Genomic DNA, 260,815 nt, shown 5'->3' with positions numbered 1-260,815 from the left:
GCTTCGACTGCCGAACGGTGGCCCCCAACGGGTGGTGTTTGTTTTCGTTTGCGATGGATCTATCGGGGCATACTTATGAGGCCATCTTATCGGGCGAAAGACTCTCAGTTCCGCGAGACACGGGTGCCGGGCGAAAGTTGTGATAAACTATGCCCAAATTAACCAATCGCAACCGGGAGTGTTTACCAAGGGTCACGGCCCCTCCTTCGCGGTAGCGGGGTTAAATTAATTTGCCTAATGGAGTAGTAATCAAGAGGGCAATAGGATAAGCACAGAGCCCAGGGCCAACAGTGCCAACAGGCATTTCCACGATCGATCCGATCGGCTTTGCCCGGTTGTGGATATGATGGGGCTACCGTTTTGCAGCGAAGAACATTTGCTTGGCGCGCGCGACTGGCTCTCCTTAACAAACCCCAGGGGAAATCGATTGTGATGTATCTATTGCGAAGCGGTCAGTGGGAGTGTGTTGGACGGAGAAGGAAATGAATTTTCCACACAAAATTGTAACCGTAGCAGTTTCGCTCTGGGAACTGGGTCAACTGGGAAACGGAAGAACACTGGCGGGAAGAAGAAAGTAGTGCTTAATGATTTGGTCAGGACCGCTTCGCACACATTGTTTCGTCCCTAGACGTTGCCTCTCCACCTGACTGATGATGATGATGATGATGGTTACTTGTTAATCTTACGTATTTATAGCAGCACTACGCATTCATTCAACTTACCTATTTGTAAATGCGGCCCAAAGACAGGAGCGGGCGGTCTACAAACTGTTTTTTGGCCACTGGTCAAAAGGGCGCTGTCAAAAAAGCCACGAACACCCTCTATAAGCTGTATCTGTTACATGACTCTCTATTTGTTGGAGGATGCTACGTCTTATGTGGCGCCATTGCACCGAGTGCAACATTTGGTCGTTTGGAAGGATAGGGTAGAGAGAGAGGGAGCACTGGACAGTCGTTTATTGGAAATGGAAAATTGAATCCTATGCAAATACAATCGTTCATATATTTGGAGTATATATCACGAAAGTTTAATAACGTTTAAATACTATTATAAGCGCAAATCACCAATCTTCTGGCGTGTCAATATCAAGCTCAACGCGTGTTGAACGCGGGAAAGAAAGGATACTCGTATATTTTGTACGTAGGTGTGCATGTATCTGGGTGTATGTATGTATGATGAGTGTTGGATGGCTGTGTTTGGACGTTTGTATGTGCGCGACCGAGGCAAGGAAGAGCATTTAGTCAGATTATAAAGCACAATCATCTACCACACTGCAACGGTTGTACAGCAAGTTGGATTGGAACAAAATGATTCTAGTGGCAAGTCCTTAATTTCTTAAATTTGGTTCAATCATGTGGCAATTAATTATTTCGTCGTGTTTGGCGAGTGTGTCGTGGCTAGAAGAAAGGCCACCTACCTTCACTGGTCCGTTCGCGATTATTTCTTTTATCCATGAGCCTGACGTAGTCTGTTTCAAGGAAGGTTAAATAGAAGGAATTTGAAGTGTAATTCTTCGTTTTTGTTATTTTAAGACGTTTGAGGAAAGTTTAGCACAAAAAAGATCATTTTGTATTCGCCGTAGAAAAGCTTTAGCACTCAATCGACAACAATCCGATCGTTGGAGTTCGTTTCAAGCAGATATTACTCTTGTCAGAAGTTTTTTTTGTTTCAAGCTGCAAAATTTACACAAAACAAACAGCCAAACCCGTGGAAGGATGTTAATACTAGCAGGCACTAGCCAAATAGGACGGAGTAGTTAGGTTGAAGGGCAGCGTGCAATCTGAAGGAAACAATCTTGTGCTAGTTGGAACAAGGACGGAACCGTTTTAAGCTCGTACCAGACGCGCATCCGCGTGTGCGCTACCCGTTTATTGGAAGGTGAAAGTAAACCCTTTTTCCGATTTGGGATTATTTGTGGATTGTGTAGACCGTGAAAATGGTAAAGAGAGTACATGAGCAAAACAACAACAAAAAAAGCTTGATTGCGTTGCGAATTATTTTTCAAGGAAAGAAAACGAATCCGTTCCGCTCTGGAAGTGTTCCGTTTGCTGGTAAGTAAAATATATTTTAGCTTGTAAATTGGTCCAATCGATGTAAGTTTGGTGGCAACACAACGAATCATTCTTCACGTTTTGTTTCAAATTTTAGCTGCATTCCGGAAACAGTGATCGACAAGAATCAGATGGACGGTTGCGAATCGACCGAAAGTTTTACGACCACGAGCATAAGGCAATGTTGGGATTGAGTAGAAAGTTTACCCGTTCCATTAGTTGATTACGGTTAAGCTTTGCTGATCCTTGTTCGCTGATAGGAAGAAAAACTTAGCTTCGGAAGGCGAACTACCTTTCTACCACGGATTCGGCACAGTTTAGGCACAGTTTTAAATCTCTTCCGGGCAGCAAAACTGTTCGACCTTGTTGTGTGCTCTGGCCTGGGAAAAAGGCATGGAACAAAAAGTGCAGGTCATACATTTCTAAAACGAGTTGCTGTTTTATCGTATCTTCTTAACTACCGAGCGACCACCCAAAACGTCGCAACCGGTGAACAAACACGGCTCAGTAAATAAACAGCAATTGCATTCGAGGTAGAGATGAGAATAACAACTCTTTTTAGTGAGTCAACTCAGAGTGAATGAGTCGTTGTTAGGAGTCAGTTCGTTTAACCTTAGGAAATTTTCAAGTTTTTAGATTCTATTCTTTTTTGTATTTAAAGCATTATTTGAGTGAAAAGAAACCTATTACAATCAATTGGCATTAAAATAAATCAATTTAATTTTTTTGCAAAATTTTTCAAAAAAAACCAAGGCTAACCCCTTAGGAAATTTTCAGATTTTTTTAATTTTTTTATTTTTTCTTATTTTTTATTCTTTTTTGTATTTAAAGCATTATTTGAGTGAAAAGAAACCTATTACAATCAATTGGCATTAAAATAAATCAATTTAATTTTTTTGCAAAATTTTTCAAAAAAAACCAAAGCTAACCCCTTAGGAAATTTTCAGATTTTTTTAATTTTTTTATTTTTTTCTTATTTTTTATTCTTTTTTGTATTTAAAGCATTATTTGAGTGAAAAGAAACCTATTACAATCAATTGGCATTAAAATAAATCAATTTAATTTTTTTGCAAAATTTTTCAAAAAAAACCAAAGCTAACCCCTTAGGAAATTTTCAGATTTTTTTAATTTTTTTATTTTTTTCTTATTTTTTATTCTTTTTTGTATTTAAAGCATTATTTGAGTGAAAAGAAACCTATTACAATCAATTGGCATTAAAATAAATCAATTTAATTTTTTTGCAAAATTTTTCAAAAAAAAACAAAGCTAACCCCTTAGGAAATTTTCAGATTTTTTTATTTTTTTTATTTTTTTCTTATTTTTTATTCTTTTTTGTATTTAAAGCATTATTTGAGTGAAAAGAAACCTATTACAATCAATTGGCATTAAAATAAATCAATTTAATTTTTTTGCAAAATTTTTCAAAAAAAACCAAGGCTAACCCCTTAGGAAATTTTCAGATTTTTTTATTTTTTTATTTTTTCTTATTTTTTATTCTTTTTTGTATTTAAAGCATTATTTGAGTGAAAAGAAACCTATTACAATCAATTGGCATTAAAATAAATCAATTTAATTTTTTTGCAAAATTTTTCAAAAAAAACCAAAGCTAACCCCTTAGGAAATTTTCAGATTTTTTTAATTTTTTTATTTTTTTCTTATTTTTTATTCTTTTTTGTATTTAAAGCATTATTTAAGTGAAAAGAAACCTATTACAATCAATTGGCATTAAAATAAATCAATTTAATTTTTTTGCAAAATTTTTCAAAAAAAACCAAGGCTAACCCCTTAGGAAATTTTCAGATTTTTTTATTTTTTTTATTTTTTTCTTATTTTTTATTCTTTTTTGTATTTAAAGCATTATTTGAGTGAAAAGAAACCTATTACAATCAATTGGCATTAAAATAAATCAATTTAATTTTTTTGCAAAATTTTTCAAAAAAAACCAAGGCTAACCCCTTAGGAAATTTTCAGATTTTTTTAATTTTTTTATTTTTTTCTTATTTTTTATTCTTTTTTGTATTGAAAGCATTATTTGAGTGAAAAGAAACCTATTACAATCAATTGGCATTAAAATAAATCAATTTAATTTTTTTTGCAAATTTTTTCAAAAAAAAACTAAGGCTAACCCCTTAGGACATTTTCAGATTTTTTTATTTTTTTATTTTTTTCTTATTTTTTATTCTTTTTTGTATTTAAAGCATTATTTGAGTGAAAAGAAACCTATTACAATCAATTGGCATTAAAATAAATCAATTTAATTTTTTTGCAAAATTTTTCAAAAAAAACCAAGGCTAACCCCTTAGGAAATTTTCAGATTTTTTTATTTTTTTTATTTTTTTCTTAGTTTTTATTCTTTTTTGTATTTAAAGCATTATTTGAGTGAAAAGAAACCTATTACAATCAATTGGCATTGAAATAAATCAATTTAATTTTTTTTTGCAAAATTTTTCAAAAAAAACCAAGGCTAACCCCTTAAGAAATTTTCAGATTTTTTTAATTTTTTTATTTTTTTCTTATTTTTTATTCTTTTTTGTATTTAAAGCATTATTTGAGTGAAAAGAAACCTATTACAATCAATTGGCATTAAAATAAATCAATTTAATTTTTTTTGCAAAATTTTTCAAAAAAAACCAAGGCTAACCCCTTAGGAAATTTTCAGATTTTTTTATTTTTTTTTCTTATTTTTTATTCTTTCTTTTAACGAGCTCGTTCAATACAACGTTTCAACTCACTATTTCACTCTTACTCACTTTGCACATCTCTAATTCGAGAATTAGCCAATTTGTGTGTTCGCTTGTTTGTGCAAAGCCGTTACTGGGAAATGCAACATTCTGGTAACGTAGGCCGGGACTTTCAAACACCCTAAATGGAGAAGCTTCCACCGGTAGTTCCAGCCTGACCTCACCTGGAAATGGAATGGAAAGCGTGCAGCGCAGCATGGAAGGATTTGCGGACACTTTTGCTTAATCATTGCTGCCGTGTCCCATCGTAGGGGCGAGTTGTTTTGATGTCCAGAAGCCCTTGAAATAACCTTGTGCCTTGAAAGATGCAATGGTTGCTGCTGCGATACATTTACGTGTCGTAAAAACGATGGCCACACAGTCGTACCACGGCGAAGGGGACATCCGCAGCCGTCAACACATTCATTCCCGGTTTCAAGTGTCATCCACCTTCGACGATCCGCCGCTGGTCGTTGGCCGCTCGAGTGCTGCCGTAATGCTGGCTAGATTTCTACACGGCATCATTAATTCTCCCAATCGGATAATTGCAATCGTAAGCTACATAAAGTACGTTTGGGGTTTTTGTGCAATTCTGCCTTTTTACAGGTACGTAGCCACATGCTTTTCCATAGTGTGGTATGTGCTTTTTTGTCCGCTCCGCTCCGTTCTAATGTTTGGAAAACTACTTGAAAAGCTCCCATCCACGGGCAAGCGGACCACAATCATTTCGAGGACCTTTGTTTGCTTTTGGTACTTTGGGAAAATGTTTTCCTCCCTTTATTTTATGTTTTTTTTCGCCTCGTTCGCTGTGCAGGTGCTGGTGTGAGCAAATGAGCAAAAGCGGTCGCTAATCAAACACGCTGACTCTATTTGTGTTTCTTCAAACGAAAACGAAACGGTCGAGCAGAGAACCTGGTCGGGGTTTTTTTGTTTTTGGTGTTTTGCTTCTCGCCATCCATACTTCAAGATAAATCATGTCGTTTTAAACTGTTTTGAATAAATTTACCTTACTGGTGCGGTGCGAGTCCTTGCATACTGCACTTTGGAGAGTTTGGAATTAGATTTTTAGTTTCCAAATGGGCCAAACGTAACCATACACGAAAAGCTGGTTAGCGAAAAGAGTGTCCTGTGTCCTCTGGTGTGTAAAGAAAAGGCGGATGAGCGGATACACGCGAATAGGGTTGACAAAACTGTTGCAGAGAGAGAAAGAAAGAGAGAGAGCTGTAAGAACGTATACTCCTATACCCAACGAGCAACGTGGCGGAAAACGTGGGTAAAACGATTAAATTTTTAATTGCTTCATACATCATCTTGATGAATGATTTTGGTGTTTTGGTTTTGCGCTTTACTGTGTCCGTGTTGTTTTGTAGCGTGAAGCGTTTGCCCACTCGCGGAATTTTCTTCACAGAACAGGCGACGGACCAATAACAACGTTATTATCAAGATTGTACCAGCGAAATGCAGCAAATCATATGAAATTTGTGTTTATTTGGTCTGTTTCGGATAAGAAGGGCCCAAATGTTGGACTGGAGTGGAGTGGAGTGAAAATCTCAGGATCTCAGATTGACCGTTTTCAAATGGTGCTGGTGAATTTATAGTTATGCAGCTTTTACTGTGTATTCTTTGTTGGCTTTTGGTTCAATCAACTCCACGACGATGGATGATCTGCATGTTGTTATACCAATGTCCAAACAAATGTCCACTGTACTCAAATTAAACAGTTTAAAACCCCTGCCAGCTCCTACTCGTCTTTTTCTGTCTCTCTCGTCACATTCTGAGCATTTGGGTCACATTATTATTTGCAACATTAAACCAACCATCCCTTTAATGACGACAGTATGGTAAAAAGTGCTTTAATTGCATCTCATTTAATTTGGTTTAATTTGCCATCTTCCCTGCTTTTTTATGACAAACATTTCCATTTTCCTTCTCTGTAAATGAGCATGGCAAATATACACATACGAATTTATGCTTGTAAAATGGCCAATTGTCTATGTCTTTGGAGTTCCTGAGCACTGTGAAATGAATAGCGAATTGTTCGAGAGCTGTTGCCACCGTACAGCCACCCTTGTGTGATTGATTTTGCATCAGAAACGACAGATTCGCTCATCAATTTCCGCTCTAAATCAATATTCTAATCTTGTAATGGATGTCAGGACGACGTAGTACCATATTCATTTAATTAATTAGTACACCTCTCGATGATGTTCGTAGCTTTGGTGACGATAAGCATGATTTTGGCTAGAGGAATATGACTGTATGCAAACTTTTGTGCTGATGAAGGCCATGTGATTACAATCACCTAACTACTATTGATTTCGAACCTTGCTAGGAATGTTTGCTATCGTGGAATTGGTTTGAAATAATTTGTCCAGTCTGCAAAAACTGGAATAAAAAAAAAAACGTTATGCCTTCTAATTGCTGTGCATGTGAGTAGCAGGGTGATGAAAAAAGGGGGACAAACATTCCACCATTATCTTTCGATAATAAAATGTGAGTCACATCATGATGCACTCTTGCATCAGTGCAATGAAAATGCCAAATGTACTAAATTATTCCATCATCATTATACCACTCGAAACTCGTCCGGTAATTGGCAAGCAAAGCAGCATTACCGTCACCATTGTGTGTGGTATGTGTGCCTGCTGTTGGTGGCGCGGTGGAATAACTGTTCATTAATATTACCAATAATTTATTTCCCGTACAACATAATTATTTTAATTCCATTTGCCCAACAGGTCTCCAGGGTTGGTTAATGCCATCTTTGACGCGTGGAAGTTGAAAACCGAAGTTTGTTATATGTTTTTGTGTGAACATTAAGCATATTCTCCGATTAGAGAACATTTGCAAGACTAAATTTGTTCATTACAGTAAAACAATATCTTTGGCCAATGAATTTGATGCATTCGGTATGGGGCCACAACATGATCCGTGGCATTCGAAATGGACATTACTGTTTCATTGCGCCATGAATAACGAATTCGTATCACCGTGCGGTTTGGGCCGATCATCGAAAGACGTGCATCAACGAGCAGATCGGAAATGCAACCCAACGCAAACCCTAATTGCAGTGGTCACCGGGGCGTGTGTGTGTGTGTGTGTTGGTATCACTTTGGTGCGATTGGTGTTGCCCGTAATCCGATGATGAGCCCTGGGATTGGCATTGGAAAATGAACATCAAATTAGCTTGTTACGAATTTAATTCGGTTGTTACCTTTTTCTGCCGTTCCTTCCCACAGCTAACCGCCCTCGGAACCGCCGACACAAGTGGGTGGCAAATTTTCAATTTCTGCCAGCATAATTTATGCATACGGGAGAACTCTGATTACCCTGGTGTTGGTTCCGTTTTTTTTTCTTTTTTGTTTGCATCAATTCATATTATTCGTTGTTTTATTGGTATGTACACTCGTCTGTTCCGCCCCCAAAAAACAGTGCCCGAAACGGTCATTAGGGGACAATTTTTGGTGGATCTACATTTACGTCGAATTTTGGTAATTTTCTACGTCGCGGGAATGCGTTGTGCGTGTACTATATTCCGCTGCTGGAGTAGGTCAGGTTTTTGGTTGAGGCCAAGCGATGGAATGTGCTCATAGAATAATTGTAATAATTTGCATTAATCGTTCGAAAGTACATGTGCACATTGACCCACAGAGCACGGTGGTGGATATCCAGCATAATGAGTACGGGCTTGTGTAATAATCTCCTGATCAAAGCGAAACTAACTACATTCCACATTATGCGCGGTAATCCAGCGCGGTCCGGGGGCTGGAACAACAGGCTAATTCCATCGACAAAGGATGGGAGTTTGGTTTGGCGGGAGCAGAACTTATCGATTCTCGGGTTCGGGTTTTGGCTCGTTTGTTCGAGCTCGAATAATCTGATTCTATTCTGTATGGGAGTAAAGTGTACTGAAAAGTAGGATATTCAGTAATATATTTCCATGAGTGTTGTGGTATAGCATTTTGACTTTGTTTTAAGTATTATTTATCCGCAGAAATATTGGGAGATATAACAGGAGAGTGATCGTCAAGTCGATGAAGTGGTAACGAATGCTCTGCAAATGTCCGAAAACATCCAAAAAGAGTTCAACGGACCATCAAGAAAGCTCGTCGCCGGATGCTGGTGACTGCTATGATACAAACAACGGAAGCTGCTAACAGTGCTAAGCAGCTCCGAGTTGCATAAAGATATTCAGGTAATCATAACTGCGATTCCGACATAGCCTTAATTTCAAAATTTTTAGATTTTTTTATTTTTGTATTATTTTTTATTCTTTTTTCAATTTAAAACATTATTTGAGTGAAAAGAAACTTATTGCAACCAATTGGCATTAAAATAAATCAATTTAAATTTTTTTGCAAAATTTCTCAAAAAAATGGCAAGGGTAAGCCTTATGAAATTTTCGAGTTGAAAATATTTTTTTTATTTTTTTGTTATTTTTTATTCTTTTTTCAATTAAAAACATTATTTGAGTGAAAAGAAACTTATTGCAACCAATTGGCATTAAAATAAATCAATTTAAATTTTTTTGCAAAATTTCTCAAAAAAATGGCAAGGGGTACCCCTTATGAAATTTTCGAGTTGAAATTTTTAAAATTTTTTTTTTCTGATTTTTTATTCTTTTTTGAATTTAAAGCATTATTTGAGCGAAAAGAAACATATTGCAACAAATTCGCATAAAAATATATCACATTTATAAATTTTGCTGAATATCTCAAAAATGAGGAAAATTTTACATTTTCTCAAACAGGGTATGGAACTTGGTTCCTCGAATAACTTCTGGCACAGACATCTGAGGGCATGGCCGTCCAAGAAGAAAATGTAGCCATGGGTGCCATCTATCGACCACAGGTTAAAGATTGGCGATCCGTTGGATACCGACCGAGTTATAGGCAAAACTTGGTGCAAAAATGAGGAAAATTTTACATTTTCTCAAACAGGGTATGGAACTTGGTTCCTCGAATAACTTCTGGCACAGACATCTGAGGGCATGGCCGTCCAAGAAGAAAATGTAGCCATGGGTGCCATCTATCGACCACAGGTTAAAGATTGGCGATCCGTTGGATACCGACCGAGTTATAGGCAAAACTTGGTGCAAAAATGAGCCTTATGAAATTTTCAAATTTTTATAATTGTTTAATTTTTTCTATTTTTTTATTCTTTTTTTAATTTAAAACATTATTTAAGTGAAAAGAAACTTATTGCAACCAATTGGCATTAAAATAAATTAATTTAAATTTTATTGCAAAATTTCTCAAAAACATGACAAGGGGTACCCCTTATGAAATTTTCGAGTTGAAATTTTTTTTAAATTTTTTTTCTGATTTTTTATTCTTTTTTTAATTTAAAACATTATTTGAGCGAAAAGAAACTTATTGCAACCATTTGGCATTAAAATAAATCAATTTAAATTTTTTTGCAAAATTTCTCAAAAAAATGGCAAGGGGTACCCCTTATGAAATTTTCGAGTTGAAATTTTTTAAAAAAATTTTTTCTGATTTTTTATTCTTTTTTGAATTTAAAGCATTATTTGAGCGAAAAGAAACATATTGCAACAAATTCGCATAAAAATATATCACATTTATAAATTTTGCTGAATATCTCAAAAATGAGGAAAATTTTACATTTTCTCAAACAGGGTATGGAACTTGGTTTCTCGAATAACTTCTGGCACAGACATCTCAGGGCATGGCTGTCCAAGAAGAAAATGTGGCCATGGGTGCCATCTATCGATCACAGGTTAAAGATTGGCGATCCGTTGGATACCGACCGAGTTATAGGCAAAACTTGGTGCAAAAATGAGCCTTATGAAATATTCAAATTTTTATAATTGTTTAATTTTTTCTATTTTTTTATTCTTTTTTCAATTTAAAACATTATTTAAGTGAAAAGAAACTTATTGCAACCATTTGGCATTAAAATAAATCAATTTAAATTTTTTTGCAAAATTTCTCAAAAAAATGGCAAGGGGTACCCCTTATGAAATTTTCGAGTTGAAATTTTTTTTAAAATTTTTTTCTGATTTTTTATTCTTTTATCAATTTAAAACATTATTTGAGCGAAAAGAAACTTATTGCAACCATTTGGCATTAAAATAAATCAATTTAAATTTTTTTGCAAAATTTCTCAAAAAAATGGCAAGGGGTACCCCTTATGAAATTTTCGAGTTGAAATTTTTTAAAAAATTTTTTTCTGATTTTTTATTCTTTTTTGAATTTAAAGCATTATTTGAGCGAAAAGAAACATATTGCAACAAATTCGCATAAAAATATATCACATTTATAAATTTTGCTGAATATCTCAAAAATGAGGAAAATTTTACAATTTCTCAAACAGGGTATGGAACTTGGTTTCTCGAATAACTTCTGGCACAGACATCTCAGGGCATGGCTGTCCAAGAAGAAAATGTAGCCATGGGTGCCATCTATCGACCACAGGTTAAAGATTGGCGATCCGTTGGATACCGACCGAGTTATAGGCAAAACTTGGTGCAAAAATGAGGAAAATTTTACATTTTCTCAAACAGGGTATGGAACTTGGTTCCTCGAATAACTTCTGGCACAGACATCTGAGGGCATGGCCGTCCAAGAAGAAAATGTAGCCATGGGTGCCATCTATCGACCACAGGTTAAAGATTGGCGATCCGTTGGATACCGACCGAGTTATAGGCAAAACTTGGTGCAAAAATGAGCCTTATGAAATATTCAAATTTTTATAATTGTTTAATTTTTTCTATTTTTTTATTCTTTTTTCAATTTAAAACATTATTTAAGTGAAAAGAAACTTATTGCAACCATTTGGCATTAAAATAAATCAATTTAAATTTTTTTGCAAAATTTCTCAAAAAAATGGCAAGGGGTACCCCTTATGAAATTTTCGAGTTGAAATTTTTTTTAAAATTTTTTTCTGATTTTTTATTCTTTTATCAATTTAAAACATTATTTGAGCGAAAAGAAACTTATTGCAACCATTTGGCATTAAAATAAATCAATTTAAATTTTTTTGCAAAATTTCTCAAAAAAATGGCAAGGGGTACCCCTTATGAAATTTTCGAGTTGAAATTTTTTAAAAAATTTTTTTCTGATTTTTTATTCTTTTTTGAATTTAAAGCATTATTTGAGCGAAAAGAAACATATTGCAACAAATTCGCATAAAAATATATCACATTTATAAATTTTGCTGAATATCTCAAAAATGAGGAAAATTTTACAATTTCTCAAACAGGGTATGGAACTTGGTTTCTCGAATAACTTCTGGCACAGACATCTCAGGGCATGGCTGTCCAAGAAGAAAATGTAGCCATGGGTGCCATCTATCGACCACAGGTTAAAGATTGGCGATCCGTTGGATACCGACCGAGTTATAGGCAAAACTTGGTGCAAAAATGAGGAAAATTTTACATTTTCTCAAACAGGGTATGGAACTTGGTTCCTCGAATAACTTCTGGCACAGACATCTGAGGGCATGGCCGTCCAAGAAGAAAATGTAGCCATGGGTGCCATCTATCGACCACAGGTTAAAGATTGGCGATCCGTTGGATACCGACCGAGTTATAGGCAAAACTTGGTGCAAAAATGAGCCTTATGAAATATTCAAATTTTTATAATTGTTTAATTTTTTCTATTTTTTTATTCTTTTTTCAATTTAAAACATTATTTAAGTGAAAAGAAACTTATTGCAACCATTTGGCATTAAAATAAATCAATTTAAATTTTTTTGCAAAATTTCTCAAAAAAATGGCAAGGGGTACCCCTTATGAAATTTTCGAGTTGAAATTTTTTTTAAAATTTTTTTCTGATTTTTTATTCTTTTATCAATTTAAAACATTATTTGAGCGAAAAGAAACTTATTGCAACCATTTGGCATTAAAATAAATCAATTTAAATTTTTTTGCAAAATTTCTCAAAAAAATGGCAAGGGGTACCCCTTATGAAATTTTCGAGTTGAAATTTTTTAAAAAATTTTTTTCTGATTTTTTATTCTTTTTTGAATTTAAAGCATTATTTGAGCGAAAAGAAACATATTGCAACAAATTCGCATAAAAATATATCACATTTATAAATTTTGCTGAATATCTCAAAAATGAGGAAAATTTTACATTTTCTCAAACAGGGTATGGAACTTGGTTTCTCGAATAACTTCTGGCACAGACATCTCAGGGCATGGCTGTCCAAGAAGAAAATGTGGCCATGGGTGCCATCTATCGATCACAGGTTAAAGATTGGCGATCCGTTGGATACCGACCGAGTTATAGGCAAAACTTGGTGCAAAAATGAGCCTTATGAAATATTCAAATTTTTATAATTGTTTAATTTTTTCTATTTTTTTATTCTTTTTTCAATTTAAAACATTATTTAAGTGAAAAGAAACTTATTGCAACCATTTGGCATTAAAATAAATCAATTTAAATTTTTTTGCAAAATTTCTCAAAAAAATGGCAAGGGGTACCCCTTATGAAATTTTCGAGTTGAAATTTTTTTTAAAATTTTTTTCTGATTTTTTATTCTTTTATCAATTTAAAACATTATTTGAGCGAAAAGAAACTTATTGCAACCATTTGGCATTAAAATAAATCAATTTAAATTTTTTTGCAAAATTTCTCAAAAAAATGGCAAGGGGTACCCCTTATGAAATTTTCGAGTTGAAATTTTTTAAAAAATTTTTTTCTGATTTTTTATTCTTTTTTGAATTTAAAGCATTATTTGAGCGAAAAGAAACATATTGCAACAAATTCGCATAAAAATATATCACATTTATAAATTTTGCTGAATATCTCAAAAATGAGGAAAATTTTACAATTTCTCAAACAGGGTATGGAACTTGGTTTCTCGAATAACTTCTGGCACAGACATCTCAGGGCATGGCTGTCCAAGAAGAAAATGTAGCCATGGGTGCCATCTATCGACCACAGGTTAAAGATTGGCGATCCGTTGGATACCGACCGAGTTATAGGCAAAACTTGGTGCAAAAATGAGGAAAATTTTACATTTTCTCAAACAGGGTATGGAACTTGGTTCCTCGAATAACTTCTGGCACAGACATCTGAGGGCATGGCCGTCCAAGAAGAAAATGTAGCCATGGGTGCCATCTATCGACCACAGGTTAAAGATTGGCGATCCGTTGGATACCGACCGAGTTATAGGCAAAACTTGGTGCAAAAATGAGCCTTATGAAATATTCAAATTTTTATAATTGTTTAATTTTTTCTATTTTTTTATTCTTTTTTCAATTTAAAACATTATTTAAGTGAAAAGAAACTTATTGCAACCATTTGGCATTAAAATAAATCAATTTAAATTTTTTTGCAAAATTTCTCAAAAAAATGGCAAGGGGTACCCCTTATGAAATTTTCGAGTTGAAATTTTTTTTAAAATTTTTTTCTGATTTTTTATTCTTTTATCAATTTAAAACATTATTTGAGCGAAAAGAAACTTATTGCAACCATTTGGCATTAAAATAAATCAATTTAAATTTTTTTGCAAAATTTCTCAAAAAAATGGCAAGGGGTACCCCTTATGAAATTTTCGAGTTGAAATTTTTTAAAAAATTTTTTTCTGATTTTTTATTCTTTTTTGAATTTAAAGCATTATTTGAGCGAAAAGAAACATATTGCAACAAATTCGCATAAAAATATATCACATTTATAAATTTTGCTGAATATCTCAAAAATGGGGAAAATTTTACAATTTCTCAAACAGGGTATGGAACTTGGTTTCTCGAATAACTTCTGGCACAGACATCTCAGGGCATGGCTGTCCAAGAAGAAAATGTAGCCATGGGTGCCATCTATCGACCACAGGTTAAAGATTGGCGATCCGTTGGATACCGACCGAGTTATAGGCAAAACTTGGTGCAAAAATGAGGAAAATTTTACATTTTCTCAAACAGGGTATGGAACTTGGTTCCTCGAATAACTTCTGGCACAGACATCTGAGGGCATGGCCGTCCAAGAAGAAAATGTAGCCATGGGTGCCATCTATCGACCACAGGTTAAAGATTGGCGATCCGTTGGATACCGACCGAGTTATAGGCAAAACTTGGTGCAAAAATGAGCCTTATGAAATTTTCAAATTTTTATAATTGTTTAATTTTCTCTATTTTTTTATTCTTTTTTTAATTTAATACATTATTTAAGTGAAAAGAAACTTATTGCAACCATTTGGCATTAAAATAAATCAATTTAAATTTTTTTGCAAAATTTCTCAAAAAAATGGCAAGGGGTACCCCTTATGAAATTTTCGAGTTGAAATTTTTTTAAAATTTTTTTTCTGATTTTTTATTCTTTTATCAATTTAAAACATTATTTGAGCGAAAAGAAACTTATTGCAACCATTTGGCATTAAAATAAATCAATTTAAATTTGTTTGCAAAATTTCTCAAAAAAATGGCAAGGGGTACCCCTTATGAAATTTTCGAGTTGAAATTTTTTAAAAAAAAATTTCTGATTTTTTATTCTTTTTTGAATTTAAAGCATTATTTGAGCGAAAAGAAACATATTGCAACAAATTCGCATAAAAATATATCACATTTATAAATTTTGCTGAATATCTCAAAAATCAGGAAAATTTTACATTTTCTCAAACAGGGTATGGAACTTGGTTTCTCGAATAACTTCTGGCACAGACATCTGAGGGCATGGCTGTCCAAGAAGAAAATGTAGCCATGGGTGCCATCTATCGACCACAGGTTAAAGATTGGCGATCCGTTGGATACTGACCGAGTTATAGGCAAAACTTGGTGCAAAAATGAGGAAAATTTTACATTTTCTCAAACAGGGTATGGAACTTGGTTCCTCGAATAACTTCTGGCACAGACATCTGAGGGCATGGCCGTCCAAGAAGAAAATGTAGCCATGGGTGCCATCTATCGATCACAGGTTAAAGATTGGCGATCCGTTGGATACCGACCGAGTTATAGGCAAAACTTGGTGCAAAAATGAGGAAAATTTTACATTTTCTCAAACAGGGTATGGAACTTGGTTCCTCGAATAACTTCTGGCACAGACATCTGAGGGCATGGCCGTCCAAGAAGAAGATGTGGCCATGGGTGCCATCTATCGATCACAGGTTAAAGATTGGCGATCCGTTGGATACCGACCGAGTTATAGGCAAAACTTGGTGCAAAAATGAGGAAAATTTTACATTTTCTCAAACAGGGTATGGAACTTGGTTCCTCGAATAACTTCTGGCACAGACATCTGAGGGCATGGCCGTCCAAGAAGAAAATGTAGCCATGGGTGCCATCTATCGACCACAGGTTAAAGATTGGCGATCCGTTGGATACCGACCGAGTTATAGGCGAAACTTGGTGCAAAAATGAGCCTTATGAAATTTTCAAATTTTTATAATTGTTTTATTTTTTTCTATTTTTTTATTCTTTTTTCAATTTAAAACATTATTTAAGTGAAAAGAAACTTATTGCAACCATTTGGCATTAAAATAAATCAATTTAATTTTTTTTGCAAAATTTCTCAAAAAAATGGCAAGGGGTACCCCTTATGAAATTTTCGAGTTGAAATTTTTTTAAAATTTTGTTTCTGATTTTTTATTCTTTTTCTAATTTAAAACACTATTTAAGTGAAAAGAAACTTATTGCAACCATTTGGCATTAAAATAAATCAATTTAAATTTTTTTGCAAAATTTCTCAAAAAAATGGCAAGGGGTACCCCTTATGAAATTTTCGAGTTGAAATTTTTTAAAATTTTTTTTTCTGATTTTTTATTCTTTTTTCAATTTAAAACATTATTTGAGCGAAAAGAAACTTATTGCAACCATTTGGCATTAAAATAAATCAATTTAAATTTTTTTGCAAAATTTCTCAAAAAAATGGCAAGGGGTACCCCTTATGAAATTTTCGAGTTGAAATTTTTTTAAAAATTTTTTTCTGATTTTTTATTCTTTTTTTAATTTAAAACATTATTTAAGTGAAAAGAAACTTATTGCAACCATTTGGCATTAAAATAAATCAATTTAATTTTTTTGCAAAATTTCTCAAAAAAATGGCAAGGGGTACCCCTTATGAAATTTTCCAGTTGAAATTTTTTTAAAATTTTTTTTCTGATTTTTTATTCTTTTATCAATTTAAAACATTATTTGAGCGAAATGAAACTTATTGCAACCATTTGGCATTAAAATAAATCAATTTAAATTTTTTTGGAAAATTTCTCAAAAAAATGGCAAGGGGTACCCCTTATGAAATTTTCGAGTTGAAATTTTTTTAAAATTTTTTTTTTGATTTTTTATTCTTTTATCAATTTAAAACATTATTTGAGCGAAAAGAAACATATTGCAACAAATTCACATAAAAATATATCACATTTATAAATTTTGCTGAATATCTCAAAAATGAGGAAAATTTTACATTTTCTCAAACAGGGTATGGAACTTGGTTTCTCGAATAACTTCTGGCACAGACATCTGAGGGCATGGCTGTCCAAGAAAAAAATGTAGCCATGGGTGCCATCTATCGACCACAGGTTAAAGATTGGCGATCCGTTGGATACTGACCGAGTTATAGGCAAAACTTGGTGCAAAAATGAGGAAAATTTTACATTTTCTCAAACAGGGTATGGAACTTGTTTCCTCGAATAACTTCTGGCACAGACATCTGAGGGCATAGCCGTCCAAGAAGAAAATGTAGCCATGGGTGCCATCTATCGACCACAGGTTAAAGATTGGCGATCCGTTGGATACCGACCGAGTTATAGGCAAAACTTGGTGCAAAAATGAGCCTTATGAAATTTTTAAATTTTTATAATTGTTTTATTTTTTTCTATTTTTTTATTCTTTTTTCAATTTAAAACATTATTTAAGTGAAAAGAAACTTATTGCAACCATTTGGCATTAAAATAAATCAATTTAAATTTTTTTGCAAAATTTCTCAAAAAAATGGCAAGGGGTACCCCTTATGAAATTTTCGAGTTGAAATTTTTTTAAAATTTTTTTTCTGATTTTTTATTCTTTTTTTAATTTAAAACATTATTTAAGTGAAAAGAAACTTATTGCAACCATTTGGCATTAAAATAAATCAATTTAAATTTTTTTGCAAAATTTCTCAAAAAAATGGCAAGGGGTACCCCTTATGAAATTTTCGAGTTGAAATTTTTTTTAAATTTTTTTTCTGATTTTTTATTCTTTTATCAATTTAAAACATTATTTGAGCGAAAAGAAACTTATTGCAACCATTTGGCATTAAAATAAATCAATTTAAATTTTTTTGCAAAATTTCTCAAAAAAATGGCAAGGGGTACCCCTTATGAAATTTTCGAGTTGAAATTTTTTTAAAATTTTTTTTCTGATTTTTTATTCTTTTATCAATTTAAAACATTATTTGAGCGAAAAGAAACATATTGCAACAAATTCGCATAAAAATATATCACATTTATAAATTTTGCTGAATATCTCAAAAATGAGGAAAATTTTACATTTTCTCAAACAGGGTATGGAACTTGGTTTCTCGAATAACTTCTGGCACAGACATCTGAGGGCATGGCTGTCCAAGAAGAAAATGTAGCCATGGGTGCCATCTATCGACCACAGGTTAAAGATTGGCGATCCGTTGGATACTGACCGAGTTATAGGCAAAACTTGGTGCAAAAATGAGGAAAATTTTACATTTTCTCAAACAGGGTATGGAACATGGTTCCTCGAATAACTTCTGGCACAGACATCTGAGGGCATGGCCGTCCAAGAAGAAAATGTAGCCATGGGTGCCATCTATCGATCACAGGTTAAAGATTGGCGATCCGTTGGATACCGACCGAGTTATAGGCAAAACTTGGTGCAAAAATGAGGAAAATTTTACATTTTCTCAAACAGGGTATGGAACTTGGTTCCTCGAATAACTTCTGGCACAGACATCTGAGGGCATGGCCGTCCAAGAAGAAGATGTGGCCATGGGTGCCATCTATCGATCACAGGTTAAAGATTGGCGATCCGTTGGATACCGACCGAGTTATAGGCAAAACTTGGTGCAAAAATGAGGAAAATTTTACATTTTCTCAAACAGGGTATGGAACTTGGTTCCTCGAATAACTTCTGGCACAGACATCTGAGGGCATGGCCGTCCAAAAAGAAAATGTAGCCATGGGTGCCATCTATCGACCACAGGTTAAAGATTGGCGATCCGTTGGATACCGACCGAGTTATAGGCAAAACTTGGTGCAAAAATGAGCCTTATGAAATTTTCAAATTTTTATAATTGTTTTATTTTTTTCTATTTTTTTATTCTTTTTTCAATTTAAAACATTATTTAAGTGAAAAGAAACTTATTGCAACCATTTGGCATTAAAATAAATCAATTTAATTTTTTTTGCAAAATTTCTCAAAAAAATGGCAAGGGGTACCCCTTATGAAATTTTCGAGTTGAAATTTTTTAAAAATTTTTTTCTGATTTTTTATTCTTTTATCAATTTAAAACATTATTTGAGCGAAAAGAAACTTATTGCAACCATTTGGCATTAAAATAAATCAATTTAAATTTTTTTGCAAAATTTCTCAAAAAAATGGCAAGGGGTACCCCTTACGAAATTTTCGAGTTGAAATTTTTTTAAAATTTTTTTTTTGATTTTTTATTCTTTTATCAATTTAAAACATTATTTGAGCGAAAAGAAACATATTGCAACAAATTCGCATAAAAATATATCACATTTATAAATTTTGCTGAATATCTCAAAAATGAGGAAAATTTTACATTTTCTCAAACAGGGTATGGAACTTGGTTTCTCGAATAACTTCTGGCACAGACATCTGAGGGCATGGCTGTCCAAGAAGAAAATGTAGCCATGGGTGCCATCTATCGACCACAGGTTAAAGATTGGCGATCCGTTGGATACTGACCGAGTTATAGGCAAAACTTGGTGCAAAAATGAGGAAAATTTTACATTTTCTCAAACAGGGTATGGAACTTGGTTCCTCGAATAACTTCTGGCACAGACATCTGAGGGCATGGCCGTCCAAGAAGAAAATGTGGCCATGGGTGCCATCTATCGATCACAGGTTAAAGATTGGCGATCCGTTGGATACCGACCGAGTTATAGGCAAAACTTGGTGCAAAAATGAGGAAAATTTTACATTTTCTCAAACAGGGTATGGAACTTGGTTCCTCGAATAACTTCTGGCACAGACATCTGAGGGCATGGCCGTCCAAGAAGAAAATGTAGCCATGGGTGCCATCTATCGACCACAGGTTAAAGATTGGCGATCCGTTGGATACCGACCGAGTTATAGGCAAAACTTGGTGCAAAAATGAGCCTTATGAAATTTTCAAATTTTTATAATTGTTTTATTTTTTTCTATTTTTTTATTCTTTTTTCAATTTAAAACATTATTTAAGTGAAAAGAAACTTATTGCAACCATTTGGCATTAAAATAAATCAATTTAATTTTTTTTGCAAAATTTCTCAAAAAAATGGCAAGGGGTACCCCTTATGAAATTTTCGAGTTGAAATTTTTTTTAAATTTTTTTTCTGATTTTTTATTCTTTTATCAATTTAAAACATTATTTGAGCGAAAAGAAACTTATTGCAACCATTTGGCATTAAAATAAATCAATTTAAATTTTTTTGCAAAATTTCTCAAAAAAATGGCAAGGGGTACCCCTTATGAAATTTTCGAGTTGAAATTTTTTTAAAATTTTTTTTTTGATTTTTTATTCTTTTATCAATTTAAAACATTATTTGAGCGAAAAGAAACATATTGCAACAAATTCGCATAAAAATATATCACATTTATAAATTTTGCTGAATATCTCAAAAATGAGGAAAATTTTACATTTTCTCAAACAGGGTATGGAACTTGGTTTCTCGAATAACTTCTGGCACAGACATCTGAGGGCATGGCTGTCCAAGAAGAAAATGTAGCCATGGGTGCCATCTATCGACCACAGGTTAAAGATTGGCGATCCGTTGGATACTGACCGAGTTATAGGCAAAACTTGGTGCAAAAATGAGGAAAATTTTACATTTTCTCAAACAGGGTATGGAACTTGGTTCCTCGAATAACTTCTGGCACAGACATCTGAGGGCATGGCCGTCCAAGAAGAAAATGTAGCCATGGGTGCCATCTATCGACCACAGGTTTAAGATTGGCGATCCGTTGGATACCGACCGAGTTAAAGGCAAAACTTGGTGCAAAAATGAGGAAAATTTTACATTTTCTCAAACAGGGTATGGAACTTGGTTCCTCGAATAACTTCTGGCACAGACATCTGAGGGCATGGCCGTCCAAGAAGAAAATGTAGCCATGGGTGCCATCTATCGACCACAGGTTAAAGATTGGCGATCCGTTGGATACCGACCGAGTTATAGGCAAAACTTGGTGCAAAAATGAGCCTTATGAAATTTTCAAATTTTTATAATTGTTTTATTTTTTTCTATTTTTTTATTCTTTTTTCAATTTAAAACATTATTTAAGTGAAAAGAAACTTATTGCAACCATTTGGCATTAAAATAAATCAATTTAAATTTTTTTGCAAAATTTCTCAAAAAAATGGCAAGGGGTACCCCTTATGAAATTTTCGAGTTGAAATTTTTTTTAAATTTTTTTTCTGATTTTTTATTCTTTTATCAATTTAAAACATTATTTGAGCGAAAAGAAACTTATTGCAACCATTTGGCATTAAAATAAATCAATTTAAATTTTTTTGCAAAATTTCTCAAAAAAATGGCAAGGGGTACCCCTTATGAAATTTTCGAGTTGAAATTTTTTTAAAATTTTTTTTCTGATTTTTTATTCTTTTATCAATTTAAAACATTATTTGAGCGAAAAGAAACATATTGCAACAAATTCGCATAAAAATATATCACATTTATAAATTTTGCTGAATATCTCAAAAATGAGGAAAATTTTACATTTTCTCAAACAGGGTATGGAACTTGGTTTCTCGAATAACTTCTGGCACAGACATCTGAGGGCATGGCTGTCCAAGAAGAAAATGTAGCCATGGGTGCCATCTATCGACCACAGGTTAAAGATTGGCGATCCGTTGGATACTGACCGAGTTATAGGCAAAACTTGGTGCAAAAATGAGGAAAATTTTACATTTTCTCAAACAGGGTATGGAACTTGGTTCCTCGAATAACTTCTGGCACAGACATCTGAGGGCATGGCCGTCCAAGAAGAAAATGTGGCCATGGGTGCCATCTATCGATCACAGGTTAAAGATTGGCGATCCGTTGGATACCGACCGAGTTATAGGCAAAACTTGGTGCAAAAATGAGGAAAATTTTACATTTTCTCAAACAGGGTATGGAACTTGGTTCCTCGAATAACTTCTGGCACAGACATCTGAGGGCATGGCCGTCCAAGAAGAAGATGTGGCCATGGGTGCCATCTATCGATCACAGGTTAAAGATTGGCGATCCGTTGGATACCGACCGAGTTATAGGCAAAACTTGGTGCAAAAATGAGGAAAATTTTACATTTTCTCAAACAGGGTATGGAACTTGGTTCCTCGAATAACTTCTGGCACAGACATCTGAGGGCATGGCCGTCCAAGAAGAAAATGTAGCCATGGGTGCCATCTATCGACCACAGGTTAAAGATTGGCGATCCGTTGGATACCGACCGAGTTATAGGCAAAACTTGGTGCAAAAATGAGCCTTATGAAATTTTCAAATTTTTATAATTGTTTTATTTTTTTTCTATTTTTTTATTCTTTTTTCAATTTAAAACATTATTTAAGTGAAAAGAAACTTATTGCAACCATTTGGCATTAAAATAAATCAATTTAATTTTTTTTGCAAAATTTCTCAAAAAAATGGCAAGGGGTACCCCTTATGAAATTTTCGAGTTGAAATTTTTTTAAAATTTTTTTTCTGATTTTTTATTCTTTTTTTAATTTAAAACATTATTTAAGTGAAAAGAAACTTATTGCAACCATTTGGCATTAAAATAAATCAATTTAAATTTTTTTGCAAAATTTCTCAAAAAAATGGCAAGGGGTACCCCTTATGAAATTTTCGAGTTGAAATTTTTTAAAAATTTTTTTTCTGATTTTTTATTCTTTTATCAATTTAAAACATTATTTGAGCGAAAAGAAACTTATTGCAACCATTTGGCATTAAAATAAATCAATTTAAATTTTTTTGCAAAATTTCTCAAAAAAATGGCAAGGGGTACCCCTTATGAAATTTTCGAGTTGAAATTTTTTTAAAATTTTTTTTTTGATTTTTTATTCTTTTATCAATTTAAAACATTATTTGAGCGAAAAGAAACATATTGCAACAAATTCGCATAAAAATATATCACATTTATAAATTTTGCTGAATATCTCAAAAATGAGGAAAATTTTACATTTTCTCAAACAGGGTATGGAACTTGGTTTCTCGAATAACTTCTGGCACAGACATCTGAGGGCATGGCTGTCCAAGAAGAAAATGTAGCCATGGGTGCCATCTATCGACCACAGGTTAAAGATTGGCGATCCGTTGGATACTGACCGAGTTATAGGCAAAACTTGGTGCAAAAATGAGGAAAATTTTACATTTTCTCAAACAGGGTATGGAACTTGGTTTCTCGAATAACTTCTGGCACAGACATCTGAGGGCATGGCCGTCCAAGAAGAAAATGTGGCCATGGGTGCCATCTATCGATCACAGGTTAAAGATTGGCGATCCGTTGGATACCGACCGAGTTATAGGCAAAACTTGGTGCAAAAATGAGGAAAATTTTACATTTTCTCAAACAGGGTATGGAACTTGGTTCCTCGAATAACTTCTGGCACAGACATCTGAGGGCATGGCCGTCCAAGAAGAAGATGTGGCCATGGGTGCCATCTATCGATCACAGGTTAAAGATTGGCGATCCGTTGGATACCGACCGAGTTATAGGCAAAACTTGGTGCAAAAATGAGGAAAATTTTACATTTTCTCAAACAGGGTATGGAACTTGGTTCCTCGAATAACTTCTGGCACAGACATCTGAGGGCATGGCCGTCCAAGAAGAAAATGTAGCCATGGGTGCCATCTATCGACCACAGGTTAAAGATTGGCGATCCGTTGGATACCGACCGAGTTATGGGCAAAACTTGGTGCAAAAATGAGCCTTATGAAATTTCAAATTTTTATAATTGTTTTATTTTTTTCTATTTTTTTATTCTTTTTTCAATTTAAAACATTATTTAAGTGAAAAGAAACTTATTGCAACCATTTGGCATTAAAATAAATCAATTTAATTTTTTTTGCAAAATTTCTCAAAAAAATGGCAAGGGGTACCCCTTATGAAATTTTCGAGTTGAAATTTTTTTAAAATTTTTTTTCTGATTTTTTATTCTTTTTTTAATTTAAAACATTATTTAAGTGAAAAGAAACTTATTGCAACCATTTGGCATTAAAATAAATCAATTTAAATTTTTTTGCAAAATTTCTCAAAAAAATGGCAAGGGGTACCCCTTATGAAATTTTCGAGTTGAAATTTTTTTAAAATTTTTTTTCTGATTTTTTATTCTTTTATCAATTTAAAACATTATTTGAGCGAAAAGAAACTTATTGCAACCATTTGGCATTAAAATAAATCAATTTAAATTTTTTTGCAAAATTTCTCAAAAAAATGGCAAGGGGTACCCCTTATGAAATTTTCGAGTTGAAATTTTTTTAAAAATTTTTTTCTGATTTTTTATTCTTTTTTTAATTTAAAACATTATTTAAGTGAAAAGAAACTTATTGCAACCATTTGGCATTAAAATAAATCAATTTAAATTTTTTTGCAAAATTTCTCAAAAAAATGGCAAGGGGTACCCCTTATGAAATTTTCGAGTTGAAATTTTTTTAAAATTTTTTTTCTGATTTTTTATTCTTTTATCAATTTAAAACATTATTTGAGCGAAAAGAAACATATTGCAACAAATTCGCATAAAAATATATCACATTTATAAATTTTGCTGAATATCTCAAAAATGAGGAAAATTTTACATTTTCTCAAACAGGGTATGGAACTTGGTTCCTCGAATAACTTCTGGCACAGACATCTGAGGGCATGGCCGTCCAAGAAGAAAATGTAGCCATAGGTGCCATCTATCGACCACAGGTTAAAGATTGGCGATCCGTTGGATACCGACCGAGTTATAGGCAAAACTTGGTGCAAAAATGAGCCTTATGAAATTTTCAAATTTTTATAATTGTTTTATTTTTTTCTATTTTTTTATTCTTTTTTTCAATTTAAAACATTATTTAAGTGAAAAGAAACTTATTGCAACCATTTGGCATTAAAATAAATCAATTTAATTTTTTTTGCAAAATTTCTCAAAAAAATGGCAAGGGGTACCCCTTATGAAATTTTCGAGTTGAAATTTTTTTAAAATTTTGTTTCTGATTTTTTATTCTTTTTTTAATTTAAAACATTATTTAAGTGAAAAGAAACTTATTGCAACCATTTGGCATTAAAATAAATCAATTTAAATTTTTTTGCAAAATTTCTCAAAAACATGGCAAGGGGTACCCCTTATGAAATTTTCGAGTTGAAATTTTTTTAAAATTTTTTTTCTGATTTTTTATTCTTTTATCAATTTAAAACATTATTTGAGCGAAAAGAAACTTATTGCAACCATTTGGCATTAAAATAAATCAATTTAAATTTGTTTGCAAAATTTCTCAAAAAAATGGCAAGGGGTACCCCTTATGAAATTTTCGAGTTGAAATTTTTTTAAAATTTTTTTTCTGATTTTTTATTCTTTTATCAATTTAAAACATTATTTGAGCGAAAAGAAACTTATTGCAACCATTTGGCATTAAAATAAATCAATTTAAATTTTTTTGCAAAATTTCTCAAAAAAATGGCAAGGGGTACCCCTTATGAAATTTTCGAGTTGAAATTTTTTTAAAATTTTTTTTCTGATTTTTTATTCTTTTATCAATTTAAAACATTATTTGAGCGAAAAGAAACTTATTGCAACCATTTGGCATTAAAATAAATCAATTTAAATTTTTTTGCAAAATTTCTCAAAAAAATGGCAAGGGGTACCCCTTATGAAATTTTCGAGTTGAAATTTTTTTAAAATTTTTTTTCTGATTTTTTATTCTTTTTTTAATTTAAAACATTATTTAAGTGAAAAGAAACTTATTGCAACCATTTGGCATTAAACTAAATCAATTTAAATTTTTTTGCAAAATTTCTCAAAAAAATGGCAAGGGGTACCCCTTATGAAATTTTCGAGTTGAAATTTTTTTAAATTTTTTTTTCTGATTTTTTATTCTTTTTTGAATTTAAAGCATTATTTGAGCGAAAAGAAACATATTGCAACAAATTCGCATAAAAATATATCACATTTATAAATTTTGCTGAATATTTCAAAAATGAGGAAAATTTTACATTTTCTCAAACAGGGTATGGAACTTGGTTTCTCGAATAACTTCTGGCACAGACATCTCAGGGCATGCCTGTCCAAGAAGAAAATGTAGCCATGGGTGCCATCTATCGATCACAGGTTAAAGATTGGCGATCCGTTGGATACCGACCGAGTGATAGGCAAAACTTGGTGCAAAAATGAGGAAAATTTTACATTTTCTCAAACAGGGTATGGAACTTGTTTCCTCGAATAACTTCTGGCACAGAGATCTGAGGGCATGGCCGTCCAAGAAGAAAATGTAGCCATGGGTGCCATCTATCGACCACAGGTTAAAGATTGGCGATCCGTTGGATACTGACCGAGTTATAGGCAAAACTTGGTGCAAAAATGAGGAAAATTTTACATTTTCTCAAACAGGGTATGGAACTTGGTTCCTCGAATAACTTCTGGCACAGACATCTGAGGGCATGGCCGTCCAAGAAGAAGATGTGGCCATGGGTGCCATCTATCGATCACAGGTTAAAGATTGGCGATCCGTTGGATACCGACCGAGTTATAGGCAAAACTTGGTGCAAAAATGAGGAAAATTTTACATTTTCTCAAACAGGGTATGGAACTTGGTTCCTCGAATAACTTCTGGCACAGACATCTGAGGGCATGGCCGTCCAAGAAGAAAATGTAGCCATGGGTGCCATCTATCGACCACAGGTTAAAGATTGGCGATCCGTTGGATACCGACCGAGTTATAGGCAAAACTTGGTGCAAAAATGAGCCTTATGAAATTTTCAAATTTTTATAATTGTTTTATTTTTTTTCTATTTTTTTATTCTTTTTTCAATTTAAAACATTATTTAAGTGAAAAGAAACTTATTGCAACCATTTGGCATTAAAATAAATCGATTTAAATATTTGCAAAATTTCTCAAAAAAATGGCAAGGGGTACCCCTTATGAAATTTTCGAGTTGAAATTTTTTTAAAAAATTTTTTATGATTGTTTATTCTTTTTTCAATTTAAAACATTATTTGAGCGAAAAGAAACATATTGCAACAAATTCGCATAAAAATATATCACATTTATAAATTTTGCTGAATATCTCAAAAATGAGGAAAATTTTACATTTTCTCAAACAGGGTATGGAACTTGGTTCCTCGAATAACTTCTGGCACAGACATCTGAGGGCATGGCCGTCCAAGAAGAAAATGTAGCCATGGGTGCCATCTATCGACCACAGGTTAAAGATTGGCGATCCGTTGGATACCGACCGAGTTATAGGCAAAACTTGGTGCAAAAATGAGCCTTATGAAATTTTCAAATTTTTATAATTGTTTTATTTTTTTCTATTTTTTTATTCTTTTTTCAATTTAAAACATTATTTAAGTGAAAAGAAACTTATTGCAACCATTTGGCATTAAAATAAATCGATTTAAATTTTTTTGCAAAATTTCTCAAAAAAATGGCAAGGGGTACCCCTTATGAAATTTTCGAGTTGAAATTTTTTTAAAAATTTTTTATGATTGTTTATTCTTTTTTCAATTTAAAACATTATTTGAGCGAAAAGAAACATATTGCAACAAATTCGCATAAAAATATATCACATTTATAAATTTTGCTGAATATCTCAAAAATGAGGAAAATTTTACATTTTCTCAAATAGGGTATGGAACTTGGTTCCTCGAATAACTTCTGGCACAGACATCTGAGGGCATGGCCGTCCAAGAAGAAAATGTAGCCATGGGTGCCATCTATCGACCACAGGTTAAAGATTGGCGATCCGTTGAATACTGACCGAGTTAAAGGCAAAACTTGGTGCAAAAATGAGGAAAATTTTACATTTTCTCAAACAGGGTATGGAACTTGGTTTCTCGAATAACTTCTGGCACAGACATCTGAGGGCATAGCCGTCCAAGAAGAAAATGTAGCCATGGGTGCCATCTATCGACCACAGGTTAAAGATTGGCGATCCGTTGGATACCGACCGAGTTATAGGCAAAACTTGGTGCAAAAATGAGCCTTATGAAATTTTTAAATTTTTATAATTGTTTTATTTTTTTCTAGTTTTTTATTCTTTTTTCAATTTAAAACATTATTTAAGTGAAAAGAAACTTATTGCAACCATTTGGCATTAAAATAAATCAATTTAATTTTTTTTGCAAAATTTCTCAAAAAAATGGCAAGGGGTACCCCTTATGAAATTTTCGAGTTGAAATTTTTTTTAAATTTTTTTTTCTGATTTTTTATTCTTTTATCAATTTAAAACATTATTTGAGCGAAAAGAAACTTATTGCAACCATTTGGCATTAAAATAAATCAATTTAAATTTTTTTGCAAAATTTCTCAAAAAAATGGCAGGGGGTACCCCTTATGAAATTTTCGAGTTGAAATTTTTTTAAAATTTTTTTTCTGATTTTTTATTCTTTTTTGAATTTAAAGCATTCTTTGAGCGAAAAGAAACACAATGCAACAAATTCGCATAAAAATATATCACATTTATAAATTTTGCTGAATATCTCAAAAATGAGGAAAATTTTACATTTTCTCAAACAGGGTATGGAACTTGGTTCCTCGAATAACTTCTGGCACAGACATCTGAGGGCATGGCCGTCCAAGAAGAAAATGTAGCCATGGGTGCCATCTATCGACCACAGGTTAAAGATTGGCGATCCGTTGGATACTGACCGAGTTATAGGCAAAACTTGGTGCAAAAATGAGGAAAATTTTACATTTTCTCAAACAGGGTATGGAACTTGGTTCCTCGAATAACTTCTGGCACAGACATCTGAGGGCATGGCCGTCCAAGAAGAAAATGTAGCCATGGGTGCCATCTATCGACCACAGGTTAAAGATTGGCGATCCGTTGGATACCGACCGAGTTATAGGCAAAACTTGGTGCAAAAATGAGGAAAATTTTACATTTTCTCAAACAGGGTATGGAACTTGGTTCCTCGAATAACTTCTGGCACAGACATCTGAGGGCATGGCCGTCCAAGAAGAAAATGTAGCCATGGGTGCCATCTATCGACCACAGGTTAAAGATTGGCGATCCGTTGGATACCGACCGAGTTATAGGCAAAACTTGGTGCAAAAATGAGCCTTATGAAATTTTTAAATTTTTATAATTGTTTTATTTTTTTCTAGTTTTTTATTCTTTTTTCAATTTAAAACATTATTTAAGTGAAAAGAAACTTATTGCAACCATTTGGCATTAAAATAAATCAATTTAATTTTTTTTGCAAAATTTCTCAAAAAAATGGCAAGGGGTACCCCTTATGAAATTTTCGAGTTGAAATTTTTTTTAAATTTTTTTTTCTGATTTTTTATTCTTTTATCAATTTAAAACATTATTTGAGCGAAAAGAAACTTATTGCAACCATTTGGCATTAAAATAAATCAATTTAAATTTTTTTGCAAAATTTCTCAAAAAAATGGCAGGGGGTACCCCTTATGAAATTTTCGAGTTGAAATTTTTTTAAAATTTTTTTTCTGATTTTTTATTCTTTTTTGAATTTAAAGCATTCTTTGAGCGAAAAGAAACACAATGCAACAAATTCGCATAAAAATATATCACATTTATAAATTTTGCTGAATATCTCAAAAATGAGGAAAATTTTACATTTTCTCAAACAGGGTATGGAACTTGGTTCCTCGAATAACTTCTGGCACAGACATCTGAGGGCATGGCCGTCCAAGAAGAAAATGTAGCCATGGGTGCCATCTATCGACCACAGGTTAAAGATTGGCGATCCGTTGGATACTGACCGAGTTATAGGCAAAACTTGGTGCAAAAATGAGGAAAATTTTACATTTTCTCAAACAGGGTATGGAACTTGGTTCCTCGAATAACTTCTGGCACAGACATCTGAGGGCATGGCCGTCCAAGAAGAAAATGTAGCCATGGGTGCCATCTATCGACCACAGGTTAAAGATTGGCGATCCGTTGGATACTGACCGAGTTATAGGCAAAACTTGGTGCAAAAATGAGCCTTATGAAATTTTCAAATTTTTATAATTGTTTTATTTTTTTCTATTTTTTTATTCTTTTTTCAATTTAAAACATTATTTAAGTGAAAAGAAACTTATTGCAACCATTTGGCATTAAAATAAATCAATTTAAATTTTTTTGCAAAATTTCTCAAAAAAATGGCAAGGGGTACCCCTTATGAAATTTTCGAGTTGTAATTTTTTAAAAAAATTTTTTCTGATTTTTTATTCTTTTTTCAATTTAAAACATTATTTGAGCGAAAAGAAACTTTTTGCAACCATTTGGCATTAAAATAAATCAATTTAAATTTGTTTGCAAAATTTCTCAAAAAAAATGGACCCCTTATGAAATTTTCGAGCTGAAATTTTTTTTAATTTTTTTTCTGATTTTTTATTCTTTTTTCAATTTAAAACATTATTTGAGTGAAAAGAAACTTATTGCAACCAATTCGCATCAAAATAAATCAATTTAAATTTTTTTGCAATATTTCTCAAAAAAATGGCAAGGGGTACCCCTTATGAAATTTTCGAGTTGAAATTTTTTTAAACAATTTTTTCTGATTTTTTATTCTTTTATCAATTTAAAACATTATTTGAGTGAAAAGAAACTTATTGCAACCATTTGGCATTAAAATAAATCAATTTAAATTTTTTTGCAAAATTATTTTAAAAAAAGTTAAGGCTATAGGTAGGTAGTCTTTTCACAAATTGGCACTTTGTTAGTTGGTTCTACAATAGTGCACAACACTTTTCTAAAGCTATTAGTTTTAACTTCAATTGCAGAACAACGCAATCACATTGACTTCTCACAGGTTTTAATCAAGCGAAACTCAAAATCGAAGTAATTATCACTGAGCGTTTGTTAACTTTATGAAGGGTTTTTTTCGTCTCTTTTGATTATCCTTCTTTAATGACTCGCTCTTTTTGCAAACTAATTAAAATCTCTGGTTTTTAACGAATCACTTACCTGCATTACCCTCACAACAGTTCATTTCTTTCGGTTCTATGGTTCTATCCGACAGTACTCGTGTCATCGTGCTATGATTCAAGAACGAGAAAATCACAAAAGCAACCACAAAGAGAATGTTGGTTTCGTTACAATAAGGAACAAAAAAAAAGCGTAAAACTTCAGAACGCAGCTTCGTAGAAAAGAAATCATCAATTTATTTGAGTCTATGCAACATCATTACGTACAGTAAAATCGTATATATGTATTGCAGAGGGATGATGCGTTTGGGGTCGGGTATGAAGTGTAGATGTGTAAAGTGTGAAGAAGAATTGTGCTTCCATTCTTGAGTACTGCAACGAATCTACTAACGATTCGTTTGATCGCTTTCTTTTTGCGTGTGCCTCGTCGAACGGGAACGGGAATCGCACACACACAGGGTGGTGAAACGAAATGCTATGATGAATGTAGCTGCAGGATGTTTTTGAATAGGAAGAAGGTACACTGTACAGAAAGAAAGGAATGGTTTGTCGGTTGGAAAATGATAAGATTACCACTTCTTAGGATATAACCTACCACTCTCACTCTCACTCGCTTTCACATGAAACATAAACGTTACTTACTGCTGCATGGGTTTTGGGGGATGGTAAAACGGGGGAAGGGGGATTTCAGCTAATGATAACAAGTCTTATACTATGCTCGTGCTTACAGGAGTCACTGAACTTCCCAAAAACCGCACTTTCGTTTGCTTTCATTTTTGCTAATTTGTGGAGCATCCTTCTTTGCTTCGAACACCGGACACAGTCAGCCATCTTACTATCTATGTACAAATGGGTAACGGCCTCCCTCGGTTACCTGCGGGAGATGAACGTTTGCGTATGTTTGTGTGTGTGGAAAGGGTGGTTGGAGGGAGGGAGGAAACAACAGGTATACACAACGGGGGATGGTTGTCTGTTGTCTTTGGCATAGTAGTAGGCTGCGGTGGTAGTGAGCTTTTGCTGTGTGTGCGGCGGGTTGCTATGCAGAATGTAACATGATGAAGGATGTATGGGCCGCGCCATGCTTGTGTGACGGCTAATGGATTATTTACATTTACAATCGAGTTTCCGGAACGAGATCGGGGATCAGCGCATTCTCAGCCTGGATTCTGACATTCCGGTGCATTGTTGTGTGTGTTTGACGTCCATGTTGACGACCGTTCCGGTTGGGGGTTTTTGGGTAATGCAAATGGATCCGTGGCACATATCGATCGGTCGATTTAGATTCGAACTGCATTCGCTAATGGCATATTGATGCTCTACTGTTCGTCGTGTTGTGCACAAAACTGTAACCATTGGTGGTTTGTTCGCCTAGGAATCCAAGAATTCCGAAGACGTTGACATAACTTGCCACTGGTGCATTTGTCAGACATTCTCCGTTAGGTGGCGCTCTTAAAACTAGATTTTTTCTAACTATAAATATTCACATGATGATATCCACATGCAGTTTGGACAGTTTACTCTTAGCGCAGCATCTCCCCCACCGTGTCCCGCTCTGCCTGCTCTCCGGTGTTTCTGTGCTTTCTCGGTAATGTTTTTTACGCCGTAAATCACCTGCCATGACCACCACCACCGCCGAACGGGCTGCTGATCGATTTTACCAACCAACACAGCGCGGACGAAGCTAATGATAATATTAAATTTTTACTCCCGCCCACATAGGCCAGCCAGCGGTTCAGTGGCCCGTGGCCACGATGGCTAAAGCTACGATTATTTATTAAAACGCTATTAGCGCTGCTATTGCCGTGCTGCATTGCGGCTGGCTGCTCCCCGTTGATGACATGCACTACGACGCTGGCGGAGTCTGCAAATGGGACAAGGAAACGGAGAACGAGAAACAGGAACGGAAAATTATTAATGTGCCAACGGTAACAAATTCGTTCGAACAAATGAAGCGTTTGCTAATAACTCATAATATCGCGCCGAAGAATAGACCCATTTCGTGGTTTTTTTCGTAGTGGTTTTGGCCATTTTCACCTCAAGCTGAATCAATTTTTAAGTTTTCCAAATTCCAAGAGCTTGAAAGGTAATTTCGGTGTGTAAATTGGTTGACAAATCGCTCGATCGGTCGATTGAAATTGAAATTTAATAAACATTCTTCCGACGAACATTCCTCAGATGGGGTTTTTGCGAATGGCAAGGGGTGATGAGCGCGGTGTGGATAAAATTCATTACTCATTATTGGCCCCGTAGGCAACACCGTACAGCTAGGTAATATGCTATCGTCCTCGTTTATCGTCCAGTTCGTTCATTCACATCACCACGACAGTACGATTTATGCCACATTAACATACTAATTGTTATCGGACTTAACATGCGATGTGCTGCGACTAGATTAAATTGGGAAACATTGGATAAATTGGTGACCGGAGTCGGGTATTCGTTCATTCGCTATTTTTTTCTTCTTCTCCCGGTTGACTTTCGAATACAGTTCTGATAGTGGGTAATTTAATCACACACACAAAAAAGCGATACGCAAATGCACTCACTCAGTGCAACACTTGCTTCGGGTGCTGGCAGAGAAAGATACGTCGTGAAGGACGCAGCAAAAAAAGCAGAAAAAGAAAGAAAATGATTCCATTTGAGGTAGGGACGGTTCGAAAGCAAAAGAGCATCGTGAAAGTGTTTTATTCATGAGTTTCAAATTCAAATGCACTAGCATGCGAAGGCGAATTAGATAGACTTGCAGAGGGAACATGTGTGTGTGTGTGTGTGTGTGTTGCCCTTGTCACTCGGCTATCTATCTTTCAGTTGGTTTTTCTTTCGACAGCATATTTACATTTGCATCCCGTTCATCGGCAATTTAGGAACGGACGAGTATATTTGTGCTCGAACAATAAACGTGCAAAAAAACGAATGAAAACTAAACGTAAGGAAAATGGGAATGGTTTGTAAAGAAAACACGTGAAAAAAAGCTGTACCATTTGATGATTTCCATAGTAGCGTGGTCAGTGTAAGTTGTCCCGAAAGGGAGAAGGAATAAATGGCACATCGGACAAATCACCGTTCCATTCGTTCCCTTCGCACACCAAAGGGCCAAAGATGCAAAACCGATTAAAAAAAAAGAAACGCTGGAATCCCTCACGGGCACGGAACACACTGATTGCGAAATGATCCACCGAGGTTGAGTTTGTGGGGCTTTACGATGATGCCAGCTGACACGCGTCCGGATTTTTTTTTACTGTGCGTTGAAAATAGTAAAAAACAACAACGAATCCCACCGAACTGAAGGTAGAAATAAAACGGGGGAAAAACAACGAAACGATAAAAAAAGGGAACGCTACCCACTGCGCCCTTAAAAGTCCATTACTATTCTCGCACCCAATTGGCCAGTGGGATTATAAAGGTGCATATCTGGCCGATCCTGGGTCGTCATAGAAATGTTTGGGATGTTGCTCGCACAAAAATATGTTTTCTTGTATCTTGGAACCAAATTAAAAAAAAGTTATACTTCTTAAAATAAAGTAGATACGCTCGGGGTTCGTTTCCTTTTTTTTCTCGCGTTGTTGGTTTTCGGAAAAGAGGGTTTTGCGTTTTTGCATAATGGAGCAAATGTCCATCTTTTCGGGCCGGGGAACGCCTCCGGAAGGATTTTATGCATGGAGAAAATAGGTCTATATCCTTCCCATTACAGGTGTTTCCATAGTGAAATCGTTGCTAATATGAACTTGGGTTTCATGATGTTGGCGGGGCGAGCTTTTGCGCCCCCCCCCCAATACACATCACTACCGTACGGGTAAGAATTCTTTCACACCACGTTCCACTCGTAATTAGTCGCAATTAGATAGGCTAATGAGACAATCGGGTGTACTTGAGAGTGTTTAAAACACAGTTCAGCTAAAGTGGCGCCACTGACGGCGAGAGAGCGAACGGTTTCTAAGCAACAGTCAGTGAAAGCTCGCCTTAAGTACTAAAACACTGGGCGCCTCCATTTTCATGATTCGTACCGAACCGTATTCATACGAATCGACTCATTTCGCTTATCAATTTCATTTTCATTTCATTTTCATTTACATTCTAATTAGCTGATTCGGTTGCGGGCCGATTATGCCTGAGCCTTCCTGTTGGGAGAGACGCGGTAGTACTTCATTACATGCATGCCGTGGCGAAAGTCATGCAGCCTCCTCTGCCCCTATTCGAGACACATCGACATAAGCCTCACGTTCTTGATGCTACTACACCATCATGACCATCGTGTATTTGAACTATCCCGCTTTCACCCACCCAGAAGGATGGTGTATAAAAACGCAGAATTGGCCACCTTTTATCTGTGTGTGCCCTTTTTTTGCCGCACTCTTAATTATTCCACGTCGGAACGGTCATTGGCGAGATCCGTGATGGTGCGTGCCGAAGGTACTGAAAGCTTCCACTCCAGAGCACTCGCTAAGATAGAGAAGAAATGCTGGACTGTTACCATGTTACTACACCCCTTTTTTCCACGGAGCCCGGCAGCATCCGTTCCGCAATTGTCACTGCGGTTGTCGTGGCCGTCGTCGAGTTCACTTCATTTCATGATCACCTTTCGCTTGGGAGTATTCCTACGGCGCTCCTTTCCACGCGATTTTCGTCGAAGGGAACCGGGCCGAAGGGAACCTTCCCCGAAGGAAGCGAAACCAGAAGAAGATGCAAAGGGAATTAATATTCATCGTTTATACTCAAGTTTTAAATTAAACATTCTACAGAACGTGACACTCGGCACTTTGTGCGCGCCGTGTGTCCACCATGCGTACGTGGGAACGTGCGTCCGGTGGCGCTCTCGCCTCTCCTCAGTTAGCTTAGCTGAGCATGTGTATGTGCGCTCGTGCAAGTGTGTACGTGTGCCACCGGGAAAGAGTGATATGAATAATGAAAGCTGATAGTACTGCGCCGTTCCGGGTCAACTGAGCTGCCGGGCCTGTTCCAGGTGGTTCGCCAAAGCTCTAAAAAGTGGGATAAAAACCCCATATATAGCGATATAGTAAGGGAAGAAAATAAAAGCCGCTTTTTTGTGATCTTATTTTTTCTCATCTCGACGGACAGGATGCTTCCAGCGGTTTCCCATGATCCCATGATGGTTGCGGACGGTGCAGGTGTCGTCCGAGGGCAAGACGAGGGAATCTGCTAGGGCAAACATTGAAAATGGTGGCACCACCAACTGAAGTGCAGCGCGTACATGTGGCAGTATTTTGCCAGGCGATGAAGAAAGGAAAAAAAAACCCCGTAACACACTTGAAGGTTGGTGCCCGGTGTGGCAAAACCGCCTCAGGGACACAGCAAACAGCTGCGAACCTGTTCCTACAAACTCCATGGCAGGATGGGGCGTTTCTTTGCACAAACGGTTTTAAGACGGGTACGACGAAGGTACTCAGCGTGCGGACGGTTCCCGCAGGCTTTTATCTTTCGACTCGACTTCTTTGCATCGCGCATTGGATGCATGGATTTGCTCTGGAGGCTTTGGGCTTTGAAAATCTGTGTGTCTCATTTGAATAACCACCGGGTGCAGCCCGGACTCTTCGGATCCCAAGGACTTCCTGCTCTGCCCTACCCATGCGGACGGTCCCCGGGACACGTTGGGTCGCTTTTGTGCAGGGAACGTACTGCCTTCCATTATGTCGAAAGTTTAGCTCTATTTAGCGAAGAACGGTCGGCAGGAAAAGCCCTTGGTCCAGATTGCACAACAGATTGGGACCTTGGCCGGTGCGTCACCATGAGGGGGCCAGAGTACGCCAAATATTCCACCTCACGTTTCGCTAATATTTCAGGCGTTAGAATGGAACAGTAATGATGGCAGAACATTGGACAATCTTTTGTTGCACGATCTACCGGAAGTGTGCCTTTTCATGGATTAGAGGTGGACGGCAAAATGGGGGAATGACGTAACGGTCATTTTCCCTTTCGGTGGCAGCATGGAATTAGTGTTGTTGCTTCCAAAAACCGCCTTGCATTGATGTTAATGTGTGTTCGTTCCCCGAAGGCTTTTTGAACGTTGTGTGTCCAGTGTGTGTGTGAAGAAGCTTCGATAAAACATCAAGGTCACAAATCCAATCCGGGTGCTTTTTGCTTGAAAAAAAAAACATTTTTTTTCAAGCCTTAAAATATATCCGAAAATGTGTTAAATTAAAGCGCAAGCAAACATAATGAGCAGTGAACGAAACACGACGTTCCATCATTTAAATGATTAACTTTTAGACCATTGTCATCATGGGAACACTTGTCCCGTTCCATGTTGCTCGTCGCCTGCATAGTACCGGCCAATTATGATGGATCGATAGCGTAACAAATGGTAAACATCCATCAAAACTGGCATAATCGATGAAATTGTTTGGATTGGTATTTTCGCCCATCTGCCGGACGCGTTGTCCTTCTCGGAACTGGCTGTGTACTTCGGACTTTGAAGAATTGAATTCATTTCGATAATACTTCCCATTAACGGTGCCAATCAAGCCAGAGCCAGCCAGGATTCCTGGCGAAAGCAAATAAAACATCGCCTTTATTTCCGGTGGATGAAGTTTTGCATGAATTTTCGAACATTAACATAAACTTCTTCAGCGCTGGAGAAAAGCACTTTTCTGAGGGCTCTTTTTCGCTCTTAGTTGGGTGGCACAATATAATCCGCCCTTCTTAAAAGCTTCGTGTGATGTTGGCATGGATGGTAAGGTTGAAGTGTAAAATTTTAAAACGACCATTTTGGCAACACAGCACCAACACCGGCGTGTGTTTTGTGCAGCAATGGTGAAAGCTTTCGGAAACTAGTTGGAAGCTACCTGCAGGTAACTCATAACTTAATTATTGCTCAAATGCAAAACCCACGAACCCCCGAAACTGCTCTGCGAAAAGCTAGTCAGATTCGATGACTGACACCCTTCTGGCGCCCTTTCTGGCGCACTGGCTCGGTACTGGCGGGAAAATATGGAAAACAAACTAGAAACGACTTGATTATAACGATACGATGCGTTGCGTTGCCCGTGTGGGGCGCATGGTAATTGAATTTATCGAAAACTTTTGAACGGAAAAAATACTTTCCCCGAGCTTCGAACTTCGCTTGTAGTTGTATTTTTTTTCTTCTCTTTTCTTCGCTTCGTTTTCCTCACTTTTGGTGATGGGCGTGAGTGTCCTTTTTTTTGCCCGCTGGAAGATTGGAACGTTGAAAATTGAATTTAATGGAATAAAACTTTCTATTTTCGCACACTCCAAAACGACAATTTTGCTAACAGACGATGCTGATGAGACATCCTATTTTTGTAGCTGGAAGGAGTTGGCGAAAGGGGGAGGGGGGATATAAATTTCACTTCTTCCCATCCCATCACTGTTGGCTGTTTCGTGTTTGTAAGCTTTGGCGCTTAGTCTCACAGCGCGCAAAGCCAATCCAAAGTTGATTGGTGCGCTGTATCCTACTGTCATCAGGTGCAAGCGACCAGCGCCTGCACCGGGAAAACGCACCAGGGCACGAATTCTGCCGGTCGAAAGGCGTTGCAACCATTAAACGACGCCACTTTCCTAAGCGGAAACACAAATGGAAAGTTTGGAGTGTGTGCGAGAGAGTTATAATCGCTGTGGTGTAGTTTTATAAACGGCTGCGGTAGTTCAAGAAATGCGCTGCACTAAGATTGTTTTGCCAGGACGGGTGGGGGGTACACACACACACACACGCTCGGTAACGCGCAGGTGGTAAAATTAATTTGAATAATTTCCTGAGCAAATATATTTCACCCCTTTCCCGCATCGGTGTGATACGGCCCCATCCCAGCTTACTCCGCGATCCCCCAGCTATTTGCTCATTAAAAAGGACAAGACTATACACATCGGGGCGATGAGAAGGCAACATTTATCCGCTTTTCTTCCGTGTGCTCTCTGTGTGTGTGTGTGAGTGTGGCTTTGTTATCAACCTGAAAACACTAACATTCGAGAAGCTGTCGACAGTTTTTGGTGGTTGGTGTTTGCGTACCGGCTTTACAAACCGTTACCGAACCACCATCCCCGAGAGGCGTACGTCACGTACGAAATGGGGGTGGGAATGAAAGGGGAAGTTTTATCTTTCACACTATCTGGTGGAAGGGGGAACTTTCATTCAAGTGTGTATGTGCGCGGCGGTGGTTAAGAATCTTAAAATAATTTCCCACCCAGTGCAGGTGGGGGAGTGAAGTGTTGCGAAGTGTTGTAATAATTATTCATCACAAGCTAACCGCCAATGTTTGGCCCGTTCGTTCGTGGGATGACGGAAGCTTATCTTCTTTGCACGCTACGGAAGCAATGTTTCGCGAACGCACAATTTGGACAGAGCGCGAAAAACTGTGTGTCTTCATCCCAAAACCGGCGTTTGGACCGTTTTTCCTCCCAAAAGCGCGCGCGCGCGTGTGTGGGTGTGTTTATGTTGATGGAATGCTTTTTTCCCGGTCCTCTCTCGCTCTCGCTCTCCTTCTCTCGGTTTTATGGAAGGAAAGTGCTAAAACACGTACCACGATAAGGGTTTTTTTTCCCTCCAAAGAGGGCCAACTTACGCGACAAGAACTCGACGAACCGTTGGCTCATTTTTGATAAGACGCTTCGATTCGATCTTTTGCACACAGCAACAGTAATAGCAGCTAATGAATGAATAATAAAAAGAAAATTTATGCCACAGTGCGCGGCATACGCGAGGTTTTTGGGCAATGTTGCCACCATTCGCGAGGGTGTTGTTGTTGCGTTTTATTGTGTTATTTTTTTCTTTTTTGCAAAAGGGGGCCTTGTGCATATTTTAAACGCTCTTGTGGTAATGGCACTAACTCGGGCAATGGTGGTGGCTCTAAGTGAAGTTAGAGATTGGCAAAAATCGGTTAAATTTATGTAGCGTAAAATGGATGTCCCTCTTTCCCTCCATTTGGATTGTTCCATTTGCATTGGGAAACCATATCACGCTGGCAATCATCGGGAAAAGCATAAATTATGGGGCCTATCGGTGTGGTTTATTTATTTTTTCCCCCTTTTTGCCCAGTTGCATGTGTGTGTATGTTTGATGCAACTTTTAGTGGCCATTAGCGAGGGTTCTGTTGCGTTAGAACCTAACTGTGTTTGTTCAAAAAACAGCGATGGGGGAAATTAATTCGTTTCTAATCGTATGTCTCAATGCCGTACCGTATCGATTTGGTCGTGTAAACGAAATCCGAAACTGCAAACCCCGGTCGGCACTTAAAACAAAGCTGCAAAACTGGTGGCGATGTAAATATTTTACTTCAATGCTAATGTTGCATTCCCCGTGGGGAATTGAAATCCACTTTACGGTGGTCCACTTGCGCGGTGGTTTATTTGTTGCAAAATGAAATTACAACACGCCCGCTACCGGTTGAGTGGCAATTTGTAGCGTACGGTTAATTTTAAATCACATTCACAATCATTTTACATTGTGCTTCTGCGTGTGTGGATATGTGGGGGTGTGGGGGAGTGTTTCGATCGGTATCGGACATGGTGGAACATATCCTGGCGTTCCGGGCACACTGCACCCTCGTACCGGGACGGCGCGTACGATTGATGGTTTTTAGCGTCCTTCCGGTAGCAGAACCGACGAACGTTCGTACGCCCAAGTTTCGGTGGGCGAGTTTCGAACGGACCCAACCCGGAAGTGGTACCTCGTATCGTACTAATCGTGCTGAAAATGAGTTCCTTTCGAAGCTATTGTGCAATTTATGGTCTCGGTACGCAAGCCCCTCCAAACGTATATACGTAGTTTGCCTCGTACTCGTACTCGTACTCGGCCCTGAAGGCAGTTTACCGGGATTCATTTCCTCGGTGGTCCGAGATTCAACCTCCGTGGAAACCGGGAGTGACGAGCTTTTCCTTTCGATTGCAGCCCGTTGATAAGCGGGAAATTAATTGCTTTCCACTTTTTGGGCAAACATTTTTCAATTCGGCCCAAGGTTCGGTTCGGAGGGGATCTGATGCAATGCTTCAGTTTGGTAGTGTTCCAGGAATTTTCCGTAAAGGGAGTTTGTTTTGCGATTTTCCCCCCACGCCAAGGGGAAAGATGGAAAAGAAAAACGAGTCCACCAGAAAGCCGATACTTTGCGAACTATGTCCTTAAAACAAAACAAAAACGCAAGAGCATTACATCAATCGATCAGCTTTTGCTATGGGGCCTGCGTCGTCGAGGAAGCCCGATAAAACGATCAAAGTCGCTATCTTTTTGGAAGTCGCAGCGAGCGAGCAAGGGGCAGAGGTGGGATTTGTGGGAAATGCGTATAAAATAAGCAATAACTGTTGGGTGGTCCAACAATTTGGACGCATTTCGTCAATTAACAGATCGTCGATGAAGTGTCGCAAATGCCATTTTGTTTCGTCCTGTTTAGCGTCCTTTCTGTTTAATTTCAACTTTCACCTACCATCGTGACGTGTGCCACGTGTAAGCGGGCGCGAGATCCTTGCCGCCTACTTACTCTCCTCCCAAAAGCTGAAGGACACTTTTGGGGCAGTACGCGCGTGAATGGCGTCGTTCGCGCGCACCAGAGACCAGACCTCTGCTTAACGTTTCGTGACCAAGTGCTATTATTGATGTGAGAAGGTGAGGCGGTAAAGCAAGAAAAAGAAAAACATGCCACACGCTGGAATGGGCCGTAGGCTGGTGAGAAAACGCAGAAGTAGCGAACGAATTTAGGTTCGCTTTCGTTTCGGTCTATAAACTTTTATTACAATTCCAGTCCTAGTTAAAATCCGTGAGGCGGTTCTGGCAGAGGGGAAGAACGGTTTTTTTTATGTCCCGGACGCTCGGTTCTGGTGCCCGTACATAGCGCAATGGTAGCAGCAAGGTAAGGGAATGATAACACACAAATTAGATTAAACATATTTTACCATTCAATCGATGTGTTGGCCTTTTATTGTTGTGCGCTGGTTCGTTTATGTGTTCCTACTTTTTGCGCAACTAGTTACGCTTTGTTAGACGCCCCCCTCCCAACATGCCCTTTAATAGGTTGGTTGTTATTGTTTTGTTTTTTTACTTCATGAAACAATTGTACTTGTTTTATGCTTTTCCGCTTCGTTTATGTAGCACCCTTCGGGCATGCCAGGCCATGCCTTTCCGCTTTTCATCGTGTGCTTTGAAATGGCTGACAGTTTAAAGCGCCTTCTGATTTGTTGCCGTTTTTGTTGAAGGATAAAACCGTTGCACGGGTGTAAGTTTTGTTTTTTTTGTCTTCCACCATGCTAACTTCCCAAAAACCGTACGATCCGAGTACGTGTGTTGGGATTAAAATTTTACATTCACACAACTTCCCGACAAGTCAGTTAAGTGAGCAGCAGTCGGGACGTTGCGTCTCCGTCCTTGGGAAGTTGCCTCTTTTCCTAGGAAAACCCCTATTTGAGTTTTCAAGGAAACCAAACAGTCACGAACACACACACACACACACGAGGCCGGATGTCGGGTAGCATGATGCGGTTAGGTCGACCTTCGAGTCGTTCGATTTAGCAGATGAGCAATTTTTAGAAAGTGATTAAAAGGAGCAACTACGTGATTAAACTTTTCACCCGAGGGTTTGGCGTTACCGTTGCTGGGTGCTCGCAACACATGTGGGTTGTTTTGGGAGCGAGTTTATCTTTTCATCGGTGGGGCAACACCTTCAAAGGTGGCCGGAGGGGGGAGGAAAGGCTCGGAACTATCAACCAGGAATGTGCTTTTTCCGGTTTGTCGAGGAGCTGTTGTGAGTGAGCTTAGTGGCACTCGTGGCCAAATTGGGTGAGGACTGCATCGAGGTAGAAACACAAAACTTTCTCAATCGCAAAGTCAGTCAGTCCGTTGTTGTTACTTTGCCGACAGAGATTGGCCGGAAATCACGGAAACATCCTTTTTAACGGATGCCGAGAACGGCTTCCCACGGCTTGACCGCAGTCCTCCGGTGAACAGAGACAGAGGGTGTGGATTGGGCCAACAAACAAAACGGTCGGGGCAGTTTCGTATTTTCGTCGAACATGCTAATTAACTTTACACATTGCCCTTCAATTATTCTACCGACCGCATGTTTCTGAAGAGTTTGGTTTGATATCGGGTTAGCTAGTTAGTTAGCCGGTCACTGTGGTGTGATTCTTCGAGTCGAGTTGTTTGTTTGTCTCCAATCCGGGGAAACGGAATTACAAAAGTAAAACCAGCAAATTCTTCGCTGGTATACAATGCAGTTAAATAATTAAATATCTGTTCTACGAAACAGTTTACATTTTAGCTTGAGCTTAAGTGCACTTTCTCGTGAAATGAGAAGCAACATACTAAGGGTGGATGAGAGTTGATAATATTTCTGTCGAATTTTAGCACCATTACAAAGGTGTCGTATTCAAGTGAAAATGTTGAAATCATTTCTGAGTTATTTTCAAGTTGCTTTTGGAATGTGTCGAAGAAATTGTAAGTGAAATCAATTCTGTAAAAACATCTTCCCAGCATGACAGATGCATAAGTAGAGAATGCTTTATACATAATAAAAACAGGAGAGAAGGATTCCGCTTGAAAAGAAATCTAGAAATGGCTAAATCCCACTTTTCCATTTGACCTGGAAAACCTTGTAACATAAACTGATGTTGATTTAATGTACCGCAGGTGAAGTGTACAACGCTCAGTAAAACATACGAAAATCTAGACAAGAACAAACAAAGCAAGGGAAGTTCTTCATAATGCGGGTTAACTTTCGATAAAGGGCGATTTTCACAAGAGGGCTTTAATGGTGATGACATTTAAATGAGCATTCGATGATAATGGGCAACCGGTTTATAGTCGCGAACCGGTTAATCCCTTACCGAAACGTAAATTACTCGTTTTGGTTTCGAGCAATTAATTGGATGCTCGACCACTCGAACCACACAAAAAAAGGGAGAAGAAAAACGGATAAAAGTGAAAAATTCATCGATTGGTCCGATCGAAATGGGGGCCCAAAGAAAAAAAAACATGAATGGAAATTTATGCTCATTTATCATTCATCAATTTCGCCGATGACTCACCGGAGCTACTCGGCGAACAGGTGTAGTTGCCGGAATCCGACGGCATGGCGCGTGCAATCACTAATTTACTGGTCTTGGTTTGTCGCTCCGTCAGGACGCTGATGCCACCGCGCTGCGAGTAATTAACGACCCGGCCGCCCTTGTACCAGTAGATGAAGGATGGTGGCGCCGGTGACTGCAGTGCAACACATGTTAGATTGATATCGCTTCCGCTTTTGATAAATAGCTCCGAGTTGCCGAGGATTTTTGCCTTCGAAACTGCAACGAGAGGAATGGAGAAAGTATGAGAAATAGAAATACGAATGAAATGGATGATGAATTCCGGTGCAAATAGCGCACCAAAGGCAGCATGAGTTCGGTTTGGATGGATGGTGCAAATGAATAGAATGGCTAACACACGACCTCCCCACACCTCCCCCCACGGGGGCCTCCGGAAGTGAAGAGATAAAAATGGCACTACCGAATGGACCTTCTGTTATCCGGTACCAGGTTTCCGGTTCCGTGGCTAGCTGAAGTTCGGTTGAACATACCAGATTTCGGGTTGATCATTTTTCATATTCAGACAGAATCCTAATTCGGATGTACGGGGGGCGCTGTGGAAAGCGAATATGGAAACTGAAGGGATTTTCTTTCTTTCTTTTTTTGCTGCTATTGGTTTACCCCAACAGTGTTCAGATTGTTGCTTTTATAGTCTTCCACACCGATCGGTGGAACGAAGGCTTATCGTTCGTTCCGTTTGCGAGAAATGGCACCCGTTCAGAGTTCTTCCACCTCGAGCAAATGTTCGAAGAGACGAATCATTGCCACATTTTGTGCAGCGTCACAGTGTGTGTGTGTGCGAGTGGGTGTGTTTGTTTTCCTACCAATTCAATTTCAATTTCTATCACTCGTTTCGTTTCGGTTTATCTAGGAGAAAAGTTTAATTCCATCCGCACAATGATTCGTTGAGAAATGGCAAAGCTGCGGCGGCGGAGGAAAATCATCATTCCGCAGATCTTTGTTTTCTTTGTGGTCAGTGTATCTCAGTTTCACTGCATTCAGTCCAGCCCAGTCCGAGTCCCGGTGCCAGGCGGCTGTCATCGAACGGATGGTGCAGTTGCAACGTACGAATTAGGAAAGCTGACTGATTGTGAGCCTTTAAGCCGGTCGACCGTTGTTCTGTTTGACCTTTCTCTTTGACGTTCTTCATCGCTCGTCGTTGTTCATTCGTCGTTCAATTCGCTTGCTTTCGTTGCTTCGCCACACGGTACCAATATCGTCCCCGTGTCGTGTCGTGTGTCAGCCAGAATCGGGAGTTTCGTATTTGATTTCCTTCAGGTGCTGATTCAGCGCGTTCCAGCGCGGTGCGTGCGCGCGATTGCTGCTTAGGGCGAAAGATGATTTAACGGATTTATGATTGGTAGATGACGAGCGTTTTGTGGCTCGTAAATAGCAATCAGTGTTTCGAGACATTGAACCCGTGGTCGTACCATTAATGGACGAAAAGTTGCCGTACTTGCCGTCGAACCGAAGCTTATGGTTGGCCAACAGTCGGGGCAACCGCGTTGGGATTAAGCAAAACGTCGAACGTGAGCTGCAAGACCATTTTCTAGCACTTGTTTGCGCAAAGTTTGGTCTTTGGGGAGGTTTTCTTTTGCAAAGTTTTGTGTTTTAACCAGAGGGACTGATAGGGAGTTGAATAATGCATGTAATAAAAGCAAACCGAAACACTATGGTTTAGTGATGTAATATAATGCAACAAATATCGATTAGATTTATATTACACCGTTTTCTTTCGCCTTTTTCTAGCTTCATTACATCCAACCGAATTGGATAATTTTATGAAAAGACACAAATTATGACCAACCAACTTGAAAGTAGTTCATTGTGCCTTTCGGAAGCCAGTTACATTCACTATTGTTCTTCGTCTTTTGCTTTGCGTCTCGAGAATAGTCATGATTGGCATTCCCAACAAATACTCAGCACTCAGGCAGGAAAGAACTCTCTCTCTCCGTCCGCTATTCACTTTACAATGATTATTGTCGTTTTCCGATCCAACCAGACCAAGCCGTTTTCTCCTTTCTTTGGCAAAGCAGTAGAGTTTTTTTGCTGTAATGCTACATTCCAGCTCACTTGTTAAGGTTGCTTTTTGTTGGTTTGTGTTTGTTCTGCTTCTTTTTTTGTTTGTTGTTTGATATGGAAATTTCATCTCGAACGGGATGACAATAGCCTTTGGGGAGAGGGTGTGTGTGTGCACGTGAAAAACTTTGCCCACACAATCGGTCGATTTTCATGCAGTTTCCTTCGATCGGTCTCCCGAGCGTTCGTAGCCCCGATACGGATACGGTCCCGATCGGAGCACTTCACTCGATAAATGTAAACATGAAAACTTGTCCGTTTGGAACGGAAGCGTGTTGAACTTTGACCACCGACCGATGGCCATCCAACACACGCACACATCCACACATACACCCACAGTAAAGCGGATGTGTAGGAGAGCATGACGACACAGGAAAGGTTTCGATTTTCCTGTGGCACATCGAATTACTCGTGCATCCAAAGAAGGATTTGCACTATATGAGTGCAAGAAGAATGAAAAGGTAAATACAGCTCTGGAGGGCGCAAAAAAAAAAGAAAACAACAACAACAAACTCGCAGACATGCACGAATCAAACTGAGCAATGACCAGACAAACAGATAAACTCATTCCAAACCGACCCGGGCACTTGGGTGGGTTGGTTTGAAAAGATTGGCACACAAAGTGCACAAGATGCATCTCGCCATCCGTGCAGGACATCACAAAGCGTGCAAACACACGCTGAAGAGGAAATTGAACGCTTCGGTTTGAGCTTGCGGACACACAATACAAGTGAGCAATCGGACGTGCCCGGTCGAAAAGCTCCCTCAAGATCAAATATCGAAAGTCACCGGAAGCGTACGCTTCCTTGCCGTAATTTCGAATTCGTTCGGGCTGTGATCAAAGCACTGTTCGATCGCCAAGAAAGACACCAAACACCGTACGCTAAATGATGAATGAGTCTTGCTAAAGCCTGCCAAAGAATGGTCACTAATTGTTAGTTGGAAAGAAGTGAGGAGGTTATTTATTTTGTCAAAATGGCAACATTCTATCACACAGTTGAATGATACTTTTTCGCCCAGAAGCATAGACGGATCGATATTATTCAGGACAAGCTAAGTGACGCAATTCCAAAGATATTTTGAATCAAAGCGGCAACGTTCATTTAAAGTTAAGCTCTTTAAAGTCTTTTTTCTTTATTAACTATATTTAAGGTGATCTTCGTAACGACAAGATATTTTTAGGCGAAAAATGTGTAAGTGATTGTAGACGATTGCTCTACGGAGGAATTACGGAAGGCTCACCTTGAAATAGAACAGCACGTTAATGGTACAGCACCACATGATCATTAGAGTTGTGGTAGATCATTAACATTGAATGTGGTGTCTTTTGTGTGGAACCTACAAGAAAGCTTCCATATGTCGGTGGCAAAGCTTGGGTGAGGTGTGTCTCGAAATATTGATATTTTTAAAACATGATAACTTGACGTAACGGTGAGAAAAGAAATGACTCTCGAATGGGGCGAGTATTTTTGATTCTGGCCCTGGCAAGAAAATCGACCACACAATGTACGTTCAAAATGATGTGTCATTCATTTCTGGTGAATGCCCTCCCGGGGGCACTAATAGGCACCCTTGCCGCGAACGAAACCACTTTTAATGAAACTATTTTGGAGTTTCTTCTATAACGATTGGCTTCCCGTTCGGTTAGAAAATGGAAAATTGAGGTTCCATTTTTGTGTGGACTAATGTTTGTGCGTCGATATGTCACGAGCAGAGAGAGAGAGAGCCCGGATTGACCGCAACCTAGGGTGGGGGTTTGCCAGCATAGAGCAATGGTTACCGAACTAAACGAATGACGAGAGACCGGTACGATGCATTCGAATGACGAATTCCTGTTGCTAGTTTGTTGAAGGATTGCGGTTTTTCTGCAGCAGGCAAAGGGCACACTGATTGTCAGTCGGACCACTGCTAACCGCACACGTACGGACGGCAAACGACTGCGCACGTAAAAAATGACTTTGGAGATGGAAAATCGTGTACCTGTCGAACGGCGAACGGCCAGGCCCGGCGGTATGGTTTTTGGGGCGGAGAATGTTTGGTCAATTTTGGATTGGCTTTTTCCAGTGCCACTGCCAGCCATGGTGGTTTGACCGTTTCGGGTTTTCGGGCCTGAGTTTTGGTTCATTGGCCACTATCATGCTGTTGATGGCATGGCGATGGTCAACGTGACCGCAGGCAGATCATTCGTTTGTCGAACCGAACGAAGCTATGCTTCGGAATGGGTAATTTTGGTTCGATTTTTACACACACACACACACACACACACACACACACACCGATTTTTAAAGGTGATCGGATGTGGTCATAGGTTGGGTGACTGCGGTGCAATGTTTTGCCGCATGATCACAACCAACAGTTGAAGAGAGTTTTTTCTACAGTTCTCCTCACTCACACTCACTCACAGACCCTTGCACTAAGTTATGATTTCGGTCCCGGTGGAATGTTTTTGGTTGGCTAATTCTTCCCTATTCGCAGTGCTGCTACTATTCCGTTTTCTCCGAATGAATGTATTGAAGCAAACGCATTTGATGCGAATTTAACGCGGGCAAAACTTTAGCCAAGAACCTTTTTTTGTTGGCAAAGAGTTGTACCTTTGTGTGTTTGCGGTCGGCCGTTGGTTCGTTGGTTGGGCTAAAACTTTTTGATGGCTTCAGCCATTCGGAAAACTGACAACTTCAATCCACCTTCCAGCCTTCACGGTCACGGGTTTTTGAGGCCGGCCGCAAGGACCTGCAACCGCGAAATTTCATAGCCCCAAATACCTTGGTACGTGAGCCGCTCCCAGTGAGCCGCTCCCAGTGAGCCGCGGTGAAGAGTTTTTGGCGAAATAAATAATAAAATGGTTTACGGCCGCGGTTCCATAGAGACAACCGTTGCAGACAACATCAAGCCGGAGCTTTAGCGGGCGTGCTGAAGACAGTGAGACAGAGATCTTCGCCTCTTCAGGCCGGGTTTACGGTACGTTCCGTTTATGGAGTGAAGTTTAAGCTGCTTCTGATTTATTAATATTTGTGCTGATCGTAATCTCTTGAGAAGCGATTCGGTGTCTTCTATCTGTGGTACGGAGCCCACACAGTAGGAGGTTGGGTTCTCGGTGTGCACGGTGCTGCAAAGGAATGAACATACAGCATGGAAGGGTGTGACACCCCCGGTGGTACACCTTGATTGCTTAGCTTGTTATAAATAATTACGACTTTTGCGAAACCCCTTCTAAGGAACCGAACTCACTGCCACGGGACGGTTCCCCGTTGGTGCGGGATGATATTGGACATTTGACTTGAGCTACCATGCGTCTCCATTTTTGGGGGTGTTTCGTTGTATGGCTGGTGATAAAATTAATAAATATTCCACGAAAGTGCTTCAATTGTGGTACTTGATCATGTAATCGTTCTCAAGCTAGCGTTGGTTGCAATGTGATGCTTGCTGGATCAAACTTTGCTTATCTTTGATGTGAAGCGATTTATAAAAAAGTGTTTACGTTCAAACAATTATCATGACTGTGATAAAAAATACCAAAAGACTGGCATTTGCTGCTCGGTTAATGGTTTCGAAAACAAAAATAAAGAATGCCAACGAAATTTAAAGCAAAACGAAACACTCGCCACCCTGAAGGTGGTACAGAAAAAGTTCAGCAAAAAAAAACAAACAAACAAATGGCTGAAAATGGAATCACCACCAAAGTATCACTACTGGCGCACGAAAGGAACAGAATACCGAGATTGGCAATCAGTGCTTGAGCATCGTGTAAACGCTCTGTCGGGTAATGGAATTCTGATCTTTTTCCGTTCCCTTTTCTGCCTTCGTTCCGGGTTCTGGGGTTGCAGGTGTCTGGCAAGTGCTAGTTGATAGATAAGTTGCTGTTGAACTTCGACACAAGTGCCCTCGTTTTGGGGCACTGTGGATCGAATGGGGTGAGCCCCAACGGGTCAACATAAAGGGGTAGTTGTACTAATTACTTTTGCTTGTTACCCGACCTGTAATCCTTGCCCCTCTGGTGGGAGTTCTCGCCCCATCAAGCGCTCCATCATGAGGCAAAGAACAAACATGGTCCACCACGACATTGCGTGTATGCCTGGCGGTCGTATGACCGAGATAACAAGTATGTTATGTATGTGCGTGTCCTTTCGACGACCACGCATGTTTCCCGGCCCATTTCGGCTGCACTAGCTGATGGCATCGGTGTGCGGTTTGTAAAAGATAAAAGAAAGTGAAAGGTACAGTCCTAAGGGCGCACTACCGAAAGGTGCCGAAAGAGCACAGTAAACGGTGCTTGTTTAGGGTACTTCTGACACATGCAGCATTCTCTGTCCTCAAATACTGGTGTCCGGTTCCCGATCAGGACTGGTATGAAATACAGCAAAGCTCAAGCTGTGAAAGTGATACCGTGTCAACGACGGTCCATGTCGACTGTAACCGTCCCCGAAAAGGGTACACAAGCTCGAAATCCGTCGCCGACCCCATGTACCCAATGGGAAGTAGGGTATCAGTCTTGAGGATTACTTTCATTACTTGTTTATATTTATGACGGTTACGTGTTCGGAAAGTTGAAGAAACATGAGCGGCCGAGTTGGTCCGTGGCTCGATGTGTGCAAATCCGGGCTAAATGATGCGTCCATCGGTTTCTCCGCCTTTAGTACTACTGTCGGATCGGATTTAGAGATGTGTTTGTTTCCGGCGGTGGGAAAAAACGGGTAAGTAGCACAACCAATGGTAAAGAGATTATGTCCAGTTTGCTCCTTCTAAATGTCATACAATACGAATGCTGCGCGCGCTGCATTATTCGAACGTAGCAATTCGACAGGAATTCGCTGCGCTGTGCATTGTTGATGCAAGGCATTTCGGGGCAGGAGTGGGCAGGAATGGCAGGGTGAATCAGTGGCACGAATGCCAAGCTGTACAATGCTGGCAATTTGAGCCGGTAAATGGAATGGAAAGCATTACTACACGTGAAACTAGCTGTATGCAGTTTACCGACTTTCAACCAGAAACGTGGCATTGTGTCCCTTGCCTTCATGCATTCCGCCTGTCCTCGATCCGTCCGTTTGTATCCGTACTAAACGCTTCGTGTTGTACGCTGATGTAAAGTTAATGTAGGGTGGAGAATTAAATTTCAACCGCAGCTTGAACACAAAACTTTACTACATCAAAACCTCTACTGGTGCTGGTGATGGTGTCGAGGGGTTGGTAGTATGGCAACGGTCAGACCCTGCTCGAAGTAGTGGCAGTGTTCGTTCACACCCACCCATCCCTTTCCGGTTATAATGCTACACTCCAGCACATGGTAACTTTATTACTGTCAGAATTTATTACGCAAAGTACGTTGGCCATTTTTCTTCCTCGTACGGTTATTTGCAGTGACAGCTCTCCCGTTGACTCCCTCTCTCTTTCTCTCTCTGTCTCTCAGCAACATACCGACTTGGGAAGCTCATACTGATGCAATTTGTACAATGTTCTGTTTTCGATTGAGCTGAAAAATGTTTTTTTTCATCATCGACCTTAACGAGCAAAACTTTAAAAGTGAGTTTTCTTTGATTTTTTATAAGCACTGTTGATTATTGAACGATAAATGTTAATAGTTAAAAATCCAATATGTTTATGAAAGTGATGACAATTATTGATACAATAATTAACTTCTGCTCAACAATATTTTAACATTGAACAATATAATCCTCACCTTTGCTGGAATGCTGGAATGGAAACCCAATGGAAGTTGTAAGATGTAGAGATGAGAATAACAACTCTTTTTAGTGAGTCAACTCAGCGTGTATGAGTCGTTATTAGGAGTCAGCTCGTTTGACGACTCATTTCAGAGTCATTAAAAAAACCCGGCACAAACATATAAGTTAAGGTTCGGTCATCTTACTCACTCATGAGTGTAAGCATGTAGCCGTGGTGAGTCGAGTTGCAAAAAGAGTAAATGCGTGAGTTGAAATGAAATTTTCAAATTTGAAATTTTGAGCAATTTTGCAAAAAAAATTAAATTGATTTTTTTAATGCCAATTGGTTGCAATAAGCTTCTTTTCACTTAAATAGTGCTTTCAATAACATAAGGAATAAAAAATAAGAAAAAAATTAAAAAAATCTAAAAATTTGAAAATTTCATAAGGCTCATTTTTGCACCAAGTTTTGCCTATAACTCGGTCGGTATCCAACGGATCGCCAATCTTTAACCTGTGGTCGATAGATGGCACCCATGGCTACATTTTCTTCTTGGACGGCCATGCCCTCAGATGTCTGTGCCAGAAGTTATTCGAGGATGCAAGTTCCATACCCTGTTTGAGAAAATGTAAAATTTTCCTCATTTTTGCACCAAGATTTGCCTATAACTCGGTCAGTATCCAACGGATCGCCAATCTTTAACCTGTGGTCGATAGATGGCACCCATGGCCACATTTTCTTCTTGGACGGCCATGCCCTCAGATGTCTGTGCCAGAAGTTATTCGAGGAACCAAGTTCCATACCCTGTTTGAGAAAATGTAAAATTTTCCTCATTTTTGAGTAATTTAGCAACATTTATAAATGTGATATATTTTTATGCGAATTTGTTGCAATATGTTTCTTTTCGCTCAAATAATGCTTTAAATTCAAAAAAGAATAAAAATCAGAAAAAAAATTTTAAAAAAATTTCCACTCGAAAATTTCATAAGGCTTACCCCTTGCCATTTTTTTTGAGAAATTTTGCAAAAAAATTTAAATTGATTTATTTTAATGGCAATTGGTTGCAATAAGTTTCTTTTCACTCAAATAATGTTTTAAATTAAAAAACGAACAAAAAATCTGAAAAAAAATTTAAAAAAAATTTCCACTCGAAAATTTCATAAGGCTTACCCCTTGCCATTTTTTTTTGAGAAATTTTGCAAAAAATTTAAATTGATTTATTTTAATGCCAATTGGTTGCAATAAGTTTCGTTTCACTCAAATAATGTTTTAAATTGAAAAAAAGAATAAAAAAACAGAAAAAACTAAAACAATTATAAAAATTTGAAAATTTCATAAGGCTCATTTTTGCATCAAGTTTTGCCTATAACTCGGTCGGTATCCAACGGATCTCCAATCTTTAACCTGTGGTCGATAGATGGCACCCATGGCCACATTTTCTTCTTGGACGGCCATGCCCTCAGATATTTGTGCCAGAAGCTATTCGAGGAACCAAGTTCCATACCCTGTTTGAGAAAATGTAAAATTTTCCTCATTTTTGAGTAATTTAGTAAAATTTATAAATGTGATATATTTTTATGCGAATTTGTTACAATATGTATCTTTTCGCTCAAATAATGCTTTAAGTTAAAACAAGAATAAAAAATCAGAAAGAAAATTTAAAAAAAAATTCCACTCGAAAATTTCATAAGGCTTACCCATTGCCATTTTTTTGAGAAATTTTGCAAAAAAAGTAAATTGATTTATTTTAATGCCAATTGGTTGCAATAAGTTTCTTACCAAATAATGCTAGCATTTCAAATAATGCTTTAAATAAGAAAAAGAAAAAAAATAATAAAAAAAACCAAAATTTTTGAAAATGTCCTAAGGCGAACGACACACGTTCAATACAACGTTTCAACTCACTATCTCACTCTTACTCACTCTGCACATCTCTAGTATGATGGCGCTTCATCAAACCATCGACAGCTGTGTCGACGGCTTAAAAAGTGATGCGAAATAAAAACACCAGTCAGAAGCTAAAGCCCTATGCGCTTCAACGGCTTAATGTTGCTTATCGGGGAACAAAATGCATTTCGGATGGATAATTAACTGCATGCAACTGGCGATGATTGCGGACAAATTATTAAATCAATATCTCGTTATACCGCCCCAACGAAAGAACACGCCACCGATTGGAATGAAAACTGCGGGAAAAAGGGCCGATGCTGGCGTGCGATGATGACAATGCGACTGCAGCTAATAGCACCCCGGAACACCCAACCCAAACAGGCCCGAAAGCACCGCAGGAACAGCTTGTTATGGTTTCGTGACGCTGATTCAAGCCCGTACCGATTGGCGCCTCCATCCGACTCAACTCTCTTCCAGTGTCTTGAGAACCGCTTGTTTAGGCTCGTTGAAAGTCGCACAGAATGCAGCCGGAATGTTTCATTTGCGCGTTTTGGCGTGTCATTCGGTCGGGGACCGACGGGCGTGGAAATTGTTTCCGTTATAAATTAGTGCCTTTCATCGCCTTGAGAGCTTGCGAACCGGGAGTGTCTCACTCGTGTGCTGGCAACAAGTCATCTAACGCCAAGACGAGTCCACATTTTGCTACAATCTTTCGTTCTTTTTTATCCTTCATTAAACAATCGCACAATTGTGTACCAAGTGGAAGAATTTTTGATTGAGTAAAGTGAAAGAGTGGTAGTGGTGGTGGAAAACGGGGTGGAAAGAGGAAAAATTGAATGTGAATCTTTTCGCAAATAGGAAAGGATTCGTTCCTTTCGCTGAAGTTCGTTACGTTCGAACACAGGGACGGATCAAACCCAACCATTCGCCTTCAATTCCTCTATTATCGGATTTGCCTGTCAATGCACCATCATCATTTTATGGGCACCGTTCGTACCACTCAACCATCTCGACCGTGCGGAGCGGTACCGGTTCTGATTCGGCTTTTTAAAACGATCCTTGATGTTTCCGTTCCGGTGGAGTGCGTCTGATTGAATTCAAATTGGATCCTCGTCGGACAAGCGACGTCAGAATGCGTAACGTTGTCGTTTCGCATCCATTTTCCCTTGAAGGCTAGTAGCGCATCATGGATCAGGAAGCCTTTCACCGGAAGATGTTTAGGAGCTGTTTTATTTATATCAGAACGAAAAACCTTTTCCGGCATTAGTCACCCCGATAAGCTTCATTTTCCCGATGTGCTTTCGGCTGTGCGCTAAGGAAAAGGTCACATTAGGGGACATCGGGTATATACATCACATTACGCTTGATCCAATTCGATTCGGGGCCCTGATCTGATCCCCGCCCCCCGGGCTGGCCGTGATTGTTCGAGATCAATGTAATGGCCGGTTCGTGCCAAGGTCAACCAATTAAACCCATCCCATTCGTTGGTGAAACGGATGAACATTGTCAACAGTTTGGCCGAAGAAAGCCATCCGCTTGTGCTTGTCGCTAGCGAAAGCTTACAGAACGTGTCCCTTTTCTTTATACATTTAAACGGTACCTTATTCATGGGTTGTTGTTATTGATCGCATGCCTCACAAACGCCGATTGTATGCAAAAGAAAGGTCCAATCCCAGACACTCATCCCCACCCAAGGTGACGCCCGCATTAAAGAGCAGGTCATTTCAACACCTGGACCATGGCAAAACCGTCTGGACGATGGCAAAAACCGAAAAAAACATGACTGTTGCTACCCATACAGACCGTAAAGAAATTGGTATTCATGCCGATTCGCCAATGTTCGACAAGACCTGCGTTCCTGTGTCGGTCAACTATATCCGGTGTCGAAGGGCGATTGGTCGAAACATCAACATTCATCCGTCGTTCGACAGGATCCGTGTGCCATTACTACACTTCATGTACTTATGCAAACGATTTGCACGTTCAACGATTCCGTTCCAAAAGCATCCATGCTGTCGGAACGCTCGTGCAGAGCAGAGAATGTAAATAGCAGCCCGGAACCGGAGCAACACTTCATGGCTAATTATTCGTATGCAGAACTTGCAAATTGTACACCATTCTTAACTACCAAGGTTGGTTGGATGGATTTGAAGGCAGGATCTATTACGTGCCATTACGATAGTTGCCGATGTAAAACATACAATGGCTCGTTTTGTGTATTATTGATTCAACAATCGCGTCAAGTGCCGAAGTCTCTGTACAGCAAACGTCAAAGCACGGTGTACCGTAGAACGAATTCCGATTGAATGTTAAAGAGCAAAACTGTTAGGTTGTTTTCCTAACACTGAGCATTTGCATTACCTTACGGACAAGCCAGCAAACACTAGCCAGCATACATAGATAACTATATTTCACTTCAGCTTAATTGTGTTATCATTCTTGAAAGGCGTTTATTAAATCGGTGCTCAATGTTAATTTCAAATGAACAATCGGTGTTTGATATGTTTTGTTTTTGGTTTGAAAACGAAGAATAAATAGAATAATCTCGGTTCTCGGGACAGGAGTTCGAACGAGGCCAGGCGAAAACAGATGTACGCGTTGGTCCTTGCGATCTTGTGACGAAACAAACCAAGAACAGCTTAAAGTCGTTAGTGCATGGGGTGTCGTTCGTTTGCAATGTACCAAATGTCAACCCGGCAAGTGGGTAATTGTTTGAGCAAAGTTCTCGCAAAAGTTATCTTAATTAAATTATCCCATTATCAACTCAGCTCCCGGCAGAGGACTGGGCGGGCTGAGTTGATACCTAAGCCTCGTCGCAGTATATCAGCGCTGGAAGCCGGATAGACTATCGAAGTCTCGAGAGTCGGAGAGGCCTTTATCTAGCGCAATGCATACTGTCCTGTGCTGGGGATGTCCGTCCAGTGCAGGGTTTGCTGAGCAGCTGGATACCACAATAAAGGGTACTACAATCCAACCGAGCTAAAGCGGGCAAGCATTGGGGGTTTGTTTAAATTATCATTCGGCATTGAGTCGAACACACTGTCACGCACATGCACACGAAGCACTTGCTTTCAAAAGGCTTACCAATGGACAATGGCATGCGGATCCGGTACAATGCGGACCACCTGGGTCGAAATCTGGCGATTCTCAGGACCGCCCGTCGGGTGGCTGCGAAAAACAGTGATAGCCATGTAGTGTCGTGCCTGCAATAATGGACGCCAGTGGACGACCGGTGGTAAGTTGATGAAGTGAAAGCTGACACATAATTAAACCGATGTCCGCTTTCCTGCCTTCTCTTGTGTGTGTGTGTGTGTGGGGCTGTGTTTGTGTGTGTGGTTACACCTCGAGCAGAGTCCCCCCTTTACGAGTAGGATGGACAAAACACAGTTACACACACACATATGGACATGTTGGTGGACGCGGATTCAGATGAGAATCCGGCCTCGAATGGATGCCCAGTGGACGGCATTCTTTAACCATTTAAGTAAAAGGCAACCCCATTGGTGGTGAGTGTGTGTGTGTGTGTGGTAGGAGAAAATGAGACAACATGGGCACGGTGAAATAATGTACTTACCCACTACGTTGAGTCGGAAGGCTTGGGAAATTTTTGGCTCCGTCGATACTTGACACTCGTAGGTGCCGGAATCCCGTGGCTGGGGTGAGGTGATGCGCAACGTCCACTCGTCGCTGCCCTCGGTGTGCAGCGACTGGAAGCGCTGATCGTTCGTGTAGGTGAGGATGCCCACGGTGAGGATATGTAAGTCACGTTTTCGTATCCAGGACACCTGCGGAGCGATGGCAACGGTGCGTTAGACAGTAGCGCCGGAGGTATGTAAGAGGAACAACGGGGGGGGCCCAACACTTACCGCTCGGTCGCCCAGATTTCGGACTCTGCAGTGCAGTAATGCGGATTGGCCCACGGTGGCGGTGACCTCCCGCTTTGTGCTATTGTCGAAGTAAGGCTGCGCAAAGGGTTGCTCCCAGTAGGATTGAACTTCACCACTGATGATGTTAAGCACTGGAAAGACACGAAACACGAGAGTGGTCAGGAATGGACATGTTGTGGGCTTACGTAGCACAACGCACTGGCCAAGAGGATATGACATTTGGAGCGAGATAATTAGCTAATATCCATTAGAGATCTGTTGGCAGCCGTAACAGAATATTGTCTCGACGACGAAGCGTGATTTTTTTTTGGTTATTTAAATACCAACATGTTTAATGTATTTTCTAGCAAGAAGTTATGTAGCCCTAATGTAATCAGTGCCGTTTTATTTCCATTTCATTATGACTGTTCCGTGAACGACCAGGCGTCTCCATCGGGCGAGAATTAGTATGTGCTTGCTGTGTCCCGAGCATTGCAATACGCTTTTAATATGATGATAAATCGAAAGAAAAAGCTTGGTTATCTTTTGATTCCTTAAGCACACATATCCATCTTCAATTCATCATCAATCACCACACTACGGACTTGGCTGCAGATGTTTGAGATCGCATTAACTTCCAAAGCTACTGCTTCACATCTTGCGGATCCGACAATCGGTTCTTTTCGCTCGCTATTGTAAACGGAATTTCCACCCAAAAAACGAAACGAAGAAAAAAAACGCACACCCATACATTTTCCTTTTGGGATGGTTTCCATTCACATTCACATATGGATCAGATTGCATCTTGAAGCACGTGATTGCACTCCACAAAATGGCAAGGCAGTCTTTCAATCACACTCCATCCGTGCAGCACGGGGGAATGGCACAATGGCAGAGAAATTGCACCAACTGCTTCTTCTTCTAATGCACCAACATGCTGCACAATGCTGCAGGCCAGTGTGTGCGTTTATGTGCTCCCGTCTGCTATGTGCACGTCAAAGTCAAATGATTGCATTGGCGCACATACACACATTGAACGACAGATGTATGTGTCGATGAAATTCACCTCCCTAAACCACGAACACAGTGCCAATCGGCATCCATGATTGATGAAATGACGAAGAAAATGCATAGATCGTTATGCTGCGGGAAATCAGTCGAGTCAATAATCGCCGTCCTGTCAGCCTGCATTACGGTAGCAGGAAAAGAGCGGTGTGAGAGGAACTCACGCTGTGGGGTGAGTTTTCCGGCCATGGGACAATGCGGCCGAAATGGTTACAGGTTGTGGGTTAGAATTGATGATCCGTTTGATTGCATCCGCTTCCGGAAGGTTTCCGCCCGCGCCTGGGTGGGGCGGGTGCTCAATTGACGTTGTGGCATTGTATTTGATGAAATTACACAGCGTTGTGTCACCAGCGAGTGCAAACCCAACCTGGCCGGGGTGCGGTCCTTTGCTACGGAATTTAATGCTATTGGCGGTTGTGTCCAATTGTGGTGAACCGAAAACGAAGCAAACGAGGAAAGTACGACATATCGCTGCAGTGATCAGGCCCCGTTCGGTTAACGACGTGTTATGTGAAAGGGCAAATCATAAAGCATAAAACCAACCATCATCGTGCTTTTCCTGTTGAACTCCAACGCCCCCGTTCATTGACCTTACGAGCAGAGGACAATGGGAAGGGTGGATGATCCCGAAATATTGGAACACACACAACTTGGAATTCATCACCGTTCTTACAGGATTTCTCACGCCATTCCTGTGTAGTACGTGCCGATGTGCCTCCACTTCCGTCCCGGTTCCCGACCATTGGTTTAATGGCTCAATAATAAAGCATTAAAAAGGTGATTTATTATGTTTTCGTTTTCGCTTTCGAGCAGGAGAGGGGACGATTTGATTGTTGCCAACTGAGTGGCGCCGGAAAGGTATTATTTTCCCGTTAGTTCTACCCCATTTTGAATCGTACCACCTTCATACTGATCGATTTTGAGCAAATCCCTTTTTCGCAGAGTCGCACCCTAGCGATCGATCGAAGGACATAGCGCGAGCTGAAACGGGTCGGCCTGCGTGTTCCTGTCTGTCAGGCACAATCAATACTGGGGCGGCCAAGCACTTCAAGGTTAATTGCCCGTTGGCGAGTGTGCGATTCGGGTTGAGTGATTGTCCGCCGCTGCTTACATCGCCCACTGGCACTGACGATGAGCGCCTTTTTCTTCACCCAATGGAGTGGAAAATAAATCAAAACCATAAAACCGATCTTCACGTCAACGTTGGGATGTGCCGTACGGAAGGTTGTCTATTAGATGGCGTGGGCCAATGAAGACAATCGTGTCTCGGACCGGGTCGAAAAGTTGTTGAGCCAGACGATTCGATAACGAAGCGTTACAACCAGTTCTGAACCCCTTACCTGCGAGTTACACCGTCCGATCCCATCCCATCGCTTCATCGTAGGCGAGTTTGTTCAGGTGGAAAATCGAGGGAAAAAGTTTTTTAAAAACTTGAAACGCTGAAAAATGATGATGTACGACCAACAAGGCTAAAAGGCTTTCGTAACTGTTATGCCTGATTGCATGTATATGCCGTTTGCGCGGTAGAAAGTTCTGTCCCCATGTCAGTCCCGACCAGTCAGTCGGAAGGGCTGATTTATTGGGACTGTCATTCGTCGTCATTGTCATTGTCAATGTGGGATGAAATTGGGTGGAAAGATGGAAATAAAACTAACTAACCCGAACAACATTGCAATTGGGTTTCGCGCGTGGTGCGATACAGTTTTTTTGTGGGTTCTTTCCCGGGAAGTTGCAAACTTCCCGTGCCTTTAATTTGTATGGATTCAACCGTTACACATTCTTGTGGAAAATGGGTGTGCCTTCCAGAACGTCAAATTGCTGAAATAAGGCGTTAAGCAAAGAAGGTTTCCTTCCAAGTGCGACTTAGCTATGTACACGTTCATCACATGCCGTCAGGAGCCGCACCCGAGGTTACGAAGGCAGAATGTATCGAAGAAAGGATATTTTGTTGGCTAAATGTTTGAAGGCGAAATGCCTTTGAAGGTGTAGAACCATTCCATCGGGAAGTTGGAAACACTTTTAGCAAACCAGCGTACACTTTTGTTGTGCTGTTCAGGTTAAGTAACGTTTATTTAAGGTTTCTCAATTCTAATGAAGAAATGCTCGATAGCGTTTGTTGTACCGGCAGCAATGTGATGAACGATAAAAGGCGGATGGTTCCTTACCAATTTCATACGATGTTTTACGATGCAATACAAGTTGAAATGAAAATTTCATCACTTCGCAGCACCATCAACGAATATTATCAACGAAAATGGCACATTTCTTCCATACAGATGTTCTACATTAAGGCGAGGCACAGCTTGGCAAAAGCGAATCAAATCCATTGGCAACGTTAAAGTATCGGTGAACAGACATTTTAAATGATGCGAATCTTTGGGCCGCCGATGCTCGCGCAGTATTTACGATCTTAAGACAAACTTTTCCACACAAGCATCATTAGAAAACAAAGTCTCTCTCTCTCTGTGGGTGTGGGTGTATTTGTGTTTGAAAGGAAATTGAATTAATTCACAACCTTTTCTATTTGTGCCATCGTCAATTACTATGACTAATGAGGCTCGGATTTGAACCGGTACGTCTGATGATTTCGCAACAGCACAAACCTTGTGATTGTGTGCTGCAGTACAAATTGCTATGAAAGCCTGTGTCTGTGCCATGTGGTACGTAAAGGGATCGTACATCCTTGCCTTAAGGAGGGTATCTCTAATTACTCGAGTCCTTTCGCTGGGGCCAACGGTAGCTTGGAACTTATCTCATTACATACTACAACGGTTGCCGTTGGATTGGGGACGTTTGCATTCTTGCCTACCGTACCACTTGAACCTTGGGGCATGTTCTGATGTCTGAGTGGGAGTCATTTCGCTTCAACCCCAAAAACGAACGCGTATAAGATGGAGGCGAAGGGATCTAAGGATGATTTAGCGGCATGTTGTGACAGTAATTCTTCATTAATTTAATAAACTCCACTCACCACAGCGTTTTGAGGCGAAATGGCAAAGCTCTTCATCACATGTGGCACGGTCGGTGAATGAACATTCTCATCGTGCAGCACATATCCGGGACGGGGGGGTTTCGGATTCTGAGACCGACTGCTAAGCCTTTCGAACCATTTCGAGCCATGGCAGGTGTAATGAAATTTAGTCTGCCAAACTGTTACGAGACTGTTGTTCCGTTCTGCAACATGGCCTGGCTGCATACATGGAAGGCATTCCACCGGTATACCCGGTTGAGTGTCTTGTTAGAGACGCTGTGGAATTGCTGATTTTTCACACCCTCTCCCCCGCCGGCCTTTTCATCGTCGCTCCCCACTCCCCACGCAGTATGGGCATTACGGGCGCAGTCTTTCTTTTGTGAAAGAATACATTTCCGTTGAAGTGGTTATAAAAAAGGCCACAAAAAGTGAGCCTCTTGAGTGCTTCTTTGTCGTCATAACGATGATCGCTTTGGATGATACGATGATACGATGGGGCAGGCAAGCATTGATGGTGTAGTCTAGCATTTGCGGAAGCTCCAGCTGGTGAGTGCTGCAAGTCAATCTCCTTTGCCGGAGTGTAACACATGCTCTTCACCAGGCCGAGCGATGGTTCGACTCGTCGTAACTCATATTGCGATGGGAGTTGTACATCATTATTTCCTTATGAATGATGATGATCATGATGATGATGATGGTGGTGGTGATGCTGATGCTGATGCTGGAAACAAAACGGCAAAAGTGGTACGACGAATTTTCCACACCCCGTCGCAGGACAGCCACACAGCCATCGATGAAGTACGATATGTGCCAAAAACGCAATATCATCGTCAGTTTCTTAAGGAGACGAACGCTGTTGGGATATGGCTTATGGCGTTACATGGTCGTAGACCGAACAAACGTGATTCTACCCAGAAACCGAGCCGAGATCCGTCACGGTGTCCGTGATTGAGAGGCTTGCTAAAGGATGATGTTTCGGTGATAAGCCATCATATTTTCACACCCACACCAATGTTTACGTACCGTGCCTGGCAGCACTTGGAAGGCTTGAAGAACGCATGTACGAGAGCACAGAATGTGCTGCTTGGCTTCGGTTGTGAAATGGTTTTTGCCTTTTTTTTTATTCATCCTCTTTTTGTTGCACTGTCCCCAAAATGTGAATGGCATTCTCATGTCGGAAGGGACGAATGGGAATGCATGCAGGACGTTCGACAGGCCCGGTCGCATGTGATCCGAATAATCGTTCCGAGCACGTTGATGGATGGGTTCCAGTGATGAGACATCGTTCGGTTCGGCAGGGTGTAATTTGCGATTTGGGAGGGAAAAGTTAATTGCTTGATTGTCGTTAGGATTTAAAGGAACGCACTCGTACATGTGTGGGTCAAAAAGGGGGAAAAAATCCTTCAAACCAAAAAACGAAACAAAACGATTCGAAATGGTGACAAGCATGAACATGTGACGGGTAAACAATTACACGGAAACAGTCTGCGTGGCCACTGATTGATGGTAAGATGATTGATTAGATGTTTGTTTTTTCTTTGGCGAGACATCTTTACGGAAGGCACATAAGCCAGGGAATCAGTTTTTAGGGAAATTTAAATCAATTTTGTTTTTCCTGCCTCTTTTTTTGGAGCAAATGTGCAACAAAATTCTAGATTAGACGTATTTTAAATGTCGAATTGTCTGACACGGTTTACCGGAAGGACACCATAAGAATGGCAGGAGCTTGATGCTTCCATTCAAAAGCGCACATAATACTAATCCTGGTAGTGAAAGTTGAGATCTTCCTGTCATTAAGCGGGAAGCGTACGGTTAGATAGGATCGGAAAGAATCCGCGGAATTGTTGTTTGTGGAATGCCTGTGAATAGCGTAGGAAGGTTTTTGGAGGATTTTATAACCTTTTGCTAGAAGAAGGTTAGATCCCTCAACACGAAAAGCTCCTTTGTGCCCTGTCAGACGGACAGAGGAGTAGGTAGATCGTAAATTTCGTACCACCACAGTTTGGAACAAAGGGTTACACCTTCGAAGAATCACGACCCAGATCATGTTCGTGCTTTCCGTGATTCTCGGGGTTAAGCGCTCCGATGGAAAACCCCGGAAAAGTGGGGGATTGTGAACGAGCGAACAAGGTTCGTACACTCGTTAAAGGTGTGAAGGATATTTACGTGGGGCGGTAAATGTTGAAGTTTTGCTCTAAGTAACGGCGGTGGTAGAAGGTGCTCGCTTCGATGCTGTAAATAGATACCGTGACGATAGGTGCTCAACCTGGTTGCGTTCCTACTGTGTGCGATGCATGCGTAAGGTAAGCTTTCTGAATGGGGATTTGTTGTATCGTTTTGCCACTAATCGAATTTGTGTGCGCCTATGCTCCCGTAGTAAAGTTTGGCGGATAAAGGAAAGCTTTAGCTGGCGACCAGAAACAGGATTAACCTTAGCAGTGGATACGTCTTCCGTGTTCCTCTTGGCTATTGCTATTAAATATTGATCTTTGGGGCTTACCATTAGTAAGCTTTATGTGGGGTTTTTTGTTTTATTTAAGGAAGTAAATGTTCGTTTAGGTAAAAAAAAATCCCAATCGCTTTTGTCAAATGATCGTTCAAAGTGAATGTTTAGCTTTCCGCACTAAAGATCGAATATTTCAACACTAAGACCTTGCGAACTGTCCCAAGAGTGGTTGTTTGTTCCACAATGCCTTTTATCGATTAATAATGTTGCTCGAAATTAAAACCGGAACAACGTTTATGGCAGATTACACTGGGACCGTTACGGATCGGAATCCGGTGAGCAAATATAATTCATCGTCCAATAAATCCCTTCGGTGTCGTTCGGTACAGCAGCAAAGCATCCCGCTGGGAAAAGGGAACACTAGGCGAGCAGTGTGAGAAATGATGTGTTTTTTGTGTGTGTGGGCTTCGTTTGCCTTCGTTTCATTCATCACTTGTAGCAAGTTGAATATTTTTTCTCCGTTTGTTTCGTTCCCAATTCCCAATGATGGCATGTTTCAATAAATCTGTCACTATGAGAGGAACAAAAAAATTGAGAAGCTTTCATGGGATTTACTACGAAGTGCACACGGACAGGGTGCACAAACTTATAAAGAGAACCCAGAAAAAAAGAAACCAACACACAGAAGAACGGAAACAAACAAAACCCAGCGACAAAACGATCTTCGTTTCTTTTGGACCGATGAAGCAATGAATGATGAAGATGGGAAAATCAATAACTTATTACCACGGACAATGAATGTAGGTGTTCCATTGCCGAAGGAAATAATCGATAGGAACGGTTCCGTGTGCCAATTTATATTGGCATACTTTCATCGCGAACGGTATCAGTTTTGTAATAGAAAATCTGTACATCGCGGTTGTAGCGGAAAGAAAAGCGAAAAGCGTGGAAAATCTGCTTCTTCTACTCTCTGTACTGCTGTTCGCGAACCACACAAAATATCGTTTCTGCATACGAATGCAATATTTTTCTGATCACTCAACAAAGGAGCAGCCACATTTATTTGCACTACTTGTTTGAATCAACAAACAGCAGCCTTGTGGCCTTTTCTCGCCCTCTCCAGCTTACCCTCTCTCTCGGGAATAGCGTGCCGGTGGCCCCTGTACCGTTTAACCCGAGGTTTGTTTTTCCCATCCAGCATACGGGGCCAGAACCATTGCTTATTTGATGAGATACGGACCGTTTGGGTTGATTTTATTCTTCACTTTTTTATGCTGGCTGGTTCTTCTTTTATTTTCGCCAGTCAGCAGCGGTAGGAAAACAAATAACCGAAAGGATTGTTTCTCCGTCGTACAGTGTGACGGTGTGATTGGAAAATGTAAAATGAAACACGGAGGTCCCCACAGAAGGACAGCATGGGGGTGGGGGATGGCAGGAGACAAAACACGCAAGGGGTCACATCTGCGCTAGTGGACACAACCGGTTGTGTCCGCATTTGGCCGTTGTTATGCTACCGTTGTGAACCAAAGCATAATTATTCTCCAGAGTGTCGTAAAAATCCAGCTGCTGTCGGTAGGAGCCGTTTGCTCGTAAAAGTGGATTTCGGATGGATTTGGTTTTCTTCATTTGGGAAACCCCACCCATGGAAACCCCTTCATCCATCGTCGTCAGTCGGCGCCTTGTCGAATGTGGAGCCTCAAGAGGATAATAATAAGATGGTGGACAAGTTGTCGTAGGACGATTTTTCTGCCGAGGAATCGCAAACGGGCGCACAAATGGTTACGGATGGATTTTGGTCTGTTTGCTGAATTGAATTTTAAACTTCTTTTTGTTGGTGCTGGACGAAAAATGCTGGCCAAATACGTGGATCATAAATGATTGATGAAATTGCTGTGAAACGATGGTCCGCAGCGTTGGTGGTGCTTTTGTTTTACAGACAGTGCCGAGGCCAATTGTGCTTGTTCGAAGTCAGCAGGGAAATTACAATAATGCGGGATAATTTTACCGCCGAGCACGATGAAAGTCTTGTCTTGTAGGCAGCTCTTGTCAAGAGCAGCTCTAGCCGTTGTAAATGTCGCACTCGGTGTCGCTGCGATTGATGGGGTAGGATGAGTTACATCCTTAACATTCTGAATTTATTATTTATTCGTGAACTTTCAATCAGCCCAGTTCGGGGAAAATCAAATCTATTCTTCTGTGAAACATAAACGCTTTCAAAAATAGAATCAAATTGAAAAATTAAATTAACTTCAGCCAATCCGTTTAGCGATTTCAATTCGTGCTCAGAAGTATTAAATAATCGTTTTTCGAGGAAATAATATCTCAAAGCAATATATTTTGATATCGTTTTTTTGTTTGTTAAGAATATTTACGAAAATCGGCAGCAAACAAGTACAATGCTGTGTGTCGATGGTCAAGTGATAAAATCAAATACATAGGATCTCTAAGCACGGGAAGCGAAATATGGTAGTGTTTTATGATTGTGCCAAAAACAAAATTTGAGTGGTCAAGGGATTTTATCACTCGCCAGCAGAAGGATGTATGTAAAGTAGAGCCGCTAGTCCTGTGGGTTTGGTCGGTAAGAAGGTTGAAATAAAATGACAATTTTACTACTCAACCATACGCAATGCTAGGCACCTTTCCGTAGCCAAAGCCGCCCGTTGATCGCTTGCAAGAACGTTGCTCCGCGGTGAGGTTGAAGTTTACGAGGACGAGCAAAATTAATTTAACCGGCCACTGACACCAGGGGCAGCCCTGAATCGAAATCAATTTCACTTCACCCTACCACAGCAGCAGCAGCAGCAGTAGTGTAGTGGTCGATGGTGTTTGATGATGGTCGGGCAAACTTCTCACAGAGGTTCAGCCGTTTTGCATTTTACGGCTGGTAGAACGCGCACCCGTTCCAATTAGAGCGTGTCCCAGGAAAGGCAAAAAATTTAATATAGTTTAAAAAAAGGGATGTTACCCCTCCGTGGTGCACCCAGCAGGCCAACCGATGGCGATAAAACGTTGACTATTGAGCGTAAAAACGAATGAGCGAACAAATTACAAACTTTACAAGAGTGTTGCAGTGAGCATGAAAGAAGGAAAAAAATCGTATGTATTGCGGGAAAGCAAAACACGAGTCATTGAGTCTGAAGGACAGGAATGAAAGAAAGTATGGAGACTTTCCGACGGCGAGGGAAAGAAGGTTTTTGGTAAATTTTCAGCTTTTGGAAAACGGTTTTTTTCTGTTATAAATACAAAGAAAATGTGGATAATCGAGCTAGTGAAATGTTTTCCTTTTTTTTTTTGGTCCATTTTACCTGTGTCGCACAAAAGAATGAAACTCTTGCTTGGTACAGGACGCTGGTCGTCTTGTGACTGTTATGAACCATTTGCAAAAAAAAAAGAAACACGGTGACCCTCCTGACAATTCCGACAGGATTTAGTGTGGCGTTAGCCTTTAGCTTAAAGTTCACACCTGCGATGACAGTGAACTACACGAAAATGCTGGCTAGAGGAAATTGCGGACGACACAAAAAAAGGACACCACGATTAAAAGGCGGGTTGTGGAAAGCAAAACGATGGAAAATGAAAAACTTGTACACCCACCCAAGGAAAGTGGTCCCTTCGGGGGGGAATGTTGCGGGAAGAGCATTTCACATTCAAGTTTGTGTTGTTTGTTTTGTTACTGGCTTTTTAATCATACAGAGCAACAGTATGAACGAGCTGTTGCGAGAAGCGAAGCGAATGAACAATTTTTCTTTTTAACTCTCGCTACGAATCATTTACGAAAAGAAAAGGTGTAAAATGGTCTAAAAGGACGCGGTTGATTTGAAGATATCATTCCACCTTCCAATTTTGGACTGTTGGAAAGCAGCAAAGGAATGTCGTTTCGCAATGCGGTTATTCTAAATTGTTTACAGCAAGAGAGAGATTTTGCCAGGAAAAGTCCTTTGTTGTCGAGAACAAGCTGGTAAATGTGTTTTTGATGCTACAGAAATTGTTTGATTGATCGTCATTCTTGTCGTGATAGCTTTTCGTAACTCGAGTAATTTTGCCATACAACAAAATGACGGTTGAGGATGAAAAAACGAATCCAACCAGCAACAGATAGTTTTCATTAACTTTCGTAAAATCTATTAGTGAGTATCTCAGATAATAAAGTACCCTTGAAATACCTGTTTCCCTGCCGAAAGGGGTTGTTTGGGTTAGGTGAGCGTTTCTAATTCTAATTTTGAAGATTTCCTGGAATTAGATTCCATGTAACTAGGCGAAAACGTATAACACCAGTCGAAGTAATGCCCGAAGAAATTTGTTTAATTAAATACTCTTCAAACACTGAGTAGTGTTTAGCTTTTGCTAACCCCAAAAAGTCCTTAGGCTTGGTTTGGTTTCGTTTAGCAGGTCCAGTAGTTGTAAACTGTACGTGACAGGTGATAGTTTTAAAAATACTGCCAAATGGTAGCTTCTGCTGAGAGCATTAACATACCGTCATCATGCTGGATGTCGTCAGCAAAACAAGGTTAGCTTCTCAAACGCATTGGTATCAGTTGTGAGCGAGTGTTACAAAGTTCAGATAATTTTAAAGAGCTTTAAAAAAACATAATATTATCGTTAACACTGCCAAACCCATATCATTAGATTCCTTTGTAACGCAAATAGATCTCAGTGTGAAGCATTTGATGCTGAAAGGATTCGTTTTGCTCCATTCTGCTTGGCGAGTCGCGTAACTCTGATGCTATGTACGTTGAAACATTTTTACATCTTACGTTGTAAAATCAGTACGATAATACTTCAAACTCACTTATCTCTTTATTAGTTTATCGTGATCCCTGACCCGTTATGGTGTGTTTTTCCTTTTTCGCTGTAGTTGTGGTAACAAGCTGCGCAAGTTCAAAGCAGCGAATCTTTCCGTGCATTCATCTTACACGCTATTTATCTTGCTGTTTGTGTTGACGTTGATCGTATCGGGGGAACAACTTTCCCAACTGCAGTCAGATGCGGAACGTTTCGTTCCAAGGCTCCAAGCAAACGTGGCACTATCTCGACTTCATTTTCGTGCGCTTTCGATATCTCGGTGCCACCAAGTTGTGTCCTCTTATAGTGCTGCACTTTCTTTTCCCCGCGTGACGGGGAAGAATGTTACGCTTTTTCTCACTGTGATATGCAAAAATGAAAAGCGTCCAAACTTTCCCTTACCGCCAATCATTCATTGGCAGGAATAGGTTCGCTGTAGGGTTGGTGCAAACGGCAACAGACGGTGCGGGTGGAATGTCGGATGGAAAATGTCTATCAGTCATTGAAATAAGGAGTTTCAAAAATACTGCATCGATACGAAACATCGTTCGGTTGTGTGCCATATACACGGACTCGCACAGACAACACACAACAGTGAGTGGGGCGCTTCTGCTGGTAAGAAACGAACCGAGCGCACAATTCAATTATGCAAGGAAAAGCCAATATCGCTGCATCGGGAAGACGATGGGTGAAGCGTTTGTCGTGCCGTGGACTTGACGATGTTTCTGGCATTTTTCCAGCCATGCGCCGGTATGCGGTGGTGGCTGGCCCGTTTAGCTCCGTGAAGACGAGCAGTGAAATCAGTCTAATATATTATGTATTCATAAAATTTATCAGTTTACGAAGCAAGTGAGGGAATTGAAATTGCAATTTATTAGTTTATTTAAAAGTTGACGTACTTTATCATCGACTCCTGGTTCGGCTAGTGGTCGATACCGAAGACCGATAGGATTCGAGCGCAAAGAGTTAACTTTGTAACGCTGCCGAACAACGTACGAGCGTATAGCAGGCGCAAACGAATGTACTAGAAGTTTCCCAGTCGGAGGATCATCAAGGGACTGGTAGCAGAAAATTGGTTATTCATAGAGTGCTTCTTCTTGAAAGTGAGGCTTGCATCCACAGAAGCACAACACTGCGATAGGGGGCGAGTAACAAAAAAAAAGCTGGCCCACTTAAGCCACCGTCCCATGTACCGTGGCCGACTGAAAGGCCTAGCCACTGCGGAAAAACGGCCTGATTGAGTCGTTGTCGGTGTCGACTCCGGCTTTTTTCGTCCGTCAGTGCCCGGGTCTGGTCTGGTCCCGGCCTTGGAATGCCGTTGATGAATAGACGTTATTTGCCGGGCCAATATTGACCTACCGGATTCCATTCTGCACGAACGAACCGCGCACGAACGGTGGTGCGAAAGAGAGCGAAAGTGGCAAACTTCGAAAAGTGATAGGCTTAAATTGTTGGTCGTGGTGGTGGTTTTCTAAAGTAGATTTGAATTTTTATGCTTCGACAGTAAATATTGGATAAAATGGAATCACTTTCTTGCAGGACGGGGGGCTCACCACCACCGACTATCATCAGTGATTAGCATTTGTTTGCCGAGTGGTAAAGTTTTGAGCGGCAGCCGGCCAGAACCGCTTTCAAAATGGCTCTTTTTGTGCTGTGACAGAGCGTTAGAATGACCGGGGTTAGATTGAAGTTTGGTGACTGTTTGGTAGAAGACCATCGTCCAAAAAAAAGGTTACACATATTATTGATTAATGGAGAGACCATTGATCAGAACCCCCCTCTTAAATTCTTTCGCTACAAAGTGAATGAAATATTTGACAGGAATTGATCCGAAAGCAAATGGGTTGTTAATGGTTTGTATGATAAATGTACAAACCTACCATAACAGGCAAAATGTTGTGTTTAGCTCGTGCTGATGATTACGCTAATCACCGGGTGAAACCGTCATGTGCAATATCGCTTTGATTATTAGATTGTACTCACGAACTTGCCACTTCATACATATATTAGATTAGATTGTGTTTGCCTTCGCTTCAAAGTTTGTGTTTGAAGTTAAACTTGACAGCGGGCCGTTGCTTTGCAGCGAGCGTATTGAGTACCCACCCACGCGACTTGTGCAATAATGATAGTGAAATAGCATTTCATCGACCGAGGTCATGTAATTGCTGTGATCAAAGCTATCAGTGCGGGCAGATGGAAACGCTCGCCAGACTCAAAGCATACGGGGCTAGAACGTTCGCATGCGCAATGCAAATTTCCGTGTTTGCAAATATGTACACAAAATTTATCGACGATGTCAATAAACAGCTTCTGCAAGTACTTGTTTGCATTTTCCCTCCGGGAATCCGCCTCCTCTTCCGACCACCCCCGATCCCCCGATTCCCCGAGAATCTGATCGAAGGAAAAGTGGTTCGCTTTTCGGTTGGTTTTCCGATTCCCGGCAAAGTTTTACCTCACGCTGTTGGCTGAACGGGCGGACGGACATCGATCGTTGGGTTCGCGTTGATGACGTTGGTCTTTTTCGGTGGAGCGCCGATGATGCAGACTGTTTGGTTTTGCCTCTCCCAAAAACGTCACCTTCACCGGGAACTGCACACGATGGGAATTTAAATTTTCACCCTCCAACCCAAAATTCATTTTCAAGCAATGGTTTTGCGAAAGGTTGCCGGTATAACAGCACCGTCCAAAAGCCGAGCCGAGTTGGGAAACTTTCCGCTCTAATCCATCATGGATTTCGATTATTCTGCTTGTGTTTTCCGTGAACGCGGTCCGAAACGCGCGCCTCGATCCAGAACGTTGCCCATCGTCAGCAAAGTTTCTTCGGCGACCACATCTATTCTTGAACCTGACATGATTCCTGATGATGTTGATGGTCGTGCGGTCGTTTTTGGTCGTAAAAAACGGTTGTGCTGAAGTGCTCGTCAGCATGCAATAGGGCGGTTTTGGGAGGAGGTAAAAGTTCCCTCAGAACCGCCAACAGAGGGGGGAAGATAGGGTTATTGTGTTGCAGCATGTTTAACGAACTTTGTATAGATCGGCCGCATCAAAGGGCGGGACGATACTTTCAACCGAATAGCTTCCTTCAAGTAATGGAGACGCCTGGTGCTTCAAGTGATGGAGACGCCCGGTCGTGATTCCCATGTGCTAAAGAAGCGGCCGACTGACAGGTAGTTGAATAATGTAGCAAGCTGTCGAAATGTGTGCACAGGCCGGTATCGAGTGTATCGATTGAAAATACACAAATCTTAAACGGACCAATTTATGATGTTTGTCATGGAGACGGATGGCACGTAATCCCATGTAAGCATGAACTTGTTTGAGCTTTCCATTGAAGATCGCTTACGAATGAAGGTATGGTGCGTGCGTGTGTTTGTATTTGTTCGTACACTCGTGGGACATCATACTTAAGGTCTCTGTGCTTAGTGGGCAAGCGGCATCGGTAAGCATCGATAAACCTCTTACGTGTACCAGACCCCTCACTAGCAGGAGGACCTGTATTCTTTGACAACAAACGAGCTACAACGAGCCCGTTTTGCGTTTGCAGGACCATGGTTTGTCTGCTTACTTAACAACCTTTGATCGGTGAGTGGCAGATTGGTTCGGTCTCAGAGCCAAGGCCAGCAGAAAGTGGAAGTGATTACGGGAAGATTATCCTCTAGGAATAACAAAGGAATTCGTTCAATATTTACGCAATGGTTTTAAAAGCGAATCCCCCCGGGAGCACATTGGCAAGGAGCGTATCATAGCACAAGATAGGAGATTATGTAGCTGGTGTCTTGTTGAAAGCTTAGCTACTTAGTTAAATTCTCGAAATCATACAACATTAAGGCAAACCGGTCCGAGCTGGTAGTGTGGCTGATAGTGCTATATTCACCACGACAATATGTCCGGCTGTCTTTTAAACTGGAAGACAATCTTCGGTTCAATTTCATGTGAATGGATCCGCACTTTCAATCTCACATGCAACGCCACAGATAGCTGTGGCCGATCGTTCAACGTGTGTTTCGGTCGTCTTTCAAAACATTTGTCATACATCTCATCGGGCCGGGTCCGGGTCCGGGACATGTATGTAAAGCAATGATTGCGTTCCCATGGCAGACACATCGTCTCCGTCCAAACATGTCAATCGTGGTGGGTTGTCGCTTTTGTCACTTTGCTTGCCCGGGTGGAAGAGTTTGGCCTCCACTGCTCTGCCATTCCCATTCTGCCATTTGGATGAAAGCGAAGTGACGTACACTCGCCAAGAATAGTACATTTTTAATGCTCGATAGCGTTCCCTGCTGCTCTCAGCCTTTCATTGCTTCGCAAGACTCTTTGTCATTGTTATCCATGCGAGAAGGGCTGAAAACCAAAATAAAGATACCCCCGGTACACATGCCCAATTGCCCTTCCGGCTCGATGGCGCTTGGCGAACCATGTATGCCAAGTGAATGTCTGCCATCACTTAGGCTCACACACGCGACTTAATACATACACACACACACACATATATATGCATTACGCTTGACAAGGAAACGGGCACTTTTCACGGCACTCACTCAACGGCACCCAGCCCAAGCGGGCCGGGCTCCTCGCAATGTTTTATGCAAAACATTATGTAACGATAACGCTGTTCTTGTGTTTTTCACTTTTCCGAGTCTTTTCCACGGAAGCCTTACGACGCATGAAGCATTCGGCGTGCCGGGGCAACAGTCTACCAAGCGCATTGACATCAAGGAAAGACGTTCCTGCACGCATCATCTTCGGCTTCATGGTTCGAACGGTTTCAGTGCGCATTTTCACGTGAAAAATTCAATCCAAAGCGTTCGGGTTCTAGTTACGTGCTCTTGCTTTCCCCACCCCGGTTTTCCCGCTCGCAATCCTGAGCATCCTGAAACGGCAACGGCAACCAGACCAACGGCCCATCTGCAAATATTTTTATCCCATTACTAAAACGATGCAGAGCGGGTGCGTGGAACGGCACGAGCCGCTCAGTGAAGCTTCACAAATGGGGTTTCTTTTGTACTGTTCCGTTCCGTTCAACTCCGGAGCCTGTGGTGCCTTTTCGGTTTCCGTGTCTTATCGTTTGCTCGGCGCAGGAAAGCTTTCGATGCAAATCAAGCGTTTTTTTTGGTGTGTGTGCTCGTTTGCCAGTTTCTCCAGATGCCTAGCATGGGTGGGATGGGCTCCGTCATCTGTGGTAAGGGTAAACGGTTGCGAGGTATGTGTTTTGTCGGCTCCTCATTTCGTGGCCGTGTCTTCAGATCGTTAAAGAGATAAGAAAATTAACGAATTAATTCCATAATTAGACTCCAATGGTAGAGGATTTAGGCTTCAACGGCACAAGCGGACTGGAAGAAATGTGCCTGTAGGTAATTGGATAGGAGTAACGACCATTCGACAGCGAAGCCCGATGCTTATGCTCGTGGAAGCATAAACGATTTTCCTTCCGAGTGACTAACCGCTGGTTCTAGCGAGAACTGACAATTGTTGATGGAGGTGCTGTTGATGCGGAATGTTTTCAAAGTGTTTAAAGCATGAGTTGGTAACATTGTAATTGGTTTTGTTTATGCACTTTTAAATGACGCACTCTCCATGAAGCCTCTCGTGTTTGGACAATCCAACACAAATATTCAATTCGCTTTATGTGTAAAGAGCGTCAGAAAAATAATGTTTTTTTTCTATCGTCAACACTCACGATCGGGAAAAATCCTCATTTTCAAAATTATTTTCCGAACATTATTGCAATTTAAAGAGTAACCAAAAAATATTCAACGCTTGTATCTGATCTATTACTCGAAACGAGCATTCGATTGAATTATAATAATCCTTCAATAACTTTACCGGATAAATCAATCGAAAATTTAGCTGTTATAAATAGCGACTTTTAATGGGTACTTAACTCTAGTATTGAAATTTATGTTGACAAAACAACTGTTGCGTTGTATTTATCCCATTGAACCCCATCCATCCACTCTTGAAGTTGTCCACTGGTAGCGATAAACACCCATTGCAATCAACTCGTGGCAGTTTATGACGTGGTACGTTCTCCTATCTATAACAATCCTCACTATCTCATTCCTATTCCTCCCCATCATCCCCATCAACGGCCGATCTCGATTATGATGAATGAAGAGACACGAATAAATTCGCCGATTTCGCCTGATACGTGCGGTCAGGCGATACGCCGTCCTTTCGTTGTACAGGTGAAGAATGGGATGGGATTAAATCACTGTACAGGGGAGTGAAATCCGCCGATAAGATTACACCGAACAGTGAAGATGGACCGCTGACCGCAACCTATAAATACTGCGGTTCGATAACGTCGCGAATGCGGCAAAACATTGTCGGTGTGCTTTCAACGGTGATTCGTGATGAAATTCGCGCTGTGCTTCGTGTGTCTTTTGGGTGTGCTGGGTGCGTTTGGCCTGGAGCTGCCGAATGGCACCCAGCGGCTGTTCCGTGCACAGACCGCATGGGAACGGTTACATCGGGAGCCTCCTATCCGTGGCGGTTCACCGTCGGGAAAGGCCGGCCCGGTGACGACGAAGTACATCATGCAGCGTTTGGATCACTTTGACCCCCAAAATGTCAACACCTGGTCGATGGTGAGTGGCCACAGCCACTTCGGTGGGGTGGGATCGGTGTTCCGGCAAAATTAAATCGAAAATGTGTGTGTGTGCTCATTATTTAAGCGTTACATGGAGAACGGTGAACACTATGAAGCTGGTGGACCACTTTTCATCTACGTCGGAGGTGAATGGGAAATCTCCGAGGGAAGCATTTCCCGCGGTCACGTGTACGATATGGCAAACCAGCTGAAGGGCTACCTGTTTTACACCGAGCATCGATTCTACGGTAAAAGCCATCCAACAGTGTAAGCATCCAGAACCGTTCTCCATCGAACGGTCACTTATCATCGTCCAGCGCTAATCTTCCATTCGCCCTGTATGTTGAAATTTCAGCGACTTGCGAACTGATAAACTGAAGTATTTGAACATCGATCAGGCACTGGCGGATTTAGCCCACTTTGTCGTGCAGATGCGGAAGGACATTCCGGGGGCGGAGAATGCAGGTGTCATCATGATTGGTGGTTCGTACTCTGCGACCATGGTGTCTTGGTTCCGGCAGAAGTATCCTCACCTCGTTAATGGAGCGTGGGCCTCAAGTGCGCCAGTATTTGCGAAGGTGGAATTTACTGGTAATATGAAGTACGTCTCTGTAGATATACGTATTTTTAATTTGTTTGCGTTATTCGCTTCAGAATACAAGGAAATTGTGACGGAAAGTATTCGGTCAGTCGGCGGTCGGAACTGTGCAGACCGTATCGAGCGTGCCATCAAGCAGACGGAAGAATTGTTGGGAAACGGCGAGCATGCACTTGTCGCTCAGGAGTTTAAACTGTGCAGCGATGTCGATCTGTCCAAGTCGCTCGATAAGATGAACTTCTTCAGCACGCTGTCGGACGAGTTCGCAGGAGTGGTACAGTATCACTCGACAGGAGATATTGAGCGTTTGTGTCAGGACATTGAAGATTCTACCATCGCGGACGATATGCAGGCGCTGGCCAAGTTCGTAACCAAAGGATTATCGTCGACCAATTGCAATAGCTACGGTTACAAAGCGATGGTCGATTTTTACAAAAATACTGCCTGGGATCATAGTGCTGCTCAGAGTTCAAGTAAGTATAAAGCAAAAAGCACTTTGACTAGCGTAATGCAACTGAAACGAGTTTCATCGTTTGCTTAAAATAGTGCGCCAGTGGTTGTATCAAACCTGTGCCGAGTATGGCTGGTACCAGATTTCCGGATCGTCCAACCAGATCTTTGGCTCCAGCTTTCCGGTTGAATTATTCGTAAAGCTGTGCGGCGATCTGTACAGCGGAATGTAAGTTATGTTTTTGTGGAAGCGACACGCCAAGCGAAGACGTCCATTAATTCTAACGATCCTTTCAATGTGTAGTTTCGATGAATCGAGAATGCAGAACAATGCCGACAGAACTAACGTCATCTATGGCGGTTGGAATCCGGAAGTGACAAACGTTTTCTTCACCCACGGCCAACTGGATCCCTGGCGTGCAATGGGAATCCAGCAGGATCTCAACGATCAGTCACCGGCCGTAGTAATTCCGGGTGAGTGATTTACTCAGAATTTTCCAACGCTAAAGCATTAATGTTTTGTTTTATCGCATTTCCCACCTTAGGAGCTGCACACTGTGCCGATTTGAGCTCCATTACTGCTCAAGATTCAGCTGAAATGCGAGCAGCTAAGGAGAAGATTTTGGAGCTTGTTAAAAAGTGGCTGGCATAAGGTTTTGTGTGTTTGTTTCAGCGTACGATTAAAACGGGGGCGTCATGTAGAACCATATGACGGAGAAAAACACGTTATCGTTTCGAGGAATTTTGATATCACAGTTTTGTGCCGATGCCGAAGATGAGTAAATTGTCTCGGGAATGCGTAATCTCAAGTGATGGAAATTAAATTTTCACGAATCCAGTTCAGCTTGCCGGTGCTTCCCGGAACGAAAGGGCATGTGTTCCTATCGATATAGCGTAACCATGGAATATACAAATTAAATTACATCCATTAATATCCTCTCTGGCAGCTTAGTATTCGTCAGCACGTTATTTTCTCTTGAAGTGTTGCGGGTTTTGGGGTAAACGTACGCTTGCAAGCTTCCTGCCACGGTCAAAGCAATTCATTAGAGCGGGCTCACGATTTGCGCTATGTTTGGCCGGACTTAAGCGTGAGCTCCTTTTCCACTTAACAATCGATGAAGGAAAAATTATTCAAATCCCGCTTCTAGTGGATCCGAATGGAATGATAATTGAGATTTCGGTGTATTCACTTACCCGTAGCAATCACGACGAAGTAATAGAAAAATAATCCTAATAATCCTATTCGTGTTTCCATGTTGATTTTTCTATTGCGGGAATCGCCAAGCCTCGAGCAGCAGTTCTTGGGGGCTTCGTTCCGATGGTTGTTACTGGGACACCTACCACTACGACGGGATGGAAATTGAATAGCCCGCCGGTAATAGCCGACGGCTGATGGAAAAGTATTTCGTTGCAGGAGCTTATTGCCTCTTGGACAAACGACTGGCCACAAGTTAAACAATGGCACCTTACTCGAACACCAACACTGCACATTAATAATGGCTGCCTCTTCGTAAGATATTCTCTTCTTGCTTGGGGAAAAACCTGTGGTAGCCAACACTTTCGCGTTTGCACTTCACCCGCGACTTCAGGTTTGGGTCGATGTGTTTTACACGCCACAAAAGCCTCGTGATCGCACGCTGGTGATGGTGGATTAATTTATGATATCCACTTCAAAGTGGTTGCGTATCGGGCAGACCGACAGAAACACTCCCGCTTAACCGGGGTACCGTTTCGCTTCACCGACAGTCAGCACATTTTAAATTATTCATCAATCACTTCACTGCACTAGCTCATACAGAGGGAGATTTCACACTTTTTAGCGCACGCACAGTTTTTCGGAGGTCGGTTTGAAAGCAATTTTTGCGTTCCACGATTGAAATCAAAGCATCAGGCGAACACAAAAAACGGTGCTGCTGTCGGGGTTAAGCCACCAACGACTAAATGATTCAGCAGTGTTTGGATTTAGAGCGCGATCGTCACACAGCGTACAGCGTACAGCCAAGTAGGCAGGCCACGCTCTGTTGTCCTGCTGGATCGCACGATGGCAATGATGATGAAGGATTCGGATTGTTTTTTTTTGTTATCCTGACCACATCACCGTCCAGTAGTCTAGCGTTGGTTGTGATTTGTGGGAGAAGCTTTTCACCAGCACGATCGAGATGCTGCCACAAGAAGACTGAGACCATGTCCCGGGCAGAATATGCCATCGTCAGCAGCCTTCATTTGCATACGCGCCCGCATTATTAAATCATTAGTATGTATCGCGTCAAGCGGATCCGAAACCCCGCAACGCGAATCCTGCTGCAGTCGGGTTGATGTTATGGTTCCATATTTTTTTAAATATGTTTTTTCTGTGTATGTTTCACTACGGCTGCACTGCACAGAGAACTGAGAGCGCCTGTCAGTTCATCATCGTTGAGTTGCAGTGCAATTCCTGGGTTTTTTTGTTCTTTGCAGCTCGCCGACTCGTCGACTAAATAACTGTCATCCCGTAAGCCGTAACCTAATCCGATAACGGTCGTTGCCGTGCCTGAGTAGCGTCGGAGAGTCGGAGAAGGATATAAACTAAATATAAAAATTAATTTAATCGTTCCCGTGTTGACACTGGTTCCGCACGTCAAGGTGTCAGCTGGTTGGGGAATCAAAGCATCCCCGAAGAAGAGTCGCGCAAAAAAAAATATGAAAACGCTACAATTTCACTGTTTTCCCCCAACCGCGCCAAAGCGTAAAATAAACGCGTGTCAAATTGTCAGATCCTTTTGTCAGCACCCTTTTCACCTTTCCCGATAAATTATTTCCTTTTGCGGAGTCAGCCAACGCCAACCGACCAGCTGAATCGACCAGACAGGGCAGGTGTGGGTGCGGTTGAAGCACCGGCAAGACACGTCTGGAAAGGTTTATTCAACTTAATTACACCGGTTCCGAGGATCGTTGCCGAAATGGAAACATTTTTCTTTTTCGCACGATTGCATACTGTGTTTCACCGTTGGTTTTTGTAATCATTAAACACTGTGCACAGCTGTGCACGACCGCAGCACGGTTTGATGTTACACCACGCGTTGAATATTATTTGTTTGAAATTTAATTCATGATACACACTGCATGCGTTCCACGTGTATCCACACACGCGCTTGGCACCTTTTAATGCTGACCGATGCACCATTTGCATAATTGCACACGATTGCACATGCACGAACGGACGTGCGAACAATTGTTCGATGGGCTTGGTACGAGCGCGCTCGGATACAACATTCCTTTTTCGATTGGTTTGACTCGCGTGAGAATCTCTACCAAACTGACATTTCTGAAAAGCGTTCGCCGATGGCAAACGCGCGCCTTCCGGCCATTTGTTCGGCAATTCTACTGGTGCAACTGTGAGTTCCCGCTTTCGGACAGGACATGCGCACCACACGATTCATCACCCTAGTGTGCTAAGACGATTTTCCCCGTGAGCCGAAAGCACTTGGGGAAAAACTGGTTCGTAAGACGGCCGTGCTGAACCGGTTGCTTTGAACCGGTTCAAAAGTAGGCCTTTGCCAGCAGCACTGTTAGCCACAGCTTGTGTTCGTTTGTGTTTGTTTGATTTCGCCCACAACTACCAAGTATCGGCCAGCTGATGGTAGACGGCGTGACCACCACGGCACCAACACCATCACGCTGCCGCAAAAAAACCCATCGAGAGCCGCATGGAAATTAGCGGAGAAATAAAATAAACGTGCGGTTCATTAATTTTTGAATGTTGTGTTATAATTTAATGCTTAACAGGTAGTCGCTTTCCGGAGGAACGGAACATGTATTTTACCCAGCTGGCGATGGCTTCCTTCCGGGGAATAAGGGGAACAGAGTGGCTGCGAAGTAGGCAAAATTTATATCTGTTGATTTGATTCACCCTTAATCGGTACGCTCCGAAGAATAAAGTGTGAAACACGAAAAAAGAAAAAAACAATTTACATTTTAAAGAAAGCAAAGAACAAACAGGATGACGATTAGGAAGAAGGAAAAAAGGATCCATCAAGAGGGATTTGAACGGCGCAGTGCTGTGGTGTGATGCAGTGTTGACGAATGAAGCGATTTGGCTGACATTGACCACTTGAAGAGATTTACTTTGATTGCCTGAACTATGTCTGTTAGCCCGGCAGGAAGGAGATGGGCAGTCAACATGACCACAGTAATGAACAAACGGTTCAACTGACAGCTGCCCTCCCAAAAGCCGGACGCGTTCAAGGCTGAGCATTTCCTTCCTTTCGAATGTTGATCCCTGTCGTCCCTGGGATACAAGGGACGTGTCGCGTCGCGGACAGTGAGCTCAAATTTCTCTTCTCCGTTGGATGAGTTCAAGCGTCACTGAACCAAACCAAACTAAAAAAAAACAATCCCAGTGCTTTTAAACCATTCCATTCTACCATATGCGGGCACGTCCGGTGAATGTTGGAATTGCTCGCGGTTGGAAGGACATTTCGAGAGGGACGCAATTGAGCATGATGTCGAGTTCGTGCTTGAGAGTGTGGCTGCCGGACGATGTTATGTTGTGTAACAAAATGTGAAGAGTGCTCAGTTAATGGTGCTTCTCGGTAAGGCTGAACATAGATTAATGATAAGCTGCTCGGTAAGTGGCAAGAAGCGGCGTACCGGGATATTTTCTTACTGCTTTCGTATTTATTGCACATCATCAAATGTGATAAAGTCAAAATTAAGATTTTGAGCTCTACACTCCACGCCAATGTTTGATTATGATCAATTTTTGATTGTCATTTTGCTAACTGAGTTAATATTGAACGCAAATATTTGTCAAGGTAGTAAGGGGTGACTATTATTTGCCTGCGGCCCATCTTACGTCTTGCTTGCTCGCTAATTGAATTCGATACGATGAGAGCAATCGCTTTACGGATATTATTTTCATCGCTTTGCCACCACCACCATTCGTTCCTTTCGCTCCTCCGATCAAGTAAGTACTTTGCGAAAGATGTAAGCAACAATTTAAGCCTTTTTCCAATGCGATAACGAAGAGGGTAGTCGACACCCAAGAAAAAAAAGGGTCTCCACTACACACACACATTTTTTATCGCACAAATTATCGCAACTTTTGCGTCCACTTTGCCCCAAAATTTTGGATCCGGCGAACCTGTGCTTGAAAAAGATTTCCCCCGTTGCCCTTGTTTCTCTCTTCTCTTTCTCTCTCTTGCCTTATCCCCTCTACGCCTTGTTCGCTGATGGATACATGTCGGAAAGGAAAGAGATCTCTTTTTTTTGCGGTACTTTACAACGTTTTCACTTTAATCTTCCGATGCTTCCGATCCGAAGCCGCCAACGATTGGTCCGTCCAGGTCATGACGAAGAAATGCGTGTTGAAAACCTTCTACCCTGCCCCGGTAATGAGCATCCTTTAAGGGTCTATGCTCGTCGGCATGATATTTTCCCTTATCAGTTTGAACTTACCCTAGAACGAGCGGGGCGAAGCGGTTAGGAATGTTTCATCTTTTTTCCCCATGGTACCGGGAAACTTTAGCTCTCACGGGGCCGGTCGTATTGGCCGGGATGTGCTTGGTTTGGCCATCCTTCGTGCGGTGGAAGGAACTGTGAGCGGACAAAAAAGCAAAACGAAAAATGAAACTCGAGAACGAACATCATTTTTCCGTGATCGGATTGAAAGCAGAAGAAAATTGGGCATTCTGACGGGAATAAATGCGCTACCTCCACCCCACTGGCCATGGATGGTGATACGGAAACGAAGAGGCACACAAACATTGCACCCAACTACTCACTGGTTACATTCAAATGCTCTCAAATGAAGATACCATTTGGTTGCGTTGGGGTTTTCCGCCTGTCAGGACGGATAGGGGGCAATGGAATTTTTGCATCAAACTTTTGGTTTTTTTTTCTTCTTGTGACAGCAGCATGATGCGAACCGCTATCTTTGAAATTTGATCAAGATGCTCACTTGAACGTAGTGGCCCGCTGTTGTTGTTGTTACTGGGACTGAAAAGATAAAGTTTTCTATTTCATTTTAATTCATTTTCACGCTTACTTCACGCAAGTGAAATATTTTCCACAAGAGAGATTTCCCCTCTATCAAATTGGTTTGGTGAAGTAACGCAAAAAATGGTCCAAATTTTAGACATTTTTCTTGCACTATTAATGACATAAGTGAGCGTTAACTAAAGCTTTTGCTTTTAAATGGAAGCTCAGTAACAGTCTTCAAGCACATGTCAAATAGTGCAAAAGTTAACCACCGAACAGCAATTAACAACATCGTCCAGTCGGCAAAAATCCCTACCTTCCACTCCAGTTCAAACCACATTGTTGAGTAAAATTTACTTTTAGTCCAATACCCGATCCGACTAGTCGGATATCATCGGAGAGAAATATTAACTAATGCAAGAACAGTTTATTTAGTTCCACCACACTTGATTTGAGCTTCAAGCTTTGCAGAACTAATTCACTCTGTGAAAGGTTATTGAGAAAACATTATTATGAGCATTTAAAAGTTATTTGTACTTCTCTCTCTATCGTGTGTTGTTCACGTACGTTTGCGCTTGGTAGTGTTGTTCAGTATTTAGCGTTTATGTCCCTGTTTGGTTCTCAAAAACCAGAACAAAAAGGGTAATTAAAAAAAAAATACAAAGTTGGAACTGAAAATTATACGCTAAATACCCATAACAAATATGCAATTCATGAGACTTTTACGGAACTGTCAAATACGTCGTCAGATTTATAAGTGGCCGCTAATTAAGAAATAAATTAAAATTTCAAATTACTGCTACTGCACGCATTGGCGTTGAAGCAGCCGGATGTAGGGACCGCCTCGCAGTCGGAAACTGAAACGAAATGGCACAAAACTTGTCCTTTGCAACACGCCCCACCCCTTGTAGAAGGCGTTGTTAAAAAAATCGGGAACAGGTCCGGAGGATGCTGAGGATGCAGCGCCGACGTTGGCCAGCGGCTTTCTGGCAATGACGCGCGACCCTGGAACGAAGAACTCGGGGCACTTTTGTGTTGTTTGACATTCCATTATGATTATGGTAATGGGGTTGTTTATCCTTGTTCTCTTGGCGAATTGAAAGGCTGCACATTCCGGTTGAAATGAGTCGCGCCTTTCGGTAGGTGCATGAACGGGGTAGCTGAACACAATCCTCATCCTGCCTGGACGAAACCGGCAGCACGCTTGAATCTTTATCCCCGGAACTCAGCACGGTTGTAGATGGCGTGTTTTTTTTTCTCTCGTTTGTTTGCAGTGCGGACTTGTTTCTTCCGCGGATGATGTCTCATGCAAACTATCGATAAAGCGACTATAGTGTGGCTTTTGCATTAATTATTTTCTCAAGAACAAACGAAACGGATCCGTGACTGGAGCTGGTGTGGAAGAAAGTTTCCAAAAGTTGATTTCCACGGCCAACTGTGGTTTGTGCGGTTTGTGTGGGCATCACAACATTTCTTGCACAAAAGAACTTTGCATTCGTCGTTGCACGAGATGTCGCGGTCATGCTCTATACTGACCGCAGCTCGGTGAATTTTCTTTCGAACTGGAAACGTTTGTCTGAAGCCTGAAACGAGTCCCTGTACGGTACCCGGAGAGAAAAATCGTCATTTACGAATTAGCTTCCGGGAATCAGCAAACCGAGCAGCAAAGAATAAAACTGCTCGAGTGCTTTTGTTTGTTTCATTTGTGATTCTATTGATGGTACGGATCCTGGCCAAATCTGAAAACTTTGACTGTGCTTTTTAGTTTTGGTATAATCCTTTAACTTCATTACACGGTCAGAAAAGCTCAAACGGAATTGTTACCGCTAGACGAAGTCTTCTAAATGACTGATCTTGTTTATGCCACCAAATCTGAAGCGTGCATTCTTGAAGATGAAATAACAATAAAGCAATCTGATTCCCCGCACGGAAACCATTTTTCCGAGGGTTCCGAAGCTCGTCGTAGTAAAGTACCCGTTTGTCGGTCGGAACTTGAAGATTGTTCCCATTGCTGTAGATGAAACAAAAAAACAAAATTCCGGAATGTGAAGCATTTTTCCGCCCTGAGACCCGGGGACTAGTTGTTGTGGTGCTATAAATTTTTAATTATTTCCCATAATTTTTTTTATACTTCTGTCTATCTCGCCTTGTTCGCCTTCGTGTGTTTGCCCTTGGCAAAATGCTGAGGAAAAACAAACCTTTCCAAAAATAAATTTAAAAAACACAACAACTCTTCATCAGAATCGGCGCAGGAAAAATAATACAACGAAGCGTAACAAGGCTGCGGAAGGATCGGTTGGTTGGGCAGGAAATCTCATCCGCTTATCGGTGGAATGCCTGTTCTGTTCTGTTTCGCTTCGTTTTGGCATCCGGAGAACGTTTTTCATTAGACGCTCCTTGGGCAAACAATGCGTTTGAAAGAATATCAGCATATTCGACCAAAGGGGAAAGCGAAGGAAAGGTGCCACGCGATGTGGCAGCAGTGTGCGTGGGATGTATTATGCAAGGTAAAGCAGCATCGATTATAAAGTTCTCATACGAAGGCTCATAAATTTTTAGACCCCACTTGGAAAGAATGCACCACACACAGACTCACCTTCAGCACTGGGCGAAGGGTTTGTCGCTCTGGTTTGCCTCATCTCATCGCACCAGACGTGGAGCAGATGGTGAGATTAAGTGGTGTCTGTAGATGTGAAATGACGTTCGAGCCGATCGAGCATCGATAAAGAGAGGTCATCCGGCAGGGCTATAACCTGTTGGCGATTACACGAACGGCAAGAGGCAAGGAGACCACCGCTCTAACCCCGGGAATGTGGTTGTGGCCATCGGTGGTTTTTACGTGAAGCATGCACGAGGACATCGCCAGTGCCGGGTATAGTGATCTATAGTTTCAATTAATTTTCCGACAAAATGATAAAGAGCCACTTCGGTGGGAAGTACACTGCTCAATTGATTTTGACTAAGTGCTTTTAATGGTGTGAAACCTTCGCTCGTTGCCAATTCTTTTCCCGCACACACACACACACCGGTTAGCTGCCGTTGGCTGGATCATTTCCAAAGGGTCAAAATTTGCAAAAAGAAAGTGACCGAGTTGATACGGTGGGCCGAATGCCGAAACTATCGGCACCCGGAAGCAGCCCGGTGCGGTCAAATATGTCGATCGGGATAAAGTTTAAGTATTAATAACGACACATTCCGTTGGCCGTCCCGATGGTAGGGTTTCGTGCAGTGCCTTTGCACGATATTCGTACGCCTTTCGGAAGCACCTGCTATGAACGATTATAAAATGAGAGCTTTCCTCTATCGATGCCCTGCGGAAGGAACAATTTATCGTCTCTGCAGCTGTCAGCTGATAAAAAGTGAATGGAACAATTGATGCCCTAATAATAATTTTGCTCGATGGTCAAGTCGCGTCGTAATTCTAACTGTGGATAAAGAAAATGTAAAACCTTTGGTACTAAGTACAAAAATTGGGGATAACCTTTAAGCGTTTTATGTGCGAAATATTACGCCTAAATGTATGCAATAAAGCAACAAATGTAGCTTAATCGGTCCTAGGAAGCGAATTAAAACTTTCGTCGCTTATAATTTTAGCAATTCTGCAAATCTTTCCGGCTGTGTTATGCTTGTTTATAAATTGTCCATTCGATTGCTTTGCCGTATTGCCGTATTGTAGGAAAGACAATTTCAATTACCATCCAATCAACACATCGGATGAGCCATTTTGTTGCTTGCGCGTGACAAAAGGGATGTACAAAACGCACTGGCAACATGGTTATTGAACCACCATTCCGAACTGTTTCGCACGGGATCAACACTGTACGGAGGACAATGTTCCGGTGCATCAAAGGACCTTGTTTAATGTACTCAATTGTATACAAGCGCACAAGTGATCGTTCCCAGGCGTGGGAATAGTGCATTGTTTCGGGTGAACGCGGTTCAACACATTGGCATTTACATCGGACGCTTGTCGGCGCTATTTCTGGTGCGCTTGCCCAACAATCACGCATTAACCAAGGCACCAAACAGGGTGAACAGGGTGAATGCGAAAAACAAAAGGAAATGTACAATTTTATATCAGCGCTGTAATGAAATTCTCTTTACAGTAAGCAATAAACGGACCTCTCACAGAACGCTAAGTGGCATCTGTGGGGCGAGAATCGACAGTATGGCCCGCGATTCGTGACAACTGAGCCAACAACAGCACCGCAGGTGACACGAATACGGTGCTTGAACGCCATTTACATTCTGGTCCAGTGCTGTTGAAATTGAACTGGAAATCAAATTCTTGTTCCCTTTTCGCGATTTATCGTGAAAATGGTTAAAACACACTTTTTTCTTTCTTTTGTTTTAATAATTTACGTCCAGTTTTGATTGGCCAACTCAAATGAATTGTCTGTTTTGAAGAGATAGTTCGACGTTGAAATATAAATTCTTTTTATACCCATAACTTTTGTTTCCTTTGCCAATCTACTTGCGCCGGACGAATCATCGTCCTTTCAAGCGTTACTGGTCATTTGCATGTTGTGTTACGCGTTTAATTAATTCCATTCAATAGCATGTGTTACTTGTGCGTCATTCGTGGCCATTTTCTTGTGACGCTCGATAAAGCTATGAATGGAAATAACGATTTAATTTCACCGTAAAACGAGCGTTTTTCTTCACGCAGCTAACGCTGCACATAACGTTGGGAGCAATTTAACAATCCGTATCGAGAGTTAAACAGAGCCTTTTTTTCTTCTTCGGTTCGGTTCGGAATAATCGATGGTTGGACTTTGCAGATCGAAATTCGAACTTGTATCGCAATTTAAAGCTCCGCGACACGGACCATTCGTTGTGAATATCCAATTGATGAGTGTGCGTGTGTGTGAGAGCTTTTTCCCTTAATGCTTATTTGCATTCATTTTGGTGGTTGTTGAAGAAATTGCGAAATCAATTTCCTGCACAGAGCCAGGATCTTTTGTTAAGCCGGATATATGTGTGCTATATCGATGTATGTGTGCGTCTGTGTGTGTGTATGTCCTTGCGTGCGTACGTTGACGCTTAATCCGATACATAATTCCGGTTAAGATTCAAACATATCTTTCACACAAACCCGGATGCCACAGGTCAATTAAAGGATAAATGATATGCTTTTCCAATCATCCTCACATTATATCCGCACGTGGTCAACACGGCACAAGCACGGGTTCGCAATCGATATCTGTGGCCCGGAGGGCCGCACAGGGATTGAACAAGGACACTGGGACAAACGCTCATAACACAGCGAATGTTTTTCCATCCATATCGAGCTTGTTCCTGGTCGCCGTGTATGGGTCGGTTTTGGTGCGAGCGAAAAACTCCGACACGAGAACTAATTTCGTATTCACTGTACAAGTTGACATAATAAATAGGAAGGATTTTCTTTTGATGCATACGAGTGGAAGGAAGCAAATGGGGTCGGGAATGGGAGCTTGGTGCCGAAGCGGGTGGGAGTGCAGAGCTGTGTACTATTCCTCTTAGGGAGTAGCAGCGCATGGTGAGAAAATGGAGAGCATTCATCTAGATTTTACCCTGTGCGAATATTTTTCTTTTATGTGTTGGAAAAAAGCGAACGACGACGACGCCGACGACGACGTGCCAGAATGGTCATATATTTACTCGAACTTCCGGCATAATTTTTTCCCCGTCCTTTGATTCTTTCTGTTCCGCCTTTGGTGCCCCGTTCAGCATCACGTGAAATTGTTAGAACCGTTTGTTGGATCGGTTGGAAGAACAGCTTTTTCTTCTTTTGCTGCAAAACTCGATTTCCCTTCGAGCGTTTCGAAATAAAAGGAGCCACGTGTTCGTTGTGGAAAGGGATGATCAGGTGATACGAATATCCATTCCCTTGCTGCTGGCCGTGTAAGCCTGAAACCGGTGAGCAAGATATTCAATTTCCACCCCTTTTTTTCTCTAGATAACCCGTCCCGTTCCGGGGCCCGGTCCTATCCGAAATGAGTCCAATTTTCATGCAAAAAGTTTTAGTTTCTCCACTTTACCTTAGTGGCCATTGGAGAAGGTCCTTTTTTTACTCAACCAAATTCAGATGCGTCCCCTAGCCAGTCCGGTGTGCACCATCTTGGACAAGAACAATACTCAAAACGAGGAAAGGAAACTTAGGGGTAAGGGTAGGGGTAGGGGTAGGTTTTTTTCTCTCAGTCCCGGGGTCTTCGAGCAAAGTTTTTAATGGCTGGTGAAATGCGAATATATTGCACCATGGCTCATTTGGTATTCGGTGGCCATCGGTGATTGCATTGGAATAGAATATTCGATCCCTCTTATCAAAACGGGCTCGCACGGCCATTTTGGGACGAGTGTGTGTGTGTGTGGGGGGGGGGGGGGGAAAGAGAGGCAGGTGGAGGTTTTTTGAAAAACAAAATTTATCGAATAATCGACACCGGTTCGGATCGCTTATTTCCTTGCCTTTTATTAAAGAGAAAAAGTAACAACTGGAACAATTGAAGCTTTCAAGCACCTTGTACAACCTTCTCAAACGGTGGAATGGTGCCTTAATCTTGCAATTTATTGAACACTTTCTTGCCATTTTTTTGTGTGTGCTGCTTTTGCTACAAGTGTTCATCAGTGTTCCGATCGAGATTGCAAGATAAGGTTAATAAATCCACAGCACTTAACTGATTACTACCGATTAGGACCCGATAGCATGACGACGTGTTTTGCTGCATTAGAAAATGTTCGTAAGTGGACAGCTTAAGATGCAAAACCACGCAGCTCCATGGTTGCATTGTATGTACGTAGCCAAAGGAAAGAAACGAACATGGACACAAAAATAGTTCCATGTTCGTGTGTGTGTGTGTGTGTGGAGTGGTTCCGGTCCGACACTCCGAACAGACCCGCACATGCAGCAGCGCACTACATGAAGCAGGATTTAAGATTTTATTTACTGCTGTACAAGGCTTCGAAAGGATCATCTAAGTTGCTGTCCCGCGCTGTTCACCCCGTCCTGCACGCTACGCGTTAAATGGCCACTGCAGTGCCAAGCCTAATCCCCATTTATCATGATTATCAATTTCATGCTGCACCATCTCTCCCCGGCGGCGCTGGTGTGAAAAGCTTCCCGGAAAAAAAACAACACACACCGAAACCCTGCTGGCAAACTACGGTTTGAACCGGTGCATGGGATGGTGGCTAATGGCGCGGTTTTGTGTTTCGGGCCAGTTTACAAGACCAGCTGCTGCCTCCAGCTACGACTAGTGTGCGTTTGGATGAGTGCTGCGCTACCATGGCCAGACCTGCATGAGAAAATGCATCACACTCGTATGCAAGCATGGGATTTTTCAGGTATGAAGCATTCAAACGATTCTCGGAAAGATCATTGTTAATAAACGATCCACCAAGTCGGGGATTTAATGGACAAAAAAGTGGTATTTAAAAAATAATCAACCATACAGTCACTGCCATGAAAATGGGAAGCTTCAGTGGCAGTGAACGGTATTTGAGAAAACACTTTTTTATTACTGGCCAGTTAAGGAGTGGTTCCAGTGCAAAATACCGTACCAAAACCAACGTAAAAATAGCACACAGTGGAAATTCTTTCTGGTTGTGTGACCAAAAAATCACTGCTATTAAAACTACGTCCACAAAAATGGTTGCACGTGGCGCAATTTTCCTCCCATTTTCTCCCCCAGGGGGGAGGAACTCTTCGCGCATGTTTGGCGTATTGTTTGAAAACCACATGAAAGTACGAAACGCGAACGTACGAACAGACGACCGAAGCAAACGTATAATGCAAGCTGCTCGTCCCTAGCTAGCCGGTGGACACGTACCGAGCATGCACTAATTTAGTGCCACGGTTCAATGCTCACGTACGCGGGCGCATCATCAAACCGGGTTCCCGTCTCTGGTCTTGTCACACGCGAGACGGACTCGAACAGCGCATCAGCGTGTTGTTTGGTTAGGAATTGAATTCTTCCATCGAGGATGAGGTTCGAGCCGCGGATGGGGGTGTGGTGGACAAAGTTTAGGATCAAAAGCATTCGCTGGCCATAAGAGATGGCGTTTATGATGGGTCGAGCGGGATAGGAGGGGTAGACACATCGTACGAAAGAAGAATAGTTGGTTAAGTTGTTCAAAATGTTTTAAGCTGATGGGGCGCGTTCTATACACGATATTGCAATGAAGCATCGCACCATCGCAGCTGCTATGTATGTACATGTGATCTATGTGATGCAATTAAAATTTCACCACTGCATTACTGTATTTTTTCGGTCGCTCCGAACTCTGCTTATCATCTAGCTGTTTTAGCGGATCAATTTTACATGCGAGCGTTAAGGCTTTGAAGTGGTTTTTGGGAGGCGAGAGAGGGAGAGAGAGAGAGACAGAGAAACGGGGGAAAACGTGTAAGTAAATTATGTATGAAATTAAAGTTTAAACATGATAATCAGCCTAACTGAGCTGCAGGTTCCATGTAATCGTAATCGCAAACATGCTAATTTGTGATTAATTTTCTATTTACAATTCATATCATTTTCGCACCTAATAGCGCATATGACGAGCATGGTCGTGCGTAACAACAAGCGTAATGATGAATGTTATTCATGTAAATTTGTAGATCAAACGAATGTCGGTACTCGTTATTCTTTTTTTTTCTATCTCATTGCTTGGGACTACGAATTTTTGTCGCATTTTTGTGCAATAATTGAGGAACATGTTGCTAATGCATGAATTCGGACAAAAATAGATGAAACAAAAAAACATTATGTTAACTATGGTTTTCTGTGCAGGGGGAGGAGTGGGGGGAGCACAATGTTTAAGTGTCAACGTGTTTGGAATATTGGCCACCCGTTCTGTTGTTATCCCGCACCTCAGGTATCTTGTGTGCAGAAAGAATTTCGCTCCAAATCGTAGAACCCGTTTCCGGGGATGACTTATGGCATGGTGCCTATTTTGGCCTCATCTCGTCTATATTTTCGGAAAATGTCTCCTCGAAATGCTCAATATTTATCACCAAGGTGGAGTTTTGGGAGGTTGATTCAAACTCAAATAGACACACAAACCCCGGTAGAGAAATGTTTCACATCATGAATTCTCTTTTCGTGCACGTGCGTTTCACCTGACGACCGGCCTGCCTGTCTTTCCGGTCTTCCCGGTGATACAGAGAAAATGAGGCAGCTTGTTTGCGGAGAGCATTAAAGAGAATTCATCACCATGTCGCAGACAGGGTCGAGCTGGTGCCATTGTCCGCAGATCGTGCTTTTCCGTGTATCTGCGTGCGAGTGTGTGTGTGTTTCAGTGACTGATGATTTCCTCCGATGACGTATAGGTACTCGGATTGGATGGGCGCATATTACGGAAGGTCGGGCCGGACAGCCCAGGAGACGGGAATCGAACCTTATGCCAACGACAGAATGTGTGCCGCCCTTCGTCGTTCTTCCGTTTGCCCAGCATTAAACACATGTGGGAGAGTTATGTGGCATGCGTTTGTGTGCCTTTGTGTCATCGTTGGTTCGCCAGCTGCCATTCGTTTTGTGATGAGGATCCCCATAATACCCAGAACTATCCGGCCGTACCGGCACCGAGCGGTCAGCCTACGATCTGGACGTGAAATTTCGGATACTGTTCCTGAAAATGTCATTTCCATGGACGTTCGTCCGCTGGTGCAAATGGCATAAGGGATTGGGGTTGGACGAGTCCATTCCGGCAACCGGTAATATGTCTGGCTATCACCATCTGACCCAGACGTACCAACGCTCTGGACATTCCCCAAGACACACACACACAAGCATGCACGTAAATATGCAAACGTGTCCCAACGTACAAGCGTAGAGAGTGAAAATTTATGTTTAATTTTAAATCAATTTAATTCAATTAAACTTTTGTTCGTTTGCACCACTAGAGGGCGCTGATAGGACACCTTTACGAAGCGACGGGGGAACTACAGGCCCACATGTTCCGAAAGACCCATGTCGAAAGACCTCAATTCCCGGACAATTACGAGCTCCATGTCATCATCCGGTCGATGTGCGTTTGATGGGGAACAATTTTCATTAGCGATCGTTGACGGTGACATGATGCGCTTTCGCGAGTGCCATCCTTTTGTGTGGCATGTGTTGCCGACAACTGCTACCCGGGAACGTGGTGCTGCGTATGAAAGTGTCGACCGTGGACGGTATGTCGCATTATTTATGGGAAAATATGTACGTTGTGTTTTTCTACATCGGTTCGCATCGGGACGCTTTGTTGACAAAAGCCCATCTTTCGTGTGCGGAACTGGACGGTGTTACTTCCATTCGCAAACACTTCAATCAAGCTAATTACGGCTAATGTTGGCCAGCTGTGGACAGTTGGGACGCAGATGATATGCACAAAACTAGGGTCACAAAGTTAAACAGGATGAAATGTTCATTTTTCTCCTCGAGTCCACTAGCTCGAGGCAAACTAGCTGGGAATTAATAATTTCCAGTCATCGACCTTGGCCAATTTACTTATTGCAGCGTACAGGGTTGAGCTTTTTTTTTGGCTGCAAGCGCTTTTGATAACATCATTTGTTATTTCTATTAGCCAACCCGATTTCTAGAGGTTAATAATTCATTCTCCATCTGAGGGTTTTCATTCTCCAGAGGTGATGTGTGGTAACGAGAGGGGAGATGGTATGTGGAAGTGTCCTAAATTGTTGCCAAAACAAATCTCTTCGTCTTCGGTGCTGGTCATTGCTCTTGATAAATGGCACTCCCTGTTACACCTTTTTCCGCACTCTTTATGGTACGACCTTCATTCATTGTTGGGGATGTTGGGGATGTTGTACCATCAGCTAACTATATGCGTCACACCAACTATGGTCTCCACTCGAAGGCAGTGTAACGCACCAAGCGTAATTCCTTTCCCGAGAATAAACGACTACTCCCCTTCCCCTTTCGACCCACCACTACTGATGTAAGCTGTGACGCTTTGGAAAGATGAAAGAATAAAGCGTCTGCCGGAAGTGGCAACAGTTCTTTAGATACTCTATTCTCATCACTAGTGTACTGTCTTGGCCCGTACCGCACAAGAAGTGTTGCTGCACTGCGTAAAGTGCTTTCTGCGTTTACGCCACACTTCGTAGTCTCGTGAGTGGGTTTACTTCACTTGGTCGTGACTTGCATCCCGGCGCATACTGATGGACGAAAGGACTTGCTAGGTTCACGCCCGTCACCAGACCCCGTTGCCATGGGGCGACATCACCCAGTAACTGGGTAATAAAAGGCTAACCGGATAGATGTTAAGATTTACACTCTCCCAATCTACCAGCGTGAGACCAAACCCACCCATCAGTCTGAGGCCTGTCAACACTGGCCGGAGGTGATGATGGAGTGTCCGCCAGCCATGCGGCACTTCCGTTCTGGCACGATCTCCAGTGGAAAGTTAATTTAAAACCGCATCATGCTTAACGGTGGCAAAGGTGCCGAAAGCAGTGAAAGATGGTGCGGGGATTAATGCTTTTCTGGTGCTGTGTGATGTTTTTTGTTTGTTGTGTTTTGTTGTGTCACTCATTTTCGTTTGTTGTTCTTCTGCTGGCACTGAACGGATGGAGAGCCATTCGCTGTAAAGTGAAGCATTTCGACAGCATGCAAAAAGGGAAAAACTTTTGCGTGCCTTTTTGCCTTCGATGGACGACGTGTGCTGTTTTTTGTATGCCTTGCTCAAACAGAGTAAAGATCATTGCTGTTGTGGTATTGAGGGTACTGTCTTTTAACCAGTATGCTTTTCACGATGAATTGCGTGTGGACAAAGAAATTGGCGTAGAGAGAGAGAAAAAAAGCGGGGAGAGCTACTGCAGCGGTTACAAAAGCTTGTTAGTAAGTGGTGTAAAGTTGTTAATAATTCATAGCCCAGCGTACATAATATGTTTTCTTATCAATGTAACCACTCTGTTGGTTAGAAAGGCGATAAAAAGCTTCATAACTGCACCTGTTTCGGAGAACACGTTTCACATAACTCCTGCATCATGTTATCGTACCTACGATAACATGTTGTTGCAAACCTATCAGGAACGGAGGGCATAATGGTAAAGTTTATCGACCAATTAGAATAGCATCCCTTCGTATAGATCCATCATACGCAGGGCACGTTGCAAAGGTGCAGTTTTACGCAAATCCTCACATGTGTGTAAAACACCCGCACCCCGAGAGTAGGGACGAAAGAAAACCTGGAAACCTGGAAACGGATGACGATATCTTCACGCATCAGCCGTTAGCATCATAAGCGGCTGCTATTAGCGAAGGTAACAGGAGAAGAGGTTCCGTTTATTCGATTCCGTTTCCATGTTTCCATGCGAAGCTAGAATGTATGTGTGTGTGTGCTATTTCTAAACGTTACGCCCGCTGATTGCTATCCCTGCCTAATTACCATCAATTTCCCGTAACGCATCTAGTTTCTTCATTAAAATTTTCCTCATTACTGGCGAGACCTCTAGAATCAAGCCGCGAGGTTTTAGCGATTTGCAGTCGCTGGTACTGTAGAGGCTTAAGAAAGGCTTAGGGTTTCCGGGTTCAAACGAGCGGATATTTAGAATCCGACCGAGGTCTCGGTTGGCACGGTTCCGACCAGCTACTACCATTCCGGCAGCTTACACGTCCGCTAATCCGCCCGATGGTGGGGAGCTTTTCGTGAAAAAATATGCACTCTTTCATCCCTGCACACGCTCTCCTTCGACGCCGTACGAGCGCCGACGACGACGACGATGTTGTAATTGAGTTTTAGAACCATTGCCTCCAACAACATTGCCATTCTGCATCGCAGGCTGTCTGTGTTTTTCGGGGGGAGGGAAACGCAACTCAACGTCGTTTTTGCTCATGCAAAGAAACTCGGTCGTACCGTGCTAAGCTGCACTCGGTCGTGCATTTGTGCCGTGGTGTGGATGCATCCAGGGTCCGGGAAGGTAAAAATATTGGAGCACAAAATTGCGCAATTATCTCATTACGGTGTAGTTGGCACTTTTTATCGAAGGTCCGGAAGGTTGCTGATTCGCATCTACTGCGGCGTGAAATTTAATTCCTAGCTTGGTTCAACCGACCGTACCGCAGGCAAACACGGACAAACAGTGTTAAATGAGTCGTTTGTTTGGTAAGCAAACGTGGTGGATGTAGAACGGAGCTCTACACGGTGCAGGACATGTAGCGTGTAAATTTGTAGCCTTGTTTTTGCCGATAAGGATAGGTAAAAAAGGTTTTAGTCAGCTACCAGACTTACTGGCAGAATGGCAAATGCGTCGGAAAAAACTATGATTGAAATAAATTTTAAACTTACTGCAAAAACTATTTGTTATTACGGCTTTTGCCGTGTTATTACTGTAAAAAAACTTTGGTTAAAATGTTGCTCTATCAGGCTTGTTGACCAATTAGTCTCAACGTTGGCGATTAGACTTTAAACTGAATGCTTGATTCTTTCAGAAAAAATCTCTCACCCAAGTCAATTCACTCCTACGCCAGTTATCATCTCATAATCTGGTTATCATTTTCGCTCCGTCTCGAAATGCTCGGTTTTTGGACGCTTCATAAAGATAACATCCCAGTGGCCCGATAAACCACGCGTAGGAAATTTACTTAGACAATTAATGCACAGTACCGAGCATGGTGAGCTGAGATTTCGATTCGAGTTCCCGCGTGTACTGCTCCAAATATCTCGTCGTCGCGTGGAGGTGGTGGGATTCTTGGTAGTGTCAATTTTGCAGCACGTCTACGGTGTAACAACGTTCGCGGCAGTCAGAATGCGATGCATCGTCGGAAGCTTTCCAGCGGTGTTGGTCTTTGCCATCTGTTGCGTAGATCCAATTTTCGCTTATTGTGAGTTCGAGTGAACGTTCCTGCCCCGTCCGGCCAAGTGTAGATCGAGGGTACACTCTTGACGAGTGTTTGACTTTCTCCTTAATGTTGGCTTCATCACTTTACAGCTCCACTACCGCTCGAAGCCGTCATCGCAAGGGTAAATCGTGTTCCACATTCCGTTTCCCTGCCCTCAGGGTATGACGTCGGAACGGTACGAATCGTCGGTGGAAGTAAGACAACTATCGAGAACGTTCCTTATCAGGTTTCGCTGCGGTATTTCAATAATCACATCTGCGGTGGATCCATCATATCCCACTCGTGGGTGTTGACGGCTGCCCACTGCCTGGATTGGTATCCCAACAATGATGAAGTCAGTCGCGATCCCGCAACACGCAGCTGTCCAACTAGAGCGCCCTACTGATGTCCTTTTCCGTCAGATTTCAGTCCGTGCCGGGAGCACCTATCAGTCGGCGGGAGGATCACTGCATGCGGTATTTTACTATTACCTGCACGACCAGTACGACATGGCAGAGTTCCAGTGGGACGTGGCGACCGTTCGCGTCCGAACGCCCATGGTGAGCGGACCGGCGAGAGCACCCATTCCGCTGTCATCTTTGCCCGAGTGGTCGATTGGGGAGCGCGTTACGGTGGCCGGTTGGGGTCACCTGACATCACAGGCAGGCACGGTCGTCGATAACTTGCAGATGGTCCAGCTGGATGTTGTTCCACGGGAGATTTGCAACCAGAGCTGGACCGGCTACATCACGGACGAGTGCGTGCGGAAAGACGTCTTATCTAATCGTAACATTCTTATCGCAATCGCATCGCTTCTCGTTGCAGCATGATTTGTGCCGGTGGACTGGGTTTGGATGCATGTGCGGGAGACAGTGGAGGACCGGCGGTACAGAATGGGGCACAGTACGGTGTCGTGTCGTGGGGCGCCATCGAGTGTGGGAACGGTCTGCCAGGAGTGTTCACCAACATTGCTCATCCGTCTATTCGGAATTTCATTCGCCGTACCACGATGGTGTAATTGTTTCAAGTAACCGTTCTCCAAAGTGGCCGGTCGGACGATATGAAGACGTGTGGAGACCGGGGAGTTGGGGAAGTTAATTAAGATAAAGAACATAGCATTCTGTCGAATGGAAGCTTACACTCAACATAATATAAACACGCTAGAAAGTGCTTAATAATCACTTAAAAATGTTTAATTAGGCACGTCCCAATTCAATTAAAATCACAAATCAAACACTTATCACAATGTGCTTTTTCAGAATGGTTTGCAATAAAAAAAAATCCAATATTACAATAACTCATCAATGTACAGACATTATGCAAAAACTTCGATCGTGTCTTTGGTTCGGTACCGTTGCCCGGGTAACACCCTCGTTGGAGCTTTTCACAAGTTCCCAGCTTCATTCGCTTCAATTTCATTAACGTGCAAAATTTCCCCCAACACTCAACGGTTCGTAGCGAAAGTAGCAAATATCAAGTCAATTGCACACTTGTGTCGAAATTGGATTTATTCGTCGTTCCCAGCTCCGTGACACGCTGCCGGGCTGCCAGATCCTCCAAAATAAAAAAAAACGTATACCAAACAAAAATGGCGTAATTGGCGATAGTTTGCCGTTTAACGAGGCTTATCAGATTTGGAGACAATTTTTTCGAGCACCAAAGTCAACCGACCGGCAAACAATTGCTTGCGACGAATGATTTGCTTTGTTTTTGTCTTTCACTGTTGTGTGGCTCTGTACATCAGTAGCACTAGCAGGGTCACCATTACGTTAATTCAATTGAAAGGCATACGGGCCACAATCCAGCTCACACCGGCACACACTTTGCTGGATTAGTACTGTCGCGTCACAAAAGGAATGCCCTGCGCTGGTTGTGTTTATAAAGCGCGAGAAAAAGGAAGAAAACGAAGAACCTTCCGGCGTGCGTGATCGTGTTCCGGTAGGCAAAAATGGCCACGTGTTAGTTTTCCGTCCGCAATATTTCGCAAACCCGTCACAAAGGGCTGAAACGCGTGACAAACAAAAACATCGATTCCCCACATCTATCGTTTTCAATATTCAGCAACATCAACACACCGGTGGGGCCGAAACATTCGATCGATATGGTGGAGGCTGCAGGAGTGTGTGATAGTGACGATGGTGGCAAATGGGTCCTCCCATATAACTAACCCGTAGCAAGTTGATGGAATCGTATCGTCATCGGCCACGCCGTGTTCGCTGCAACACTTCGTTGTGAGTGCTGTCTTAACGAGCCGGGAGATAAAACTGTGCCATTCCCAGCCGTCCCAGCAGCATTCGAGGACTATCGAAAGGTAGCCCTTTTGCGGGTTAGGGGCGGAAAATCGGCGGGAGGCAAAATTCTGTCGAAATAAAAACATACACTCCGGATGCTTTCCCAGTTCCCACGTCTGTTTCTGGGGGGCGAGGATTTTTCACAATCCCAATCGACGCAATATGGGAAAGCGATCAGCTACGGCAGTGATGACAAACACTTACCAGAAAAACACGACACTTTTGCCGGGATATATATCGGGTGGGGTTAGCCAAAAGGTATTCCATTCCCCCCTTCCTCCTTCTACCCCTCCAAAAATCCCCCTTACTCTCGCCCTCTTTGTTGCATGGCATGAAACTTTGCTCAATTTTGGCGAGCAAAACAAATATGTTCGCTTTCAGGTTGTTGGATTTCAGGGAGTGGAGTTAAGTTTTTCCTTGCTTACTGTTGTTTTTTTTTGTTACGGTCGTTTCAAGCAGGTTAGCAGGATTCGCTTCACCCTCCCTCCACCTCCAGGTCTCTAGGTGAGTGCTGAACTAGTGCTGAATGGAGGAGGACGAAGTGTTTTGATCCTTCAACGAACGATGACAAAACACGTGAGCAGCATATGAAACACGGGGGCGAACGAAATAAGTACTCCTACGCCAGTCGGTTGGCAAAAGGAAGACGCACACACACACACACAAGCCCCCCATTGAGTTTTATTTTACACATTTGCGCTCGTTATGAAAATCGACTGTCATCGCTACGTCCTTTCGGGTGAACGAATGGGACCGACTTGAAAGGATCGTTCTCCTTGTGATCCTTTCACCATCCAATCCGTTCGTCCGTGCGTTGTTTGTCACATTGTTCCGTCGTTTAAGGGTCTTGCCGCTTAATGGCAACGGAGAGGAATGGCACGTCTGACAAACAGAGCCGCACGTATCCGTTTTTTGGGTAGGGGATGAAATGTAAATACTCTTGCAACCTGTCGATTACGACGCCAATGTCTTGGGGATGCAACAAAAAAAACGCAAGAGATCTTTGCTGACTTTTCCCGTCTCAGGAGCGGAAGGTCGATTGAAATTGTATCCATTGAAAAACATGCTCCAACAAACAACGTACCTCACTACCAGCTGTCGCCATATGTTGCTACTTAGTGGCCCAAGAAGTCTTGCGCAATAACAGGTACCGGTGATTAGGACAGATTTGTTAGAATGATACTTCCTCCTCATCGCTGGAGGATCGGCGGCCGCCAATCATTCACTCGGCATCGCCCATGTTGACAGTGGCTGGTGAAAAAGCGACCAAAATGTAGAACTTTGATAAAGTTGTCCCGGCGCGGTACCGGTATAATTGCTTCCCCCCTACACTGTTAAGTGGCGCGAATGGTCCGATGCGCCCTCCGATTGCGAGTTTACTTATTCACAGTTCCGACAGTTCGACTGCTCGATTCAATGGGTATGGATCGATTTCAATTAGCAAAACACATCCGCACACAACTTCTGGCGGTGAACGAGCCTTTTACCGACAAAAGTCACCCTCGCGACGGTGGCCTTGCCGAGAGCGCGGGAGAGACTTTTGTTCGCCAGAACAAGCCAGAAGCAAAAGTTAGTTTGACGCTTTTCATGTAAATGCAGTCCCCGATTGCCGAACTGCTACTAGAACTGGTTGGAACTGCTTTGCAACTTTCCAGACACATGACATCAGCGGCCAGAACACGACGCCCGATTTGTGTCTACCTCCCTGTTGGCTGCATTAGTTCAGCTGTCGTTTTGTGTCGTGTAGCCGCGTGTTGGTTGCTGCTGTTCGGTGGTTGGTATTTGTTTCACCATTTCCATCCAGAATCTGACTTTTTGGCGCTTTTTTTTTATTTCTGGTAAATTTCGATTCCGACAGTGGCAACTGGTTGACGTTTGATTTCGGTGGTTGAATAGAAAGATAAACAGGCAACTTTTCCACACCACCTTCGTTGGCTTCTTGTGGGAAGGAAAGTTTGAAACGGAAAACGGTCGTACGAACAATGTGAGAGTTTTCCGTTTTTAAGCTGATCAAAAGTGTGTAGTTTGAGCGGTTCTGTGCTGAAAATGAGCGTTTGTTTTCCCCGCGCCAAACTGTTCCAGCTGAAGGTCCAACGATCATGAGCGTAGGATCGGTATAATTTCTAGGGAATATGTACAGCGCGTCAGAGCGAACAAACCTGCTTATAATTTTTCATTAATACAAAGTGGATTAAGGTTTCGGCCAAACGTACCTCGGGATTATGTTGCATTGTTACACGGAAATGAGAATATAAGAGCAAAATTACGTTTGAAAATATGAATTCTTTGTACAAATCATTCCCACACAGGTAGACTCGTCGGTGCTACACTGCTTAGCATAATTAAGAACCATTCTTTAATCCACTCGGCGAACATTTGCGAACCTGCAGCCGGAACTGGGTGTGCCTTTTTTGGGGAACGGTAGTCGCAGGGAAATATGTACGTTCCCTACAGTTTTCACTACTAATTGAGTTAGGCCGTTTTCCTTCGTGCGAACTGCTTTTAATGTACTCTGCTCGAGCCATCAACGACTAAGACGGCCTGTACCGTATCAACCGTTGACCGTTTTGTGCGCTCCAAGCACACAGAGACTGCCCGTGGGAACTGGAAGGGACGCTACCACTACTACTGCCATGCCTTTTTGGCTGCATGACGGAATGGTTCTTGCATGCGGACGCAGGCACGGAACGGAAAACCGTTCGGGGTTGCCGTTTGGTAGGAATTTGATTAAATTCTTGAACTTTTTTTATTCGCTGTGTACGCCATCTCTCTCTCTCTCTTTTTCTGTCGTTTTCTTACGCTTTGATTGTCACAGCTTCCGACGATCGGCGTACGAGACGAGGGGCTGTACAGGCTGGCTGGCAACTGGAGCTGCGGTAGATGAAATCGTATAACAAGATGGAGGGCAAAGAAATGCCTCTAAGCAGAGCAACGAAGAAAAAAAAACGCAAAAGCTCCCGGTCTTTCCCGGAGGGCAAAGAAAACGAGAAGCGAAGAAGGAATACGATTTTTCCAAGGATTTCCATAGCGTCGCATTCGGTAGATCTGGAGACGCGGGTGGTAAAAGTTTATTTAAGCTCTTTAAATTAATATTCCGTCAGTCATGACTGTGCGGTACACTGATGGTGGCGATGAAGTTGGGACAACCGCGAGAAAACGCCAACCCGCCTCCTGTCCGTACAGTGTTTGTAGCAGTAGTGTTTGTGGCAGTAGTGGGAAAAAAGTAGCACAACCAGATCCACCCCCAGATGAGCACAAGTCAATGCCATTTATTTGAGAAGATAATAAACGAAGCATTTTTTCCCCCCGTTTTTCTTTCGCCCTTTCGTCACTGTGCTTTGGCGTTTGAGCTGTTCTTTTGTGGCGGGTTGGTGGCAACCACACTGCGGATAAACAGCCCGGTGGTTCTACAGGGTCATCCCTTGCCACTAAGTCCCAGAAAAGCCGCTTTAGCTAGGTGCCATGTTTGCGCTTCGCAATGTAGTGGGGAAATACGATGCGCGATTAGCTGCGGTCGATCAGATTTCGCGGGCTCAGCATGATGAAAGGAAACCCATTGCTGTGTACCTTCGAACGGCAGGTGCTTATCGAGTGTGTAACGAGAAGCGAACCAAAGGATAGGATCAGTCGCTTTTCGGTGAATGCTCGAGGGCCTTACAACTCCCGACCAACGGAGTCGCAAACGAGGACGAAATGAAATACCTCGCCCAAGCGGCGGCGGGGCAAAGTGATTGTGTGGCGTCTGTTTATTGAATATTCGGATCAATTGAGCACAGTTAGTATCATCGATGTCGGTTCGCTTCGCTTCGCCTGCGAATGATAAACTCCAGGCGGGTTAGCAAAGATGGCGATAAAACAATCGTTGGAAAAACAAACAACGCCATTCAGCAGCTTCGAATAAGCTGCAGAGAGATGAAAAGACATCTTGATAATCGCATTTCTTTGATCGGATACGTTACCATGACGGCGATCAGGGTGGCGTTACGGTGAAGATCAGCGAGGCGCGGTTTATTTGAACACTAGCCATGAAGCAAAAGACTACATTAAAGTAATAAACAGACAATGGTAACCGATTTCTGGACCTCGGCAGATGCTGCTGCTTCTGCCTCTGCTTCATTATCCGATATTAATCGAAATAAGCGAGTCCAGTGTTGAAACAATACCGAAACAAACACCTATTCATTACGGCCTGAGCGTGAAGCTTTAGAACCTAGCGCTATCAAGGCCAGGCCAGATTCAAGCGCTAATCTGAAACTATTAGCGAAACTTCCGAACACACATCGCACGTAAAGGGCTACGTTTGAGACAATCAAGAGAATCTTGTGGACAACGAACGGGTAGAGGTATTTTCGTCCAAGGCAGTTCGTGAAGCACCTCATAAAGTCTCCTAATGCAGTGTGCCCTTATCAGTACTTTGGCAATGTACTTCACCGTATCGAATCTGGCAGCGAGAGGCCGTTTGGAGGGCAATTTTGTGCACGGTTGTTGCTTTTGAAAGACATCCCTTCACCATCCGACTGCTTTGAGGTGGCCACCCATGCTGCTCCGTTGGCATTCGTTCCGGTTGTCATCCTCGTTATTGGACATTGTTGCCGTCGCCCACGTGTAACGCGGCCCCCGTTTACATCACACCCTTCTGCCAACGCCATCACCAGAAATGTGTCACCTCGCAATGCGAACGCTTATTTCATGTCGTTACCGGTGGCTCCGCAAAATGGCAACGAGCGGAAATGTCGTCTGCGTTCGAGAGGATGACGGCTGCAAAAAAAACCCGTTTCTTTCAGTTTCGGTAGGTGCTTTTACACCATCATCAGCCAGCCGGTGCACGAGGCCGTACAATACGCACGCACTTTCTACGCATTTCCGTTGCAACGCCACAGTACCGACCTACACATACATGCCCCTCCCCGCGAGCAAAGTAAAGGGGGAAAATGGTGCACAAAACGTACAACGACCATAATCATTGCCACTTTCGGCACGACCAAAACGCGGCTTTACGAGCTTTGGTATACAGTGCACGAACACATGGATCTGTGTTCGTCTCGACCTCGGCCCCCCGGAGGCACAAAATGGTGTTGGAAGGAATGTTTTGCTCCTCCTTATGACGTGCGCCTGGTTTTGCTGGTGTGTGGGTTGTTACTGTACTGTGCAGAGGGGATGTCGTTTTTTCCTTTTTCAGTCGTGTAAGATTTAAAATTACGATAATGATAATGTATTATGATTACTTTTACGATCACCATCATCCCATATTTTATGTGTGTACCATTCAGTACTGCCCCTGGTTTCTCTGTATTTAGAGTACTTTCATTTGCACACACACACTAGCGTAAAACGATGGATAAACGGATGACGAGTGGCTTTTACTGGAATTAAACTCGACTGTCTCTTGATCGGCACAAAAAAACACCGAAAAACATGGCACCAACATAAGGAGCAGTCATATCGAAGAGATCTAAGTAGCCTAATGATGGGACAGTTTCTTTTTTGTTGTTGTTAAGAAAAGCTACAAAAAAGCTCCCATTTTGCTAACCGCTTGTGTAGTGGTGCCATGATTTGATCAAAGTACCATGTGCTAAACAGAAACGACGATACATCCGAGTTTCGATTTAACGATATTATTTGATGGACATGATGGGAATGATTGAGTCTAGACATAATTCTTCCATATTAAATTCGTTTTGAATTGATGTGCCCCTAACGGTTGAAAATCCATTGATGTTCGTGAAAACACACACTAGCAATTGTAAAGTTATTTGTAAAAGTTTGTTTCAAGCATCTATTTATGCTTCCGGAAACATTTCATTTTCTACCTTCGTGTCCCATACAACGCAACTGCTGTAAAGTGTTGATAGTTTAGTTTTATTCGTCCATTTGTCCATGGTAGCCGGCGGCAACGGAATTCAAGTGTCTATTAGGTTCATGGCTTCCATTTCAAGGATCGTTAGCACCGATTCTGTTCCTTATTACCTTTTTCACATCAGTCGACATGGCTTTGACAAGCGAGCGAGCAAAAAGAAAAGAAAAGCGCTTTGAGGACATCAGTGTTCGCTTATGGTTTGGGTCGTTTGTTCGATCTTTGACCCAGCCCGTTTGACTTTATGCTTTCACACAGGACCTGTTTCCGGTGCCGGTTTCACGTTGCCATGTACGTACATGGGCTATGCTCAAAAGGGTTGGAATCAACTTTTGAGTAGCCGAGACCCCAACCGGCAAAGCAAAAATGTCATGTGAGGAAAGCCATCGTGTCGATAAGGATATCAAACATAATGCTTCTTACAACGCTCCAGAGCTCGGTTTGTAGTGTTTCGTGCACAAAAGGTGTGTGCAACATGATGGAGTCGTTTCGCGATTTCCGTCACGTGTAATGACATTTCGTTACATTTCCGTACAGCTGCACGTGCAACTGCTTGTTTCGGATATGAAAATGAACATGTTTCGACCGATTTTAAGACAACTGCCTCTTGGAGAGCTGTGAGACGTTAGCATTTCTTTGTCCCATGGTTGACTTGTATTATAAAGTAATGGCGGTAAAGCTCCCAAAACACAGTGTATGTACATTTCTCGCCATTTTTACGACCCCGAGCACAAGGGGTGTTGTAAAAGATTAGACGACCTGGTGGTTTCTTTCTTGGAAACAAGCCACAAATTCTTTACGTTTAGCGCGACTGCTCCAATGCCCAGTAGACGACCGCACTGGGCAGGCAGACGGGGATTGCGAGTGCTCCATGAAAAGGGGGGCAAAAAATAAGAAGCCGAATCTGGTAAGGATTCCGTGCGGCAGGAAATGAAAACGATATCGTTCGTACGATACGACCGTCCTGACTCGTCCTGTAAAATGATTGAATTTCGATTTTCCTTCCCATCCGCCTTCAAACGACTGGCCCTTCGGTGTTTTTTTTGCTGGTAACAGCATCCGCATCGGGGCGGCCAAAAACTCGTCCAAATGTCGAAAACCGGATCTGCAAAATCAAAGGGGTTTTTATGGTATTTTTTCACCCGATCAACCAACGGAATCGTTGCTGGGTAAACCGAGCGTTGTTTGGCTGATGCTGTCTGGCTTTCCATTTTTGTTGCGTCTTGCGGGCAAACATCTTTCCGTTTGCTCCATGTTTCCGGTCAACCGTTATCGTTAAAGCCCCCGCCCGGAGATGGAACGAAGCAGCGGAGGGAAATGAAAAATGGCACGATGGGATTATAAGGAAATGAATCCTGTGTTTGATTGAAAACTTTCGATTTTCGGCCCCTGTTACTCCTGTTCCCGTGCTCCGACAAGCTAGGCGTCAAACGGTTCCCCTCGTGAAATGTGGGAAGCCCACCCCCTTTGTGGGGTTGGGGGTGGTGTGCATGGGGTTTACCTGTCCCGAAGGTGATCTGAAGGTGGTTCGTCTTTTGATTTCTTTCCCGGACATGCAGAGCACCGACCGACCGACCGAAAGACGGATGTGTGGCTCAGGTTTTATTAGTCTAACGTACTTGGGGCATGTGATTTGCTCCGTGCCGGCGGTGGCATGTATGTGCCTTGTTTTCTTCCTTTCCCACCGAAAAGCGGCTTATTGAAGTGCTGTTCTGCTTCGTGCACAGCATCAAGCCAAATCAAGTTCCTTTCGGCAGGGAGCGTGAATGAATTCCGATTGAATGATTTCTTTCATTTCCTTCCTTTGGGCTGTCGCAAGTCAATCCAAGGTACGTACGGAGCGCACCGGAACGCAATGTGCCTGGCATCGATTTCGATGAATAGAAAGTGGGGGCAGCGCCGACCAGGTAAGTGGACGAATGTGCGAGTGATCCATCTATAAAATATCTCGTTTGCAATAAAAGCTTAGAGATTAAGTAAAAATGTTGAAATGCTGTGAAGCAATACCACATTTCCGCACGCAATCTTGTTAGTGTGGGCACTTACTTGAGGTCATTTTGAATGGGGGGGGGGGCTACTCCGGGGAGGATCCCATCGACCAGAGTACATTCCTGCTGAGAGAATACTTTTGCTAGGCATCCCTTTACAGGAATTCCGTATTACAGTCGTATTCCTTTTTTTAAATGCTTCTTTTAAACTCCTTTCTTAAAGTGATTCTAGTGAATGCACGTAAATAGGATTCAATATCTGCTATAATTCTCTCTCTGTGATGCAAACATTCAGCAAAACGCTAAAAATGTTTAACTTATTGAAAAGTCAAACGACCAGATTGAACCAGATTGGGGGGGGGGGGGGATTTGGTAGAAAAATTAATATCCGCAACTTACGAATTTTAGTGCACCCGCTAACAAAGATATCGCATTTTCTTCCTATGAAAATCGAAAGAAAAGAGGCAATTCATAAAACACACTGCCAAAGGAACAGGATGTTTGTGTATGTGTGCGTTTTATTCGCTCGAGGCTTCACCAAAGTTCGGCAAAGTTTCGAACAAAGGAGGAACAAAATATTTCACCAATAATCGAGAGCTTGCCAGGCTTTGTCCTTTTTGTCGCCAAAGCGGGAAAACCCGGGGTCGGGAAATCTTCGCTTCACCAAGGCAAACGAAGAAGCCAACCAAATATTGCACTCAACCGGGTCACAAGGTCGCATGTCTTCCGAACTGAGGACGCATAAAATACCGACCAAGCATTGTCGAGGAGTGGGAAAACGCGAGTACGAAACCCTCACATCTGTGCATTGTTTTCATCTTTGAGAACCTCGCTGAGACACATTTGCCGTCAAATTTCGGTGCACTTTTATCGAGCAGCTTTGAGCAAACGTGGCTTTCGTGGCTCGGGTCCTTTCCAAAAAGGCGTTTTTCCTTCTTTCATGTCCTTACCCGGGTGTATGCGGTGCGGGTGTGTTGCCTAAGGTGTGAGGTTTGTTTGTAATGCAACGGAATCGGGCAAAACCTCGGGAGTACCTTTTGAATACCCAAAAACTGCACCGCAATAACCGCAGCTGCGGTGAAAGCCGTTTTGGAAACACTGTTCGAGGTTAGAATCGACTCCTTTTTGAGAAAGGAAAAGCAACCAAAAAAAAACGGTGCTAGAAACATATGAAAAATGATCCTTTGCCATTTTTGTTTTTAATTCTGACTCGCGCTTCCGCACAGAACAAAGCGCTTTTTCGGGAATAATTACTCCTTTGCTTCCGTTGGGTGTCTGTCTTGGAGTCGCTGAAGCTTTCTTAGCTCTTTTTCTGCTAGGGTCGTGGGATCGGGATCCTTTATTTACTTTTTTTTCTCCAGTGCTAACCCACCAGAGTTGGGTAGCCTTTTCTTCCACCTAACACAAGGTGAATTCATTACTCATACTTCCAGAGCAACATCTATGCAAAGGATAAACAACCGCTTCGTCATCGGTGGCGTACAAAGTGTATGTATGCTGCTCCATTACTTCCGGATGGCCGCGTAACCGATTACGAAACTGGTGAAAAGTTGCTTCCTTTCAAGAAATACGCTCTCACGTGTTCACCCCGGGGCCGGCTAATACAATTCCACATGAATAGAAAGCAATAAATTTCCCACCATGAACAACTGGAGCAAAACGGCGGAAGAAAAGTTCTTTATTTCTGGTGGCACGCAAAATTGTGTTTCCATTCTTTCGGCTGCATACAACCAGCTGGTGCATTGGAACTCAGACAAAAAGAAAGTATGTTATGCGTTAGGTAGTTTTCCGCTATTTGGAATGTGCTTCCACCGTAGTTCACGGACTAAGCACAATACGTTTACTCAATTGATCTAACTGAATGGTAGAGCAGTAGGAAATAGTAATTAAGTAATTATAAATAGCCGACACTCGATCGAATACAGATTAAGGCCAAACTGTTCCCATTGTGTGGATTAAGGGCCCCGCCCTGTTGTGCCTGATTGGAAGGTCTCCGAAATGTGGCCGACGATGAAACGCTTAAGAAATCGACTTTACCAACCAATAACCACTTATCACGGGTACGAGGATTAAGCGAGAGACGTTCGCCCAACATTTGCCGAACGAGATTTCCCCAACGGAGAAGATGATATTGACCGACCGATCTCTTTTTTTTTCTTCCGCTTTTCTTCGTCTTCCATCGGCTTAAAAGCTCCATTCAACCGAAAGTGGTAAACATGCTCTTTTTTGTAGTGCGTTCCCTTTTGCTTTTTTTTCGTTTGTTCTGCCTGCCCTTAGAAATATATTTCACGCATTTTATCAGTGCGAGCAGGGAAAGGAAAGGACCTCCTTACCTTGTGCTCATCATGTGCTTTTAGCCGGGGGTCTGTGAGCGTCTTTGTTGGCCTAGATTATGGAAAATTTCATTTGAGTTTTATTGAGCCCCGAGTTCCTATGCAAATTGAACCAATTCAATATATTTGCGCGCACGCGTAAGGGAGCAAGTGGAAACCGCGTGGGAACGCATTTCAAACGCCCTGGAATAGAATCCTATTCAATGAGTGTGGGGAGGGTTTAGGAGCGTATTCCACTGTGGTGAGGTTTTTTCTTCATGTTGTATATTTTGAACGAAATTTGGTTTTTGCCTTTTCTTTGGCCTTCCACATTGAGGGTACACAAAACCCTTGATGCTTTTAGTAAATGGACTATATTTTGCTCCGTAGCTCAACAAAAAGAACCAAAAAGGGGCGAATAGAAACGGGACCAAAAGGGGGTGGAAGGAACGTTACGGATGGCGGGCGAAAGTTGACCGTGCTTTTTTGCATAGATTTCACCGGCCACCACAGTTACTCATATTTTGCCAGCTCTTTCCATCCCGAATGTGTTCTGAACGTGTACGTCTATGTGTCCGCTCGTATGTCCATTGTGAATATACAAAATGAAAGGAAAAGGGAATGCCGTTGGCCACGGTCGCATGCGCGCACTTACTCCCGAGACGGCTAGGCTGGGAACTTTGGCAATCATTTGCATATCTTGATGACTGGTTTTGCACTGGGAAATTGCATACTGCATGCGATAGCATGAAGGAGCAACAAAAAAAACGATGCACCTTTAAAGAGGTAGAGAGCTCTATGCACAACAAACGCATTAGAAAAGCGTTATGTTTCTGTGTAACAGGACATAACGCTTCACTTCTGGTTAAATTGTAACCGAAACTTATAACATTTTCAAAATGGACACTAAGGTTTATTGGATTTTCGTGCAATAGATTTACAATGGCAAATTTCATGAGAATCTGTTTGTGAAATTATCAGAAATGTTTTGCTGTTTCAAATTTCCTTTTATTTAAATTTCAATTATGCGCAAGCAAGTGGAAATCGAAACATTGTTTTTACATTGTGATCATAATTTCATTTGATTCCCAGAATTTCTGTTCGAAAATATTGCCTTGCACCGAGCAAAACAAACTGGATTATCATTTTAATGTTTTTTGATAAACTTCTGCCACTTGAATTAACAAGGAAAATTCTTGATTTTGTTATCTAAAACGATTAACGTTGGCAGGGATAAAATGATCGTGTCCTTTTTTTTGTTATTCACGACTTCTTTCTTCCAAGTTTGGAGCATCAAGTAACCGCAACAAATAATGTATTCACTTTGAACAGATTCTCAACATATTGCTCGTCGTCACGCAATACTTAGGTGGCAAAAGCATATTTCTCACCTTTGTATAGCAAAAGTGAAAAATAAGCAACTGTTCATTAACACCGATGTCAAACCAAATGACCATAAAAGGAGTAAAAATGTGTAAAGCTTAACGGTGTATAACATGTCTATTATATTATGATATTAATCATGTTTCAGAGCATGGGGCACATTTGAAAGTGACTTTAAAGTTGAATCCGACGCGCTGCTTACAACTGGTTCATCATTTGCTGGCCACCAGAAGTGGTACATAAATCAAAAAACCTTGCCTCTTCTCTAGGCGTTTGTTCCCGGTTTCTGGGGTTCGCACGGATGGCACCGGATGGTCCATTATTGATTGCGGTACGTTGACCATTTCCCACCCAATAATGGTTCGATTTTCGATTGCTGTTAAGCCTCCTTCGGAGCGACTCCCATGCGGAACCTGCACTATGATAAATCGAAATCTACCCACCAATAATGCAGGCAATTTATCCAGTGCAGATTGTCCCAGCTTCGAACTACATACATATGGTGGAAAAGGTGGAGAAAAATGTGCTCCCAGCATTGCCAAAACTAGCCGCATCGTTTAACATAATGCGCAAAAAAAAGTAAGGACACTTGCAGCGCCCGTATGGGTGCGTGTGTAAGCGAGCCAAAGGATGGTTATTGATGCTTGGATTACAAATGACGGGTTCATGTTTTCTTGCATCAATCGTCCATGGTCGAACATGCTCATTTCGGATGTAAAAATTCAACATCGGGAAAAGCGGGTAAGGAAAACAGATCGAGCCGCTCCATCTGTGCGTTAAAGGTCGCATGACATTTTGAAGTGACAGGCTGATCCCTCGTGTCAACGATACAAATATCACAAGCTACACGCCCGAAAAGGCCCGAAGCAAGAAGACGAAACCGGACCGGTATTTTCGACATCTGATAAGTTTGGATTAGATCGATTTTAATGCAAACATTCCAGGAAACTGCATTCAGGATGAGCGAAGCACACAAAAAAACCCAACTGCTGAAAACAGCTTGAAAAAGCTTACTTTGAAAATCTTCCCGGATTGAAGGATGTCGCCTGTGGAGTTGAACATCATTCCCATAACACACCCCTTCTGTTGCCAGGGGCAAGTTCGACAGAAAAAGCCATCCAAACAACAAGAGCAAGAGCAAGAGAACAAAACCAAAAGAGAAGAGAAAAGTGGTCAAAGTGGGTGGAGGAATCAGCAGTGGCATGATTTAGAGCAGTTTCAATCTTATTATGCACTGAAGATAATCCTGTTTTCCCGATAAAGAAGTCTTCGATCGTACCAGAAGCGCTTGGACAGGGGGATAAGTTCTGAAAGGATTGTGCTATCGATCGCATTTAAAAGCTCGTGGAACTCACCTTTTTACCGCGCGGTTTTAGGTCACCAAGAGCTGGGAAGCGACAGACGTACGGCGGTGATGAAGCAATTATGCCAAGTTTCACCTAGCGGCATCCTGGGAGTGTACGTTTTCCGGCATCTTTTGGACACTGTCACATGCAAACAGCGCGCATCAACATCTTGCAGCCAACATCTGTTTGTGGAAGGAATCGTTTTCGAATCAGCCGTGCATCCGGTTGGATGAAGACAACCGGTTTGGAAGACGAAAGCTCGCTTAAGCGGCCGTTGATTCCCTGTCCCAAAGATGTATCCCAAACGGCATTAAACTAAATGGCCGGTCTGTCTTTGCTGTTTTTGGGGGGCCGCTTGTGTGCCACACTGCTAGCTGGTGACTTTCAAATTTGATGTTTGACACCGCCAGACACCGGCCCGACAGCTGTCCGTCCTTTTACGGTACAATTACCGCTTTATTTGCTCTCCTTAACTAGACAGTGCCATGCAGGCAGCAGCAGAAGCAGTCGGCCCAATGACAGTCATTAGCAAATTGAACAACTGATCCATAATTAAGATGAAACGATTGTGAGCAATAGTCAACAGTGGTTTTGTAGCTGTCTGTACGCCAAATTGCATGCTCGGCAAATATCTGCCGGTTGAGAGTTTGCTGTATGGAAAGAAGAGTAGGCAGAAAAACTGGGAAACATTGCTGACGTTGCTACGCTGCGTACGATTGTTTTAGAGTTTCAAATCGTCAATATTTGACAGTTGCCGTTGATGGACAGGTCGTGCTGTAAGCTTTAAGTTCAAAGAGCTTTCCCTGCATACATGTCTGCCGAGGCACGGACAACATTAAAACCACCAACGAGAAAGGATATTCATTTTAACGCACCGGCAAGATGGATGGCTGTAAATGAATTGCGTATGTTTAACGTGTCGGGAGGATTGGTGCTTATGTTTGTTCTTCCTCCTCCTGACCACTCTGCGTGGGAGATTACATCGGGGATGACGTGTTCGATAGCACACTATCTTTAATTAGCATCGAAACGACTGACAGTGTCTGTAATGGCAGTGATTTAACATAATTAATCAAAAAGAGAAGAGTCCCCTCCGCTGGTCGCTTGTGTGCCGAGGTGTTATAAACGGTGTGAAGGTTGGACAGTTGGGTGGTTTTGACACGCTCCGTCGCTCTCGCTCAACGTTTCCGTTTCATCGGTGTTTTTTTTTCGTTCGTTGTTGTTCCTTTTTTGTCCGTCATGTCAGCTCATCTCCCCGAGAGACGTGAATATTGACACTCGAGCCATCGACACCGGACACGATGCACGGGATGTTTTGGAAGGGGAGGACAACTAGCAGGGATTGATTACGTCCTCGTGGGTGTGAAACTAATACTCGCACGTCCGGAAGCGCCGTCGGGACACTGGACACCGGTCCTGCCGGTGCCGGAAACGTTCGTGGCCATGTGAGCGGTGGTACGTATCGCTTGTATTTCCCACGGCAATACCGGCAATGCTGGTGGAGTTGTTTGACACGATGAGTTAGTCGTGTGCTAATTATGCAAATTACATGATCACCATGCGACACGGGTCAACTGGTTCTGGTCCGCTGGACTGTGAACATGGATTTAACTGGGGGGGCCCACTACGCCCATAATCGCCATTCGATGCTGTTTGCAAACGGGGAAAAGGTCAATGCCGAGCAAGTCGATGTCGATTCCCGTCGGACGGCTTGGAAATCGATAATGCGGAGCGATTATGGACAGGTTTACGAACTCATGCGACGGTTGAATTACAGGACGTCCCTTTTTGAGTCCTTTTCTCACTGACCGAGTTTATCGACGACATACGATGTCGCGCTGCTCCTAGCGGGGGTTGCTAACGTGTGCTCAATGGTGTCAATGGGATTGATAATTGATAAAACCTCGGCCGAGCGATTGTTTGAGTGATTTTATAACGCAACCACATGGCCCGCCCCGACTCACTGCTATTTCCTCCGATTGCCTTCGTTCGCTGGTTTTATGGTGCGATCAGATCCAACTGCAACTACAGTAGGATTGTTGGCAAGGAAAAAAAGGAAAGCGAGTCTCTTTTGAAACGCTACTAAATGAATACTTGATTCCGAGAATGGGGAAGCACTCTGGCACAGACCCTTTCCCTGCCGTGACTTTCCGGCTGGTACGAGATAAGAAGGATTCTCACATAACTCGGTTCCGTTTATTGATTTGTCACCGTTCGCCATGGTCCATATAGCGGGAAGTTGTCGCCTTTCGAGAGTGAGTGATGTTCGAGCTCATTAAATACGATTTATGGACACTTTGGATGACATCGCTGTCATTAGCAAAAGTGTTTCGCTTGTGCGGACCCGTTGGCCGACTGCGACGGCGGAGGCTGGAATAGCAATTCCGGCAGTCAGCGGAGGCCCGAATGAACCTCAAACCGAAACGGCCACAGAATCCCGGGATTGATTTATGGTTATGAGTGACGAAGAGAGACAGTGCCCAATGTTCGGCCCATTAATAGCGATAATTTGTTGAGCGATTTTTCTCTCATCTCGCACAATCGATCCATCCCATCCATCTACTGGGCCGTTCCGTTTGTATTCCGTGTAGCGGCTGTCAACGGGCCCCCAATGCCAATGGGCTTCCGGTTTTCCCATTTCCCCGTTTGGCTTGCCCGAAAGAGGTAGCATTTAGGATTAGTGGACGGGCAACGATGGATGTGGAATGCTTGTATAGTTTCGCGCTTGACAGACGAGCTATTTGCATAACATACCGGAAGCCCACTGAATGACTAATTGTTTAGTGAGCAGTTTTCAACTTGTGCATGATTTGTGTGCGAACTCTTTTCCCGCCATGCCACCGTGCCACCGTGCTCCGGTGATGTTACTGAACCGCTAATTTGCATTTAAGGTAAATAACATTTAAATAATCACAATTAACTCGTCTCACTTCAAACACGCTGATGGAAGGTTTCGCTTTGCAATCTCATCCATGTTGACTCGTTTCGGGAAGAAATGTATTGCAGCAAAGAAAAAAAAATCTTCCTTCACCGGAAACATCGGTTTGTGGAATAGAGATATTCCACTCCCCGAAAGAGTTTTCCCGTCCACCGTTCGACGCGGTTAGTAATGACTCTCCGGCCATGCCAGCCAGTGGAATGAAGCGGAAATAACCAACTGAAGTGACGATGCATTGTGTTTCGATCGTGATCAACAGCACGGTAGGCTTGTCTTTGGAAAAAGATTGCACAGAGCAATGCGTCAATGTATCATTCATTTTCACTGGAAAAAAGAAGCATCCAAATGGGACAGGTAGGAGGAAACACTTGAACCTAAATGCACTTTCCATCTGCTGGTTGAATGGACGGGGCGAGAAAACGATGGCCAAGATGAAGTGGGATTCTCGGTGAATGAATACGATCGTACGATAATACTTCACACCATGTCTTCGGGATAAACTGCACACTGGTGCAGCATAACTTACGTACCTAGTTCCTTCTTTCTTTGGCCGTGACCAGGAGGTACTGTTAGTTGCACAGACACAACCCGAGACCCGTCTGAAGGAGATGAGACGATGGGGGAAAAAAGGGAAACGGTGGAAAAATTGTAGGATGTTTTAGGCTTTCAGCTAGCCTTTCCACCATTTCCATCTTTCATTCACTCGGGATGTCTGTGGACGGAAGAGTGTGCCTTGGAGCTAGAGGCGATACGTGCGCTTGCGAATGGAAATGCCATTCTGCCATTTGCTCGTCCGCCGCGGTCGACTCGTTTCCACCCGTTTGGCTTTCTTGGTCCAGGTAGTCATATTTCTGGTAGCCTTTCTGGTAGAATAAAGGACAGAAATATTTCTTGCATGAAGCACCTGGGTAAGAGCGTTGCATCGCTGCCATTACGCTTATGTTTGTAGGCCTTCCCCGCTGTTGTCCATCTTCCACAAACTCAGCCCAAGCGCCGCTACCAGGCACTCCGTTATTGTTGGCACTTTTCAAGACTTTTTCCGGAAGTGCTGTCGGTCCGGAATCTATTGTTCGCTTGTTTCATTTGCACTACTTCCCTCCATTCCATTCCGCTTATCGAATTGCGCTCTACGAATTGCAGCTCATCGAACTGCATCGGAGTTTGCAGCAGTTTGGAGGGCAATGGTTCAGCGCAATCCCCACAAGCTCGTAGCGAGCAGAATTGTTCTACAACCCAATGGCACTTTGTACGGATGTTTCACACTTTCAATACCACGTTCGAGTCACGTTCATTCGGTACTATTCAATAATAAACTGAAGTTGAATAATTTTACTACTGTGCCGGTTTGGTCGGCTGCGAGCAAAACGGGGAAAGGGAAATGCAACAATTTATCGACTGCTGTTCAGTTTGTTGTTCATGGTGCTGTGCAATTCCAGCCGCTTTTAATGCAATATCGATGAATGGACATACTTTGCAACATTGCTCACAACAGCTCATATTAGCGTAAATGAAAAATGGATCCATTGTGAAAAGAACTATCCTCGATTCAGATATGCGAGATTCATTAGAGGTAGTAACGATGTGATGGATTCAATATATCAATGCTAATGCCGATAATTATAGCTTTTGATTGATTTTTACCCTTTGTTGCATTGCAATGTGCACGTGAATAATTTGCAGCCGTTGTTTTAAAGGCTCTTTTCCTAACTATGATCATTACGAACAGTTGTTAGCACAAAGGGGTTTAGATCCCGATCAGATATGGTGTGAAATTTTGCATCAGAGATTTTGGAATTTCCCATTAAAGCTGTCCCTTCCAACTACGCGTGAATTGAATAGCTCCATTAGGATTCAATTTTCATCAACTTGGTGGTCAGAGAATATTGTACGGCTTCGTAACACGTGGTTTAAGCGATTTCAGCATTAATCGTTCACGATCAATCGACTCAACAGGCAACAGAGATTCCTTCGCAAGACGTATCTCGTCAACGTGCTCAATTTTAATCACTTAAATCCTATCGCTCTTCCGTGCACGGTACCCGTGGGGTAAGTAAGAGTCATTGTAGTACGTCGTGAAAAAGATACACACACACATGCGTGGTCTGATGTGTGTCCGTGGATGATAGAGCGATAGAACAGGAAAATCAAGATGATGAATCCACACACTTGACACCTACATGGAAATTCTTCCTAAGCCGGCTTTTACCGCTCAAAGCTACGAATGGAGACGCATGGTCGTTCACAAAGGTCACCCGCCGGAGGGTTGTATCAGCACGATCGGAACGTTTCCTCCTCCAAAGCAAAGACAACCAAATTGCAACTGACTTTTCGTGCAGATTTTCGACTAGTGCTTATTCACTGGCTTCACTAGTGCTCCATCAATCGTACGAGTGGCATGGCAGCGTCCTATGAATTGCCGTCGCCGTCGAAGAGCTGTGCATCCGTCATTGTTCACTGGCTTTGCGGGCTTTCACTCTACATGGCTAGGCTAGTGTGTGGTGGCACCGTTGGGAACGATATGCCTCGCTATGGTGCTATGGAGCAAACCGGGTGGAGGAAAAAAAATATCCCAAACTCGACAAAACAGAGTGAATCGTTCGGGCGAAGGCCTCGAGACGACGATAAGTATCGTCGTTGTTGTGTGTGACATCGCCGAAAAGCGATGAAAATAAATCTTATCCATGAACAAGCAGTAGAACCATGGGAAGAATAGTCCGATTGTTTTGTTTCTCAATTTATTTTCCCAACGTTTTCATTGAAAGTTTGCTATAGTTTTGGTAGTTCATATGTGAATAATGTGAAAACGGTTTGTCCGGTCTGTACGAAAACGAAATATTTTGTACTTGTATATTCATTGCTAAAATTTAATTTCTGACTAGTGGATTAGTGTGCAAAGTTATGAAACATTTTAGGATTTTTTATCCTACAAAAAAAAAAACAAAGGAAAAATAACCCTCCTGAAGCGTTCATCACCGTCTAGCCGAACTTGCCGCACCGTTATCAGCCAGTGTTGAAATTTACGAACCAGAAACAGTTGATGTATGAGCGAGATGGAGGATTTATCGATCTGTTATGGGTTTATTAAAAAGTTCCCTACGGCGGTCTGCGTTGACATGCCCCGAAACAGGAACCAGTTTAACTCGAACGGACGAACGGGTTGTAAATAAGAACGAGTGTATGTGTGTCGGAACCGGAACTGTATCGAAAGCCCGAGGAAATGTTTCCTTTTTGGTTCACCCTGGTTCAACCCCTCACTTCAAATTGGCTTCGGAGTGAAACCGAAACAGTTGGCTCGTTTTTTTTTGCCAAACAAAACAAACCCAAAAAGACCAATGATGGAGATGGATGGAGATTTGTAGTAAAATTATGGCCCCGAATGCCCAACCCACTGCTCCGTTCTCGACGTTGTTGTGATGTTGTTGGTTGCGAAAATCAAAACCGTTGTTTGCCATCGCCGTGGAATCTCCTCCGGTCGAATACTTTTTTTTTTGCGGTGTAGGTATGTTTTGCCCTGAAACGACGGGGCAAACACACCCCACCATGAACGACTCCATCGAGACTGGATCAGCACCGGTGCCCTGCGGATGGATTTATAAGGGCAAATAAATTATGCGACTCCCAATAGCTATCGAACAGCGCGAAAGCATCTAAAACTTTCGATTTGCTCGATTAGACTGGATTAGAGCGGTGTTCGTTCGTCACGAGTTATGGGCTGGGATATGTAAATTATGATACGCTTCAACCTACAAACCTACAACCGACGGCACGGTAGTTTGTGATTGGTTCACTCTCAACATCGGAATCGGAATCTGGCCGTGATTGAGAATGATGAGATAAGTTGCGAATGCTATATGTTGCTGTTGTTGTTCAACAACTTCGGCAATCTTTCTAATGGCTGCATTTCACCGTACCGTTGTTTGATGGAATGAGAGGGAAAAAAGATGACTTTCGGAATTGGTTTGTGTTTCAAATTGAAATCATTAAAAACAACTTCGAGTCGAGTGCAGATGGGGTGAACAAAATGAACAACTGTGAACGATCATTGAATCATGATGTTTGTTGATCTATCGCGCCACAAACTAAGTTTCTAGCAGTTTGAGTTAACGGGAAAATAAGTGACAGAAGAACCAAAAGAAAATCCATTCATTATGGTATGATGCAATATTGTACATGCTTCACCTAATGCTTCATTATAAGCGCGCTGTCAGTTTCAATTAGTTTTGCACTTTTTCATTCCTCAACTGCGTACGTTTACGCACGGTTTCGGCCTGTTTGCCTTTTAGTCAATCGCAATCGCTCATGCATTAATCACAACCTAATTTTGCTAATCCTCCAAAGGCTACGCTCCATTATCGCCGCCGTAATACTGTCGTGCCGCCGTGCAATCGATCACTCGGTTAGGGTTTTGGGGGGGTTTTTCCGATTTTCAGCGCGTCAATTATTCGCGCATCGCAACAACGGTTCAACCAGAGCCCGGCCGAGCCCGGTATCAACAGTTTGATAAATAAATTCAAACCCACTTTGCTGGAGCTGTAGTGATGAAGCATGTTGCAAAGTTTGGCGCGATTACAGCAAGAAAAATAGTGTGGTAAGGGCGCCGGTTCGTTGAAACCGTGCAAAAAACACACCATCAAACGGAGAACGATTGATTTCGTTTCCTCGTGAAAAGTGCACATTTTTCAGCGAAAGCCACCCAAGCACACGGACGGAGGGGCCCGGGGTTCGGATCGAAACCAATCCTTTGTCGGATGCCCACGGCTTTTGGCTGTACCTTCGTTCGTTTCATCTGCCCATCCATCATCGTGTGCGAATGTGTGAACACTTGTTTGTGTAGCATCAATTCCCCTTTTCAGCACCTCGTGGGGATAGATGTTTGGGATGCTGAATTTATGGTCAACTCAATCAACCATGTCTTGGGCACTTTAAACAACTGCCCCGAAGGAAATCGCTTTCCCGACAGGTCAATCGATTTTACCTTCATTCAACCAACCCCGCCCGCGAACGGAAATTTCCCATTTCAGTTCGGGCGCCACTCGGGTTCGCGGTTGCAACGCGGGCGGAAACGGGCAAACAACGCTTCCGATTAGTTGCGAGTAATTTTATTATTTCACGCCAAATTGCTACAAATGCACCGCAGCGAAGTGGTTGTGCTAGCGCGTTAGCCCTCGGGCATCGAAAGGGCCCCCCCCCCCCCCATCCCTAAACGGACCGCAGAACGCAATCGACCACGAAAATATGTTTTCCACGCTGCGCTGGGTAACATTTCGTCTAGCTCCATGTTTTCCACACGGCCACCATCATGTAGCGTAACAGCAACAACTCTAACGCTATTTTCCCACCATAGAAACATATGCGCCATTTTCCCTCCTTACAAAACGGCAACCGAAACTACGAGGTACGGCGTTCACTCGGAAATGGAAAGCTGATTCCATTTCCAACTCTTGCCCTTCCCATGATCGGATCGGCTAACAGACGGACCGACTCACAGCTGGTCAGCAGCAACCTTTCGCTTCGATCCGTCGAACTGAATGGGAAAAATTGGCCAAATATTTTTCCATAACCCTTTTTTGGGGGAAGGACACAGAAAGAACCCGGAGCATGGGAAACGAACAGAGTGCAAAGTGCACTTTGTTGCAACAAAATGTGAGTGCCAATGAGGATGGTGATTGGGGCGGGTTTTTTTTTTTTTTTTTTGGGAGCGGATGGACGGTGAGCCGAATAGTTCCCGGAGTAAGGTAGGGCATGTTGGTTGATTGATGAAATGCTCCTCGAACTTTGTCTACACCGGTCCACTCCGCGTTTCTAACCACCAGGCCAAAGGTTGCAATGTGGCAGCTTCATTTTTAATGCATGACGCAATTGAGGGATTGGTGGAAATGTTTTTCAACTTTCCAACTGCCCTTTTGCATTCCGTTTTACGTACATATTTGTGTGTACCGTTTTATTACTCTCTTTGTTTTTACTAACGATGCCGTTGCAATTTGTATGCATTTAAAAAAGAGCTTAGTTGACGTCAGGAGAAACAGCAAAAAAACACGGTTCGTTATCGTTGAATACCAAAAGCAACGGGAATTAAAAGAACAAAAGGAAAATTAATTGTATCTTGCCAGTAAGTTACGCAAACAGTCGTCTGCGTAAATATGAATACTGATAATTGTTATGTGTTTTAAAGTTCCAACAGAATGGAAATAACTTATTGGTTAAATTCTACGAATCGTCAATAAATGGCATTTACATACATTTATGCAGAAATGTTAATCATGTCATTAATCGGACAGTTACCCCATTCCTTTAGGGGTGCTGTACAAATTGGCACATTTTTGTAGAAAAATAATTACAACAAACAACACACAGGAATTCGTTTAAAAGTACGTTTATTGCGTACGAGTTTAGAATTCCAACGCACGGTTCTCGAGAAAAAACTCGCTTTTTGGCTTTAATGTTTATTATTTGCTTTTTGTCCGGTTTGGTGTTGGGTTATTGAAGTTACGTCAAAGCCACATTAGAGAGAATATTTTCAATTGATCGTAATGCAAAACCAAACCGACCCAAAACCGTATAACCTCATAGTGGTGTGATTAATAACGTACGGCGAGGGAAATAAATGTGTTCCAATGTAGTGCACCCCGTGACTCGTCGACCCCGACACACGCACACACCTCAAAGCGGAGGAAAACAAAAAAACAAAAACCCCTTCGACGACACTAATCAGCACGATTGTAATAAATGAATTTTAGTGTTGACTTTGCTGTTGTGGCTGATGCTGCCGACCAACCGGTGGTCCCGCTGTTTTGAGGATAACATAACACAAATTAAACGGCAGCCAAAGCGGGAACCGCTGATGTAGCCGGCGCAACAAATAAAAGTAATGCGCCTAACCACGTCAGCCTTCTATTCTGGCAGGGTTGGTGGAAAAATGACCACAGGAAAGAAAAAAAACCACCGGTCACACCCCTTCTTTTACGCCACTGCCACAAAACAATTCGCATTCGCTTGTTTTCGATTATAATTCTCATTTATTTCATACTGGAAGTAATTTATTGTACAATAAATAACCAATGCCAGCGACGCGTAGCACCCGCAACGTGCCCAGACCGTGTAGCTGACCCGGTTGGTGCGAACGGGGTTTTAGGAATTTTCGTGCGCGAAATGAAACCACGAAGAGGGCAACACGCAGCGAAAGGAGCAAACGGCGGCAACAGCAACAAAAAAAATCCATTAAGCACCCCACGTCTGTCCAGCAAAACGGAAAATGCAAGCAAATGTCTCACTCCATCCGGGACCACAACCGGGTTTGCTGTGCATTGGTCGGGAAATTATATTATTTGCTAAAGACTAGCATTTTGCTTCGACGCCCTTAAACGCACCGAGCCGAAATGGGTTTGCTCAAGCTCAAATACTCATCTTTTGTTTATTATTTCGGAACGCTGCGCAAGTGTGAGCAAGAAAACCAACCTCCGCAGCAGCAGTCGTTAACTTCCTCCTCTTCAGCAATGCGCTCCATGGTTGCATCACGAGATGCATCTTCCTTTTCCACAAGATCACATCCGGCACAAACTGGCTCACAAATCGGCATGTTAAGATGTAAGAAACTGTGGTATATTTAAAATCCTGCCCACAGAATCTGTACGTGGCGAATGCGAAGCTCATCTCAATTTTCTTTACTTTGTGCTTGCTTCTAGGTACTATCGCTTACTACCATAGTCCGTTGCCTTGCCTTGTGCTTCTACGCCAGTTGCGATGCCTCTTTCCAGTAGGCTTGCTTGAGTTTTACGCTCAATTTATGGCCTTGCTAAAATTATACGCTCGATAAAAGCCTTTTCGGATGGGAATAAATCTCCTACTGCTTACTGTGTTATGCAGGATCGGTAGCTTTGGGGTGTCCCAATCCCGCTACAGGAGCGTTCAAAACAAAGGTGGTCAAAACAAATAAAAGTTATCTATTTGCTGCCGCTCGGAGTATGTTGTTGAACCAAACAAGAATATCATAAACGTCCAATCAGAACCAAAACTCCGCCTCGAAAAAATGCCAACAAATGCGGGAGTCAACCTGGAATTTTTCCCTAAACATTTTCAATGGCTGGTGGAATCGCACATCCTCGATACAATTGAGTGCACTTTAGCGATTGTTTGTTGTGGAATGGAAGAAAATAATGTTAATTTCCTATTTTCTATTTTTTTGCTAAATATTTTAGCGGGTTTTTCGTTCCAAACACGTGTCAGTGGTCAAAATCGTTTGAGCAACGAATTAAATATTAATCTCAAAAATACTCATACCTTGCAGTACGGTGTATGATGGCACCGTAATCCGCTTTTTAGAAATTCGACGCACCACAATTCGTGCCACAAACGGCCACATCATGCCGTGGAATCAATCTATTTGCAATTATACCGTGTTTGACCGCCGTGTGGCGCGTTGATGTTCCTTGCTTGCAGGCTGTCCAAAATGTTCTTTCCAAAAAGTGACCTAAAAACGGAAGGTTTGCTGCTAGCTGGAACCGGTACTGACAGAGAGAGAGAGAACGGACACTGATTGGATTATATTTATGTGCTTTCTATGAATCATTTATGAAATCATCTTGGCCACACACTGGGCTGACTAGGCGGGACGCAACGAACGAACTCGCTGCCACGGAGGGATTACTCGTTTCGATCTAAAGTACATTCAGTGCGGTTGGGTTAGAAAACTCGAACTCATGAAGCCCCTCCGTGAACTTTGCTAAAAGGTGCCTGGAGGACGGATGGGAAGGAGCTGGCGCAAAAATGCCAGCTATAAGCAAGATGTCTCGAGGGACCAAGTTCATCAATTTTCGGAAGGATTCTTTCGATCACAAACGCAATTGGTTCACCCGAAGGTCCGCTTTATTGATCGCATTAAACGGGCAACTGGCAAGGTACGGCGCAGGGTAATGTTGCACAGTTAGATTTTGTTACAAAGCCAACTTCAAATGGCACGCTTACACGCGCGATAATACCAAACTTCACTGTGCAGTGTGTATCCAGCACATATGTTGCCGCCAATAATCGCTGTCGAACCGTCCCTGACAGAGTTCGTTTTTCTCCTGCCATTCGCCATTAATGTGCTGAAGGTGCGCTCCACTTTTTTGGGCAACCAAGTCACGTCCGATTGGAAACGGATGTTATTGAAGAGTGCGAAAGAGGCCACACCGAAACGGTGGCCAGCGAGATTATTTGTATGTCTAATTTATCCACGTTTTCCTCACGGAAAGCAGGGAAAAAAAACTCACGCACACTTATGCCGGACCCTTATGAAAACATTCCCATTTGCACTACACGGCGCTCCATGCGCCCCAAAAGCGATGTAGCTGTCAATTGTTTCGGTTTTCGCAAACTTCTCAATTATTTCACAATCCAAGCAATCTGCTCTGATCGAATTTTCCGAGAGTTTTCCATTCAACCGAAGAGCTGCCAGTAGATTAGAATGTGAACTTTCAGCACTCCATCTAGATTGCATTGTTGTTACTTCCAATCAAAGCAAACGGGAGGAAAGGAGCTTTTTTCGGTTCGTTTATATATTTTTTTATTTTTTCGTTTGACCTAAAATGCCGAAGGTGAGTGAAACTTTGCATCATAAATCCTAATCCAACGGGCCACCAAAGTTAAGGGGCCGCCATTCCTACCGAATACTTTTATGACCTTTTATGCCGCTTTCTTCACTTCGCTTTCAGAAAGCCAAAAGTCCGAAAATCTCTCCGGAAGAATTGCTGTAATTATTTCTAGAAAAGAGTTCGGTCAGCTGGACGCTGGCAGCCGACGAGCGGAGCCTACTGACGCAAGACCCTGGCCGGAAGCGAAATACGAGAAAAGATCTGAGGGAAACCTTCCGGAACATAGGCGAAATTTACTTCCCGACGATTTGTGAAGCGCTGTCCGTGTTGGAATCGATCCAAGCCAATGCCGGACAGGGACACCACCAAATGGCCGAAGATGTCTCACTGGTGCGGGACGAGATCCGGAAGTTCATTAGCGATTCGCTGGACAGGATGACCTTTCGCATTGGGAGCAACATTACACGGGATATGGAGTGAGTAGGACATTCAGGACAACCGGTTGTTTTGCCGGTAACATCAAGCAAGCGAACTACTATTCTTCTGCTTTCAAAGGACTCTGGATCCCGTGATGAGTGACTTCCATTTCCATGCGGACAATGTACTTGCGATGTATCTTTGGAGCTTTCGTCCGGTTCCACTCGCACCAGATTAGTAAGCATCTTGACCAAGTGGCTAGACGTGGCTTGAAACCATTGCCCACTGGTTTACACTCGTCAGTAAGGGAAAATGATTGCTGTATCTTTGACCGATACGTTTTCGTCTACGTTTCTTCCTGTGCGCAGTAATCTGCTTATGAAAGTTATCAACATGGTCCCACTGCACCTTGTGGTACACCGTCCCCCAACGCTGGAGTTGAAAGACTGTCTAATCCGGGGACTGTGGCTGTGGTTCGATCACTACAGCAATATGGACCCGACCCATACCATTCCAGTGCTGGCGCCAACTCCTGAGCTACTCGCGGCACAGGAAGCTGAATGGACCGAGCGGCAAGAAGTGAGACGGAAGCAACTGGCACTGTTGTGGAAGCTACGGGAAGATTACGAAAGCGAACAACGTCGTAGGCAGGCCGAAGCGGAAGCGCTTGAAGCTCAAAAGGGTGGCCCAAGTGCGGGCAAGGACGCGAAACCCAGTGCAACGAAAGCAAAGCCAGCGGGGAAAAAGGAGAAAGCTTCCAAACAAGCACCGATCCCGGAATCGGTTCCAGCGGTGATTACGGATGAGACCGAAGTTGACATTGACGCTGAGTTCGAGAGGCAGGAAAACGATCGATTTTGGGACTGCCTCGGCATTGTATCGCCCAAATCGTTACCCCTCCGGCCGGGATACATAAACCTGCGGGAGTATGCCATCGTCGGTGGCGTGTTCAAGCTGGCACGCTTCGACAAGCTTCCGCAGCCGGTTGAACTAAGGCCCGATTTCATCTACACTAACGTTCCGGTCGGTTTGAAGTTGACAGAAAAAGGGTATCGTGCGTTCGAGGGTGAAGAGTTGATTAAAATTGAGCTCCAACTCCCGGCCCACTGTCACTGGTGGGAAGAGCCGACCGTCTGTTGCTATGAACCGTGGGAGGAGGGTGAGCAGTTCACCCAGCTACCGTCGGAAGTTCAACAGTTTCACTTAAAGTATGACGAAATCGAGGCTCATAAAGCGACACGCTTGTTTGCCGCACCCGAACACCGATGGTCTCGGGCGCTGGCAATCGAACCGAAAATCATTCAAGACTTTAGCCTGATAGATATTCCGGTGGAGCTAAGACTACACTACCTCATCCGTGAGCACCTTTTGCCGCGCGTCCCGGAGGGTTATCGATTCCGGGCGGAGTTGAAGCGCTTGTACACTATCCTGACCGAACGAGCCGAACGTCGGAAAGCACGCGACCGTGAGCAGATGGCACGGGACGGAATGTTGCAGAAGTACGACCAATTTCTCACCAAGAGCCATCATCATCACGGGGGTCCTTCGATAGCGCTGTCGGAAATGCGCCTCCCAATCGATTCCGATATTGACAACGAGGAGGAAAATGACAAGGAAACGAGAGGCTCCGTGCGAATGTTCGCGCGGGAAGACGATGCGGAGCGATTGCAGGAAATGGATGAAAAATTGCAACAATTTTCATTGGCACCTTCGGATGGACCTAGGTACCTGCATCCTCCCGCTCTGCTGTACCAGCCCCTACACTTCGGCCGCTGCGATGGTTCTGAGATTAGCGTTACCGAACAGGAAATGGAAGCACTCGTGCAGAGAATGGAATCACCTAGCGCAATGCTGGACAATGAGTCCAATGAGCGATTGTGTAAAATGTTTTCTACTTTTGTGATGCTTCTCAATTATTTGCGGGAAAAGGAGAGGCCACATTTTCCACCACTCCCAGCCGAAGAGGATGAAACAGTCGGACATCTGCCGCCCGCTCAGCCTTCGCATCCGGACAAACAACGTAAGCGACCTCAATTTGAGATACGTACTACGAAAAAGTACCCTCTCGGGTTGGGTGAACGAACGCGAACGCTATCCGGGACGAGTGAAGCGGCGTTGCCGGGGGAAGAAAAAAAGAAACGTAAACGAAAAAAGTCGCTCGATAGTGCCAAGGCTCAGCAGGAGCACTTAGCGTTACAGGACGCAAAGAAAGCATCCGAGACGAGGCCCAGCTCGGTGGAAACTCTGTCGCTGATCGAGCACGAGCCGGGTCGATGGTCAACGATGCCAATCCGCAGCCAATCGTACGATCCGGACAAACGGCTGCTAACTTTCTACACCGATCGGTTGGGAGTGTATGGGCTAGCTGCGCGAAAGTACTGCAATGTCCCATTCGTGCACTGGGACATTCGTCGCCACGGTAGGATGTAAGTGACTACGAATTGGAATGCAAAAACGCATTTTGCTATTTAGCCTCTTTCGCTCACCGGGCATACTGTTTCAATTTGTGCGCTTTGCGTGCTTCCTTTCAGTGCCAACCTGACGGCGGCCCTCACACTCTCCAGCAAGGCGCTGCAAATCGTGTTCTACGTCACCTCGCAGGGCTATCGGGTAGAGCTGCAGGAGCACGATAAACGCCAATCGAAAAAGCCCGACGATGCTCCACCGATTGTGTTACACCCCGCCGACGGAGCATTTTCGCTCGAAGAGCTTGAAAATTTCCTGCTCCGAATCAATGTGCACGTGTTTCCGCAAGTGGATACCTGTTTTTACGTCTCCGGCATGGAGCCCGGATCAAGTCCGAAGCATCCTTCAATGGAAACGCACAACTTGCGGTGTTTGGGTGTGTTCTGTCTGACGCACAACTTTCACTCCTGCCTGTGGAACCGGTACGCCAATCGACGCACTTCACTCGTACTCAGCCGGGAGCTTATCGAAGGACGGAACGAGCCCGAATTTGGAACCGTCATGATAACGCCACTTAAGTCACAGCACGTCGAAGTGGAGGAGCTGTGTTCGGATTCGCTGGAGGAGATCCTGCTGGCGTTCCATCCAGGTCCGGAGGAGCAAAGTGTGAGTGTCGCGTGAAGTGATGGGGTAATGGGGCTAGAATCTTATTCCAATACGTATACGTCAGTTATTTACGGTCGCCCTCTTTCTCCGTTTCCGTCCCATCGCCCCACAGTACAATGCGGATTGTTATGGCCTGCTGAAGGATGGTCTGGAAGAACCGTCGCGCAAGGTATTGGCCAAAACGCCGGCCCTGCTACAATGGAACGTTGGTCAGCTCCTGCAGAAGCTTCGTCTGCTTAGCTACTCGTGAGCCTGCTCACGGCTCAATTGTAGTCATTGTGCCCGAACCACAACCCGACAACCCGACGCCCTGTCATCAGCGTTGTTCGTTGAATCGAATGGCCTATCATTAATGTATTACAAAATCACGCCAATTGCAGTCAGCATGATGTTCGTACACGCCATTTCGAAAACCAACCGACTGAGCATTACAATTGTGAATCGCTTTCGCGGCTGTTTCAACCGACCAAATGGGCTGCAAAGGGCCGAGTGCTTCTTGTAGCTGCTATATCGAAACTGGCGTACAATTCGAAACCACCAACAAAAGCATTAATCATCGTCATGGCGGCTGTCGGACTCGTTTTCAATCCAATTACCATTGACTTGCCACCAAGTCCGCGCACACCTTGCTATCTGGTACCGGCAAAAACAGAGCGTGGCTGGCATTTTTTCATGTTTTTTGTTTCTATTTTTTTATTACCATCGTCCGGCCAATGGATTGTAACGCAGATGGCCACCATTAGCTTCAAATGACATGCAGCAAGCAACGAACATGGTTAGGCATCCAAGACAGGCAACACATAAAAAAATCTAAATTATCCGTTAGGTTAAAGCATCTGATGTATTTTTGATGTACCTTCAAACAATCGGAAACGTTGCATCGATGTAGACACAAAAAGAAAATCCGAAATAATGGCAGTTGGTGAATTGATTCCGAACCCTGCAAGTGGGTATGGTGGATGCACTTTGTTAAACTCGGCTAAATATGAGCCCATTACTCAACCCCATTGATGGAGTGATTGATTTTCGGTGATGTGCCTATGAATGATTTAATGTAGAAACTAGTGAAAATGCTGGTATCCATCAATTCTGACTTTTAGTAGATTTACTGAATAACGGAAGGGAGAGTGTAACTTAAATTTGATGTACGATTGATGTATTAAGACAAACGGCAACAAATGGTAAAAAATGCTGGTTTTGTTTGAGTATCAGCCAATTTCGAAAGAGATAATATGTTCCGCCGAATGATTATTTTGGTTTGAATATTTTAATAAAATATTAATAAATTTAATTAATTATTATACTACCACAAAAAACCAGCCGATTTGTTTCTCATACTATGTAGCAGTACATATTATGGAAAGGAAAATGTTTTCCTTGCCAAAACAAAGAACAAACAAACCAATACCTGGCATGGCCAATCACTCTTTCCGTGAGATACCATTGTTTGTATTATGCCTTTAAAGAATCCATCGGTTGAATGAATAAACAAAGGAATTAGCAATATCCACACACACACACACAAATACGCACGAGCTTTATTTTCGGGAATTGTTCCTCGTTAGTTCATGCTCCAGTGCTCTTGTTTTACTTCAATGTTGTTCGTACTTCTTCCCCCGATTTTCCTCAACGAGATTGTTTCTCCCTACCTTCTAGCGCCACTCCAATCCATCGATAGTCGATTGTGTTTGGGCGTTCATGTTGGTCAAATTTGTTCGATCAGATATGTTGATTTATGCGCCAAACTCTTTGCGGGACGCCAATAGGGACAACCTCATCCTGCCGCGGGGTAGTAAGTTAGGGTGATGGTTTTATTTCTGCTTTGCTGTTTTCTTTCACGCTGTGTTCCTCCACTGTTGTAGCAGTTTGCCTCTCGGCACACTTCCGGAGATTGCAAAAGGGCTATCTTTCTCATCCCGCTGGTCTACGAGCGAGAGATGACAATCATCAACACCAGCAAAACAGAGGGCATCAAGTGTAGGGTGTAGGAGAAAGGGAGGAGAAAAAACTTGCTCATCACACGGCCTCACACTGACCGGGATGGAGAAAGGATGGGGGGAACCCGGTACCGTACCCGGAAGCACGAATCCCTGATGCGGGAGAAACACACCGGAAGAAAAGCATGCTCCCAGTCTATTCAAACAGCGCTGTACAAAAATATCTCACTCGCTTAATTCCGTTGCGTGCGTAAGAGTAAAACACAATCGAGAACGAGGCAATGTTGAAGCACCACCGGATACGGGAGGATCTATGTGGAGGGAGGAGGTACACATAAAAACATGTAGCCACAGTAGCCAAAATCGCCCAGTCCCGAAAATAACAACGATCGAAAAAGTTTTCACATTTAATATCGATTAAAATTTGTTTTTGTTTAACTTTGGCTGCTTGGGGTGGTTCGGCAACACGCCTTGGTACCGGCGTATCAACGCACAAACTCTCGAATACTTTTCGACTGTCCCCATTTTTCAGAGCAGGGCCACTCCGGCCCCGTACCTGCCCCGTCCCTTCGAAATTGATTGCGATAGCACACGGCCTTTCCCTGTACCATTATTATCTTGTATAGTGGTACCTTGCTGTTTTTTTGTAGTTCCCTGTCTCCAACCAAACCTTTAACCATCACAATTTGAAGGGGCCGCCCGAAACAATGGATGGGCTGTAATAAATTTGATCAGTAAAAATTATATTGATAAATTCAATAAATTTCCTTATCTCAGCGGTCTGGAACGAAATCGAAATCGATTGTTCTGCTAGGGTGGACCGAGTACCGCCAGGATGAACCTATTATGCGCACGTTACCGTTTGGCCTAGCCGCCATTTTGCGTGGTTAATGCGTTAGAGATACCTCAGTTGACATGCGAGAAAAAGAGAGAGAGAGAGGGAGAATGGAAAAAAAAGAACGCCAGCCGTATTCGCTGACTTTCGGGCCTTAATTTCGAACGTGTGGCCACCGCCATAAAACCACGCGGTGAGTTATGGATGCGGTTGGAGGCACAACAATCGGACGCTATCCTTCCCGCCGACATAGGTCAGGTCAGCCGTTTGTCTTGTGCTAGGTCGATACAACCGATCCCGTCCCAGTCGTCCAATTGCCACCAAATGCGTCATGCTTTTTTTTGTTCTCTCCCCTTTAGTACTTGGCGTATCACATAATTAAGTTATCAACAGGCCAGAATGAAATTTACCGCTACATAATTAGAGAAAATCAATAAATCATTCCACGCCCCACCAGGCGCCTCCATCAGCATGCGGCTGGGGTACAAATATGGTCGATTTTTAGTACCTGTGGTAGGAATACCAGCCAGACATAATTTTACGCAATTTTGTTTTCTCTTATTGAACATTAAGCAAAAAAATTGTTTTACAAACCTGCCCTATCACTCGCACACCAACTAAAACGTTGGGTTAGTTCTTTGCTCCAGAAGATTACAGCAAGTTCTAGTCGTAATCCTTTTATGATGCATTACCCATTGCCCGGATCAAACTTCTTCTAGCTTTTTCACTTCTTTTGTCGATGATAATACCGACTCAAAGCTGCATGATAGTTTCATCAGCGGTCAACAAAGCAAAGCTCCCAGCATAGCTACCCAGCAGACGAAGAGCAAAAGTAATCACTTTTTGGCACCACCGTTCAGCCAGGACACGAACAAAAACTACAGCTCGAAGGACGATAAACCGTTGTCTCACTGTCGTGGTGGCAGAGAATGACCCTGCCAGTGCTGCCAGCTTGTCCACACTATCCATCATATTTTGTGCCACCGACGGCGATGCTCACGTTGGCCAGCGTGTGGCGGGACATTGATCGATAAAAATTAATGGCAGCTTAGACGGACTTTGATAAATGAAGCAAGGTAACTGAGTAGTGCTTGTGGTGACTACGACACCTGCCAAACCATCGATTAATGCTGCGTTCCGCCCATCACAACGATTCGTTCGTCTGAGATAAGCACAGGCCTGCAGTCACTCACTGACAACACGTTCGTGTGCGATATTTTTTAAAAAATTAAACATCATTCCTTCTTTATTCCGCTTCCGAAGAATCATCACGGTGAATCTAGCGAGCATTCCACGGTGGCAATGGCAATGGTGGGAAATCGTCCACGCTTCAAAAATGTATATCAATCGCATCTCATGAATAAATTTATCCTTGGCAGTATATTTTCGAATTTGCAAATTTAATTAAAATTACATTAATTATCATCGTCGCCCGATGGCAGGACAATAAACGCATGTTGGGTGGGTTTGGCCCGGGGGGGTACGTCACACGATGGCCACGTGTGACTGATGTTCAAAATTGATGCAATTAATATTGGCGAATGTCATACGGGAAATGGGAACCAGCGTATATTGCGCGCTAGATTGTGCGTTGTTTTCTGTATTTCTCGTTCGTCTCTTCAATCGCTCACATTCCGGTGCTTTGCGTTGTGAAGTAGAGCTTTTCATATATGTGAAAGTGAGCTTTTTTTTAGAGTGAAGAGATTCTGCCCCTTGCTTTGTGCCCGTGTGCTGGTTGTCATGCAGGGGTTCGCGATAGCCAGCGTTCTATTTGGCTTTCACACCCAGCTGTCCTTCCTCGCGGACACCGATTGAAAGCATGGATGGAAACAAAAGTGGAACCGAAAAAAAAACGAAAACCGAATATAATCTCATTTCATCCAGCAGACCCCATAGGTGGGCTTCGGGGTCTTCGGGAATACAAAAGGTGCCCAGTTTGAATGCCGGACGTGCCGGCAGCTGGAAGCCCGTCTGCTGTGCAATGCGCACACGAGAAGAAGTGTATCCGGTTTCCGGACGGCGAACGGGTTGTCAATGTGCTGGGCGAAATTAATGGAAGTCATCGATTACGATTTGATGCATCGTGAGGTTCGCGATGTGTGTCCGATAAACGACGACAGCACCGTCGACAGTGCAGCACCGGGCCATGCAGGACAACGTCGCACGATTGGGCTCATAAATGAATTCCACTTTTGGACACCCGCGACATATCCACGGCACATGCCATACCTGTAGCATTCATGGCGGAGAAACCCCGGTCCACCCCGGTCGCAGGAAGTAGTACATTTTTGAACGTTAATTTCATGTGCAAAACGTCGACCGAGTTCCACCAAAAAACTCGGCACAACCTGTCCCGACACAATAAATAATGAATATCGAAAAAGTTAATTAGTTTATGATTGGCCACAGCTGTTCGCGACGGAATGGGAGGAAATTTGCGTCACACAATTGGGAGAATGCAACTGAGCTAACGGCAACAACGAAAAAAAAAAAGATGCGTGAAAAATTGTGTTGGTCTTTTTATGGGACTTGAAACATCAAAAACCACTAAAAATTGCATCTCACTATGGAACCCCATTATTTTGGAAACACACTCGCACAATGTAAGCACAAAAGTGTGTCCCAAAAGCGGGATAATAATATTGTGGATGGTAGGTAATCAGCATAATTTATAGCATTAGAAAAAGGTCCGTGGGTCTGGGTGTGAGCTCGTTTGATCTGGAACACCCAACACTTCGCCTGCACGATTTGTGACAGAGGTCGGTCCACAGTCAACGGCACTTATTACGCGGACCGTTGAATTCATCTGGCAGGCTATAATTCTTTCCAATTACAAGCCACATTTGGAAATTAATTTCTGCACCCATCGGCATACGCTGGGAAACCATCCTTAAAAGCATATGTCAGCAGTTTTGATGCGACTAAATTGTGATGTTTTTGTGGCTTACTGCAATAGTATACGAGCGAGAGAAAGAGAGAGGGATAAAGGGAGAATAAGGCAGGAGAAGAATAAAGTAGACGGGAATAAAATGTAACCATTTTATGCAAATCCACCAAATCGCTACCTGAACCGAAAAGTTTCATAAATCTGCCAACGATAAGCCCTCGTCGCCTGTACGTTGCGCCCCAAAACACCGGTTTTCGCATGAGCGCATTTTGTAGTTTTCTGCGAATGATTTTCTTTCATTAGTCAGGTATACACTGCTGCTCGGGTTTTTGGGGTGCGCTGCGGGGAACAGCGAAATTATGGCACACGCTTAATAAAACAAAAATCTGGTCGTTCGTAAACGGTCGAACTACAAACAGCGGCACATGGGGATGGGTGGATGGAAAAATATGGATATTTATACAGTGTGCTTACGGTTTTGTGTGGGAGCAGATTTAGTGTCTTTTCGTCTCATCCCGACGATCGAGTTCGTCACATTCTGGCGTTGTTTTGTGGCGGTGTGATACGTGGATACGTGCGTACCGTGTCCGTATATGTCGGTTTTGTTGACTCGTGCTGGGCAAAAGTTATTTTTTCTATCGTTCGCGTTCCTTCGGCATACAACATCTCGCGTCCATGTTTGTTCGGTACAGAGGGGGTTTTTTGTCCGCTACCGAACAGACACGTCAGTTATTGTCAACAGTCGAGTCGAGGCTTAGAGGGAAATTGAATTGAATTCAATTAAATCAGCGCACAACATTTTCTGCTCTAATTTTCACCTAATCCTTGGATCTGCGTTCTCTCAACTTCAGCAGTTGGCGATGTACACATAATATTCGCGAGAAATTATAAATGACAAAAAAAATACACACACACTGGCTTGCAAGATTTTGTCCCTCTTTGTGCTCTGTTGGGATTGGTTCCAGGTTCCAGGTTGGGGATTTATTTTTCACATTTTCATCACATCCCATTCTTCACACTTTCTCCGTAGAATCACACATCCGACTTCGAGCGTTACACAATTTACAATCTTTCTTTTCTTCTAAAGGATCTTTCTCTCTCTCTCTCTCTCTCTCTCTGTCTGAGCTTGTCATCAGTTCTATGGTTGCTTGCTGCGAAGCTAATGGACACTCGGTAAAAGGCCCTGTGCAGCGTCAGCATTTCGTGAAACAATCATGACAACGACGAGCAATGAAAGCAAGACAATCCCCACGAGCTTTGGGAGAAGAAAAATCAGAGCGTAAAGCAAAAGGACGCAAAGACACTACACTTGGAGTAAAAGCTTCGAAGAACACCAGCGCTGCACATCGCTTGGTAAATAGTTTAACCCACCCTCCATCCAATACACACACGCGAGGGGAAAAGTGATAAAGTTGTTATAGAACTCGGTGCAACGTAGGTACTATGAATGGCGGAAGAAATAGTGTGTAGCCAGTGAAACGATTGTTCGGCGACCAGCATTATCACCCCACACAGATACCACAGTGGCCAGATGGTAAAGGAACCGAACAATCAGGCTGAAGAACTGCCACAACGTCCATGACGTGCGAGGGCTGAAGAAAATAAATAAAATTAATTATGTCAATTACCACAGTGCCATGATAAACTGGGGGGCCATTTATAAATGTCCAGAATGTTGCTTTTTTGCACGACCATTCCTTCACGGTTGCGTCGCAGAAGCAAGTACGCAATGGGCACCATTTCGACATTCGGACGTCGGACACGTCGGGGTCGTAGAGGATGAACAAATTTAAAAATTAGGTGTTGACTAAGCGACATCGGAAATCCACATCGCTTTCGGGCATGAAGAGTAATGTGTCGTTTTAATGTGTTGTTGTATCGTTTTGCGTTTTGTTTTGTTGTTACGGCGAAAGAATGTTGGATTTAGCGAAACAAAATGAACATCACATTATGACCGCCGTCTTATCCGATTTTAATTAGTTTTATCTTGTGATTGCCTTTCTTCCTGGCGGTGTGTTAAGTGCCGTACCGTTAAACAATTGCACCATTTCCTGGACGCCATCGGGATTAGCGCCGGGGAATAGAAAGCAACAGCGAACTACGATCATCTCGTCCGATTGCTACCACCTGGGTACCTCGAGTGGCGCTTCCCATGTTGTTGGGCGCGCAACACTTGACGATACTGACCTACCGCGTCATCGCATAACCCCAAGGTAATACGTATCTGCTCACACTCACGACTCATCTCCCGCTGGATGGTGTTGGGCGAGGAACACATGGGAATGCGAACCAAGCTGCAGTTCTTTCGCGTGGGAGGACGCTTTTGATATCCCCCATCTATGTTCGTTTTTCGATTTTTGTTTCGACTAACAGAACAACACGTCTCATTCTATGCGAGTCTTCGCGGAGACGTCCCTAGCACGTTGAAGGTTTTTCCACCACTTCTCACACCTGCACAACGTGTCCCTCTCTCATCGATCGAAAGAACAGCTTCTTTTTACCAGTCACAACAACAAGATTGCATACATCCAATGGAATCCATGGCGAATTGTGAGTTATGAGTGTATTTTTGTTTTTTCATGAAAAAGGAGTTTTCACCGCTTCAAACCAAAAAAAAGGACGAGAAAATGAGTTACTTTCACAGCATCGGATCCGAACACAACGGCACTCACTTCCAGTGAAAAAAACGGGGAAATACCGAAGCACGAAGTTACGCGAGCCAGCGAGTGCCCGGTATGGCTTCGTACAAGCGTTTGCTGTTGCGCAGGACCGGCATGCTCTGCATCGTTCTCTCCTGCCAGCAACAGACCGGAGATCGCGCTTGGGCGTACGCTTGTGTTCGACATACTTCCATCAACGTCGTCAAAGCCAGTCGATACGGTCGCAACGAACACCCCAGGAGCAGCTGAAACACCACCAAAAAGGGATGGTGCGTCCCTATTTTTCCACCCGGGCAAGGTTAGTAACGGTGCGGAACTGGGCTCGTTCGCGTGTGCGTTCGCGTGTGGCGGGATCGCTGTATCTGCGTTAAAACCCTTCGCGAGTGAATCATCTACCGAGTCGTATGCCGACCAACATACACAGGTGCTAAATGTAAGTGGAAAAATGTACCAAGATCCGGAGTTGCAAGTGATGCGAGTGCTCGTGAATGATTCGTGGTTGGGCGTGTGTACTTCCTTTGGTGGGATGCATACGACCACCGTTCTTACTGGTGACCTTCCAGCAGTTGACCACCATCCTCTCCCGCCCTCCCCCCCCTCCTCGCCCCATCATCCACAATCGCCAGTTTTGTCTTCCGAAGGGGTGAAGTGAAGGACAACCGTACCTTTCTGATATGCGAGCGATGTGTTGTGCTTTCCCGGATTACGTGAAGCATAAGAATTGTGGCTTTAAGGATTAAGGAACGACAAGTGTACCTACATGTGTGTGTGTGTGTTTAATGTACTTGTGTGTTATTTTACGCTAAGAATATTTTTACGACGCACTTTCGCGCCCACCAATGTGGCTGTTTCAAGGATATGACGTTTTAGAAACCTTTCGCACGACCACATCATAACCGGTCTGCTCTGGTTTCTGGGTGGTAAAAGTTTCACCTGACACCATAATCATAATCTTCGTCGCAAGTCGCAAGCGGCCGTCGGTGTACGTGGAATAATTCATGAAGTTGTTACGTGCACCAAGCAACCGGGTGTCAGTCGTAAGTGTAAAGTTGGGGCCAGCAAAATGAATGATTATAATAAGTGAACAGGTAAGAACATGCAGCAAGTGCATCGCCAAGGTGTGGAAAAACCTTTTCCCACACGAGTGGTGGCCTTAGCGCATCGGAAGATTGTCGAATTGCACAGCTGAAGAAGAAGAACAAGAAGAAGGAGTAGTTTTTCGCAACATTTTAGTCCGGTAGGCCGACGGGAAAATGTATTGTGCATTCATTCCTATCTCACCCCAACCGGCTAGTGGAAAGCTAGTGGGAAAAACTTTTATTAGATTTTGTTGAGTGTTTGTAAACTAACGGTTACCTCAGTGGCCTTCCACCGGCGGAGTCTTAAGTGGATTAAAACTAGCACTGCTTGGTACTAGTGGCGGTTAGGTGAAGACAAAAAGCACTCCAAACTCGACTACCGCCTAGTGGTGCCCATATCATACGTATGGGGAAAGGGACCATTATGAGTGGGCAACTGGGGACTGGAGCACTAACTTATCGCTCTCTTCCCACGCCAAATTCCGGATAACGCTTGTGGGCAAAATTAATGTCCACGTTGGTAAAAGTTACGTCTCTAGCACTGTTTGCTCTACGAGAAATTACCCCTCGTCACAAAAAGCACCACGGGAGGTTCGAGATTTTGATGGTAATTTAATGCTCACTCACAAGAGGTCGGCCGGGTGTAAATAGCACCAGGTCATGGAAAATGTCATGATTCCTTACCTAATAGAAACACACGAAAACTTTGGATACAATTTCACATTGAAAGTGATATTTGAGTTAAAAGCTTTCCAGCGATGCGAGCAAAGAGCTGTCCAAGCGAGCGGATATCCACCATGCGCCTCCATTATAATTGTTTTACGAAACGTGCAGCGCATTCTTTGCGCAAACTTTTTCAAGTGACATTGTTGCAAGAGCGAAAATTCTTTGAAATATGTAACAACAATCATGTTTTTTTTTGCTGTTGTTGCTGTTGTTTATGTAAGCAACTTTGGTACATCCCCGTCATTAATAATGCTTGAGTAAGATTTCGATGACACAAAAACGAGAGCCTTCGCTAGATTTCACTGCTCAAAATTTTCCCACACAAGAATTCACAAAGCGTTGGAATTGAATTATGTCGAAAAGGTTCTTCCTCCAGCCACAAGCTGGCCGCATTCACATAAGCAGCACGTCAAAACTAAATTAATGAAAAAGGGGTTTTTGCCCTCTTTTTAAGAGACACGAGGTTCGGATCGGATACGGCCATTAAGTCATTAGGAAATGATTTTTCGACATTCCGCTGATGGAGCGCTTTCAATTAGGGCACGTTGAAACCGAAAAACTTTACCAGCAAAAGAAATCTTTTCCCTGTATTCAAACCATATCCTCTCGAAACGTTAACGTCACGGAAGGCAAGCGAAATCAAAAAGAAAAATGAAAGAAAAGCTCACCAACTGTCAAATGTCAGTTAACAAGGTTTCCGCCTGCTTATTTATTTATTTTTTCCATTCCTTCCGCTACAACCATTCTGGCAACAATGAGCGACACAAACGAACCGAGCAAAAATGCGAGCGTATGAAAATTTTATTTCACATTTCTCATTCTTCGGAGCACAGAACACACCGTCCGTTGGCACGTTACAAACACAGTAAGAAGCTAATAGACAATGTTTGTCTCTTGTCCCCGGGTAGCGGGTAGCAAATCGGACATCACGCAGTAGCAAAAGAACCGCCCAGCTAGAAAGGGCCAGTAAATTATGGCAGGGGAGAGCACAAAAAAAATTGTTTCTATCTCCAGATCTATCATCACCTCATTTAAAGCGGCATCGGAATTCATCCTGTCACCGTATTGCCTCAGGACCTCCGCTACAGAATGGTGACATTTTTATCCATCGCACGCCATCTTCAGCACGAAAATGCGTGCCATTAATAGCAAGAAACGTGGCACAGCGAATATGGTGAAGGGTGGATGGATGGGTGGTAACACGCTGTGTCGTGGAGGTCGATGACGCGACGGGGTGTCAAATTTCGCAGCTCGTCCTCATCAAAATGTTGTTTCTTAGGTTTTCGGCTTTTTTTATTTCAATTCAGCTTCTAGCCACCCTGCTTGCAAAAGTTACCTTACGGTCGGATGGTTGCTCACGGCGCGAAAATGCCCGTCAGCAATTTTTTTTTGTGCCGTCCATTGTTCATTGAGTTCAAAGTTTAGGTATTTTCCTCAAGCTTCTCGGTTGGTTGCAGACCACCTCTAAACGCGACATCCTTGTATTGGCGCTCTTCATTTTCACGGTGCTTGTTAGGTGACCCTCCTCCGATAGCCAGTTTTGGTAGGCCGGCCGTCGTCAAGGGAAACATTCGCTTCCCACGTGCACTGTTGAGAATAAAGTGGCATTTTCTCTTTGCCGCTCGTCGTTGAACTCTGGACGAGATGGAAGCACGTTCTATGGGCAATGAATGTTGCAGACTCGTCCCGCCATCGTTCCGTTGTGCTGTACGAACGTACGTTTTCATTTAAAACACAAAAAAGGAGAGAAAAAAACAAATCGCCCCGACAAAAGACCCGTCTTATACCTCGAAGGCAAACGTCAAGCACCGGCCGCCAATATTTGTTTATCGTCCTGCTTGAAGAAAATGACAACAGCAGGCGATGCTTGATGTTTCTTCCCGTTCATGCTCTACGCTCATGCAACGTTGCATCGTTGCGCGCGTCCGTGAAGCACCATTAGGCCGGTAAGTGCACGACCGTTCTAAAAAGGCTTTCCACGTTCGATCCCACTCCACGCCCGAGGCAACCGGTCACGACGGTCTCGACGGTAGTGCGTTAGCAGAAATGGAAGAAATTATCGTTTGCTCAGTCAGGCAGAAATTGCTGCAATATGGAGCGAAACAAAAGCACTCTGCACTCGGTTGTGTGGCCTGCTGGGATTGGTACCGCTGCAATCTGCCGTTGACTAGTCTGAGTACCACCTGCACTCGTATGTCGCTGAGTCAGGTGGAATGTGTTGAGTTATACAAAAAAACGTAGTACGCCGATGTGAATGGATAAGGTGAAATGATAAAAAATATTGATGTCGATCATTATCATTACATCGTTGGAGCTTACATTCCGCAAACCAAACAAAAAAAAAGGGAACGCAAAAGAAAATCATTCCATCCCCTCAGTGAGTGATAGAGAAGGCAATACAAATTAGGAAAGAGAGAACAAAAAGAGACCACCCAAGTAAGAAAAACGATGATTGAATGGAGCCTACGTATGGATGGATGTATGAATGTTTGTACGGGAAAGGTCGGTGGAAAGCAAAGACCTTTTTCACGTCATTCCACAAGGATAACGATGACAATGTTGTCGATATTGGGCACAGGAGTGTTTTCACCCGGCCGGCCCCAAACGATGGTTCCCGTTTTTTTTTTTTTGCTGTTCCGTTTCCCGTCTCCACCCTACCGTCGCGCGGCACGGCAGGTGTTCCAGCACTATAAACCGACGTTACAGCGTGCAGGAAAAACGATGAACACTAAAGTTCGTACTGCACCCAGCAGCCGGGTCCTTAGGATGTAGTTTATCCTACGATACCCAACAAAATCCCAATACGTACCAGCTCATTCGCTCGCCCGGCGCAAAAATCGGAAAGGTGCCCACACTGGGAAGGGGCAATATTTTTCGCCGACGTTGACTCATAAATTATGTATGAGGTATTTCCATCGCTCTACGATGCATCATTAGTCCGGCGAGGTGGGAAGGGGAGAACCACGGACGAGAAAGGTCGGTATGTGGAAGGATGTCTTTTGCACGCGCGCAAATACAAATACCCGCGCCATAGCAAGGACTTCGCATGGTTGCAAGTCATTGAAGGTTTCGCTTGGAAAAGGAAATGCTGGCGTTAGAAATACAGATTTTTCCAATTTTTCCATCACGATGCAAGCAAAACGAGGTAAAGAACAACAAAATGCTGATGAAGGTAGCAAAAGCCAGGTATTGGAACCTGGTGATGTTTATCGAAGCATAGAGTGTCTATGGAGGGGTGATGTTTTTATTCCCCCCACTTACATCACGAGTCACGAGGATGAAGAAAAGACGCTTATGCTGTCGCATTTATGCCGGCAAAAGTACAGGAGGTAAATTAAAAACCTTGGAAGAAACCTCCAGGAATAATCCTTAAAAAATTGTGCTGATTTGTGTGTGTGTTTTTTTTACGTTTTAGATTTTCACGTACCGTACAGCGACTTCAAACGACATTTGCATTCCGGTGGACAGCCGCCTTCACTAATGATTCTGCCACCTTTGCGCAGCCGTGAATTAGACTCAATTTTTCAGTTAATTTTCAGTGTCCACTTTTAATTACATTTTCACCCAGCACGGGTAGTACGGTCGACTTTCCTAGGCCTTCCAGTACTGACGTTTTGCGTCGTGCCAGATAAGGCGCAATGCTCGCATTTAATTATCCTCTATCGTACCGCATTTATAAGCGCACATTAGGCAAATACTCTACCGAGACGAGATGGGAGAAGCCTAAAAAATGCAATCGTAGAAAAATTACCACCGACTGCTGCTGCTGCTGCCGAAACATTTGGCTACGGGAGGGACATAAAATTTAAGCACTTGTCCGATTTTGGCTTGGACGGATGAGTTTTTTTTTTACTTTTTGCTAGGCGCCCTAATGCAGGGGCTCATTGGAAGAAGACACCCGGTCCATCAGTCGTGCGGCGAACGTCCCTGGACGCTAATTCGGACACTCAAATTTTATTTCCGTTTTCATCGCCTAACAGCCATCCGTTACAGCTGTGATGCTCGTTTTATTCTTTGCCGCTGCGAGATGAAGACGCGGCAGACGGTAAATTAGAACAGTCTCATTAGAACAAATCGTACTAAAAGCTGACTTCGTTTTAATTTGCAGCAGCTTTAAAGGTGACTCCGTTTATCGCTCGTCCAAGCGAATTTGCTGCCTTCGCATTTTGCTCCCTTCACAGTGGAACAATCGCAAAATGGTTGTACAATTTGAAGTACATAACTTTTGTTCAAACCGAAAAAAGCGACTCAAACGATCGTCTTTCAATTCCTCACCATCGAAACAAGAACCGTCACGGCGTGATGAAGGGTGATGTTGCGTGCAATGAGTTGCATTAACGGCCTGTATATATGTATGTTGTTGATTTTTCCTCCACACAATGTCGCCCCGAGATGCTTTGTGTTTCGAACGCACAAATCGTTCCTGCTTTTTCGAAGATAAGAACAAAAAATCCTACCACCTCCCACATCTGCCACGAACACGAACATCACAACGATAACGTGCCCGTAACACGCGAGCCCTTTCAGACTTTTATTTGGACCCTCTCCAAGGTTCGAAGTTCCCGGACGTACCGGTTCTGCCGCTCTAAGCAAACCAGCCGGAAGGTGTGGTACATTGTCCGCACACAACAGAACTCGACCCGTTCGACACAGCCGGAGAACGGAGAACCATTGTTTTGTGCGACAATTTTCCACCAACTTCCTGCCCGGTGACTGGCGAAGGGGGACTCAGCAGCCCCAGTCTTACGTGACTGAATGTTTTCGCCGCGTTCACGTGCCCATTCAAACACGGCCCAAACCAAGAATCTCGCGGCAACACGAGGCGTACGGACAAATGTTATTGAAAAAAAGTTCCGGAAATCAGTCGAAAATGGGGAAGCCGAGTAAAGGAAAGGGGAACAAATAAAATCTTGCAATGTACATCCGACCTTCACCCATTGTGACTAGAACTAGAGCTTACGGAGCAGGTTCGAAGCAGAACTAAATGTTGGGTGTGTTAATGTTTGCCGGGCGGAACTGGAACGACCGGCACGAAACGCAATGGACTGTTCCGTTCATGTTTACCGTTGACTGAGATTGAATGGTGCGACGCCATGGAGTACAACACCTGGTTGCCTTGTCCCGCTTCCTCGATGATTCTCCGTGTGGCCAACATCATCCATTTGATCAGTGACGGACGAGCGGTCAATGGCGGCTAGTGTAGTTCCGAGCAGTTGACGTTCAACAATTTATCATCCACCTCGTCTACCGTCCACTGTTAGCATGAGTTATGCGCCGTACAAGTGGACACCGGCTGGACCTTAAAGTCCAACGACTCCATGGTTAACTGACGAACCATACCGAGTACCGTAATAGGTTCCTTCGAATGAAAATGTAAATTCCTTCCATGATTGATGATATTGTTTCGAGTTTGATCTTCGAGCGCTCGATGGATGGCGACCAGGTAAGCATAAAGATGTATGTAAATCGGATTGAAGTACGACGTCGGTCAAAATGAAAGGTAAACAATACATGTTTGGACTGTTGAAAAGGTTTTTGAGTGACATTCCCGCAAGTTCCCCTCGATTTTGTTTGCAAAGTTCTTATTAAAGGGCTTAAAATTTGGCCAAAAACATGCGAACGAAAACACTTCAAAGCCTTGGGGTTTATGCTTATTAGGAGCATAAACTTTACAGTAAAAACCAAAACAGTTCAAGGCCAAGTTGGCCAACTTATTGCCCGTGGTTTTGTGTGTCGAAAGCGGCACTTATGTACACGTGGTACACGATAACTCACCAATCAGACGAAAACTCATCCGAAAAACAAGTTAAGACAACCTATGCTATTAGTGCCTTCTTCAAGTAGCAGCCACTAATAAAACAAAATAGGTCGAGTGGTTGCTGCACTCCGTCCTTACCTTCCTTTTTTTTATCGCGTGCCATCAAAAACCAATCTAAATTTAAATTTCCTAACGATGATCACTCAAGAATCTTCGCTCCTTTTTGACAATTTTGCTGTGAATGGCTTCCTGCTATTTGCCACGAAGGAAAAGAGCTTATACTTTCCCCCGGCCCTTTCAGGTATTGACAGCCGCGATGGCACCACCGGGGCACAGAAAATGTCAACAGCAGAGCGGTGAATCGTTTCCGCTTTCTTCAAGGCCACGAGGCTAAGAGTACAGCTGGCTTGGTTTGTTTGGCGGCACGACTCTGGCCAGCAACAGAAACAGAAATTTCGCAACATGAAACATCGTCCCCAGCACGAGGACGCGGTAGATGGAGAACTTTGAGGCTGCTATTTTTACATCACCAGCCAACCAACCAACCAACCAACCAGGCTGCTGGCCAAGCAATGTAGGCGAAAGAGCAATTTGCATATATTTAACCGTCCAATTTATCAGCCCGGCCGAAACAGAACAGTAAACAGATCCATTTGTTATAACAGAACGTCTGTCGGTCGGTCTTGCTTGATGTCCGACGACGTCCACGACTACGACGAAAATCGGACATCCTCCTGGCAAGACCATCCCTGCCAAGGATGGTCGAAAACTGTGCTACATAAAGCATACGGCATGCACCATTAATCAAACAATCACACACCCTGGACACACAACTACGGCTCAATCCAAGGCACAGCCACCAGATGCCACTGACCACTGACACTAAAGTCACACATGAGTCACCGTGGAAGTAATGGATGAAGTTCCCTTCGTCCGAACTTCGTACCGAAGGATGTGATTGAATGGGTGAAATTTATCTACCAACTGCTACACCATATTCTCGGGAACTGGAAGAAAGTCGTCCAAGCGACGGCTTTAAAGCAGACTTACCCAAAAACTCAGCTTTAATGGCAAAGTTGGGCAGCTTCACTCTACTGGCAACTTCGTTCGAGATTTAGCAAATGGCAAAAAAACGAACTGAAAAGGATTAACTTCCTGGAAATGGGAATCGGAAACCGCGTCCTTCCCATGTTGTAAAAGGGAAAACCGAGCGATTCGGTCCATTTTAATCCGACTGTTTGCTTTCCCGAGTGAAAAGGAACCAACCAAATCTATAACTGTCGATGATGAACGTTCACACTCCATTAACTCTTAATAATTAACGAAATTGACGCTCGGGACGGTTTCGCAGCCCCATTCGTTACTTGAGACGAAACGGCGCTGACAAATAGAACGGCAAGAATGGAACGTTTTAAAACAATTAAACCATTTCCATTCCATTTTTGCATGGCCTAGTTTCGGTTTCGCTGCGAATTCTGTATGGAGCTGAAGTCAGTTTTTCTTTCCGAAGGAATACATGCATTTCAATTCCATTCCACTTTACCACATTCTTTTAGCGAGTATTTGTGTCTTTGCAGACAGCAAGCTGAAACTTTCTTACGGCAAAGTCACTGACTTTGTTTGAGTTGGCACTAGCAAGGATTCGCTTCTTCGCGCGGTGAAAACCGAACTAGCGGCACGACTTATTTAACGCCTCAGTTCGTTCGCTCGCCACGCAAACGCCACGAAGAAGCCAACAAACCAAAACCCGTTGTCCCCGCTTGCCTTTCGCTTCGGCTTTTTTAACCCCTTGCCAAGTGTTTCCTCCAATTTCACAGCTGGTTGAGGTCACTTTGTTCATTTTCGAATGCTTTCAGTTGAGAAACCTTGCCATTTTTCCTTCGCTTACTGTTGACTGTTGCGGTGCACATTCCTATCCATCACGCAGGAAGGCTTCTCCGTGTTGCTGGCGTGCCATGGGATAGAAACTTTTGGCTAAAAGCCACAGTATACCGTAACCGAAAGGTTCGCATACCAGAGCAAATGTAATCCAACAGCCTGGAAAGCGGCCATTAGCAGGGGACGGGCCATGTTTAAATGGTATTTTATTCTGAAGGCGTGCGTTTTTTTTCCTGGCGTTCCTACAGCTACTCTCCACAGTCATGAAAATAGACACATTAACAGCAGAACTGTTGTGCGAAGAAATAGAAGCACTGGTTATCGTACTAATGTAGGGTATGAGTTTGGAATTGACTTAAAATGTGCTCAATGTAAAAACACATTCTCATCTTTAAGTAAACAAAAAACCGATACGAATACTCGGGCTACCTTTTTCCATTAAAAATTCATCAGCACTTGTAGAAATCAATCTGATCCTTCATTAAGAACTGCTCTCGCTGCATTATTTAATTAATCATCGGATCACCGAAACACCTTCGCTTTCAGCTCATTTCGTGTTGCATCAAACTTTAAGCCAAGCGTAAAAAAGGGGTTTCAGCAGCCCCTTTTCAAGCCGTTTTTTACCACCTATTGCGAAATGTAATCCCTTTCGGTAATTCCCTGAGCCTGAGCCTTTAAGGGAAGAGTTCGATTCCGACCAGTTGCTATTGAAATTTTGCAACCATTAAATCGAGCAAATTTTCACACCTTTTTACACTATCCCCAAAACTTCGGGCGAAGGTGATGGAAAATGTATTTCCCGAGAAAAGCTACACCCCACGCCTGTGCCACGCCTATCAACCGGTATTGCTGATCACTTTCTTCGACCTTGAATGCCAGCGTTGAAGGGGGTTGAGGTCTGTTTACAGAATAGAAGCAAAGAAAAAACCTTTCCGACCAAGGCCACCCAGAAAGCTTGGAAGGAAATTGAACGGACAAAGATTAATGATCGACACGGTGCGCCATGTTGCTGCAAAGGAAAACATCAATTTCATCCGTGCTTGAAATCGGCTTAAAATTTACTGTCGCATTCTGGACGTTTTTGGTGCCGGTTTGTGGCGGTCGAACCGGGAGTCCGAAATTCTCTTATCGTGTCTCCCGGGTCTCCAATTATCACGGACCAAACATAAACTCGCACTTTCGCCGGCACGGCCAAGAATGGGTGCCCCGTTTTGGACCATTGGGAGCAAGTTGCTGATGGTGCTGGGACCCGGCTTACACACTAAAAAACCCCGACCAAAACAAAATCAGGTTAGCTCAATCCGAAGCCTAGTTGCAAAGTGCTTGTGTTGTGTGGTCCTTTTTTGTACTTACTGTCGCTTCGTTGAACACGTTTACACGAGCACTCCACGGATCCGCTGGGAATCGGTGTTATCCGATTTTGGAAGACACAATTCTCGACTTTTCGTCCTCTATGCACAATTGTCCCTTTTTTGTGTGTATGTGTTGTTTGGGAGGAAGTTGTTGCACCTGAGTTCTCGGAACGTGTTATGCCGGATGTGTATGCAGTGACGTGCTCATACACAGTGTGTGTGTGTGGGCGAAAAAATCGGAAGCCCACCCCAACTGCTGACACGAACACATCTCTTGGGGACGGAAGAGCAAAAAAAAATCCTTCACCATTTGCTACAATCTTTTCTCACTCTGCTTTCATCACTGCCCAACCAACCAACTGTCCGCTAGTAGTATCCAAATGGAAATCTAAGAATTCGTTTGTTCGCTTCCTCTTTTCCCGGGCTGAATCCAACGAAAGTGAAGGAAACTTTATGACAATGGATCCATCAGTATTCCACGGGGAAGTGTTTGTAGGGTATTTTTTTGTTGTGTTGTGTTGTTGCGAAGCAGCAATTGCCGCATCTGAACACATTAATCTTCTTCTATCCTGCTGGGTGTATGTGTGCTGATATTTAGCACAAGAGCGAGTGCCATCAAGGCAAAACGGCAGCAAAACAAAACTTCTCACCATTTCCGAAATGTGTTCTGCTACTCTCGCCTTTGTACCGGGGCTATCGTCACATTATGGATGATGATGGGTGGCGATGGGGGTGATTCCGTCAGTTTCAGCTGGGTGGAAAACCCAACCCCCAAGGCTTGTGTGAACAGAAGACATTTCGTTTTCTTAAGGGTCACGCGCGTAAGGCAAAAGTCCTCCTAGCAAGTTCTAGATTTTGAATGATGTCTTCCGAAAACGCCCTACGCTCATTCCCAGCCTATTACTTCGTTGGCAGCCGGTCTATCGTGTACTTTTGGTTAAGTGCCATTTTGTCAGGTTCTCCTCGAACCCCTTCCGATGCGCCCGCCCCCCGTCCACTGTAAACGATTGCTGCAAATGTGATTGTATGCGATTTTAATTAACTGCCCAGCCTCGTGGGACCAATTGACGCGAAACGCGGTACAGCCAAAAGAAGGAGAGAAAAAAAAGTGTAAATTGTTTACTTTTGCAGCTGATGTATTATTTCCAGGTCCTTTTTGCGGATCCTGTTTGCTTTCTCCGGCAGTTCGAATTGCGGCGAGGCTTCTGTACCCTATTGTAGCTCCAATTGCTTGTGATTTAAATCTTTGCCAGTGTTTTCTTTCCTACCCATTGTGATTGTGTTTCACGTCAGTCGACACTTTTTCATGTACAGCGGGCTGTAAGATTCATGGCCTTCCCGTTGTAAACTGAGGGTTGCTGAATGACGGAACAGAAAAAATAACATCCCGAAAATACCATTTTCGGCACGCCAAAAATTTTTGGGTGCGATTGTTTTACTTTCCCATTTTCCAGTCCATCGAAAACCAAGAAGGTTTCCGATTCGTTCCCAAGAGATATGGTAAGTAAAGAGAAGAAAAAGAATCCATTTTTTTTTGCAAGGAAAATGAAAACAAGTTGCCATCTTTACCGACATCGCTAGCAATCGTTGGGTTTGCACTAGAAAAGTCCACTTTGTCCACGAGAAAATGTATCAGCGCAACGAACGAACGAACGACCGTTACCAACACCCGTCACGCCATTTGCCTTCTGGGAAGGTAGTCCTACGGCAGCCTGACGCATTTGGTTCAATTTCCACTAAATTGGAGGACCAGAATCTTAGGCCGACAACAATCCACAATCACAGACCGACAGGCCACCTTTCTCTCTAATTAATTGCACATCAACGGATCAATTTTGTTCCCGTCACGATACGTTACGTAGGCCGGCGACTAGATGACGGCAATGGCCCCGGAATTCTTTTCGCTCGTAACGCACATCGAACTTGGGTGGAAAAGCTGAAATAATTGAAAGATCTCACCGTGGATCGACAGCTTCGATGGTTCCGGTGTACAGTAATCCAGAGGCCGAAATGGGAAGAACCGAAACGAAAGGTCAACCTGACTGATGCACTACACCGAAAATGGTTGGGTCGTGGGAAACGGTACTAAAAACTCTAATTAACGAAATAGGATTTTACCCCCCAATCCGTACCATAAACGCAGGTAAAGGACATCGTCACCCTCTCGATCCGGTGTGGAAAAAGCGCAGACACACACACACACCCACATCAACCTTAAGGGCGGCTCAAGACTCAAACGACCCTAGACAGCTTCTAGTTGCGTTGGTTCTCGTCGGATTAGAGGGCGCGTGTAGCTCAATCGATAACTCAAACACGTCGCCTTTTTATGATGGCATAAATTACCTCTGATTGATAACACACTCCGGTTTTCGTCTCACGGCACTGAGGTGCAGCAGTTTTTCCCTTCCCTAGCTAGTGCCGGGTTCCATCGTTCAGGCGTAAGCACGAACCACGTTTCACACGTTAGGACCATCAATCACTGGATTAACACATTAAAACAACGTATAAAAGTAAAGATTTGGCTAGAGGACGCTAGAGGGGTGGAAAAATTAGTCCGATACTGGTGCTCCGATAGCAAAAGGGCGAAGGTGGTGGCATTCATCGGTCAAATAATATCCAACATCGGGTGACGCAGTCGATGGGACCAGTGTGAGTGTTGGTAATAAAATGTTGACAGGCGATATTCGATATCTGGCACGTAATAGGACCTGCTTGATGTGAGCAGACCAAAAACCGTTCCATTCCCTGCCAATATTGCTGGCGTCCATACATGTTCAGGGTCGAAAATACATGTTCATTTTCCCTCGCTTCTTCCCATCGATCCGCACCCATTCCCATGCGTATCATTCTCCGTGTTGTTCACATCTTTTTGCCTGGTTTTTCGATCTGTCCTCCTAGATGTTGGCGTCCTTTTTCTCATTCACCAAGAGATTACATCATAGGCTCGGCCGAAACGAATGGCACACAGTCTCATCAACGGCACTAATCCCCCATTTGGGCCGGTGCCGATTGCCAATCAACGGTACCGATGCGGCGCTCACAGTGTGCGAGCTAAATTTCCAAACGACCTTCATCCGTACGCAATAACGTCCAAATGCAGACGAAAGAACGCAGGTCGTTCTCAAGAATTTTGTTACCATAAAAAACACACACACACGCACACACACGCATACATTCGGGATGTTCTCCAAGGACCACTGGTTGGTAGTGACGTGCGAGGCGATCGTTCCACGTGCCCACGCGCGTACGTAAGTTGCGACCCAACACGTCGCCTTCTGGTTCGTAACGTTCCTCCCGTAGGAACGTGACTCAATTACAGCATCCTGATAGAATTGATTTGACATTTATTGGTGGACGAATTGAAAAACCTGCTGGGTCACACACTACTGGGTCCATAATGCAATCCAAGTTCTCGGGGTTTTACGGGGTACGGACACCCCGTTTTTACTGTATTGGGCCCGGTCATGTTCGGTGGTCGAGCGGAAGAAACACATGGTCACGCCCTCGGCCGAACACGGGGAAAATGACCAACTGTGACGGTGCAGTAACAACAACCAAAAAAAAAAAAGAATAGGAAATGATTCCAAACAACCGAAACGATAAATAATTCCAGCTTCCAGACGGTCGACATTTACAGTGAAGAGGTCCAGTGTTATCAGCCCTCGGATCAACTCGGTGCTTTCGATGCCGACTGGACAAAGGTTTTCGAACGGCAGCAGTGCAAAAAGTGAACACTAACAAACAGAAGCTCGAGTTTAACGTGAAGATTGTGAAACCGAACATCATTTCGTCTCTGTAAGTGAATCTGCTTAAAAAAACATCAAAGTGATGTCCGGTGAGGACGACACGAAAAAAAGTACAAGTTTCTTTCCCAGAACCAATCCCGAGTCGTTCGTAGGACGGTCGTGTTAGGATGAAATTGACCGTTAATCAACCACCACAGAGAACCGAGTGGTCCCTTCCGGTTGTGAAGTTCAGTGGGAGTGAATCGTTGTAAAATAAATTCCAGTCGCGTCCTTACCACGTGAACAAGTGCCGCATCATCGTAATAGTGACAGCGCAAAAGGGTCACCTGCGTCACCCTGTGCACTCAGAATTAAGTGTCAAACCAAAAGTGTTTAAAGAAGGCAAAGCAAAAGCCAACAAACAAGCAGAAGGTCGACAAAAAAAAAACCGCGTCCCACCGGAAGATAATCTCCCCCCACTTTGAATCCTTGTCCAAGGCACGGGGACAGAAGTAGACAGGTGTGCAGCTGGTGAAATAAGAAGCTGTGGCAGTTTAGTTTGTGAAAGCTCTCGAACCAGATCCGGCCCGGTTTGGACGGTTTGTGGACGGTGAATGAATAAATTTTCGCAAACACCGGTACCAATCCGGAATCCGGAAGGAGTTTCCGTTGGCGGAAATTAGCAAAACCAGCCCTGCAAAGCCGGTGACGCGTGGAATGACTCGAGTCGTAGCTAGGAAAGCCCAACGGAAGTGCAAATGCAACACCATGAACGCAAATCTCCCGCTTATTGCAGCGTTTATCAATTTTATCGTCATTTGCTTAGCAGGTAAGTGAATGGCATGGGAATGGTTATTCTTGACGAGTGAAGTTTTGCTATTTGTAAGATGTTTCTTTTTTGTTCGTTTAATTTCCTTAATGGTTTATTACCAGCAACGACTTGCTATTTAAAAGAGCTGGTTTAACTACGTTAATGATTTGTTCATGATGGTGTTCTACTCCATCGTCGGTACCACCATGACCATGGTGTGAAGTTCAACCACCAGTAATACTTAAAAAATATGCAATAAACTTAGTTGTATCTACTATTCATGAACAAGTGATTTAAATGACGCAATCCCTAAAGCTTGGTCAACGAATTCAAAAGCGCCAGCGTTCGTCTCACGCTTCACACACACTGTCCATTCGCATGATTCACCATGGAGTCAAGTGTTGGAATATGTTGTAAAGTGAGACGGACACCGTTAAAAAGCCACGGCAAAACGCAAATCCCCTGTACCAATCCACAATCCACTACGGGGCCTTAAAAGCGTCGCGAAGCTCATATGAATGTTAATAACAGATATTGTCCTTGCTCAATGACCCACTAGCACTAACTTTGTCCACATCACTGGTTCACTGTTTTATGCGTTGGTTCTTTCCCACTTCTGTTCTTTTTTTTTCCAGACACACTCAGTCCCGAGATGCAAATGTACTGGGAAAACCACATGGTGCAGCCGTACTTCGATAACACCACCAAGCGGGAAGTGACGGCTATTGCTGGACAAACCTGCCAGCTTCATTGCCGAGTGAAGAGTCTCGGAGACAGAGCGGTAAGTGTGAGCAGCACTGGAGTAGACGGGAGTGTGCTAACCCGGTTGCTCCTTCCATCCGTTGGCAGGTTTCGTGGATTCGAAAGCGCGATCTACACATCCTGACGGTGGGGATTCTTACCTACACCAACGACCAGCGCTTCCAGTCACTACACACAGACGGAAGCGATGAATGGACGCTACGGATAACTTCCCCACAGGCCCGTGATTCTGGTGTGTACGAGTGTCAGGTGTCAACCGAACCGAAGATCAGTCAAGCATTTCGAGTGAATGTTGTCGGTAGGTGTCCATCCATTCAGCCAGATGGTTTGCAATGTAAACAAAGTTCTAATTAATGGGAACTCGTCTTTTTATTTTTTGGCACCGAACGTACGCAGTTTCGAAAGCGAACATCCTTGGCAACTCGGAACTGTTCGTTAAGAGCGGCAGCGACATCAACCTGACCTGCGAGGCACTACAATCACCACAGCCACCTTCCTTCATCTACTGGTATAAAGGTGGCCGGGTAATCAACTACTCACAGCGTGGTGGTATTAGTGTACTGACGGAGCAACAGACCCGTACCAGCCGGCTGGTCATATCGCGAGCTTCACCGTCCGACTCCGGGAATTATACCTGCGCTCCGAGTAACTCCGGTAAGTAACGCCTCCGCCGTCAGAACCGAGAGCCCAGGATTAGGAATTCTAGGTCGGAATTCTTCACTTGTGGCCGGGTTTCCGTTTCGTACCCGGCTGTAATTTGCGCATGAACGGCATCATGCGGCATGTTGGCAGGTTGCTTTGAACGCACCTTTGTGCAACGCACGTTGTTCTGGTGGTCATGCATGTACATATATGCCCCAGTGTCGTAGCACCGATGCAATTGTCAATTGTTGGCAACGTATCAAAATCCAGCCCAATCCGGAGCGTGTGTGGATGTGACACAGGACATAATTCGCTTCGTTTGCGTTCTAGTTGAGCGTCGTTCGTGCAAACGACAATGCTACCATCGTAGCACCGTAGCACCGGAGAACTCTATCGAGTATACGGTATAAAGGACGCACGTGTAGCGTTCTGTGCGCCATAATCACCTCACCAAAGCTCGGTGTTCCCGATGCTTGTTCCCAACGCAACGAACGGCACACTAGGATTCACTTTCCTTCCACACAGGACCATAGGAGCTACAGTGGGGATATATTACGGTTCGTTTAAAAATTTTATGCACCACATTAAATGCACTTTATATCGACGTCACCATCATCCCAGGGAAATGGTTGTTTTAGCAGAGCAGCACGCTCTTTGTGCAAGGATTTGTCGATGATTTCTGCTAGCAAAAGCGACACCGAAGATAGACTGCACCGGCCACCGGTGGGGCGTGGTATAGCTGCGGTAACGATCGCATCAAGAAACCAGTGAGCCAAACCCGATTTATCGTATCATCTTCAACCCTCCAGAGGTGGACTGCAGCACAGAACGGCACCTGCTACTTACTGCTAGCGCTTCTTGATGAACCAGCGGCTGATGGAAAATAAGAAGTACCGACGTGTCCGCTCTTCGGCAAAAGCTCTCCAGGGAGCAACGTTCAGGCGGTGTGCAAATAACCATGCTGGCAGCAAATGGCTATAATCTTCCTGCCATATGAACTACTATGCAATCCGTGCGGCAGCTTTCTCCGAGCTGCACCATCCAGTGGCCGATCGTAAAGATTACGAACCGTGCCATCCAGAGCTCAACCCCGTTCAGGCAGTTTATAGCGCAGTTTGGCACTCCACTTTATGCTTTGTGTCGCTTCCCCACATCAAACGACGTCCCCTGACATGGGCGATGCGCTTTAAATCCACCTCGTAAGCTCGACAGGTGATAAAACGCCAAAAGAATATTCCCGCCAGTACCAAGAAACTATACACCACGAGGCAATGAATTTAATGAAGTTGTTTCAACATCGTTTCGTGAAGCATTCTTGGCCGCGTGCAGTTTTCACCGCCCTCAGTGACGTCAGTCGTTGCCCCAAAAGCGATAATCCATCTCATCATTTTCTGTGGACAAAATTCTTCCCCAACAAAACATTGCCGCAAGATTAACGCACCATTATACCGCCATAATGATAGCCGCGTTTGAATTACGCAAAATTGAACGCACACAAAGCATTCCGGTTCCTCAATTTCGGGTTTGATGATGGGAAATCTTTCATCCGTTTCAGTCATAATCGTTAAAACATCGCGACCAAAAACCGCCGGGTGCTTCATGGGAGTGAAACTTTCAACCCCGCCACTAATGGCACTAATAGTATGCACATAATAATTAATGAAAAGCCCCCTTTGACCTATCCAAACGGCCGCCTGTTTAGGAACGCTTGTTTAACCTCCTGCCTGACACTCCCAACTGGCACTGACACAATGCTCTCCTGTATTCCCTACTTTCAGATTCGGCTAGCGTGGTGGTTCACGTCATCAAAGGAGAGCATCCGGCCGCGATGCAACATGGAATAAATGGCGCTAACGTGGCTCATTCATCAACATATGTAATTATCAGTCTAAACGACTATATTTCCGTACCGGTGTTTCCCATTCCTAGCAGTTCCAACATCCCGGAGTCGACCATGGTCGGCTTTCGCTGATGTGGAGGGTCACTTAATTAATTTATTTCCTACGATCCATTCCCTTCTACACCGGATCGCTCCGGGTCAAATGGCAGAAATGTCATGTTGCGCTTAAATGACATACTTTTTTAAATTATCAAACCTCTCTCTCTCTTTCTCTCTTTCTCTTTTATCGTGCATCGTCCGTTTTTGACATCATCGTCACGATGTCCTCCTGTGGCTAACGGGTTAAACTCTGTCAAACCGGACCCGGAACCCGGTGGTATAAAATCCGGTGCAAAAGCAGATAGTTATGGTGATCATATCGGTCGGGTTCCAGCTTCTTCTACTTGCTCGGCCCCTACCGAGTGCGGTCCCAGCGTGTGCAGCTGTGCGATAGGTAAGTTTTCCTCCCAGCAAACTTGCCCGGGTTGGATGGTTCGCATAATGTGATTAATTTACATCGGTTATCGCTTATACGTTACCCGGTACCTTTGCCGGTGGCTGCGAGCGAATTAAGCTGTGGCGTCACATATATTGACCATTTAGCACGTGGCGAGGTAAGACGGTTGAGGCGAAAGGAAGACATTTGTCCGGCAGGTTGGAGTGCAATGTGTATGGAAAATGAGGGTTTTCCCTCTGGTTTGCAACAGTATCGAACCGGAAACTGAGCCTTCCGGAACCCGACCGGCAAGGCTACCGAGGCTTATTGGATTTGTTGCTTTGCTGAGCTAATATCAACAAGCTACTAGCATAGTCAGATGCTCCCAGTGCGCTACAGGCGAGTATGCTCTAATGCTTCAACACAAACACGCCGGTATCGGTATGTTTTGCTTCCAAACAACAACGCGCTGTTCAGCCGAAAGTGGAGGAAACTCATTTATTTAAACTCTACGCTCTCCTTCACCTTTCTATCGGCGAATCGACGAAGAAGCGGATCTGCATCCGTTCGGAAGCATTTGCACAGAACCCGAGAACGAGTACAAAAAGTTGTGTTTAGCTAAAGATTGATTAACCGTAGGAATTTAACTAACCCTGGCAAAGTTTGTTCGCAAGATAAATCGCCTTCTAACCAGTCTTATACCACCGTACTCTAGTCGAAGAAAATAAATTGTTCAAAGGGTTCGATCAGCTCGAAATGGTTAGGAAACGTGCGGTGAAACAAACTTTAACTGTGAAAGGCATGGTTTTCTTACCGTTGGAATGTAGCATGGATATTCAAAATGTGAAAATAGCCACTAATTTACAAAGCCTGCATGCACAACTATTAAACTAGGTTCACTCGCTCAGTACCTCGTGCATTATTGAACCGAAACACTTTGAGCACTCTTAAAGCCACGAGAGGCCTTTAAGTGCGTATTAAATTGGAGCGATTCGATCGCAACGGATGCGCACAGTTGTGATTTTAAACGGATGTTTTCGATAGGACGCAGCTTCCTATTTCAAGCCATTGCACACCCAGGAAATCACGATACTTCGAGCGGATGAGTTCTTTTCGGAAATCCCGGCAGGCCAATTGCGTCTGTAGGCATCGCTGTTTATTTTTTTTGTTGGTGCGTTCTCTCGTTTCTGCCTCGGTTGCTCACGAATTCAACTTCAATCTACGGCTTTTGCTAATGAATCTTCGTAGATTCCTTTCATGCATCGATCAATGCCACCACCATTCGGTGGAATTGAAGAATGTGCCGTATGTACAAATGTAATGCTCGAAGGACGCCGTACAGCACGTAATGAACAAACTTATCGCTCTATTCCGTTACGTTTAATTTCAGATAAGCTACGGGAAACACGAAACCATCTACAAAGTATTCAGTAACATCAAGCGACAGCCTGCCTGCCTTCCTTTCTCATTAACCCACCTCATTCGGATTAGTGGCAGCCACGTCGGGTGCAGATCTTCAGGCTACGGACGTTTCCCGCCAGCCATCAATTGCAGAATATGTGTGTGTGCGTGTGTATGTCGATGGTTTTCCCTAGCGTGTCACAGAATCTATCTTCATCCGGATGTGTCGAGCAGGAGCAGGCCTCGGCACACGCGGGAGACAGCTGGATAAGGAAGCTCCAAACAGACCGATGAATGAACCAACGAACGATGACGACAAAGACAAACCCATCTACAAGATTTTGCAGGTGCTCACCTTCGCGCGAGGACATCCGGATGTAGTTAGGGTCTCGTTTGGGGTGAAAGGAAAAAAAAAGAAACGACACACAAAATAGCGTGGCAGGCGCCATCGAATCGAGCGAAAAGATAACTAAATTCCACCGTGTCAAAGCTGAGATAATATCCTTTCGTGCAGGTAACCCACGTTGAAGTGTGTCCTCGACGACGACGACGGTTTCTAAGGCTCATCGCAACAGCATCGACCTACAATGATGAAAGCATCCTTTCGCCTGCAGACCTGATAAAAAGATAAACATGAAAAGAAAACAACACCTGAAGAAGCAACTCGCTGTAGCTTGCTGAGTATGACATACTGACACTGCTGGTTCACGTGTCCCTTGCAGCTTTGGCAAGCTGGCAAAAAGGCGAGAACTCGCTCGGTAAGTACGCCGTTCGCTTCCTCGTCAAGGACGGTCTTTTCATCGCTGTATGCGAACGGTTGCGATTGAGCGAAAGGTTTTGATTCAAGCTCTAGTGGCGGACAGGAAGGACGCTCGCCTTCCCACATATATGTAGCGTACGGCACGTACACGATCACGTACGAATCGTTCGTTGTCTAGTGCGCCCAAACCACCAAGGCCGATGTACCACCGGCACCGTATGGCACTCAGCATCAGCAGACGCGAAAAGAGTGAAGATTTGCTGCGAGCTTACATGGCCGCAAAGAAACGCGTACGCGAGCTTTGCTGATATCACATCCGAGACATCGAGTGCTTTCGTACGGGGGGTTTTGGGGGCCTGATCGTCCCTTCCCTGTATCGCACGTCCTGCGACACACATACGCGTGCAAGTTCAGACCAAAGTTTATCATACTCGTGTATGACGAAAGCTTTGGGGAATTCCAAATTTCCGACGGCTTCCAAATCCTTCCTGGGAAGCTGAGCGCCGTGTTGAGAAAGTTTTCCCACCTAATGGGTATTCCGCTTATGCCGGTGTGCGACTTTGTGTGGCTGTGCCGTTGCTGTGCGGGATAGCTTAACATAACATTAACAACACAAATCCTTCCTTCCTTTATACGGCGAGGCACTGCACTGCCCTCACTCCCTCTTACTCTTCCCGACCCGTCCCAGCATTCGAGTGCAGTGGTGGAATAGATTGTTCAAAGTTAAAATAAAGGATCGATAAATTTAAATCAATGCCGCTAACTTTTTACATCACTCTTTCGCGCATTGTGGCAAAAGTTTTGCAGTTCGCGTACTGGCGCTTGTTCGACAAAGGAAACAGCAGGCCCACCCCCCGCCCCGACAGAAATGAATCAAAAGCCGGTGCAAACATTGTGGCCGCATGTACGTACGCACATGGCTCCCAGCAGCCGGACGGGGGGCATGGAAGAAATAAAAATAAAATTAGAAAAAACACCTTCCAGCCCGGCTGCCACACTGAGACGGGGCCACATTTGAAATCGGCTTACCGTTGCTTCGGGACGCCACGCGATCAAAGTACGCGAATAAATCATGGTCCGCGCGAGGTGAAACGTATGCGTTATTTACCTAACGGTAACGCACCGGAAAGGAGCTTTTTTGGAGAAAGTCCATAACAAAAGTCGTAACAACACGCGCGAAACTGGTTCGGAAACATCTTGGATGGGTGTTGGGGGCCAATATTTTCTTTCGCATGGAATTACACCCCCAAAAAAGGGGTGTACAGAAGACTATGGGTGCCGGATGCTGCGACGATGGTTGGTTCGAAACTTTCATCAAAAGGGTCTAGTAGACACGGAATTTAACAAGAATGCGGCTGCGGTCGCGGTAGAAAGCGCTTTTCTTACGCACGACCCCGTTCCCTGAAAGCCCATTCAGGGAAAGGCGCAACTGCCGTGTATAACAAAGGAAGCGCACCGATACAATAGCAGTTAGCAAAATGATTCTTCGTATTTGGTGAAGTCCATATTTTCCCCCCGAAGCTCCTCTACCCTCTCCATTCCATTCCCAACTCCTTCACAACTCCTCAATCCTTTGAGACCCACTGTAAATAATGTTGTAAATACAAAATCCTATACCACACCATAGCAACACCGACAAGGATGAGGGCTACTTGCAAACATAAACCCTGCGTCAGTTGGGAAGAAATAACAGACAAAAAGAAGTTAAACAGAGAGCTAAGTGTGCCATGTGAAGGGAAAGCAAAACCGAGAGCGGGAGAGAGAAATAAATAAAAGCACCACCGTGCATTTCTGCATGCGTGAGCGAGACGGATCCCGAGCAAAGGATGTCAAGTAGCGAAATAAAACCACGAATTAGCATCCCGGATCGTGGTTATGGAAGATTGTAACCATTTTTATAATAATGAAACAAACAAAAAAACTATGCAAAAATTAGTAAATACGAAACGAAAATGAAAACCGATTCAGCAGAATGGGCAAAAGTGGAAAACAGATGGGCGATACAACATAGCAAATGGGACGGACGTGTAAAGTGGAAATGTTTTAAGGTACTATTAGGTTGAATAAATGAATAAAATGAGAAAATTGATAAATACCGTAACGATCTCACTCCGTTCACCGTTCATTACTGGGGCACACCTTGTGTTCAAATAACGAAAAAATATATATACCTACCTATACCTATATATATTCATCCAAGATACGATGACAATGATGATGTGCGCCTTCCGAATGGAAACAGAATGTATGTTTATTTATGAAGTTTTATGAATTCTCGTTCTGCTCATGCATAAACATACAGTTTGTTTTGTTATTATTATTTTTTGTTGTTGCTTTTCTGTGCTACCACTCGGTACAATCTTGAGTTCCTGTCACTTGCCTAGTCGCTGTGCTAGCATTCCGAATGTCTCTAAATATCAAGTCCTTTGTCCTTCATAACGGTGCCCGACAAGGATCAACAGCACGTTTCATCGTTATGCCGTTCCAGAGATCATCAAATCCACTTGCAAAACGAAACTGATGAGGGCACCAGAAGTGCGATGAGCATTGCTATCGATTTAGCTCTAATGAAGCCTCTTTTTTTTACAAATTTTGCAGGATTAGGTCGAAAACTTTCCCAAATACATGCTCGCCCAGTTTCCTTTCGTGTTTTCCTCTCTATATACATATTCTACTTTATGCGAGCTCCCGTACCAAACCACAAAGCTTTAGTTAGCAAGGGGCAATCTTTTCAAGTGCAGTGAATTATTTTTGAGCTCCTTTGAGATCGTTGTCGGTGAGATTTGTGATTACATTGAATATTCAAATGTCACCCCTTAAAGGTGGTTCCTCTGCTCGAAGGATTCAATCACACCTACCCTAGGCTAGGCACTAGAGCAGGCCAAAACGGAGGGGAATACTAAAAAAGTTCTCATCCACCCAACGGGTTCGTGCATCGGCACAGCACGTAATTTTATGATGGTGCAATCTCCAATTTAAAACAATTTACACACAATTTACTTCCATGAACACGAAACAAAGGTTCCGTAGTTCCGGAAGAAAACCCCTGCAGCTCCATGCACTTGCTAACTTGAGGCAATAGTAAAGCGATTTGCAAAATTCAATCCCACTTAGAGCTTTCACCACGATACACTTTCATTCGCTGCTTGTGAGACAATGTGATCGGGTAAGGCAATCAATTGAATGAACGGGGTAAAATTTGAATCATTCAATCTGGCAAATTTTCGCCTTTAATTTCATTCTTTCTTCATTTGGAATCAGAACCGTTACCATTAAACTCACTTGCTCCAATGATAAACATCATAATCCTTGGATTGCTTTTTCCGATTGAAAGCCACTTTACTTTGGTTTTGTAAAAACAACACTTTACGGCTATGATGACGGCTATGAACTTCATCTATGTTTTCCTATCTTTCAACACATCTGGCAAGAACACACATCTTGACTAACCTGGGGCATTTAATTTCTGTTTTAATTTATTTCTAGTCCTAATTTTCCATAACGTTGTACAATAAAAGAAGCGTATTTAGCATTTAGCTTAGACTAACGCCTTTCTTTCATACTAATGTTCATAGCAATTCTACCACTTCCTCTATTATCTTCATGTAGCCCAATTATCGCCCTATGTGCAATACAAATTGCCTAATCATAGGCGCAAACAGTTATTATTAATTCGTTTCTTTAACATTTATAAAACATAACGGCGAACGAAATGTTTTCAGGGATCAATCCACAACTACGTAACGCAGGTAAGGTTACTGAGTTACAGTAGGGTTACAGTCACATATGGGGAGGGGGATTCGAGGGAGAGAGAGAGACTTTTCGCTGCGAAGAAGGTGCCTAGAAGAACCAATAAAGGGACCTGATTCAGATTCATGTATATGAGCGAATCTCCGAACGAGCGAGAGTTCGAATGAATGACTCTGAATCGCTATTCTGAAGATTCATGAATCCTTATTGAATTATGAATCCTTAGTTTGAAGGAATTTTAATTTGAATTAGTATGAATAAATTATGAATTATGAAATTCAGTGTTTATTATAGACCGAAGAAGAGATGATTTGGTTTAAGATAACCATTTTGTCGAAGATCGCCAACCCTCCCAAACTGAAGTGAGAAAACTTCAAACAGTGGAACTACTCCAATATTTTCAAGGCTTTCAACTGATCTCTACTGATCGGTCAGCTAAAGGTTAGGAAAAACAAAATTGGAACAAATTTAAAATATCACCAGTTTTCAAACAAACCTATCAAATCAATTTACTCAATGATAAACACGGCTTGAGTAATAGGTGAGTACGAGGTAGGACCACTATATCATATCAGAATCACAACTCGGACATGTGAAAATTAGAAGATGATTAAAAGCTTGTAGAATTGCCTGAAAAATATGTTATGCTATGTATCTTGTTTATTGACGTGATCTTATCACCCTTACCATGAATAAGGGTTCGGTGCTATTTGAACTACTGCTAATGTTCTGGGAATAAATTCATAAGCTCAGTCGTCAAACTGCCGTCAAGCCGTCAACATGTCGTCAAAACAAAGCAAAACTCGTTCAAACGAAGTTTACACATATTACATGCCCTTTTACTGTGCTCATCTAATTAGCCGGCATGAGAAATCAAATTTCATATTAAATGATTCATCATCACATTTATTCGCATACCGCTAGGGAAATAAAGTTTATATTTATTTTCTATTTATGTTTTTGTTTGCTTGTTTGTACCGTATGACTGTTCTGTGCCTTATCGCAACGGGATTACGAATTCGCTTCGTACGATCGAACGTTCTTAGCAACTTCCAAAAACGGTTTCTCTTTCTTACATTCAGCTATATGATCACCAATGTCATAATTTGATTCTTTTCTGCGTCTGTAGTGGTGCGCTTATGATAAGGTATTTGGTTGGAGTGATTAACGTACTGTTTCGCATTTTGATGGTATATAAACCATAATGTAACATATCGTGCTTTCTTGTAGATTCTAATTTATTTATTTTTTCGGCATCGTATTATATATCATGCAAGGCTTCTTTTAGATCTCGGACAATGTTACCATGCCGTTCATCATGACGTAAAATAAACAGGTCTTCCTTCAGTTCCTTCAGAAAGATCTTTAGATGACCAAAACTAAATACACAATGCTTGCAGCTATCCACGCTTCATACACTGTCCACTGTGACTGTCTGTTAGAATCGCTCACTAGAGTGATTTCACCATGTTCTCTTACAACTGTTTCAAGCGGCACTTAGCTCTGATGTTGATCCCCCGATTCGTGAAACAAGCCGTTTGGTTGTGATCGTTCTGATCGGAATAGGGTTATGACGTGCGAACTACATCACTGGATGAGATTATTTCCTATGTCAAGCTGGAGTTTTTTTCCGTTGCTTATCGCGAACGAACAGGATTTGACCACGACACTACAAAACAACCCTGGCAACGAACGTCGCCTTACAACTGAGTGATCACTCAAAATAAATGCTCGTTTCTTAGCATTAGTTTTGCATCGTCAATCTTGTGACGAAACAACACAAAAAGATGCATTCAATTCCGCGGATGTTTCTCGCCGAAATTAGTACGATTGAGAATAATCGCAACTCGTTATGCTTTCTAAATTTTTTTTCACTACGTTGACCAGCTCATTTTCGAAATCACTGATTCACTATGTGTGAGTAATAACTTACTTTTAATGCAAATGATTTCATAGCCTTATCTGTTTCATACGTTCCCGGTTTTGCGTTCAGTTCTTCGTGAACAGTCAATACGTACGGTGCTGTTTGTGGTTCTGCTTTAATAAGTTTAGAAGTATAAAATGGAACAACCTGAAAAAATATTACAAGTACACATTTTATTTTATCGGAGCATAAATTACATTAGTGGCCGTTCTACCTGAATAAAAAAAATACATTAGTGTCCATATTAATTAGTGTGCTAAAATTGTGTTTATGTTCTAGACGGATTTAGTGAATCATTTTGAGAACAAAAATTTGGGAGCCTTCGTACATACACTGAAAACATCAAGAAAGGATGCCGCATGTGGGAAAAGTTACACTAAGATTCTTCAATCAGTGCTTGGCATTATCCTAGCGAGTGCAAACGATGAAAGCCCTCTATACTCCATATCATGCTTAACGCATGGTGCTAAAATTAACAAGGTCGGTACAGAAAAACGTCTGTAAATGAAACAACAACAGTTACAGCTTTATTGTATGTTTTCTTTATAGAAAACGGAAAATGGATATTACCCGATACATTGTGCAGTACGGTCGTGCAAAAAGGAAAACCTAGAGACAGTTCTATCATTTCCAGAAGTGCAAGTGGATAAAAAGACACATGATGGCAAAACTGCACTAGATTTGCTTTTCGACATTATAAATGAAAATAATGTCGTGGCCGTTACAACACTCACATTAATGCTGTTGAAAAAGAATGCTACCATTACCAAACCTAGTGATAATCAATCTGGAACAACGTCTCGAAACATGGAATATAATCGAGAAACTGAGTGCATCGAACTTCGGAATCGTTTGCTTAACAAAATCAAAACAAAACCAAACGATGAAAATGAATGGTATCGGGTACAAATATTGCGTAATTATAAAACGCCTATACAAAACGAATCGCTTGGTTTGTACGCAAGCACAGACATGCAAACTTTATTGAAAATGGCTATCGAAGCGGGAAATGACAAGGCAGCAAAACGTCTTATCAATACACTCTCACAATTCTACATCAACCAGGGAACAGGCCCATTGTCAAGTATATTACCAGAAAATATACTTGAATTATGTTGCAAGAATGGGAATTACACCATGCTGGAATATTTAATTCAGAAATTAAATCAAAATTTTGAAAATCTCTTGGGAAAAACCCTTCTTGAATGGTTGGTAAATGGTATTGATGAAAATAGTACAAATTGTCGATTTTTTAAATGCTTGAACCTTTGCTTAAACATACCCTCATTCGATATTGACGAGCAAGATGGCAATGGAGAGACCGCTTTAGCTTTCGCAATCAAATATAAACTAAAGCGCACGCAGAAGCTGCTGCTAGAAAAAGGTGCGTACATTGGTGGGAAGGATATTTACGGTCAATTTGTAATTAATGAAATTGATCCAACGGTGCTTAAGGAGCATTTTGATGAGTGTATTTACACTATCGGTGAAGGGTTTGAAGGAAACAAATGTAATCAATCCCACATTTTCGTAATGTTGCAAAATTTCGTTCCACCGAAATTCAAGCTCAACAAAGCTCAACATACAAGTGAAACTAAGCATGAGCAGATGAGCGTTATGCCTGCTCTGATGAAATTTACAGATGTGTCAGAAATATCTGCCGATTGGACTATCCACAAGGAAATAAGACTAGAGCTTATCGAACATCCGGTTATTAAAACCTTGCTTTACATACGCGATCCACCATCAATTACAAAGCCCATACAGCTAGCAAGATTGTCTGTGCCTTTGGTTGTGCTATTCTGGTTCTCACCACACAATAGATCAGCGATGATTTTTGTTATGGGAATTTTAATTTCTCTTCTGTTTTTGAAATTTATTCTTCCCCTTTGTGTATCGCGTTCTTTTTTAAACCTTTGGGAATATTCTAAATACAAACCTATTAAAAATACAATCAATTATATTGAAAACACCTTGAAATTTATCTTCAAAAAAATCGAATTTCTTATCTTTAGCGTACTGTTTCATGAAATTGTTTTAACTGTTATGATGTGCTGTGCATATTATACTGAAAATGATAAGTTATTTCTAACTTGCCTCACTGCTCTTGTAGGGTTGACAATGAGAAGCTTTCTTGCCAGCTACGAACTCTCTGCGGAGTTCATAAACATGTTAGACATAGTTGCCTTCAAAATGTTTAAATATTTATTAGTATATTCATGGCTTTTCCTAACGTCCGCACTGTATTTGTACCATAGCGGTAAAACTGCTGAATCAAGTACACAAAGTGAATTAAAAAATGGTAGCATAAATCAAACTACAAATGTAACTAACTGCGACGATTTTACAATACAAACAATAGCATGGCACGCTAAATTTTTGCAAGTTTTGGTATGGTACACAGGTAAGCTTTTCTGTTTGTAAGCTGTAATTATCGTTCGCGCTGTAATTTAATATGACATTTCCCGCTAACGCTTTACAGGGGAGTATGGAGCAGCGAATATAACGTTTAATCTATACAGCTATTTCATGTTCATGCTGTTTATTATAATCGCCATTACGTTATCTAATTTGTTGGCTGGTTTAGCTGTCAGCGATATTTCGGTAAGTGGGTTTGCACAACTACGAACGAAAATATTGTTTAAAACTAAGAACCCGACAATGTTTAATTTATGTTACAGGAAATCATCAAGGAATCTAAACGCTTAAAAATTGGTCTCACAGTTAGACGACTTTCTTGGTACAAGTGAGTGTTTTTTTGAGGGATCAGTTTGATCATCTACTGTTACATATTAGCACATTAATGCATGCATGTTTACAGTTCAATATGGAGCAGATTTACACAAAAACCATGTCATAATGTCCTAAACATTCAAATGTAAGTACTTGCAAACAGTGCACATGCTATTGTCGTTACTAGTTTTTGATCAAATCATATTCTTTTAAGGGATACTAAAAAGGATAACCAAATATGGCTGTACAGAAGTGATGCAGAGAAACCCGATTTGCTGCCATGGAAAACATCACCACAATTTGAAAGAACACTCAAAGAAGCTAGTGATGTGCGGATCGACCCGAAAATACCGGGTCGGAGCCATCCATAAGCGACCCGAACCCGTTCGGGTCGACCCGTAGATACAAGTAGGTCCAGTAGGTGCAACGATTCCGGTAGGTGCAAGCTGCCATAAGCGACTCCGACCCGTGGGTGCAGCGAGTTCGGGTCGGAACTACTGAACCTACCTATGTTTACGGGTCGGCCCGAACCCGCTGCACCCACGGGTCGGAATCGATTCCGATTTTGTTGCACCCGACTCCGGGTCGAGCCATGAAATGAATCGTATGTCCCATCACTATTAGTCAGTCCATGCTACGAAAAGACACGGTCCGGATGGGATTTGATACCCGGTTCTGTCGTGTGGAACTAGCGCCCTTTAACACGTAGACCGCAGGGCCGCCTCTTTTTCTGGTACTAAAATCTCAAGAGGTCTTAAATTTTATAATGTTTGATTTAACGAGGAGAGAACAAAAGATGTAAGTGATAAAGGGTTCACACGACACGACCGGATATCAAATTCGATTTCGACAGTCTCGCCGCGACAAGGACTGATTATCCGGTTATGTGGAATTCTAATAACACAGAAATTACCGGTATGGCCTTGGAGATCATTCAGTCACAAAGAAGAAGAACTTTTTACAAGCACCCTGTACGGACTAAGGCTTTTTATTCACTAAAAACCTCCTAAGCTTTTATTCACCTAACCTAAGATTTTTATTCACTAAAAACCTCCTAGTGTCTTCGACCCTGGGTACAGCCGCAATAAGAAAGATGGCAATATTTCTCTTAAAAAATATTAGAATATCCTAGAATGTTTAGTCATAATACTGAATTTACATGTTAACAATGTGGTGATGTGAAAACCATCTATTGAATCATACATTCAGTTTAGGTAAGGGGTAATGGTTGTGAAATGTATTAAATGTTCAATAACAAATGTTTTACAATATCTTGACTAGTTTCAATACCTTTTCTTGTAGGAAAATGATGATATTTTACAGTAAAAATAAATAAATGAACAACAAAAATTAACAATAAATTAAACTGTTGCCAATTGAACGACATACCAAATAGGAGAAGATTCAAAACATTCAAGTATGTAAGTATGCACCAAACTTCAGCATGACGTGAGTGCACTTCAAACACATCTTTCGATAAATACTCACTACTGTTCTATGCATTCTTTGTAGATGTTAACATGCCCAAGGCGAGTGATTCATTGCGCAGTGTATTGAACAATATTTAGCATCCGAATGAGGGGTAATAGTGCAGCAGCTATACAGCATACATATATAGCTCGTTGTACACACTGCCAAACAAACTGTATGTAAGCTTTGAAAACAAAATCTTTCAATATAGGTACCTTCGGTCCAGATAGACTTTTGAATGGGTCAAAGCAAAACAGAAATCAATACTCATTGCGCACAAGACAAGATTGCGCTTTCCTTTAGAGGACGAAAGGTTTGACCGAATGTAGACGTAACATGCATACAGGGAAAGATATGTGCCGTGAGGATAAAAGAGCATAATATCACCAAACGGTTCTGCTAGATGGCAAACGATCGTTTGATAGCTGCCTGTTAGAATCTTCTTTGCCTACACCTTACGATATCATGTTCAGTGAGTCTCATGCCGAGGCTGCCACCTTTGTGTGTTCGTATTAGCATAAAATTTTCCAATGCTTGCAAGGTCATAAATAATGCATGTGTATGCGTGTTGCCCGCTTCCATGGCACATATGGCACTTCACGACATTTCGGCTGGCTCATGATCGCGATGAGCCGCCCAGGATAACGGCCTGTTAAGAAACGGTGTGAAAGGTTTGGAACAAACAAAAGCATTTCCTGCCAACCTTCATCTTCCAGACAGCCGGCAGCGATTGGCAACCATCGAGCCCAGCAAAGGTCGTTTATGCTTAGAAATAACTGCTTCGGAATATCGGTACGGTTCCTCTATCGGGGACGGAAGAAAACCCGGAAAACCAAAGACTGCGAGCGTAAAATAACTTCAGCACACGAGCTGCACGGTTCTCCACGACACGGCAGCAGCGGACCTAACCCGGCCAGGGGATGAATTTTTACGATCTCATTGTCATAAGCAATGCACCCAATGATCCGGACCCCGATGTTCGGCCGTACACAAGCGCTACCCGGTTTTAGGTCGTTCACAAATCTCTTGGCAGATTCCTTCCCACCATCATTGCGGGGACACGCAACAACACTGGTGGAAAACGTGGAGAACTTTCCCGGCACCGTTAAGCTGTTTCCCATCCATGGTAATAATGCTCGTAGAAGATTGCCAAGATTAATCGACTAATTTCATGTTCATCAAACGATCGGTTCTGCGGCCCAACGGTAACTGGGAGCATGCACAGTGTAATTCCCATTGGGAGGATATCCCCACCTCGCCAAACCCCTTTTCCCATTCCATCTGCACACCGCAGTGCTCCAACTTTTCTTAAAACTCATAAAATTTATCTTGTTAGTGCGAGAAGGAAATCGTAAAAATGGGTAAATTAGGGAATTGCTGCACACTTCGAAGCCTTGTAGATGTAGCTACCAGGTTTGGCCCCTCCCAACGTCGTGCTCTGGAACGCTGGAAAAGGAAATGGGAAAAGAAACTCCGCTTATACTCACCGTCGGTTGCTCCAAATGGGGCTTCAATGTAGAGCCTACGGGTTTGACTTTTGACACAACATAGCCAAACTGAAGTAGAATGAATTCACCCACAAGTTGGTTCACTTTCTCATCAACCGAGCATCGCGATTTAATTCGCTTATTGATTTTTTACTTTTTGACAAACCATGGCCCATTGAGCTTCAAGCAGGAAAAAAACAACTCGGTCTTAGGTTTTCTAAATAATCAAGTCTACATTCTCACTAGCTTCCTGTGGTTTAGCGTTCCTTTCCATGATTTAGTCAAGCATAATGAACTGTAGTGCCGTGTCCAGACAGCGAACACACGCACGCCAACATTGTCGTTTAAGTTATCCGGTACAGTCCGGTCGTTTCTCCAGATGTCCCCGAACAATCTGGACCAAAATCCAGCTCGAAATCAACTCACCAGCGTTACATATTACGGCTGACTGCACACTGGTAAAAAGAACTCACACATCGATACAAAGAAAAAAAAGCTGAACCAGCTCCAAACGACTCCATCCATCCATTCAACCATCTATCCGATCGAACAAACAGCCTCCGCCTTTGTAGTTCCGCCTTTGTGGCGTATCAAGCGGAAATGAGATTCTTCTTCTTGCCATTGTGAAGCTGTGAAGGAAACTTTCTTTTTGGTTTCGGCGTGCCACACCTCTGCCCACCCCCTCCTTAACGTTGTTTTCAGTCCGTGCTTGAAGAAGCATTGCCTTTGCCCCATCGTTATCAACACGCCTCGACAAGGGAATGTTAAGCGGTTCGGTTTTTTATCGTTAAAAAGTTGAACCAAGCCAGGAAGGAACATGAAGCGAGTGTGGTTTTAGATCTTTTTATGCTTAATCAGACATTTCTTTAAATGGTTGTAGCGTTATTATCAAACGGGCAAAACTTTTCTCTCCGTGCCGGATTTGGTTCATTTGCCGTTTTGTTTCTTTGCTTTTTGCACAGAAAACAAACGAATAAACACCAACAAATTGAACCATTCTTTTTTTTGTATCAGGTAAATTAGATTATTATTTGATTGTCTCATTCGACGTGGTTTAACATTTGTTAAACTATTGAGTCGTCATCCGACCTTTACTCATTGCGCTTCTCACACAAACACAAAAACATCACACACATGCTGGAACAAAAATATTCTTATCATTTTGTAGCAATCACTTCATTTCCTTCGGTACTCTCCAAAAGAACAACATAGTTTTTGTTACTCTTAAAAGTTCTTTTTTGTGATGTGCCTTACTTTACCTTTCGCACATCTCTGTTACTAAACGCCAAACTTGGCTCATACATACAGTACACAAAACAAAGCATAAAACTACCATGAGTCGCTAAAAAAAAATAATAAGATAACACGTAATGAATTGAAAAACTTTAGACGATTTTTATCAACACAGCACAGTCCCCGGTCCCTAAACCGCAACGCTGTGACTTCACCACCGAGCGTGTGTCGCAGTGAAATCCTCCAGAGCATGCCATGAAAAACTAGCCTCCATTGGCGCTAAGTTTGCTTACGGATCCTTTGCTTTGAATGGACCAGTTCCCACGTCCCAACGGTTGTCCCTCTTGCAGAGCTTCGTATCGCAGGCAATCTGGCGCTGTAGTGAAACTTGTGTCCTAGTGTCTTCTGCCTAGCGTATGCATCGGGTAGAGCACGAGAGCTCATCATCGATGAGCATGAATATGAGACAAATTTGCTCCTTGCACCATATACGGTCGGATGGATGGAAGGTCGGTTTCTTAGTACCAAGAATTACCAACGAAATTGTGTATGTAACACTTTTAACCAAGCCCTTGAAAGCCACTCGCTTTCACGATGGGCACGATCAACCCGGGTTCACTTCATTCCCTTGCGTTTCTTCAAATCGTCTATCTTCACCGACAGTCTAGAATGGAATGAAGGCAGCGAAAAGCAAATGAAAAATTATAGCAACTGAGCTAAACTGAAGCAAGAGCTCTCTCTTTCTCACTCTCTCATGCGCAAAACATGCGAATAACTTTGCCTCTTATTGAATAATCTTGATTGAAGTTAATCTTCTACACTCATATCAGTAACCGGAACAAGCTTCATCTACGCAGTGAGCCCTTATTAACGGGACAGACGGTAAATAAATCATACCTTTCATAAGGAAAAAAATGGTTAGTAAAATTTGTACTCCTTTGTAGAATCGTTCGGCCATAGTTCAAAAGATTCATTAGACAAAGTAAACGCGCTCTCATACGTTTGCTTGCGTTTACTCACAATCTTTTATAGTGAAACACCACATTAATAACTTGAGTTCATAAATTTTTAATTTAAACACCTTTTTGAAAAAAAATCATGCCTGTTTTGTCATGTGAAAGACAGGATTGTATAACTAATTTAATCCTTCAATTTTTAGTTGACAGGATTTCTAAACAAACATTACAACTTTCCCAACGCAAAAGCACCCACCTTACGCTTTACTGTTCTGCTTTCAAATAAACCACACTCATCCGTAAGCTCTACTCAAGGAACCGTAGAACACTTCACGGCACCGAGTGACGCACAAACGCAAACATTGTTTCGCTTTTAGGCAAGGTGATAGTTGTATAGCATAAAATTTGCTCAACCGGAAAATAGACTCTCCGATAATCGTCATACATTTTGCTTCATTTTTCTCCACAACTCCTGCCGAAAACCCGAAACATGTAACGTTTCTGAAGGCTTTCGTAAATCGTCTCTGTGTGATGTCCGGATAATGGCAAGTATCTTCCCACGAACCTGTAAGAAGCTCAACTTGTCCTTGTGTTTCGCACAGCAACACGAAAATGCGGAAGCTCAGCGTGCTTCATTCTACGTTGTCGCTTTGAAAGATTCAGTGTGCCGGCAATCCAGCATAACAAGCGCACCGAACTGGTTGTTTCGTAAAAGAGCGTGAAATAAAAATGATAGAATGGAAGGAAAAAACCACAACACACGCTTGTCAGTATAGTATCCCCATCCACCCAACCGCGTGCTGGATTTGTTGAAAAACAATCCCTACCGGCCAGGGATCCATTTCTATGCTGCAGCGAATTGCATGCGAAAGTCTCCGAGACTATCTAGTGCAGGAACCCAATCAGACAAGTGGATAGAAAAATGGAAAACGACATGAGGATCAATTCGTTAAATGCCGGAGGATTAACTATTTTGTGGCCAAGACAAACTTTTGACAACTGTCACAAGCAGAATGAGAGGGCAAAGGCGCAAATGGATAAGCTTACCAGCGCCCAAAGGAAATTGTCAAATGTGCTTTACGCTTCGCTCCATTTACAAACGACGGTTCCTGCCCCTTCCTGTCCATGGTGAACGATTGAAAGGATTCGAAAGAGATTGAATGGTGGAAAACTTGGAAAAACTTCCTTTGCCAGCGTCCATCGCACAAATGGCATCGCACCGACCACCAGGTTACCTCCCGGGAAACGATACTTTGCACGAATCTCGTTACGGCAGGGCAGGGCAGCTGACAGGAGAACTTAAAGTGCCACTTTTCCGATCCGATGAATCCATCCCGAGGTGGGAGCCGTTTGGAAAGTTTAACCCAAATTAAGTTGAAAATCGTGCAGCTCCCGTGAACAGCGTGACAATCAATTTACAGCTTCACGCTCTAAACATATACAGTAAACCCAGTTCAGTGCTACCTTTCGCTCACTCTCGACGGCGACTTTAAACTTCTCCATTATCGCGAGTCGTACCATTTCAGACGGCAAATTCCCGTACCCGCTCGGTTGCATAACAACAGATTACGAAAATGCCACCGAGCGGGAACATAAAAGCTTGTACAGTGGATTCTTCCCCAGGAGCGACACTGCGGAAAAGTTGCCACCTAATGGTCGTTCGGTATCGATGCTACTACTGGCATGCGTCCCCCTTATGTGCTGCTAGATTGCAAGTGCGACCTGGATGCGATCTCCCGCTGCTGGTGTCGCTGGATGTCATCGGAAAGTAACGATACTATACACCAAGCACGCTTTTACTCTAAACGGACTAATGAAGTATGCATGATCTACTTATCTTAAAGCGAGTTGAAGTGTCAACAGGATGCAAGGTGCATGAATAAGTTTATGAAACCCGAATGTAAACGGTATTGACTTTCTTTTCACCAAGTCGAATGCTTTAAAAGGATTCGATTGGGCATGAAAGGACGAATGAAAGAAAATAACTTTTTTTTTACTATCTCACATGCTAACTGTTGATAATGCTGTCATTAAACAGCACTTTTATAGATGCTTCAGAAGAAAAGAAAAACAATTTATTATAATCGTACACTTCCATCCTCGGCGCCATTTTACTTAAAGCAATCGTTAGTAATGCTGGCAAATAATAATGACTGGTGGTTTAGTACCATTTGCCAACAGCTTGCTACTGTCGCTATTGTCATGCTTTTCCACCGATTGTTCCACGGTACAAAATTAGGAAACCATCTTAAGAAATGAAACAAAAATCCTCATCCTAATCCGAGCCCCAAAAAACCCAAGGGTTGGCTAATCTCTTCATTACGAAATTTATGACCCGTCATCATTCTTTGTTCGGTGCAATAAAAATCTCCGTTCCTTACCAATCCCTCTAAATGAGGAATATATTTCTGAAGCGGGTTCACATAACCGAAGCGTGCCTCTGCTCTAGCCATTTGTCGTGTTGCCCTTAGCAGGGGGGAAACGCATACGGAGAGACAGTTACAGCTGTAACGAAGACGCAGACAAATGCGCTACACCTTCCGTCGGGTAATGTTGTTTTTGTTTTCTGTTTTTCCTGCTTTAGCAAACATTATTACATTCCTTGCAGCGAGTGGAAACCGATGGCAACTCCACCACCGAAGCAAACAGGAGCCATAATTAAGCGCGATCCTGCGGACACAAGTCAGACTGCCAAAGGTGGCAAGGTATTTCATCGCCATTTTGCCATTCGTTAAGCTCGTTACACAAATCACACCACGGGAAAGGATCGGTTCCGAAAACCGAGGAAAAACCATCGTCAAAAGGACTGAGAACTACGGTTGTTCTCATGTTTCCATCCTTCCTGCCATCAGGCTTTCAGGAAACCCTTTCATAAGGAGCGACCTCACCAATATGGACAGACATTCGAAACCGTTCCGTTGGCATGGCTGACAAAATGGAGGCACATTTTTAATTACTTTCAGTCATGGCATGTTTTAAATTTTAATTTTCTACCACTCATTTACCCAAACGCTTTGTTTCCTGTGGTGTGCCGTGGTAGACATCGCGCGTTGCGTTTCCTACCTCTGGCGAGTTAGAGCGACTTACCATGTCCAGGTGGCGAACGGAAAACACCACGGCTGTTATCTATTCAATTTGTATTTTAATGTTCCTTTTCCTGTTTAAGTTTCACCACGCGCGCTAATTCGATACCATCACCTGGTGGGTTGTGGAACAGTCCTTCCTCAGTCCTTCGGTCGCGGGTCGTGGACGAACTCGGTTGGGAAGATACAGGCCGACCAGCAAGTGAGTGCACCTGCTGCCAGAACAACATTGCCATATTTTATGCAACCTCGCAGCGATGATTCTTCGTTACCGTACATTTGGCCGTTTTTCCGTAGGCCGATATATCGGTATGTAAACTCGCAGAAGAAGCTTTGCAGTCCTTTCCGGTTCACGCTAACTAAGGTAATGATGAGGAAATGTAAAGAAAGGACTATACTGTCCATTTCACAATGAACGGAATGGATTCGCTATTTCTGGCACAGTAAGCAATAAATAAAACGAAGGATAAAAGTCGAAACACAGAAAGACGAATCAGCTACATGAAACTTATTTTCAAAATTAAAAACAACCTGTAAACTAGGGCTTATACCGAGCAAATATGTACTGCATTGTGCAGTATGTGATGCGCTCTTCTGAATACGCCTGAAAGTATGCAATGTTCTTGAAAATTGCTTCTATAATCGATGCATTATTCAAGCAATTATGTTAACGCAACTATTTAGATAAAAGCTTGCATAATTCTGTTCCAGAATAATAGACGAAAACAAAGCGAGGATTCGCTGAACTATTTATTAGGAAATTTTGAACTATTTATTAGGAAAAACACTGTTCAGAGAATCAAATCACTCGTATACGCCCGGAACATCTGCAGCATATTTTCCATTATATGCTAAATTGATTTCATCAAATCAATTCGCTTCAGTTCCACGAAGCTAAAGGAATAAAGGTTAAATTGTAAGTGAGCCTGTCGTCGGAAGAGAAGCGCGTACAATTTAAATCACGTGCTTATCAAGGGGAGCAATGACATGAAGCATCGATTAGTCGGTTTTAGAATTTATTCGCTCACGAATGCACCGATTATCATCTCTTTGCACACATCCGGTCAATGCCGGTACCACACGCTTTCCGAACCGATTTTCAAACCCTTATTGCGTAGCAGAAGTATGACACTGCGTTACACAAATTAAACCCGCCCAATGGACGGACAGTGGTGTGTACATTTTGCATAACTCCAGGAGCCAGCACCATAATCGGGTCTTAATGGGAAACTTTCTCTTCCAGCAGAAACAGAAGTTCCGGCAAATTCTCGACCATCTCGGAATCGGACGGACAGTACTCTTACCTTGTTTCAACCACAGATCAAAACGCATCCCACTTGGAGAGTGGTGTGACAGCGATAAATGAGTAGATAGAATTGAGTAGCGCATACTATTGGTATGCCTTGCGGCATCCGGATATCCGGAGAGTATTCCGGTAAATTATAAGTACCCGACATCGATCCACCCAATCAATCACGGGGGCCCGAGATTCAACGTGCACAGGCGACGAAAGAAACACAAGCACACACCGAATGGTAACAGAATGAAATATAAAACTTTTCTCATTAAAGTCGAATCATGGCATACGATTCGTACGCACTATCCCTCAGGGAACGCCACTGTGAAAACCAGGAAAACCAGGGAAAAGACAAGTAAAGTGTCAATCAGAAAGCGATTTCTAAACGAGCGACAATTCTCCATCACTATGGCGGGTTCGGGTGGGAAAAGAAAAACTCTCTCCGATGTAGAAGCTCTTGATTAGAAAGCCCAGATGTGGTGTGCGCCACCCATTGTCCACGATTTGAGAAGAAACCGAAACCGGCTTTACCATTTTGCTCAAAGCTTGCTTTTTATGCGTTTGTTTTTTGAACGAACCTTCTCGGAACCTGGAACCGAACGGGAAGAGGACAGAAACATGGTGAAATGAATGGTCGCTAAAAATTGTGACGTGTGGCAACTTTCACAGCGTCGCGCTTCTTTCCTTCGTTATTTCCGCACCGCTGCAAACTGTTTTCTTTTAATTAGGAAACTTTCTCAAAACGGTAGTTCCGTCGAACGCACACCTTCAATTTTCACCGCAATATGGCACAAAATCGAGGAAAACAGAAAAATGGAAACCGTTTGCTGGAAAGTTTATTTTTTCTTAACCGTAAACTTCTGATATGCCGCCTGTTGGCACCTTTGGGATAAATGAAGTATTTCTGATCGTCACAGGCTTCGAACAGGTTGCTTAATGGTCTAATTGGCGGTTCTAGAACTTTATTAAATGACAATGTTTTAGTGTTCGACAAAGAATCGCTGTTGAAATGAAGTAATTTACAGACAGACTGGTTTCGTTTGTTGATGATACTTTGGAATTTTAGTAAAATATTTTTTTTTTCTCATAACTATGAGTGAGCCGTCACGTTTCGTGGCGAGCAAATTTCAAATTTACAACTGTGTATGCACATTCTCTACATACGGCAGCACGATTTGCACACGGAACACACAAGACATGCAAATTTGTTTTCGTTTTGTTCATACTTGGTTTGCCAAAAACAAAAAAAAGTACTTCATACCCGGTACGATCCGGAAACCCTGGCGGCAATCTGGAAAGCTTAATCAAGGATACCATTCAAATGATTTTGTAACTCCCGTCAGGTCCGGCTCGCTGAATAATGCAGCAGGTCCACACGTATGCAGAAGATCAACACTCAACATCAACAATCTTCAGCTACAGCACGGCCTTGCCCTGGCACAACGGAACGTTACAGATTATATTCCTTTTTTTTTGTTTGGGCCAGCTAGCAAAACTTTCCCCTTAAAAAAGGTACGAAAGCAACAAAAAAATTGTACCTCCTTTCTGAGTGAGGTAAATCAAATTTTTGAGTTTTCCATTCAATGAGAAGTTATGCGCAACCCTATCTATGCCTTGCCGAATTTTCAATCCCTTATACTAGCGTACTCTGCCCGTTTTGAAGCACCTTTCCAATTTCATGCAGTTTTACAACGTCCAACGTCCGTCATTCGAATGCTGTCGAATGCGCAGCGGATGGAAAGAGCACTTTCTGCATCGTGCAGCACTCTCAGCAAACTTACCCCGACTGCACACTCGACTGTAACGAGTCTCTGCTACTTTTTAGTTGATGCTCTTGGTTTCTTTTCAAGAAAACTGGTCAAGGATTCGCGGGAACGCCATGGACATGAGTAATACGAAACATGAAAGCGAAGAGATTGTATTCAAATGTTCATTTCTTTTTTACTATGTGTTGGAGCTTTTACTTCTGCTAGTTTTCTCTTTTTCATCTGTTTCATCGCTTACGAGCAGTCATGTGGTTTCCTTTTTTTGGTATACAAAGTCTTTGATTTTTTCAATCATTGAGTTCTGCCGATGTTGCATCACTGTAATTCGATTGTGAGCGCATTTTCGATTGAAGCTCACGTTGCAATCACGTTTATCCGACTGGCAATACTAAAGCTCCTTTCTGAAAGCTTCAGCTGTGACTGTGATTTTTGTGTGACAAAAATGTTTAACTTTTATGTTTATGTGTACCAACTCCTATAATACTGTTAAATTATGTGAATTTATAACAAAAAAAATATATCCCACCGGCTTGGTCTTACTCTGCCAAAGACTTTGGTGAGAATTCCACCATCAGACAGACCCATTATGTTTTCACTTTGGGAAAGTTTCTTCTTCCCCTTGTAAACATTCATTTATGATGATCAATCTCATCAATTTGATTACCGTTAGCATATTGCCCACCAGATGACTGCTTAGCATAAAGACCTTCAAGCACGGCCCTAAACCAATAACCTTCCCTTGTAGGACGGAAAGCCGACAGTACGATAACCATCAATACGGACCGTTCCGAAGCAGAATGCGATTGTTCGCTCACAAAAATGCTCAATTAATACATTGCCGATCCGATCCTAAACGTTGGCACAAAGTTTTACTGCCAATGACTGCCATCTTATTCGCATCAACAGCAGAAGGACCATCAACTTTATCTCCTTCACTAGACGCAACTTCTTTTCCCTCTTTCGGAGCAACAAACAACTGGTTTAACGTCGGCCGATGTAATCAAGTTCTTGTGGTTTGCGGAACACATTGCAGCACTGGTGGCGTAGGTGACGATGGATTCGTTCGAACCTTTGAATATTCATCGAGGGGAGTTGTACGAGGCGGGTGCGCGTTAGAGTTAGTTTTTTGATAAATTGACAAACTTCCTGCCGTTCGAGGGAGCTTCCAATTCCTCACCGTGTTCCATTATTCGTGCCTAAAACTACAACTGTCTGCAGCTGATTTGTGTTACATATGAAGCTGTTGCGTCTTCTCGGTAATAGTGCAGACTGTTTTTGCGTCAGTTTCATATTTCTTCCCATCACCCGAGCTTACGGATCCTTACGCCTAACGTCAACCACAATCAATCTCAGTAATCGAACATTTTCTCAAATCCTTCGAGCGCTTAGGAATAGACAGCGAGGTGGAACGGTTTCGATGGAATCACACCTCTTGGCCTCTGCTGTGGTGAGACACTCTTGCAGTGAAACCACGAACCAGCAAAACCACACCAAAACCATTAGCCTCGTAATGTGGACCGAAAACCCGGCCATTCTTGGTGCGTACCAAGCAGCTGAAAACATGGCTCAAAATTGTGGCTTTTCGCCCCAACAACAACTACTGTGGAGCCCCCAACAGTTGGAAAGAAAACAATCTCGTATAAAATTCATACCAATTACGTAAAGCCTTATGAAACTGCACACCACTTACGGTTTCGCAGCACATTACGTAAAAAGTCCCGATGTAGTAAAATGGCCCGATCTATCAAAGTGACTGTGCCATTTCTCAGTCTAAAGGCAGCCAGAAATCAACAAACCTAACGAGCAACAGTGGAGCTGTACGCGTCGCATCGCATATTCTACGTGGATACCACGGAACCGTACGGCAGTGCACCGTAAAACCGCACGCCTTTGATTATCGCTTCATTGTTCCCGGACGGATAGGAAATGGTTTCGATCGAAAGCGCGACTCCCGGTTCTTCGTACGTGGTTTCGAGCGAATGAGACAGAGAGAGAGAGAGAGAGAGAGAGAAAGAGAGAGAGAGAGAGAGAGTCGGCAGCCTGTACAGTCAACCATCGCACACTTTTTGTATGATGATTTGCGGTAACGGCAACAAGTGTAACACGGTTTGAAGGCTTCGAAACTATTCGTCGATGAAGAACCAGTTTCGCCCACAGTGGCTCTATGAAACACCCGTACACTTGCCACAGCATCTAGGGGACAAATCGCAATCAGAGTGGGAACTTCTTGCCCGTACCCGCACATCGAATGCCACACATTGAGGCACCATATTGTGCAAACGATTCTACATCGTAGAATAGTATTGAAGAGCCGGTACCCGTTTGCGAACTACTACCGATCGAGTTGGATGGTGCTGTACGAAACCGATCATAATTTTTATCGCATTAAAGCATTGGAAATTGATTGCCATCCCGAACGGAAACGTACGGTACGAATGGCGTACCATTAGGGCTATTTGTTCACTTAAGACCACACTTATAAAATTTTTATACGATCCTTGGATATTTTTATAATGAATTTTGATTTACGAAACAGGAAGTAGGCAACCGTACTGTCTCGAGTTGGCCCCATACTTCACAGACCCCAAAACATAATTAATCACGAGCTGATTGTATATTGTTCTAGGGATTCCAAAAAAGTTATTTCCAAAAAAGTTTCTTTTGGACGTGATTTTTTTTGTTGCTACATGTCACTTCTATTGGGCCGAAATACGAAACAAATCTTAGTACAAAATCCTGTCCCCGCCCTTAAGAATGTTACACTTGAGAGGGGAGTTAATTGAATTTTAATTAAATTTCTGAGTCGATCCTGTTTGGCCGCAATTTCCCGTGTCAACAGATCGACCAATACTGCCACAAATAGATTGGCGCTATCGATGAATATTGAACGAACGTGGAAATGAATTGAACAGTAGGTTCGTGCGGTGCGCTATACTTTCTCAAAGCTCCGGACACTTTATCATTCTTCTCACAAACACATCGCATTCGAACATTCACACGCCTCCGCCGGTCGACTCGTCCATCCAGTTGTGGGCAAACAAAACTCACTGCAAACATAAAACCATTCCCATGAGGTGCTGGTCGAATGTAAAATTATCCAATATATTCATGAATTTTGAAAATCCCTTCCAACGAATCCCTACCGCAAACCGACAAACCCGATGTACGGTCTGTGAACCGTTCCAAGATTTACCAATCATTTCACCCTCAATCGATATTTGGTGTATCGGTGGAAAAAGTTCTTACCGTCCTGGAACCCTCATCTCATTGGCCTATCGAAATGAGCCCACAGGCAACACACGGTACAAGGTAAACGTACCAGAATCAGATTTCTCCTCGGTCGCGTCGCAACAAGGCGCCAATGAAACATGGACCATGGGCAACACCTTGTGCAGTGGAAGGCCACGATGTGACATGAAAAATAAATGAGTGTTAAAACTCAAAGGACAACCTACGTACGAGATCCTGGTGGAAGATTTGATGAGCAGGGACAACTTATTGTAGATAATCCTACCCTTTTTTTGCTTGGAGAGCGCTCTCCAAAAAAAACCGGACACGCCAGCAGAAGCTTTTGTCTAACTTTACAGTTTAACTCCCACAGCTGGACAATGCCATAGTATGCATTGAAGGTGATCCTGTACTCATACATATTGTTACAACAATCGTCAAACCTTTTGCTTTCCACATGCGGCGACACACAACGTACAACGGAAATAAAACTACACCTCAACCGAAAGGTAAAGTGGGAAGAATATGTGGGATTCCACAACCGAGAACCATGGTTGGTAACGCTCCCAGCATATTGTCACAACTGCATTTGTCACAGTCAGCTCCATTTGTAAACCCGACCTGGCATTCAGTCAATTTGTTCCGATCAAATAATTCTGGCCCGAATTTAGCATCCTACGCACCACTTCACCGAAAACATTTAAATTGGCTCCATGCCCAAAAGTCCCCAGTCTCAACCGTCACACGCTGCCGAATCCCAACAGCACCCCGGGGGATAGCACTGGGGGCTGATAAAATTTTGACCAATCTCCATGTACCACACACGTCCCGCCCGTTTGCCAAACAGGGGCAAATTCGACGACACATGTCGTGAGGCTCGAACGTTCAAACAAACGCCAACGATCCGAGCCAACACCAAGCGGCGGGGGTAGACAGTAGCATCTGTTCCGAATGGCCAAAGAGTACCCTTTTGGGAGAATCTTCGGGATGGAACGGCACCGAATCTTGGGTCGAACCGTAGCTCTTTGTGGAACCGATCTTAAATTGACTAAATTCGATTCACATTTCAACCGAAAACTGGAGAAAAACTGTGAGAGTACGGCGGCTGGCTGGGTTGGCAGGATTGTGGTCTAAATGGGGGAACATTTTACTCCAAGAAATATGACCACACTGTAACGTGCCGGTCCCGCTCCGATGAGCCATTCCGAATGTAAACTTAATTGTTCGTCTACTGCAGACTACGGGGGTTACGCTTCTCTTTCCGATTAAATGTCTTCAAGAGGCGCTGTTGAAGCGTAAGGAAAATCAAGGCTTGGAAGCAGGAACGAAGCTGGAAGTTTGACGGAAGTTGATTATGGGCCTTCGCTCCTTGTCGGGTTTTTGAGTTGATTGGACTCCGCACGGTTGGGCCGCAAGGTTGCCATGTGTTTTTGGAGTAGATTGAAATATTTCACATTTGGGGCATACGGCTGTTACGTTCGTCCTAGGAACGAACAGATGGAACGCAAACTGTCGGAACGATCTCAACCGAGCATCGATGCAGGAGCAGTATGTTAACGTAAACGGTATTCGATTGCAGGCATGTGCTGATTAAAGACTGTAACTAACCCGTAAAAGATTACCTTCCGTTGTGGAGCAGGCTGCTCGTGATTGTGTTTGTGCAGGATCGTTGGACCGTTCTCTACTGATTTCATATTACCCAAGTACGGCTATGTGCGGTATGTCTAAATTTAATTTTTTACAGATAAATAAACCCATTTGCTTTCATTAGATGAAGTTCAAATGTCTCGATGGAAGGGATTGTTGTACAAATTCAATAAATATTTTGTTGGCTTATCCTAACCTTTGAATTTCTGAACATCCAATCATAACATTGCAAAATGGTACACTTGCTACTCGAAAGATACCTACTTTAAATGGTTGAAAGATGCGTTAAATTTCCACAGTTTTCAACCTTCCTAATGCTGCACAAGTTACTTGTCCATCGCTTTTAAAACATCAGCACTGGAAGACTCGCTTCGCATTAGCTGCAAAAAGTCACTAGAGTCGATTCTTTGCGAAATAATTAAGTTAGTTTTTTCGCATTTCTTAATTAACCATTCATCTCGCGGGTGGTTTGCATCACCTTCTACCCTAATCGGTTGACTCATTTTCACCCCTTTGTCAATAGCCAACATCACCGCTGGGGTGCTGCTTGACAGGAAGTGATAAATTTTTACAACATTTATCTTACCCCCGGCGTTCGCTTCCGTCCCAGCATAAACTCACCTTTACTCAGGCTCGTACACCGTCTCGTAGATGATCACTTTTTGAACATCAACTGCGTCAAAAGGGGTTGGAAAAGTTTCTTCATGCTTACATCTTCTAGCGCACCTGATGTTGACCCGAGCACGGATGAGATCGGAATCATCGCCAGCAGCCAACCTTCATTCTACCAGCCGCTTCATCATCATGATCGTTGTAACAGTATTTTAAATTATCTTTTTAATGTTCTTCACGGTGCAAATTATGAAAGTATCACCATCCCCCCCACCCCTTTATGTACCAGTGATAGCTATTAGCGGGAACGATTTCGCTTGACATTCGTTCGGAGTTTCAAAGTGGAAGATTTTGTCAACGCCATCGGACGCAACAGGAGGACCTAGCGGAAAGGGGTTTTTCATTGATGTTAGGATTTGCTTTTTCACTTTCCCACTGTCTCCCTTACGCGTTCAATTTATGACCGAGATATTAATTACACCGAAGTGTAATATTGCCCAAGTACAAGTGCCGTCGTACCTTTTCCTCATCCCTCATCCGGTATAGCAATGTTCCCGGGGCTCCATAAACGGGATACGAGCTTTATTGGTCTCGACGTTCACTCCAGACTTCATCCGCAGCATAGGAAGGTGATAAATATTCTGGAACTGCGGGTGACGAGCAAAGTCGTTTAAAACAAACATACTTCCCTCAGCAATTCCTCCTACTTCGCTCAGCAATGACAAGACAATGGCTAATTAATACGTAATGGTATCGTTTCGGCGAAAACAGCTCAAAGGCATCACAATGACAACTAATCAGGTGGTTGTTTCTACGAAGCGTAAAGTTTCACGATCTATCCCTTCGCGTCATTTTGCGTCCTTGCCATTTTGGTCTGCCTGCCCAATACTCTCTGGAGACTATGTTATGATGCATCATAAACAACACCTGATTTTTCATGAGACTAACTTTACACTTCCTTACCAAACATTATTCGCCCGAGTCGCATCTAGCCCGTGCCATAAACCAAGCGCCGTGACAAAATCTTGATTGCAAAACTTTCAACCATTTTCTTTTTCCCTCTACGAACTTTTACCACTTAACGGGTGCATAAAGCCAGGGCTGGCAAAAGGTTTAATTCGTTTCGCTCAAAGCTCCACTAATTGAGACAAGTTGTTATTTTTATTATCATTATTATACGCATAATTACCATTCTCTTAATCCACTTTGATAAATGTCTCGTTTATTGAATACTTTATTAGTGCTTTCGCGTTGCGGTCCCGGTCGGATCTCAATCTTTCACTTTGGGAATCGATAACTTTCAACCTTTCGGGCGGTTTCGGTTTTCGTTTATGCACCATTACATGATTACGGCTGGAGGGTCTCGTTTCGCATAACTTTGCATTATCGTAAAAATATTTAGCTCCCCAGTCCTTAAATTTCCGGTAATTTCCGGTAATTTCCGGTGCGATTTTCATCCAGTTGCATTCTGCGTTTACTTCATCAAGGTAAGTTTGTTTTTGTGTTTTATTTCCCAACGCAATTAGGTTATTTATCATTATTCTTATTTCATTATTTTTACTTACCTTACTTTACATCTATCGATACATCCAGCAAGTTGTTTTTTTACGTACATTAGTGGAATTTCTCCACAACAGATACACTACACCTGCAGCACTATATTCAAATAATGAAATTCCATAAAACATTCCACAGACATTTAATGTGTTAAATGATTACACACTTTGAACAAGAGCTCGATTTCTATTGCTATTTCTCATGATCGAGTGTAAACAGAACGGTACACAGGTGTATGCTGATAGTACACCATTTAACCATTAGATTTGAACGATTCAGCATTCATTGAAAAGGTCATTTGTCAAACAGGCTAGAGTTGGGTGCGACACTCAATGATTCAGCCACAGATCGGTTTATAATCACGTCAAAGCTCATGTTTATTGGGAGACACCGCCATTAACCCCACCCGCCTTTGATTCAAAATGCTCCCGAGATGCTGATGCAAGCAAGCGTAATTAAGATGGTAAACTTGCCAACGGCAAGGACGGGTCGAACCACCAAAGATCATCGCTACCGAAACGTGACAAACATACTTACACACGCCGGGCCCTGATCTGTTGGCATCGCCTAGCAGCGGCTCATTTAACCTAAGCATCCGACCGGCTTTCCATTTCCGTACAGTGTCCCACCACTGTGGCTAAGATTATCCCTTCACCCGAACATTATCCGTGCGTTGCGATGCATTTCGATGTTGGGCAAGTGTCAGACCGAGTCACAATGCGTAAATGATGAATGAGGGCACACGATCAGGATTAAGCAATAATCACAGCAAAACCACTCGTTACCCTCATTAACGACGCCATAAACGTATTCAACTGTACGTGTGCGCTTGTGTGTGAGTGTGTACTTGTGTGTGTTTGCACCTTGTTTGTTCGACCTCACTGACCACAATTGTGCCCGACTGCTGGTGCCCCAGGTCTACAGCCACTCCCAACCCCCGGGTGGCAATCCTGTGTGAGACTCGGCTAAACAATTCTTCGTACAGCGAAAACGCACGGACATTCAACGGGCGAAGAGGTATCGAAGGTAATTTAATAATACTTTCCTCAAACGCAGCCCTACATTTAGAACAAACGACGTATCACGATTGCTAGAACACACCTCAAGAACTAAGGTTGGGTCCAATCAAAGAAAAGAGCCACAACACACACCCACACCCACACACACATACATTCAATTGCGTAACGAAATAATGGCCTACCGGGGCCATCGTCCAAGTGGCACTTTGAGCAGGCAATAATATCATTAAAATCCATTGCAGAAATCAGAAGCCAAATTTATTGGCCATAGACCACTCGCCTTCCAACACACTAAGGCCGTAAGGTGCGTCCTCATTTCCAGCGAAACGTGCAAAACACTGGTCGATTGCTGTCTTTGAATGCTTTTAATTAGAAACCATTTATCAAAAAATTATCATTTCTCTTCATGTTCACCCAACGAGAGTGCGAATGGTTCCGGGTTCGCGGTGGCGGTGCATCTCCCACAAGCAAACATCGATCTGGCTCATTTGTACAAGCAAAACCAACAAAAAAAGAAAAACTGCCAGATCTAATTGGAGAAAGGAAAGCCCAGAACCGTTAAGAAAATTTATTTCCTCCTCCCCCCCCAAAAAACTCCCGTACTGCTGGCAGAGAACCGTTTCCTTAACACCATGCCATGCCATGTGGTACGGTAGTTTAATTCCCAGCAACGAAGCGACCAGGGATTTTACCTGCTTCCTTATTGGATTGGATGGAAACCCATCGTGAAAGAGAGATTGCGACCATCAACCGGTGTGCATACGGGACTGCGGGATTCGAAGGGCATTAATGGTCGCCCTGCTTGCAAAGCACCCGCTTGTTCCTCCCATAATGTGGCCTATAATCGCCTTCAAACTATCGTGCACGATAATTGATGAATGCTATTGCTCACACTGGACGGCTGGAGACTCAAACGGCACACATGAAACCATAAAAGAATAGGATGAAAAAAGTACTTAAAAGGAGAGAAAGAAGGGACAGGGATGGGAGGGAATTCATTCATTTGATTAAATGATACAGATAGGCTTTGAGTGCCATACGATCAGAAATGAAACCTCCATTGTTCTCTCATTATTATCCGGATTCCATTATTAGCAATCACATCCGGATCATCTTAACGTTTCTAATTACAATAATAACTCCACACTGTTGACGGAGGAATATCTTAAAAATTCATCTATTAATAGTTACGGCTAGCGAAACCGTCCTTTGCTCGTTGTTTGAAGCTAATACGATCTTAATATTTCAAAAGCGACGCGCAACAACTTTGCTTGCTTATTTCACAATTCCGAAACCCTCGTCATAAATATTTCGAGCGTGATAAACTAAACCCCGGCCTCCTTGAACTAACAACGGAACATGTTTTTTTTTTGTTGTCCCCTTCTTCCTTCGCCAAAACTCACATGTCCTTTGTGTCAGGCTGCGATTGAAATGCCCCAAAAAAGTTCGCCTTTCAAAACACGGCCCATAGAGGAAGGTTCGAAGGACCTCACGTGCTTGCTTGCTTGCTTGCCACCATCAGCCGAGCAGCAGCCTAATGGTCGTCAACGCAATGCCGTGCACCGTTCGGAAACCCGTCTTGGCACAACATTTCACATCAAATAAACGTTCCGCAAACCATATCACGATATATTGAAGGCAACAGCTACAAAATAAACGTGGGCGGTAAGAAGGCACATTCGCCGATTCATGGAAGACTTCCAATCAAACCGTCGGGTTTTTCCGTTCGGGATTGCGTAAGCACACGCTTACACGGGGAGAGCGGAAAACAATCGCACCGCCAAAATGGTAGCAAGGGGAACCGCGTTACTTCAATGTAGTTTTGCTACACGGGTTACACTAACTTTGGGGTTCATGTACTATAAATAAATAATTACACCTTGCGTCAAATTTCGCCGAATTCGTAGCACGAGGTCGACATAACATTTCGATGTGAATGTGTAGTATCAGTTCAGGGAAAGTTTTAATTAAACTGTTAGACTGTTTTTAGGATTTCAAAAAATGCATCTCGCTAGATAAAAGATGGTTTATGTGGTATACATATTATAGACTGAGAGCGGAACACACGATGTAGTTCGGTGTGGATTTCAATTTGCCATTTTTATAAACACACATATTATCCCTTTGCCATTATTATTGCATGAATAATGTTCCTCCGAAGTATTCGCTTAAGCAGCATAATAAATGCTACAATTGGTTTCACTATTGATTTAGTTCAATATTCAACATAAAAACAAATGCAGCAAACCAGGCGAACGGAGAAGTGGGTTGTTTATGCTTCCAACTTTCAAACAAACAGTCATAATCAAATAAACGGTCTTTGAAAAATGCATAACCGGTACGTGGGGCTGTTCAGCTTGCAACAAGTTTCAACCCGTGCGCTTTGCACACCCTCCGCGATATGTGATTTGACATTTTCCATCTAAGGGCATGTTGAATAAATTAACAGCTTGGCTCATATTACAATCGATAAGCTAGCCAGCAGTTCTCAAACTTGCGAACAGCTCCAGTGGCTTTGACAGTTGGTATATGCCACGAGCACACCACGGTTTAGATTCGACTCCTTCCACTCAGATTGCACACTCAGTTTTCCCTTGAATCTGTCCTTAAAACATCTAAATTATTCCATCAACTAACCGACCTTTACGTTATACCCGATATTCGCTCTCTGCCTGACGTTCTCGTTTGTTTTTTCCTTTTCCATTCGTAACATTTGAATATTGCACATCAAGAACAAGTGAACTTTTGAAGCAGTAGCTGCATGGTGCATATTTAAACATTCGGGGAAGCTCTTTTTCAGTAATGAACACTTCTTCCATTTTGGTTTTTTTCTTCTCCAGAACAATTTGTACGCTGTAAGTTGATAATTTTCTCTACTTATCAACCATTTCTCGCTTTAGACTCGTGCTGTCAAATAGTTTTATTGGCATATGCCAAATGCCGAACTATTGAAATTGTTATCCCTTATCACCCTCGATCCGAAATGAGTCGGATAAGATGTTTCACCACCAGCTGACGGCTGCAACGTCCAGTCAAGCACAGCAAAACGGCCCGAACCGATACCATTGGACAGAGCTGAACTTCAATTTAATTGAATTCCCTGTACAATTCTGCCAACGTCACGGCCAGCCTGTCTCATAGCGTGATGGTTCAAATACGACAAAACAAACATTTTGCTTGCGCAAAAACTTTTCCCCTCATTCGAAAATCAGCAAATGCTACCGTGTACAAGATCGTTTTATTTCTTTTTTATTAGGCCGTTTTTTTTGTATAGCACCCATTGCCAGAACACGTCATGAATTATACTTTTTAACAGCAATAAATAGAGAAATTTACAAATGACTGCAAAACCTTGCTTGGCGAGGGTTCACTCATTCACAAGGCGGTAAAGACACACGATGGTCCAACGTGCGAGCAATCGTGCAAAGCTCTAGGGGAAAATGGTACTTACCAAATTATTACACCTCTTACGTTGCCACAGAGAAGAAAACAACACAGTTATATCCATTTGGGGCACAAATTCACTCCCTCCAAGAATGCGGTACCAGCGCTGTGGCACTTACTTGGCATCCACCCTCCCAAACACAGGAGTGTTGGATTTTGCAATCCCCAACATCTTACTGTTCCTGTGGAGTTCCTGTGCTGTAAACAGCTGCAAAGGGAAGTAACGTCTCATTATGAAATCCGAAAGCAATAAGCAACCACTCGTCGAGTTTTTGCTGCTTCTGAATCTACTCTCACCAAACCACCCAACGCACACTTACCTATTGGGAAGGAGAACCGAAACGAGAAAGGGGCTCACAACAACCACCATTAAGTACGCAAAAGAATTAAGAAACTGCCTGGTGGAACCTACAGTTACTGGCTGTGGGTTGGCTTTTATCATTGTTCATAATTTTTATGACTCCTTCCAAACCTACCAATGCGAAGGTTTGTGCTGGTTCGTTAGTAATCAGACTCCGGTCTGTTTGTCAGTTTGATTGTTGTACGAACAGAAGGCTCAAACACCATCTGAACATTGTTGCTCCTCTGAACATCACGATAAAGTAAAACTTTTTCACTAATTACGGGTAACCATGTGGCTAAATATATAAAGAGCGACGATTCACATATCTCACAACATGCAATAAATATACGCGCTTCGTACAATCACTGCACTATGTAGTATAAACCGAAACCGATACCGATTCGATCGACTCAAGATGGCCGGTGTACGCGTACGAAAGAAGCTGCAGGCTTTGCCTCGATTGCTTGAAACATTGACACATTTTCCACTTCCCGAAAGCCAACTGGGAAAACTGAACTGCCGAAAAGCATCGGCACACTTTCCACTGCACTGGAAGCCAGCTGCAAAAAATGAGCGGCCAAGCACAACACACAACACAACAGACGATCACACGGTTGAAACACTTAACGCACGCGGAACTCTTGCACCTGCATCGAGGCCAGCTGCGCAAGATGATGCAAAACACACAAATGAATGATACCAAACTAAAGCGAAACATTACGCATCCGATAACAGTATTTTTTGTTTCTTTATTACATGTTAGCCACGGACCGCGAAAACACGTGAAACACTATTGTAAACATTTGTTGTTATGACATTCTGTCATGGGGAGGAGTATGTACGCACAAACTCTATGGTATAAACTGATCCGCGATCGGTTTCTTTAAGTTTAAGTTGTCAGTGGTCGGGATGAAGGGGGCGTTAAAGCTTATAAATAGAGGGACAAATAAATGATCGTCCTTTTTCGATCCAGAACCATATCAACCTATTGCTATTACAGTGATTTAACTACTTCAACAGCGTCCAAACCCAGAAAGGGACTTATCTGCGAAATCTACGAGAATATTCATACGTTGTTCAACAACAATAACCCTATATCACACATATCCATATTCCAGCCATACGTACGATTTTTTCTGAAATTGTGGAATGTTATTGTAATGAAAAATATTATTAATCAAACTTCCAACTACTACTGCCTTTTCCCATTAAAACGTATCCTGATGGTGCACATGAAAAAGCTCTACAAACTCCATCTTTTTTGTAGCGAAAAAAAAATAAACATAGAAAACTTTTCCAACAGTGCAAACAGATGAGTGTGGAGGCAAAATTTATTACTACAAAACCTGTCGGCACAATTTAGTGCAAAGTTGGCGAAACCCAAATGGGATGCAGTATGCTGTATGAGTTCAACTGCAACGCAATGCAATATACCTTTGTGCACGCACACACACACACGTATATGTATAGTGCATCGGGCAATGGGATAACAAAACATGTAACGAGGATAGAGAAAGTGTTTGCAGTGTCGAGTGTTGTGATAGATTAAGAGCAAACCAGCCCAACACTCAGTGCGTTCGTACTCCGACAATGAAACAGCAAATAAATAAGTAATTGCAAGTGTGAATACAAACTTTGATTTGCTTTCGGAAGGAATTGCAATTTCGTTGTGCGAAGTGTTGGTAGGTAGGGTAAACCATTGAATCAGTGTGAAGCTTGGGGGAATAGACTACTTTAGCCATTTTCTATCCCTGAACTTACTATATTTATTGCAAATGATACGAAAGCCCAAAGGCGAAACCTTTTGTCCTGCATGGCATTACTTGGAATTGCATTGGTGCGAGATAAAACCATACATTGGTGATGGTTTCAATTGAAAGTCGTATCGTACTTGTACACTTTCGGTTGACTTTTATGTAATGGTTTAGTTTTCTTCAGTGACTGAATATTCCTAAGCCAACTTAAAACATCAACAACCAATCTTCACCAAACATTTCCTAAATTCAATTGATTGTAATGTTTTCTACTCATCTCATCATTGCAATCCCTTTTTTCAACGTTGTTTTATGTCCTCCGTTGTGTCATTAGTGTAACAACCAATATGTATTCCAGTGGATACCGCTTTTCACACGTAAACCATGCGGCAATAATCCATCATCGTGAAACAAGTTTTACATCGCCAAATCGTATCACGTTCTATCAACCAACCAGTTCATGGACTGTGCAAAGTGTAAACATGTTTACATTTTTATTTCCCCAACATTCGTTATCGTCACCAGACCTTCCAAAAGCCTGTACGGTTCTGTACGGTTAGGTGCAAATTTATCGATGCCCACGTTCATAAAACACCATATCCAGCCGCTCAAGTTACACGGTGCATTCGGTCCCTGCATAACATCCACCCTAAGGTGATTCGGTTGGAAAAATGATTCACTACACTTTTCCACCGTCAGCCATTTCTCGCACACTTACGCATTGAACACTCAACTATAAACAGTGCTACTGACGATCGAGCCCAGCTGACGATTGCAGCTCTTCACCTTGCGCGTTGGTTGCCAGAGAAAAAAGCAGCGGAAAAACAAAAACAAATTCTACTCCCAACGCAAGGGTGACTATTACATGCATGGAATAGACCACCCCAACACACTCATCCCGCTACTCTCGCTATGTACGGTGCCATAAAAATGGTATTACATTCATAAAAAAAAACAACGAAAAAACAAATTCACCACCCAATAAACAATTTAACTCTCGCTCGTTTCCCCGTAAAGCACAAAACAAAGCAGAAAACCAAATTCCATAACCATAACAACATCAGCCACAGGACACATTCACCAACACGCACCGGAGCCAGGTTCGGATTGCTGTGAAAGTTGCCGAACATTTCACCATCGTGATGTCAACACTTTTTTTGTTTGTTTGCAGTGTCCCTGTAGCTTTTTCGGTCACTCTCTGCATCCGGGAGTGGATCCCTCCATCAACGTGTATGCTGAAAGTCGATCGCAAAAGCCAAATGTATCTATCTTGTCGTCACATTCGAATGGTCGCAAAAAATAACCCCCACACTCGGCTCATTCCACACACACACACATAATCAAGACTGGGCGCCTCCATCACCTTCTGCGTATGGGTAAAAATGGAGGCGCCCGGTCATTCGTAGTATCACCTCGTGCAAAACCATCTCGGAAGCTGACTCAGCCAGTAGCTATCGTTTTACTATTCGTGTGTCGAATGTTTGTGAAGAGAGAGAGAGAGAGAGAGAGAGAAAGAGAGAGGGAAGGGGGCATGTGTTGTTATGTGTGAATGTACATGTGTGTACCCGGGGATGAAAGCCATTCCGATTATGGTCACCAGCAGCAAATGATGATGAAGATGTAGCGGAATGTTCAAACTCCATGGTATACATCAAGGTTGAAGGTGTGGCAGGGAAAGTGCCATAACACGCTACATAACGTCTATCATGCTGGAGCCGCAGCCGCCCTAACTCTGAACTGTATTCCAGAAAATCCACTGCTCAGGCACTCTCACGCTCACCCACCCCGGTTTAGGACGATGGCTTCAATGGCTTCCGACGCGCGATTTACTATCCATCGTGTCCATCCATTTCGACTCACACATTCACATTTGGCCGTTAGCCATCTCCTATGCAAGCTTCACCTAGTGGTTTGTCATGCTTCAGGGTTGCAATGGATGCTCCAATGGCCACTGGATGAAGGTAACGATAACTCCAACGAAAAGGACCACCCAGGGCAACCCTAGCAATGCTATCCCTTCAGTTCATTCAGGGTACATCTAATGGTCTGAAATGACACTGGAATCGCTTGTACGTATTTCGGTTTAATAATCCCCCGCACCAACTTCCCCGCACGGTAAGTTCCAGCACACTGCTGACGGTAGCACAAATCTCGGAAAAAGATAAAGATATAATCGCCACTTAAAATGCCATAAGCCTTACACCGTCACGCATTATCTCCACCCGTGCGGGCAATACGATGCAAGAAGTCAGAAAAAATAGACATTGGGAAATAAAACAGATAATACAACGAAAAGGCAAACCACACGGTGGCATACCACCGGAAACAACAAGCTTTAAAACGTTACCGCCCATCAAAAGCTCCAGGTACGGAAAACCGTTTGCTCAACATTTATGCAAGATTAAGCATTACCGAAATTTTTATATTGTATGTCAAATCAAATTGTTTTATCTTTCAGATCTCTTATCAAAGTGTAACAGATGATCTTATAACGTTTAACAATGCATGTATGATGAAATTAAGCTGATAAGTGACCTTAAATGTTGATTGTTATGAAATTTTTTCATCATTCTTTTTCGTACAAATGTTCAGCATCCGATGATGGCAGTTCGAATGCAAATACTAAAAGCCTTGACATTTTCTTTTGAAGTTGGTTCATGGTTTGAATGCAGCTCTGCAATCACTCAAAACATGCGCATATAAATATGTACATTTCTTCACATTTTACTCATAATCCATCCACATTTTTGGACTCCTCGCTCGATTCCCTAAGCAAATTGCATTTGCTTGAAAGCTCTGCTCAATATTCTCACATGAATACATGTAGCCCATCCACGTTTGACTTCGATAGGACATTTCTCAAGACGAAACAGATATGATTTGTTAAGCACCGTGTTAAAATGTCAAATGCGCAGCATGATGAAGAGTCTTCCAAATTGCACACAATTACGTCAATAAAAATAAATTGAAACAGATCTTCTCGTCTCTGGTGCGGCTGCTGAGCTCGGCTGCAAATCTACCTTGTATGCTATCAGGGGATGTTGTACAATGTACCATCCGTCCGCTCTGTTCGTGGAAATTGTCAGACACATCGGGATACATTGACGGAACAAATGCTAGCTCTGAACTGGCGGGGTTAATTTGAAAGATTTCGGCTGGTGTTGGGCAAGGACCATACGATGAGCTCATATCTTTTTCGGATGATTTCGTCGCCTCGAGCTTGGCAGTCGCAAGCACGATGCAAACATAAGTCATACCAAACATTGCCCGTATGACAAGATCATCCCGGGCAGTATAAAACTCACAAAAGATGAATTTCTTTGGTATGATTAATTTTTGTTTGTATGCACACACACACATAGAACAGGGCCATGAGCATCCATTCCTGTATTATGAAAAACGCTCGATTTACACTTTGCATACGAACGATCATGCGACTTTCTTTGCTTTGTTGTTTGTAATTTTTTGATTCATTTTTTTTTTGAATTTTACATAAATACAATATCCAATGTCTAGTGAATTAGGTCACTTACCATGACGTCTTACGCCGAATGTTTGCATGTTAAGATGGAACATGCAATCAAACGTAACACCAATATGAGCCTGCAAGCTTTTCAAACCGACATACTATTCGTTGGTGCGACAGCCGAGACTTTATTATGTATCCTTTCGTTGGTCGATGGATACGTTCACCGAGACATCAACCAAACGTCAAATAGCAGTAAAAGCACCACAACCAACCCGCCTTCGGGTGCAGCCCCCCTCCCCGGGGGCAGGGAGAACCACTCGAACATAAATCACAAACACTTTCACAAATGTCAATGGATTATCCACGCAAATCAAAAGTCCATCACAATTTACAGGAGAACTCTCCAAACCAATCACACAAATCATAATTTCCCCCACCATCGTGCTCACAAACCGCTCCAGGGCAAGCAAAACTTTACTGCCATTGCTAAAAGTGCAAGATCCGGAGAGAAATCGACAATAAAATGCTGCCAACCGATGCTTTTCATTCCCACGAAGCGCTTCATTGAATGTAGAAGAGCTGGAGCCTTTACTCCTTGGGGCTCCTCCCTTTCAGGATAGCGAAATCGAACTTGGGATTCCTTTTGTACCTGCTCCTGTACCTCCCACTGTTACTCCCGTCGGGCGAAATAAATCAACCTAAAATCCACTTGTCATCAGAGAAACTTTTTGTTCGCCTTTGCGCCTTCAGCTCATGGCGTACGGTCGTAGACGGAGACGGGAGACTGCAAAGACATCGACGAGTAATTTATTTCATAAGCCATCATATCGATTCCTCTCACTTCGTTTGATTGATACCGACAGGATTTGGATCTTGACGGTCGCTGCCATCGTCGTTCGTACACGTTGTCTCGAGCTCGGCAAACACTACTGCACACACACAGTTCGCTCACCGAAACTCCTCCAAAAACTTCCAAATGAATTATTGCCTTTGCCACCATTATCGTTTTGTTCCCTCTCGGTATCATCCCACCAGTGCCAGTTGTAGTGGCAAATACCTTTCAATAATTCCAGGTGGGAAGGTAAACTAAAAGCACGACTCAACGGCGATAGATAGCGAAGGTCCGTGGGCGTACCACCCAGTGCGTTTGGTGCGAGATTTTTCGAGGACCTTTTACCGGATTGAACCAATTACGGACACGTGTCAAAGCTGTCGGTCCAGCTCCAACACTTAAAGTGACCTTTTCCTGCAAACGTTCATACTTTTTCCGGTTTCCGTGCTGATAGCAAAACATATTCAAACGGAACGAACCATCCCCCCATGTCCCCAAAGAGAACCAAGAAAGCTACAAAATTGCACTCTGAGACCCTGCTATTCTACATACAAATGACATAGCCGTGGACGGGATTGCATTCACTGCAGATTGCCAAACAAGCCTTTGCACCGTCCCGTACACGGTTAGTGGAAAATAACAATCATGATTCAGCTTCTGTCAGCATAATCCACTTAAATCATACTCCGTCAACAGCAGCAAAAACCTACACATCTAAATTGCATAGCAACCCTCCCGACATCCTCCCCTCTTCATCCCCCTCTTTCTCTCTCTCTTTTACTCCTGGCGAATGCATTGGGAGCTGACTAACGAAGGGTGACGCTAATTTCCGGCCATCCAAACCAGCAACCACCCATCATCAGTGTTGTCCTTTCGTCGCTCGGTGTTCGGTCAGATCCGGAATCTGTACAGCCTATCACAGGCTCCAAAAAAAAAAAGCGAGGATGTCCCAAGAAAACGAAGGAACAAGAAAATAGCGGTACCCCACGTTAGATCTCCGTTGTCCTTACCTCTTCCGTTTTTTCTCCCATACGCTGGCGCAGTATTCAACCTTTCGCGGTGCTTTGGTAGCTTCTCAGCCTTTGCCCAGCGTTCCCAGCGTCGGTGAAGGAATAATTCTTTCCGCTTTTACATTCATGCAGGCTGCACACGGTTGCAGGCTGTGCGCTGTCGAGTGGGCACTTGAACTGATTGCATAAACCAACGATACAACAGTTGTACAACAAGCGTATCTTGCTGCAGGCCTCCAGCGATTGCCGCTCGGACCCCACCAAGCCCCGCATCATCGGCAAAAGCCACAATAGTAATGCTTGAATGCGGACGAAGAAACATCCGGGATGCAAAATCAGCAGGCGAAGCATAAGAAGTAGCGTCGGATTTTCCTACCTTACAAACATGCCATACTCTACACGCTAGACTTTATCAGCACGATCCAGCTGGGATTTCTGTACATGAGTTTTTGTCTCCCTGTGTGTGTGTGTGAAGATCGAGGTTTTTTCTTCACTTCTGTTCCCTCTCTCCCTTTCTCTCGTGCGTATCTTCAGCGAAACGAAACCGCCTTTCCAGACAAGAGGTGGTACTTCTCGCATGCCCAGAACCAACATTCCACTTCATATGACTACAAATGCATGCCAGAGCCACTGATTACATGCATAAGAGGAAACTGAATAGGTATATCGTGTGAATACGGACGATTCTCTTCCCTCCCTATATCTTCGTTTATGCTTGCATTAAATTTACTGCAAAAAAAGCTTACAAGAATATTAGACCATACATAGTAGCAAAAGAATTCAAGAATTAAATGCCATGCTGTGCAGGAAAGCTTTTAATTCTATCGATCCTTCAGGCAAATGGAATGTATTAAAGTTAAAAATCAGAAATGTTTCTAAAACAGTCAATGTTTTCATTGTGGACATTGTCTTAGCTTCCAAATTTGCAACCAAGCATCTCTGTGTCAAATTATTAAAGCTTAAAAAATCGTTATTATCAAATTCGAAGCATCATTAATCTCGTTTGTCAGGAACACACACACACACACCTCAATTCCCTGGACATAAACACAAGCAGTAGCACAAGAGTGTTGTATTCGGTTTCCGAGTTTTTTCATCTGCAATGGTGAATAATTAAATCACAATTACCACACGCTTAGCTTAAACCCTTCTGTAAGCTTCCCTTTATGAGGTTTAAACTTCCACTTGGCAAGGTAAGCGAGATCGTTCCTCGGTAACAACAAGTTTTCTTCCAGTGCCGCTCATGCCGCTACCGGCCGCCATTCATTGGCCGCCATGGGGCAATAGTTCACCAACAGCATTCCGTAATTTCTCGCACCAACGCTGGTGACCAATGGTAACGGATTCTCCCTGGCGAGTAGTTAGCGGGTGCACCGACATTAGTATTCAACAAGCGTTGCCGAATCAGCTAAAGTACCTTGACCATACCACACCCGGCTTATCTTCACCGTGCAGGTGGGCTACAGGAAACGGCAAACGGCAAGCAGCGACTCTCGACTGTCCCTTTTGTGAAGTCGGGTTTTGATCCTTCTGCCATGGCCACTTGGTTACGGGTAATTATCAATTTGCAATCAAGGTGCTTTGGGTAGAGTCGTAAAATTAAATGACATTAGTATATCTCAACATGCGTGCGTGGTAATGCGGCAGTAAGGCTGAGAATCAAGCATGGCGACTCAGTTTGTGAAGTGTTGGTCTGTAGGTATGTGTTTGTGTTTTTTTAATAACTTATCCCACAATACGCGCGTTTTGAATTAAATTTAAAGCCACATTTTGATGACGAAGAACAGCAATAAATTGACGCATTGGAATTCCTGAAATATTTTCATTATTTGAACAAACTTTCTTGAAACTTTTTCACTATTGCTCATTAAAGTGTTCATTGATTCACTCACTCCGTAGCGCCACATCCTGGTTTGTGTAATGGATCGCGTAGCCCGCAGAGAGATAAGCGCATGCCTTGAAGGTTTCATTTATGAGGCACATTGTTACACGACATATCCGTTATTTGCTTGACGATGGCTACAGTACACCAACAACAATGTTTAATTAATGCATCAAATGTCAGAAGCGACGGCCGCGACTAGAATTCATCGCCCGAACCGTTGCGCTGCTCATAACCATGTCATCATTTTTAAACCCCCTTCCAACCAAACTAACCACAATCACGGCAAGGGGGTGGGGGGGCCAGGCTCCATGTCTATCCGGGTGAGATAATGTACATTTTCCACTTCATTTTCATCATGCACGGTACCATGCTGTTCAACACTCCCACGACGGTACACCCTTTGCCGTGGTTTGTTGCGATGTGTTTGGTGAAAAATATGAAAACTCTCATCCTACTGTTGCTGATGATGATGATACGGTCTCCTGCATCTGGTGTAGCCGTTTTACTGGCATGACATCCCCGATGGAAGCCTGCTTTTTTGTCACTCTCCGTGTCGCTTACAAGCTTTGCTATTCTAAACAAGGGGGCAAGCCGGGCGGGATGAAGACGAATTTTGATTTTTATTTTGTTGCATACGATTTTCTGGTGATGTGACCATCATACGCCTCGTTGGGCTTGTTCGTTAGCAATTCAAGCCCTGGTTACTGCTTGCTGAAGGCTACCACTAGACAAGCATTCAGCTTTGACGTTTGATATGCGATCCGGCATTCCAGCTGCGAACAACCGGTCCATCTCAGCCCGATCCATGGTGGACAGACACCTTACAGCAACTACACGCATACATAGAATTATGCTTTCTTTAAAAAATCTTCACCTAGACAACACTAAGCTGTTGGATGACGCGACTTATCGAACCACGTTCAGTTTATTTAAACTAACTAAAGGGCGTTGGATGAATGTTTTCTTTTTATACATAGTTCCAATTTCACCGACTGCATCACAGACTCTAACAACGATAGATTACAACTCAGATACAGCATAACTTCATCGAAATAAAACAGGAAATAGACCACCGAGCAACTGATCCATATTCATCTGCCGTAGTGGGCACCGTACCTACTTTAAGCCGATGATTCCATCACATTTTCCGGCATGGATTATCATACATCCCTTCCTGCATATTCTGTACACAAATACGAATAACGTCCTACGCCCAATCGTAGAGCTGGCCACACGTTCGACAACACTTCGGATTTTGATCATCATTTTTTGTGATGGTAGGTTCATATTTTTCTACTCCACTGCAAAACAACTGCAATATGTCACCAGTAGCATGCAGGATGAATATTCGGTTGATGTAACGAAACTGATGGACATTTTTACATTTCTACATTTTACATGATACAGCTGGTATCTACCATGATTGTATGATACATTCGCTTCGTTAAAACTAGAACTTCATTTTTGTTTTCATTTCTTAGGTTGTTTTTTTACCTTAGCTGACTTTCATGTTGTTTCGTAATTCGTTTTGTTGAATAAAAAACATTTTTTCTCCATTATTTCAAAATTTTCCCTCAACTGATTATCGTCAGCATGGCAGTTTTCATGCGAAAAGACAGCATGAAACTTTTACCATTGAAAGCTCCATTGTAAGCTCTTCAGATATCATACACATTAAAGCTTTCTGTAAAAGCGTTGTTAATATTCGAAATTTCGACCCAGCTGATATTACAGCAATGTAATCAAACCCCCAAAACAACCGCGAAACACAAACGAACGTCACACCAGGCGTGGTTTGTGCATCAACCACTGATAATGGTTATTCAATGTGGGGACACCTTTATTTTGCTTCATTCGTTCGTACATACACCATCAATCTCAGACGCCCGTCGTTGAGCTGATAAAGGTGCGAATAGCCGCGTTGCCCAGATTCGTGTAGATAGCAGCTAGAGGGCCACCGCATTTGGTCGATCCCCACGACACGATACCGATCTGGCGGCCACCGGAAACTAGCGGACCGCCACTGTCACCGTTGCACGAGTCCTTGCCCAACTCTCCGGCACAGATCATTCTGCAAAAGATGGTCGGGAGATGAAAAGCGAAATCGCCAGCTTACCTATCACTTGATAAGACCTATGCCTCGGTCCCGTACGCACTGTGGTGTCACCTGAACGCCGCTCCACTGATTCATGCAGTCAGTCTTATCTACGATGGGTATTTCCACTCCAGCCAGTGTCTGCGACTGTTTCGATTCCTCACTCTGCAAGGTGTGAGCAGTGGTATTGATCGCAAGACGTGCTATCTAACTATTGTGCTCTCCTGTTCCGCTCATGACCTACCTGGCGTCCCCATCCCGTTACGATAGCCCGGACACCCGCCATCGGTTCAAAACCCAGCGGCACCAGTCCAATGTATGCAATATCAGGTCCATGGAAGAAAGCGTCCACACGAATCACTGCTGCGTCGTTATCCATCGAGCTGGGATCGTACATCGGGTGAATGATGATACGAGATGCATTGTAGATACGGCCACCGATCGACTGGTTGCTGGTTCCGGCGCGTAGAGTGATCTTGAAGTGCAATCGTTTCATTCAATTCCAATTCCGTCATATATTTGAGCCAACGAATGCTTACTGTTTTGGGGTCCGGATCTGGATACAGGCAATGGGCAGCAGTGAGGGCCCAAACGCTCGATATGATCGATGCACCGCAGATGTGGTAGTCGTAATTGCGCAGCGACAGCTGGTAAGAGTGCATCTGGATGGTTACTGGTTCACCACCGACGATCTTCTTCAGCGAACCAATACTCCCGATCTGCTGACGATCGTCGATCTCCTGCGCACCGTCCGGCAGCATGCGTCGCTCGTATCGCTTGCTTTCTACATCGCTCGCACTGACCACGGCAACTGCCACCGCACAAATTACTAGAACAATTTTCATTACTGCACCACCGAACCTGACCGCTGCTATAAGACTTACGAGCCCCCACAGCCAGATATTTATAGGTCATGCACACCGGATGAGCGAGATGCATTTTTTTCGCTGATGCTCACCATACTGTCTACTCAATCATTGTACACCGGCTGTCTAACAGCGACTCCTGCCAATTTCTTTTGCTGACACTATCATACTGCAATCAGGCGCCTGTCACAGGAACAAGCCTCCGAATGCGAACTATACGCACATCGCAACATGCAACAACCACTACATGATTCCGTTCATTCCTGCCTCAGAGTAAACACACTGGTCAGTTTTGATAAAACATGTTTAGTGTGTCGAGTAGCACAGCTACAAACTGGACAAGCATGATATGCGATTAATGCAGTTACGTTGAAGCTCCCAACAGAAGTGTGTATGGTTTATAATGTTTTTTAGTGCTAAATTCCAAAAAATTGCAAGTCAGAGTAACTACATACAAACCGGTGTGAGTAGCTAAACAACGGTGGCAGTATATAGACACATATTATAGACATAACATAACACTCTCCGAATCCGAATATTATGTTTGCAATATTTAGTTTTATTCAAATTGTGTATCCAACGGTTAGACACCAGCAGTGTCCAGTATGAAGCTACGAATAGTGGGGAATGCAACTCGTGCGTATACGCCTGGCGGCGATCCAACACAGTTCGGGTCGCCCCAGGAAACAATTCCTATTTGATGACCTCCCACAACGAGTGGGCCGCCGCTATCAGCATTACACGCATCCCGTCCAGGTTCGCTGGCGCAAAGCATACTGAAAGAAAGGATAAACCATGAGGCATCTCTCATTCACCTAAAACCATTTCCAACTTACTCCGGAGTGACCCATCCAGCAGGCCAAGCTGAAGTACATTCCGCATCAGAAACAATCGGGATATCAACACGTTGTAGAATTATCGGCGAAACTCCAGCTCCCTTTAAAGAAAATGGATAAATGTTAGCTTTACTAGGAACCATTCCTCATTCTTTTTCTCTGCGCCATTCTTACATTGACACCCCATCCACTAACGACTGCGCGAGATCCTGGGGCGTGCGTTGTTCCGGATGGATCCAAAGCAACAGGAACAATGTTCGCTCCACTCAAGTCGATCATGGTACGCAGCACACACACGTCAAACTCCACCGTCCAGTCGTCATAGTTTGGATGGTTGATGATTTCCTCTACATCGAACATGACACCGCCGGCCGTGCGATCAGCAGTTCCTCCCAGAAGTTGCACGGAGCTTGGCGCTGGTAGCGGAAACGTACAGTGCGCTGCGGACAGAGCCCAGCGAGCAGCAATGATGGATGCTCCACAAAAGTGACCGTTAAAACGGCGGAGCGAAAGTTGATACGGATAGTCAGCAATATTTGCATCGACTCCTCCAACGATCCGGCCTAGATTTGGTGGTCGCTGGGTCAGACCCATGCTATGGTATGCACCGGGCATGTGGCGATGGGTGAATCTAAGCCATTGTTCTCCCTCGAAACTTGCAATAGCTGATGCAAAAAGCAAAATCAGACAGAAAAGCTGCTTCATCCTGAGGACTGTGAGGTGGTTACTATGGCACATGTCAACGGAAGAACTGTTTTTATACACCTTACGGGTATACGCTTAGACATTGCCAATCTTAATCGCTGCCACCAACAATCAAAACCATGATAATGATGTGCTATCACAGTATTTATCATATTCTGTTAATACATATTGGATTACAATATCCTCAGTATTTCCCGAAACAAATTTCCACTGTACATTCCCATCTTAAAGCGGTTGAAAAATGTTACCGAAAAAAACCCAAAATTTCCCTGTTATCAATGACATCATTTGGAACATCCAAGTTTACTCATGCATAAATGTTTTGTCCAACCTATTTCGAACTTCTGAGTAATAATTTTTGCAGCATAGTATGCGTTCTTACTTATGTAGGTCCTTATGTAGTAACAACGCCAATCTTTATACGCATACACAAAGACTATCCAAAGCCTATCCTGTCAAATTCTCCCTGTACAGAACTGAATTTCCAGTATTGCATATATAACATCCACGGTTGTAATTCCACAAAGAAGAATCATATTATAAGTACCAAGTACGCCATCTTTACGTGCCTTATTCAAACCGGTATTCGCAAGAGTATCTCACAACTCGACAGGACCGGGTATCAAATCCCATCCGGACCGAACCCCCATTCACAGGAGTGACTATCCTGCTACGGGTAAATAAAGTCAAGGAAAGCCCTCTTGGGGTTGTAATGAGCAAAAGAAGATTCGGTAGATTGCCCTATGAATATAGGACGTAGAATTCTGTGTCTCTAACAATAGTATCGATAGTAAATGTCCAAGCAAGAAGAAAGTATGTAAAATTAAAGGAGCGTTGAAAACAGTGTCTGAAGTGTCGTTGATTGTTTTTATAAAATGTCTTAGTTTTCAATCTTGCATGAACCGAGCCTCCTATACGTAGCATTGATTATCTCTCTAAATGCAGCGCAAGTGTTGCAATAGACACACCTTGACCGATAAGGGTTTTTGAGCCACCAAAAAAAATCATATCGATTATTCCGGCTCACGGTAAAATGGGTCAAAAATGTCATCACGTTAAGTATTAAACGATAGAGCAAGTTGAGCCGGGAAAATGACGACTCGTTGTCGTGTGGCCGGATGTTGGGAAGCTTTAATTTTCTTAATCGTTCTACGTAATCTTCAAATCAAAAATTAAAGTCATGGTACCCCTTGGTCAAGGACAAACTATATGGATATAGCGTTGTATTAGCTTCTGATAAGATCAAGGTCGTAAATAAAATCATAAATCAATAAATTGTGTCACTGTACCTAAATGTTGTTTACTCGCTCAAGATCTTGCATAAGGTTCTTGCATAAGGCTCAAGGCTGTGTAAGCTGTGTAAGCTCTTTGAAATAAATATCATTTTGTAGTTTGCAATGAAGGAGGCAATGCTCAGAGGCAACAATGCTGTTAGAGTGCTTTCTTTCTTGTTTTGCACTTTTGAAACTAATAACTTCATTTGTATATACAAAAAGGTCAAAACTTTATTCCTGATGCGTAGTCAACTTCCTTTAAACACCGGTAACCTGGTTGATCCAGTTGCGGATCAATGGGAAAGCGACACGAGCGAACACACCTGGGCTGGTTCCGACGCACAGACTATCGCCCCACGAAACAATACCAATCTGTTGTCCAGCAACGACCAGAGGGCCACCGCTGTCACCATTGCAAGCATCACGTCCAGGTTCGCTGGCGCAGATCATGCTGTAAGTAGAGTGTAAACCCGAAGCACTTAGTAACATTGATCATCCATAACCGGTGCTGAGATACTTACTCATCCGAAACCCATCCAGGATTCCACTGCGAGGCACACAGAGCCTGATCAACAACCGGAATGTCAATGCGTCGGAGCATGATCGGGAGAACTCGGTCATCCTGCAAAGGGGAAAAAAAGGAAAATAAAAGAGCTCGTTAAACTGCAACCTTCCATCCTGGGGTCATTCTGCCAGCAGACGTACATCGAGACCCCATCCGCTGAGAACAGCGCGGGAACCAGGGGCATGGCTTGCACCAACAGGATCCAAAGCGATCGGAGCAATGTTCACGCCAGCCAGGTCGACGGTGGTACGCAGAACACACACGTCGTTGCGCAGATTGAAGTCATCGTAGTTCGGGTGGTTGATGATCTCCTCGACGGTGAACACAACTCCTCCCTCCTGGCGGTTGGAGCTGCCGCCCTGCAGAGTGATAGCGGTCGGTGCCGGCGTTGGGAACGTGCAGTGAGCAGCGGACAGTGCCCACCGGGCTGCAATCACGGACGCACCACAGCTGTGCGAGGCACGGCGAAGGGACAGCTGGTACGGATAGTTGGCGATGTCGGCTTCAACTCCACCAACGATTCTACCCATGTACGGCGGACGAGCCGGCATTCCCTTGGTGTAGAACTCTCCCGGCATACGACGGTTGTACTGCAACCAAACCTCCTCGTCGGTCAAAGCCGCTACGGCGGCCACGCACAATGCCAACACTACGATCGCTTTCATGTTTGTCTTCCGAAATGAACTACTGCATGTGTGTACATTTTTTTCACTTTTATACCCAAAAACGCGCACCCAATCAGCTGGACCACGATAATAAATTCAACCAACATTTGCTGCTCCATTCACTATCAGTCTCTGATGCCATTATCTAGAAACCCATTACGTGCGATTAGCAGTTATCGGAAGTGATTAGCAAAAACAACGTCTCACGTTACCCAATGTATTTACCCATTGACTGTTACAAAACTCAGACCCAACATAAAAGCTCATCATAAATAAAAGCTTCTGCGGTAAGCTGAGCCAGCGATTTAAGCAACGTATCAAACATTATCGTCGCTGGTTCCAACCGACAGGGTCGGGTATCAAATCCCATCCGGCTACGAGTAAATCAAGTCACGGAAAGACAGGAATGAAAGCAGGCCAAAAACCTCTCCCAAATTTGTAGTGACACATAATAAGAAGAAGTTCTTTTTAATAATTGATTGCCACTCATTAACTAAATATGGCACTCTGGAAACTTTTCACTCGATCCTCCTGCTCATCATATTGTGACAGGTATCAACCTTTAGAACGTAGCCCGATAGTCAATCCTTGCTACGGAGAGACGGTTTCGAAACGGCGCCATTTACCACATACACCATTGGCCGTTCTCTTCATTAATCTCTTACATTTATCATGTCGAATAGACGATCCACGATGTAATCCTCTGTTCGGCTAAAATTGATCAAAATTGTTATTTTAAATTCTACACTCCCGCTAACGTATTTTTTGGGAAAAATAACAAAAATTCTATATAACGCGGAAGACTTGGAATATTTTCGTCACGTACGAGAAAAAAAAAACGCCATACAGCTGTTTCAATACACAATGTTTTCTGCCAACGAGACGACGGGCTCTATATGTTTCCTAACTCGCCGCTATTGCTCATCAGTTTAGTGTAGCGTTTCGAAAGATGGTGTCGTTCAAGATGGGATCAGCACTATTGCTGCTATCGCTTTGTGTCGCGGGAGTGTTGAGTAACGATGCGCAGGACGCATATACCTCCCGCCAAAGACGTGTCGAGATGGAGCCGGATAATGATAACAAAGAGAAGAAATTTAGCGGACGCATCGTCGGTGGTACGGAGTTGACGGAACCGTTACCATACCTGCTGTCGTTGCGTGAAGGTGGTTTCCACATCTGCGGAGCATCGATCATTTCTGCCACACATGCACTGTCTGCCGCCCACTGTCAAAGCCCACCATCCGATATTGACAGTGTTAGTAGCGCCCAGCGATGGTTTTGAAGCGGAAGGAAAGGTTTACTGATTTTGATCCACCTGTTTTGTCACTTCCTTACAGCTGACGCTTCTCGCTGGAGCTACTAAGCGGACTGGCGACGCTAATGGAATTGTGTTCCAGGTGACTAAAGTTGTCACCCACCCAGAATTCGCGCCGAAAACTTATCTCTTCGATGTGGCTATTCTAACCATCGCCACATCCTTCCTGGATCATCCCGGTCTTGAAATTATTCCTCTTGCTTCCGAACTGTACAATCTGCGTGTGAACAGCACCTCTACGGTAAGCGGTTGGGGTCTCACGGCTCAGGAATCCAATTTGGCACCAACACTGCGTACCGTCAACATTCCAATTACCAGCTTTTCCAAGTGTGTAGCCAAGTGGCGTCCGGTCCGGATAGTTAGGACGTAAGTGATCGCCGACGGGTTAAGTGTGATCGTGGTATGCGCGACGGTTCTCTAATACACCATCTTTGCAACCTTTGCAGTGCTATCTGTGCCGGTCATCCGGGTCGCGATTCGTGCAACGGAGACAGCGGTGGTCCGCTCGTACAGGATGGAGTACAAATTGGATTGGTTTCCTGGGGTGCTGATCGGTGCGGCAGCGATTATCCTGGAATCTACACTTACATAGGCAACAAGGAAATCCGCCAGTTCATTACAGAGAATAGCGGAGTGTAACTTACACTAACGCACGTTGATTGTAAAGATTGCAATAAAAAGTAGCGCCGTAACATGGATGTCCTTAGTCTTAAACTTTCAGTTCCAAATTTGTAGTCGTAATGACAATCTAAAAACGTGGCATTTTGGGTTCACCAGAAAGATACGCTTTCGTCACAAGTTGTTGTCTTGAAGTTAGCACTTTACAACTGTATAAACAGTGTGCAACGTGGAGTCTTCTTAACCCATTTATGTCTCGTACAGAAATGTCTGAATGTATTTTTCTTTATCTATCATATATACACGCAGTGACGGATTAATCTATAGGCGGAGTTGGTGGCCTCCAGAGGCCTCGCCGATATTAGGTCCTCTTCGGTCTTGGATTCCTCTCTGATTCCCGTCTTCCAAGGGCCTCGTAGCGAGGAATTCCAGGAATATTTAAATATATGAAAAGCTATGTAATACACAGCAACACATAAGCCGAGATGATGGATTCATCAAAGCACCTCCCCAGCTAATTCCAGGGGGCTTAAAATCAGTTACTTGAAGTTACTGATATCCTCAATTAAAGCCCCCTCCTCCCCCTTCCCCCTAGCAGCGTTGACACCTAAAAAAGCCACATTATTAGTGCGACATTCCGAACAGTTCCGGAGGCCCAAATAACTCCGGCGAGTTTTATCCGCCACTGCATATACGTAAAAGTTTTTGTCAATTAACAATATCTTTTGGTATTTTCATTGTATCTGTTTGCTACAAACTGGTACAATAAAAAACTTCACAATTGCTTGCTTAGTACAAAGCATTAGTTAAACAACTATCGTCGCTATTGTGCTGATACTAGGAAGGTGTGCTGCGGACATGTAAAACATTTTCGGAGATACAGATATGGCAGATGTTATGCCAATTGAGTAAACTGTTAATCAAACCTTCTCTTGTATAGCCGCAAACAACGAACATATCTTTACAAAAGAGTATAAACTTTGTAGATGTGTTAGATGTTCCTAATAGCTTTTTTTCATTTTTAGGTACAAATTATATTTTGAAATGTAGACAGACTGCTATATGAGTAAGGTTGCAATGTTTTATGGCGGATTTCTCCTGGGGGGGGGGGCTCTAATCGGACGCCCTAAGCGGGAATGTAATTGGGGCCCCGCGAACTATTTGGATTGAGAAAATAGATCTGATTTTATACACTGGCGAGCACGGAAGCACCGCTTCTGCTTAGTCCACTTGCCGTTAAACTCGACACTGAACACGCTTCAATATCTATGGAAAGATTATGTGTTTTATCATACACAGAAAGATTGGTTTGTATTTGTGCTGAGTCTGCTGAATTAAGTGCTAGTAAACGTTAATGCTAATGTTAGTGCAATTATGCACGGAACGATTGTGTAATGCTTGTTAAAAGTACAAAGAATAGTTTTTCCATTCCATGTTACAATTGTCTATATTGTATTAGATTCATTGTCCTTCAGCTAATTTCAAGATTCGCCATTTTGAGTCGTAATGTATTGGCTTATAAAGCTGGCCACATCCCTTGCTGTTAAGCTAGTGTACACGCCCGGGTACGAGCTTCCACATTGATAAGCGCCCCAAGACACTATTCCGTAAAGTTTATCGTTACACACCAATGGGCCACCGCTATCACCGTTGCAAGCGTCTCGCCGTAGTTCTCCAGCGCAGATCATCCTAAAATGGCAAAACAATATATATGTAAACCCTATAGAGCAACAGCAACTAATACAGAATGTTTGACAGAAAGTAACTTACGAATTAGTAACAGCCAACGGACTCCACTTTCGGCGACATTCGGTGTACGGCACTAGCGGAATTCGTACTACACGAAGAATCTCCGGCAGATTGCCAACATACATATTGGTAATCCCCCAACCGGACACCGAACAATAGACGGGATTGAAATTGGACGAAAATATCGGTGCAGAATGCATAGCAATCGGAGTGACATTTTCAAATCCAGCGAATGTCCCTTCGATGCGTATCAAAGCGACATCGTTATGGTACGTATTTGGATTAAAGCCGGGATGCACGATGATGTCTTTGACTTCAAATATCACCCCTCCTGCGTCTTCCGTACGATTAGCAGAGCCTCCCAGCAAGGTGATCTAAAATGGGACGATCAAATTCGAAACAAACGTATGCCAGCTAGGAACAGTACAACTTTTACCACATACAAACTCGGGATCAGGATTGGATGAAAAACAGTGGGCTGCAGTGATAGCAAAGGACGAATCGATCACGGACGCTCCGCAGATGTGATGATCAAACCGACGCACCGACAGCTGAAAGGGCACATCACCAATGTTGGCCTCTATTCCACCGATAATTCGTCCCGATATTTGTGGTTCATTTCGAATGTTTCGCCGCACCTGCACTGAACGCCATAGCTCTATCTGGCTACTATCCGCAAATGTACCGGTTACGCATAAAAGTAACGCTACTACTAATAACTCCATGTTATGCGTATACAGGAGCTGTCACCAAAGCACTGGGTGAACTGATTATGCGTGTACGTACGGCCGAGTTGGATGGGACAAAAAAGACTAAAACCATGCGACATTTTTTCACGAAGTTAAATCACCAACAACTGTGCAAACTTTTGCAGCGAGGACGTAGGTAGGTTCAAGCAATAAGAAAATATTCACGCCCGTACCACTACTAAGTAGGTTTTGTGTTACATTTTTAGTCTTTTGATCCTTTTGATTATTCAAATTCATCACTAGATCTTTAATGCTGCACAATGCATACTTGCATACTACGTAGTGCATAGTACTTTAAATTCAGACTGCGTTACACACACACACATGAGCTATCACAGATAGGCCAACATGACAAAATGTTGTAATGTCAGAATTGGGGAGCTCACTAATAGAGTCGATCATGGTTATACCAAAGAGACTTAAATTGTGTTATGAAAATATCACACTCATTATCATTATCATTATGAAAGATACACTCAGCAGAAATTGTTTGTAATGTAACTACAGCGGAGTTAAAATATGCTTTATTGGTTGCCAAAAAATCTTCGAATGGAATTCTATTATCAACATTTACAGAGTATGTATCTAGCATTACCTCAACCGACCCATCTCAGCTTCGGATGGTTTCGGTATTTCCACTTCCTTCCACTCCAGTTCTTTCATTGCTCATTTCCCATAATGTGATACACTCATATGCAATCGAAACACTGGTAAGCATAGTTCAAAACATATGTTTTCTTAGGGTCTTACTCGCAGTCATTCACATCAAACATATTGCGCCAAAAAGCTTTGAATCCCTGCGGAAGCTATGTTGGCATAAACTCCCGGGTATTCGCTGCCACATGAAGCAGAACCCCAAGACACCATGCCGACAAGGATGAAATAATTGTTGTTGGGTACCACCAGTGCCCCACCGCTATCACCCGTACAGGCGTCCTTTCCCTTTGAACCGGCGCACAACATACTGAAGAGAGAGTACAAATCGTTAGCTGCCCATTAGACTAACCTCGCCGTACGACTTACTTTTCCGTGATCGCCGCTGCAGTCCATAACGATTCACAAGTGCTTGTACTGACGATGGGGATTGCTACGGCACGCAGTGAAGGGGACAAAGCTCCTCCGGACGATGTGCGGCCCCACCCGGTGACGGTAGGCAAGACCCGATCGGGGATGGTATAACCAGCAGAGGCCAATGGAATAGTGGCAATGTTAGTGTTCGGTGTAAATGGAGTCTTTACCATCAGCACGGCCACGTCGAAATCGAACGTGTCTGGATCGTAGTCGGGATGAATGTAGTTGTTGGTTACCGTGAACACTTTACCACCGGTCGTGCGGCTAGTACTACCGCCATAAATGGTTACCTGCGAAAGAAGTCATGCGGTGATCTTGCAAGGAAAGCGGGATAACACATACTACTTACTCCGGTTAAAGATTTAAACGAGTACGTACAATGCGCACTTGTTGCTGCGTAGTAAGTCGAAATCACTGACACCGAGCAGATGTGATTAGAATATCGTCGCAAAGACGCTACGAACGGATACCTGGCGATGGTCACTGTTGAACCACCAACAATACGTCCCTTCTGCAGTTTATTCTCCACGTCGAAGAAAAAATCGAAAAAACTTCTTCTCGTGTCCTGTCCAACCGACAGCCCAACCAGACACAGCAAACCCAAGAACAAGAACGCCACCCGCATCTTACCTACTCTAGATCTGTAGACTCTAGATACAACTGATTTCGTAAGACAAGCTGCACGCGGCAAAAGGCTTCACGCATTGCCGTCATCCAAAGGCAACCATTTACGGCAGACATCGGGATCAGCTGAGTAAACGCGCGATGGAGATGCTACCCGAAAAGGTGAGATTCGGTGCAATACGTGGTAATAATTTGCCATACCCTGCGGTTCTAGCGACTAGTAGAATTTTGCGCTTGCCAAACCAAACGCGCACTGCCTGTACGCACATGTATCTCTCTGCGCGATCAGTTCCTGATCAAGTTAGTATATTTTTGGTTTGGTCTAAACTTTTGAGGTAAACGAAAACAACGACGAATGTGTGTAACATACGATCTACCAAATAAATGATATTGAAACATTCTGATAAGAACCGGCAAAATATACCTTTTCACTTCCAATCATGTACAGACGACAATGACAAATGATACTATCGCGTACATCGCGTTTTCCTTGTGTGAAAAACATTTCCAACGTTTAGATCTTACTGATATCGATCGTACATGTTTTGGAAAGGAATGATGTTTGAGGAAATGAATGCGTTATAACTAATGCACAATGTACCAAAATAAAATTAGCTGCACTCACTTGAAAAAGGAGAAATTTTGCAGTTCATTTTGGTGATATGACGTCAAAATGACTTCACTGTCGTTGCACCTATGTACTGTGAGGTAGCAAATCTATCTATCTGCAGCACGCTTTGGGGCCGTTTTACGACGTTTCCAAAATATTCCCGAGGTTGTAAATCCGTGACGAGGTGAGATTTCCCCGCATATATCACCTGTCTAAGGCCATTTTGCCATCGATAAGAGATCCGGTGCAAAGTGAGACTGTTTTATCTTACCCCGCGACCTAATGCCTGGAATTACCCGATTTTATTGATTTTCGCATCGTTATCACAATCGATCGATTAACTTGCTCGCCGCGATCAGATTGCCAGTCGGTACATGGTGAACATGGAACGGCACGGTATGATAAACGAGTTCGTATAAAAGCTACCGTTCAGTGGCCGGGTAGACGTATTAGTTTCGGTCCCCAGAACGAGTTAACCATGAAGGCCTTCATCCTGCTGTCGCTATTCGTTGCCGGCGCTTTGGCTGGCGTCGAGGAGAGCCTATGGCTGTCCAAGCAGATCCGCATCGATGCTGGCACCAGCGCTGAGTACAATGGCCGCATCGTCGGTGGTTCCACCGTCCCGATCAGCCAGTTCCCGTACCAGCTGTCGCTGCGCCAGAACGGAAACCACATCTGCGGCGCCTCGGTTATCTCCGCCACCTGGGCTCTGTCCGCTGCTCACTGTACCTTCCCGATGCCAAGTGCCAACTCCGTAAGTTTCAACCCTAGCCAGTGTCCTGTGCTTATCCACTTCGGCCACTACTTCATGCACACCTTTGCTCCTCTCTATATGTAGATCACTTTCCGCGGTGGAAGTGAGAGCCGCACCGCCGGTGGTACCATCTTCCAGGCTGCCCAGATCATCAACCACCCGCAATACAACAGCAACAACTTGAACAACGATGTGTGCGTCATCCGTATCACCACCTCGTTCGTCGGAGCCAACATTGCCACGGTCCGTCTGGTTGCCAGCGGAACCAACTTTGCTGCCGGTACCAACAGCGTCGTCTCTGGATGGGGTCTGACCTCTCCCGGAGGAAGTCTGCCAGTTAACCTACACGCCGTCAACATCCCGGTCGTTGCTCAGGCTACCTGCAGCTCGCAGTGGGGAACTGGACGCATCACTGCCGCGTAAGTACCCTTTGAATTAATTTTGTCAAGCTTTGAATGGCCCAACTAATCCGAGCTTCGTTGGTATCCATCCCCTGCAGCATGGTGTGCGCTGGTGTGCAAGGCCGCGACTCCTGCAACGGTGACAGCGGTGGCCCACTGGTCACTGGTGGACAGCAGTTCGGTGTTGTCTCGTGGGGTGCCGTGCAGTGTGGTGGACCGCTCCCAGGAGTGTACGCCAACGTTGGTAATGCCGCCATCCGCAGCTTCATCAACCAGCACACCGGAGTTTAAGCATTCGCTTCAGTTTATGATATAGGAAAGAAGAACGGAAAATTAAAAAAAAAAACTAACGCAGTACTTACCCTGTAGCCGGCTATCGATTCGGAAGCATATGATGACATCGTGGTCGTATCTGACTCGCGTTTCAATTATCACTTACGCCGAAGTAATGATTCATGGCGTCCTCTAATGGTCAGCATCCGGAACACCACTTCAACGCTTCTGCGCTTCTGCGCTATCTAATCATTTGATTAGTGTCGGCCACCGATCAGAAATAGGCCATCCCAACGCTACACCTGATACAGGTGTCCTTAGTCTAGCTCCTACCGTACGGTGAAAAACATTTCAATATGGTGCCATACCTCCGGTTCATCTCGTTCTTAACAGTCTGCATCTGCTTAGTGCACGGCTCCGACATCGACGTGTGGAAGATTTACAATTATCGACAGCCTGGTGGAGGCGCTAAAAATCTAACCCCGATCGATACGCTAAATGCGGCTAGAAATGCTAAAATCGTTGGTGGAAGAGATGCCAACATAGAAAATTTTCCGTACCAGTTGTCTTTGCGACGGAGCGGAGTGCATGCATGTGGAGCATCGGTGATCGCTCTAAGATGGGCGCTTTCCGCCGCACACTGTACCTATCCGCAACCGCAAATGAATGAGGTAAGTTGACCCGTTGGTCTTACAGGATCATCCGAAAGGAGTATGTCTCAAACTCGTCTCGGGTTCCGCAGATGACGCTGCGAGCAGGGAGTTCCAATCGATTGTCTGGTGGCACTATCATTAGCGTTACTCAGATCATCAACCATCCGCGATTCAGCGAATACACCATCGAGTACGATGTCAGTCTGTTACAATCAGGAACAGACATTATGGGACAATTCATCGCACCATTGTCGTTACCGCCGGCAACTAGTGGATTCGCTCCAGGAACGGGCGCTAATGTTACCGGGTGGGGTCTTCAATCTGTCCCAAACTCACTACCCGTGCAGCTGCAAGTTGTCGAAGTGGCCTTGATCGCCTTGGATCAGTGTCGCAGTAGCTGGCCCGTCGAGTGGATAACGGAAGAGTGAGTACAATCGTGCTGTTGTCTACAGATAGAGGATCTACAGTAACACGATTTATCCTACAGTATGCTTTGTGCTGGTCAACCCGGTCGTGATACGTGTGGCGGTGACAGTGGCGGTCCGCTGGTCATTAATGGCTACCAGATGGGCATCGCTTCCTGGGGAGTTTCCGATTGCTCCGGCAACTTACCATCGGTGTTCGCTAGCGTTGCCCACCCCGCCATCAGAAGCTTCATTCAGGAACATTCGGGTGTTTAGACCTGAGATCCAATAATGGACTACACGAACTTCCCCGTCAATCAACTACGCTTGGTCCGTTGCTGTTTCCAAAAGTATAACCAACTTCTAGCACATTGCCATCGTCTCTCAGCTCTTATCACACGTTGTGATAAAAAAATAACATGGCTGAGGGGAAGCCCGCCAAAATCATCTACCTTTGGGGCCACACGCGACGGCACCTATTGCATCGCAGTTTGCTACGGTATCAGGTACAATGATAAATCTGTTGTGTCTTATCTGCTACTCTTTGCGGCAATAAAGTTTCCCATCCCTACTCCCTACAGTGCCCAAATAGTAGATTGCTTCCAAAACTAACCGAAATTGAGCCACCATAGGAATGGAGGAGAAGTAGATGAAAGTACTCGCGGCAACAGTCTCTTTAATAGCTGATACCAGAATAAGCAACAATTGCGAACAGTAAGCTCATTAAGATATAACCATCTTCCGGTTGGTAGCGAGACACAATACCGTTGCCAAACTTGTGCTAGTAGACTAGGAAATTAAAAATGGCCACAAATTGTGCAGTATCTAAATGAGTAGTTATTTCCCTATTTTCGTAAGGTGGATTTTTATTTCAAAAGCTCCCGAGAAAGTTTCCTCACACGTTAGTGTGTACCTTAATAAAGGCACGTACTTCATCGTTCCGCAGAGATGTGTATATGCCCGGAAGGTTCAGGGCACAGACATTGGTGCCCCACGACACTATTCCTATTTGATATCCATTCAGTACTAGTGGTCCGCCACTGTCGCCATGGCAGACGTCTTTTCCAATTTCGCCTCCACCGGCACATATCATGCTGTAAACGAGTGTCACCTAATTATCCTGATCGCAATTAGCTGCCCATAACAGAACTAAACAATCTTACCGATCGGTGTAGTTTTCTATCCAGGAGGACCAGCAAAACTGCTGCTGTTGCACGTAGACTGCAAGCGATTGCAGTATCAGCGGTGTGTATCCGTCATCGTTCGCTGTGCCCCAACCGGACACGACGGCAGCCGAGGGAATCGGATACATTGTGTTGGTGTTTGCCAGACTAACTGCACGTATCGGATCGATAAAGAAGCTTTCGGTCACATGTATCACGGCCGCATCGTAATCCAGTGTCTCGCGAACAAACTTTGGATGCAGTAAATATTGATCGGCAAGGAATATGTATCCACCGGCCAAACGATGTGGAGTTCCGCCCCGGAGCGTAATCTGAGGAATCGAACCGGAAAACACGCTCACTTAAAGGCCAACCACAACGGGTGCGAGTATACGGGTTTTCTCTATAGCACTTACGGCGGACGCGTACAATGCCTCGTCCAGACAGTGTGCCGCACTCAATGCCCATCGTTCGGCAATCACCGAAGCACCACAAACGTGCGTTCCCTCAAGGCGCAACGATAGCTGATAGGGAAAGTTTTCTATCGAAACACTCTCGCCTCCGTAGATGAACGGCGTCGGTACGTTTAATGGCCTAGCCGGTCGCTCATACTCCAACGTTTGATTCCTAGGCCACAGGTCATACTTTCTCAGCAATCGGAACAGCGCGGGCTGCCGGGAATAGTAGTACTTGTGTTGATCTGCAAGCGATCGTAACAACCGAAAAACAAACAGTCAGCGAACGGTTTGCGGCCAGCAGTTTGCCGATACTCTAATCGTTCCAGTTACCGATGGTCATACACAGCACTCCACCTATCAGTAAGGCCAGCAGTAATTGCTGGCGCATTTTCGGTCACGACTCTCTAACCTACAGCGTGCTCTTTCAAACTCAAATCTTACGATCCTCACGTCCGATCATTCACGACTTAATGGAAGCAATCGTGGAACGTGATGAGACTTATAAGAAACAACTGACTAAAATTGGGGGTTTATCTATCACGCGTTACGGTAAACAGAAGATACCGTGTGCTGGCCAGTTTATCTTGTGGATGCTGAGGACAGGCCCGCCACAGCTGTCCCGATAACACTTCCTCACAGGTCATGGTACACCCAGCTATTCGAGGGTAATGTCCCGCCCATGTCACCAACCAAGCACATGGAGCTGTGGAGGTTTCTATCTCCAGCCAGCATTCAGTTCTCGGCGGCAAACAATCCCGCCGCAACGCAACGTCACAACAAAGCGCCGGCATAAATTTGCGCTTATCATCGTCGTGCACTTATTGTTAAGTGCAAAAAAAACGAGATACACATTTTCCATCATGTCTGGGTAACCGTCTACCGAGCCTCTTTTCGGATGTGTAACGTGATATGTAGGTTGTACCAAACATCAATGAAATTAACTGGCACACGGGATTCCGTTTTGTGGGAAAGGCAATTGTAATGTGGCTTCATATTCATCAACTCAGAATCGTCGTTGCTGGACATTGTTGATCTGCCGTGTAATAAAATCCCTCACACTTTTGTTGGACAGGCGCGTGTAAACAGCCGGTGCGATCCCTCCACACTCGTTGATGATGAACGATACAACTCCTACTTGACGCTGCTGGTACACCAATGGACCTCCGCTATCTCCGACGCAGATGGAACTACCAACGTTTCCGGCACAAAGCATGCTACAAAAAAGGAGAAAACTCTTTTAAATTTCTAAATGTTCTACAACATAATAACGAGTGCATAAAACCTTTCTGTTGTGTTAACGTAATTTTGAGTCTGAATGGTGCACTCTTTCGTGGTCAAAATTTTAACTTGCGTCGCGCGCAGATTCCGAACAGCGTTGCCATTCGTTTGCGTTGCACCCCAGCCGGAAACGGTTCCTATAGCACCGGTTGGCAGTGTTCCTCCACTGGTTCCTAGTTGAATGAGACCAATGTTAGGTTTTCCCGCGAATGTCCCAACGATCCGAAGAAGGCACACATCGAAGTTTAGATTCCGAACATCGTATTCAGGGTGGATGAAAAGTCGGTCCACAGTAAACACTATGCCACCGAAATCATTGGTCGAACTTCCTCCGCGTATGGTAAGCTTTAGAGAGGTGAAGTGAAGTGAAGTCATACCTTTATTGAGAATCATTCCTGAGCGCACTCAAGCTGCGAAACACTTACATTCGATACGTTGACTCCGGTGCAACAATGACCAGCAGTTAATGCAAATCGGGTGGACATTACCGAAGCTCCACAAATGTGGTAACCATCGTGTAGCAATGATAGTTGATACGGAAAGTCTCGGATATCTACCTGTCTTCCGCCAACAATGCGACCAGTGGCAAGTGGTTTAGTATCCTCGATCGCTAACGATACTTCGCTTAAAGCGATCGTTAGAAACGTTAGCAATATCCGTTGCACCATCGCACATCACTGTATCGGATCGCACATTAAAAGATTTCATTTTTGCAGATATACTGATTTATATCGAGATTCTCTACGCAACGCACACGCAGACATCATAATCCGGCCAGCTGTGCAATGTGTGCTAATAGTGTCATTCACTCGGCGGTCCTTCTCAAGGTTAGCAAATATAGCACACATATTATCATAACCGAATACAGGTAACAAACATGAGCATATATGTGAACCGTACTACGTTGTACCGTACGCGCACAGTTTATTTCGACACATTCAGTATTACAGTTTTGATTCTGGTACGCGCATCATCACGCTGATGAGGCTAAAACCAAACTAAGATCGATTTTTGAAATGCATTTGACTACGGATGTGTCTCAATCACATCTCATACCAGCTAATACTTGGCCGTAAGTTGTGTTAGAACAGAGATACCTGAGACTAAATAAATAAATACGCCAACGAGGCTTCATCTATGGCTGCCTACTTTAAAGTGGGTCGATTCGCTTTGCAAATGTGCTTTAAAGCCGGTAATAAAACTAAACATGCGTTACGCAGCACACTGCTCCGCGTGCTAAACGTAAAGCTAAACGCAAGAAGACTATATAACTTGACTCAAGACACAAACACGCATACATTTCGCTTAAATTAAGTGTTCTTAGCCCCGTTCGAATGGCCGTCGTACAACGACGCGTGACTATTATTACTTTCGTTTGGGTTTGAATATTAGCTGCGGTTCGGAACGGAGCGAATCCGTGAGATAGAGCGTTTTGGTCACCTGCTGAAAGTAGCGCTTTTCGTTCGGGGAATTTATTGTGTAAACAATAGGCCGAACACCGACGTTCTTCCACAGTGTTGAGATTTGTCTGCAAAGTGTCGAAGAAGCAATCAGGTCAGATTGGTCACGAATGGGATCCCTAATGGCATGCGCGCATACTTACGCATTAAACTCATCCTTATGGATAAAGACTAGACTAACACCGATCACGGGTGCTATTATGTTTCGATAGATGGCACCTACAATGGATAGCAGTATCGTGGAGGTATTCAGATAGCGTGGCAGTATCGTAAAGCAGGACCTTTCCATCCAGAGCCCGCAAACCAGATCTGGGCAGTGCTGGCGAAGCTGAAACATAGGAGCAATACGCGGTGTTATCAAAAGCTTCTCTCGTGGCTCATCTTTGCTACCTACCTGATAGATTGCCGATGGTGCAGAGCAGCAGAAAACGATCCGTTTCGTAAAAATAGGACACTTTGAAGCCGTTTCGCGTACTATCTCCAACAGCGTAGAGTTTATTTGGGAGGCCAGCAGAAATACGGTCACTTCTGATGATTCCAACAGCTTCAACAGTCTCTCGAACGTTAGCACCTTTTCCGGCTGGAACAGTTGGCTGTGGGAGCACATGGAATGATTAAAAAATTGAACCCTTTTATGCACGCCAATAACAATGGCTTCCTTACCCCAGTGGATGGTGTTCGCTTATGTTAAAATTATCGAAGAAACCAAAGTTCAGCTTCTGCATCGGTTCATTTACGTTCGCTTTCTCGAGTGTCGATCTATGAAGTATGATCGCTTTTCCATCGCTGGTAATGCCGAGATCTAACAGTATCTTTTGACACCTTTGCGACAGACACTGATTGATTGCCGCGAGTGAATTTTCCGGCGCATCAAATGCCCCACCCCGATTGACGATTGGCCAGAACAGTGCCTCATTGCCGTCCGTTTGCTTTTCGTTTTTGGTCAGCATGGACAGCACCACATCGTCGGCGGGAGATTTTAGCTTCACAAACTTCGACCCGATGCAGACCAGGAAGAGAAGCAACATCAACCAAGGAATACCGACGGAGGCAAAGTTGCAACATAGCCATAAGGTATTCACGATGAAGGTGCAGCATGCCGCAAGGAACCAAAACAATTGATAAAGCATTTTACACACTTTCAAGATTGTCGCGAAATACATGGAACGAATGTCGGGAACGTTTTCATCCAAATCGGGGATGTTTTCTTCAGAAACTCGTATCGTCGTTCGCTGTTTGCGGAAAAGGAAAATCTCTTCCTCACTACATTTTCGTAATTCGTAACATTTTTTTTTCGAGCGAGCCTATGTGTCTGCCTCTTAATCCACAAACTGTGTTATTCTTATTCGATTGCACTAGCCAAATTGCTAATTTTACTGCAGCTATCGAAAATCAAAGAGAAAAACAAATGTTTACTCTTCGTTTTGTTTTCTTTTGTTTGATCACAAACATAACAGAGCCTGTCGTGAAAACTGTTTTGACAATAGCCGTACCCTAGAGTGAAAATACGCTTTCCGCAATTTGATTTTCGCGGCTTTTTCCTCCTGCATACGAATATCAGATAGGTTTTTTACGCATTATTCGACATGCTCTCCCTCGTATTTATCATTTACTCGTCGTTTGCATTGATACTTACAAAATATTTCTGTAATTTTCCTTCTGAATTTCGAACACTGCCGCGAATTTCATTTCCGACATTTCGAATAGCTATTTTCGACACTCTTCCGACAGATTTTTTTTTCTTTGTTTCTCGACGCTCGCTCTCTGAAGCAAAGGTTAGCTCATCATAAATCGAACCGCAATTTAATACAAGAAAAGAATACTTTTTTCCATCGCTTCCTCTGCTGAGATCTACTCCAATTGAACGAAATGTTCCTCTACTCCGGGACTTTACGGGCAAATTCGCTTACGTTTATTGTATTTGCAATAAAAGACTGAATCCTACTGTCAAACTACAGTGCAGTATGGTACCCAACGGGCAAATTAACACGACCCGTGCTTGGCCCGCACCTGGCTTGACATTTGACAAATTTTGACAAATTTCCAGAAAAAGTCGATTCGCTAGCGTTTCTTCGATTTTTTTTGCAGAATATTCAATGTAAGCAGTGAAACGTGCGATTAAAAAATAGACGCAAATTTAGCATGACTCTCGTTGCAAGTGATACTGCGTGTTGAAAGCACTCGGCATTTCCCTAACGCTCCCAAACTGCGCATTTTCGAACGGTCTGAACGGGTAGCTTGTTTCGCTTTTGGTCCCCGGGAGCTACAGCTTCCGTCTAAAGAAATGTCTTCAGAGTTCGATAAGTTTAACGAGTGCTTAAAGGCATCCTTCTGGAAGAACGTGAAAAACAACCGTGCCGAGCGGAAAGCGAACGGCACTGCATTGAAAGTAGAACCAAAGCCAGAGCTGAAAAATGAATCCGAACCAGCGATGCAAACTGCGGTACAGCAGCATCAGTCCCAGCCCCAACAACAGTCACAGCTGCAGCCGATGCGATCCACGCCCGTTCCCGTGTCCGCTGTTTATAACATAAAGTGTGAATCGACGGTAAATGCATCGCTCCAGGAACTGCTAGAAAAAGATCCGAAATGTGAAGAATATGATGACTATATACCTCCGCGGGCGCCAAAAACGCCTCCCATGGAGGACTACGATGACATGGTACCGCGGCCACAAACGCCCATGGAAATTCCCAACATGGACGATGTTGTGGAAATTTCCGACTCTCCGGAACGCTCTAGCCGAAGGGCAATGGATAAGTTAGGCTCGAAAGAAACCAAATCGGACGAATTGCTACAGGAAAAACTGTGGCAATATTTCGGTCATCGTGATTTTAAAAGCCAGCTGCAAAAAGAAGCCATCGAAACCATTATAGCAAGTACGTACAAACAAATATGTAAACTGCATGATGAACGTCACATTCTAATCCCTCTGCCGTCATCCTTTCTTTCAATTGTTTTTCCATCGCAGGAACACGAGATGTGTACGTTTCGATGCCTACCGGAGCCGGAAAGTCGCTCTGCTTTCAACTGCCCGGTGTAATGCAGGACAACAAGGTAACGATAGTATTTTCCCCTCTGTTAGCGTTGATCAAGGATCAGCTAGACACATTAGCTCGAATTAAGATACCGGCCGACTCGATCAACTCGAAAATGGGTACACGAGACCGCGAACGGGTGATCAATGACCTGAAAAGCGTCAAGACCGATATACGTTTTCTGTATATCACACCCGAGCAAGCGAATACTGCCACGTTCAAGGATATTATGCAGCATCTGGTCAAGTTCCGGAAGGTCGCATACGTTGTAGTAGACGAGGCGCACTGCGTTAGCGAGTGGGGGCACGATTTCCGACCCGACTATTTGAAGCTTGGCAATCTGCGGGCGGAATACCCTTCCGTACCGTGGATTGCGTTGACGGCAACCGCTTCGAAACATGTCGTGGAGGACATATTTCACAACCTACGCCTAAAAGAACCGGTGGCCAAGTTCAAAACGCCTTGCTTCCGACACAATCTCTACTATGACGTAGTATTCAAAAACTCCATCCAAGACGACTTCCTGCATTTGAAGGACTACATCGAAAGCATCCTTGGAAAGCAGGACGAAGTGAAACCGGTAAGTTTAAGGCGTACCATGTAATGTTTTTCTTAACGGGAAGTTTCACGAATCAAACGAATTTTTGTTTTGTTACAGAGCAAGCGTGCTTGCGGTATCATATACTGCCGAACGCGCGAAAATACGGAACGTGTGGCGACAAATTTGACAAAGCTCGGTTTACGCACGGTTCCTTATCATGCAGGACTGAAACAATCCGAACGCGACCAGGTGCAGGAAGACTGGATGGAAGGAAAGTACGTCGCGATTGCGGCTACCATCAGCTTCGGCATGGGTGTGGATAAAGGTTCGGTACGGTTCGTTATTCACTGGGACAATCCCCAGAATGTGGCCGCCTACTACCAGGAATCGGGTCGGGCGGGTCGCGATGGCAAAAAGTCCTTCTGTCGCATTTATCACTGTCGCGACGAGTGTAAGTCGATCGAGTTTCTGTTGCGACAAGATTTGCAAAAAAGCAAAGACACACCGAAGGAGGAAGGTGCCAAGCAGGCTGTGAAAAACTTCGAGAAAATGGTCGAATTTTGTGAAAGTGCACGCTGCCGACACCGGCTGTTTACTGACTATTTCGGTGACGATCCGCCCGACTGTCGAAACATGTGCGACGTTTGCACCAATCCGAAGAAGGTGCAGAAAGCCATCGACTACTTTCAGCAGCTGGCCTACACGGGAAAGTTGAAAACGATGACGGCCTACGATGATGACCCGTCCGATCTGTATGGGGGCGGTCGGAAGGGCTATGAAAATGACTACTACGATGGTTGCAGCAGCGGCTACAGTGATGGTCGTGAAAAGCGCAAACAAAGTGAATCGGCGCTGCTGATTCAGAAACAATTCCTCCTCCGTAAGGCGGCTGCCGCGAAAGACATGAGCATGCAGCGATCGGCCACGATCGGGCGGGTAAAGTTTGCCATGCAGACACCCGTCAAGGTGAGCGGATTAACGATAGCGACGCGCGAAACGTACGTTACCTCGCTGGCCGATCTGATGAAGAAAAACGTGGAGATCTGCAAAGGGATTGACGAACCGGACTACAGCCTAGTGTACAAGGACTTTGAAGACATCGCGGTGGAAATGGAGTACGAAGCGTTCACTAAAAACACCGTCAAAAGTTTGTACCACCGAGCGATTGTTAAGCAGGTAAGTCCGCTGTCTTACATTGTCCGTTAACAAAAAACTGTCCGTACGTTCTTTTGTTATCCCCTGTACATAAACACACACACAATTCTTATTGTTCCATGTAATCGCTCTGGTTGGAGGGGAGCGCGTTATACTATTATTGAAATTGAGTTAAACACATTTTCACACGTCTACTTTTGTTTTTTTTACATACGTCCTAGGACATATGGCCTCTTAGTGCAATCAAAGATACTTATTTACCATCATTCCTCCTATCAGTTCGGAAGCTTTCAATCAATTTGCGTTTTTTCGCCTTTTGGGGATCAATTCAATTGCGAACATTACAATCCATTTCAATCTGCGACTATCAACGAGGATAAATATTTCCAATGCTAAGCATGTAAAGCACAATATTGAACCAGTAGCAGCAGCAGCAGCACCAATTGCAACATAATCATTGCAGTGATCGTTTGATCAAGGATCATCAACAGTATCCGTTTACACCGGGCGTGCCAAGCGTCGAGTACGTCATCCATGAACCACAGGCGCCGGCGGCAGTGTATGTGTCCGCTGTGTACAGTGTTCACCCGTAGGTCTTATCTCAATCCAACCAACCAGCAACACTTCCGGTTTACCACACACCATCAGCTTCAACAGTGTCGCTGGTATCAGTTTCAATCGTCATCTCAACCACTTTCTTCCTTCTGTCGCTCGTTAATGTTGGCTGTTGGCGTCCACGAAAGCCCCGTACAATAGTCAACGATCAGTTCAATCTGCTACCTTGCCCTGCACGTCGCTACTACCAATCAATGAAAGTCAATAATGACGAAGCACACGTTCAGATGTATAACAGGTATTGTTGCTAGCTCACTTCGGCCTACTCAATAAGGAACTATGGCAAACCTGTGCCATTACCATCCTAAAGCTACCATTATCCAAAAGTCAAATGGTTAGTCGGGAAAACCAACAAAAAAACACAGTAAAGTATTAGCTTTGTTTATCGGATGGCGAGCGTAGAAATGGTTTCTTAATATGATGTATGATGTGTATATTTGGAATGAGTCAAAATTTCACTTTCGTTTTACATCCCCCTATTCTCTGATGCAGTGATCTCCTTTGCCATTGCATCAGGGAATGATTTACACGACCGTTAACTGTAATGTTTTCGTGTGTTTTCCTAGGTAACGTCACTGAAATCGGCTGTGGCGGAGAAAATGTTACATCCACGGGTGAAGGAGTACTGCCCGAAGCATCGGGCTAATCTGGGCGGAGACTATAGGACGATAGAGGCCGATCTTAAGCGTAAGTACGGCGACAACATCGTGGAAGAGATCCGATCGGATGGACACGATAAGAAGCATGACGGACATCATCATCACCACCATCATCACCATCATCGAAACGAACGCAATGGTGATCGTAAACGAACCTCCAAATTTACGGCGAAAACCAGTACTTCCCGTGACCGTGACGGTCTCAACCAGTCGTCGATCAGTTCCTACTTCAGTGCAAAAAATAACGCGTCCTCCACTGCCACTGCGATGGCCAGTGGAAGCAATTCTGGCCTGATGACGATCGATGATGGTGACATGTGGGATGACGATCAGCTGAAGGAAGGTGGCCGATCGAACAATGTGAAGCTGGCACCACCGGAACCGGCCACACTATCGCTGATCCGTTCACCGCAGTCACCTCCCACTTCACCGATATCACCTCGATCACCGCGCTCACCACGCTCCCCTCCGTCCCGGAGATCGCCGCGTTCGCCACGTTCACCACGTTCTCCAACGTCGCCACGATCGCCCCGTTCCCCGTCGGTAGAGTACGTCTCAAATGACCAGTACCAGGAGGTGAAAACGCGTCGGCTAAGCGAGCATGGCGAACGGCATCGACGATCGACATCCCGAACGGCGTCAAAAGACCGTACCTATCGTGATCGCTCCCGATCTGGTTCGAGGGGATACTCGAGTGAGCGATCGCGAACCAAGCAAAAATCGACGTCCTACAAGCGATCGCGCGAAAGCAGCCGATCGTACTCCCGGGAACGATCTTACTCGTATCGATCGGGCAGCTCCCGTTCGAGGGATTGGGAGGAAGACGAGATTGCAAGGCGTCGGAAGCGTAAATATGAGGAAGAAGAGTATGACCGAGAGTACGAACGTGTCCCCGTGAAATCAAGGGTGTACGACGATGAGTATGAATCCAACAACAAACAGCACCATCATCCTTCACGGAGGCCACCGTCACCAGAGGAGGAGTTCAGTTATGCCGCTCCTAAAAAGCGAATATCGCACTACGCTGAAAACAGTGGTTCCACTGCTGTAGGGTACGGCAAAAATTCGGCCTACGGATCCGCTGCCGGTGGTTCGTCTTCCGGGTATAATAATTACGTACCTCACAAAACCGTTGGCGGCGGTGGTGGTGGTGGTGGCGGTGGCGGTGCTAGTGGTAGTGGCTCATCCCAAATGTTGAACAATGAAGATATGTGGGATGATGATCCGGAACCATCGTCGTCTAATTCACGGTCGAAGGATCAGCCTCCTTCGCCGCCAGCATCACCACCGTCATCACCGCCTCCGCCGTCCTCACCGCCACCACCATCATCACCGCCGCCAATGTCACCCTCTCCGGAGCCGGAATATATGCACACCAAGTACCTACCACCGTCGCCTCCGCATCGTCCACCGTCGCCCGCATCACTACCACAAACATCGATACATCACGATAAGCATCCGATGCGCACGTACGATCACCGATCGCCGTACGACGGAGCGCACGATCCGCGCTTAACGGGTACACCAAAAAGTCCACCCTATTCCCAGCTGGGAGCCAGTGGCAATGCACTCTCCTCCGTGTCCTGCGTGAAACCTTCGACTTCGGTTGGGTTTACGACAGCTGCTCAGATGCACCTAAATTCCCTAGCGAACAAACCATCATCATTACCAGTGAGCACGATGCAAGCGGTAGGCCCAACAATGGCCGGCGGTACGGCCAACGTAACAATGATGCAAACGGGCATTGTTGGGGGAATGAAACAATCGTGCATGAACACAGTTACCACGAACAACGTGCCCGGCCCTTCCAGTGGAAATTCATCCAACGCTCAACAGCTTATGTCCGGCTCGTCCGGGCATACACCGGGCGGTGCACCCGATTCGGCCGGCTCAACACCGTCTGGATCGCAGCTTGCAGAGATGGAGAAGAAGAAGAAAAATTTGGCCAGCTGCGTCATACACTATCTGATGCCGTACTATCGTGATCAAAAAATCGAAACAAAGGAGCTGTTCAAAGGGCTTGCGAGGAAGATTTCGCACAAATTCTACGAAGCCGATGTTACCGGTAAGCACACACACACAAATGTTAAATATTTTCCGATATTTAATGACGTCCCGCATTTTGCGCTCTCATTACCTCTTTGCAGCTGAGCGTAAAGTGAAGAAATACATCGATGATATGATGGCCCACAAGGGTATTATTTCGAGCGAAGCGGATTTTCCCAAATAGAAACGACGCAAGGCGCGCTCGCGCGCATACAAATCGCGGTCATATCGACGACGTTCACGCTGCTGACGCGCAGAGTGAATGCGCGCGATGGACGCGTCGTTGTCTATAATGTAATTTAACGAACGTTCTGTACATATTAGACCATAAGCAACAACCTCCTGCTCTACCTTGCATGACTCAATGTAGAAGCTGGCGCGCGCGTGCGCTTTGGTGGCCAACGAAGAACAGCGCATATTCCATTGTTACAACGTACTGTCAGGATAGCAACGGCCATGCTCCAGGCCGACATCGCCTCGAAACCCCAGAAAGTATGGCAGGGAATTGTTTGCATGTGCTTTTATTACAGAGAAAAAGAATTGCCAATGAATGGCATTCATTGCCATGGTAGTGTGCTCCCGTCGGATTGACGGCCGTGTTTTAAATGGAGGGAAGGTTTGTTTTTTTTTTTACTTGCTATATCTTTTAGGAGCTTGCATTAATTTTGATGTATTTTGTTTTCATTCTCTCTCTCTCTGGGAGTATGCCGGTATGTGTTGCGAAACATCGGTAGCAATATATGTAATTTAAAAAGTCATCTAGTTTTTTTTTGTACTACTTCCCCATTTTTGGTAATTTAAATCGTACGAAAGTCGCAGGAACATGTGTGTCGATGCGTTACATTTAAGGCTTGTGATAGCTTTTTTAGAGTTTGTAATGGATTCTCGGCGGCGGGGCGGCCCATTGGTATATGTGATAAACGGTGCCGGTTCCACATGACAGGACCGCGTATCAAATTACATCGGAACCGTCCCCCCCATAGCAAGGACTTACTATCTGGCTACGTGGTAAAAATTAACCTGGTCAGCATTGTCAACATGACCTCAGAGGTCATTAAGCCGAGAGAGAGAGAAAGGATTCTCGTCCGATAAATCTCCGAATCCTATGTTGTCGAACCTTTTTGGAGTTCCCAATTTCAATCTTTAAATGGTCAAATAGTATAAACAAGAAATATTTAAACATCGCTCACAATTTGCACATGAAGACAGTGATCAGTTTGATAATTTTATTTACACGGCCAACATTAACATAAAACGATCAATTCAGTAATTGTCTTTGCCGGAATTCAAACATGAAAGTAAGGAGCATACTTTACTACCAATCGTTTATTGGTAATAGCACCGGTTTTCCACACGACAGTCTTGGTATGAAAATCCCATACGGATCGCGTTACTCCGTAGTTGCGTAATAATAAAAACATGTGTAGCAAGCCAGTTATGGCAGGCATGACCTTAGTCGGTCGTTACTCCAAGAAAAAGAAAAAAAAGGAAGACTTGAGAATTGCCCGTAGCCATTAATGTCACTGTGTCAAAATTAATGCAAGAACCTAACAATACATTCGATGGCGGATTCATTCGCCGTTAACCGTTTCATAATAGGAGCAGGGTACAGTGGCCACCTTTATTGCACACAGACACTAAATACTTATTACGCCCGGACGTTCTGTAAGTTTGTGTGAATAAAGATACATTCTGATAATAATATTCTCCTTAGTGCTTTTGTTAGTAGTAGTAATCACTGCCAATACACCGTACCGTTCCGATACAGGCCGTTTATTAGTCCTACAATGGTAATTTCAAATGCTTCGGTGCTTTTGCAAAGCAAAGCTCGCGTTAAATCGTTAAAACAAACAATTAAAATGAGAAACAAAAATCACTCAATGTGTTATGCAGAGAAAGTTTGCCTAACGCATTTGGCGACGGTTTAAAACAATTGATGAACCACCGTCCTCTCTCCTACCCGGTCCGTAGTACGGCAAACATCTCGGCCTATTGTGGCTTTTGCAGTGATTGATAATATTCCGATAGAATCTGCCAGGCCTTCGGTTCCATGAATCCATTCGGAGGATTTTCTCCATTGCGCGCCAGTGTTCGCATTCTGGTGCCGGAAATGAAATCAAAGTCCTGTTTGCGTGCCGGGTCGAAGAAAGCCATCTGCGAGCAGGATTTATCGTAAGCCGCAACACGGAACGGCAGAATCTGGAAATGGCAACAGACAAGGTGATGCCAAAATTAACGATCAATTGAGAAAAACCGAAAGAACATCGTTCACAAACTACCTCTATACTATCCAATCCCGGTGCCATCTTGAGTACCCGTGAACCATGCGTGCCGTCGTACAAATTTCCATCAGGATAGAGGTCCTTGTCCGGGTGGGGCATACCTGCGGGGTCACGCCCTACGATGTAGTGATTGGCGCCAGCATTCATTCCTAGGTAGGTAGACAAATCACAAAATGATTAAACATCCGCGCCACCCTTTAACTAGAAAAGGAAACTACTTACGAGCCTTAGCATGCCACTGTACTTCCGTTGGACCAGCATACATCATGGGCGAGGGAAAAATGGCCAGCACAGTGTGGTCACGGTCGAGGACTCCCGAATCCAGCACCGCCTGATGCTGAGCCATACGCACCGGCAGTGGTACATCGTCATCCTTCGTCCAACCACCAAGCGGATGCAACAGCAGTACTGGATTTTTGAAGCCACGCTCCAACAGCTGCCGCCGACAGTCACTCATCAGCAGTGCATGCCCATTGTGGATGGGATTGCGCAACTGGAAGGCAAACACGGCGTCAGCTTTTATCTCGCGGAACTTCTGCCGCAGCTCGTTCGGCGTTAGTCGATAAGCGTCCAGCCCGTCTTTCCACTGGATGCGCTCCAGCACCTCGATCTCGCCCCCGACCAGATAGTCGCCCGACTCGAGGATCATCTTAATGTATGGATGATCACGGTTGGTAGTACCGAATTGCCGGGCACACCGTTCCTCCTTGCGCTGGAAATAAAATTCCGGCTTGCGTAGAACCGCCACCACACGGTCGTTGTATTGCAGCGCAAGAGCACTGACCCCTTCGAAACGTTGCTTATCGGCCTCACTAACGGAGAGCACTATCGGGACCGATTGATTGACTCGCAGCGTTTCATCCTCGTTCAGCAGACAGTTGAAGTGCAACGCCTGTAGGTATTCCTGTTCGCGCATGAAACCCTTCAACGGATAGGCCCACCCTTCGGCCAGTATCTGGAGCCATTGCAGCTCAACCTCGGTAATCGACAGCGAGGGCAACGTTTTCGCTTCCGACTCGAGCGCCTCCTTCAAACTCGCCGCCACGTACAACTCCGGCAGTGGTTCGTCCTCCTTGATGAACTTCGGTATGATCGCCTCATCCTCGAGCAGCTTAATCAGTCGCAGCGTCGATTCACGCACCGTCATGCCTTCGGTGCTGACGCGCAGATCGGGTGCGTCCGGTGCTTCGTACGCTTGCGTCACGCCCGTAAAACCCTGGATAACGCCCTGGCGCGCCTTCTTGTACAGACCCTTGGTGTCGCGCGTTTCACACACCTCCAGCGGCGTATCGATGTAGATCTCGAAGAACTTCAAATCGGCATCCTTGTGGATTTTGCGCGCCATCTCACGATCTTCGGCGAACGGTGAAACGAAGCTGCAGATCGACACGACGCCGCTGTCAGCAAACAGCTTGGCCACTTCCGCCACGCGTCTTATGTTTTCCTCGCGCTCCACCTGGGAGAAGCCAAGGTTTTTATTCAACCCGGTACGAATGTTGTCGCCGTCGAGCCCATACGCAGGGATGCCCTTGGAGACGAGAAACGCTTCAAGCTCGAACGCGATCGACGTCTTACCGGCGCCGCTCAAACCCGTCAGCCACACCGTACAGCCGCGGAAGCCACGACACAGTCCCAGATTTTGGCCGCGTACTTCCCGTGACACATTGTGCTTTTGTTCTGTCACGTTCGTCGCCACCTGAAGGCACTGCAAATGATGTGAGAGATGGGAAAGGAAAGACAAACGATCGTTTATTCGCTAAATCAACTACAACGGGAACATTGTGTGAAAACAAACAGACACATCCAAGGACACAGCGGCACAAAAAGAAATGGAACTGGATTATATACCTCCTGCATCATAATCTGTCTGGATCTTGGAGCCGGCAACTCTTCGACACGAAAAACCACCACTGAATGATGCGAGAGTTTTCGCGACTCGACACTTAAGTACGGTTACACGCGAGGAAAACATATGAACGATGATAATAAGCGCACAAAGATAAGTTATTTGCTTTCCCGCAGTAATGTCCCAAAGGCCCGCCACTAGTGCAGTTGGCTTGCATTGTAGAGCTCAACAGCGTCGTGCGGTTAACGAACACCTTGGTAATCGTGATCTATTACACGACGACAGACAGCTCTGAAATATTATTATCCATTAGAAACACTGGGAGACAGAGTGCAGTGCAGTATTTGTTTGTTTGATTGTCCACAAATGCCATTGACAACAAAATTGTGGAAAACAAATGCTTTACATACTTCCGGTTTCACATTTACTTCATGTAATTGTGATGAAATAACACTATAGGGCCATACAACAACATGCATTACATGGAGCAGTTTGTTCTGGAATAAAGTTTTGTCTAGTTACCTCTAATACACATCTTAGTTGGCAAGGAAAAAAACAACTGTTACTCCATTTTCCTAGTGCTACGCTTTCCTACCAAAGGGGGGTACTACACCTTCCTACAAAGTTACAGCAAGCCAGTTACGGCGCTTCCTGAAACCAAAGTTCATTGGCCAGCGAGCCCGATCAACCCTTACATAATCATCATAACATCGAGCGCGTGAAGCACACTCAAAAAGCAAGGGGCAAACGCGATACAAGATTGAGGTGCGTTATGCCGTAAGAAAACGGTCAAACATCTATTCAAATCATTTCAATCAAGCAACCATTGCCGTAGCGATGGGCTTCCTTCAAAAGTTGATATTGCCGAATAGTGCCAATCCGGCTCCTTTTGGTAGATGCAAATCGGACTTGGGGTCGCTTTTTACATTGTTGGAAGATCCCACCGCAAAGTGAAAGTTTTACAACACAAGCCTTTTTTCTGGATTTTGTTTGTTTGTTTTTTTTACCTCTTCCTTTTAATGTTCCATCCGTCCCGCGGACCTATTATTATGTGCAATTTCGTAACGAACTTCAGGGTGCTGCTGCTGCTTACCTCTGGCGAAATATTACCGGCACAGTCCTTATGCTTGGCGCAGCTTGTCTTCACCATCGTTCTACCACCCCCGTCCGCATTCTCGTAATTAGAGTTGCCCAGAAAGGAATTATTGTTGAAGTTGGCCACTTTTCTTCGCTTTACAAACATGTTTGATACCGTCCGTCCGATTTGTGTTTCGTGATAGAAAACTGAACCCGTTATCGCACTACAGGTTCGATATGTAGCGCAGAACCGTATCGAATTGTTCGAACCGTATCGAATTGCGTGAAAATACTGCCTCACAAAATCACAAATCACACAACAACACCTACAAACTTGGTGTTCGAGCTCGTAAAAGTAACGAGGGCTAGCAAATGATTAGAATGTGAGTTCGAATTATATGTAACTAACACGTCCGATCCGATCACGACGCTCGGTCGATCAACAATGATGCCCGGAGAGGCTGCACTGGCCGATGATACCTGTGCTGGAAATGTTGGCGATCGTCGCTTTTACAGTTTGGGTCCAATGGTCTGCGTGGTGAAAGTTTCAACAGCCAAACCGCGATCGATGCGTCGATTACACTTCACCGCACGAGTACCGGGCGGTTTTCACCGTTCTGTATTGTTGTGTTTTGTGGTTCCGGTGCTAAAGTTTGTTATGGCACTTAGGGAACTAGACGTGGGTTTCCTATTATTCACCGCAGCCGCAGGGAAAAAATCACTTTTGGAATAACCTTTATTTACATTCCATCTTTCTTTTGCTCTCGCGCCATCAACGGCACAACAAACTCGTCACTTGGCGTAGTAATTATTGTACGTCGATTGATCGAGACCTGTGTGGTAAGTTTACGTCGGCTGATTCGCGCAAAGTGAGCGCCACATGCAAAAGCGCTGAACGTATTTATGAAACCCACCCTTAACATCAACCCTTCTTCATCGGGTGGTTGCGTGTGCCAACCCTATACGAGACATGTCCAACGTTCTATCTCTCTCTCGCTCTTATGTACGCACTTCGCTTTCACGCTGCTGCGCGAGTGGTTCGCGATAAAGCGTAAGCAGCGGGCAGCGCCACAATGTACGAGTTTCAATTGTAATGAGCCGGAATTTGCCGTAGCCGGTGATGCCCCTTACGGCAGCACTTCTCCATCGTGCTTAGTCGTACAAATTTGTAGTACGCTTGATGACCCTTTCGGTGATGTCAGTGGTGCGGACCGTCCCCCCGGGTCTTGCCCATCGCTACCACGTCGCCCACGGGGGAGGGTCAATGGGCCATGTCATGTAGCTCTGTGCATTCAAATGAGTGTAGAGTGTCGCGTGATAATTAACAACCGGTTGTTGCAGCTTTAGAACCGTTCCTCTCTATTACCTCTTGCTAACGTGCAAACGTCAGCATATATCATGACCCCAAAACCTGACAAACGTTTTGATTTCAGTTCTAAAAGCCCCAAATTGGTGTGCCGGTCCGCACTGCGATAACCGTTTTTTCCATTTAACTATTATGGTACACGATAATCATGTTTATCAAACAACTTGGATCGTTTGAAAATGATCGTGTTGATGACAATGTGCATTGTTCGAGTATGATAATTTGAGAATTTCTTATCAGCTATTCTTTCGCCCCGCTCTACACTCTAGTTTCAGGCAGTGCGTAGATTAACATTCCATATGGCAAGAAATGTGTACGACGAGAGCATGAGCAGGACCGTTAAAGTAAAGTGTACCATATGGTTTACTGGATGATGGCCTCACAATATGAAACGATGAGCAGTCACCGAACGGAACAGTAATCACGTGTTTTGTGGTGTATCCGCTCTATGGAAAATGTAGGAAGTTGCTGGTGTCAATCAACTCCAAACCGATTCATTCCTTCCTAAGCAGAACTGAAAATCGTGTACTCATTTCATCAGAGCACATGTGTCAATCGTCTGTATAGAAATCATTTGAAAATATTTTAAATAACCTCCACTGTATTATTCAACCGTATATATTACTCCATTGCCGCATGCATACTATCAATCTAGAACTATACTTTTTTGCTCTTACCGTTTTCTGCTTCTTCATTGCCTTTTCTGGTTCGCCGCTCATGATGATGATGTACCGGTTATAGGGCTGCCTTCGATAAGAACACTTTTGTATTTGCTTCGGCTATTTGTCGCACCACCCGTATTTTCCCGTGTCAGCACTATTGAACACAATCTAGGCGATTACTAGCTAATAGTGGAAACATTCAATTACCCTTGGTGAGAGGCAGCGCTCGAAACCTTGCCACCTTGCCCGCAAATGAAATTCCAACTCGCACCAACGCTCAAAACGCCACCCGGAGGAACGAACACTACCAACGACAGCAACACGGTGAACGTTTAAGCATTGCTTTCAACCATTTGTAGGCCACAGTACCGCACCGGTGCTTTGTGTGACGAAAAAGAAAAGAGCAATACCGGACCGAAAATTACATACCGCAGCCGATGGAATTTTGTAAACAACGGGTTTACGTCGGTAAACAACGAGATGTCACACATGGAAAATTTCCCAGGCAACCAGTAAATTTGACGTTTGCTGACTGCAGTCGGTTTGCTCGAATATTTGAGTTCGTTCGAGTAGTTGAGCTCGAGCTCAAACCGCCTAACGCTACGTAACGCTACCTTTTTGCAAAAACCGTTTTAAAATTATAAAAATGGCAACGCATTATTTTGCGCATTGTGATAAATTTATTCACATTCATACATTCACTAAAAGACAAGTACCAGTCACTGTTGTAACGTTTTTTTATGTAAAGAAAACTCAACCACAGGCTCATTGCTTATCCACTCATTCCATCCATCCACCACTAGCCGTATTGTGCTGCATTTTTTTTAATGAAACAACCAAATCTGAGAGCTTCCTATCCGTCTTTTGACACACTTTTTTGTTCCGTATTGTTTGTGTATTGCATTCTAGAATCTACCGCATTTCCATCGTTTAAAATTACATGTTTCGTATGCCTTGCACACTTTGCGCTTATTGCTCCTGAGTATCATCCTACTGGCCCCGCTACTGATCCGCATTCGGTTCGATTTGGCCGAGCCTCATTCCCCTTTGAGTGGATCCCACTAATGATCCAGAATGCGCATATTGCCGGAAACGATCTTGTTCTCCAGGATAGCACCGGCAGGAATATCGATACGATCGCCATGATTAGCAATAATGATGACCGTGCCTCGCAACGAAACCCCTCGGCCAAATGTAACATCACCGGAAACGGTCAAATGATCCAGCTCGATCAAATCGGGAATATTAGCAAAGCGACTGAGGAACTCCTTCACCTTGCTGAAATGATTGTCGCCCAACTTCACCAGCGGCGTGGTAGGGAACATGCGCTGCGGGGACATTACCAGCGATCCATACTTCAAGCTGTACAGGTTGGACATTACAAGCAGCAGGTCGGAGGTTTTCTTCACCGGCAGGAAGCGCGACCGTGGCACATTGATACCGATGCCACCGTCGAAACATTTCATGGCAGCACCGACGGCCGTCTCGAGCTGGATCACGCGCATGCCGTTATCCAGCGTTTTGTTGTTCACGATAATCTCCATGTTCATCGTCTTCGCATTCAGCACCCGCTCGATCGACTCCAATCGGGCCCAAATGTTGTTGGTGTTGAAGAACTTGAACGTCTTCACCGACTTGAAGTCATCGACGTGCTCTTTCGGCACCTGTGCAATTTCCAGCAGACGCAGTTTGTGCTCATAATTAATCAGCGTACCACCTTTCACGTCGGCACGAGTCTTATCCGTCACTTCCATCACAAACTCGATCGGTTTATCACCCTGCCGGTCGTCACCAATTAGACGGTTCAATATCTTTATGTCCACCGTAGCACCCAGATTGTCGATGTTGGACAGGAAACAGTACTCACGGCCCTCCTCGATGAACTTCCTCAACAGTCCCGAATTTTGGAACGATTGATAGAAATCGCCGTGACCTGGCGGGTACCATCTGCAAGGATAAGGAGAAAATTACATGCGTTACCCTTTTTTTCTACACACAACATCGATTTGCGCAACGAGTAGCGCAATGATCAAACGGCATAACTTACGCGTCGATATCATTCTCGATGTCGAAATCCTTCGCAATGGGCAACAGCGAGTCTCGACTAATTCGTGGGTAGCAGCTTTGGTTAAATGTGTAGATCTGCACCTGAAAGCCTTTGTACTTTCGGATCACCTTCTCCGTGTCCACATCCGTGTTGAACGAGTTCATCAGTACCAGCGGTACGTTGGCGTTGTACTTTTTGTTCAAATGCTCGATCTGCTGCACCGTGAGGTCAAGGAAAGTTAGATCATTGCGCACCGGTATCACACTTTTCGGCCCGTGACAACCCATCGACGTGCCAAGACCACCGTTCAGCTTCACCACGACCAGCTTGTCCAGCATGTCCCGGATGTGCGCTTCCTGTGGAAGTTTAAGCGTCGAATAGTCCTTTACAGCGCCCTCCGGCAACTTCTCGATACGATCCCACTCGACCGAAGGACCATCCTCTTGCAGGAAACGATGATATAGTGCCTCGAATCCGCACATTTCCTTTTGTACGCCCGTTTTCCGCGATTCGTCCACCGTTTCCAGCAGATGGTCGAGGTCCTTCTTGAGGCGCATCAGGGCATCGCGTTTCGTCGCTTCGTGGAACTCCTTCGTGTCCGATGGTACACGCTGGTGTCCACGCACCTATAAGGGTCAATCAACCAAAGTGCAATACATTAGATATACCATGTCGTTTGACGATCGTACGGTCAAGGTAACAACAAATAAAACGATCCCGTCCAAGGTGTCTATCCGTTCCAAACAACGATCAAAACATTATGGGAACACATTGCCAAGGCAATTACTCATAGTAGTACAATAATACAACAGTTCCGCATGACCTTCGAAGCGCCTAATAGACTAGTTATTAAATCGCAGCCGTGTCCCGGAATGGCTCGTCACGTGTTCCTGCTTTTAATAATGACTACTATCAACTACTATGGAAGTCATTAGAGATAATTTTGCTGCTTATCACTGGCACGATTATACCATCTGAATGCCATCTGGGTCTAAACACCACCGCTTAGCATTGCAAGCAAAACACATTCAAATAAACGCAACAGTTCCCGCCTCAGAGTTCTCACTTTGCAACTCATTCCACGGACTAGCGATCGCGGTTAGCAAATGATTCAAGGTTAGCAAAAATCTTAACGCAATTATGCACGGATGGATGGTACGTAAACAAATCTCTCCACTTTCCGCTTATCCGCGATCACACTCAATGCAATGCGTTCCCTTGCCGGCAGTGCAACCGACCGACGAACCTGCCCAATGCCGCCGGTACATGGATTAAGCATTTTAAAATGCACTTTTCCACAATCTGAGGCCCCACTGTTGACTGCCTTGGCGTTGAGCACGATGCACGAATTCTGTAGCCCCAGCATCACCGCGGCGACTGGTGTCGATTCGACTTCTAGACGTTTCCGCCGTTTTTGAATTGATCTTCGGAGAGGTCAGACGCCGCGTTCTTGAATGTGTACAACCCGTGGGAAACCCGTGGATGCGTGAATTGTTCCAGAGCGGGTCTTTTCTTCAAGTACAGAAACAGATTGCTAGCGCACCGAACTTGTACTGTTTGGCTGACGATCATCTAACGATACTGAGACCGTGATAGCGTATGCTGCTGGTTTTTATAGATGTTGATTTTAGTCTCCCTCCTACGATTTTTTGAGGTTTCTCTGCTCGATCCTTCATTCATAAGACTAAAAAATGCCCCTTCACAATTTGAGGATAGCATTCCAGTAATCCATTCTTAACCTTACCCAATAACGACGTTCTACTCTGGACGCAAATGTGCAAATTATACTTTGGAAGGTCTGTCTCACTATAACCACAGCCCAGCCTCAAAAACATTGCCTAATCTGTCTCGTCACGCAAATGATTGATGTGTTCTGCAGGGTAGTCGCATGTTTTCGGAATACCTGTTTTGCGTTTTCGTCCAGTTCTAAAACTTGATCCCAATTCCAGAAGTCCCTTCGTATGGTTGACAAGGGCGAGGACAAACAGCATGACCCTTTCCATGATGGGGATCGATATCATCAGAACCTGTTCAACCCCCCTCTACTTTTCTGTTTATGATGCTTATACAAAAATTGGCGTTAGTGTTATATTGCCACTGATAAGATTACCACACTCTTGATACAGGACAGTGAGTTGTAAAACATCTTCCTTATTGGAACGCCAATTGCCGGCATGCACGAAAGGTAAAAGGCAAGAACAAAACAGTCACTTCAGGTGGGTGCGAGTAAACGTGATCGCCACTATGATGCCGATGATCGTGCACAATTCGTGCGGTAAACTGTAGTTTGCTCTGCGCAAACGTACTTATCAAGCCACTGCCTCCAACAGTCAGTTACCCCTGATATCGGTCCATGTTGATTTCATCTCATCATCGAAATAGACGTAGGGTAAGTATTATTTTACATGCTACATCTGCATGTACGGCTAAAATTTTTTAACGCAAAAAAATCATGCACCTGATCAAATCTGTGCTATCGAATTCATGGCCAAACTCGAATGGTATTACTTTACCGACGTGCTTGTCTGTCCAGACAATCTGGTACGAGGTTGAGTTTACGAATTTTGAATGATCAAATCTCTCCCGTGGAGAGCAAACGTGGCGCCCTGTTATTCTTGTGGCACATGTTACTTCGATCGAGATTAGCCATCGCAGTGTGTACGATGGCTCGTAAGTTCTGCCCTTATCTCAAACACTCTCTTTGGGCTATTTGACTTTCATTTGTTCTTCAACAAAGCCCGTAATGCCGGTGCTTCCTCTCCCACGGAACGGCATTGTCGCATCGTGCTAGAGGTCGTTTGTTTAACGCGGGATCACAACATAGTCGCGGCGCCACACTTTTGTCAATTTGCGCCGCGATGATGATGATGATGCTCGTGTTGATCTCTCTAACCGTTTGTTTCGATCGTTATCTGTGGGTTTCCTGTCACTTACGCTAAGCAGCAAATCGATGGCTCCGGTCATTCTGCACTCGATGATGCACTTTTATAAACAAAAACGCACTCGTCTTCCTGCCTACGCACGTTGATTTGCGTTTATCCGCGCTTTGCTCGAGCTACTTGGATGATATTTGTTAACTGCTTTCTGCACAGCACGCAAACTGTTCACAAACTATTCGTTTTTGGTACGTAAAACGCTTTTCGATTGGCGCGTGTGGCCTCTTCTTCGACCCAAATGGGACTGAAATGGGATCGTGTGTGGTGACTTCCAGCAAGTTCGACCTCTCTGTCACAGGCGTGTGTGACCAGTGATACCCGCTGCCCGTTTTGAGAGAATGATAACGCATCATCGAGCTGTAAAGGCTTTGCCCACTAATCAGCTCAGCCTTTCTTTGCCTCCCTGTACCCTGCTCATCACCACTTACATCAGGCCATCAGAGTAGATGGATTCGGACCGGACCGGGAAGTGAGTGGAGTATTTCTGTTTGTAAATATCCCACAAACTCTGCTGATAGTTTGCGAATGTGATCGCAATAGTAATCCGCTAACCTGTGGTGTACGGAACATTTCCCGCAGAATGCACGGGAAACAGTCAGTGGGGTGTAGTGGGTGTGTATCGGATGGATTGATTATTTCGAGTACGATGAAATCCAGATAAGGGTTTTAAAAACTAAGCGCTGTTTGCATTGTTGGAGGTGCAGAGTGTTACGCAAACAGCCACATTACTTCTAAGTTGAGCAAAATATGTTTGAATGAAATGGATGATGCACCGTGCGCTAGGAGGGAATGCATTTTCAGACAGTTTGTTTTTAAGCGTAACCTTACACTTCATGAAGCCATCTATGCTTTATTGAGTGCGAAGATTTTAAACGATCCTGCTTTGCTGTATACTTGCGCTGACGGCCAAGGTCGATCAAGGTTACCGTAGCGGTCTGCGATCCGAGATAGATCAATTGCGACACTTGGATAGGGCAAAAGCCGTGCGGTTTCCTCTCGTGAAGCCTCCTCTTCATCTCATTCTATCTGTGAAGCGATTTCTTATCTTATCAGCTTACCTTTTCATTTGGAATATTCAACATTTTTCGCGAATCGTACTGCACGGTCTGAGGACACTCCTCGCACGGAAACACACACTGGTGCCGGGTATCGGACGGTTTTTTTTTTCGAGACTGCTGGCACCGTCGGGGTCACCGTCCGTAAAGTGTACCGAATTTCACTGCAATCACACCACCAAGCACTGACACGATTGTACTCCCACTGCAAGCACCTGTGTCTTGAAATACGACCAGCGATATCAACCACTTCCTGCTCGCGGCCACCAAACAATGACGAAAACTGCAGAACTAAAACAAATTTGACAGCTCACCGTGCCGAGGACGGGTGTCAAATCAGTACGCTTCGATAAATCGTGCCCAGTTTTTATTTGGAAACAACCAAAACCAGTCGACCAAAACCAGGCTTTCTCGCACATTTTTATCATTTTTTATCAATAGAATAATTAATGTTTCATGGTTCTCAGTAATTTGATAGGCGGTCGGTTTGCTTTTTGCCTTTTATTTCAACGCAAACATAAATACACAATACGACACACACAGATAACACAAGAAGGGAATTTTTAAAATTGGTCTCAGTTGTTCGGCAGAAAAACGTAAGCCCCAGACGTGTTTAATCTTGCTGCCACTGAAAATAAAAGAGTTTTTGTTGTTAATTCATGCCAAGGTATTTCGTTAAGGGGACATTTTCACCTTCAATGTTGGTTGTTGTCCTCCCATCCGAGTTGCCTCTTGCTCGCGGCGTTCTTGTTCCATCGCTCGCTGCTGTTGTCTGCGGACCTTGTCCACATCCTTAATGCCTCGCGATTCCTGCTCTATTCGTCGCCTTTCCGCTGCTTCACGCTGTTGCTGCCGACGGACCTCCTGCGGAAGAAAAAACAGCCAAAGTTATTGCACCGTAGCTTTCTCTTTTGCAGGGCCTCCGAGACTTGATGTGCGTCTCGTAAAACTTCGCCCCCAATGGGTAGGCGTCACTTACTACGTCTGGTGTAAGTAATTCCTCTGAAGATCCTTTAAAGCACGAGGAACACAATCCCATCCCGAACAATTTGGATGCAACCACGAAACACTTGTAGGCTTTCGCTGCCCTTGTCTCGAACGTAAACAAAACAACAATGACAATGGCAACAACAATTTTCTCCTGCGATTACATTGCTAGGTTGATTGCTCCAATATCTGCTCCCGTTGTCTGTCAACCGCAATCGTCGTTTTTCCAACAACAGCAACAAAATTAAAAATCTCGGATTTGGCGCGGTTGGGACTCCGCCCTAGCTTCTTCAAATAGGGACAATAGTTTAGAAAGTCTACCAGGCAACAACGCCACCGTATGAAGGCCATTGAACGCAGCCAGATCTTTTAAAATAAGGTATTCATCTAGCTGGTGAGAGGAATATTGCTGTCCCGGCACTAAGCAGTTATGCCTTTTCACTGTGCACCTTCATGTGCCGCTGGAGACCGTTCTTTTGGCGGAATGCAGCATTGCAAATATCACAAACGAATGGTTTTTCTCCGGTATGACGCCGAAGATGAAGTTTCACGGATTTGCTTTGCGTAAATCGCTGACCACACACGTTACACACGAACGGTTTTATGTTGAAATGAGTGTTCCTATGTGTCTTCAGCGTCCCGCTTTGTGTAAAGCCTTTCTTGCAGATGTCGCATTTGTACGGTTTTGACCCTCTGTGCGCGTGCTGGTGCCGGTACATGTTCGTTTTAGAGGCAAACTCCTTTCCACAGTCCGGGCAACGGTGCCGCACGGATTGCGTTTTAGCAGATGGCGGCTCATGCCTCAGACATGCTACAACGGATACACTTTTGCCACAGGTTCCGGATTTTTCATACACTGGGCTCTCTTTGCATGTGTCCTCGAGATAGTCTACCGTGTCATTTAAAACAAGCTCTTCATTTTTGTCTTGCTCTTCCGCGTCTCGAATGTCTTGGGCCTCGTCCTCGTCACTCATTGACGAAATTTCATCGCGTTTCTCAGCTACAGGCAGTAGATAGCCTTCATCCGAAAAAAGTTCAAATCCAAATATCTTATCCTGTTCTCCATCACCCGTCTCCTTGGCGATGCTTTGTTCAATCACTGGTATGCTTTTGCAACCATAATCCAAAGACTGTTTGTCGGTTAGAACCATTTCCTCCACGACTTCCTCCGCTTGCACTTCGAACACCAGCTCAGATTGTTCATACTCATCCGAAAGAACGTTTTCGGACGAAGTCCCAGTCTCCATGTGCGTCGCATTATTGGCCTTTGCGCGTAAGTGTCTATCTGTGCGATTGCACGCGACTTTAAATTCATATGAGATCGACAGCATCTGCAAGCATCGGTGGCATATGTGTGATGGCAGTCCATCGGAGCAGGAAATCTAAAACCAAAACGAACTGGAATTAGTCACCAAGTCTGCGGTATACACCAAAAGAAGCTTACATCTATCGAGGTGCACCATTTAAAGATGTTTCCATACACAGACAGCGGTTTTGTAGCATTTTTGCCTCCACAGCCACGGCACACGTCCGATTCTAGTTTGCCACCGGTTTCGGTAGCTAGCACGCAATCCATTTAGATGGCGCACTTCATGCAAAGCGTTTTGGTCGGTTTTCTCAGATATCAGCAGCACCAGAATCGAACTGTTTCCTAGTTTTTTAAAAGAATGCACCCAATATTCATTGTGCGGTGCATTGTTTACTGTTTCACGTCTTCTTCTTCTTCTTCTTCTTCGTCGAGGTACTGCCACGGTACCACCTAGGGATCCAGCTTCCTGGGCCTTCCCTTGTTACTCCGTGGTTATGGACTGATACCACTACCTCTATTTTTTTGTGGACCGGCTACTCAGGCCATATGTCCTCACTTTCTACGATTGGTACAGTTGCTTCTTATAGTCTGCTGTTTATGGATTGGTGTTTCACGTCAATAACAATAACAACATTTACTGTCATTGTGTAGTGATGGGTATATAACGTCGAGTATGATTCTCCGCACGTTCGTCGACGAAAGTTTCAAACAGTTGACGAACGGGCGAAAAGAAGCGAAACATTTCAAACGAAAGGCCGTTGGAACGACAGTCGCAGACCACGTGGGAGCATTGATGAAGCTGTACAATCAATTAAGTTAAAAAATAATTACCAAAGAGCAGTCAAACGATGATTTAAGACATATGATGACAAACGATGATTTAAGACTCTCTCTCTCTCTCTCTCTCTCTCTCTCTCTCTCTCTCTCTCTCTCTCTCTCTCTCTCTCTCTCTCTCTCTCTCTCTCGCTCTCTCTCTCTATCTTTCCGTATCTCCACTGTTTCTAAAGTGCAACCTGGTAGTACCTTAATCCTAATAAAGTCACAGCAGGACTTCTTTCGTTCGATACATTCATCGACATCTGCATACAAATGTGGGATCGGGGCTCAATAAAGACAACTGAAGAGCACCGTCCGTTAGGACTGCCGCCACTGCCGTGTCGGTGCTTTTGTGCCGTGTCTGTTTCGAGCTCACAACGCGGTACACGTTCCCAGGGTTCGAAAACGGACACGAAACGAGTGACACGAGTTACATTGTGTACATATTGGTAGCATAATCTCCTAATAACGACCGCCCGACCGACCGCATGCGAGCTGCGCTACACAGGGACACTTTAATCCTTATTTAAGGTGCATAACGAGGGTCTAGGAGATTATCAAACAGACACAACACACTACTTAACTTTCATTCAGCTGTAAACTTTCGGTGGTGCGGACGAATCCTCCGGATGGAAATATAAAACCACGCAAAAGCGTACCGTCGGCATTTATTGCTGGTGGAAAACGGTATGTCCCTCGGTGTGTACGGTTGATGAACTTGTAATACTTCCACGGTGATCCTCTTGAACTTGACGACTCACTTTTACCCGGGAGAGAAGCGCTTGAGGGGGCATTAATTCCCTTTTTCAACCGGCCGGCACTGTTGCTCTCGAATACAAATTAAAGAGCGGACATTTCATGCTCTAACGAAACCACGCACAGGTCGGCGGTGCTTTATGATGTCATTTATATTCAGGCCTATCAATTCGTCATTCTACGTACGTTACTTCCTCGTAAAGCTGTCCTTTTTATATGCTGTCAGTTTAGCCATTTAACTAAATATAAATATTACTTACATTTAATAGAGGAACTGGTAAGGAAGCTAGCATTTCAACCCATTCCTTTGCCAAAGTAATGTTAGCACGAAGGGAGAAGAATGTACAACCGCCCGCTGATAAAAGTCACGTGCAGCGCAATTTTGTGACGGCTCGGGATATCCTGCAATGATTGCTACTCATTCTGTTGGAACGAAAAGTTTTTCCATACACCTTAATTTGACTAATATTAGCGTTTTGAATAGGGGAGATACTAGATATGAATTTAAATTTTCTTGTACCATGGTAAACGCTTTTTGATATATTTTATTTATTAAAATTTCAAGCATTAATGCTGCATTTTATTCGAAAAGAGTACGAAAATATCTTTCTTAAGAGATGCCTTATGGTTTAAAAGTAGTTCATTATGAAGCCTTTCCGTTTGTCAGCCATAAGTAACTTATTTCATAGCCACAAATAGGCCCTATTACTACACAATGCTTGTGTGGGTGAATGCCCTTGCACGGAAACGCATTAACGCGCCCTTTTCTTCTAGTTAAACGGCTCTGAAAACTCCCAAAGCAACACCCAAAACGTGACGGAAGGGAACATTTTCCCGAAACTCCCAAAAATCTCCTGTTCACATTCTAAAGGTAGTCATTAGTGTACTGCGACTCACGTCTCGAGACCAACCGGCTAAAGACGAACTTTCTTCCCATCGAACATCCAACAGCCAACAAACCTCTAAACCCTCCGACTTTTGGCGGTTTGTTGCGGTTTTTCCGCATCCGGAGTTTCTTTGTGTTTCCCGTGTTTCCCGACCAGTTTTCCCTTTCTTTTTCGGGGGGACGAGTTTCCCCCTTTTTCTCGTTAGTCCGGCGAAGCCTTTAGCTAGCTGCAAGCGTGAGGATTAAGATTTATAGGTTACGGGTCGGATTGCTTTCGGCCAGGGCAATTTAGGCGCTACAGGCGGCTCTGCTGGAATGATGAGTATTGTATTAGATGCTAAGCTAGGGGTGAAAGTGGTATTCTCTGGCGAACGAGAGAAAACATGTGTTGAACAGCTTTTCCAGAACGGAAAAACGATGAGTTTATATTGGTACAATCGGTCCGATGTTTAATATCTTCGATTGTACTTTTTGTGTACTAGGAACTCATAATTTAATGCTTTGGCGAAGTAATTTGAGCCGCCCCAAATGTACCACTCCCTTAACCACATTATAACGGACAGTGCGCAATGGAAGCAATGGACTCCATGTAGTCCGCGTGTGCAAGTTCAGTGTACGCAGCTGAACATTCGTACGCAAATCGTACCATCCCTTCTGCTGCACTACGCCATATCGTGTCATATTTTTTGTTTGCTGCAAAACACCACCAAATTTAAATATGCGTCGTGTGACAACTGCGTCTGGCCGCGATTCGAAACACCCGTTACCGTACATTCCTACGCGGTCGAAAGCTTCTGCGGCGCAGTTGCAAACCTTGCACACTCGTCGGTTCTTTTCCTGTGGCGTACAATTTCTCGCTCGTTCGCAGATTCGCTTCAGTGTACGCGTATAGCACGTTCTTACCTAAAAGAAGAACATAACGAAAAAAACGTTTTAAAAAACAATTGTCACACAAAAACCGTCCTTCCGCTGACCGTTTGATAACCTCTTCAAGATCATTTAACAGATCAGCACAAACGGGACATGGAGGAAGAGGGAAGAGGAGCGTGGGAGAAGACATTCAGCTATCATCGCGACTAATGCTACTGCAAGTGTCCATGGCGTGTCGATGTCAAGAGTGCTTCCGTTGAGAAACGTTCCGCAAGCATTCGCACGAAAAATGAAACCGATTGTGCTGTTGGTGGTCACGGGATGCGACGATTCGTGGCAACAGCATAGTCTACATACTGCACATATCGTTGCAGCAGACCGCATATCGGATTCGTGATCGTAATCTGAGCATTTTCTGAGGAAACGTTAGCCAGCGGTTAATGTATCTCGTTTCGTGTGGACCATTTCAAACATTGCCTCTGTGAAAATTGTATGGGCGAGAATGAATCTTCCGAAAGCATGTTTCAGCTTCCAAAGCTGCTGAAGGTGTTACATATTGTAGTTAAAAGCAGTTCAAAACCTTCACTAGTAACACCTAAAACGGACACCAAAAACCTTCCTCAACTACCACTGGGTTTAATGAACAACAAGCGAAACAAATTATATTTACGCTGATAGTCAATTCTTGTCGCTTTCTACATCCCGTGGCGTTCGCGTTTTTTGGAAGTCGGCTCGGTTGCGTCTCCTCCACAGGGAAATCATAATTCTTTGTTTTGATAATACCACGTCCGAGCTGATATGACCGTCGAAAAGCGACCTATGTTTTGGCTGAGGCTGTGACGTGGCACCAGCTACAACAGAGGCTCGGAGAACTTTTTAAAACCTTTCAACCTGTATTTGCAGGATTACCACCCAGCACGTACCGTACGCTCCGTGCTGTTCCTCCGTGGGCCACCGTGTTTGGGGTGTAATAAAATTTATCACTAAGCATAAACGAAAACATTACGCGCTGCCGCTGGCATCGTCCATATATTGGCACGAGGACGCTTTTTTATTTGTAGGGGAAATCGAGGACCCTTTCGTTCGATAAAACAACAAACGAATGTTTGAAACAAAAAAGGGAGCGAGAAACACAGCAAAGACGTACAAAGTTAAATAGGAATCGAAAGATAAACAATAAACATAAAATGATTACTCACCTTAGCACTTTCAAGGCTGATTCCAGTTGTTGCCGTAGCAAACAAGACAGCGATGATAAAATTACGGTAACAAAAAATGTCCTCGGAAAGCATCCCTTTTAGAGTGGCGCGCTGGAAAATCCTGCTATCGGGACTCGGATACGTCGGGACGCCGTCCTATCGCTTGCATGATTATATTTTTATCCGTACACGTGCAACGGATGGTTTTATACAGCTTCTAATTTCCTGAAGGATGTTTTGTTTCCTATTGTGAAGGTTTGTTTTTTTGCGTGTATTACTCCAATGAGAGATTAATTTATAAAAGAATCCTGTTTCATTCGAATGTTGTTAGTCCTGTTTCCCGTGAATTGTATTAACTTCGAAAAATACGAAGTAAATCCAACTAAATATGATAAATCTCAAGCTTTAAACCCTTTTACGATAGTCTGTACAAAACATCTGAGATCGATTCGTTCGTTTGTTAACATAATTTTGCCATGCGCCGATACGAACAGAAATTGTGACACTTTTCCACGTAAAGCTAGGTCTACTACCCTTAAAATGGTACTTCCCTCGAATCGATGTACTAACTCTCCATTCGTTGGCTACTCACTATTTTTATGCTTTCTTTCACCTTTTTTCCAACTCGCTTTATGCGTTTTTCATTCTTTCGGTTTCAATCGTTCTGCTTGGGATTCTTTCCATTCTCTGTCGTTTCCCGCTTTTATGTTGCCTTCGGTGAAGGCAGGAAGGTCGTACGCAGCATAAAATCGACCACCAGCTTACCAACCCCAAACACCGCACCGCACCGCATCGACCCGTACACAGTAGGATTTCCTTTCGTGCGTATTTATGTTCTTACCATCCCATCGTTGGAAAGCCAACCATACCATGTACAGTGCAGAACACAAAAACGAAGCACTACGTAGAAAAAAGTTATTCTTTTTAAATTGTTTCTTTTTTGATGAACTAAACTTTTGTCACATTATATTTAAGCCTGATGTTTGAATTAGAGATGTGCAAAGTGAGTAAGAGTGAGATAGTGAGATGTGCGAGTGAGTTGAAACGGAATACCCAAACAAGCCAAATGAATATACTTCTCGCTCTGTATAGAAAAAAATTCTATAAATTTCTTTCTAAGGGTATAGCCTTACCTTTTTTTTAGTAATTTTGCAAAATTTTAGATAATGATTTATTTTAATGCGAACTGGTTGCAATAAGTTTCTTTTCACTCAAATAATGCTTTAAATAAAAGAAAAAATAAAAAAATAGAAAAAAATAAAAAAATTCTGAAAACCCGAAAATTTCCTAAGGGGTTAGCCTTGGTTTTTTTTGGTAAATTTAGCAAAATTTTAAAAATTGATTTATTTTGATGCGAATTGGTTGCAATAAGTTTCTTTTCATTCAAATAATGCTTTAAATAGAACAGAGCATAAAAAATAAGAAAAAAATAAAAAAAATCTGAAAACCCCGAAATTTCCTAAGGGGTTAGCCTTGGTTTTTTTTTGGGAAATTTTGCAAAATTTTAAAAATTGATTTATTTTGATGCGAATTGGTTGCAATAAGTTTCTTTTCACTCAAATAATGCTTTAAATAGAAGAAAGCATAAAAAATAAGAAAAAAATAAAAAAAATCTGAAAACCCGAAAATTTCCTAAGGGGTTAGCCTTGGTTTTTTGTTGGGAAATTTAGCAAAATTTTATAAATTGATTTATTTTAATGCCAATTGGTTGCAATATGTTTCTTTTTACTGAAATAATGCTTTAAATAAAATTTTTTGCACATTTTCGTTTCAACTCACTCGCACATTTTCATTACAACTCACGTTTTGCAATTCGACTCACCACGGCTACATGCTTACACTCAAGAGTGAGTAAAATGGCCGAACCTTAACTTATACGCTTATGCCGGGATTTTTTATGACTCTGAAATGAGTCATTAAACGAGCTGACTCCTAATAACGACTCATTAACTCTGAGTTGATTCACTAAAAAGAGTTGTTATTCTCATTTCTAGTTTGAATGAAACATACATTTGGGTACGCACTGTATCGGTCAGGCATCAAGCAAACCCGAAACCGACGAACGTACATGTGTTGCTTCTGTCGCGATGCGTCTAGTTCGGTTCCAGGTCGGCCAACGCAAAACATTCCGCATTTGTTGCTCGTACCAGTCGGTTGTACGCTTTTTCCCTGCCACGATTGTAAGGACACGCCGCGACGCACGCCGTTTGCTCGCATTCACGTGTTTAGAGCGTTTTGTTTAAATAACATAACTGAAAGGATTGCATTGTATATGGTGTAGGTTACATCAAAACAATATTGAAATTTGGGCAAAAATTGTATAAATAATTCTACTTCGGAATTTGTTTCTAATACGTGTTGTGGAAAATATAGATGGAAAAACGGTGAAAACGCACTGTGGAAAGTTCAAAATACACATTGCAGTGAGTGGTGTAATGAAACACAATCGTGGAGAATAAATATACATACATACTTCTATCCATGGTTCTTCGTCCTTGAAAGTGAGAAGGAATTTTTAACCACCCAATGCTGTAATTACCTGTGATACTTTGTGTCGTAAAGGTGCATTCACTTGGAAAAAGTCGGATACTGTGTGAGTGTGTGTGTGTGTGTATGTGAGCCAGTGTAGGAGAAAGTCCTTCATCCCGTCCGTGTGTCCTTCAGCCCTCAATTATTGAAATCAGCATTGGATTGTGTTTCGGGTTGTGTCGAAATACGACCAACGCCTGCCGCCAGCATGTTGCGCTTCGGAGGACTCAAGTATAAGAAATTGAATAACGCCGGCTACCCAGGCGAAGAGCAGGAGAGCCACTGCCGCCCCGCCGAGGGAAATGGAAAGCTGGAAAAATCTGTACATTCCACACCGACGACAACGCCATCGAAGCAGCAACGACTGCACAATCAGCTGAATGGAACCGCAATGAAAAATGTAAGAAGCTTTTCTTAGACCACCTCCTCCCGTCTTGTCGTTGTTTTCCTTTGCTACATTGCCCACATTGTTATGCTTAGCTAGATTCACCTTTTCTTCATTGCTCCCAGGACATTACCGGCAGCACTCCGCATCCACCCGTGCTGCGTTGGTGGTTTTGCAGCAATGTATTTACTCTGTCCTTCACGAAGGCATGGTATTATTATTTTTTTTATTTTCCCCCAAAACATACACACTTCTTCACTTGAGGTGCATTGCGACACAAAACCGAGATCCTTTCCTACGCCGGAAAGATTAACATCATCTCAAGCTTCCACAAGAGCGACTTGAAGTGTACCGGTGTGTAGTAAATTAAAAATTCATAATTATACGCCGAGCATTTCGCTTTACCGGCAGCTGCGATAAGAATGTGGGATCCGTTAGTGCGAGGGATGAAGATGTGCCACCAGATGCGAGCATAAAGTTGTTCCACAGAAGCATAAAGTGGTACAAAAAACAAAAAAGTATGTGTAGAACTGTCTCACCAGAACGAGACGTAATTGAATTTTTGGGGAAAAATCGTACGAATTATTTATCAACTTTCTTCACACTTTGCGATAGCTAGAAAATTGACACCCTGTAATGGAAATGATGCCGCTGGCAAGCATCTCCGTTCAGCTACGAAGCAAGCAGACACTGTCCAACTTTTACCCGGTGATGGATGAATCTCTATCAGCGAATCTAGGCCCTCCCTTGGACCAATTTGGACAAACTTTTCCGATCGATCGGTTAACTTTTTAACAAAGCAAAAACTAATCAATGCCGCTATGTAAACTTACCCAAAGATGTATCGATTTAAACTGTGTTGTCTTCAGTTTAATAACGGCTGTAATGGCGTGAAAGGATTACATAGCATCACTAATATTTCCACCCTGAAACACCCTAGATATACTTCCTCTCCCAAAAGCAGACAGATCATTATTTGTCCGAGTCAAGATGGTATGGATCGTATAAAAGGGCTTTCCATTCTACCACAGTCTAACAACAACAGTAACAAACCAAACAGTCGTCACTGGAGCAGAAACTGATTGCAGTCATTAAAAATGAGCATCATCATTTTTCGATGGCTCGATTTTCCCATGTTGTTTTTCCCTGTCGGTGAAGATCTCGTTTTGGGACAAGACACAATTCGTTTGATGTTTATTTATTCTACGAATTCACTAACTCATCGGTCCCGAGAAAAGGATTCCTTTACAGCAACCCAGCCCAAACTTCCATCGAATGTGATTTATCATTTTTAACGGAAAGGTTTTCCTTTCGTTGTTTTGTAAAGCCAAGCGAAACCAAACCAACAAAAAATACGCCTCTTTGTGTGGGGTTCTTCTTACAAATAGGAAAATCATCTCATGAAAGCAAAAGTGTCAAATCATCGTACAGATTGGCGTTGAAAGCAGGGCTGAGACTCTGGCTACCATTGATGTACAATATTCATTGATTTCCCCTTCGTTAACCGCTTCAGGCACCGGTCGGGAGAATCGGGTCCGAATGGGAATTTAATTCGATGCGTCCAATAAAACACAATCCCCGTCCCCGAGACCATCTTAACGACCCGCCAAAAAGCCAAGAAACCACCGTCTGGGCAGGTTAATTGAATCAATTTCTATCGATCATGAATCGTGCGTTGGTGCGCCAAGAAGCCACGCTCATGTCGTGGTCTCATGGCGACCACGAGCGCACCACGCGAGAAGCAATAGCTTTCGATGTGGATAAAATCACGCATCAATAAACAAATTTGTACGCCAGATGAATTGGAATGAAGGTCCAACGATTCGGTACACTGAGGGACGAAGAATGGCATTCCTTGGCGTGTTGCATGGAGCCTTCCGGGAAAAATCGAATTGCTGACGGTGTGCTCCCGTTAGCATCAACTCTAGCCATCCGCCAACATCGGACCGGTGCGTGTTTTGGCGTGACAATATTTTTCTAATTTAATTTAATGGAAAAATTTAACGCTCCACCATGTCCTCCATGGCCGGGAGTGAATATATGTATACGTGTGTGTGTGTCTGCTGGAAATATTTACTTAAACACACACTTCTACACATTCTTCCTACCGCAGTGCCTGGTGCTCCGGCCGCAATACGAAGAATCAGCAAAGGAAAGCGAGGAACTTATGTTGCGACTTCATATTACGTAAAGCTACAACATACACCTTACACCGCTCCGAAGACCCAGGTGAAGGGTTTCGAGTCATACCTAGACACAGGCAGCGTAATAGAAGAAGCTCAATTTACATACTTGGTACAGTTTGCTGAAACCTTCCTTTTCTTGGTGGATGAATTTTATTGTTTGGTGTCAGTTGAATGTGTCCTAAACCTTAACCAAAAATGTAATGTCCACAATGGGAGACATGTTTCTTTCAAGTTGTTCGTAAAAGCCACGATGTTTTGCCCAACTCTCTGACACCCTAATAGAGCAGACTATAGAAAGCCTTTTCGGTGTCTTTTTTCTAAACGCCCAATCCAAGATGGACAAGCTTTGAGCATGTGGAAAATGTAAAAAAATGGGTGGGAACGTCGATTAGCGTAACGAATTCTTTACGTATAATTTATAGCACCGAGCGCATTGTCGTAAAAAGAAACATTTTCAAATCAGCTCAACCAAACCGTTCTTCTCCCGTCGATCGGTTTTTCGATTTCAATTTTAAAGGTATTGTCATTTTGTACCGTCCAGCGATGGGTCACAGCAAACCTCCCGAGCAGGTTTCGGATTGATTTTATGGTCGTATTGTAGCGACTGGAACAGGTACATGCCTGGGAGGGAAGTAACCCGATTGGGAATGAAGGAAAGTAATGGTGAAATAATCCATAAAATTTAACGATCGTCCTTTTTTCGGATTCGATGAGGTGTCCTTTTTAGGCTTTAGATTACCATTTGAGCCAAAGCCGGGTGGGTTCGGAAAGGATCGCGGAGGATGATGTGGGCCCCAATCAAAAGCTGGGATCGAGGATTGGGTGCCACTTTTTCAGCTCAATTCAGATTCGATAGGATTACAATGCATTGCACCAAGGAAAGAATGCTTCGTCAGCTTAGGAACCAAATAAAAGCTAGATAGTTGCCGATAGTCATTCAAAAGCCGCACTTAAAAGCCATTCCACATTACAATCCTGCATCACTGTGGCTCGGTTATCATCCTTACCCATCAGAAATCAAACATTCTCATCTACTTAAGGCACGTTCAAGACACCTTCGCACAATCAAACTCTATTCTGTGTGTCCGTTCGTGTTCGTAGTTGACTCATACTCGCATTGAACCGTAAAAGATAAGCATTGAAGATGCGTTTTCCAACCGCGTCGTTCGTTGACAAACACGACGATGCATTCTGTGTTCGGAGGGTGCGTGCTTGACAAATTGTTCTATCGGTTACGTCCTCCGTAGGTGATAGTTAACGACTTCGCATAATTAAAATTCTTCGATAACATTGGATGGCCTTGGTTTGTCGGAAGGATCGGAACAAGTTGATTAGATCTTCGTTAGACGATGAGCGGTTGAGAAGGGCTGCAAGAACGAAGGGATGCGAACCTACCGTCTCCAACGTTTCCTCCTACTCTACCGACATTTAGGACACATCCCACCGAAAGCGTACGTAACGTTTTTCATGCGTTTTCCAAACGGGATATATATTTTACGACCCTGTAAGCTTCAAATGGAATCCCAAAACGGACAAACCTCACGCGCCAGTATCTCGATTGTGGTTGTCACCTCGGGCTCGGGGACCTTTTTTTCTGCCCAGCCTGTGTTCCCTCCTATCGCCGACTTGTACCGGCAGAGTGATAATGCCCTTTTTTCGGGAAGCTAATTTATAGCTCAACTTGTCCGTTGACACTTTCTTTTTACAGCATGAAAAGGCCCTAACCTGCTGCCTTCGCTACCTTCTCAATCAATCTGAAACGCGCTGTAACTTAGCGTACACTTTTAGTATACATTTTGGTCCCGGGGTATCCGCGTCAAACGCGTCCTACGGTTTCGATGTTGTGCATCGCCGGAGAGCTGCATGGCTTTTTTAAACAGCTCACGGTTGGAAAGGACCAGAACCATTGCCGACGACATCGGGGTGTCGAAGAAATTGTTTATCTTCACGATGCAATAAATTATCCGATTTGGTTTAAGAGGGCCAATCTAATAGACCGCGAACCATGCATGCTCCACATTCTACCAGAACGCACAGCCGTCAGTCATGCCGTTTGTTCTTCGCGATTAGACACTGGGCGAGGCGTATGAATTTATGGTGCAGGAATTAAGATAACCACTTAACATCTTACACGCTTGAAGACATTCGAAGATGCTTCTACGGAATGAAGGAAAAATCCATCCATCTAGATCTCGGCATCTCTCGATGGGCCGCGTTTTAATTGACTGGATCGCCGAGCTCGAGCTAAGACAATAATGATAAAGAAGCGTACCCCAGCGCGTGCAGCCCCAACATGCCAATCGAGCGCCTTTAAATTGAAACAAGTGTTTTAACGCCCTCCATGTGTGTGGATGAAATATATCGATTTTTTTAAACTCTTATTGCAAAGCAACAGAAGCGAACAGAATGTTGTTAAAGTACGCCTAATGGAACTATTTTTAAAAGCGCATCAATTTGATGCATCTTATGGGTGGTAAAATGAGGTTAGTTACAGATCCAATCACACTCCAATTCACCCAAAAATTTGGTATCACTTAAATCGCTTGACAGCATTCGCTTCTTCTGGTCGGCAACATCTTCGGCGCCTTGCTAAGTAGCGTTGATCAAAGCAAAGATGCTCTGTCTCACGGAGCGGCATCGAATGTAAACAGTGTTTGATCGCTTCTCGATCAGTTTTCAGCAGCCGAAAGAATCAATAAACCCGGAAGCACCTTAGAATCATGCTCGATTAGTCTCAAGCAGGACACGAGAATCGAACGAAAATAAACAAATAATGCAATCGGCACATGTACAGCGACATGAATAAATGCAACACACGCCCTAGGCAATCGGTAACAGGGTTTGGTAAATGAATTGGCATATTTCCACGCTCGCACGTACCAAAAGAACATGGCAAACATGGGTTTGAGCGAGAATGTAATTTGAAGTCCATTTCTCTCGGGAACCGCCCATTCCGGACGTGAAATCACATCGACACGTGGCAGTCCTAGGCCGAGTTCATCATCAAATATGCACGATGCTGGTGAAACGATTGTACCGTGGCTGTGATGTGTAATGCCAAGCATTTGGATACAATTTGTCTCCCGCCTTGGTCTGGTCGAACCTGCACAAGATTCTGGCGTCTCAGATGCCACAAAACCTCCACGACAGTTGATGATGGTGCGTTGACTTGTCGAAAAATCTGTGTTCGTGGCGTACGCCAAATTAAACCCGCCACAGCCACAGGACGGCAAAAAAAACAAAAATGTTGATGCTGTGTTGCTGACATTCAGTCATTCAAAAAGCTGGCCCAAATTCTGTCGTCTCCTTTTCCCTCGAGAGATCGGGCACTTTCCACGATGACGGCGTTGCTTTGTGTTCGGAAAATAGGGAGCATGAGCAAAAACCAAAGCACACAAACGCAAAAAATGGACCAGTGAAACGGAAGGGAAGGAAATGTTTTGAAAACAGTACTTAATTGTATTAGCCATTCGATTAACTCGTGGCCAAACACGCCGCACTACCCGCCGACCATGATGCATTTAATTTAAGAATAACATTTTATCCGGGGTCATTATTAGCTGCTTATGGGACTTGCGCTGTTGCTTTTGGTTCTCGATGTTATTTTGGTGAAATATCGGATTCCCCTTTGCCTGGTACCGATCGACCCACGGGTCTAGGTGGAGTGATGTGTTTCGGCACATTTCAACCGAGATGACGCTGTACGCTGGAGATGGGACGGGATTTGAAAATTGTTGAAATAACAACGCAAACAACGCGGCATATTCCTAGGGGTTCCTTTTCCGAGGCCCCTTTCAGAAGGGTTTGCATTTTCTTTTGCTGAGCACACACGTACACATTTTGGTCTACAGCCAGCTGTGCCCAACGAAACAATGGCAAAACCACTTGAAGGCAGTTGGAAACCGAGGAACGGAAGGCCATTCTTCTTCAATTATCGTTCGCATTTTCGAATCGATTCGATACGATATTCGGGGTTTTTCTAGGTTTCCTTTCTATTTCGCCATTTGTGCAGCTTTGACACTGAATGGCATGAGTGTCGTGAATTTGATACGATTCGGTTTTGTGGTTCGATTTTCTTTTATTATCCATGTCTCTGTACCGCTCGGTACATACAAAACAACCTTCCGGCAGGGCCATCCACACCTTCACTCCGCTTTGAATTGCTTAGGCATTTCCTTTCCAGGTCTCATCACCATTTGCCAGCGCGTCAGAAGTATCGTCCGGAATATTGTTATTTATTTACCACGTCCACGCACAGATGGGCGTCCTACCCATTTTAGTTGAACAAACAAGCGACCGAATTTACCGCGGAGAAGACGCCACCGTCATCAAATATCGTTCGATATGCATTTCACGTACAAATGTCGGGGCTGGAATTTCTTCTCCTTGCGGTTGAGTTCCATCCATTCCCTATTCTTCTCCGCATTTACACTTTCACATTCGGAGACCACCGATCTTGGTTGATTGTTTCGAGTGTTTTTTTTTTGTCATTCCTATCCGGTTCTCATGCTCGTTAAAATCAAGCCAAGCAACACACAGAATGTCTCATTTCTATACAGCTCTAATGTCTGTAATACGCACATCGGACGAAGGTCTTGTCTGTCTGCCAATGCTTCAATTTCAGAGGACACACTTCAAAAATTGGATCTGGTTTCGGAAGTGCGAGAAAGTAAGCAAACAACAACAATACAACGCCATATTGCCAACATCTCTTTCCCCTACGGCGAGCCGTTAACAAGACTCCGGGGATGTGGATGTGAAGAAATGCATCCGGAAACATGTTCAATGCGGATGTCTTCCTTTTTCTCCTCTCGAATTGCGAAAACATTACTTTTCCTGTGGTCGTCCCAGAGACGCCTTGTTTATCCTTTACAGCCGAAAGTTACATTGCTTGTGAGACGATGTTGTGACAATCTACGTAAAGAAAAGATCCTTTTTCAAGTCCAAAGATTTGTCAATCTTATACCTTTTTCGGGACGGTTAGATATCATTCTATATAGACCCTCGGCTTATATGTGTACTGAAATTTCCTCAAGCTGCTTATGAGCTGGTGATACATTTCGCAAATATTCGTTCAATTGCTTTATTCCCGTAAGTCAAATAAAGGTGTCTAATCAAACAAAACATGTTTGCCCTTTTCCACCAGGTAAACACATCTTCGTCAGAGCAGAAACGGCACCGAAACAACTTCATGCTCATAGTTGGTGGTCTGTCGGGAAAATCGCATTCCGAGTCCGATTCACCTAACTCGCCTTCTCACGCTACCGTCCAGCCGTCGTCACCTTCGTCCAACTTTAAACTTCTCAGTGGAAAATTCGCCATTGACAGCAAGCGCAAGATCAACTGTAAAACAAGGATCTATAAGTGCATCAAGCGTATCCTGAAACGAAACTCTTTCCACACCGGCACACCAAAGGATCACCAACAGCCCAGAGGACAGCGAATGCCTTCGACTCTTCGTTCACCAAATGCCGCTGACTACCGGGAGATCAAGTCGCTTTTGGAGAAGCAGCACCGTGATCTCGAGTACGACGTCAACTTGGCAAAATGTGTCGAAAAACCTGCCTTTGTAAGTCTCCTATAGATAATTTTCTATCAATATCGAAAATTGTTTCTACCGTTCCGATCATCCTTATTTATTCGCATGTGTTTTTTTTTTGCTTCTTCTGTCCCTTCTCTAGATCAAAAAGATAGCCATCAATATGCTGCAAAGTGCCGTTTTGGATGAGAAAGAAGACAGCACATTGGTACTTCATCGTGAACAAACAGCCTCCGTTACCGGCACGATACAGAGTGACCTCGAGCGGGAACGAGAATATCAGCGACTGCTGAATGAATGTTGGTACCACGAAAACCTGCCCCGCAGTCTTTCCCTGCAGCTGCTGATGGATAAACTCCCTGGCTGCTTCCTGGTGCGTAAAAGCACCACGCAACCCGACTGTTATGCACTGTCGTTGCGCGTCCCGCCAGGATCAGGACCTCGCATCGCACACTACCTCATCGTCCGAACGGCCACCGATGGATACAAGATCAAAGGCTTCCAGAAGGAGTTCAGCTCGCTCCGTGCCCTGATTGTGCATCATTCGGTGATGCCGGAAGCGCTGCCCGTACCACTAGCCGTGCCTCGTCCCGTTAATCTAGTGGTCAAGACCAAGTTCGAGGATGATTACGAGACCGTGTTCGATCTGGCCAAAGAGCTACAGCCCTAGCCGCAACATACCTGATGCCAAGGTGGAAGCAGCGATTACCAAAACAATATGCTTAGGTTAAGTTCAGTCACTTTTCAATGCTATTTTGTTATCCCCTTCCCATCTTCCCGCCCTGTAAGTCTATAATTATGAGATGAGAAATAAATTATTCTACAAAACGTTACGACTCAAAGCGCATACGTTTCTGGGAGTGTCTTTTCTCCACCATCGATCGGTTTCAGACGGGTTTACGTCGAAGGCGCACACGCATAGGTTCATAATTGTAGGTTATGAATCCGAAAAAATGGATGAAAGGTCATTCGAAATCCCAAACAATTCTCCACTCGGCGATGCTCATTAAGAACGCGGAGAAGATGAGAATGCCTGTCAGACCATGCCCACGCACAAAACGCACCGTTGTCTAGACCTTTTAAACGCCTTTTCCTATCCGATCGGTCGTTGTTATCGGGAAAGCCGCCCATCTTCCTCGCAAACCACATGCAGCCCTTATAGAAGAGCAATAAAAATCAACACACATAACATGTCATTAAAATGCGATGTCTAGCCCTGGCGCGACCCTTGCTCAGTTCTTTTATCCCAATAATTCCCGAGGTGCTGGCGAAATGCGGTACGACCTCGGTCCAGTTTCCGGTACCAATAGGGAGGAAGCAGCAGGTAGGGATAGGCCGCATCCATCCTGCGATCAGCCGAATGCACGCCGGATCTAATTGGGCGTTGCACCACCGCCGGCTGCGTGTTTCTGATGTAATTAGTCGATAGATAATTATGTGGGTTTTCTTTTATTTTAGTGTTTTAGGGGGATGAGTTGGAAACATTATGATGATGTAATGCTGATGCAATGGTATGATTTCATTTGTGTCCGCTGAAGATGACCGCTATGGACCAATGGCCGCTATGGCGATGAAGATAGTATTCGAGATGAACTTTAGGCGGTGTTATACGAAATTGACTCAATATAAACTAACATCTTAATAGAACGCTATGAACTGTGTCCCTAGAAACTGTGTAACACCACCAAGATTACAATTAATGCTTTTTAGCAAAAAATTCCACTCACATGTGGCTGTCGTCCGAAGCTATTGTGAATGTCCCGGAAATCATTAAAAGTATCCGGAAGATCCAAAAAGTAAAAAAAAACTTACAAGTATCGCTATTGAAGTGGATTGGATGTGATCAAAATTTAATTAGTCTTCCACTTGAAAGCGAAAAGCCGGGAAAGAACGGTCCTAATGTAAACCACCAAGAAATCATGGATTTCACACATACATTCTTTTCTTTCGCCAGAGCTAGGCCTTTTCCGTGATGCTAGAGCTAGGGTAATGTTTCCAGCTCTGTGAAGAGTTTCATATTTCAGGGTCGGGCCGGCGAAAAAGGAAACTTTACATGCTGGGAGATGCATAAAAAACCCCTATACACAGAATGAAACATTTGTACCGCAAGAAACACAAGCCTGAGCTTGACGTCCAGCATTGGGACAAAGATAACAGAAGAAAGGTTGAGCATCAGAGGAAGAAAAAAACAAGCATCTGCATATTGTCGTAAATTAAATCAACGCGGCGTAACTAGGAGCAGCAGCTTTGCCAACGGTTCTATGTTTCTCGAGATGCAGGTTCCCACCATTCCGGTTTTTGGTTAAACTTCTACCACGAACCAATGACAAATAGGTTAGTGTTTCACTTAGAACAACACATGTGAACTCATCAGGAAAACCGAGTCAAACAAAAACCAGATGTTGGAAAAAAGCGAGCAGTTCCAGCGTATCGTATTGTAAAATTATTGCCACACGGAATATGATTGCTCAAATTGGAACACATGAACGCGGGATGGAAAAGATACTAAATGAAAGAATCCCGCATATTGTGGGCAGTTTGTTAGAAAGTGGTAACTAAGAATTTAGGAAATTGTATGTAGCTAGGGATGGCGTTTTCACTCATATGACCTAATGCAATTTTGGCAAAATTCCGTAAATCATTTTGTATGGTGTGGTTTATTTGCCATTTATCACACGTAGAAATCTGGAATATGACAAACCCATCCAGAAGCTACACAACTTTCTTTGTGTATTGCTGAACAATAGATTCCTTGATGTTTCCTCAGTTCTGCAAGCCTGTCAGAATGTGCTGAAGACATCATTATCATCTCTTCCGATACAGAAGGCGATCTCTCAGGGGAAGTTTATGCCCGCACAACGTGTACAGGGCGAAGACAGACAAATATATAATATACAATATGGTAAGAAAGCATACATCAAGATAACATCATTTGGTGGCAAGAAAAAGTTTGCCGCGAAGAACAACTGCTCTGCTATGGAGTCGCCGTACCGGTCCGTTGGGGATTTGGGAAATGAATTCTACCGCTACCCGTGCCTTTTCCCTAACATTAGTCGTAGGGGAAACGGAAAAATAATTGACTGTCACTTCATTAAACGCCCGCTTGTCAATTTCTGGTGTGTCCATCGTCGTCACCGTCACCTCATGTACATGTACGAAAAAAAAGGATCTGTGTAGTAGTTTATTGGGATACAAATGGTGTTTTTCATGTGTGAGAAACATTTGCCACATTTGCCGTTAAGGTGTTGCTTACGATTGTTGGCGGACGGAGGAAGAAATTCAACGCGGGGTTTCTAAAGATGAGCCTGCATGAGGGAACAGGGTTGTGAGCAGCAGGAACCAAAGTCCTTCACCCATCAATGATCGTAAAGTGGCTTATGATGAAGAAACTATTCATACATTTGCTCCTCTCGTACGCACTCTCTATTCGCTCCCCATGAGGTCTGCACAAACAACAATTGACAAACGGAGCGAGCAAAACATCCCTTACACCGTATCCTACACAATCAATCCTAGAAAGCTTTTGTGCTTCTTAATAGACTTTTAAAACATCTTTCATTTGAATTGTATGCATCTCGAAGCGGGATGCGATGAAGGATCGCCTCGAAGCACATTTCCTTTTGTGCTGGTGACCCGTATAAGTTTTTTTTTATTTACGGAGAACCTAAACCGTACTGTAATGAAATGAACGAGAAATGATCGTTGGCAAACGGTTTAAAGTGTATATGAAAACAACCCAAAAAAATATATCTTTAGAAGGCCCGGGAAATGAAAGGATCGCATCGAATCGGGGAAATACACGACCGGGGCCAGAAGGTCTGCAGCAGCAGGGTCTGCTCATTTTTCATTTCAAATGTCTACGGTTCTATAGAACCGAGCGAGATCACATAGATCACGAAACAAAAGAAACGTAGAAGAACAGCCACGAGAAAATATCCTTCAGCCAAATGGTCCTTACTAGATGCTCATTTGAAGGAGATTTCCGAAGTTCCGAATATAGCCCACCCTTTGGTCCTATCCTTGGGCAAATTTGTGTAATGTGCAATTGCTGACGGTACTCCAAAAACATGCATTTTCTGCAGATCGCCCAGAGAAATATAGGCAATCTATGCAATCT

The 260,815-nt window shown here is 43.5% G+C and overlaps 22 protein-coding genes across 30 annotated transcripts; 10 read left to right on the top strand and 12 right to left on the bottom strand.

Moving 5' to 3' along the window:
• Positions 1-31,177: 31,177 nt before the first annotated feature.
• LOC125761539 (protein sidekick-1-like) lies at positions 31,178-133,641 on the bottom strand. Of its 2 annotated transcripts, none has more exons than XM_049422753.1 (5): positions 133,432-133,641; positions 57,474-57,625; positions 57,182-57,392; positions 43,942-44,199; positions 31,178-32,821 (listed from the first exon to the last, which is right to left on the bottom strand). In XM_049422753.1, the coding sequence occupies exons 1-5, from the start codon at positions 133,469-133,471 to the stop codon at positions 32,568-32,570; spliced, it is 915 nt and encodes a 304-aa protein (XP_049278710.1). In that variant the 5' UTR covers positions 133,472-133,641; the 3' UTR covers positions 31,178-32,567. The 2 variants fall into 2 exon arrangements, with proteins under 2 accessions (XP_049278710.1, XP_049278709.1); XM_049422752.1 differs by lacking the exon at positions 133,432-133,641 and adding an exon at positions 77,569-79,947.
• LOC125761529 (putative serine protease K12H4.7) lies at positions 75,035-77,083 on the top strand. Its single transcript, XM_049422741.1, has 7 exons — positions 75,035-75,324; positions 75,412-75,593; positions 75,682-75,917; positions 75,981-76,397; positions 76,471-76,603; positions 76,679-76,848; positions 76,920-77,083. Exons 1-7 carry the CDS (start codon positions 75,091-75,093, stop codon positions 77,024-77,026), a joined length of 1,479 nt encoding a protein of 492 aa, XP_049278698.1. The 5' UTR covers positions 75,035-75,090; the 3' UTR covers positions 77,027-77,083.
• On the top strand, positions 95,793-97,612 carry LOC125761538 (trypsin epsilon-like). The gene is made up of 4 exons (XM_049422751.1): positions 95,793-96,131; positions 96,239-96,483; positions 96,551-96,885; positions 96,954-97,612. The coding sequence occupies exons 1-4, from the start codon at positions 95,903-95,905 to the stop codon at positions 97,144-97,146; spliced, it is 1,002 nt and encodes a 333-aa protein (XP_049278708.1). The 5' UTR covers positions 95,793-95,902; the 3' UTR covers positions 97,147-97,612.
• Positions 123,804-127,911, top strand: LOC125761832 (uncharacterized). Its single transcript, XM_049423345.1, has 7 exons — positions 123,804-123,812; positions 123,930-123,939; positions 123,982-124,285; positions 124,365-124,463; positions 124,595-126,652; positions 126,758-127,298; positions 127,411-127,911. Exons 1-7 carry the CDS (start codon positions 123,804-123,806, stop codon positions 127,546-127,548), a joined length of 3,159 nt encoding a protein of 1,052 aa, XP_049279302.1. The 3' UTR covers positions 127,549-127,911.
• Positions 133,642-135,791: 2,150 nt separating the features above from the next.
• Positions 135,792-158,928, top strand: LOC125761540 (hemicentin-1-like). Of its 2 annotated transcripts, none has more exons than XM_049422755.1 (8): positions 135,792-135,915; positions 150,024-150,964; positions 151,582-151,727; positions 151,796-152,006; positions 152,105-152,362; positions 154,129-154,226; positions 154,591-154,683; positions 156,056-158,928. In XM_049422755.1, exons 2-7 carry the CDS (start codon positions 150,853-150,855, stop codon positions 154,681-154,683), a joined length of 918 nt encoding a protein of 305 aa, XP_049278712.1. In that variant the 5' UTR covers positions 135,792-135,915; positions 150,024-150,852; the 3' UTR covers positions 156,056-158,928. The 2 variants fall into 2 exon arrangements, with proteins under 2 accessions (XP_049278712.1, XP_049278711.1); XM_049422754.1 differs by having other exon boundaries at positions 135,799-136,050.
• A 3,563-nt stretch (positions 158,929-162,491) lies between these two features.
• LOC125761522 (transient receptor potential cation channel protein painless-like) lies at positions 162,492-166,504 on the top strand. 2 transcript variants are annotated; one of them, XM_049422725.1, is made up of 7 exons: positions 162,506-162,664; positions 162,780-162,980; positions 163,050-164,904; positions 164,983-165,104; positions 165,182-165,246; positions 165,322-165,378; positions 165,448-166,504. In XM_049422725.1, exons 1-7 carry the CDS (start codon positions 162,638-162,640, stop codon positions 165,602-165,604), a joined length of 2,484 nt encoding a protein of 827 aa, XP_049278682.1. In that variant the 5' UTR covers positions 162,506-162,637; the 3' UTR covers positions 165,605-166,504. The 2 variants fall into 2 exon arrangements, with proteins under 2 accessions (XP_049278683.1, XP_049278682.1); XM_049422726.1 differs by lacking the exon at positions 162,780-162,980 and having other exon boundaries at positions 162,492-162,664; positions 164,759-164,904.
• Positions 166,505-198,713: 32,209 nt separating this feature from the next.
• Positions 198,714-200,540, bottom strand: LOC125760668 (trypsin-1-like). The gene is made up of 4 exons (XM_049421030.1): positions 199,960-200,540; positions 199,665-199,895; positions 199,482-199,585; positions 198,714-199,396 (listed from the first exon to the last, which is right to left on the bottom strand). Exons 1-4 carry the CDS (start codon positions 200,263-200,265, stop codon positions 199,204-199,206), a joined length of 834 nt encoding a protein of 277 aa, XP_049276987.1. The 5' UTR covers positions 200,266-200,540; the 3' UTR covers positions 198,714-199,203.
• Positions 200,541-200,783: 243 nt separating this feature from the next.
• On the bottom strand, positions 200,784-202,095 carry LOC125760667 (trypsin-3-like). Its single transcript, XM_049421029.1, has 3 exons — positions 201,297-202,095; positions 201,123-201,223; positions 200,784-201,062 (listed from the first exon to the last, which is right to left on the bottom strand). Exons 1-3 carry the CDS (start codon positions 201,858-201,860, stop codon positions 200,870-200,872), a joined length of 858 nt encoding a protein of 285 aa, XP_049276986.1. The 5' UTR covers positions 201,861-202,095; the 3' UTR covers positions 200,784-200,869.
• A 1,191-nt stretch (positions 202,096-203,286) lies between these two features.
• On the bottom strand, positions 203,287-204,475 carry LOC125764881 (trypsin 3A1-like). The gene is made up of 3 exons (XM_049429527.1): positions 203,807-204,475; positions 203,623-203,723; positions 203,287-203,552 (listed from the first exon to the last, which is right to left on the bottom strand). Exons 1-3 carry the CDS (start codon positions 204,329-204,331, stop codon positions 203,360-203,362), a joined length of 819 nt encoding a protein of 272 aa, XP_049285484.1. The 5' UTR covers positions 204,332-204,475; the 3' UTR covers positions 203,287-203,359.
• Positions 204,476-204,995: 520 nt separating this feature from the next.
• Positions 204,996-206,377, top strand: LOC125766017 (trypsin 3A1-like). Its single transcript, XM_049431591.1, has 3 exons — positions 204,996-205,586; positions 205,669-206,012; positions 206,093-206,377. Exons 1-3 carry the CDS (start codon positions 205,281-205,283, stop codon positions 206,283-206,285), a joined length of 843 nt encoding a protein of 280 aa, XP_049287548.1. The 5' UTR covers positions 204,996-205,280; the 3' UTR covers positions 206,286-206,377.
• Positions 206,378-207,465: 1,088 nt separating this feature from the next.
• LOC125766456 (trypsin 3A1-like) lies at positions 207,466-208,937 on the bottom strand. Its single transcript, XM_049432429.1, has 3 exons — positions 208,457-208,937; positions 208,035-208,387; positions 207,466-207,953 (listed from the first exon to the last, which is right to left on the bottom strand). The coding sequence occupies exons 1-3, from the start codon at positions 208,736-208,738 to the stop codon at positions 207,746-207,748; spliced, it is 843 nt and encodes a 280-aa protein (XP_049288386.1). The 5' UTR covers positions 208,739-208,937; the 3' UTR covers positions 207,466-207,745.
• A 318-nt stretch (positions 208,938-209,255) lies between these two features.
• LOC125766186 (trypsin alpha-3-like) lies at positions 209,256-210,779 on the bottom strand. Its single transcript, XM_049431909.1, has 3 exons — positions 210,183-210,779; positions 209,786-210,123; positions 209,256-209,726 (listed from the first exon to the last, which is right to left on the bottom strand). The coding sequence occupies exons 1-3, from the start codon at positions 210,456-210,458 to the stop codon at positions 209,528-209,530; spliced, it is 813 nt and encodes a 270-aa protein (XP_049287866.1). The 5' UTR covers positions 210,459-210,779; the 3' UTR covers positions 209,256-209,527.
• A 727-nt stretch (positions 210,780-211,506) lies between these two features.
• LOC125766187 (trypsin alpha-3-like) lies at positions 211,507-212,579 on the top strand. Its single transcript, XM_049431910.1, has 3 exons — positions 211,507-211,821; positions 211,906-212,240; positions 212,321-212,579. The coding sequence occupies exons 1-3, from the start codon at positions 211,546-211,548 to the stop codon at positions 212,511-212,513; spliced, it is 804 nt and encodes a 267-aa protein (XP_049287867.1). The 5' UTR covers positions 211,507-211,545; the 3' UTR covers positions 212,514-212,579.
• A 184-nt stretch (positions 212,580-212,763) lies between these two features.
• On the top strand, positions 212,764-214,368 carry LOC125766185 (trypsin-7-like). Its single transcript, XM_049431907.1, has 3 exons — positions 212,764-213,166; positions 213,238-213,572; positions 213,636-214,368. The coding sequence occupies exons 1-3, from the start codon at positions 212,852-212,854 to the stop codon at positions 213,826-213,828; spliced, it is 843 nt and encodes a 280-aa protein (XP_049287864.1). The 5' UTR covers positions 212,764-212,851; the 3' UTR covers positions 213,829-214,368.
• LOC125764408 (transmembrane protease serine 9-like) lies at positions 214,367-217,230 on the bottom strand. Its single transcript, XM_049428618.1, has 7 exons — positions 216,877-217,230; positions 216,456-216,796; positions 216,198-216,387; positions 216,054-216,060; positions 215,132-215,415; positions 214,716-215,047; positions 214,367-214,646 (listed from the first exon to the last, which is right to left on the bottom strand). The coding sequence occupies exons 1-7, from the start codon at positions 217,117-217,119 to the stop codon at positions 214,448-214,450; spliced, it is 1,596 nt and encodes a 531-aa protein (XP_049284575.1). The 5' UTR covers positions 217,120-217,230; the 3' UTR covers positions 214,367-214,447.
• A 107-nt stretch (positions 217,231-217,337) lies between these two features.
• On the bottom strand, positions 217,338-219,427 carry LOC125766184 (glycerophosphodiester phosphodiesterase 1). The gene is made up of 4 exons (XM_049431906.1): positions 218,575-219,427; positions 218,306-218,504; positions 218,055-218,239; positions 217,338-217,979 (listed from the first exon to the last, which is right to left on the bottom strand). The coding sequence occupies exons 1-4, from the start codon at positions 219,072-219,074 to the stop codon at positions 217,817-217,819; spliced, it is 1,047 nt and encodes a 348-aa protein (XP_049287863.1). The 5' UTR covers positions 219,075-219,427; the 3' UTR covers positions 217,338-217,816.
• A 504-nt stretch (positions 219,428-219,931) lies between these two features.
• Positions 219,932-227,669, top strand: LOC125764633 (ATP-dependent DNA helicase Q5). Of its 2 annotated transcripts, XM_049429060.1 has the most exons (5): positions 219,933-220,790; positions 220,883-221,529; positions 221,608-222,666; positions 223,827-225,984; positions 226,067-227,669. In XM_049429060.1, exons 1-5 carry the CDS (start codon positions 220,196-220,198, stop codon positions 226,147-226,149), a joined length of 4,542 nt encoding a protein of 1,513 aa, XP_049285017.1. In that variant the 5' UTR covers positions 219,933-220,195; the 3' UTR covers positions 226,150-227,669. The 2 variants fall into 2 exon arrangements, with proteins under 2 accessions (XP_049285018.1, XP_049285017.1); XM_049429061.1 differs by lacking the exons at positions 223,827-225,984; positions 226,067-227,669 and adding an exon at positions 222,867-223,820 and having other exon boundaries at positions 219,932-220,790.
• Positions 227,670-227,682: 13 nt separating this feature from the next.
• On the bottom strand, positions 227,683-233,676 carry LOC125764634 (bifunctional 3'-phosphoadenosine 5'-phosphosulfate synthase). Of its 3 annotated transcripts, none has more exons than XM_049429063.1 (4): positions 233,214-233,676; positions 228,470-229,952; positions 228,245-228,396; positions 227,683-228,164 (listed from the first exon to the last, which is right to left on the bottom strand). In XM_049429063.1, exons 1-4 carry the CDS (start codon positions 233,253-233,255, stop codon positions 227,955-227,957), a joined length of 1,887 nt encoding a protein of 628 aa, XP_049285020.1. In that variant the 5' UTR covers positions 233,256-233,676; the 3' UTR covers positions 227,683-227,954. The 3 variants fall into 3 exon arrangements, with proteins under 3 accessions (XP_049285020.1, XP_049285019.1, XP_049285021.1); XM_049429062.1 differs by lacking the exon at positions 233,214-233,676 and adding an exon at positions 231,187-231,429; XM_049429064.1 differs by lacking the exon at positions 233,214-233,676 and adding an exon at positions 230,096-230,230.
• A 160-nt stretch (positions 233,677-233,836) lies between these two features.
• On the bottom strand, positions 233,837-239,528 carry LOC125764635 (UTP--glucose-1-phosphate uridylyltransferase). 3 transcript variants are annotated; one of them, XM_049429068.1, is made up of 3 exons: positions 239,240-239,528; positions 235,246-235,871; positions 233,837-235,145 (listed from the first exon to the last, which is right to left on the bottom strand). In XM_049429068.1, the coding sequence occupies exons 1-3, from the start codon at positions 239,261-239,263 to the stop codon at positions 234,260-234,262; spliced, it is 1,536 nt and encodes a 511-aa protein (XP_049285025.1). In that variant the 5' UTR covers positions 239,264-239,528; the 3' UTR covers positions 233,837-234,259. The 3 variants fall into 3 exon arrangements, with proteins under 3 accessions (XP_049285025.1, XP_049285024.1, XP_049285022.1); XM_049429067.1 differs by lacking the exon at positions 239,240-239,528 and adding an exon at positions 238,180-238,631; XM_049429065.1 differs by lacking the exon at positions 239,240-239,528 and adding an exon at positions 236,492-236,829.
• A 194-nt stretch (positions 239,529-239,722) lies between these two features.
• LOC125764637 (small VCP/p97-interacting protein) lies at positions 239,723-240,345 on the bottom strand. The gene is made up of 3 exons (XM_049429070.1): positions 240,216-240,345; positions 239,930-240,100; positions 239,723-239,864 (listed from the first exon to the last, which is right to left on the bottom strand). Exons 1-3 carry the CDS (start codon positions 240,273-240,275, stop codon positions 239,850-239,852), a joined length of 246 nt encoding a protein of 81 aa, XP_049285027.1. The 5' UTR covers positions 240,276-240,345; the 3' UTR covers positions 239,723-239,849.
• Positions 240,346-240,651: 306 nt separating this feature from the next.
• LOC125764636 (zinc finger protein with KRAB and SCAN domains 7-like) lies at positions 240,652-242,139 on the bottom strand. The gene is made up of 2 exons (XM_049429069.1): positions 241,668-242,139; positions 240,652-241,605 (listed from the first exon to the last, which is right to left on the bottom strand). The coding sequence occupies exons 1-2, from the start codon at positions 241,797-241,799 to the stop codon at positions 240,652-240,654; spliced, it is 1,086 nt and encodes a 361-aa protein (XP_049285026.1). The 5' UTR covers positions 241,800-242,139.
• Positions 242,140-248,171: 6,032 nt separating this feature from the next.
• LOC125766528 (uncharacterized) lies at positions 248,172-257,531 on the top strand. Its single transcript, XM_049432556.1, has 3 exons — positions 248,172-248,988; positions 256,306-256,728; positions 256,841-257,531. The coding sequence occupies exons 1-3, from the start codon at positions 248,797-248,799 to the stop codon at positions 257,366-257,368; spliced, it is 1,143 nt and encodes a 380-aa protein (XP_049288513.1). The 5' UTR covers positions 248,172-248,796; the 3' UTR covers positions 257,369-257,531.
• The last annotated feature ends 3,284 nt before the right edge of the window (positions 257,532-260,815 follow it).

Source organism: Anopheles funestus, chromosome 2RL (assembly GCF_943734845.2).
Source record: "Anopheles funestus chromosome 2RL, idAnoFuneDA-416_04, whole genome shotgun sequence".
NCBI lineage: Eukaryota > Metazoa > Arthropoda > Insecta > Diptera > Culicidae > Anopheles > Anopheles funestus.
The sequence above is the reverse complement of the archived record's forward strand: the minus strand, read 5'-3'. Positions and strand labels throughout refer to the sequence as shown.

What these genes read in the sequence shown, in the direction of transcription:
- LOC125766185 (XM_049431907.1), top strand. Translation starts at nt 212,852, where the DNA reads ATGGTGCCATACCTCCGGTTCATCTCGTTCTTAACAGTCTGCATCTGC. An exon ending in CGCAACCGCAAATGAATGAG is followed by an intron (nt 213,167 to 213,237) that starts GTAAGTTGACCC and finishes CGGGTTCCGCAG; the next exon opens with ATGACGCTGCGAGCAGGGAG. An exon ending in GTCGAGTGGATAACGGAAGA is followed by an intron (nt 213,573 to 213,635) that starts GTGAGTACAATC and finishes TTTATCCTACAG; the next exon opens with TATGCTTTGTGCTGGTCAAC.
- LOC125764637 (XM_049429070.1), bottom strand. Translation starts at nt 240,275, where the DNA reads ATGGGATTGTGTTCCTCGTGCTTTAAAGGATCTTCAGAGGAATTACTT. An exon ending in AATTACTTACACCAGACGTA is followed by an intron (nt 240,101 to 240,215) that starts GTAAGTGACGCC and finishes TTTCTTCCGCAG; the next exon opens with GAGGTCCGTCGGCAGCAACA.
- LOC125761540 (XM_049422755.1), top strand. Translation starts at nt 150,853, where the DNA reads ATGACTCGAGTCGTAGCTAGGAAAGCCCAACGGAAGTGCAAATGCAAC. An exon ending in TATCGTCATTTGCTTAGCAG is followed by an intron (nt 150,965 to 151,581) that starts GTAAGTGAATGG and finishes TTTTTTTTCCAG; the next exon opens with ACACACTCAGTCCCGAGATG. An exon ending in CTGCGCTCCGAGTAACTCCG is followed by an intron (nt 152,363 to 154,128) that starts GTAAGTAACGCC and finishes CCCTACTTTCAG; the next exon opens with ATTCGGCTAGCGTGGTGGTT.
- LOC125766187 (XM_049431910.1), top strand. Translation starts at nt 211,546, where the DNA reads ATGAAGGCCTTCATCCTGCTGTCGCTATTCGTTGCCGGCGCTTTGGCT. An exon ending in CGATGCCAAGTGCCAACTCC is followed by an intron (nt 211,822 to 211,905) that starts GTAAGTTTCAAC and finishes CTCTATATGTAG; the next exon opens with ATCACTTTCCGCGGTGGAAG. An exon ending in ACTGGACGCATCACTGCCGC is followed by an intron (nt 212,241 to 212,320) that starts GTAAGTACCCTT and finishes CATCCCCTGCAG; the next exon opens with CATGGTGTGCGCTGGTGTGC.
- LOC125764408 (XM_049428618.1), bottom strand. Translation starts at nt 217,119, where the DNA reads ATGGTGCAACGGATATTGCTAACGTTTCTAACGATCGCTTTAAGCGAA. An exon ending in CCGGAGTCAACGTATCGAAT is followed by an intron (nt 216,797 to 216,876) that starts GTAAGTGTTTCG and finishes ACCTCTCTAAAG; the next exon opens with CTTACCATACGCGGAGGAAG. An exon ending in AGGCATTGTACGCGTCCGCC is followed by an intron (nt 215,048 to 215,131) that starts GTAAGTGCTATA and finishes TCGATTCCTCAG; the next exon opens with ATTACGCTCCGGGGCGGAAC.
- LOC125766017 (XM_049431591.1), top strand. Translation starts at nt 205,281, where the DNA reads ATGGTGTCGTTCAAGATGGGATCAGCACTATTGCTGCTATCGCTTTGT. An exon ending in CACCATCCGATATTGACAGT is followed by an intron (nt 205,587 to 205,668) that starts GTTAGTAGCGCC and finishes ACTTCCTTACAG; the next exon opens with CTGACGCTTCTCGCTGGAGC. An exon ending in CCGGTCCGGATAGTTAGGAC is followed by an intron (nt 206,013 to 206,092) that starts GTAAGTGATCGC and finishes CAACCTTTGCAG; the next exon opens with TGCTATCTGTGCCGGTCATC.
- LOC125761529 (XM_049422741.1), top strand. Translation starts at nt 75,091, where the DNA reads ATGAAATTCGCGCTGTGCTTCGTGTGTCTTTTGGGTGTGCTGGGTGCG. An exon ending in TAGTGCTGCTCAGAGTTCAA is followed by an intron (nt 76,398 to 76,470) that starts GTAAGTATAAAG and finishes TGCTTAAAATAG; the next exon opens with TGCGCCAGTGGTTGTATCAA. An exon ending in ACCGGCCGTAGTAATTCCGG is followed by an intron (nt 76,849 to 76,919) that starts GTGAGTGATTTA and finishes TTCCCACCTTAG; the next exon opens with GAGCTGCACACTGTGCCGAT.
- LOC125766456 (XM_049432429.1), bottom strand. Translation starts at nt 208,738, where the DNA reads ATGGAGTTATTAGTAGTAGCGTTACTTTTATGCGTAACCGGTACATTT. An exon ending in CCAATCCTGATCCCGAGTTT is followed by an intron (nt 208,388 to 208,456) that starts GTATGTGGTAAA and finishes GTCCCATTTTAG; the next exon opens with ATCACCTTGCTGGGAGGCTC. An exon ending in CCGTTGGCTGTTACTAATTC is followed by an intron (nt 207,954 to 208,034) that starts GTAAGTTACTTT and finishes TTGCCATTTTAG; the next exon opens with GATGATCTGCGCTGGAGAAC.
- LOC125764881 (XM_049429527.1), bottom strand. Translation starts at nt 204,331, where the DNA reads ATGAAAGCGATCGTAGTGTTGGCATTGTGCGTGGCCGCCGTAGCGGCT. An exon ending in TCAGCGGATGGGGTCTCGAT is followed by an intron (nt 203,724 to 203,806) that starts GTACGTCTGCTG and finishes TCCCCTTTGCAG; the next exon opens with GATGACCGAGTTCTCCCGAT. An exon ending in CCTGGATGGGTTTCGGATGA is followed by an intron (nt 203,553 to 203,622) that starts GTAAGTATCTCA and finishes CTCTACTTACAG; the next exon opens with CATGATCTGCGCCAGCGAAC.
- LOC125760668 (XM_049421030.1), bottom strand. Translation starts at nt 200,265, where the DNA reads ATGAAAATTGTTCTAGTAATTTGTGCGGTGGCAGTTGCCGTGGTCAGT. An exon ending in TAACGGGATGGGGACGCCAG is followed by an intron (nt 199,586 to 199,664) that starts GTAGGTCATGAG and finishes CACACCTTGCAG; the next exon opens with AGTGAGGAATCGAAACAGTC. An exon ending in GGCGTTCAGGTGACACCACA is followed by an intron (nt 199,397 to 199,481) that starts GTGCGTACGGGA and finishes CATCTTTTGCAG; the next exon opens with AATGATCTGTGCCGGAGAGT.
- LOC125764633 (XM_049429060.1), top strand. Translation starts at nt 220,196, where the DNA reads ATGTCTTCAGAGTTCGATAAGTTTAACGAGTGCTTAAAGGCATCCTTC. An exon ending in CATCGAAACCATTATAGCAA is followed by an intron (nt 220,791 to 220,882) that starts GTACGTACAAAC and finishes TTTCCATCGCAG; the next exon opens with GAACACGAGATGTGTACGTT. An exon ending in ACCGAGCGATTGTTAAGCAG is followed by an intron (nt 222,667 to 223,826) that starts GTAAGTCCGCTG and finishes GTGTTTTCCTAG; the next exon opens with GTAACGTCACTGAAATCGGC.
- LOC125761538 (XM_049422751.1), top strand. Translation starts at nt 95,903, where the DNA reads ATGCACAGTACCGAGCATGGTGAGCTGAGATTTCGATTCGAGTTCCCG. An exon ending in GGTATCCCAACAATGATGAA is followed by an intron (nt 96,484 to 96,550) that starts GTCAGTCGCGAT and finishes CTTTTCCGTCAG; the next exon opens with ATTTCAGTCCGTGCCGGGAG. An exon ending in ACCGGCTACATCACGGACGA is followed by an intron (nt 96,886 to 96,953) that starts GTGCGTGCGGAA and finishes TTCTCGTTGCAG; the next exon opens with CATGATTTGTGCCGGTGGAC.
- LOC125760667 (XM_049421029.1), bottom strand. Translation starts at nt 201,860, where the DNA reads ATGTGCCATAGTAACCACCTCACAGTCCTCAGGATGAAGCAGCTTTTC. An exon ending in TTAGTGGATGGGGTGTCAAT is followed by an intron (nt 201,224 to 201,296) that starts GTAAGAATGGCG and finishes TTTTCTTTAAAG; the next exon opens with GGAGCTGGAGTTTCGCCGAT. An exon ending in GCTGGATGGGTCACTCCGGA is followed by an intron (nt 201,063 to 201,122) that starts GTAAGTTGGAAA and finishes CCTTTCTTTCAG; the next exon opens with TATGCTTTGCGCCAGCGAAC.
- LOC125761539 (XM_049422752.1), bottom strand. Translation starts at nt 77,629, where the DNA reads ATGGAAACACGAATAGGATTATTAGGATTATTTTTCTATTACTTCGTC. An exon ending in CTTCGTCGTGATTGCTACGG is followed by an intron (nt 57,626 to 77,568) that starts GTAAGTGAATAC and finishes GTGTCTTTCCAG; the next exon opens with TGCTTAACATCATCAGTGGT. An exon ending in CTTCCGACTCAACGTAGTGG is followed by an intron (nt 44,200 to 57,181) that starts GTAAGTACATTA and finishes CTCTCGTTGCAG; the next exon opens with TTTCGAAGGCAAAAATCCTC.
- LOC125764634 (XM_049429062.1), bottom strand. Translation starts at nt 231,336, where the DNA reads ATGTTTGTAAAGCGAAGAAAAGTGGCCAACTTCAACAATAATTCCTTT. An exon ending in ACAGTGGCATGCTAAGGCTC is followed by an intron (nt 228,397 to 228,469) that starts GTAAGTAGTTTC and finishes CTACCTACCTAG; the next exon opens with GAATGAATGCTGGCGCCAAT. An exon ending in CGGGATTGGATAGTATAGAG is followed by an intron (nt 228,165 to 228,244) that starts GTAGTTTGTGAA and finishes TGCCATTTCCAG; the next exon opens with ATTCTGCCGTTCCGTGTTGC.
- LOC125766528 (XM_049432556.1), top strand. Translation starts at nt 248,797, where the DNA reads ATGTTGCGCTTCGGAGGACTCAAGTATAAGAAATTGAATAACGCCGGC. An exon ending in ATGGAACCGCAATGAAAAAT is followed by an intron (nt 248,989 to 256,305) that starts GTAAGAAGCTTT and finishes CTTTTCCACCAG; the next exon opens with GTAAACACATCTTCGTCAGA. An exon ending in GTGTCGAAAAACCTGCCTTT is followed by an intron (nt 256,729 to 256,840) that starts GTAAGTCTCCTA and finishes TCCCTTCTCTAG; the next exon opens with ATCAAAAAGATAGCCATCAA.
- LOC125761832 (XM_049423345.1), top strand. An exon ending in GTTCCACTCGCACCAGATTA is followed by an intron (nt 124,464 to 124,594) that starts GTAAGCATCTTG and finishes TCCTGTGCGCAG; the next exon opens with TAATCTGCTTATGAAAGTTA. An exon ending in CAGGTCCGGAGGAGCAAAGT is followed by an intron (nt 127,299 to 127,410) that starts GTGAGTGTCGCG and finishes ATCGCCCCACAG; the next exon opens with TACAATGCGGATTGTTATGG.
- LOC125764635 (XM_049429065.1), bottom strand. Translation starts at nt 236,611, where the DNA reads ATGCTGGGGCTACAGAATTCGTGCATCGTGCTCAACGCCAAGGCAGTC. An exon ending in GTACCGGCGGCATTGGGCAG is followed by an intron (nt 235,872 to 236,491) that starts GTTCGTCGGTCG and finishes TGACCCTTATAG; the next exon opens with GTGCGTGGACACCAGCGTGT. An exon ending in ATCGAGAATGATATCGACGC is followed by an intron (nt 235,146 to 235,245) that starts GTAAGTTATGCC and finishes TTATCCTTGCAG; the next exon opens with ATGGTACCCGCCAGGTCACG.
- LOC125761522 (XM_049422725.1), top strand. Translation starts at nt 162,638, where the DNA reads ATGGAACAACCTGAAAAAATATTACAA. An exon ending in AGTTTTGGTATGGTACACAG is followed by an intron (nt 164,905 to 164,982) that starts GTAAGCTTTTCT and finishes AACGCTTTACAG; the next exon opens with GGGAGTATGGAGCAGCGAAT. An exon ending in TAGCTGTCAGCGATATTTCG is followed by an intron (nt 165,105 to 165,181) that starts GTAAGTGGGTTT and finishes TTTATGTTACAG; the next exon opens with GAAATCATCAAGGAATCTAA.
- LOC125766186 (XM_049431909.1), bottom strand. Translation starts at nt 210,458, where the DNA reads ATGCGGGTGGCGTTCTTGTTCTTGGGTTTGCTGTGTCTGGTTGGGCTG. An exon ending in CGTTTAAATCTTTAACCGGA is followed by an intron (nt 210,124 to 210,182) that starts GTAAGTAGTATG and finishes CTTCTTTCGCAG; the next exon opens with GTAACCATTTATGGCGGTAG. An exon ending in GCAGCGGCGATCACGGAAAA is followed by an intron (nt 209,727 to 209,785) that starts GTAAGTCGTACG and finishes CTCTCTCTTCAG; the next exon opens with TATGTTGTGCGCCGGTTCAA.
- LOC125764636 (XM_049429069.1), bottom strand. Translation starts at nt 241,799, where the DNA reads ATGGATTGCGTGCTAGCTACCGAAACCGGTGGCAAACTAGAATCGGAC. An exon ending in AATGGTGCACCTCGATAGAT is followed by an intron (nt 241,606 to 241,667) that starts GTAAGCTTCTTT and finishes TTTTGGTTTTAG; the next exon opens with ATTTCCTGCTCCGATGGACT.
- LOC125766184 (XM_049431906.1), bottom strand. Translation starts at nt 219,074, where the DNA reads ATGTATTTCGCGACAATCTTGAAAGTGTGTAAAATGCTTTATCAATTG. An exon ending in AGCGAACACCATCCACTGGG is followed by an intron (nt 218,505 to 218,574) that starts GTAAGGAAGCCA and finishes GTGCTCCCACAG; the next exon opens with CCAACTGTTCCAGCCGGAAA. An exon ending in CACCATCGGCAATCTATCAG is followed by an intron (nt 218,240 to 218,305) that starts GTAGGTAGCAAA and finishes CCTATGTTTCAG; the next exon opens with CTTCGCCAGCACTGCCCAGA.